The sequence below is a fragment of the Doryrhamphus excisus genome, linkage group LG8 (genome assembly GCF_037039965.1).
Source record: "Doryrhamphus excisus strain RoL-2023G ecotype Guam linkage group LG8, RoL_Dexc_Guam_v1.1, whole genome shotgun sequence".
NCBI classification, from domain to species: Eukaryota; Metazoa; Chordata; class Actinopteri; order Syngnathiformes; family Syngnathidae; genus Doryrhamphus; species Doryrhamphus excisus.
The window spans coordinates 1874297-2122500 of NC_136364.1; the positions used below are offsets into that span (position 1 = coordinate 1874297).

Sequence of the window (248204 nt, forward strand, 5' to 3'; positions counted from 1 at the left end):
CACACACACACACACACACACACACACACAAGTTTAGAAAAACACATCCAAATTAGTGTGCCTGTGAGGACAATGGCATCAATGATATGCATCGTCAAATGTGACAGCCCTGATCTGGGCTCCAACACCACCCTGGGGGGTCATGTGGGGTCCAGCATGCTGGCCATCGGGCCAAAAGCGAAACGGTAAGGCAGCGAGAGTGAGGATGTTCACCAACACCATCACCAATACATCCACTCATCCCAGCATGAATCATGCAGCAACTGTGGACATGTGATTGGACACGAGTCCTACTTTCCAACAAACATCCACCCCCAGACGTCCGCAACTAGAGCCAAACTGCCCCCCGCCCCCAGGCACTGTGCTCCACCGCCATGAAATCAAACGGGAAGGTTCGCTGGCAGCGTTTTCATCAAGTCCATCATTGGGATGTCCTCTGCTGGACACAAAGACATCGTGTGAGACGCTGCCATTTGTTCTCCTGCAGCAGATAAAGCCTCATCATCTCAGTACTTCAAACATCTTGCATCATCAGTCCTGCTATTTCTGGTGACACCTCAAACACACCATTTATATACACTACTTTGGGACACGCCATGCTCAATCAATAATGCATCCATGTCTGGAATATCATCTCACAACTTCTTCACTGCTCTTGACAAGCTCAACTACACTAACATCTCAGGACACACTTACACTGCACTGCTTACACTACTACTTATATATGGATACATATGTATAGACATGATGAACATGCTAAATAGTGAGCTACTGATAGACCATCATAGATAGCAGGGACATGCTAAATAGTGAGATACTGATAGACCATCATAGATAGCAGGGACATGCTAAATAGTGAGCTACTGATAGACCATCATAGATAGCAGGGACATGCTAAATAGTGAGATACTGATAGACCATCATAGATAGCGGGGACATGCTAAAAAGTGAGCTACTGATAGATCATCATAGATAGCGGGGACATGCTAAAAAGTGAGCTACTGATAGATCATCATAGATAGCAGGGACATGCTAAATAGTGAGCTACTGATAGATCATCATAGATAGCAGGGACATGCTAAATAGTGAGCTACTGATAGATCATCATAGATAGCGGGGACATGCTAAATAGTGAGCTACTGATAGATCATCATAGATAGCAGGGACATGCTAAATAGTGAGCTAGCGATAGATCATCATAGATAGCAGGGATTTGTGCTAAATAGTGAGCTACTGATAGATTGACATAGATAGCGGGGACATGTGCTAAATAGTGAGCTACTGATAGATCATCATAGATAGCAGGGACATGCTAAATAGTGAGCTACTGATACATCATCATAGATAGCAGTGATATGCTAAATAGTGAGCTAGCGATAGATCATCATAGATAGCGGGGACATGCTAAATAGTGAGCTACTGATAGATCACCATAGATAGCGGGGACATGCTAAATAGTGAGCTACTGATAGATCATCATAGATAGCGGGGACATGCTAAATAGTGAGCTACTGATAGATCGACATAGATAGCAGGGACATGCTAAATAGTGAGCTACTGATAGATCATCATAGATAGCAGGGACATGCTAAATAGTGAGCTACTGATAGATCATCATAGATAGCGGGGGCATGTGCTAAATACTGAGCTAGCTAGTGCTAGATCATCATAGATAGCAGGGACATGCTAAATAGTGAGCTACTGATAGATCATCATAGATAGCAGGGACATGCTAAATAGTGAGCTACTGATAGATCATCATAGATAGCGGGGGCATGTGCTAAATACTGAGCTAGCTAGTGATAGATCATCATAGATAGCAGGGACATGCTAAATAGTGAGCTACTGATAGATCATCATAGATAGCGGGGACATGCTAAATAGTGAGCTACTGATAGATCATCATAGATAGCGGGGACATGCTAAATAGTGAGCTAGTGATAGCTCATCATAGATAGCAGGGACATGCTAAATAGTGAGCTACTGATAGATCATCATAGATAGCAGGGACATGCTAAATAGTGAGCTACTGATAGATCCTCATAGATAGCAGGGACATGCTAAATAGTGAGCTACTGATAGATCCTCATAGATAGCAGGGACATGCTAAATAGTGAGCTACTGATAGATCATCATAGATAGCGGGGACATGCTAAATAGTGAGCTACTGATAGATCATCATAGATAGCGGGGACATGTGCTAAATACTGAGCTAGCTAGTGATAGATCATCGTAAATAGCAGGGACATGCTAAATAGTGAGACAGATGTTAATGTTGTTACAGACCAGGTGTTTCCAGACTCGTCGCTCTTCCCGAAGGCGCTGTAGGAACCGTCGTCATGCTTGTAGGTGAGTTCCCTCTGGTATCCTGAGCACGTACAAGAAGAAATGATATCAATATGTGAGGATGATACCGTACGTCTGCTGGGGAATGAGACTCACCGCTCTCCAGGAAGCGTGTGGCTCTGTCCTGGATCTCGGCAGTCAGCTGTCCCGTGCTCTTCAGGTAGTTGAGGATGAAGATGTTGGGAGCAAAGAGCACCATGTTCTGCTCCCCGCAGCCGTACAGCATGGCCAAGAGCTGGTCCAGGTTCTTAATGGCTCGGCCCATCAGGTCACCTTCACGCGTAGCCAAATGTCAACTTGGATCATCATCATCATCATCATCAGGTCTTACTTACCCAACACAGACACCGTGGCCCGGGCCGATCCCGCCACAAACATCTCAGGCATCAGAAGAGAGATGTGCTTCTCCACTGGTCCATCTGGCAACAACACCACAGAATCACCACAGACAATACAATCTGATATCGCTCATATACAGTATCACACAGCATGGTACTGTCCTTGGATACCAAAACCTTCAACCGGATATCAATATGATATCACTCACATACAGTATCACCCTGCATGGTACTGTCCTTGGATACCAAAACCTTCAATCGGATATCCATCTGATATCACTCACATACAGTGTCACCCTGCATGGTACTGTCCTTGGATACCAAAACCTTCAATCGGATATCAATATGATATCACTCACATACAGTATCACACAGCATTGTACTGTCCTTGGATACCAAAACCTTTGGATTGGATATCAATGACTTATCAGTTACATACTACACATCATGGTACCATGGTTTGATACAAAAATCTGATATTAACATGATATCAATCTGATATCAATCATATACAGTATCACCCTGCATGGTACTGTCCTTGGATACCAAAACCTTCAATCGGATATCAATCTGATATCACTCACATACAGTATCACGCTGCATGGTACTGTCCTTGGATACCAAAACCTTCAATCGGATATCAATATGATATCACTCACATACAGTATCACACAGCATTGTACTGTCCTTGGATACCAAAACCTTCAATCGGATATCAATATGATATCACTCACATACAGTATCACACAGCATGGTACTGTCCTTGGATACCAAAACCTTCAATCGGATATCAATATGATATCACTCACATACAGTATCACACAGCATTGTACTGTCCTTGGATACCAAAACCTTCAACCGGATATCAATATGATATCACTCACATACAGTATCACACAGCATGGTACTGTCCTTGGATACCAAAACCTTCAATCGGATATCAATATGATATCACTCACATACAGTATCACACAGCATTGTACTGTCCTTGGATACCAAAACCTTCAATCGGATATCAATATGATATCACTCACATACAGTATCACACAGCATTGTACTGTCCTTGGATACCAAAACCTTTGGATTGGATATCATTGTGTTATCAGTTACATACTACACATCATGGTACCATGGTTTGATACAAAAATCTGATATTAACATGATATCAATCTGATATCAATCACATATTACACATCAGGACATTGTGCTTTGATACAAGAACCCTCAATCTGATATCAATGTGATACCAATTTGATATAATCACAAACTAAATGTCATGGCACCGTGTTTTGATACAAAACCTTCAATCTGATATCAATCTGATGTGATCACAAACTAGACACCATGACAGTTTGCCTTAACTCTTAAATGCGATATCATTGGCCAACAGACATCATGTCTGTGCATTGGTATCAACAAGTACAATCAGTACACCCTGGATGAGGTCACTCCTGGCCCCCACTCCCTCTGCACTTCTGGGGAAGACAGAGCAACCAACTGGCTTACTTTCTCTTCTGATGTCTCCTACATTGGGTAAAAGGAGTTTAAGGGTGACTATAGGGGTGCTATTTTATGTTGAGAGGGCTCTAATAATGTTGGAAGTCGTATTTAGAAAGTCAAACAGGTTTTCTACTCTCTGAAGCAAAATATTCCATGAGTGAATAAGAAATCCTACTTCACCTACCATCGTGGGTCATATAGGCAATGAATTAATTCAATCATCATCCCAGTCAACCAAAAGACAACCTCTTCACTACCAGACATTTTTCAGGATTTTTACTGAATATTGTGTTCTCTGGCGATACAAACATGAACCTAGACTCATCTTTCATCTACCTTTTTCTGTTCTTTAGTAATCAGCAGTAGAAGACAGGTAACATTTTATACCCAATCTCGTCGCAACTTTCAAAGGTGCCAATCAGGCGTCATTTCAACACTTTAGCTTTGTCTTCAAGGGTTATAAAATGGAGATAGAACATCACCTGGGGTAGCGGTGCCTACCATATCAAACATCTAGGAAAGATGAGATGCTGCCAAAGCTCACCTGCAGGACAGAGGAGTCTGTTGTGAGCCACGGACTGAGGCGTTCCTTCAGCCTGAATGACAAACCCACCATGAAAAGGTTACACTGGATCACCAGCAATGAGAACAAAGCAGGCTAACACGAGTTGCACCAACGTTCATGTCATTTCAGTTGTATTTTGACATATAGCAGCAGACCACCATGATAATGTCTACACGTTGTTATTGTTATGAAGTAACAGTATGATCTTATTGACATGACCCCATGACATTTATGTTTGCATATCACATGCGGAGGAGCAATCGCTCATGTATGTATGTATGTATGTGTACCAACAGATGTGTTTGTCCAATCAGATTTCAGCTTCTATGGTGTTGCTGTGTCAATGGAATCTGCCCCAGGACCTTCACAGTGAGCTCACGTCAGACACAAATGTCACATGTCAATGTTTCAGATCATCAACCAAATGTAAATATTAGTCAATGCCAACACCACTCCGAACTTCATGCACTTTTACAGTAAACCTTTTGTTATTAGGGGATTCAAAAGATCCAAAGCTAGACTCGCTCCACAGCCAGCAGGAAGTGGAAAATGTATAAGGCAACAAAAGGTTGGCGTGTAAAAGGTTCCGCATTGAAGGGACATTTGAATGCGTACATTATAATAGCTGATGGTGTTATATTGGTTTATTAAATATGAGCATGTAAAACAAACATTATTGGTGTTTATGTTGTGGTACAGTTGTTAAGACATTTTGGCTAAATATTATACTGCATACGGCTACATTTGTGTCAAAATTATGCTCGAAATGCATATTTCTACTGCTCATTACTAAAGACAGGAAAAGGGTAGAAACTTTCTTTCCTGGTGAAAGATGAGCGTCGAGGCTTTCTTGTGATATAGTATGTCATGTTCGTGTAGCCCTAAAACACTATATTCTGGGTGCCTTGAAAGATCCGATCTTAAATGCCTGGTACCCAAAAGGGACAGCTTATGAATGGCTGAGATTGGATGAGTTCATGAAATGTTTCATTAAAAAGCTGCATTTTGTGTCAGGTTATATTTACATTACACTATATGTGTTTGAAGAGGTGAAACATTGAAGTGTGACAAACATGGAAAAAGAAAAAAGGGAAGGAGTCAAAGACAGTGCATGTAAGCCTGTATGATATTTGAGTTGAGACCCCATCCAAATGAAGTGTACAGTAAAGTATGTTGCAGACCGAGTATTGATTACAGCACGTAATGATCAGGTCTACATTGCCGTGTTGCTTCTGACGGGTGCTGACCTCCACCAGCAGGGTGCGGACCACGGTGTCAACACGGCCCACGTCGGGCAAAGCCGCCACCTCATTTCCACACATCTTGTCGGTCTTCACAGCCTCGGCGCTGACCTTCACACCGACCTTACCTGTGTGCAAACAAACAGTCTTATTCGGACAGCAAGGGGAATATTGATCAGCTTCATCAAATTCAGCATTCGCTGCTTTCTAAGCCAATTTATTCTTAGGCTTTATCCCCCCTCCTCCATGTTGGACAGATTCCCGTCCTATTGGCCGTCATTAATCCCCATTTGTTGCCTTATAAGACACGCTCTCCTCATACCTCCATCACCCACCCCCTCCGCTCCTTCACATCCAAAATTGTTCTCACAGAGGCAACGTACAGATCAGCCCCTGAGGGAGAGGTTTCCAAGTGTTTCATCAGTGATGCTACCTGACATGTTAGTACAAGTGATTGTCAGCACGCCTCCAAGGGAGTCTGAGCAGCACAATCTGACATTCATCACAGCCTCGTCCTCATCCCGACTGAGACAGAGACTCCTTTTCCAGGCCAGCTACTGCTGCCTACCAACCCGTTATCCATTATCCACTCCACTTGTTGGTCCTATCTATGGCCACTTTGCAGCATACGCACAATAATGTGAGATGTTGTAACAGAGAGATGAACTGATGATTACCAAGGGCGCTTGGAGTGACAATCCAAGAGAAAGTTCTGCTCTCATCACCGCACAGACACATACTGTATTGGCAGCCATCACACTTCCTGAAGGCGTACTGCTCTGAATCAGCCAGTGTCACTTTCACCTGAAAACACATAAAGCAGTATAATCATGTATGACCCAGTAGAACACATGTCAAACAGAACCAGTACAAACTGGGAATGATGACATGCATCATTGGGCAACTTTGCTTCTGAATCGGTGATGACTTGTCAACAAAAACTAAACACAGGTCACATTCACTCGGAATGAAGACTACAGGAAGCATGTTTACGTGTTTATGGCGGACAGTTCCTTCCAGACTAGACCTTGACAGACCTTCAGGCACATAGTCGTCTTTATGTATAAATGGTGGATTTTGGTAAAAGCATAGCAAACCTGTTTAGCACCTTCTAAACATTATTAGAGCTCTCTCAACATGAAATAACACCCCTACAGTCACCTTTACATTCCTAATAGTGTTCTATTTTAGACATCATAGGCATGGTTCATGTTAGATATGTACAGTATGTTGGTACAGATATTTCACTAAATCATAAAATATGTAGTCAGTGTTCAGACTGCCATTCATCTATAATAGTATAGCATTTAAAAGCACTGGACCTTGTATCAGTGTTACTATGGTAACTACTATATGATGCTTACACTAATGTAAGACATCTGCTGGGGTTGGGGTGGCACGTCCACATTAGTCCTTCCATTTATGGCAGTCGTGGGCTCAGACTTGGAGATGCCAAATCTTTCCCAGTCCTGTTTCCCAGTCTGCCCATTTGTCCTGTGGAGGATGGCTGTGGCCAGACCAGAACTAAACCAGGACTGTCTGCAATGGTGACGTGGTCTTTGCTGAGCTAATCGGCCGATACCATGTTTTTTCACTAATTTGGAGTCACATTACGGCAGCCTCCACTTTGCTGCCAAGGATGGGAAAATTATTTCCCTCACCAGCAACATACAGTTGGTCTTTCTGTACCTCACCTTATAACACGGTAAGCGTAACAAAATATGAAATTACAACACCAGCACTCCTCTTGCACGTCACTGTCTCTTTAAACAACCAATGTGAATCCATTTTGTAAAAGGTGTAACATAGTGTGGCTGCAACAGCAGCATTAGTTACCATGATGCATTTGGAGAGGTAGTTGAAGACAGTTGCTTTGAGAGTAAACACTTCTCCTCGGATGACAGAGTAGGGCAGCGTGAGACTGACAAAGAAGGGCTGGAAGGCCGTCAGTGCGGTGTTGGCCGACACGCCGAAGCCCACAGAAGACACACAGAAAGCTCCAGCGGCCCACTTGGTGATGGTGTCCGGTACCGTCTTCTCCACATTGACAGAGCCCGTGTCTCTGCACAGGAGGCAAATGGACAGAAGCTCAAAAACATGGATACAAAAGTCAATAGAGATCTGTGCTAGTGAATAAGACACATAAAGAAAGATTTATCACATATTTACCCAACAGCAACAAGGTCCCAGATCCAGGTCTCTGGGAAGAATGACCTAATGGTCTCCTTCTTCTCCTCCTTTTTCAACACAGGCATCACGTTAAAGGCCATGGAAACAGGAGCATCTAAGACATCTTCTGCAGCAGGAAGCATACCTTTTAGGGACACCAGTACACACTTTTTTGTCAGCTTCCTTTTTCATCTCAAAGAGTAAATAAACCGTTATGATACCTTCCATTGGGTGCAAGGGCAAAGAAATGACAATATGAGAGGGAAACATACCGTCATAATAATATGCAAATCCTCTTCGAAGACAGTTAACAGGTTTTTTCACATCCGAATTTGTCACCAGTTTCACTCCAATTTCCTGAAAGAAAAAAAAAAAGACATTGATCAGCAAGTCACAAAGCATTCTTCAAAAGGAACACAACTAGATAGCAGCAGAAGCGATGTTTCTACCAACATTACATTATTAGGGCACATGACTACAATTTCATTCATATTTCATTAGGATATCAATAATAAATGATTCATTAAATAATCATTTTGGCTGAGGAGTCTCACAGTCAGGGGATCAGGTGTCTTCATCCCTGGGCATCAATTGTTTGCATTTCCACCCGTTACTGGAATGAGGACCAGTGCGATTGCAAAATTATGAAGGAAAAAATGTATTTCAAAAAGACAAAAAACTGAGATCAGTTGAAACATGGTAAGAATTTGGCACTGTTGGGTCTTACGGAGGTTCTGAGTAGAGCTTCAAAATGCCAAAAGAAGAATGGGACTGATGAAACAAACAGTTGAATGCAAAGAAGCATCAGCTGATCCAAATCCAAAATGCTGTCAAAAATGTGGATTGAAGCCCAAATGAAGGTTGTTACTGGTGCTGAGTGCAGTCCAATAACCATCTGCCAGAGAAGACCTTTAAGAAAAAAAAAAAGGTCTTCAAAGGCGATGCCCTTTTGGAATTTGCAGGAGCACCAAACGTTGAAACGTGAAAGAAGGTTTCATTTCCCCTTGATGGTCCTGATGGCTTCCTACGCTCCTGGCATGACAAGCATGAGATGTTTTCCACACAGCACAGTGGAGGTGGTGTCGTCATGATCCTTCAATGGAACAATGAAGCTTGTGCAGGGGTGTCAAACGGCAGCCGGCTATGTGAAGATGTTGCAGGGGGCATCCCTTACGACTGAAGGCCTGGTCATGACTGGCTTTTTCAACACTTGCAAAAGGACTTCTTCCAGAGGAATTAGCTGACTCTTTTGGACCATCCTGTGTCTTCCCTTCATGTCCATCCAATGGGGATGGATGGCAAGGGACGTTACAAAAGGGTGGATGCCCTGTGTTAAGCACCTGGAACAACATTCCCACATGATCCCATTGTGTTGAGCTATTTTGAGGGGACAAAGTGTCCCCCCACTGTGTGTGGAGAAGCCATAGAACATGACAACATACGCAACAGTGTTGATAACCGACTGTAGCCACGGTCTTACTTTAAAGATGCTGTAGACGTCATTCTTCTGATTGGTCGGTCCAAATAAAACAGAGCGCTTGTCTCGCCCACCTGGTGCATCATCATCCAAAACGTCAGGTTCAGACTCTGGCATGGGCTCAGGGAGGCAGGGATATGGCTCATCATCTTCAACCTCATGAGAGTATCCTGAGAGTTTCTGCAGAGGCAGCTGGTTGTACACCTGCACAAAAACATACACTTAAGCTCCACCAGACGTTCTTCTTCTTTTTTGTAGAACGCTATCACTCGCTGCAAATGACAGCACAAACACATACATTGTATACCTGCCAGGTACTCAATGATCCTGGTAATGTCTAGCGTTATCTTGGACAAAAGGGTTTCATGAAGGCCTTTCAAATTTGATGCAGTGAGCCTGCCATCAGAGAACATACTGTAGAAGGTTTCAAGCCTCCTTGATCCCTGAAAAAGATTTTCTTGGCTCTACTTCGTGTTTTCTGCTCAGCCCAGGCTGTGTCTTCTAGCTGGAGGAACTAAAGATGTATACAGTTTGCCTTTGACATAGCTGAAGTTAGCTTAGCAGGTTGTAGGAATCTTTTTCTTCATCTTCTCAAGAGAGCTTTGCCCTCCGGCTCAGCTCTCTCTTCACCATGATGGTCCACAGTGATGCAGGGATGTGTCCACCAAGACAGTCCCTCGACAGTCTCATGGTTACCGACCAAAATCACGCATTTCGATTTATTCATTTATAGGCGCACTTACGTCGTACTCCAGTCACTCTAGAGTTGAATGAGCCAGCATGCCATCGGAAGGACAATTATTGGTTTATTCAAAGTATCAGTAAAGATCAGGTCTCATTCTCATAGCTGGCCAGATTGTTTTTAGCAAGCAGCAACCTGTCTAGGTGAATTTGAAGCACAAAAATATCAAACATTCTAACTGCACTCTTGTGGTAGTCTTGTGGTACAAAAGGTGGAGGTGATGGTGTCTTCGTGTGGTGGTGTAAAGGTGGAGGTGATGGTGTCTTCGTGTGGTGGTGTAAAGGTGGAGGTGATGGTGTCTTCGTGTGGTGGTGCAAAGATGGAGGTGATGGTGTCTTCGTGTGGTGGTGCAAAAGGTGGAGGAGATGGTGTCTTCGTGTGGTGGTGCAAAAGGTGGAGGAGATGGTGTCTTCGTGTGGTGGTGCAAAAGGTGGAGGTGATGGTGTCTTCGTGCGGTGGTGCAAAAAGTGGAGGTGATGGTGTCTTTGTGCGGTGGTGCAAAAGGTGGAGGTGATGGTGTCTTCGTGTGGTGGTGTAAAGGTGGAGGTGATGGTGTCTTCATGTGGTGGTGTAAAGGGTGGAGGTGATGGTGTCTTCGTGTGGTGGTGTAAAGGTGGAGGTGATGGTGTCTTCGTGTGGTGGTGTAAAGGTGGAGGTGATGGTGTCTTCGTGTGGTGGTGTAAAGGGTGGAGGTGATGGTGTCTTCGTGTGGTGGTGTAAAGGTGGAGGTGATGGTGTCTTCATGTGGTGGTATAAAGGGTGGAGGTGATGGTGTCTTCGTGTGGTGGTATAAAGGGTGGAGGTGATGGTGTCTTCGTGTGGTGGTGCAAAGGGTGGAGGTGATGGTGTCTTCGTGTGGTGGTGCAAGGGTGGAGGTGATGGTGTCTTCTTGTGGTGGTGTAAAGGTGGAGGAGATGGTGTCTTCGTGTGGTGGTGCAAAAAGTGGAGGAGATGGTGTCTTCGTGTGGTGGTGTAAAGGTGGAGGTGATGGTGTCTTCGTGTGGTGGTGTAAAGGTGGAGGTGATGGTGTCTTCGTGTGGTGGTGCAAAAGGTGGAGGTGATGGTGTCTTCGTGTGGTGGTGTAAAGGGTGGAGGTGATGGTGTAAAGGTGGAGGTGATGGTGTCTTCGTGTGGTGGTGCAAAAGGTGGAGGTGATGGTGTCTTCATATGGTGGTGTAAAGTTGGAGGTGTTGGTGTATTCGTGTGGTGGTGTACAGTTGTAGGTGTTGGTGTCTTCGTGTGGTAGTGTACAGGTGTAGGTGTTGGTGTCTTCGTGTGGTAGTGTACAGGTGTAGGTGTTGGTGTCTTCGTGTGGTGGTGCAAAAGGTGTAGGTGTTGGTGTCTTCGTGTGGTGGTATACAGGTGTAGGTGTACAGGTGTAGGTGATGATGGATGAAGATCTTACATAGCTGATTGTAAGTTCCTTCTCCGCCTGCAGCAGCAGCACGCTCTGGTCAATGGCTCTGACGGAGCACAAAGAGCCAGGCTGAGCCTGGAGTTTTAGTGTGGTCTTCTGTGCTGGAAGCTCCTGGAGGGAGGAGAACTTGAGAGAAACCTGGAGAGCAGACAGTAGCAAGATTACTCATGATGTCGTATTTAAATGTCACGCATTTATTAGTGTGTACAACCTTGTTCTTGAAACAGAGCTGGATGGGAAAGTCCAGGCTGTCTGCCACAGCTTCTCCGCCCGGCAACAAGGTATAAACAACAACCTGAGCAAAAGGCGCCAGGCTGCTCACTTGATGGAGAGGGATGGACAACTCCCCTTTGTTGACTGTGGCAGGGGCAACATGAAATGAAGAAACGTGAGTAAAAATACTCTACAAGTATTTTATGTTTTTCAAAGAATGGAATAAGGAATGTACATGCATTCATAAGTATATTTACGTACTGAAACAGGAGCTCAATACCAAGGTATGCATATGGGCGGGATCCTAATACCAAGCTACGTACCGAAGCACGAGCTTAAAACCTAAAAATGTACTGAAGTGGCAGGTTAATCCCAAAGTACGTACCAAAGTGTGAGCTTTGGTACTGAGGTAGGTACCAATGGTGGATGCCGTACTAGCGTGCGTGCACTATGGGCCTGTACATGAACCAAGCCATTAACACCACTCCCCCTTTTCAGGTCAAAGGGCAAATATCCTTCAGTTCAACTGGTAATTATAAAGAATAGAGATAGAATAGATAGAGGTATAGTATGGAAATAGTCATAAAATGACATTACCAGCATCCACTTCAACAGCCACTGGGAGACGGCCATGTTGGACAATTACTCCTTTGGACACCACCTACAGTAAGAAAAGACAGGGTGAGTGTTTTCCCCGTGAAGGGCTGAAGCCTAACATTGACATAGAAAAAAAGACTGTCATGGCCTTACAGTGTAACTGAAGACATGGAAATGCTGACAGCAAGTGAACTCACCAGATAAAAGAAGTGGAGAAGCTCCTGTCCCTTGCTAAGCTCCTGTCCCTGAATGATGTACTGAGCTCGTACAGTCGCATCTTTGTCACAGGACATCTTGCCGTTCACCTGCATGAGCTTCAAAAAACTGTTGCTCTTGGAGTAGAAGGCCGAAACGTCGCAGTAAGCGGTCCTGTACTCGGCGTTACGCACGTCAACAATGTATGGATGCTCTACCGCAAGTGTGGACTTGGCCTGTTAGGACAACACAAACGTGTACAGAAAAGAATACACCAGATGAGAAAAGTGGAAGAACAAATGCTATTGTGTTGCTAATTGCTTTTTCCAGCGGCCCTGTGTAACATTTGTTGACAGAGGGAACTCAACTTCAAGATAAAGTTGGAAACATGCTGTATTATGTTTCCTTAGGACGAAGAAGAAGAAGAATCTAAATTTAGAATGAACACAGGAGCCGTTCGGAAGCCAAAGCTGGACTGAAATGCTATGGAAATGTGCTAAAACAGAGTTAAGAGTAAGTTGGTAGTTTGAGCTCAAATCAGGAATTGAACCGACCAACTCTGCATCTGGATTCAAACACTCTACCAATTAATTCTCAACTAATTTGCTACAATCGGGGTAGCAGTTGCCTATGCCAAGTAAGTCTAGTGAGATCTCCCATCATTTGCGGCACATAGTTTATATAATGTGTTTAATATTTAAACACATATTTATATATTTACACATATTTATATATTTACTGTATCTCCATATCTCTGGTTATACAAACCTTCAGATGGACCATGTTCTTCCACAGGGAGGTGTTGAGGGAAAAGGAGGCCACGCCTTTGACGTTTGTGGTGAGCGTTAGGTTGAAAGCATTTGGGCCGTAAAGGTACACAGGTTCATTGGGCACAGGTTTTTTGTCAGGACCGGTCATTTTCACCTGTGAAAAAGATACAGGATGACTAAATGTTGAATTGTACTTCATCGCGTGTAGACAAGTACAGCATGACTGTTGACTGCCATGCAGGTCACATGTCGGGTTGCCAACCGTCCCATACGTAGAAATAAAACTACGTGTCTCGTATGGAGCTGGAAAGGTGTTCTGTATGGCCATGAGAATCCAAAACAGTCTATAAAATTACATTGCCTTTTTTTTATTTCCTTTTTGTTGGCTGTCGTTCTGCCTTGGGAACTTCCACCTTTGTACCACCAAACCAACCCATGGAGGTTGCTAGATTAGAAACCCTGAGATATCATCTCCAGAGTAGAGAGAAGAGGGAGCCACTTGACGTAACCCAGCAAGGTGTTATGTAGTGGTTCCCAAAGTAGGGTACGTCAACTACTATGGGGGTATGTGAATAAAAATGAAAAACAATTTGCGCCCAAACACAGCAACACATGCACACGCATCCAAAGTAGGTGATATTTCCAAAACCAAGCACATGTTGCTCATACAACAATAAGACAATGTTAGAAAAGGTTCTACTTCTAACAGACATCAATGTTAAACAAAGCTATGGACAGATACTACTTTATCATGATTGGTCAACTTTCCCCTTCTATTGGCTATGAAATGAATATGCTGACTTAAACCATAGCCATCCTGAGTCAAGCTCAAATTAAGTCTTTTCAATTGTAATGTATGGAAAGGGAAGGATGCCAATATCAGAGTGGAATAAAAAATATGGAGGATGATATCTAATCCTAATGTCACCAGGTGAAAATACATTTTAACTTGATTTATTCATGTCAGAATTACCCAATATGGCCCAATAATTACTGTGCACCCCTAATAATGACCTTTATCTTTTTGGCCCCTTTGAAATCCTACCACCTAATAAGGCATCGTAAAGAAATTCAAACATTTATAGTTAATCCGTGCGACTGATATCAGGATCAACCAATTTCACTCATGGATGATCGGTATCGGCAGTGTAAAACCCTGATCAGCACGCCCCCCACCCTAAGTGCTTGAATATTATGGAGTGCCTCCAACACTTCTTCAACAAGACGTACAATTAAGAAGACAGTCATGCATCATACAAGTCGTACTTTTTATCTGCATGTGACAACAAAATGTCACAATATGGCAAGCTTTTAGCCTTGTTGCCTGGAAATATTGTGGATATCAACTAACCTTTCCCTCAAACGGGATGCCTGGCTTGTACGCTTCTGGTACATCTTCAAACGTGACCGTTCTTATAAGACTGCTGAAGCTTGTTTTCCCGCTGCTTTTCAGAATCACTCCTAAATGCAAAAGAAGATCAAGATTTTAATCATGGAACGTACATCCATCAGTCTTCAAGTCATACAGCAGCCTACCCGTGCCGTGCTCTTCCATCTCAGCATCAACCGTAAACGTGTCTTCATAGTTGGTGTTGTTGAGGGCAAAGTGGCTGAGGTCGACCGTTTGTGAAGCACAGCCACTGGCGTCTGTCTGGAAGATGAGCAAAGCAGCCAAGCTTCAGCTTCAAGGTCAAACTGCAACCAATATGACCCCCATAAAACTCCACTCGATGGAAACACAGACATTTCCCGTCGAATACTCACTGCCAGCATGTATGTCTTGCAGAGGTTTTCCTTTTGGGAAATTGAATGCCAGAAAAAGTGCACGGCATTCCTACAGAGCTCCGCCTTGACTGACCCAATGACCGCTTTTCCATAAGTGTATCTGCAGCAACGACAACAAACATCCTTTTCTTTACTTTACATGATTTCTTACTTGCAGGATGAGTAGGTGGCATCTGTGAAAAATCCGTATACAGGAAGTGTCACTGGACTTTTTGTGGTGGATCTATACTATTATTGGGAGTGTAACAGCATTAAATACACAGAAGAAGACCAAGACAGAGGGAGGGGGGCGATGTTTAGACCAACAAGGACACAGACTAAAGATACACAACATAAAATAAGTCACACTTCTGTCACATTCTGTCCGAATTATGTGGAAGAAGAAACATTTAAACGTGACATGACGCCTGGACGCGTCCCGGTATGTAGAAAAACATGTGTTTGCACATTACTTACAGACAGCATCCAAGGTATTACAAAGCATTGCATAACAAACAGTGTCCGGTATGCTCTGTCTCTCTCAATTTGTGTGCTAACTGCGTCACAAAAAGCTCAACCCAAAGAATTATTGCAGCCGCTGGGGGGTCACCAAAACAACAAACAGCTCACTTTAACTTAGTGAAACCCGATTTTAGGTATGTATTATGGTGAGTGTTGGTAGGTTAAATCTTGTGGTATGAATAAAATATGTGGATGATACCCCCAACTTTGCTTGTTTTTCCAGTCATCTTGGATCACACACCAAACACCAAATCACACAATACTTTGTGTACACAATACTACCAATATGTACAGTATACAGTACGCAATAGTACAGTAATACTTGCATAAGACTCACTGGTTTGGCAAACAAACATTGGTGACTCAATGTTGTGGAGTTATGAATACAATGTGTATTCACGTGGTGGAATGATTGCATTCTTCAAACGTTTTTCTTTGACTTTGTGGATTATTTTAGAGTCGTTTATCAGAGGTAGGAAGCGGTGAGATGTCTCACACAGCAAGAACCGCCACTGAATGGAACGTTGGAGGAGCGATTGCAATCCAGTTGGCTGTGTGCTGCTTGTGCGTGTGTGCATGTAAGAGTGACACTGAGAACACTCACTTCCCACAAATCTTCAAAGTGGCTTCCTGGTCCAGGATGGTAATCACACTTGGAAGGTGAACCTTGACCTCATATTTGGGCAAAACTTCAAGAAAAAGCGAAAGTTTTTGTGAAACAAATGAGATGTTTATGTGAATGAGTTTGGTGGCAGACCGTATTCCTTGATGTCAAAGCTGTGTGAGATTTTCTCTCCTTTGTCGGTGGTGGCCATGACAGTGTAGCGTCCTGGGGTGGCCTCGGGAATCATGGGATGGGAAAGATCAAGGATGCCGGCGGCAACAAATTTATCCAACCACTGGGAAATGCGATTGGAATTGGGATCCTACATAAAAGACACGTGTGCTGCTGACATTGATACTGATTGAAAACACGAAAACCCAATCCTTATGTGAGACATGAACACACGTCTTTACCTTTTCTGTGCCTTCTAAAGAGAGCAACAATTAGCATGACGGAGCTAACAAGGCACCACTAATAATCCGTCTCAAAAAGTTTTATGTACGTGCTGTAACAGGTACATTCATGTTAACATAATATTGTACAGTAATACTGTATTCTGATCACAGTACAAACTAGGCCTATCAAACTTAATGCATTAACAACGTGGAAGGTCCCGATGCTGGTTCTTCTTTCCCAGTCAGTACAGACTGGTGTCCTGTCACATGTTTTGGAGCGTGACACAGAAAAGGCTAAATGTGATTGCGGTTTTACTTTAAAAGGTTTATTACATTACCTCTCATGCATTTTTTGAGTCAAACTAAAAATGTTATTTGACTAATCAACTGAAACCACAAATCGCATATCATAATAACATATGATAAAATACTTTTTATGGCCTTTATAACTGCATGCAAAAATATTTTCTTCGGTTCAAGAATGCAAGTAAACAATAATATACTGGGTTTTTGGGTAAACAATTACAAATATTACACAGGAGCATTAACCATTACATAAACATTCACATTAGTTAGGTCATTACTAGAGCTGTCAAATGATTAGTCAGTAATCAGATTAATCATAGTTTTCAAATTAATTCATCTTCATTATTTATAATAATAATAATAATACATTTTATTTGTATAGCGCTTTTCAAAATACTCAAAGACACTTTACAGAATGAAGTTGAATAAAGCAAGTAAACGGAATAGAAACCAAAATACAACATTGATTGGTTAAACACAGTTAAAACATGAGTAAAAGCAGCAGTCAGCAGTCAGATATAAAAAGTTAGACATTAAAACCAGATTTAAAGAGGTGAGTTTTTAGTTCTTTTTTGAAGGTGGGAAGGTCAGGGCAAGCACGGAGTTCCAGAGGGTGGGGGCAGCGATAGAGAAGGCTCTGTCACCCCAGGTTCGGAGCTTGGTCTTACAGGGGAGTGCCAGGAGGTTTGAGTCTGAGGAGCGAAGGGGACGCGGGGGATTGTGTGGATGGAGCAGGTCTGTGAGATATGGGGGGGTCAGATCATGGAGGGCTTTGTAGGTGATGAGAAGAATTTTGAAGTGAATGCGTTGGGGGACGGGAAGCCAGTGGAGGTTTTGGAGGACAGGGGTAATGTGTTCACGGGAGCGGGTGGAGGTGAGGAGGCGGGCAGCGGAGTTCTGAATATACTGTAGTTTGTCGAGGGTTTTGGACGGTGTACCGTAGAGAATGCTGTTGCAGTAGTCGATTCTGGAGGTGATGAATGCATGGATCAGAGATTCAGCGGCAGAGAATGTAAGTGATGGACGGAGTCGGGCTATGTTCTTAAGATGGAAGAATGCAGTCCGGGTTAACTGTTTGATGTGGGGTTCAAATGAAAGGGTGGGGCGGGGATGGAGTCAGGGTGGCGCTGTCAAATTGAAGATGGAAATTATGGGTGGGCGCTGTGGTGTTTTTGGGACCGATGATGATAATATCTGTTTTGTCACTATTAAGTTTGAAAAAATGTTGTTCCATCCAAGTTTTGATATCAGCTAAGCAGTTGGTGAGGGTGGAGTAGATGTTGGAGGTGGTAGAAATGTATAATTGAATATCATCGGCGTAGCTGTGGAAATTGAGGCCATGTCGACGGATGATATTGCCAAGTGGAAGGATGTAGAGGATGAAGAGAAGAGGACCAAGCACCGAACCTTGGGGAACACCTTGAGGTAAAGGGGCTATGGAGGAGGAGCAGCTATTTATGTGCACAAACTGTTGACGATTGGTGAGGTATGATTGGAGCCAGGACAGAGCAGAATCTATGTGTGACATTTATACTGTATTTCATTAAACACAGATAAATGAGATGACGTGGTCACTGTATATATTTGTATATAGACTGTAATCCCTCGTTTAGGATGGTTAATTGGTTCCAGCCCCGTCCTTGATAAGTGAATATTCTGGTAGTTCGCATCGCAAACCTATTTAGCGCCTTTTTAATATGCTTTTCAACATTATTAGAGGAACTGCGGGGCAATATATCAACAGCTGTGTCCAGCAAATGACACCCCCACACTAAGCAGTCTAGTTGTAAGTAGCCATGATCAGGGGAAGACCAACAAGTGCCGGCTGTGGTGCCGTAACTACTATACAATATTTCAGTGAAAATGTGACTCTTACCAACAGCTCTACCAGGGTGTACTGAAAAAGAGCAGAAAAAGACAACAATTAGTCACCGATAAAGACATCAAAGCAAATAGAAATTCCAAATGATGGCATATACGTTCCTTGGCGCTGTGGTGTAGAAGCACACTCATTGGACGATTACATTCTTTGCAGGGTTTCTCATACATTCATTTATTTGTGGTGGCACGGCATGATTACATTTTTTACACAGAAAGATTGGGCTATCTGTTCGGCCTTGCTCACAAATATAACAGAAAGACTGGCTAGTCATGTCTGGGCATGGGCCGGATTCTGATAACCTTGGGCAAAAATAACAGTGCATTTTAATTACAGCTCTAAAATGTCTTATTTTTAAATATCTTTATTGAAAAAGAAAAAAAAGTCAAGTCAAAAAAGTAAACCATAACACAATTAAAGTGGAACATACTGTATTACTAAAAATAAATCACAAAACCTCATGAATTATTTCTAAATAAACAAAATGCAGTTCTCACTGCAGTCTACTGTAGCTAATCCTTCAACTCAAATATTTTCAAAAAGAAACAAACACAATCAGGTGACCCAAGAAGGGTTTATGAACTTGTAATGTTAGGTTATTATTTCACAGTAGCAGGTCACAAGTTTCCACAAACTTCCGGGTTATGTGATTGTTGTTCAGTGGAGAATAAACGCTTTATAGCACTCATCCTCGCCTTCAGTCCCCTCCTGAATCACATCTCCACATTGGTCGACCCGATGTCCAATGATCCTAAAATGTCCACGACAACAGTGACAACAGCGCTGTCGATGCCAACGAGGCAGCTCACAACACCGTGCTATCCATGAATGGCAACACAACACATGCCAGTGGTTTCACATGGAGGCCCAGTTTCCACTGTGACGAATAACAGGACATGACAAGTGTTTCACTTAGTGAACCTCCACTTTCTCTTACAATGCTAAATTGTAATGGTTTTGAGGCTGACGTTTTCATACTGTGGTATAGACTCCCCTCCAAAAGCTTGGGACCACCTGCAGGTTTGGACCCTGGACGCAGTAACCAGCCCATGCCGATTCATTTCTACTGACAATACAACGGTCATGGATTTGACTTCATACACAAAGTGAGTGGGATTCACTGGTGTCAGGTATTCCAACATGGCTACTAATGCAAAAGGCCTACAGTCTGTGTTGATTCAGATGCTTGGGTCAAAGACTGTGAACTCAAAACACCCACGTTGGCTTGTAAAACCAACAAACAGCCTTCCTCTCTCCGCAACAACATGACATGCACTGCACCTCCTGCATGGAAATCACACCACAAATAACTTAATAACTTTAAAAACTTACCAGACGATCCACAGGGATGAAATCAGCATCCATGGAAACTATTCGGAAGCGGACTTGAAAGAAAAGAACATTAAAATAACAATAAAGCTACACAAATAATTGGTGCCTCATTGATAACATAACTCATCACATAATCAGTTCACAGTTCCACATGTCCAAAAGGAGTAGGAAGAAGCAAAGTTTATTCGATCCTACCTCTCCATCTGGTACTTTTATAACTGTTACATTTGTTCACTTCCTGCTTTCCTTAATACAGTTTAAGGTTGTTTTTTTTTAATAATGTACCTTGTACCGAAGTACAAGGTGATATAACCATACAATGACATTATGTGTACCATAATAACTGTTAATATAGTGATATATAAAGCACATCATGATTAATATGTATATTAATTTGTCATACCATGGTATTTATGTGTGCACAGCATCAGGGCCGTGTGCGTAAACTTCCTCTTCATTTCCTAAATGGTTGGCTTTTCTTTTCTTGTGCTTTGAAATCGGATGCATGAGTTCCTCATCAAATAACTATAATATACTAGCTCATATTTGGGTGGTATTCATGTTGTCATGAAGTTAAATATAAATATCAACTACAGTAAAGTCTCGTTATATCGATATTCTCGGGAGTCGGAAAAAATACCGATATAACCGGACTATCCATATATCCGATCTTGCGCCGAACTGCATTAAAAGTGGGCGGATCTTTGATATGGCATGTAATTTTCTCCTTGAGTTCATGGATTGCGTTTCTAGCATGCTTTTGTACTACAATACATTTTGTACTACAGTAAATAAAAATAAACTTACGCTGTAGTGATTACCGGTTACCGGGACATAATTCACCCCGGAACATAATTCACCCCGGAACTATCGATAGGGAAGGTGTTGCCACCCGGAGGGGTAGGCGCGAGGGACGGGTGTTTTCCGCTGTGTGTGCTGCACTCTGGTGGTGGAAGTGTGAAAAATAAAGTTGACTGGAAGCAGCCGTTCGCCGTGTTCTTTTTTGGTATTGAAATCCTTAAGCAAAGATTGATTTAAGCTGCTTTTGTATCGATATAAGCAGACCAAATTGGCTGGCGGGAGATGAAAAGGGCATCGTAGTAACCGGATTATCATAATAACCATGTATCGTACTAACAGAGCTAATTATATCATAAAAGACTAGAAATTTGCCGGGAAATGAAAATAGTATCGTAATAAGTAGTAATTCGTTTTAACCGATATCGATATAACAAGACTTTACTGTATCTGTCTTGAATTACAGCAATTAATCTGCTTTGGAGTCATTGTTTCCACCTTTAAATGAAACTGATTTTGCTGAGCTTATATTCATCTAAAAATGTACAAACATTCATTAATTAATTATCTATACCGCTTATCCTTGAGGGTCATGGGTGTGCTGGAGCCTATCCCAGCTGTGCTCACAAAAATGTGTGCAATGTGCCTTGACACCCGACCACTATTTTTTTAGTTCTACGACGGCGCGCCCTGCTCACTGATGCTGTTGACAGCAGACTCGCTAATCTTGGTCTTGTTATGCCACTGCTATGTCCTCCAGATATGATGTTTTTATGGACTCCAGCTCTCCAACTAAGATTGCCTCCTCAGTTTCAGTGAAGTTCCGCTTCTTTGTCTTAGGCTTCTCAGCAGCCATGAATCAGAAGAAGCCAGTGAAATGCAACCAAGGCTGGCAGCATCCATGAGGTACTTGGCATGGACCATTCATGGTAAAATGTGGGTGTGTCAAGGGCGTCATGAGAGGTGAATCTAGCTGCTTGAGTGTGATTCATTATTTATTAAGCTGGGCCAGAAGGCACACCAGTCGCTATACTTTCCGACCCTCACCCAGGGTCTGAGCTTTAGGTAGTGGACATGATTGCATATGAATGAATTTCCTCTGAAAGGTGGCTGCACATGTCCTAAGAGAGCGGGTGAGGAGCTTATTCAGATATCCAAGAAGAGCTCAGAGTAGGGTCACTGCTCCTTTACATATAGAATGGCTAAGTGGGTTGACAAGTATTTTTGAAGTTATTTTTGGTTGAGATTCGGCCATAATGCTAACTGCTAAGCAGTGCTATGTAGAAAGGGCTCCAAGGATGGATTTTCTTGAAGAAATCCTTGTTTTGCCTCGTTATTTTCAATAACCTTTACATGAATACCGTGCTGGTATATGAATGCCATTCTTGCCATTTATTTTTCTGCAGGGTGTGATGCAAGCACCAGTGTAGTCAGTTGCTACTACAAGTACAAAGACACAAAGTGGTGTGGAAGACGATGAAACGTCGTCAGAACGCTGTCGGTGTGGACAGTATAGTGACACACACAGACTGCCTATACATATATAATGTCAGACACACAACATTTGGATGGGATTGAGAAGCAAAGGCTTCTGTATTGCACAGAACAAAACCCAAACCATGCCCTGAAATGAGATTGGAAGGAACTGGATCTGTTCCTTTGAACAGTTGTGTACAGCAGGTGGCTGATGTGAAGCCCCAAGGAAAAGGCAAGGATAAAAAGATGTGTCCTGTTCTGTTTAAAACACATTTGTTTGCCGTTTGGTATCACACTACTGTGTAATTACCGACCATTATGCCGGCTGATTTATATTTATTTTTGTGCAATAGTCAAATTAATCTCAATTTTATTTACCATCTACACGCTGTATCTATTACATAAAGAAAGAGTGGTTGTCTCTTAAATGTTTCAGCTCATCAACCAAATGTAAATATTAGTCAATGACAACACAACTCTACACTTCATGCACTTTTTACATGAAACCCTTTATTATTAAGAGAGAAAAAGATCCAAAGTTCCATGTCCCTGTGTGAGAAAGTGATGGCCCCTAAAGATAATGAGTAGTTGGCCCCCGCCTTAGCAGCAACAACTGCAATCAAGTGTTTGTGATAACTTGCAATGAGTCTCATCTTTGCAGAATTGTTGTCATTCAGCCACATTGGAGGCTTTTCAGGCATCAAGCCTTTTTAAGGTCATGCCACAGCATCTCAATAGGATTCAGGTCAGGACTTGGACTAGGCCACTCCAAAGTCTTCATTTGGTTTTTCTTCAGCCATTCAGAGGTGGACTTGCTGGTGTGTTTTGGATCATTGTCCTGCTGCATAACCCATGTTGGTTTCAGCTGGAGGTCACCAACAAATGGCAGAACATTCTCCTTCAGCAGAATCCATGGTTCAATTTGTCACAGCAAGTTTTCCTGGTCCTGAAGCAGCAACAGACCATCACACTACCACCACCATATTTTACTGTGGTTATGATGTTCGTTACTTGAAATACCAGATGAAATGGGACACACACCTTCCAAACAGTTCAACTTTCGTCTGGTCAGACTACACAGTATTTTTCCAAAGGTCTTGGGATCATCAAGATGGAGAGCAGCCCTTATGTACTTTTTGTTCAGCAGTGGTATTGGGCTTGGCGTTTGGCCAGGGCACTATTAGAGTCAATCTTGGAGTCCTTTTGGTTGGCCGGCCATGGTTCACTGCTGTTCTATGTTTTCCCCATTTGTGGATAATGACTCTCCCTGTGGCTTGCTTGAGTCCCAAAGCTTTTCTTTCATCTCAGTTAAGTGTTCACTTTTTCATACAGGGTGATGTAGGTTTGGATTTTTGTTCTCCCTTAATAATAAAAAGTACAATTTAAAAACTGCATTTTGTGTTGAGTTGTGTTGTCATTGACAATATTTACGTTATTCACATTTGATGATGTGAAACATTTAAGTGTGGCAAACATGGGAAAAACTTTTTCACACCACTGTAACTAGATGTTCTATTTTGGCGTCAACCACATGTCAAAGAGAGACATTTTTAGATATTCTGACATGTTTTCACCATTGGCAAGCGGTCCTGGTCCGACTGCAGCATGTTTTTCTTATTCTTATCTTGTGTGCCTCATTGTTGCGTCCCAGCTGCCCTTTTGGATGAGACCTTTTCCGTTTCATCTTCTGTTTTTGCCAAGGTCACCTTCTGTTCGGCGTTTTCTCCTCGGGTTTTGTTTGCTCCTTTTCTGTTTGTGAACATTCTCGCTCCACATGAGCAGAATTTAAACAAACAAAAAAAACATCATTTTACGCCAGATGTCTGGGTCTCTAGGGACTAACTACATGTTTTAAGTTGACTATTATTATGCTAGCGTTTCTACAAGTATAACAGATAAGATTAATGATGGTTTATGATTGATTGACTCCAGTCATAAGAGAGTGGATTGTGCTTGACTTTGGAGGTTCGGCATGACATGTCGGCAATATTCAGATATTCTAGCAGAAGATAGTTACCAGTCTGTCCAGGTTTGTAGACGGGTTTATCAGTCTGGATGATATGGATGAAAGCAGGAGGGAGAATCAGGACCTTGGTCTGCTTGTTCATAGAGGCGCTGTCCCCTTTAAGAGTGACATTTACAGTTGCTACAGTGCTGCCCTGCACTGCCGGGACCTGCCAGCGAACACAAGCACACATATTGTGTCATATTTTCTATTTCAGGATGATGTTCACTTCTCTAAGTACATACTTTCAGCAGCAGACCACTTGGCAGGCTCCACTACAGCACCGTGTGTGTTTTCACATGCTATTACGTAAGAGGGACACTGAATGCAACATTTCTCTAGAATGTTTTGTGGTTGTGTGTGTTGGAGTTAGCGTGCAGGGTCGGGAATGTCTTCCAGAGGAATGTAGGTACATAGATTGCAGGCCTCCCAACAGAACGTCTTTGTTGAGCTGAAGGTGGATAAATGCCAGAGCGCGCCTGCAGTCAAACTCCACGCTTTCAGCAGAGACGTGATTGGGGTCGTTCAGAAGGTCATTTCACATCAATCAGAAGCACGACCTCGGGGTTGCGTAACTGGAACAGCTCATTGTGCTGTCACACAAGATTTGCCAAACAACCTTGCTGGCCCACCGTCTCATCCACGGTGCCAACACATGCTAACGTAGCTACATAGACACATACTGTAAATACTGTGTATAGAAATATTCAGTGGCTTCTTGGAATAGGAATTGGAGGGATTGGAACACACTAGCCAATCAACGTTTTGTCTATGAATTTTGGAGGCTTGTGTAGTTTTTGGCAAATCCCAGCCTGTCCTCCCCAATCTTCTTGTTTGCATCTGGTAGTGTACCTCACCGTGCACAATAACCAATCATTTCAAAAAATGCTGCAATCTGTGTAGGTACGCAAATCAATAACTCCTTTTTTCTACTGCCTGTGTGCAACTTCCTCTGAGCTCACTTGTAAACAAACATTAATTTTCCGAGGAAGACATTCCACGTTCTAGTTGGACCAAATGATCCACGATGTGAGTGGAAAAAACACATCAAACACACAAAAAACCTTATCGGCCACCTCAAACATCAGCACCACGGCATTTGAAACATGCAAAAGGTTTGACAGAGACCTCTGTGGTGTCACACCAGCTGCTCGGAGCGTGTACCCGAATACAGTACACCTTGCTGGGGCCATGCCAGCTGGCTCCCTCGTGATGCAGTAGTAGCATTGTCATATTTGATTAGGACATAAACAGGTACACTTGGTCACATCCTAATTTGTTCCATCCTTCTGACCTCCAGATGTGCACGAATTACACTTCATTTCTAAATATATAAAAAGTTATCAGTAATATTGTTTGTGAGAAGAGATAAGATATCTTGCCTCTCTCGTTAGTGATGTAATAGGACACACCTGTCCAGATTTAAATACTTGGAAATCAAAGCCATATGTTTTCCGTAAACAGCTACAGTACAAGGATAGATGGACCACACACACCTGGAAGGGCAAACACTGGTAGAAGTGGCGTTTGACATTGTCCTCCATGATGGTCATGTTGTTGCCAGAGTCTATGAGCAGGTCAGCGGTGATGGACACATCTTCTGTGGGGGCGTGGACCAGGACACACAGGGTCTCCCGTGTCCCTCCTCTCAACTGAGAGCTCACAGTCACCGCAAAGACCCTGCATGGACAAAAAGACACCTTACATGACTCTGAAATATCAGTGTGACCAAAGATGGCACCCATTCATCAACAACACTTGTCAGCTTACTTTATTTATACCATACGTACTCACAACTGTACCAACAAAGGCCACATAATTGCCTTTGCTTCATGTACCAGTAGCACTGCTAATATCAGGCTCCTTTCTGTAGTAAAGTGTGGAGCATTGATACACTGTATTTATCTGCGCAGTGCTAAAAAAAAAAAAACACTTTACGGACATTATTTTGCAACACAGCAACCTTGTAACACACCTAAACCAACGTGTCGATGATATGAAAGATAAACTGACCATTGCTGGTACTTACGTGTCATTGTGAAGAGTGGATGAGGTACTTTGAAGTAAAGTACATGAAAGTAGGAGCAGTACGAGTACAAGTGTCATGTTTACTGCTCAAACAATCAAGTGAGTCAGCTGGATCAGCCTCGATGGTCATCAACCGGACTTTCAAAAAAAAGAAAAGTTCTTGGAGGCGGAACTTGGTGGTCCGAATGGGTCGATCCAAATATCTATACTGTTGATACCGACGGAAGTTGATACTAAGATGTCTTCTGTGTTTTGTTTTGATTTTGCACTCAATTGTATGAAATAAAATGGACTGATTATATTATTTTCTTGATGTTGTTACTCAAAAGATCAGACAAAAACCCAAACCAAATATGTTTTTTTCATAAAAAGTAATTAAATAATGGGCTGCACGGCTCCCGAGTGGTTAGAAAACAGGCCTCATAGCTAGTAGACCCGAGTTCAAAGTTGCAACAACACATCATCAGTAGTAAAACTAACCTGTCTCACGACGGTCCAAACCCAGCTCCAGTTCCCTAGGTGAATTCTGGTTCAGGAGGAGCCAACATCAAAGGTTGAAATGGTTTTGGGGTTCAAAAGTGAAAGGTACCTGGGACAGGGCTGCACCGCCATGCAGTCCCAGTCTGTGTCTGTGGTGGTGGCTTGGGATTGCTGCGCTGTGGTGGCTGCTGGGGGGATCGGGCTGTGTGTTGGGATGGGGCCTGACCTCGCTCGTGGGGACGGGGGCCTGGGTGACATGTGGTGGTGGGGGGAAAGTGCCTCGGAGTCGGGCTGCTGGGGGGGACGATGCTCTCCCGGGCGTTTGGGTGTCTGCTGCCACTGGTCTCTATGCTCTGCTGCATGGCTTTCCTTGTCTTTGCCCGCCCCCGGTCTTGTTTTAGGGCGCGTTGGGGATGGTTCTCCAGAACATGGGTGGTGCGCTGCTAGTTCTGGAGTCAGGGGGGGTCGGGCCTCCCGGTGGATGGTGAGGTCCGTTGGTGACTCCTTGGCTCTGGTGCTTGGCCTCCCCGTGGCTTGGAGCTCACTGCTGTAGCCCCGATGCCGTGGTCGAGGGGGGTCTGGGGTGCCATCCCTTGGCGGTCCGTGTCTCCTTAGGCTCAGGGCCTGGTTGTGGGTCTGGGACCCCCGGGTCCCCTGCCCTATAGCGCCCAGGACGCCCCATCCGAGGAAGTCCACGGTGTATGTGTATTGAGTGGATGGGGTGTGCGCGTGTGTCTGAGCTATTTTTATGTACTTATTGTTTTAAATACTTATTAGTTTTATTATGATTATATGTATATATGTGTGTGTGTGTGTGTATGTATGTATAGCTATATAGATATACGGGGGGTGGGCTCTGCGGGGGTCTAGTGCTAGGCGTTCCATCTCTGCCGCCCGGTCCTCCATGGGGCAGTGGGTCCGGGCCTCTTCTGTCCCAGCCGGGGCTGTCCTGCGTCGGTGGTTGGGCCTGAGGTTACCTGGGGCGGGCCGGGTTCTGCTTCCTGGGGAGGGAGGGGGCGGCGGCGCCCTTGTGCCCGCAGGTGTGTGGCCATCGATGCCCTTCTGCCCTAGTGGGGTATGGTCTCCCGCCGGTCTCGGGGGTGTGATTCTCCTCCGGATTGCTGGCGCCCTGTTGCCGGTTGGGATTGCTCCTCCATGGCCCCTTGCTGGTCTCTTTGGGGGGATGCTTCGGGGACGGGTCTTGGGGAGTCGGCCCTGGCTTTGCCCGCACCCACAGGGCCGGTGGTTCTCTGGCGGTGGGGGCTTGGCCTGGCTGTGCAGGGCGGGGTTTACTGGGTGGTAGAAGGCAGTCTCTCTCCTTTTGTCATTCTCAGTGACAATTACTCATTCACACACTCGCATTCATGCATACGCACACTTACGCACACATATATGAATATGCACACAGAAGTACACACCTCCATATGGACATTCACAGCACATGAGTGCTTCTCTACACAATCTTATCCCTGGTGTCTATATGCTATTGGTATGCTATTATTACAGTAATAATGATGTCAAGCAGTGAGATTGTAATTACTGTAACTGTATGGCTGTAATTATGTTTACTATCACGGTTCATGTCTTTATTGTTAGTATTGCTACTGGTAAGTTGAACTGTTGCATTTCACTGATATCATCTCTATTATGACCCTTAGCTATCATTGACATTTAATTGATGCCCCCCCCCGCCACCCCAGTTTCTCTTCTTCTTGTCTGTGTTTCTTGCTCTGGTCCGGCTCCAAATTCACATAACAAAAACATCAAATAACGGCAAATAAAATTTCTTAGTACAGGGAAGTTGCAGCTTGCACCTTTCCTGACACAGAGCAAATCTGTTTAGCATGTAAGGGCATTTAGATCAACAATCTATCTGCCCCAATGGCTGGACGGTAAGTAATAAGCGGTAGAAAATTAATGAATGAATTAATATTTTCTGATATGGACAACAGGGACCTGGCCCTGGTTTACAGAGCAGGATGTCAAAAGTCAATGTTTTTTCATCTTCAATATATGACTACTTCTTACACTCAAGCCTCTTTGGGTCTCCATCACTGGCTGTACTTGTCAGGGTGTCAGAACATGTGATGGAAGAACGCTGTGTGATTAATAAACAAGTCGCCCTAACCACAGGTGGAGGTCTGGAAGTAATTATTACACTGTCTATATATTTATTTTTCTTTGCACGCATATTAGACTTTGTCTAAACTCACTGTGTGGAAAGAGATACTTAAAAGGTTATACTTATGGATATTCAACCTAAATATATGGGGATATGAGTTTTAGTCCATATTGGCATGGCTCAGGTGGTACCGTAAAACGGGGTTATAAGGTAATAAGGGACAATTTTCGGGAAAATGCTTTAAATGTAATTCTGCCTTTTCATGTTTAACAGGAAGCTGCTTTGTGTTGTGTTTTTTTTTCAAAGAATCATACTTTCTTGAACAACTCGTTCAAAAAAAATTTCCAAATAATTGTCCCTTATTACTCTGCGGTCCCCGTTTTACGGTACAGTGGTCATCTCCCAACTTGAAGGTTGTGGGTTGGATCCTCGGTGGAAGTACCCTGGGGCAGGATACTCAACCCCCAGTACCCATCACTCTGTATGGAGTTTGCATGTTCTCCCCGTGCATGCGTGGGTTTTCCGGTTTCCTGCCACATTCCAAAAACATGCTAGGTTAATTGGCCACTCCGAATTGTCCATAGATATGAATGTGAGTGTGAATGGTTGTTTGTCTATATGTGCCTTGTGATTGGCTGGCCACCCCGCCTTTCGCTCGAAGACAGCTGGGATAGGCGCCAGCACCCCCCGCGACCCTTGTGAGGAAAAGCGGTACAAAATGAATGAATGAATGAATGAATGAAAGATCAGTAAAGCAGGTGACAATGGTGATGGCATCCATGCTAGAGCCACAGCAATCTGCTGTTCCCTGCTTTCCAAACATTGACAGAAACAGGAAATGACAACAATAACAGCATCTTCAAGGAGGATCACTACAGTGACCTCTGAGGACTGACCTTGGACTTTGAGGACAAGTGCAAGCAGAGCCTACTCCTGGTCAACAAGACTAAGGAGCCGGTGGTGGACTTCACTAGGGACACTAGACAACACTAGGGAAGACACACACACAATCCTGGTACATTGTACTGACAGGTCAGCAGGGCAGGTCTGCCCTGGGGTGCCCTCTGGACCCCGTACAGATGATGTGTCATTGCACCCTTCCTGTGCTAATATTGACCAACAGCATGCAACTGTTTGTTTTTATGTCAGCCAGTATGAATTGGAGTACCAACATTATGTTGGGGTAAGCTATGTGAGGCCAACATGCAGAAGCAGGGGCGAGGTGCAAACACAGGCAAGGCAACAAGCAAACAACAAACCCTTCTGCTCCCGCTAACATTACTAGCCTTACTAGCTCCAAACCTTTTGCACTTTCCAAGTGTGTGTTGCCTGTTCATGGTTAATCTTTATTTCACTCAGAACTTGCATGGTACAACACTTTACCCAATGTTAAACGCAATAGAACCTGAGTAGCACATGCACAGTCACGCTAGCATGCTAAACTAATCTGTCAATAAACCATCCGTACAGGAAACACAATCGGTTCTACGCATGTGCAGAACGTGTCTGCATCCAACGTGTCTGTGTCTGTTAGGCAAGCCGACTGTACTACACGTGCGTAATCTACACAATCCATCCATCTATTCTACAGCAGTTACAGACAACCTCAAACCTCAGACAACAACATTTCTAATGTGTATGTGCAATAAAGCTTAAGAAATTACAACATAATTTTTTTCATACTTTTTACAATATCCATGGTGCAAGTGGACGAATTATAAATGTGCAGATCGAGCCGATAGCATAGTGACACTAACCCTGCTTGCTTCCATTCATGCTCTGTAAGAGTAGAGTTTGCATGTTCATGTTTTGCCAGTGTTTCAGGGCACCGTCTGGACATGTTCGGGAGTCGGGTCGGGCTAGTGTTTGGGATGAGATTCTACAGTTCACCAAGAAAATACATCCCCACACGAGCGTCCCTTCTCCTCACGATGACAGCATTTCATTCCCATGATCTCAACTCCGACTTCAACAGTAGATTCCATTTCTATTGGCAATACGTGTAAATCATATTCCGATTGTCCTCACGAACATGACAGGGGCATGGAAGAGAAAAAAAAAATGTATGACCGCCTGAATTTTAGCACTAGCATCAAGGACGTGATGTAGGTGGTGTTTCGGTAGTGATGGAGGAGGGAAGGGGAGGAAAGAAATGGTGGCAGAGAGGGAAGACGAGAGAGAAAGAGATGGACGTTGTCCTTGCAACCTTCATACGAAGCTTGCATGTAACGACAGGTTAGTTCTTTCATTGCAAGCCCAAGCAGCGTCAGATGTCACATGTTGGACTGTACGTTGGGTGCACGGTGATGTTACTCCTTCATGGTCACCACAATTAAACAAACCATGAATCAAAAAAATGCAGCTTGTGACGAGTTGTGACCTCGGCTTTGGAGACACGGCATGAGGTCAAGCGTTTCTAATAGGAGTGATTCCATTCCTAGGAGAAAAAAGAAAAACAGTCACAGTTATGATTCCTGTTTTCTTTGTCATGCAAAAAGAATATAGATTTATTCAAGGTACCGGATGCAGTTGGTAAGACTGAAAAAAGAAATTGTTCCCAGTCTTTGATCTCAATGTGCTTTTCCATTTCTTCAGGCTGATAAAGCAGATTATCACGACTGGACGGATCTGATCTTTTGTCATCTCGAGACTTCATCCTCTTTGGTACTGACACCAATCAAGACGACAGTATCGCCTGTGAACCACTTTCATCTGCGACCAATCTTCCAGCGAAAAAATTCAGCTATCCAAATAAAAGTACACTACTTCTGTTTCCTCAGAACATGAACATCTTACAATTTATTATTTTATCTTTATTAACTGGGCTGATATTTAACAACAATGAACATCTTTACTCAGTGAGGGAGGTACAGTAGAATGAGGGAACATACCCCCGTGAATAACAAGAAAGTCATACGCTGCTGTGGGGATTTAGATGTTCAAAGAAGCAGTTTGTGCCTGTGGGCCTAAAGCAGGGCTCACTCCAGTCAGTAAACCAATCCAAGGTTTAATAACAAGCCTTTACGGGAATCTTCAACCACTTTTCTAAAGAACCGGGACAAACACAAGCTCACAGTGGTGGTGCCTAGAGAAGCATGTGGGAATCCTAGTATTTTGGTAAAAGTAAATCCTTGCTGAGTGTTTGTGTGTGCACACTGCTCAAGAAGGGATGGATATTTTACACGGCAGAGTCAATGTTATTATCTCATTTTGGTTTCTAAGGTACAGCTGCAGGTGTACCTGAAACGATTCCAATGCCAGCATGTGCTTCCTGGAGACACCGGTCAGAACCAACCATAGCGAGTAGCTGAAAAAAATGACCCATTAGATAGTAGCACGTCTTTGGTCACCAAACACCGTGCACAAGCTTGGTGCAAACTGTACTAATAATATTCATCCCAAAACACCTGAAGTATGGTAGTTGTTGCCACCATGGGGGTCCTTCACCACAAGGATGTGACAACTGATCATCAACTTCCCACAAAGCCATCCAGCCCTAAAAAGCCCATGTTCGGAACCTGGATCCAAACGGGGACAGGATGACACAATAATACAGGCTTCTCCTGAGTCATCGGAATGGCTCCACTCCCTGAACTGTGGCTTTCAGCAGGCGCTAGTTTTCCAAACATAGCTCATCTGCCCACCGCAGATTATTTTTATTTGAAGTCTTGAGAATATATTCGTTTTTAATTAATTATTAGTTTTAGTCATACCTTAGTCACCTAAATCAATCGAGTTTTGGTCCACTAAATTTACAATTTTGTTCAACTAAAATGACAGTCAATTAGAATAATGGTGGTCATTATGGAAAACTGCAATACAATATAGCAATCTACTCATTTTATGTATGCTGGCGGCCCGCCTCCAAATATCTTGTGGCACACTACTAACCAAAAATGTTACAAAATGACAATCTGTACAGTATATTTAATTATGTATTATATAATATATAATAATTATATATATATGTATATATAATATTATATATATTATATAATATCCAAATATTACATTGCTCAGCCAGTCTTTACACCACTGAAACTTGACAATTACAAAATATTTGCAGAAAATAATTAATAAATGTTCTTTTTTTTAAGTGGTATTGCATAATTCCTCACGGCACACGGTTGAAAATCCTCACTATAGACTACCTGCTGTTCATTTCCTTTCTGGAATGAGAGTTTTCATGCTGTAAATGTGGATTGAAGTCAAATGCCATTTGAGGGGAGCTTGACCTTATGAAATAAACACCTTTCATAGTTGGAAAAAGTTTGTTGGAAGTTTTAGGAAGTGTTGTACTTGAAGGGTATGTGTACTGCAAAAACACATATGTGTGTTGTTTTCTATTTTTTCGCCTACATTTTATAGAATTTGTAAGCTTTTTTGGCAATGTATAACTTAATACATTTATGTAAAAGAAGTTGCCTGAAGAAACGATTTGTCAGAACATGGGGGGGGGGGGGGTCTGCACAGGACATCATTCAAGCCAGAACCACCACTGACTATGGTTTGCAGGTATTTTAAGGATATACAGGATATGATAGATGACGCATTTCTTACCCTGCTGAAGCCTCACAGCAGTCTACTATCTGTTTAGTCATTATTATATTACAAAAATATCAAATAAAAGGGCTTTTTGTCGATGTTGCAATATATAGACAAGAACTGAGGAACAAGTGCTGTTAGGCTGTAGTAATAATCAGCATTCAGCATACACAGTAATTACTAGTAAATGTGGAATGCATGGAGTCAGTGTGGTAATGCACGTGAATGGAGGGTATCACGGTATCCTAAGACGGTTTCATCATCTTCCAGACCAGGCTGAAGTAAATGGATTATTCATCCTTAAATAGAAGTGAGTATGTACAGTAATAATCTGCTGCGGTAAATGATGATATCAACATGTATCAAGGGGATTACGCTCCATTGTCTATATTTGATATCCTTCCTCCCTCTGCGCCTGTCTTGTTATCAGCATGTCTGAAAAAAAAACACCTCATTACAATGCTGTGTGTGTGTGTTCGCTATGAATTGTAATGATGTTGATGATTAATAAGACCAGAATGAAGTCACACTAAATGATTGAGAGCCCATCTTACCACTTCCATTCAAACAGGGAACAAATTGCATTAGTGTATGTTGTATATTTCTTCATTCTATTCAAGCATTGAACAAATAGCAATACTGTATGTTGAATATTGGAGGCCAAGCGTGTTGAAGTGCTGCACTGCTGAGTGTGTGTGTGTGTGTGTAAAAAGTTGAGGCAGTGTGGGATTGTCAGGGTGGTGATGAAATGATGGTGTAAGTGATGCTAACGTAGGAGAGGAAGAGGAGGGAGTGCATGGCCGCCCGTCTTTGAAGGAGAGCGTGCACGGCTGGAGACGACTCCTGTGCTCTTGTACGTGACAAACACATGGAGGGCAATACCGCACAAAATCCTGCAATCATAGCAAGCAGCCATGCAGGAAGACATACATATACTGTACATAGTGTACACATCACAAATACTGTATATCCACCAACCGCTCATTCACTTATTTACTTCAAATGGACTCAAATGAATCTACCCGGAACAATGTCATGTCAGAAATGGTGGATATGCCACATATTTTCCTGATGTGAAAGATGGGATATTGTGCATACTAAACGTATTTGACATTTTTACGTGTGGCACAAATGTACTTTAAGTTGAACAAAGAGCATTTATTGATTGAAAGTCATTGAAAGAGTGACATTTATTGAGTGTCTTATTAGCATTCTTGCTGTGTTGACTAATACATCACATCAGGATTTCTGTAGTATTATGAAGACCTGATAGCAATATTTTCCTAGCTTCTTTTCGATGGATTCATTGAAGAAATAGCCTAAGAATAGTTGAAATGTCATATTGGAAATCATCTTCAAGCATTACAGCTGTTCCGTTGAATGTGAAATTGGATTTCATGGTGAAAAGACAAATAAAAATGAGGTTGCTATAGCTTCTTATGGGTTAAGGCTAAAAGCCAGCTAGTTTCTACAGCTTCTTTTCAATGAATTCATTGAAGAAATAGTAATAAGAGTTAAATTCTTACATATATATACACCCATTAAAGCAGTACAATTTAAATGGCTTTAAAATGTGCTTTTATGGTTTAAAAAAAGCTTGTTGACACACTGCCATTGTGGGGCCGCACCATGGTTAGCTAGCTAGTTAGTTTCCACAGCTTCTTTTCAATGGATTCATTAACGAAATACAGGAAGAAAAGCTGAATTGTCATATTTGACACCCCACTAAAGCACTACAATTGTCTCTAAGATGTGTTTTTGGAAATGAGCTAGCTTACCTGCATGTGATAGGCTACCATTATGGGGCCACATCATGGCTACTTTGGATGTGGATAAATGCTAGCTACTTTCTGCACCCTTTTTTCTATGTATTCATTGACAGAAATATATGAGTTTAATTGTAATATTTGACTTCCTGTAAATTCATTACAATTGTCAAATTGATTTCTAATGAGCTTTCACGTTAAAAAAGAGAAGAAAAATAAGCTTTCGGAAATGAGCTAGCTTACCTGTTGGGGCCACACCATGGCTTCTTATGGCTTCTTTTTCAAGGGTTAAGGATAAAAGCTAGCTACTTCCTGCAGCTTCTTTTCTATTACTTCATTGAGGAAGTACAATAAGAAGAGCTGAATTGTAATATGTCCCACCCTTGCATTAACGGCTGTAGAATTAGCGTTGAAGGTAAAAAAAAAAACAACAAAAAAACAAAAAACTGAGGAACGGTCATCCAGTTATGGTCACATGACTAAGGGACTTGATGAGTTCAAGTCAAGCACATTTGAAGACGAGTAAAGTCTTATTACGTATGGTGAAATACATACAGTTTCTTGTTGGTAAACGTCAAGCTTGAAGAAATACATCACAACTTCCTTGATGATGTAGAGAAAGTGAAATAAAGTTGTCATTGACCAGCTCAACCAAAACTGTTCAAGCATGAAGGGTATAGAAGATTTGTTGCAGGGGTATTGCACTTAAATCTGCTTTTTCTCCGAGACCTGTGAAGATTAGCAATTAATGGCAGACTAAAGAGGAGGGCGCATTATGCATAAAAAAAAGTGCAAGTCGGCAAAAAGAGCTAAGTGTAAACAATGGGGGTGGAAGAGCTCAGAGGACGTAAAAAGCATGGCGCTCAAAATGCCAAAACATGTTTTTTTTACTTGCCTATTACCATAGCAACAGGGAGAATCGCCTGCTGCAATACACACTTTCACTTGGTGCATGGGGGAGGAAACCTAACCACACCATGATAGCACCCTGATATCCACCGATGGGCTATCATCTACTCTACCTGCAACACCTCCTTCTGTCCTACACCTCCTTCTGTCCAACACCTCCTTCTGTCCTACACCTCCTTCTGTCCAACACCTCTCTCTGTCCTAAACCTCCTTCTGTCCTACACCTCCTTCCAGCAAACTCCTCCTGCTGTTCTAAACCTCCTTCCAGCCAATACCTCACTCTGTCCTAAACCTTCTTCTAGCAAACACCTCCTTCTGTCCTAAACCTCCTTCTGTTCTAAACCTCCTTCCAGTCAACACCTCCCTCTGTCCTAAACCTCCTTCTGTCCTACACCTTCTTCTAGCAGACACTTCCATCTGTCCAACACCTCCTTCTGTCCCACACCTCCTTCTATCCTAAACCTCCTTCCAGCCAACACCTCCCTCTGTCCTAAACCTCCCTCTGTCCTAAACCTCCTTCTAGCAAACACTTCCTTCTGTCCAACACCTCCTTCCGTTCTAGACCTCCTTCTATCCAACACCTCCTTCTGTCCTACACCTTCTATCCCACACCTCCTTCTGTCCACAAACTCCTTCTCTCCAACACCTCCTTCTATCCAGCACCTCCTTCTGTCCTACACCTTCTTCTAGCAAACACTTCCATCTGTCCAACACCTCCTTCTGTCCCACACCTCCCTCTGTCCTAAACCTTCTGTCCTAAACCTCCTTCTAGCAAACACTTCCTTCTGTCCAACACCTCCTTCCGTTCTAGACCTCCTTCTGTCCAACACCTCCTTCCGTTCTAGGCCTCCTTCTATCCAACACCTCCTTCTGTCCTACACCTTCTATCCTACACCTCCTTCTGTCCACAAACTCCTTCTCTCCAACACCTCCTTTTATCCAGCACCTCCTTCTGTTCTAAACCTCCTTCCAGTCAACACCTCCCTCTGTCCTAAACCTCCTTCTGTCCTACACCTTCTTCTAGCAAACACTTCCATCTGTCCAACACCTCCTTCTGTCCCACACCTCCTTCTGCCCTAAACCTCCTTCCAGCCAACACCTCCCTCTGTCCTAAACCTCCCTCTGTCCTAAACCTCCCTCTGTCCTAAACCTCCCTCTGTCCTAAACCTCCCTCTGTCCTAAACCTCCCTCTGTCCTAAACCTCATTCTAGCAAACACTTCCTTCTGTCCAACACCTCCTTCCTTTCTAGACCTCCTTCTATCCAACACCTCCTTCTGTCCTACACCTTCTATCCTACACCTCCTTCTGTCCACAAACTCCTTCTCTCCAACACCTCCTTCTATCCAGCACCTCCTTCCATCTGTCCAACACCTCCTTCTGTCCCACACCTCTTTCTATCCTAAACCTCCTTCCAGCCAACACCTCCCTCTGTCCTAAACCTCCTTCTAGCAAACACTTCCTTCTGTCCAACACCTCCTTCCGTTCTAGACCTCCTTCTGTCCAACACCTCCTTCCGTTCTAGACCTCCTTCTATCCAACACCTCCTTCTGTCCTACACCTTCTATCCTACACCTCCTTCTGTCCATAAACTCCTTCTCTCCAACACCTCCTTTGATCCAGCACCTCCTTCTGTTCTAAACCTCCTTCCAGTCAACACCTCCCTCTGTCCTAAACCTCCTTCTGTCCTACACCGTCTTCTAGCAAACACTTCCATCTGTCCAACACCTCCTTCTGTCCCACACCTCCTTCTGTCCAACACCTCTCTCTGTCCTAAACCTCCTTCTGTCCTAAACCTCCTTCCAGCAAACTCCTCCTGCTGTTCTAAACCTCCTTCCAGCCAATACCTCACTCTGTCCTAAACCTTCTTCTAGCAAACACCTCCTTCTGTCCTAAACCTCCTTCTGTTCTAAACCTCCTTCCAGTCAACACCTCCCTCTGTCCTAAACCTCCTTCTGTCCTACACCTTCTTCTAGCAGACACTTCCATCTGTCCAACACCTCCTTCTGTCCCACACCTCCTTCTATCCTAAACCTCCTTCCAGCCAACACCTCCCTCTGTCCTAAACCTCCCTCTGTCCTAAACCTCCTTCTAGCAAACACTTCCTTCTGTCCAACACCTCCTTCCGTTCTAGACCTCCTTCTATCCAACACCTCCTTCTGTCCTACACCTTCTATCCCACACCTCCTTCTGTCCACAAACTCCTTCTCTCCAACACCTCCTTCTATCCAGCACCTCCTTCCATCTGTCCAACACCTCCTTCTGTCCCACACCTCTTTCTATCCTAAACCTCCTTCCAGCCAACACCTCCCTCTGTCCTAAACCTCCTTCTAGCAAACACTTCCTTCTGTCCAACACCTCCTTCCGTTCTAGACCTCCTTCTGTCCAACACCTCCTTCCGTTCTAGACCTCCTTCTATCCAACACCTCCTTCTGTCCTACACCTTCTATCCTACACCTCCTTCTGTCCATAAACTCCTTCTCTCCAACACCTCCTTTGATCCAGCACCTCCTTCTGTTCTAAACCTCCTTCCAGTCAACACCTCCCTCTGTCCTAAACCTCCTTCTGTCCTACACCGTCTTCTAGCAAACACTTCCATCTGTCCAACACCTCCTTCTGTCCCACACCTCCTTCTGCCCTAAACCTCCTTCCAGCCAACACCTCCCTCTGTCCTAAACCTCCCTCTGTCCTAAACCTCCCTCTGTCCTAAACCTCATTCTAGCAAACACTTCCTTCTGTCCAACACCTCCTTCCTTTCTAGACCTCCTTCTATCCAACACCTCCTTATGTCCTACACCTTCTATCCTACACCTCCTTCTGTCCACAAACTCCTTCTGTCCAACACCTCCTTCTATCCAGCACCTCCTTCTGTCCTACACCTTCTATTCTACACCTCCTTCTGTCCACAAACTCCTTCTCTCCAACACCTCCTTCTATCCAGCACCTCCTTCTGTCCTACACCTTCTATCCTACACCTCCTTCTGTCCACAAAGTCCTTCTCTCCAACACCTCCTTCTATCCAGCACCTCCTTCTGTCCTACACCTTCTATCCTACACCTCCTTCTGTCCACAAACTCCTTCTCTTCAACACCTTCTTCTATCCAGCACCTCCTTCTGTCCTACACCTTCTATCCTACACCTCCTTCTGTCCACAAATTCTTTCTCGCCAACACCTCCTTCTATCCAGCACCTCCTTCTCTCCAACACCTCCTTCTCTCCCAAAGCTGTGGGCTAACCTACATAACATTTATACCTCGTAAAGTCAGACAGAAGAGTCCAAGTGGGGGTCTTGGCTAGAAGGACACTGGATACTTCCTGATGATCCACCAACGTAACAACATGAGAGAAAAGTATGTAGTGTAGTGATCAGTACTCGTAGTATACGTGACATCAGAGGTTCGTCCAATGGAAACCACATTTGACAAGGATGAAACACGCCTACTTAATATATATTAAAAATATATTTTTTTATATAAATGTAAAAAAATATTTGGAATAGAGATACGTACATGGGGACTGGCATTGTTACACTACACAGTACACAGTACAATATCATACACCTAGTATATCATCCTTACTACGTGCAGGAAATATCACAACCCAGAGTGATTATTATGGTTGATTATGGTGAGTACTTGTAGTACTTTCATGGCTGGATTTCAGCAGAAGAGCAGAGTAGTTTGAAAAATTTGCAAAATAAATCCATAACCATCAATCACTCTATGGATACATTTTACTCTCTACTCAGCTACTTGCAATATTTCTTCATCAGTGTTAGCACTTCAGATCATAATATGTAATTATACATATCATGAAACGCTTTATAAGATCGTCATTGTGCTATAAAAAAATATTCGCACTTGATCTCATGCAACAGGACTGTTATTATGCTATATTTCATTATTAGCAATTCTGAGATACAATTATTGGCAATGCTAATATACAATTAATAGCAATGTTAATATCTCATTATTAACAATGTTCACATAGGATTAATAAGCAAACTAATATAAAATTAATATCAATGCTAATACAGGATTAATAATTATTCTCACTGCTAATATGTATTTATTCTCAAGGCATGTAAGAATCATGCAGCACTCATTAAAAGGCAAAATGATGATATACAAAGATATCGACAGAATTGTAGAAAGTACAGTATATTGTAGAAATTTCATAGAAAATAATCACAATATCATATCAATATCACAATAATAATCATAACAATCATAGAAAAATAATGTTAAATGTCAAAAATGTATTTTGAAATCATACATCAAATATAAATACATAATACATGTAGAAAAGTACTGTATATTTTGGACACCATGTTGGATACATAATTATGTAGTGATAATTTAGTTGAGATATTTTTAAATGGTAAATATATAGTAGAAATTCATAGTAAAAACACAAAAAGACAGTTAATACAATACATAATATAAAGACATAAAGCATGTACAGAAAATATTGCTGAAATGGTGTTACATGTATAATAAAATATAAAATAAATATATTAAGTATGTTGATGACGTTATGATCTATAACATCAAATATAAAATAAATAAAGAATGTAGAGTATATTGTTGAAATTATGTTAAATATATCATGAAATATAAAAGAAATAAAGAATGTAGAGAGTATATTGGTAAAATACTGTTAAATATATCATAAAATACCAAATAAATAAAGAATGTAGACAGTATGTCGGTGAAATGATGTTAAATATATCAAATAAATAAAGAATGGAGTGTATAATGTTGAAATGATGCAACAGGACTGCAACCCAACTTACACCTTCGCGGTGCAATACAGTGTCCTTCCGCCGAGGCACACCGTAAACTAGTGCCCGTCTGTGACGCTTGTAAAGGATGTATCTTATCACAACTAACTTTAATAACACGCCAAGACTAGCGTCTGACTTTTCATTGAATTTAACTGCTGAACTAAAGAGTATATTTCACGTTTTTGACACTCCCGAGGCTAAAAAAAAATAACACAAACTACTTCTTGTTGAGACTTCTTGTTGTCCAGCAGCGGTGTAACGGCGAGTGGCGCGCTGGGTAAATTAAAATAAAAGTATTTAAAGTTGGAGGATAAAACGTGGAAGCGAAGAATAAAAAAGTAAAAGTAAGGCAAAGGAGACGCTCCATCTCCCTCGGCGGCGGGAAAGTACCGTCCCGCTGGTGACGTCGGCGGCGGCGGAGCGATCCGACGCGCGGTGAAGAGGCGGGGGGCGTCAGGAGTTGTAAAGATTGGAAAGTTTGTCTCCGGATCTTCTTCTTGCTGTTCAACATCTTAAAGTTTATCTTCTTGCTCCTCAACATCCTCTATTCGCCTCCCTCTGCTGCCAAAATCTCCTCACTGACGCGGTGAAAGACAGCACATGGATTTTTAAGCACTCTTCGCCCTGAAGCTTGCTGGACTACACACAAACTATGGGGTAAGTACTACTACTAGGACTACTGTACTACTGAAGTACTGCTGCTGTGTCTCCTTTCTGCCATTTCCATCAGCAAGTCATAGAGATTATTTACAGAGGCAAACATGGCTTTGATCTTCTTTTTTAACACTGTTGAATGTTGAAAAAAAACTTTAAAACAATATAATTTATCAGAACTATCTCTGTATACGTATACATATACAATACATATACAAGAGTGGGAACATCTGACATGGTGTTTATGTGTCTTGTGTATTGACGTGTTGTGATGGATATTGCATGATTTCAGGTGTTCCGGTGTTGTGGTGACACTTTGCTGGGTGCGAGGCGGCGTCAGCGGCGTAGAAGAATTTGACGGAAGCAGACGACGTAATGGCGGCATCGATCCTTTGCAGAATAATTCACCTCGTTTCCACGCTCCACGTTCTCCCTCTCCGGCAGGCTAGCCGCAGCCAATCACGGGCCGGGGCGGGGGCGGAGCCAAGCGAAAAGGCAGCGATTAATTGGTGAGTTTTTCGGAGATGCTTTTTTATTTTTGCACATCGCGAGGTGGGAGCCGCAGTGCAGCACGGGCTAATGTCGTAGCATCGTGAGTACAGCTAAGTGGATTTTATCCAATGCAGACCATGCTGTTCAATCATTTTCAGATGATCGGTTAGTTGTTGGATTTGCGTATTTTCTTTCATGTTTTTTTTTCCTTTTTTGCTGTTTTAACAATTTGACTTTCTTGACAGGAAATGAATTTGATTTTTCTCCTTTTTTGTCCGTAGGTGATGGTCACTCTGATTGGATGACGGAAAAAGTTGATTTGTCCTCATTTGTGTCAACCAGCGAGTCGTCTCCCAGCTCATCCCTTCCGCCTTCCCCCTTAGAACAAGATGTCAAGGTGCCCTCGGACCTGGAGGTCATGACCTCTCTCTTGCAGGAGGAGCTGGCTCAGCTGGAGGACTACTTCCGCTCCGAGTCTTCCGATACGGCAAGCAAGCTGGAGAAGTCGTCAAAATGTGACAAAGCCATGGGCTCCCCGTCGTATTACCAGTTACCCTACGGCTCGTACGGGAGCAGCCAATCAGAAAGCAGCCCCGTGGTTGTTACCTTGGCAACAGGGGACCTGGACCTGGCCGGCTTCTGCGGCGGCCCCATGGGTCGATCCAAATTGGCGCGGCCGGCTCCGTACAACTACCACCACCGCTACCACCACAACGGCGGGCGAAGAATCCTCAGCGAGGCGGTGAAAGTCGGGGAGGAAGTGGGACTGGACGTGTGGGGCTCCAGGGGAAGTTACTCAGGGAGCGCCGAGTTCTCCGTCAACCACTACTCGGCGCTGAAGACTGTGAGCAAGAACAGCCTGGGCGGCGTAAAGAAGGTGAGAGAATGTGCTTTATCCTTGAAGGAAGAGGAGAGTTATTGTTTTTCCGAAGGAATGTTTTGCAGCGAAGAGATTGCGCGAAGTTTTTGCCTGGGCGGCTCGTACGACGGCCACCACAAGCGAGAGGGACAGCTGATGCATAATGTGAAGGTCAACGTAAGTTATGACAGCACGGGGCTGGAGCTCCTGCACTGTAGCAAAGAGGGAGGAGTGCCTGGAAGTATCCCCCAAGAGACAATGATGGCCGCCGACGGCTACTTCCATCAGTCCATGGCCGGCGCAGAACCCTACCATAGCTTTATCGGCGAACTGGACCCGCCGGCGCAAGCTGTGGAGCCACAACACGGCCACTACCTCTATCCTGAATGCCTTGCGGACCAAAGCTACGAGTGTCTGTCCAGAGGGGAGGGCGAGGCCACGCTGCTGGGCGCTGCCGTCCACCGCCCCGCCCAGAGGCTAAAGGACGAGTCCTGCTCCGTCAAGTCGGCGCTGGCGGTCGGCGCCGCTTGTCTGGATGTGAGCACCGGGGAGAGGAAGCAGAAGAAGAGGGACCAGAACAAAACCGCTGCTCACAGGTAAAACAACTTTCTCCATCACTTGGGAGTCTAGGCAGCACCACCTACGCCTCTCGTATCACTGTGATATCGCATGTCGGTAGGATACACAAGTATAGTATCACTGTGATATCGCATGTCGGTAGGATACACATGTCTAATATCACTGATATCACATATCAGTAACATCCATTGTTTTTCTGTACCGCTTATCGTCACGAGGGCCGCGGGCAAACCGAAGCCTATCCCAGCTGTCGTCAGGCGACATAAAATTACAATATCACTGTGATATGTCAGTATAATGTCAATCATTAATAGGATGTACAAGTATAATATCACATCAGTACAAGAATATCACTATGATTTCAATCATGTGTAGGATATACAAGTATAATATCAGTATAAAAGTATGATATATCATATGAAGCATATGTATCAAGATTTACACATACACAAGTATATCAGTGTGGTATCAAATATCTGTAGGATATACACATACAATTATATCCGTAGGATGTCAAATATCAGTAGGGGATACACATATGCAAGTATGATATCAGTATTATATCACATGTGAGTAGCATATACAAGTATACAAAAATTATATTGGTATGATATCAATCATCAGTAGGATAACACATATAAGTAGCATATACAAGTATAATATCAGTATGATATCACATATCCGTAGCTTTTCAAGTATAATAACAGTATGATATCACATATCAGTAGCATACGCAAGTATACAAGGAGGATATCGGTTTGATGTCAAATATGAGTAGGCTATACATGTGTACAAGTATGATATCAAATATCAGGATATACACGTACTGTGATTGGCTGGCCACCAGTCCAGGGTGTACCCCGCCTCTTGTCCAAAGACAGCTGGGATAGGCTCCAGCATGCCCGCGACCCTCGTGAGGATAAGCGGTATAGCAAATGGATGGATGGATGGAAGGATATACACGTACACGAGTATATCAGTATGGTATCAAATATCAGTCGGATATACACATACAATTGTGATATCACTAGGATGTCAAATATCAGTTGGAGATACACATATACAAGTATGATATCAGAATGATGTTCATGTATACAAGTATGATATCAGTAGGATAAACACATATTCAAGTATGATATCAGCATGATAATCAGTAGAATATACAGTTTTTCATAAGATATTCAAGTGTGATATCAGTAGGGGTATGAGGGTATGATATCAGTAGGGGCACGAGGGTGTGATATCAGTAAGGGTCTGAGGGTGTGATATCAGTCGCATATCAAGTATGATATCAATAGGGGCATGAGGGCGTGATATCAGTAAGGGTATGAGGGTGTGATATCAGTGGGGTAGAGTATAGAGGGGAAGGAGCCACCTGCTGATATATGAGTATTCAAGTACGATATCAGTACGGGTATGATATCCAAGTACGATATCGGTGCAGGTATGAAATCTAAGTATGATATCAGCAGAGGCGTGATATCAGCAGGATACAAGCATGACAAGAGCTGAACTTTGCCGTGCAGGTACAGGCTGAGGAAGAGGGCGGAGCTGGACTCGCTGGAGGAGGAGCTTCACGGGCTGGAAGGACAGAACCGGGAGCTGCGTGACAAGGCGGAGTCGGTTGAGAGAGAGATTCAGTACGTGAAAGATTTGCTCATCGAGGTCTACAAGGCTCGCAGCCAGCGTCTCAAGCAAGACGGCGGTGCCTGAAGCACGGGCGCCGACCCGGCCGGCACCAGGACACGGTCGATGTCTGGCCAGAGTCGCCCGGCCGTTGCATGATGCTCGTACTTTTCCAAAAGATATAGAATATTGTTCCCGGAAGGACAAGACGAACTCTACCAAGCCTTAGGGAGAGGAGATACTCGTCCGTGACCACTGTGACTTTCTTCCATTTCACGATGTTCATCTAGCAGCAAGGCGTGGGCGCATACTCTATGAATCCACCGTATACTGAAATATTGCATGTTTGATTTGTCCAAAGCATGCGTGTTTGATTCCGTTACCTGCATGGCTCCATCACCGCCCACCTCTCTCTTCCATTCTCACCTTTTGCTTTCAGGACACCCGATATCGTCCTCTTCTCTCCTCCCTGCGGCTGTACTTTGCGAATAAACAATCATGCTAATCAATGTGATGTTTGTGAGATCCAGGTCCTCCAAAGAACCAGCGTCAGGTCAGGAAAGGATGAATCAGGTGAATTTACAGCCAAATAAAAGCGTCACATTTCATTCATCTCTGTTGTGCTTCTTCTGAGCCGTGGTTCCTATTTTCAGAAACATGTTTCCTTTCTTACGCTTTATGATTTACCACATTGGTGATGCGAAATAAACACTTGCTCTCCCGCTGTGTCTTTCTGTGGTCACTAGTCACAATATCTTCACGCGGCTCGCTTTTGACACCAGCGGCTCAGAGGCAAGGCTGCGTGTGTGTGTGTGTGTGTGTGTGTGAGTGTGTTCATGCCTGTGTGTGTGTGAGTGAGTCTCTGTGTCTCCAAGCAGTTGAAGGCCTTTCAAGTGCATGAGGCAATATGACACAATACTTGCATGCAAGTCAGCATCGGAATAAAAAAAAAAAACAGTCAAACATATTCAATCACTCCTCTCTTGTTTGTTTCAATGAGACATACATATACACACTATATACACTCATTCTACATGGACTACTTCATTATATATGTATTATATATCCAGGAAATACATTGTAATTCACATAATGATAGCGTATACATGTAGTATACGGACACTACTACAATCCAGTATACAAATATAATGCCTTTCATAGACACTGTGTGATGCAGTATCTTCCTTATATTTGATGTTTTTTTCAATAAACAGCTGTACTGCATCTTATCAAGCCTCATACTTACGACACATGTCACACTTGATATCATACCTGTACGGCCTACCACTTGATATCACACTGATATCATACATGTATAGCCTACCCGTGTCACACTTGGGTATAACACTGATATCATACCTGTATGGCCTATCCATGTCCCACTTGGATATCACACTGATATCATGAAAGGTTTGCATGGTTGAAATGAGGGAGCTAACCAGAGTTCTTGAATGAAATGTCAGATCATCTCCATGTTTTCTTTTTTCGTTTTTTTTTTATGAACATGAACATGTTTATTAGTCTCTTTAAATTGGACTGCAAATGATTATTATTTCTGAAATCTTATGAAAACAATGAGACATAGAGACATATCCTGTTGTGTACGTGCTGGAGAGTGTCTTATGATGCAGAATAGACAAAGTCTAACTTCAAGAGACGGCCATGAATATCTCCTAAAGTAAATTGACTACGGTAAACAAGTAAGGTGAATGGAGTATCACTTAACAATGGGTCTGCTCAACTTCCTGGCTGAAGCCAGCATTAAGGTTAAGGTAAAGTACACAACATTATGTTTACGTTAGCCGAGTTAGCCGCCGTATTCAGTATAAAATATCATGGCTGCTTCGATGTTGGCATGAGATGGACGGCGTTGATTGTTTTGCTAACCTGATTGGTTGGAAGAAGTTCGGCGCCGCATGTCAAAAACGGGACACTCTCCTTCAACACCGTGAATCTGGAGATGTTTAATAGTGTGAGCGGCTCCTTTGGACCATCCTCCTTTCCTGAACAATTTAAGCCAAACTGGCGAGCGTCGTCTCACTGTCCACGGGTTGCCACAGACGAACACTCGCTTCCTGCCGTTTCTTCTTCGTTGGTATTGTGCCGCCATTTTGGCGGTCTGTGGGCTGGTTATGCACAGTAACGATTTAAAACATTCATGACATCGAGAGAATCCGAATGTCACAACTGGTTCCGGCAGTATCCTACCGATATCATGCTTGTATTCATCTACTGATATCATACTGATACTATACTTGTATAGCATATTGATATCATACATGTATACCATCTACTTATATATCTACTATATATCATTTTGGTATATCCTACTGATATCATACATGTATGCAATCTACGGATATCATATTTGTATATCCTGATATTATATTGGAACTTTATGCTTCTCAAGAAAGATATCATACCAGTAACTTTTGTATTACTACCTTTTAACCTGTACATGTCGCATGCTTCTATAGTTTAGTGTATACCTGCAAGTAAGAAGGATGGAAGAAATAAGGATGTGACCAAGTGTACCTGTTGATGAGTCCTAATGAAATATCATGACATCACTACAACCACATGACTACTACCAGGAGAACCAGAGTATAGAGGGGGAGGAGACACCTGCTGTGGCCCAGCAAGGTGCACTGTAACCGGGCACACGCTCTGAGAACCCGGTGTGACGCATGGAGGTCTCTGGCAAACCTTTTGTACTTTTCGAATGCCGCGGCATGTTTGTCCCCTACATATTATTGTATGTGTACGCAATATGGAAATGGGTGGCTGGAGTATATACTGTATGTAAGTATGTGAGACATGGCCACAGAATGAGCAGGAAATGAAAACGAAGGCGATGTGCTTTGCAGAGCGGTGTTGTTGTATTGTACCACAATGCCCCGCAGCCGTCTCAGGCTGTTTACAGCCACATGAAGGCTTTCTTTTCATTGCCATGGCAGCATCAGCATCATCCTCCGAGGAGAGCACGGGGGCGGCTTTGGGATGCTGGGTCACTTGTGCTTTATGCTGCGGGATTAAATGCAAACAATGGAGGCTGCTTGTGTGCCATGCCACGAGAGGGAGGAGTGTACATCACCATGAAAGGATGACATACCCGCTGTTGGGGGGCAGAATCTCATTGACAAGATCAACATTCGAGACCAATGAGTATTACCGTAGTCAGCTATGGAGCATGTGTTGGCTTTTGATGGGATATACTGAGGAAACTGGGCTCTGGCTACATTGTTATATTTATAATAATGGATTGTTGTCATACTTATACCATATATACTGTACATGCTGTATAGTGTTCAAATGAATGAAGGCCTGCTTTTTACGTTTTACGTTACTCCATTGTTTGGTGTTACACTGAAATGATATCAGAGGTTTTATTTACCTTAACATCTGAATCTACATGGAATCTTAACATGTACAAACAGCAGCAGGGAGACGTCGTCCACCTTCTAGCCTTTATTTATTGTTGGGATATTTATACCATTTCCTTTGAAAAACAAAGTACAATAAATACATACCTACCCTCAAAAATGCACAAAAAATACACCAGCCTTCCCATATCATAAAACAAAACAACCCTTTTTAAACTTTAACACACCAAACCAAACCATTTTTGTCACTAGAAAAACCCAAAACAAAACCCTAAACAGGGGTGTATAAACTGCAGCCTGGGCGTCTTTTTACTGGTCCACGGTAAATAGAAATAAAACAAACATGGGGGGGTAATATGAGGAGAAGAGGGTTCTACTAAAACGATGAACAGTAAGAAGCTGAGCCACCTGACATGCAGGCTATTTCCCCCAAGCCTTAAAAAAACTCTTCTGGGCATGGTTATTGGCACATTCCAAAACAAAAATGACACAAAAAACCCCAAAACAAACATCAAAATATATAAGAAATGGAGAAAAGAGAGATAAGATAAAAAATTAGAAATGCACGATATCTTTTTTTTACTGATAACGTTGTGCTGCTCAGGAATGACATGATACCAATTTTTTATTGCTCCTTTTTAAAATTTAGATTTAAGTGTAGTTTGTGCACACCTGGAGGTAAGACATACTACATGAATCCTCAAATGAGTCCTAATGAAATATCATGACATGATTACTGCCAGGAGAACCAGAGTATAGAGGGGGAAGGGCCACCTGGCGTGGCCCAGTGAGTTGCACTGTATTCGGGCACATGCTGCGAGCAGCCTGTGTGATGCATGGAGGTCTTTTTACACTTTAAAAACGAGATACACAAAATGTATTGGTGTCCGTTTGAAAAAAATAAAGATATGGTGCATCTCTAATTTATAGGTGTAAGATCAGCAAAACTGGACTCATCACAGTCTAGGATCGTGTCTGGGAATTGGTACAGGACTGAAGGAGCATACATGCTCACATACTGTACCGTACAGAGTATTACAGTGTAAATGTAACCTCCATAAACTTTTTTTATGCTTGGGAATGTATGTGCTATTAATCCAGACGTCTCAGGAACAACGGCGTCTTCGTTTCGTATGTTTTAAGTTGTTACACCAATGTAACAAACAATGAAGTTTCACAGAAACCAGCCAAGGAGCACCTAAACTTTGTGTGAAATCATAACAATACCTGCCTGACAGGTATTTGTTTGACTTCCAGCACCTTAGATGCTTTACGTAACAGGACAAATTCATGAGAGACAAACCGAATGGGTCTCCTCATCACAAACCAGCCTGGTCATACTCAGAACATTACTGTCGGGTCTCCACCGGGCTGACGTGCCAGCCTCAGGCGTTCATCCTGCTGCTCCCCTATGAAGAACAAGACATTCAATAATGGGGCAAAGTGTACACAGACAAGAACACAAACTACAGCTAAGTCACTTTTTTAAAGCTACATGGGTGCAATAAGACCTGAGTTGTTTAATAAATATCAAACGCGTACCACGGGGAACCCCTGTACCAAACAATACAAATATACTATAACACCCCTAATGTATGTACAGTATGTATAGAGTCATATATAAGGTACCATAGCATGAGAGTAGCTGGCCATTTGTAGCAGACACTCCAGGGTCTCCAGGAGCTGTTCCTTGCGCAGCATGTACAGTCGGGTGTCGGTCAAGGATCTGCTCAGTTCCAACTCCTGCAAGGTGGACTTCAAGGCCACCGAAGCACACTGGAGGACACTCATTCCTAAGAAGACGTGTACATCCAGTCATCAAGTCTCATATCATCACAGTTGCACATTACAGACACATTGTAGCCAAACAAACAAAAATGATTGTGTAAAGGCAGCATGTGGCCATTTTAGAACATAATATGGCTTCTTTTATCATAATGATGTCATCACAACATCATCATTGACGATGCACTCGAGCTAACAGACCAACATACTGTATTTGAACGATACAGAGAACTTAAAAGACCTTACCAGAGTTATCGGTGGCTTCAACATCAATGTACACCCCCTTCATCATGACACGCTTCACCACCTAAGAAGACATACAGGACCACTTTAAACATGCATCAAGTAGGTCACATGAAAAACCACGCTAACAACTAAGTCCCAGTCGACCCGTACATCGCTAAAACACTTTGCTTTGCAATATTTAGCAGGTACATTTGGGTTTTTTAAATGAAAAAAAGATATTCAGGCTTGCCAAGGTATTCTACCGATCCTGGTAATGTCAACAAAACATCGAATAATTGGCTAATGGTCTCACGCCTGTCATCAATGAGTAATATGCTTTATGTTTTTGTACGGCTAGGCGGATGATTGCCATCATCACCACTTTTAAAAACGCTCCAAGGAAAGGAAAGCTATTTTAATCTATTTGTTGATGGCTAGTGACAGTGAAGCCGTCTCTTCCAATCAGCGGCAAGTAAAGCAAAAACACCTCCAGCACGCGGATGAAGCCCTTCTCCGCGCTCAGGTGAAGGCAGGACTTCCCTGAGTGGTTCCTCTCATTGACGCTGGCGCCCAACAGGATGAGATCGTCCACCAGAAGGTGCTGGTTGTGCTGGGCTGCAAGGAGCAGTGCAGTCTGGGAAAATAAAAACACAAATCAGCACTTCTTTCACCCATTCCGAAACGTGGTGGACCCCGCTGACCCAGTCACAGCTACAAAATATCTATGTATCTGTATCACAGGCAGTACGGGTGATTATAATAGTGTCATTTTCCTACACTGTTATGATCAATAGTCTAGTATTTGTCTATTTTGGTATTATTAGAAGAATTATTCATAGGCATGGGTGGCAGTGGCTCTGGAGGTACAGCAGGTTGTCCACATAACACAATGTCTTCAGAACACTGATACCCATAACTTTCTGCTTCTTTAGACCGATACAGTCTTTTTATATTTTTACTTTTAGTAGTTTGTGTACACGTGGAGGAAAGAAGGAGTGGAACAAACGAGGATGTGACCAAGTGTGCCTGTTGATGAGTCCTAATGAAATATCATGACTACGACCACATGACTACTACCAGGAGAACCAGAGTATAGAGGGGGAGGAGCCACCTGCTGTGGCCCAGCAAAGTGTACTATATTCGGGCACGCGCTTCAAGCAGCCGGTGTGCCACCATGGAAGTCTCTGGGAAACGTTTGTAGTTTTCAAATGCTGCTGTGGTGGCGTTTCAGGTGGCCGATAAGGGTCGTTGTGTGCTCCATGTTTTTTTAATCCCTCACCGCAGAGCATTTGGTACAACTAGCACACAAAATGTCTCCCCTGGCAAGTGAATGTTTGTTAAGAAGGAAAGTTCCAACACAGGAAGCGCTTGATCTATCTAAAAGTGACATTCTTACATTATTTCCAAATGTGTAAAACATCACATCCTCAAGCATATTAATAATAATAAAATATCAGGAATTCATTTTTAAGTAACTACATCAGATTTTATATAAAGAGATATCAATTTTGGAAATATGGGCCATTATTTTATTAAAAAAATAATATATTAGTTACAAATCCCCAAGTTTTTTCAAGTTTAATGTGAATGGTGACTCGTCCTACTTTGTTCAACAGTCCTTGAATGCACCATCTAAAGACTACGATACTGTATTTTTAGCCTTTTTCTTTCACCTCATATTTGCTCCCAAATGCTGAAGGTAAGGTAAGGTAAGGTAAGGTAAGGTGAGGCTCTCTAAAAAAAAACAAAGTCCAGGCTGGTACTGGTGGATGGTGGCTCTGTACTTAGTGCTTTTCATTTGATGTTGTTCCCGTCACCGAGTTATACACAATAAACAAGATCAATTAGATGGCTGTAATGTACATATGTTTTACTGATATTACCCAGTGACTAGCTAGCATGATGAGAAAATGCTATTTAGAGCCATTGTCACACTGACACAAGCCCCAAATAGCTGTCCTCGGCTATGCCTGCCATTAAATAGCAGCTCATAACTCATATGCTGGGATACTACTGTATAAATGACAATAAAAGAAAGATCGGCGATGATTCAGTAACTTCTCCATACTCCGTGACAACATGACTTACAGTTACAGTAGGTAGAAATAACTTTGGTCTTGTGGACGGAGCTGTCTACCAGGGCTTTGAAGCCAAATTTACCAAAGTACCCTTTTCTTCTTCCATTTCTGCTCAATTGTTGTTCCTGCTTGTATCTCCACATCACCACTGCGATTCCTCAAAATACGGTGTCAAACTCAAAGAAAGCAGTGCCATTGAATGAAATTCTGCGTGAACTTTGGCAACTAAACCTTGGTTGTGTCCTTCAAGCACCCTCACATCTTCAAAGACACAAAGCCTTCATGTCTTTGCCATCAGGAAAGACACAAAGTCACAGGAAAGATATATTTTTTTACCATTCCATCCGAGTCTTTCAGGTCTAAACTGTTGAGTGCAGCCATCCTTTTCGCCATGGCGTAGGCTAGTGCCCTCTTCCCGTCACACACCACACTGTGGAGAGCTCTGGACAGACAAGGAAAAAATACTTACTTAAGTTCATACCATATATCACTGAATAGCAGCAAGGTTCTGGCTTGGATGGAAAAAAGAAACGTACGTTCATGGACTACAAGTCCCAAATTCATAGTTTGTTGTTCCTGCGACTTATAGCCAGATGCAGGAAATGTGACATCAATGAAAATGTGACGAGATTTCTTGTTCGGGGAAAAGCAAAAACAGGGCAGCCAGATACCAGATCAGACTGAACTATGGCACCACTACTATGAATGATATCACTCTGTTATCATTCAGCGTGCCAGGCATCATTATTGCAATCCTACCTACCTTGGTGTTCATAGCGTCAGTGGATGACATGTAGCTTTTTTATTCCAACAGCTGCTTTGGTTTTCTCTGGATTACCCGGAGAAAACCCACACATGCACGGGTAGAACATGCAAACTCCACACAGAATTGAACCCTGGTCTCCTAGCTGTGAGGTCTGCGCGCTAACCACTCGATCGCCGTGGCGCCCTACATTTGATCAATTGTACCTAATTTGTCTGATCAACCCACGTAGACACTGGGAATTGTCTGCACCTTTAATCACAGAGCTTTTGTTGACGTTCCATTGTCGTTCCATTGGGCTCAGCGCCAATTTTCAAGTACCAGCTCTCATCTGATTCACAACACAGGTCAATCATAGAAGAGATCCATGTTGACAATTTAGCGACAGGGTGGATATATTTAGCAAGTCAGGGTGTTTCTGGCACCATGCATGTATTGGTTAATTAATACAAGCCAACAACGAAGGTGAAAAAGACACCGAGCAGGTGAGAGGAAGTGAGCTCCATACAATGCATGTCTGAAAGTTGTAAAAATCCCTCCACAATGCAACCCAGCCTTTCACCAGTAGAGCCAAAATATTAAAACCCAGCAAAAGCAGAATAATGGGGATGTGCGACTCTTGGTTTGCTCACTCGCACAGTACAAGTGAACTTGACTCGTTCCATATTTTTTTTCTCATAATAGAGTATTTTTTTAATGTTATGTCATAATTCTCTCATATGACAATGGTGAGAGTTTTACACTTCTGTCACGGTTAGGAATGTTCAAATGTTGGTAGAAACTTGCTTGTTGAGTTAGACAGGTTTTACCATGGCGTGACGCAGTACATTTTTATTACTGCCATCAACAGCAGTGTTATAGTATCTACTCTGACATGACTCCTTAGTAGGGGTATTTCTTTGTCTTTCTCTAAATAGAACAATAGGGACAAATAGGGACAAACTCTAGTAGCAAATACGGACCGTCCATGTGGACTGCAGGCCACTGGAAAGCTGGCCGAGACCAGGTGAGCACTGGTATAGAAGAAGAACTAGACAGTGACCGGAGAAGTGTGGCACTTCCATAGTGCCATATGCACAGGTAGTTCCTGACGCCAGTGAGTGAAGTATGGAAACGTTCCTGGGACTTTCTTTTCTTTTCTTTTGGTGTGTTGAAAATAATTGCATCCACACTGTACCGTATTAGTAAAGAGTGGCATCCAAAGCGGGTGCTCCCCCACACCTCTTGTGTGGCACTGTGAACAGACGCAGACGGACACCCCAAACTATGGAAGACAGCATGCATGTGGATAAGTCTGTGGTCTTCCATTTACCAAGGTTCATCTGTAGACTTAGGACCAAGTGGAATTATTTGGAGAAAAATACAAGAAAATAGCAGGATAATGTCGACCGGAGTGAGTCATGTCAGTCCTAATATTCCGACATGTAATGGACTGTGGTGGGGTAGTACTATCATGTTTTACTGTTTGGTGTTTAGGACTCCCCATGAGGAACAACTAGGTTGAGCAGCTTGCTGGAAGCGACTTTGGCTGGATCTCATGCTGTGTAAAAGAGGAATACGAGACGTATTGGAAACTAGAAACATACGTGCGTCCGTGTCCATCGGTGGCCAGCAGCAAGCCATCAGGGATGTCCCTCAGATGGACCTCCTCCTTCTGAAGCTGTGTCCAGAAGAAGTGGGAGCTGCTTAAGGTCCATTTGGCTGTACGGACAGCAAAGCTATCATGTACCGTCCCACCGGGCTGGAAGGTGGTGCTGTTGGTGCCAGGAGGGGGCGGGACTTGATGGTACTCTGCTATTCCTGGTGAGAAGGTCATGTGGGGCTGGGGGCTGGGGATGACTTCATCCGACTCATCCGTGTTATACCCTATAGAAGCATGTAAGCATGTCAAACTGCTGTGTTCTGTTCTGTTGAAGAAACATCACGTTACCGTTTAGATCGAGCGTGGGAGAGGACGTCTGGAAAAGAGAAGTGTGGGAGGTGCCGGTCCTCAGATCCTCCTCCAGCACCTCCACGATGATTGCCAGCTCCTCCAGGCTAGTTGTGGGGCGTTTCCTCTCCCGCTGAAAGACAGCCGAGGTATTTTTTAATGAGACGTGTGATTTCCAGACAGAGAAGAGAGGTGATCGTGCTGGCTGACCTTGCGGGTTCCCCTGCGAGTGTTCACTCGCTTCTTGGCCCCTGACACAGAAAAAAAAACTCAAGTGGGACAACAGTCATTCATTCAGTCTCACATGAGGGCTTTGCTCACCTTGGCCAGTCTTACTGTGCTGGTTCTGTTTGGAAAAACAAGACAAACACATGTTGTTTTTTTTCACAAGGACAAGTGTGTACATTACTGCACAAATCGTCTTGGATTCATTCTAAATATTTGAATGTATTTATGATGAGTGTTGTTGGCCAGCACTGTAAAGGGGAAAGGTCAAGACAATTCCAAGGTGGGGGCAAAAACATGTGTGACGTCATTTTTCACGATATCTATCCCTTGTGAAACTACGCCGCCTTAAAGGAGAAGTGAGATCACGTATGTTGCTGGAGCTCCAACAGAACTTCCTGGTAGCACATACTTGGCTCCAACCCCGTGTTGCCAATTTGGCCATTTTGTCATTCTTGATGACATATTTTCTCAAAGGAGACTAGCCACAAATTTAGCGACGTTTTCTGACGTCGTTGGGGAGTTTTCTAGTACGTACTGTTCTGCATGTGGTGTTCTCACAGAGCGGAGGCGGGTTGCTGACAGATCCGCCCCGCCCAAAGGCTCTGATGTGGAGCTCTGGCATCCAATGTAAAAATGAACTGCTATTAAATATATTCACCAGAAGAGTGACTCATGTTCATGGTGGTCATAGAATAGGTAGCATCATCTGTTATTCGCACTTCAATTGTGCTCAAAGGTTTTTAACAGCCATCATGTGACGGAGAACTTGGAGAGTCGAGATGATTATTTTATTTTGATGACTTTGAAATTAAAGGGGGCTGCACAGCTAGGAGACCAGGGTTCAATTCCACCCTCGGCCATCTCTGTGTGGAGTTTGCATGTTCTCCCTGTGCATGCGTGGGTTTTCTCCGGGTACTCCGGTTTCTTCCCACATGCTAGGTTAATTGGCGACTCCAAATTGTCCATAGGTATGAATGTGAGTGTGAATGGTTGTTTGTCTATATGTGCCCTGTGATTGGCTGACGACCAGTCCAGACAGCTGGATAGGCTCCAGCACCCTCGTGACCTTCGTGAGGCTAAGCAGTAGAAAATGAAAGAAATTAATTGGACTCAATACAAGTTATAGAGCAGCTACACACGATAAGCCGCACAGAAAGCGTTCCAGATCTTCCAGACTCTGCAGCTCTCCCAGGGGGTTCCGGCCTCCCACCCAAAAGTCTGTGTAATTTACTCCACCCCGCTGTGATTGCTCACACTCCCTACGCACGCTGCATGCACACTCTGTGCATACGCAGCTTGTGCCTGGGCATGCCCATATCAAGAGGTCCGGGTTGCGTTGACGTCAGTGGATACACAGCCATCCCAGGGCTCACTTCTGAATGCATATAACTCATTATCTGAAACTGGCATGGTTCAACTGGAGAATGCAGCAGTATAACTACACATATAGGTCAGAAAAATGGAAAAAGCATGATAATGAGGCTTTGTTCCTTCAGCATTTTACAACATAATATGCTAATTATATGCAAATTAGACGATGATTTCATCTAGCAACTTAAAGGACAGCCAATAGCTACTTTTCTTCCTGAGAAGTTGGCACAAATGTCCAAGTGAGAGAGCAGTTAGCGACCTCAGTGTCTTCCACCGCCGGACCTCCTCGAATGGAGGAGATGACCATGGCTGCCTGAGCTGGACCGATCCTTTTGGTGAGCACTAATTGTCAGGATGCTGTCTTTCATTCCCTAAAGGCCCGCCCTGATGTGGAACCATCGCAACTGTCTTTCCTTAGGTTGATAGCAGCTCCTTTAAAGCTGTTCATGACATGTCCACAATGTTTAGTTTTCACTCTGTTTCGTAGAAGCAGATCCTTGCACCAGGCATGGAACTGATACATTATTCCATGACTGATTTCACTTCACCTTCACTTTCTTTTTCTTCTGTGCAGAAGAAGAAGAGTCTGCCTCAGGCTTGGGAGGCATGATGAAAGTAAAAAGGTAGTAAGTAAAATTTGGTTTTGTATGAATAATTCATAAACCTAACATGAAAATGGGTGTGGCCTATATCAAAATTATGGCAACTGGCCATAAAAGTCATGTTGAGACATGAAATGAACTTAGAAGGTGTATCCATGTGAGAAAATCCCCAAAACCAGTCCAGTGTGTTCTAAATGTTACCTGAAGGTCTTGAGGGTTGCGGCCCTGAGCCATGCGGATGTTCTTCAGCAGATCCTTGACGGGCATCTTCACTCGCACTCCAAGGTAGACTTTCCTACCAGCATCGCTGCAAAGCTTTGCAGCTGACAGCATGAATGAAAACACAACATTAACACACGCAAATAACACACAGTCAACATCAAGCTTGGATTTATATTCAAGAAATAAAGCTGTGTGCTACACACATGAATATACATATACGTGTATACAAAATGATCCCTTTATAATAAAAAGTTTCATTTTGTGTTGTCATTGACTAATATTGTGAATATGTGAAGGGGGCAAACACACTGTACATTTCTACACATATACAGTATACATATGCATGCATTTACATATAGTATACTGAATAACATATATACCCATATATGTACACATATATAGAGTATTAAATTACCATATCTCAATAAGCAAGAATATTTTGTATTTTTCAAGAGATTAAGTCAAAAAGAGAAAGTATGAGGAAGTTTAAGCTAACTTACATCCAACATTCCGCTTCCATATTTGATGAGCTACTGGGTGTGTTTTATTAGCTGTAAACTATCATCACACCAACATTATTGAATAAATAAAGAAATATATTATTCTAATATTTCTCTCTGTATGCCGTCAATCTACAGGATTCATGAAAAAGTCAAACTAGGAAACGTTCTACCTGCGTCGGCACCGCTGACCGCCTGGAGACTCAGGCCGGGGACAGGTGACTCTGAGTCGGCCAAGTGAGCTGCGGATCCCCGTGGCAGAGCGCCGCTGGTGTGTCTTCCGCAACCAGGCTCCTTATAACGTCCTCTCATCGTGTCAAACTATCAAGAAGCATCGTCGTGTACTGCGAACAAACAACTAGTGACACTTTGAGAGAGACTTAGCATCAAATACCAGGACAGCACCTGGCAGGTCTGCCGTCAACAGGCTCTGGCCACGCCCACTGCCTGGAACTGCGCATGCGTTTTCCTAATGGTAATGTAATAATGGAATTACATATTATAAATAAACACCAAAACAACTATCGCATTCTTTATAACTGTAAAAAATGTATAGATAATTCCAATTGTAAAAACATTCTGTTGAAAAAAATATCTGCAAATTAAGTAACTGTACTAAAAATGGCAGCATTGAACTAGTACACCCTGTCTGTAGAAAAAACACCAGGGATGATTTTAACTACAATAGAGCATGCTGGGAGATACAAATAGATTGTGATGCTTTTACGTTGATATAAAATATGTAGTTCTTGCTGGACATTGAGAGAATGATGAAGAGGCGGTTGATCAACTATGGCAAAAATACAACCTAAAGCATCCTGTGTGATTGTGCTGGACACCCCTGCTGTAGAAAGTCATGGTGTATAACAACAAATCATATCATAAATAAAAAAGCATATTATGGACCACATGCTGCCTGGCGCCATGTTGACCTGGGGCGTGTTGATACTCGACAGAAGTATGATCTGGTTAGAACTCGTGCAGCAGCATTGTGAAGGAGCTGGAGGGTTCTTAGAGCAACCTGTTGCATTTACGGCTCACAAAGACAGAGACGAGTTTTTCAACCTCAGCAAGCAGTGATGAAGAATTTTTGAAGTGATGAGAAATTTTGCAAGGGAAAGAGCAAGCACGGGTTAACCCTACTCATGTCTTAACCCTGACCCCTCAACTAGTGGCCTTGTAGAGGTGCACTGTATTCAGACGCACGCTCCGAGCTGCAAGCAGAAGCTGTGCCGGAGGTTTCTGGTCAGGCAAACCTTTGCACTTTTAGGTTGTTTTTGTGCTTCATGGGTTTCCCTCATTGCACAACGTTTGGTCCAACAAGCACACAAAATGTCTTCCTCTTGTTTACAAGTGAGCTTAATTGGTGATTAAAGATGTGCAAGACACCGAAGCTCATTTGAAGTCTTCATTCTTCAGTGTCTGTGTGTGCAATCATGACAGGCGGCCCAAGAAAGCATGCTAAGAATGTTTATTCCTCACCACATGAAAGCTGCAGCCGACAGCGTGATTAGCGTGCTGCTCAGCACCTGAAAGAACATCGCCTTGTGCCGCCTGCCTGGGAAATTCATATTTCAGCTCACGTTGTGATGGCTAAAAGCAGAATGGTCAGGAAGGATTCCTTATTTATAAATGGAATATTTTGGTAGTTACAACATAGGAAACCCGTTCACCATCCTCTACACGTTGCCCGATTATTAGAGCCCTCTAGACATGAAATAACATCCCTACAGTCACCCTTACACTCCTATTATCCAGAAATCACTCCACACTCTTTATTGCTCTCTGTTCTACCATGTCTTACTTATTGTGTGGAAATATGGGCTAATAACTATAAAAGCAATCTTCACTCATAAATGTACTGCAAAAAAGGTCAGTAAGGATAATTCATAATGCCGCCTACAGAGAACATAATAACTCCTTATTTCTAAAAATACTTCAAATTTCTGATATACTTCATCTTCAAACAGCTAAAATAATGCATAAGGCTAAAAATAAGCAATTAGCTAAAAATGTCATCCAATACTTCTCTACAAGAGAGGAGAAATATGATCTCAGAGAAGAACTACATTTGCTAGGACTACGTTATGCTAGCCATAGCATTTCAGTATGTGGAATCAAACTATGGAATGGATTGAGTAAGGAAATCAAACAATGCACAACGATGAGCCAATTCAAGAAACAATACAAGCAGTTGATGTTTGCTAAATACAAGGATGAAGAGTCTTGAACCAGTCATGATGTGCTATATATATCACTATATTGACACTTACTATGGTACCCATTATGGCATTGGATGCTCATATCACCGAGTACTTCGGTATGTGACAAAAAAAAAAAAAAATTAAAAAAAAAACCTTAAACCATATTCGGAAAGCAGGAAGTGAACAAATGTAACAGTTACTGATTGTAAAAGTACCAGATGGAGGGGTAGGATTTAATAAGCTTTGCTTCTTCCTACTCCTTTTGGACATGTGGAACTGTGAACTGATTATGGGATGCACTCAATTGTAATCTGATGCTTGTTCAAATGAAATAAAACCATTACCATTACCATTACATTTAATGAAATGAATTAAAATGGCCACTCCTGTGTGTTGCTGTAAATTTCTTCCCTGGGGAAACCGAGTAGTACTATTATCGACAGCAGCCTGTCCTCTGGTACTGTGTCATCCTTTTGTAAAAAGGCCACTGATGAACCTTTGCTGAAAAACAGGTCTTGATTCTTCAATTTTATGTAATTATCGGCCAATCTCAAAATTAGCTTTTATCTCAAAGGTTCTTGAAAAAAGCGTTCTTGCACAGATGCAGCTTTTTTCAGATGAAAATGAGATTTTAGACACTTTATCAGGTTACAGGGCCTGACTAAAGTGTCTAAAAGTGTCTAAAAGGTGTGATGTGTGATAAAAGGAAAGCTATACAATACTGTGGTGAGACCATTCATGTTGTTTGGTCTAGAGACAGTGCCGTTGAGAAAAAGACAGGAAGCAGAACTGGAGGTATGAAGAGATGAGGACTACGACTTTGATGACCAGGCTAAAAAAAAAGTACAGTAATCCCACGTCTTCTCCATGTCCCAGCAGTTACTAATCAGTTCCTCACTCCTGCTCTTAACCAAGTGACCATTTTTAATAGTGAAAGTGAATTGTAGCTTGTACATAACTAACTACACACTGTAAACCAGAATGTTCAAAGTACTTAAATAAATGAAGTTATGCATACTCAAAGTTCTTGAAAAAGTTCCAATAACTTAATCATGTCAAGTTCATTTAACATGTTGTTCCATTTTGAGTGCTTTTAACTAATATGCTTTGATTAAATTGAACTATGGCTATATTAAGTAAGATTAACTTAAAAACATAGTTTACATACAACTTAAGACACTGTAAATCCGAATGCTCAAAATAATTAATAGGTATAAGTATTTTCTTAATATATTTTCCTAAAAGGTCCACTTATAAATGTTGATCGCCAGTTGCATTATCTGTCTTTTCACTTTATTTAACTTGTAATTTTTGATTAATATGAACTTTTTGCAGATTTCTGTAACCTACTTAAAATAATTTGTAAAAAAAAAGTATCAATTAACGAGAACAAATTTAGAATAAATCTATTGCATCAGATTAATTTGTACTGTGTAGGTTGAAATTAGAACAAAAATTAAAGAATGGAGAATGCATGGCAGAGAGAATGCGAAAAAGAAAGCTATTTCTCTCTTCACCCCAAAATGTATATATTATATAATATCTAATATCAACTCCAAATATTAAAACTCTGATATGCTCAAATGTTTGAGTTTATGAACTCAAAAAAAGAAGATTGAAAGCCTCCATCTTCCAACTGTGAGGCTACTTAACAGCGTAACACAAACACGTCTATTTGGCGCCATCTTTCGGTGATAAGAGTGTACTGCGTCCTAATGCCACTAAAACGTCATAGGTGTCCAGGATTGGTCGCTAGAGGGCAGTAAAGTAAAATAATGAAAATCTGCAATTGATGATCACATTAAGCAGAAGCAGAATTGTAATACAATTAATTTATTCACATTTATTTTTTTGATTAGAGTATATTCTGTATTTACGTACTTATTCATTAGACAACCTCTATGTTTACTCTTTACTGACTTTACTCATTCCCTTATTTTCTCATTCAGGAAGATATTACTGCCATACATTGTGTATTTACTTAAAATCACAAATACATTTTTGTTAGTTATTCCTACTTTAGGATTAGGATGAGATAACATTTGATTCTTTGTTGAATTGTGTTACTGCATGTGACGTACTTCCACACAACACAGGAGGGCGCCATTTCCCCACGTCTTTCCGTGTGCCCACCGGTACTCAAACACTTTAGTCCAGTATATTATATTTGACTTTATATATTGTATACACATGTACCGTATACACATATATGTTTGGTCTGTGAGTGAATACATGATGGCTGTTATGTGGTTGACTGTGGCCAAACTAAAATAATGAAAATCTGCAATTTATGATCACATTAAGCAGGAGCAGAATTGCAATACAATAAATTTATTCACATTAAATTTTTTAATTAGGGTATATTCAATATTTACATATTTACATAAACTATTTACATACTTATTCATTAGACAACCTCCATGTTCACTGCAAAAATCTGCAATTTATGATCACATTAAGCAGGAGCAGAATTGTAATACAATTAATTTATTCACAATTATTTTTTTAATGTCACGATGCATCACTAGTGACTCAATGACTCAATACAATAATAAAATATAAATTTAGATCAAATTAGCGTCACACAGCATGAAGTAAGCCATGGTAGGTCCGATATGATAGAGTGAAAAAAAAAATCATGTACTCTCATTCCGTGTGGAAGTGGTAAGTTTTTGGCTTCTTCCTTTGTCCTTCTTTCCCACTCCATTTGAAACCTTTTCAAAGTTTAGAATCAATAAATTGACTACAAAGACTATAGGGGTGCTATTTCATGTCTAAAGGGCTCTAATAATGATACAAAGAGGTTTTCTATGTTATAACTACAACGTTATTTCTTTTATTAACATTGAAACTTCCCTGACAGAAATTCCCTCACCTTGTGTGGAACTGCCTCACCGCCATAAACCAGGCCACAAGAACAAAAATAAGACGATAATTGGTGCAACACAATTCTGTAGCAGAAGCTTGGCGCCAAATACTGATATCATCTGGCATTAACAAAGCATTGTTATATAATAATAATAATAATGATACGCAATAATGAACTCATTGAAATGATCTGAGACCAAAGTTCATTCGTAGGAATCGTTTTGTGGCGCCGTGTGGGCCCAACTATGTGGCGTGTTTCAACATCTCCCACTTCCTCTGGCACCAACTTGATAAGATGCCTCCTTATGCTGAATTCCTCTTTGTGTTCCAAGGAAGGCTGACGAGGAAGCTTATGGTTTATTGGTGTAGCTTATCAGCGAAATTTGCTTAATGAAGCACCTGCACGAGCCCCCGCCTGCACTCACACCTTCCCCCAAGTGCATGTATGCGTTTACATCAAGCACAGCCGCTCTGATCCTACCCTTCATACTGGCCACCAAGATGATCAATACATCAAGTAGCCAACAAACCCTTTCCCATAAATTGTACACCTAAACTGAAGTATTTATTGATGTATTGTACACAGAACGATCAACAACATTGTGTTTGTCACAATGGGATCTGTTCATGTGATGATATGTTCAAGCGCACTGGGCTGTGACATGGGCCAGCACTCCTGATTCTGAAGGCCCTGGAGGGGATTATATTGACACTGATGACACTGAAGCTGAAATCTGATTGGACAAAACTAATCTAACACTTTCTAAATGATTGTATGAAGCCTTATGATAAGAACTGTCCCTGGAGAGAAATGCCTAAGAAGCAAAGGAAAAATAACCAGCCATGGGTGACAAAAGGACTAAAAAATGCTTGTAAGAAGAAGAACACATTAAAGAAGCAGAAAACACAAGATATATAAAAATATGTTGAGTACAATTAAGAGTGTGTATGAAGGAATACTATATTGAATTATTAGATCAAATAAAAATAACATTAGAGCAACCTGTGGTATTTTAAACAGCATCATTAGAAACAGCAATAATTTTATTTATGGTTGGAAACTCCTATAATGATGTCATGACTGACATAGTTGAAAAGCTTAAGAACTACTGTCAATATTGGAATTTCAAAATTCTGTAAAATAGAGGAAAGGAATGAAATGTTAGAAAGGAATACTAATTCCATGTTTCTTACGGATTATTTCCTTATAAAATGAAAACAGTTAAAGTAGTTTCAACTTTTAAAAATGAGAAGCATTAATTTACTGTTCTGTCATGTTTTTCTCTATGTATTATTATTTATCCATATCACACTATGGGATTATATGTGACTACTATTTATTATGAATATAAATGAATTCATCACTTTTCTATTATTGGAAATCTCACATGGAATACAGGAAGTGAATAATTGTGTTTCTTCCTGCTCCTTTTAGACATGTGGAACTGTGAGCTGATTATGGGATGTGTTCCTCTGTAACCTGATGCATGTTCAAATGAAATAAAACCATTACCACGACCATAAAACCCAGGAACCCGTGAGCTCAGCAAAGGAGCAGAAAGGAAAGCTCGTCAATGAAATGCTTCTTGTTGCAAAGCACCACATCCACACTAACAAAGTGGCCTCCACTTATCCTGCTGATGGTGCGAGTACGCACACGTAGCTTTGGGACGAGATGACTTAAAATAAAATGAGTGCTAAAACTTAGAAAGCTGGGGTAGAACGTAAGGATCGGCTGGTGAAAGATTTGACAGATGATTTGCAGCCCCGCTCACGTTGTCAGTTTGCCCTCGGGGAAAACCTCCAAGAAAAGCTCAGGTGTCTGTTTGCAGGTAATTGTTAAAACGTTCAGACGCTTTCAGCAACAACATCTATTTTCTACTGCTTATCCCGTTTAGGAAGGAAGGAAGGACAAGGAATCCTTCTCTGGGCTAAATATTTTGCTGTGAACTGCTAGCTAAAATTTGGGATAGGAGGTGCTGATTATTGGCAGGCATAGGCGAGGACCGCTAGGTATTATGTGTCAATGTGACAAAGGCGGAAGAGAGCCAGTGTATTTATTTATGTTGGTCACAATTACATTTAATGAGATGATTTGTTTGACGAGAATGATATTTAAGTGATGGACACTTTACCTTACCAATGTCTACTGGTGTACTTAGTTTATTTCTACATTTAGCATAATACACAGTATAATATCCAGTTTCATGTTGATAGGTATATTAAACGGGATCTTTGACAGGGACACTTATTATAGATAAAAACTTCTTTCTAGCTGTGATTAATTACGAGTTAACTACAGACAACATGCAATTAATAGCCATTCCTGTTGTATTGTTTTACCAACAAACTGAAACTGAAGTCAGAAGTCAAAGTGCCAAGCAGACCTTTGAGCATACAACTAGCCAAACGGATTCAGTTTTTTCCACCAGTCCAGTCCAGTCCAGTCCAGAAAGCCACGTGATCTCATCCATCAGCATAATCACACATTGTCCACATTCTTCCTGAAAGCGTCTCGTTCATCCAGTCTGGCCTCGCTAAACTCCTGACCTTCATAAAATGAAAAGCCATAAATGAGAGCTGGAAAAAAAGTCACCGTGGCGTTCACTAGCAAGCATCCACGGATGACCTCTGACCCCGGCTTTCTTACAGGTATCATCACCATGAAACGAGCATGTGGAATCGCTATGCTAAGACAAAGAAGTTGCCAGTTGCATGTAAAGTTGCAAGAACAAAGACCATAAATCCCATAAGTGATCATTTAAAAAAATGCTCCAATGAGGTGAGATTATCTGTACTGTGCAAGTGAGCAAATCAAGCGCTCCTTTTATATCTTGCCTGTGACGTTAATGGCCTGTAGTAACTTCCAGTGACATTGACTTTTCTTCTCTTCTTTCGGTCACTTCCCAAAGCTGGTGACCACAGATGAGGGCGAGAACATAGATGGACTAATAAATTGAGATCTTTGCCTTCTGACTCTGCTCTCTGCTCACTACCACGATCTGGTACAACGACCACATTACTGCAGATGTTACACCTACTCGACTGTCGACCTCACGCTCCAACCTTCCCTCATTCGTGAACAAGACCCCGAGACCTGATGGTAATCCAGAACCTGGTGGTGGTGGAGGTGCATGGCCAGGAAGAAATGCTCACTTTCACACCTGAACTCACAACCACTAACCTGTGTCGGGACCTGTCAGCTCATCATTGAGCTGCAGCTCCCAAGGAGACTATGCAAGGAAAAACCAGTGAAGGCCAACCTGGCAGCTGAGGCAGTGGACCAGAGCAGGAACGTAAAGGTTTTCCCAGTGGAGGTGGGCCGCTGAGGCTCTGTAGCCAGGTTCATCACAACACTTTGAAAAGAGATGGAGCAATAGAGGGCAAAAAACCCCATAAAGGAACTTCCTAATGTCAGACTGAAAGCAAAAGGAGACATTTTGGGGCCCCAGGGCAGCACAAACCCAGGTCCCATCAGCCTGGATGTTCTCAAAGTTGAAATCAAGTGGTCATCCAATTGTGGGATTGCATGAAGAAGAAAAGCAAGTTAAGTCTCGAAGGAACTTGAACGTTAAATGGAGGCTAAAGCTACAGAAAACAATGCTAACAAAGAAGCAATGTGGGTCTGTGTGGGAACCTGGAAGGAACAGACATCCTGGAGCACATGGAAACACACCGCAAGTCTTCAGAACTTTCATGTTTGCGCTGTAGCTTTACTTTGGCAAGCACAGTGAGGGGAGAAAGGAGATTGGGAAATCCAGTCATAACTTTGCTTCAACGGTGCAAGATCACTATCGGGTCTGCCAGGAATTCAACCTATGAAGACTGCTGCCAGTCACTCCTTGTTGAACCTACCACACCCAATCGAAGGTGTGTCGGCTGACGTGGAATCTGCTTGATGGGTGAAGTCTCGGCCGTGTGTGCTTTATGGCGGCTTGAACTGCTGCATATGAGCAAACACAGTGGTGCCCTGGTTAGCATTATTCATCTTTTCCACAAGGTCAGACTCAAACCGAAGCAGACTCTAACCAAGGCAAAGATAGGATATCATGCCAATCCAATAAATCTGTCCAGATGCCCCAACCCCCTGACATTTATGGACAGTAATTATTGTTTCACAAGCAGAAAATAATTAAAGTGACAAATTTAACGTACATTTAACATCACTTACCTTTATTGAACACTTTTTGCAAACAACAGCTAGAGACAGGAGGGTTCAGGGTCCTCTTAAACGCAGAACACGCCACGTGTAGGGGGCTTCATCTTCCACATTTTGCACAAGGGGAGGTATTTGCACAGTAACGCGTATGCGCATTGGATGCGCTACCATGAGGCGCACCCCTCTGACCAATCAGAGGGGTGCGTGTGCAGGTAGGCTCTTGCAGAGCTACAGAAGGTGAAATTTCAACATGTCGTCCAAAAGACATCATGAATCAGGAGCGAGCAAGAGGACAAGAATGCAAAACACGAGGAAACTTGAAGGTGTTGTTGAAATAAAACGTAAAAAAATAAAACATCTCTCCAGTCTCTTTCTCGACTGGAGATTATTTCAGCGGCGCTGATTATCATTTATTGAATGTCTTGTTAACACCCTATGTTGACATTGAGGGCTCTAATTTCATGGCGCAGGTTGGCGCACCCCACGCAGTGGTAATTTGGTCTAGCGCAGCCAATTTGGTAGACTGAGATGGGCATGGCGACGCAACACTGGAGGTGTCCACATTTTCAGCTTGGTGCAGTGACAATTTTGTGACAAAGTAGGCCGCCAAAGGTGCGCAGAAAGCTTCCTAGCTCAGACCTGGTGTATTCTTGGCGCAGGCGAAGTGCACTAAACAGTGGTAAATTGGCTGATGAGCATGCAGTGTACACATGTTACCAAAACCTCACAGGCTGGTTTTTCAGAGTGTCAGGCACATTTCAATGCAACCAGAAAACACTATTTAATGTAAGCGTCTGTATTCATTGTCCCATGGACATGAACATGGGCTCTTCCCTTTTCTGATTCTGCTACAAAATATGATATAGTTTTTCTGTGTGATGGTAAGAAGGTCTCTGCAAGGTGTTGAGATGGCCCTGAAGTGCCATCACTAAGCATTTGGTAAAAAAAGTGAGCTACTGTACGACTCCTTGCCTCCCAATTCATCATCTTTTCTCTGACCCTCCAGAATTTTATCCAGTAAGTTGGACTCTTCCAATTCTGCACCCTGATCTTCATCCGGTGCCTCACTGTGTGGCTCAGGGTTGCCTTGGTGTGAATATTGCAGGGGCTCCAGGTTCTGGGGCTGACATTCCATACCTTGAGGGTCTTGCTGAGGGAACATGGTGGACCAAGGCATATGGACCACCGAGGACCCTGACAGCGTCGCAGATCCTGGGCCAAACTGGACTCCTGAACTGGGCATAGTCGAGAGCGCGGTGAAGGGCTGGGACCAGGGGATATAAGCGAACCCTGATTCTGGGAGCTCCACGTGAGGAAGGGAACATGCTGCCGGGGCCACAGGTATGGTCTACAGTCCGAAAAAGAAAGGAGTAAGCAACCGTACTCCACGCTAATGCCAATGCACACTAATTAGCCGTTATCGTAGCATCAAGTCGCTGTAAGCGGTAACCGTTGATGACAGCAACTCACCCCAAAGTTGGTGAGCAGTGGCGTATGCGTGTATGTCAGCATGGTGCAGCTGGGGCACAGAGTTTGCATGTAGACATCCGCTGTCACAGTGGAGGCGGTCGTGTAGCAAAGATGCTGCGTGGATGCGTCCTGCTGGCAATCAGATGGAGACCAGACGGGTACCGCAGGCTGCAACGTGGTCCTGGACGGCGTCCATTGGGAACTCTGCCCGTCTCCGTGGCACACTGCAGCCAGCGAATCGCTGGAGCAGCTGGCCTCATCGAGGACTCCTGAATTCACAGACAAGTTCATGTTCTGTTGTCTGATGTTTATGCGATCGCTTGAAAAAGGTTTGACACGCAGGTGGACTGGAAGGCTAAACATACCTTGTGTGTAGGACGGCTTGTTGTGTGTAATCACATCCTAAAAACAATACACAACAGCCTGTAAATGACAGCTACATCATAATCATCCCTCATCCTGACATGCATGCCGTGTTTGCACTTAAAGGGGGCGGGGCCAAGGTGTTCCACACACCTCAGCCAAGCTCATTTTTAGTCATCTTCAGTGGCAGCAACGTGGACCAACCGCATGGTAGTATGGTAGCATGTTAGCATGAGACATACAATGTGTGTGTTAAAAGAACAGTACCATATCGGCCGACAAGAGCTGTTGGTACCAGTTTGAAAAAAAAAAGATATTGTGCATCCCTAATGTATGATCAAATAATCATAAATGTATATGTGCCTAGCCATTGGCTGGCCACCAGTCCAGGGTGTACCCCACCTCTCGCCCAAAGAGTGGTATAGAAAATGGATGGATGGATGGATGGATGGATGTGTATAATAATAATAATAATAATAATATACAGACCAGTTCCTCATTTGGATCTTAATGAGCTTTTAAGTAGAGCTACAATATGAAAAAGCAAGAAGGGGAAGTGTGACAAAAACATTTGGAACTTGTCATTTAAAAAGTGCCCATAAAGTGAAATAGGATGTTTATCTTATGTAATGGTAAAGATAATGGTAATGGTAATGGTAATGGTAATGGTAATGGTAATGGTAATCGTAAATGTAATGGTAAAGGTAATGATCAATGGTAATAGAAATGGTAATGGTAAGGGTAATTAAACGGTGATGGTAATGGTAATAATAATGGTAAAGGTAATGGTAAAGGTAATGGTAAAGGTAATGGTAAAGGTAATGGTAAAGGTAATGGTAAGGGTAATTAAATGGTGATGTTAATGGTAATGGTAATGATCAATGGTAATAGAAATGGTAATGTTATGGTAAGGGTAATTAAATGGTGATGGTAATGGTAATGGTAATTATAATGGTAAATGTAATGGTAAAGGTAATGGTAAATGGTATAGGAAATGGTAATGGTTATTGTAAGGGTAATTAAATGGTAAATGTAACGGTAAAGGTAATGATCAATGGTAATAGAAATGGTAATGGTAATGGTAAGGGTAATTAAACGGTGATGGTAATGGTAATAATAATGGTAAAGGTAATGGTAAAGGTAATGGTAAAGGTAATGGTAAAGGTAATGGTAAAGGTAATGGTAAAGGTAATTAAATGGTGATGGTTAATGGTAATGGTAATGATCAATGGTAATAGAAATGGTAATGTTATGGTAAGGGTAATTAAATGGTGATGGTAATGGTAATTATAATGGTAAATGTAATGGTAAAGGTAATGGTAAATGGTATAGGAAATGGTAATGGTTATTGTAAGGGTAATTAAATGGTAAATGTAACGGTAAAGGTAATGATCAATGGTAATAGAAATGGTAATGGTAATGGTAAGGGTAATTAAACGGTGATGGTAATGGTAATAATAATGGTAAAGGTAATGGTAAAGGTAATGGTAAAGGTAATGGTAATTAAATGGTGATGGTTAATGGTAATGGTAATGATCAATGGTAATAGAAATGGTAATGTTAAGGTAAGGTAATTAAATGGTGATGGTAATGGTAATGGTAATTATAATGGTAAATGTAATGGTAAAGGTAATGGTAAATGGTAAAGGAAATGGTAATGGTTATTGTAAGGGTAATTAAATGGTGATGGTAATGGTTAATGGTAATGGTAATAATCAATGGTAATAGAAATGGTAATGGTAAGGGTAATTAAATGGTGATGGTAATGGTAATGGTAATGGTAATGGTAATGGTAATGGTAATGGTAATGGTAATGGTAGTTGTGTCATTCAATTTAAACATCAAGTTCCAAAATCACATAATTCCTTTCACAGGTCCACATGTCCAAAAGGAGTAGGAAGAAGCAGATCATATTTAATCCTCCCCCATCCCTTTCACATCTGTTGTAGTACATTTTGTCACTTCCTGTATTCCTTGTGTGATCTTTAATACATAGAAATGTGACAAGATTATATGACCGTAGGAGTGGTGTGATAATACCACTTTTTTCCACAATCATAATAAATGTCAATCATGCCTCTTGCCCAAAGACAGCTGGGATAGGCTCCAGCATACACCCACCCTAATGAGGATAAGCGGTACAGAAAATGGATAGTTATCAGATTGTCAGTGATGCCACTGCGTGGGATTTTTACAACGTTTCTAGAATAAACTTTGTTAGTACCTGAGCGGGTGACACTCATGTCTTTGAAATGTTGTGTGTGCGTGTGTGCGTGTGTGTGTGGTGAGCATAATAAAAAGCATGAGGGAATGTTCTTTGGCACGGGTACAAGTGTTTTGCATAGGGCGCTGTGCCCTGTCCCGGAGCCATTCACAGAATGATCGTAACTGTCATGGAAAAACACCTGGATTATATAAGAACAAAATCCCCCTCTGCTCTGACTTTACAGGCTTGATTAGTCCTTCTCGCACTTCCTTCCAATAGCATCCATCTTTTTCTACATCCATCCATCCTTGGATTTGGATGAGCAATATTAGAATGTGTTTGTCAAAGAGCATCCTGTGTTTGACTAAACGCATACAACACATACACAGCAGGTTGTGTAGACCTAAACCTAAACCTAAACCTAAACCCTAACCATAACAAATTGGATTGTGTCATCCCAGCCAATCAAAAGTGTAGACAAACTTACTACAGTATTTCCTGCTGTGGTACTTCTCTTTCTTCTCAGCAGCTCTTTGACTGGATCTTTGACTCGAACACCCTGGTACGGTCTGGGCCTGGTGGGTGCTGATGGACGGGCTGGAAAGAGCAACGGATGGAAGTGAATTTGGCACCAACTTCATCACATTGCTGGCCTGGGAATGCTAATGCTAATGCTAAAAGTTCATTTGGAACAGACATAACATGGAATTACATGTTTACACAGTTCAACATGCACAAAAAGAAGTAGTAAGATGCTGATCTTAAGGAAAGGTCACAGGGTCGGACAGGCTCCTACACAATAAAAGCACGGAGTCGCAAACCGGCCACGGGGGTTCTTTGTCACGGCCAACAAACTCTACAGGCACTGTGGTCTTACTCCTTCATGCAATCATGTTTTCAACAGCCAAAAAGACCGACGTCTGGCTGTGACCACCCATTCACCATCCACCCATCCATCCATGATCCATTCATCCATCCATCCACCATTCATCCATCCACCCGCCCATCCATCCATCCATTCACCTTTGCATCCATTCACCATTCATCCATCCACCCTTCCATTCATCCACCCTTCATCCATCCACCCATCCACCCATCCAACATTCCATCCATCCACCATTCATCCACCCACCCAACCATCCATTCATCCACCCTTCCATCCATCTACCCTTCCATCCTTCCACCATTCATCCATCCACCCACCCACCCACCCATCCATCCATTCATCCATCCATCCATCCACCATTCATCCATCCACCCATCCATCCACCATTCATTCATGCACCCTTCCATCCATTCACCATTTATTCATCCATCCACCCTTCCATTCATCCACCCTTCATCCATCCACTCATCCATCCACCATTCATCCATCCATCCATCCACCCTTCCATTCATCCATCCATCCATCCACCATTCATCCATCCATCCAACATTCCATCCACCCATCCATCCACCATTCATTCATGCACCCTTCCATCCATTCACCATTTATTCATCCATCCACCCTTCCATTCATCCACCCTTCATCCATCCACTCATCCATCCAACATTCATCCATCCATTCATCCACCCTTCCATTCATCCATCCATCCATCCACCATTCATCCATCCATCCAACATTCCATCCATCCATCCATCCATCCACCTTTGCATCCATTCACCATTCATTCATCCACCCTTCCATCCATTCACCATTTATCATTCATCCATCCACCCTTCCATTCATCCACCCTTCATCCATCCACCCATCCACCCATCCAACATTCCATCCATCCACCATTCATCCATCCACCCACCCATCCAACTTTCAATCCATCCACCATTCATCCACCCACCTAACCATCCATTCATCCACCCTTCCATCCATCTACCCTTCCATCCTTCCACCATTCATCCATCCACCCACCCACCCATCCATCCATCCACCATTCATTCATCCACCCTTCCATCCATTCACCATTTATCATTCATCCATCCACCCTTCATCCATCCACTCATCCATCCACCATTCATCCACCCACCCATCCATCCATTCATCCACCCTTCCACTCATCCATCCATCCATCCACCATTCATCCATCCATCCAACATTCCATCCATCCACCATTCATCCATCCATCCATCCACCTTTGCATCCATTCACCATTCATTCATCCACCCTTCCATCCATTCACCATTTATCATTCATCCATCCACTCTTCCATTCATCCACCCTTCATCCATCCACCATTCATCCACCCACCCATCCATTCATCCACCCTTCCATTCATCCATCCATCCACCATTCATCCATCCATCCAACATTCCATCCATCCACCATTCATCCATCCATCCATCCACCTTTGCATCCATTCACCATTCATTCATCCACCCTTCCATCCATTCACCATTTATCATTCATCCATCCACCCTTCCATTCATCCACCCTTCATCCATCCATCCACCCATCCATCCATTTATCCACCCTTCCATCCATCCACTATCCATCTACCCATCCATCCTCCATTCATCCATCCACCCATCCATCCACCCATCCATCCTCCATTCATCCATCCATCCTCCATTCATCCATCCATCCACCCATCCACCCATTCATCCATCCATCCATCCATCCATCCACCCATCCATCTGCTACCACTTGTTGGGTCATAAATAAGTACAGAATGTCTAATAAATCGGCTACCATAATAATAATAGATGCGATTTTAAAGCTGTAGCACCAATGTAGTCTGACAGAAACATGGCTTCCAATTTGCACCTACGACCTCCCCGACCACCACCAAACATTCATTCATGTTCATACACCAGTGTGGGCAGCACAGGGACAGGGATCGAACCGCCAACATTCCACTTTCTGGACGACCTGCTGTACTTCCTGTGCCACTGCCACCCAATACGGTATATTTCCATGAAGCTGGCATAATAAACATGTAGGAATATCATAGATGACAGCTAAGGCAACATAAGTATGATAAAATATTCATTGCATATACAGTAAGACAAGATGTCAAAAAACATTTTATCATGCTTATATTGTTTTCCAAGACAAAAACATTTGACTGTAATTATCCCAGCGTTTGTTTTCGATACATTCTACCAAGTTGATGAGAACTTGCAAGTCTGTTGTGGGAAAGCAGGGCCAATTAAGAGGCAACAAGTTCCAACAAAGTCGCCGAGATGTTGTTTTGCTTTTGATATTTCAGTGATAGCGATGGCACTGAGGACACACAAAACACAGTGCAGGCTTTAAGCGCTCCCCCGGGAGTGTCCACAGCTTTTCCACAGAGCCACTTTGATGTTGGAAGGCAGCACGTGCTGATATGCTAAGAAGTCTTCTTCTCATTACAACTTTTTTTCTCTTATTATTTTTCACCTTACTCTTGTAGAATTACTGCTTATTTGTATAATATTTTTCTGGGGTTCGTTCTAGAAAAAAGGGGCCTCGGTGCTGGGTAAGGGACCGTGAGGGCCAACGGTGGAGGAGATGTTCAACTTGTTCTCACAGGCAACACAATCTGGAATGCGACCCACAAATCATCAATCAGTCACGTGCTTTTTTCTGGCTATGTCTGCTTGTGCAGCCGCCAGTCAGTCACGACTACACGACTTTCGGACTTTTTGCCGTCCCAAAGGTCGAGCAGAGCTTATTAGGGCTGTCACAAAGAGCATCTTAACTCATTTATTAGGTCCACATTTTAAGTGTAACGAATGCACGCACTTGGTGATGTGATCAATCGTCAGGCGGCTATAAAGCCCTGGTCCCAACCCACTGTACGTACGGACTTGGGAGCATGCAGACACTATGTAGCACTTCCAGCGCAGGAGGAACTTTCGTTGTGTGCGGGGCTGCATCAAGCTATGGATGACGTGTGAAACATTGGTGGCTGATCGGAATCGGAAGCATGGAAGTGTGGGAATTGGAGAGGCTAAACTATTTGAGGAATGTGCGTAAACGTGCCACTGAGTCTGTCTATTGTCATGCTGACTGATCTGATAACGGATAACGGAGAGCAGTCCACACATCACACACAAGCACTTCACATGCGTCTAATATGCAAAAACCTGCCAGATTTCTTAAGATTGATATTCTATTATTTTTTTCATAGTTCATCATGCTGTCCATTGCTGCTTAACGTGCCGGGATGTGGAACGGGTCATCTTCCGTTGACCCTGTCCTTTGCTTCTGCTGCTAACGCTAACCAGGCTAACCCTCATCTCTTGATGGCGACAGGACAAGATGATGGGCATACTGTCTGGTGTCGTCGCTCAGGTGGCGACCTGTAAAGTGCAGCGGTTAGCGAGCTGATAAGATCAGTGAGAGTGAACGGAATGTGCTGACAACACTTGAACTTTCCACGCAAACAGCCCACAGATCATGTGACGCCCTGTCAAAGGTGAAACCTTTTATGTTTGATGACAATCTGCTGCATCCCATAAGAGAGCAAAAGATATGAAAAGTGGTAACAGGAGACGCTATTAGAAGACCTCCAACAAGGTTTTATGCTTTTCCCTCCATGCTATTAGCATGTGCTAACATTACATACATGTCATACTTACACAATTTTCATCCTTTTAGTCTCCATCCATGGAACTATCTTCCAGGGTGCATTAATTGAACATAGCAACATACGTAGATAGGAACGATACACCTAGAGTTAACTTTTCCAAACTCCAAGACTTTTCCAAACTCCAAGACAGCGAGGTGTGGCGAGGTGTCACTACACCAGTAACTTAGTTCTTGGGCATAAAAATGTCCATAACCATAAGAATAGAACACTTTTGCTGTAGCTTGGTTAGCTTGGTTACTATGCAGCTCAATGTGATGCAAATGGAGTTTTTTCCAGATGGCTTTCTAGGTGGAATAGGTGTGTTCCATTCTTAGCTGCCTCTTTTTTCTCTGTTTTTATATCTTTAGAAGGCACAGAACAGAGAAAGGTGTGTGTTCATGTCTCACATCAGGATTTTCAAAACTGCCTGACCTGATTGATAAAACATAAAAAAGGAAGCTGCATACTCGAAGACAAGGATCGGTTTTCTAAAGATCCTCTTTCTATGTAAGTATGTATTCATATTTATTTGAAAATAAAAAATATGAGACATTCTCATATTTAATGTTTTACAAACATTAAACATATGAATGAAATGTCATCATTTCAAATGAACAAGTATTGATTCCAAAATATGTAACACAAATGACAGTACAGAGGAATAAAGTACTTACATTTGTCAAAGTGCATACTGCTGCTGTTGATGGAGTGTGGATGGATAGATTTATCTCGTTTTTTAATGATGAAGGAACTTGAAATGAACGTAGAAAAGGACAAAGATGCTTAAAAGCAAGCCACGAGACCCCCTGGGGTATTGCAGTTGTGCAGCAAGTCATGCATGTACTTTCAGTACTGATTGCAGACAACGAGCACGTTATTCTTCATGCAGCATATGATGTGAATATTATGACTCATATACTCTCCAACACTAATTGGACCACCGTCACTTTGTGAATGCACTTTGCTCCCACTTCTCCCAGTCTGGGTCACAGGGGTAAAGGGGCCAGGGGGTCAGCAGTTCAGGGGGGAGCAGCCTAAGTGGTCATGTTCAGACCACCTCCTCAAGGACAGCGAGGCGTTCCCCGGCCAGCTGGGAGACATAATCCCGCTAACAATCTAGTCCCAGGCCGACATGGCTTGAATTTACCAGAAGGCATAGAAATAAATGCCATAGATGTCCTCTAGAGATGGCGGCCCCAAGCACCATGACATCTTTAGTCTGTAAAGGATGAGCGGTAAAGGTGCTCTGTATTCGGGCACATGCTCCGAGCACCCGCTGTGACACCATGGGAGTCTCTGACAAACTTTTGACACTTTTCAAACGCTGTGATGCTGGTGTTTCATATGGTAATGGAAATGGCCGTGGTTTTATTTCATTTGAACATGCATCAGATTACAATTGAGTGCATCCCATAATCAGTTCACAGTTCCACATGTCCAAAAGGAGTAGGAAGAAGCAAAGCTTATTAAATCCTACCCCTCCATCTGGTACTTTTACAATCAGTAACTGTTACATTTGTTCACTTCCTGCTTTCCTAATATAGTTGAAGGATTTTTTCATTTTTAATTTTTTTTTTTTAATTTAAATTTAAATCTAAATTTAAATTTAAATTTAATTTTAAATTTAATTTTAAATTAAAATTTATTTTGTTTTTTTTTAAATGAAAAAACCCTTCAACTATATTAGTTTTAATTTTAATTTTAATTAAAACTAAAAATTTAAATTTTTAAAATTAAAATTAAAATTAAAATTAAAATTAAAATTAAAATTAAAATTAAAATTAAAATTAAAAATTAAATTAAATTAAATTAAATTAAATTAAATTAAATTAAATTAAATTAAATTAAATTAAATTAAATTAAATTAAATTAAATTAAATTAAATTTAAATTTGAAAACAACAAAATGATTTTAAATTTAAATTTAAATTTAAATTTAAATTTAAATTTAAATTTAAATTTAAATTTAAATTTAAATTTAAATTTAAATTTAAATTTAAATTTAAATTTAAATTTTAATTTAAATTTAAATTTAAATTTAAATTTTAATTTAAATTTAAATTTAAATTTAAATTTAAATTTAAATTTAAATTTAAATTTAAATTTAAATTTAAATTTAAATTTTAATTTTAATTTCAGGTGGCTGATGAGCTTTATTTGTGTGCTCCATGGTTTTTTTTTTTACCCCATTTGGGCCAACTAGCACGCAAAATGTCTTTTGATGGGTAAATGTTAATTTCCAAGTGAACTCAGGTGAAGTTAGACAGGTTGTGAACGTCACAGGCAGCTGAAAGAAGGAGCACTTGATTTGCTCACCCACACAGTACAGGTAATCCTGCCTCATTTGAGCATTTTTTTTTTATTATTGGTTTGATTTTAATGAGATTTATCGGTAGGACATCCAATCGACAGCCCGACTACAATCCAGGCAAGTGAAAGTATTGTTGATATTAATACTAATTCTTTCATCCAGATGTCAAAGCTGTTTCTTGAAATATCTACTTAGCATAAATCTCATAGGAGGAATTGAACTGTAAAATGTGCATTGCATCCTTCCATGGATTCAAATGATTTTTCATGGTAAAAAGGATAGATGGAGGAAGCACCTGCATGTCCTGTTTGTGGACGATCGATGAGGGAAACACCTGCTTGTACTTCACGCTTGGCTGGCCTGCAATGCAAAGTGAAAGCAACAAGTAAGTAGAAGATAAATAATACATCTTAGCATCATTTGGTGTCTAAATAGTAGCATTGGGTCCAATAAAGGACAAGTCAAAGTAGGTGTTTCATGATGATTCATGAGATGTGACGCATGTGTGACTATGTGGAATATATATTACTATTATGATTATTATATATGATTAACGTCGCATTTTCAGGGTGAATGGTAAGGGCATGAACCTTCCAGGTGAGAAGTATTTGATTTTCTTCCATTGTGTAAATAACAACCCTTTTATACGTGTACCAAGCTTTCAAAGACCTCATTAGTCATCTTCTTACTCATAACATTTATAACTTTATTATAATGGTTATGAAGTGTATAACGGTTATCGCTAAGAAAGCTTGTGACCTGAGAAAGCAGGGAAGGATCCAAGCTACTTGGATTGCCAACTGCAACATTTTCATCAAATTAAATGGAGGACCCGAGGCCAGAGAGCTCCTTGTCAAAACATCAAGGATGTGGAAAAATACTAAGATTACTCCAACGTGGAAATGGAAAAGTTCTTAAACATCATCAAATGGACTTCTTTGGCTCTACAAATCACAAACGACTGGAATTGGAAAACAAGTTGTCAATCAAATCATTATCAAATTATGCCAACATCAAAGAATATTTGAATGTATTCAAGGAACCCTTCAAAGTAATCCCAATCTGGGAAACTTGGCTGAATGCCGATAAAGGCATGGACTTTGGGTTGGAAGGCTACGAGATGACCTGCATCAACAGGAAGAACACGAGGTGAGGAGGAGTGGCCCTGTAAGTGGACAAACTACAGTTGCTATTGGCAATAACCACTCGTCCACCATGCAAATGTGGAGACCTCAATATTGAGCTTCTAAATCCTCACTAGAACGAGGTAATCAACGATTTTATAGACACAATTTATAGTCTGAGTGTGTTTCCCCAAATGACCAGACCAAGTAGAATAACAGACCACTGTGCTACCTTCATGGACAATACGTATATCCACCAATGACTTTGATAACAACATTACTAGTGGCCTGCTAATTCAAGACATCAGTGATCATCTTCCAGTCTTCGCAATTTCCAACCGTCATTACAACAAACGACCAACGGGTGCTACAAAGACTATATTCAGATGAGGGAGTCTAGGCTTTCAAGAAGGATCTACAAGAACAAAAATGGGAGTGTGTGTACAGTGCCAAATATGTGGATGAAGCATATGAAGACTTACGAAAGCTGTACGATAACAACTGTCCCTTTAGAGAAAGGTCCAAGAAGCAAAAGAAAAACAATCAACAATGGATGACAAAAGGACTTGCCAACGCTTGTAAAAAGAAGAACACACAATAAAGGAAATTCATCATTCATCAGACGAAAGAAGCTGAAGTACAAAAACAATATTAGAGCAACCTGGGGTATTCTAAATAGTATTATCAGGAAAAGTAAGAAGAAGACCGAATACCCTAATTATTTCATGGTGGGAAACACCTATAATGATGATATGAATGAGACAGTTGAAAAGTTCAATAACTACTTTGTCAATATTGGTCCAAAACTGGAAGAAGGAATTACAAAACAAAGGACAAGGAATCCTAATTGTATGTTTCTGACAGATGTAACAAAAAAATTGATATTGCCAAAAATTGTAAAGCAAAAACAGATTATAATGGAATTGAAATGGACACTGTAAAAACGGTAATCATCAAGATCGTAGAACCGCCGACATTAGTAATTTATCATTTCATACTGGAAGACCCCCCCCTCCAAAAAAAAAGGAAAACGAGAAACAAAAGAACAAGCTAAGGTACTTCCAATTTCTTAAAATGGGAACAAACATCAATTTATGGCTTAACAGCCTTTGCTAGCAAGGCAAACAGTGGAGCAGCGCTTGGGGGAGGGCAAAGAGTTTGCCCCTCTGTGACATCACAAAGGAACAGTTTTACCACGCCTTTTGAATCCAAGCGTTTTGAGCCATCCCAAACTTCTTTCAGGGCTCACACAGACTTCATTATCTGAAACTTTGGCATGGTTTAACACCAGAATACAACATTAGAACTACATTTATAGGTCAGAAAAGTGGAAAAAAACATCATAGGTCTCCTTTAATTTATTCGGTTTCTAAATATTTTTTAAATCATGTTTATAATATTTAGAATAATGCTGGCACGTGCAATGTTTTTTGGCCCCATGGCGGGTTATTTAGCAGCCGTACTCACAAAATGCTTTGTCATGGTACTCAATCCCGGAGAAGGATACAGTGCAGGTCAAACGGACTTGTGTGTTGTCAAATATTGTATGAAAACTGAGACAAAATGAAGAGAACATTTCAGAGGACAAGCGAATCGCAGAAAAACATGCGTGTATGAAAGATGTCAGATGTTTCTTCAAGTTGCTCCCCAGGGTTGCACACATCTCAGGAGGGATTTTGGTGAGTGAAACATCCCCAAAGCAGAAGGTGCCCTCCTTCACGTGTCGCAGTGGAGATGCTGTCGGTGGACTCATAGTCACTATTTTGCTCCATTTTGCTGCCGTGTGACCACATGACATTCTCCCAAGCCTCCCGAGTCATTGGGGTGTTTTCATGTCAAAGGTTCAGACGGGTCTGTACATGTGTCTTCTTCAGCAGGATCTCAGTCCATGACAGCAAAGTGTCTTACGAATGCTCAAATATTTCTTTTCTCTGATAGACCGGGGCTGTCAGTCATTTCTGTTGCCATAGCGATGATACTGTACATAAGGGATGCTCGGATCAGGGTTCCACGACTGAAATCATTTCTCAATTATTTATGATGAGTGCTATTGGCCAGGGCTGCCATATAAGGGGGAAATGTCAGGAGAACTCCAAGACCAGAACTGCTAGGGGCCCCAAAACATATCAAATTACTCATAAAACTGAGTAATTAAGAAAAAACATTTTTTTAGGGTATTCCTGCCTGCACGCCTGCATTTGGCTGATATGAAAAAAGGATCCATAAAATCATTTAGACAAAAAAACATGTGACTAACTTTTCAAGAGAAGTTAGACCTCTGGTGAAGTGGAGGTACACTGGTGGAGGTCCAGGTCCGATTATTATTATTTGGGGAGTTATTTGCTTGGCCTTCTGACTCTCACATACTGGCGAGTGATCACACAGCGAGCCTCCAAAACCTACCATACTGCGTCTACTAATGCTAATATTGCTAATAACAATGCACAACGATGAGTCAATTCAAGAAACAATACAAGCAGTTGATGAAGAGTCTTGAACCAGTCATGATGTGCTATATATATCATTACATATATATGTCATTGTATGGTCATATCACCTCCTACTTTAGTACGGGACCAAAAAAAAAAAACTTAAACTATATTAGGAAAGCAGGAAGTGAACAAATGTAACAGTTACTGATTGTAAAAGTACATGTGGAACTGTGAACTGATTATGTGATGCATTCAATTGTAATCTGATGCATGTTCAAATGAAATAAAACCATTACCATTACTGAATAATGCTAATAATGCTAAATACTAATGCGTCTACTCGTGTTCTACTAATGAAGTATTAAGTTAGCATGCTACCCCCACCAGACAGTTTACCTGTGTTGGCGTGTACGTTCCATGTCAGACATGTTTGTTTGTGTGTTGGCACGTCTGGACAGTGTGAAGGAAAGAGATCGCTACAGGCTGCAACAGTTCGAACCGAAGGTGATTTATAGGCCTCTATCAGCATCCGCCAATCACATGCCTTTTGGCAGAAATCGTTGGCCGATCATTGGGCCATCCCTACAGTATATGAACACAGATTAGAGATGCTGCGATGATCAATAAATATCATCCAATTTATGTAAACAACAGAGATCGGAACATGCAGATAAATGCCTTTCAAAGTGTGTGCAGTGTCACATAGCGTTGCCAACACCCGTAATGAGGCGACAAGGGATACACTTCTGTGTAAAACCTCAAGGTTTCAGTTTGACAGCCTGATACAGGCTACACCGATCCATACATCTTGGATCGCTTCCTTATCAAACCTTTTCTTTCATCACATGCTTTCTTTTATTAGATGTATATTTCTTCATTTAAAAAAATGGTAGCTGAATCCATCATTGCACTCTGTTTATGGTTGTTTACGTGCCAATGGAAGTGTTTATGTGTTTGATTCCATGTATTTGGAATGTATTTGCTAGATGTGACCAGATTTGACGTTTCCGTCTGCGCCACAGGCATTGCGGACGTTCATTTTTATTACATTTCATGAAGGAATGGTGCATTGAGGCAAATCTTTCAAATAATCATTTCTTCATCTTCCTTAATAGGCTTTTTCACTCACAAACATTTAGAATTTTAAAAACAAATTTTGAGCTGACACAAATAAACAAAAACATGTTTGTATCCATGTGAGAGGTCTCACTCGCTGAATTTTTGTGGGCGAGTTTAAGAGCTAATATGCTAATAATAAAGAAAGATAGTAACACAAAAATATGCTTGCTGACTGTATTGTTTTAAATACTGGCCCGTAGTTCCCAAATTGATATCCTTTAAATAAAATTTGATGTAATTATCCTTGTAGTTGCACATCGAATCATTTACCACAAAAAGATTTCCCCTACTTATTATAGATAAAAACATCTAAAATAAAAGTGTGATTAAATATGATTAATTCTGAGTTAACTATGGATGGAAAAAACATTGGTTAATCACAATCAAATATTTGAATAGATTTACAGCTCTATTATATATATACATATATATACCGTATTTTCTGGACTATAAGTCGCTCCAGAGTATAAGTCGCAAAAGGGCAAAAATGCATAATTAGGTAGAAAAAAAAATACCTAAGTCGCACTGGAGTATAAGTCACATTTTTTGTGGGTAATTTATTTTACAAACTACTTGACCAAAACAGACATTACGTCATCTTGTAAGGCAAGTTCTAACATTAATAAGAATAGAGAACAGGCTGAATATATGTAAGATATGCTAAAATAATGGTTATTCAACTACACGAGAAATAAACATGAACAGAAAAGGTGTCCAGTGTTTATGGAACATAAACTGTTTTTTTCATTTATAAGTCGCTCTGGAGTATAAGTTGCAGGAACAGCCAACCTAAAATGCGACTTATAGTCCGGAAAATATAAGTATATCTGTTGACGATACGGTGGGCCATATCATGCAATCCCCAGATTGTTGTGCTGGGTGATATAAATGGCTGAGTGACTGGAGGCTTTGAACAGCAGAGAAAAAAGACCTGTGAGAGGCAACTGAAAGAAGAACTACGTTAGGTAAGAATGATGAAGTGATTTATTTTCCCAGTGAGTTTGACACGTGTGATACAGCCAAATAAACATTCACATTAATTTGTTTGCTTTTGAAATGTCCAACCCAAGAAATAAACATTGTATGAATGTAACGTGATCAGTACTATCACTGTGTGCACATTGAATGGTGTGTGTGTGTGTGTGTATATGTGTGTGTTTGCAGCCGTCCCACCTGGTCTTGGCTTGTGTGAGCTTGTCAGCAGGTACGGTTCAGGTACGAGTCTCCACCTGCAGAGCAAACAAATCTGCCCTTCACTTTCACCTCCCAGCAGCTCAGTCAATACACGTTCTTGTTGCTTGTCCTCGGGACATTCAGCGTGAGGACGAGTTGGCCCTTGACTTGTGCAGCAGATCCAAACTTGAGCCGAGACAATCACTCTGAGCTTTTGAGCAGGGCCGTGCTTGCACAGCTGCCCGCCCTCCGTCACAATATCCAACGTGCTTGTGGGCACCAACCGGCCTCGGGTGCAGAATAAATGCGGTCCAACATGGAGGACACATTCAGTGCATGGAATCACAGGGGAGACAATCTAAAGTCCAAATTTGCAACCGAGAGCTGTCTTTGTATTTTATGAGAACACATTCGAATATTAGGGGGGAAATCATTTTAGGTTTGGTGTCTTTCGCTTGAATCAAGCTGCAACTGCGTTGTACTTTCTTAGCGTTACTGAGGTGTCACCTCGTATGAATGTGCAGTATATTCTTCACCTACCACGACCACCACCTATGCCAGGGTGCCTTTGAACGTTGCACATTGTCTCATTCTGCACAATATCATTGACTGAGTTCACAAATTCAAAAGCATCCTTTTTGCTTGGCCAACTTTCGGGTATGTGCACATACTGTACTGTACTAAATATTATCATATAAAGTTATATCACATTCCGACACGCCCCAAGATAGCGTGTTGCCAACTTGGCCACTTTGTTGCTAACTCTGGCAACATGCCAAACCCTCTTGGTGACATATTTTCTCAAAAGCAACTACAGTAAAGTCTCGTTATATCCATATCGGTTATAACGAATTACTACTTATTACGATACTATTTTCATTTCCCGGCAAATTTCTAGTCTTTTATGATATAATTAGCTCCGTTAGTACGATACACGGTTATTATGATAATCCGGTTACTAGGATGCCCTTTTCATCTCCCGCCAGCCAATTTGGTCTGCTTATATCGATACAAAAGCAGCTTAAATCAATCTTTGCTTAAGGATTTCAATACCAAAAAAGAACACGGCGAACGGCTGCTTCCAGTCAACTTTATTTTTCACACTTCCACCACCAGAGTGCAGCACACACAGCGGAAAACACCCGTCCCTCGCGCCTACCCCTCCGGGTGGCAACACCTTCCCTATCGATAGTTCCGGGATGAATTATGTCCCGGTAACCGGTAATCACTACAGCGTAAGTTTATTTTTATTTACTGTAGTACAAAATGTATTGTAGTACAAAAGCATGCTAGATACGCAATCCATGAACTCAAGGAGAAAATTACATGCCATATCAAAGATCCGCCCACTTTTTATGCAGTTCGGCGCAGGATCGGATATATGGATAGTCCGGTTATATCGGTATTTTTTCCGACTCCCGAGAATATCGATATAACGAGACTTTACTGTAGTTATAAATCCAGCAACTCCGTCTGGCTTCAGAGTTTTCTGGTACTTTAGGACTTAAAAGTGAAAGCACGTACTGAAATACTTGCTCAGGATTCCTTCCTGGGCACAGTGTTCAGGGCAGGGTAGGAGGCCTCAGGGAAGACCCAGGACACCTTGGAGAGACTAGGTCTCTTCGCTGGCCTGGGAACACTAATCCTGATGTCAGATCAGCATCTTGATGTGGCACGCCTGTGAGCAAAGCAGAAGTGCACTATCAAACATTTAGAACGATTTGCAAAGAACATTTAAATGAAATGGTAATATCGTGGGCTGCACGGTGCCCCAGTGGTTAGGAGTTTGCATGTTCTCCCCGTGCATGCGTGGGTTTTCTTCGGGTACTCCGGTTTCCTCCCACATTCCAAAAACATGCTAGGTTAATTAGTGACTCCAAATTGTCCATAGGTATGAATGTGAGTGTGAATGGTTGTTTGTCTATATGTGCCCTGTGATTGGCTGGCCACCAGTCCAGGGTGTACCCCGCCTCTGGGATAGGCTCCAGTATACCCGCAACCCTAGTGAGGATATGAATGAATGAATAAAACAATCACTAAAACGTATATCATTGCGTATAGTGTGTGTGTATTTATATATATACTGTATATATGTATACACTTGTATGTACTCGGGGTGTGAATCTCAGTACTGAGGACGATTCGATACACATCTCGATGCACTGCAAGCTATTCAGTAGTTTAACAATACATGGAATTTTCTGGCGATACGATGCGATACAATGCAATAATCATTTAGTTCAAATCAATGCAATCCGATATGATATGGTGCAATTTCTTGCGATATGATGCAATTCAACATGATGCATATAAGCAAAAAGTACATATACTACAAACAGTATTTGGCTTTATTCCTTATAGGCACTTGGCAGTAAATTCAATTAAAGGGCTGTTTGTATTTTTACTATACCCATCATTCTCAAAACAGCAACAACTTTTCAAAAACAACTTTCCTCACACTTTCATTTCGGCTATGCAATTACAACTAAACAATTATTGCTGTAAAAAATACACTACCAGCAACAACACTTTCAACAGTGGAATCAATGTTTGTTTATATTCCTGTCTTTAAAACATACTGCTAATATGAATGCACTAGCAGCTAGGCTAATACAGTAGTGAGGAGCAGAAAGTGTAAAACAACTTCTATCCTTTTTAAATTGTTTCACAATTCAGGAAGAAGCCAACTGCTCTGCTGTTGTAATGTCACCTGCTGGGGGGGGGGGGGGGTACTTGTTGTAGGTACGGACAAATAGCTCCTGGACAATTTGGAAAGCAGCAGAAGATCCACTGACCTGATTAGCTTGGTTTTTCCCCGAGTTCCCCGACGAGGAACTAGACGGGGAGGCGGCGGTAGACTTGTCCGTGTTGGGGTGTCCCCTTTTTAGGGGGATGGGGGTGGGTCTGCATGTTTGTGCCGTTGTACGGCTTCTTAACGCGGCATTCTTTACAAATGACACACGTTTTGTCCAGCTTTCTTTGTTATTTTCTTTGAGAATCCGTAGTGTTTCCAAACATACCATTTAAACGTTGGGGGGGGGGGGTTAAATATAGAAACTTCCTCGCTGCTGCTTGCTTGCGAACGTTGCTGCTGCTGCTTCCGTATTCAATACAAAAGGCGATGTAATGATGGTGCATTCATTGCACCTGGGGAACAGCATATGGAGTGAAATTGAACATTAATAAAACGGCGCTTGCATCGGATTTTACCGATACCCACAAACGCATCGCGATGAACATTAATACAACGGCGCTTGCATCGGATTTTACCTATACCCACAAACGCATCGCCATGAATCTAGATTCCACGTCAGTTGCATCCATACCCAGTGAATGAGCCCATGCACTCGCATCGCGCGCATGCGCATCGATGTATCAATTAATGTTGATTCTTTTCCACACCCTTAGTATGTACAGTAAATGTGACATAGCAATAAATGAGCCAACATCAGCACTTCTTCAGGCTCCTTAAGTGTTTAGGAACGTTGAAGTGGTACAAATGAGTTTCCTGCTAATGTGGTTGGCTGTATACAGTCTGTAAATTAGCACTGCAAGGTGAGTTCATATTCAGGAAGTGGTGGAAGTTCCCTAATCTGTAAGTAAAGTAAGCAGCGTGCAGGTGCATTCACTGTTCCCGTAAACATCAGCTTCCCTAAAGTGCGTGCAGGGACTCTCCCATTGTGCTGGAGCGGCTTTATGGCGTATCAATCAACAACATTTCCATAAAGAGAAGCAGCCATGAAGCTCTAGTAAAATAGCTGTGGAGAAATGTTTGCTTTTTGTGGCGACGCTTGCTAGTGAAAGATGGAGAACGGTGGGAATGAGTAAATAGAATCCAGTCAGCACGTAATAATAAAATATTTGTATGCTTCAAACACTTTTTATGTGTGAGAAAAGCTGCTGAGTGTTGACTGAAGGAAAGTCAACGTGAATGTGAGCCGCACGTGTGGGGACACGCACGTGTGCTTTGGATGTTGCGAGCTAACATGCTAGCAGTGCACACACATGCGCCAACCGAAGCACTTAATGTTTTTAATGTTTAACCTGACAGCGCAAACAAGATGAGGCGTGGCTTGGGGGTTGAGGGGGATGGCCCGCAGGACAGTAAATCCTCCTCTTTCTTTTCACAAACACACACCACAACTTTATGGCTGCCTTACGGAGTCGCCGGCTCAGGCTGCTGATGTCTGGTCTGCCCTGCCGGACCACCCAAGGCAAGCTAGTCCCCTCGCAGGAACTCCAAAGGACACACTGGACTCGCACGTGGAGCCGGGCCGAGGAGGGCCGAGGGCCTTCTGGTTGGGCTTCACCCTTGGGGCCTGGAAAAGCCCCTCCCCCACCCCAGACGACCCAGTTGGTGGTGTCAAAGTGTCCTCCAGTACTTCTCTACCTTTTATGAGTATTCTATTGTACTCTATTGTAAAAATCATATATATGTAATATTGATAGGCTCATTCATGAATAATGAAATGTCATATTTGATAATAACTTGAATGATCAAATATGCTAATTATGTACTGAATATTGAAGTGAGCAGTATTGCAGTATTGTGAACTATAAAAGTGAGCACTATTTTAGTATTGCAAGTGATTACTGCGTTCCTTCATGTCCTGGAAAAAGGAAAAAGATTAAGGTGTGTTTCTGTCGAGCAGCAGAGATGGAGAATGTGTTGGCTTCTTGTTTATTAAGAAGGTCATCACATTGTGAGTATGAAAATAAATCTGAGTATAAAAAGCAAAGTCATTCATTCATTCATTCACGCATCATCATAGGACATTGTAACACATGTCGGAGCCGGCCTTGTAGTAATTCTCCTCCGCCGGGAAGGAGTAAAAGTCTGTGTACTGCGTGTAGTAGGAGGAACTCTGAGGAGCGCAGAAGCTCTCCTGGGGGGGCGGGCAGGAGCAATCTTCTGACGTGAAGCCGCCGAAGCAGCTCTCCATCCTGGGAGGAGAGTCGTAGCAGGAGGACGAGGAAGAGGAAGAGAAAGAATCGGCCGGGCTGCAGAGCTTCAGCGACTCGGGTGAGGAGCAAAGAGCCTGCGTGGAAGAAGGATTCATGTTTGACTACTCTTCAAACAATCACTATGCTGCTTTCCGAGACACTACTCATTGGGAGTAGAAATACAAGTACTGTCACTACACACGTAGAGTACTACTGTAGCCACTACTGTATTGTGTTCAGAAGCTGCTGTTTAGTGTGTAGCCTACAGGGGGCAGCAATGTGGGCCATGCTGGCCAGAGCAACAATAAGAGAATCAGGAAGTTGTGGCACTTTTGATGCTGTGTCTAGCTAGCATGAGCCGAATAAACGGCCAACTGATCCCTCCTTTATGGCGGCTAACTGCTTCCCGACCGCAACCAAGACGTATTTATATTGGGAGATGTAAAACAATGTGCTAATAATAAGCCATAAGAACGGCCACAAGGTGGCAGAAGTCCATTTAATGAGAGCTGGTATGGATCATTTGCAAGGAGGAAGTGGAAGAGCATGGAGGAGTGTAGCATGCCGAAGGTTAGCATGGTAGGGACATTTTAGCATGCACACACACAGTTTAGTTACGGTAAATAGTTAATTATGTATTTGTAAATAAATTGTTATTTTAATACAAAACAACCCTTTTATGTGGTTTATGTTTATAAAGACATAGAACACAATATTATGTGTGCCTTGAAAAATCAGTCAAAATGGTGGCGGATACTAAAATGGCCAATACTGTTGAAAAATGGCGGGGATTAACAAGGGAATATTTTCATAGTTGCATGGAAAACCTGTTTTATAACTTTGTAAGTATTTTTAACACCATCAGAGCAATATTGTGGACGTCATAAGAGAAAACAAGCCATTTAAGACACAAGCTTGCGAGTGTTTCAATAAATGTCTTCCTTGTGGTGGACAGGAAGTGACGTTGAGGGATTCCATTGGCTACAGTTGTGCCACATCAGTGGCCCTGTTGTTGGTGCATGTTACTAGTGACCCCTAGTGGCCAGCGGACTCCAGTTCATCACCATTGTTATGCTTGAAACGCCACAACTACGTTTTATGCGCTTTGTTATGCATTTTTGGACTAATGATAGGCTAAACCGTGATAGGGGACGGATGATTAATTATGCTAATTATGGCTGGTGATGAGAGTGGTGCATTGTGGGACTTATAGTGCCAGTGCTGTACCGTGCTTCTTCTCTGATCAATCATCAATAGAGTGCTGGTAAATGATTATACAGGATACGTTATTTTAAACGTACCATCACAAAGTCCTCGTTGTCCGCGAGGCTCCATGGCGGGAAAGCAGGCAGGCACGTGTCGGTGTTGTAGTAGTAGTAGTTGTTGTTGTAGGTGTTGTTGTAGTTGTTCAGGGTGTCTCCGAACGGCTGCTGGTTGCACCACAAGCTGCTGTGAAGCTCCTGGGTGTCGCTGGCGGGGCGCAGCAGGTGGGCGGCAGCGCCGCAAGGGCCGGTGTCCGCGGGGGGGTCGACGGGGGGAGCCTCCATGGAGACATCTGAAAGTATATGGCGAAGTTGTGATTCTGCGCGAGGGCTCCCAGAAGAAGGCTGCTAGGATCACGTGTTATTTGTGATGACGTCATCACAGCGCCGGCCTACAAACTGTCCTTGCATTCCTCCGTTAGAATATTTTCATTTTATTCCTCCTGACATTGTTTTTTTTTTATTTTTTTATTTTTTTGCTATGGTCTTCATGATTTTACTTTACCTGCTGATGACTCCTAATGAAATATGAATTTACTAATAAATATGTTATATGATTGTTATGTATGATGGATGATTTAGTGCAGACTTACTCGGAAGAGTCGAGGCACAAAGAGCCTGAAGATCCAAACAAGCTTGAGATATCTGAAGGTCAGCAAGAACATGTTTTTATTTGCATGAGATGTCCTTATTGATGACGTCACGTCAATAAAAGAAATAAATACCGTTTTGACTTTTTTACGGCTGGCCTCCCGAGCTCTGTGCCTCTGCAGGAGTTCTTTGACTGTGGTCTTCACCCTCACACCCTGGTACACACGACCTTTATCTGCATGAAGACAACAGCGTGTTTAGCCAACACACACACACACACACACACCCTCCCCCAACACACACCCTCAACCACATTCTTCACTTTTGTCCTCCCTCAGTAACGCAATAATAATCCAACTTTGGTCATTCGTTATGTGAAATAAATGTGTTTTTCATGTCACATGAGATACATAAAACGGTGTTAAAATAAACAAAGTAAAAAAAAAAGTGCGTCAAAAAGTGCGTCAAAACGCGGCCGTGTTTAGCCGAGCCTCTCAGCGCTCCTCGCCGGTCCGGGCTCTCCCTTTCCGGCCCAGTCAGCAGCAGGCTTCCGACAGAGAACGCGTGGGATCGGCGCTCCGGTGCCAAGACCTCCGCCAAAGCACACGCGGCCGTGAGTATCGATCATCCTATTGATTTCTTGCACTATTTGTGTATTTAGACGTGGAGTGCGTGACAAAATGCTTGAAGTTATATCGACTTATTCTTATTTACTTTCTAATCTTCGCGCGGCGTTTTCGCGTCCTAATCCAAACAAAGACGCATAAATGAAATGGATTCCGCCACACGAACTTTGATCATTGATCAGAATATTGTTTAATTGAACATATCGCCGTGCAGTAGAGTGATATTAAAGTCCGTGTAAATGTTTCTCCGTATGTCTAATAAAGCAGTCATGGCGCAGGGAAAGGAAAGGAGTGCTCCCGCAACACCGATAGCGATATAACCCTCCTTGCGGGGAGCTGATAAATATTCATATTCATATTCAGACATTGTCTTAAATTCTACAGACACGTCCCACACCTTTTTAGTCCTCCCGTTGCACTAACGCAGCCTCTGCGCAACAAATGAAATGGAATGGATCCATATATAGCGCACACACACATGTACTGTATATATATGTGATATATATATATATATGTATATATATATATGTATGTAGAAGAACAACTTGACTCCAGTATGTATTTACATGCTTGTATGCAGCATGGAGATATGCGCAAAATAGCACAGAAGATGCACGCGCATGGAAATGCAAAAATGCGGTCTTATTTAATCTAAAAAAAGCTTAATAAGGGCTTTAGTTCCAAAGGGAACGGATGTTCTCGCCCTGTTCTCTCGGGACAGGCTGAGGTGACGTGGTAGTGCTTGTGATATCTCCTCTACACGGACTGTCCCTTTCTCTCGGCCCCCCGCACACATCCTCACACATCCTCACTAATCTTCTCCTTTTTCTGTGCAACAGAAGCAAAGCTGCGAGTGCGTGGACGTGACGGGGACTCACCAGACATGACGGTGGCGGTGGCGGCGGCGGTGGTGAGACGTTTCCTGCCGGAGACCTTCCTCAACGTCCTCCTCTGCCCCTCAGCACAAACACCAAGAACGAAAATTGTGCAAAAGTCTCCAAAAAAATGCAGGCAAAAGTGTCAGGGCGGCACGAGAGCATGGAAGAATATTGGAATATAGCTGGGAAGATTTTAGTTTGGGATTTTCTTGCTCCATGCCGACTATTTAAAAGGCCAAGAAGTCCATGATTTGACAATGATTTGATTGCGCGTTACTTTCAATTTGAATATTCAGAAGCAAGCAAGTTATATGCCTTTTTCAGCAAATATTCCCACTACTACATGTACTACACACATCACTTTAATGCATCACGACCTCTTTTCACACGTTCATGTCCGACAAATGCTACTTTTATTCATTTTATGCACCTTTTGCGATATGACAGAGACACGGCCCCTCATCCAGCACTGCGCCAAAGATCGTCTCGTGTACAACCTGAGGACCTGTCACTTCGTTCGATAAGTCCCCACACTCGCCGCACTCGCGTCGGCCCCCTCATCGCACACTTTTTACACTTTAATATTGGAAAAAGCCGAGGAAATTGGGAATTGGGTGGGCGTGGCCAAGGCAGCAGCCATCTTGGAAGGACAGGACTTCAATCTGCAGGAACACATCACCTTCAAACGCGCTGTATTAGGGATACGCTTTCATTTCTACATGCATATACATATTATTCGTTGTTAAAAAAATACAGTTATGATTATCTTTATAAAGAAATTAGTCAACACTTTTTCAAAAGCCCAAGCCTGCAGAAAGACTAACTGCACATCAAAACATCAGTAGTGTACTCGTGTTCTATATAAAACTGATTAGAATTGATTATTTTTACTTTTCATTATTTTTAGACATTATTATCTCTTTACATTATTCGTTGTAAAAAAATAGCAACACTTCATATAGAAAACTATATACTTGAACAATGTTACTGCTTCCATTGCTTTTATGCTACATTAAAAACGAGTCTTTGTGATTTTTTTTGTACTTTTCTCAATTGATAAACTTCTCCTTTCCAGTTTTCGTGTACTTTCCCCCCTCATGTACTTTTTCTTGACGTTCAGCCGGTCTCTCCAGTGCCGATGCAATGTCGCCCTCTGCCGGCCGACAATGAGAACCTCACTTACAAACCTGCTGTTCGAATTACTACTTTGTTCTAGTCACGTTTTTCAATGTATTTTTAATCATTAAAACAACACTCTTAGACTCTCTCAACCCATTCAAACTAGCAAATGGAACTGCGACCTTAAAATTGCAATTTAACTAAATTTAAAGAAAAAAAGACACAAAAAACGCAAATGTTTCCGCTTGACTCCCACAGCGCCAAGTGACAAGGGACTGTCGACCCCAGTGCCGTTGTGATGATACAACCCACGTTTATGAAATAAAATGACTAAAATAGATTTTAAAGGGATTTCTGCGGTACAGCGCCCATCGATCCAAACCAAGCACTTGCCAACCACACAGTCCAACTCCGTGAGAAAATGCTGTCTGTTATCAGGTGTTCATCCATGCCACAACCGAACCTACCGCTACAACGGGACATCCCCACTGATATTTATAAATAAATGAAAATATATAGTTATACTTGTATAAAAAATGGAGAAGGGTTTACAGTGATATCTAAGTCTTTGCTCCATACTCGCTCCTAGCTTAAACCGCGTGTAAACTTCCGGGTTCCCGTCGAGCGCTAGGCCTTCTGGGTAATGTAGTACACATTAAAGACAACATTCAACATTTCCGAGCACGTAGTCCCTCCCAGTGGGATTATGAATCAGTTGAAGTTGTAGTTTATCTTGTGTATTTTATACATAAATACACACGCTAATAAATGAATGAATGAATCACACCATATATTTTGCCTTCCCCAGTATATGCCATGCATGTCTGTTTTCCTCATCTCCGGCCTCCGAATGCATGGTGATTATATTTTGGTGTATACATTGAGAAGTGACGTGAAAATGTCAAGGTGACAAGCATTTATTTTGGATGAGAAAAAAAATGCTTGGAATATTTTATGTGTAGAAGATTTCTGTCAAACTGAAAGGAAGGAAAAGGTGAAAACCAGGATTGACACACATTATTCCACATAAAATGATGCGACCTTGACTTTGACACCTGCGTGTGTGCGTTCTCGGTCTTCTTGATGAAGAAAACAAACGTCCATCCATCTGCTGCGTAAAGTGCCGATGAAATGTCTACACGTGCATCAGAAAGCTCTTCTGAGTTCATAAGACGACCAAGAGCTCCCCTCCTCCTCCTCCTCCTCCTTTTCCCAGGAAGTGTGAGCCTCCACACCAGGAGGGAGGCTGGGGAGGCTGCCCGTCACCTCCTCAGCCGCCATCTTGGACACCATGTCACTGTTCATGTAAGGAGGACACGGGAAGGAGGAGGTGTTGCTGGAGGCTAGAAGGTGGTAGTGATTATCCTCAAGGGATTGCAGCGTGTAGGACCCTGAGCCCGTGGACGAGCCTTGGCTCGGCTGTGCTTCCGGAACGCTGACAGAGGCCATGTTGTCTGGACAGAGGGTCTCCACCTGAGGAACCGACTCGGGAACTGACTGCTCCCATGTGTCTCTCTGAGGGCGAGAAAGCACAGTCATCATTCACTTCTATATTTCTAGATCAGGGCTCCATTTTCGATGATCAGACTTCCCGGTCCCTGGCTAATTCCTCCAGTTCCACCGGGAGGACACCAAGGCGTTCCCAGGCCAGTTCCAATAACACAACACATTGAAGACCAGTTTTGAAAGCATGACGTTTTCATACCAAGGTAGACCTTGAAAGCGGTACCTGGCCCCTGCCTACTTGCACGCATCGGCTCACTGAAAAACAGCACCATCTGCTGGGCGTCATGTGTACTGCTTTTTTACACTCACAGAGAAGATGTTTTTTTAGCCAACAAAGCTGACTTCAGCGACGTTAAAGACAACATTCATTCATTGTTAGACTGCGGCGTGGGGGTCTAAACATGTTGTTTAACAAGAAAACAACAAAAATGGAAAAATTAGCCGTCATTTTACAATGTAATGTAATGTCAAGATATAAAGAGAAAGTTTGGATGTTCTTTCCGTTAGTGTGCAATGACAAAATAAAAAAACACAAAAATCTTTAAAAAAATAATTTGTAAAGATCTACATCAAATTTGATGTAAAAGGATATACATTTTGGAACTATGTGTCACGATCCGTTAGTCACGTTTGTTAGTTTCCGCTTCTATGCCTTAGTTCCTGTTTTATGCTCTTATTTTGGTAACATTTCCTGTTACTGGTGGATGGCGGCTCCGTATTCATTTAGCGCTTTTCATTTTTTGATGTTCCTGTCTTAGTTTTACACCGAACATGATAAATGTCTAGTTAGCACAATGCTAATGCTAGTGCTGCTAATGCTATCTTGCTATAGCTGTCTTTGACTATGCCTGCCAGTAACTAAATTAAATTGCAGTTATGTATTATATATAAGTCTAATAATTGAGTGAATTCTAGTTCCATATTTGGCTGCATGGTGACCTAGTGGTGAGCATGTTGGTCGCACAGAAGATCAAGGGTTAGAATCTTGTCTGTACATCTGTGTGTGTGTGTGTGTGGAGTTAGCATGTTCTGTTGTGTGGTGTTCTCCATGTATTCCGGCTTCCTCCCACATTCCAAGTCATGTTCATTGTACAGTGGAACCTTGGTTTCAGAAATGTTGAGACAATTTGTCTCATGTAAAAATGTCTCCAATATTGTAAATCCAATATTCCAGACAGCCAAATATTGGAATAAGAAATCAATTTCATCGAGAATAATTCTGGTTTTTCATGTGTTGTAGGGTTAGCTAGCTGTAGCACACGTCTTGCCGTGTTATGAATAAAACGTGTGTCCAAATGTGTTTGTAACTGATTTTTATCACAAAAAGACCTGCAGCTCTGTCACACGGTTATGACATCATCATTGGTGGACAGCGTAGTTCTTTGCTAACTAACACAGTTACACCACAGGTCTCTGCTTTCTCATTGATCACAGCAGCAAAACAACCCACCACCATTGAATTCAAGGAATAAGTCACGAATGGTGATTGTTTCCCTTTAAAGACACACACAATGATAGATTCCTACCGCATATAAATGTGAGGACTCTCCACCGAAGGGCGGCAACAGCGATGAAGGCAGGAAAGATCCTCCAGAAGCGGAGAAGGTGGTGCTGCTTCGGTAATCGGTGAAGGTGTCAGGGTAGTAGCTATCAATGAGTGAGGAGAAGCTAGACGAGTCGTAGCCCAGAGGTCTGCCTCCGAAGGTGGCTGGGTACCCCTCCGTGGAAAACTGCTTGGTGGATGGACCCAGGTCTGGATCTGACACAAAGGGGCGTCTCATCCCATAGTAACTTGGCAACATATGAGATCCTGTGGGAACAAATGTTTATTTTCATAACCCTGTAGATTCTCAAAACTATGAATTAACACACGTGGCATTATGAATGTAACAGAAAAGTGTGAAATAACTGTAAATATGTTTTATATTTTAGATCCCCCAAAGGAGCCACCCTCGCTTTCAATAGGGTTGGGACCAGCAGTTGTTGGACCACTTTAGCATTCATGTCATGGCAAGATCCCATCAGCTACGTAATCATCATCATGACTTGAAGAAATGATGGTCGGTCAGTCCGGAACATCTAGGGCTACAACGAAACTGGCTCACGTGAAGGTCGCCCCAGGAAAGGAAGACCAAGAGTCAAGTTCATGTCATCAGATTAGAGACCAGATGCTCTGGCAGCAGACACGTCTCTGGAACAGCCGCCAATCAGTCCTGGCACCACCCATCATTATTATACAGTGTTTCCCCCCTTCCCGTTTGTCACACTTAAATGTTTCAAATCATGAAACAAATTTAAATATAACTCAGTGACAACACAACTGAAATGAAATGAAACTCTTTATTACGCAGGGAGAAAAAAATCCCTGTGTGAAAAAGTGATTGGTCCCCCTATTAAAACATAACTGAGATGGAGAGTGAGATGGTTATGAGGCCATTTGAAAGTTTTGGGACTCCAGCCAACCACAGTGAGAGTCATTATCCACAAATGGCCAAGACGTGGAATAGTGGTGAACCTTCCCAGGAGCGGCCAGCCAACCAAAATGTCCCCAAGGCTGCAGCCACGACTCATCCAAGAGGTCACAAAAGACCCCACAACAACATCCAAAGAAGTGCAGGTCTCACTTGCCTCAGTTAAGGTCAGTGTTTATGACACTGGGCTAAAACGGCCTGCATGGCAGAGTTCCAAGACCAAAACATCTTGATGATCCAAGACCTTTGGGAAAATACTCTGGTCTGACCAGACAAAAGTTATGTGTCCCATTACATCTGCTGTAAAAAGAACATGATAGCAAGAGTAAAATATGGTGGTGGTAGTGTGATGGTCTGCCGCTTCAGGACCTGGAAGACTTGCTGTGATAAATGGAAGCATGGATTCTGCTGAAGGAGAATGTTCTGCCATCTGTTGGTGACCTCCAACTGAAACCAACATGGGTTGTGCAGCAGGACAATGATCCAAAACACACCAGCAAGTCCACCTCTGAATGGATGAAGAAAAACCAAATGAAGACTTTGGAGTGGCCTAGTCCAAGTCCTGACCTGAATCCTATTGAGATGCTGTGGCATGACCTTAAAAAGGCTTCATGCCTGAAAAGCCTCCAATGTGGCTGAATGACAACAATTCTGCAAAGATGAGTGGGCCAGCATTCCTCCACAGCGCTGGAAGAGACTCATTGCAAGTTATCACAAACGCTTGATTGCAGTTGTTGCTACTTAGGGGGGGTCCTGATCGTAGTGATGTGCCACAGCAGCACCATCAGGAGCACCATAATTAATATGTTGCAGTCTATGTTGTGTGATTAGATGTGTTATGTGTCTTCATGTTGTGAAAAATGGAATAACTCACCTGACAACTGGACTAAAGATGGTGGACTTGTTGAATCCCCCTATAAGAGACAAAAACAAATCACACGACTCAGGATTAAATAGATTTTAAATGTCAATTTTAACGAGAAGAATTACAAGACGAACATATAGGAAGATTATTAAGAATAAAGTTCTGCTAGATATCAGCCCTTCAATGAAACCTTTATGAGATATTGTTGTCATCATCCAAACAAATGTAGCTTCACTTGTACCCGGCATCAACATGGATCAAGAAACCGGAGAAACAAGGCTGGTTTCATCATTTTTCCGTGGCGGTACATACGCAAAACCTTCACACCCGTGGAGCCTGTTTTTGGAATGGCGGGAGAAACTCACGCTAGCACAGGTAGCGCAATAATGTCATGCACTGAAATCTTGGTTAGCATCATGAATTCCTTCCAGGAGGTCTGACTGGAACCAAAACGCATGCTAACTGAAACCCAATAGTTGCTAGCCAGCTAGTAACTAGCCACCGTGGTGTAGCGAGGTGTCACTACACCAGGAAAGTAGTTCTTGGGCGTAACAATGTTGATGACAATAACAACAATAACAATGTAGCTGGACCTTGGTTAATATGAAGGTCACATGATGTAAATAGAGTGTTGTTGCTGCTTTTTGGAGCACTTAATAGGTGGAATAGGTTCAATACCTGTGTTAGCTGCCTCGTTTTAGCTGTTTTTATATCTTTAGAATGCAAAAATCTCACATAAGGATTGTGGATGATTTGCAAAATTACCCCCAAAAGTGCACTTTTTCTTTAAGTACTACTTTGAACACTACTACAGTAAATGTCATCGAGTGACTACTTGTTTTTTTTTTTTACAATGCACACTCCTGTGTGACTTGTTTGCACAGGAGTGACATGAAAGAGTTGATATTAAGGCACCAAGGCTGACAGGCAAATTTTGAGGAGAGAATTTGAATGAGATTTGCCATCGCTAAGACTTCCTCTTATGGCCCGCATACGACTCGGTACATCTCTGAAGGCTGCATATGGAAATCACAATGTCAGATTATACAGATTATACAGTGGTGTGCAAAAGTCTTTGCCCCCTTTTATGATTTCTTATTTCTTTTTGGCAAAATTGAATGTTTCAGATCATCAAACCAATGTAAATATTAGTCAATGACAATATTTTATGTTGAAACTTTCTATTATGAAGGGACAAAAAGATCCAAAGTGCCATGTCCCTGTGTGAGAAAGTGATGACCCCTTAAAAATAATAAGTGGTTGACCCCGCTTAGCAGCAACAACTGCAATCAAGCATTTGTGATAACTTGCAATGAGTCTCTTCCAGCGCTGTGGAGGAATGTTGGCCCACTCATCTTTGCAGAATTGTTGTCATTCAGCCACATTGGACAATAGGATTCAGGTCAGGACTTGGACTAGGCCAATCCAAAGTCTTCATTTGTTAGGAAGTCCCACACACAGCAGACGTCGACGTTATGAAGTAAGTATCAACCAATATCGATACCATGCTTTTTCACTTATATTGACCGATGCCGTTCAGTGGCCGATCGATCGGTGCACCCCCAATCTATACAGTATGTGATCAGGGTTACATACTGATCAGGATCACATATGCTAATCCCAACAACCAGGACTGGTTGGACTGGACCAGACCAACACAGTGATAGATGATAACGGAAATGAAGTTTATAGGATTTACAGGAAGTACAATCGCACAATCATTATTTATAAACTAGAGTAGGCAGGTGCATAAATTTGGGCACCCTTGTTGTTTTATTGATTTGATTTTTTACACTAATTATTGGAACACAACGTTTCTTTGGTAAGCTCATTATTATTATATTATAATAATAATAATTATTATTATTATTATAATAATAATATTATTTCATTTGAACATGATTATAATTGAGTGCATCCCATAATCAGTTCCCAGTTCCACATGTCCAAAAGGAGTAGGAAGAAGCAAAGCTTATTAAATCCTACCCCTCCATCTGGTACTTTTACAATCAGTAACTGTTACATTTGTTCACTTCCTGCTTTCCGAATATAGTTTAAGGTTTTTTTTTTAAAATGTTTTTATTTTTAAATTTTTTGTCTTTAAAGGGGGGTTGGGCTGGTGAATGTGCTGGCCCCCAAATACATCTCGGACCTCATCCAAATTTACTCTCCAGCGCGGTCACTGAGGGCCAGCTCCAACTTGTGGTGCCCAAGATGAGACTAAGACCAGGGGGGGGCGAGCATTTTCTGTGGTTGGTCCCAAGCTATGGAACTCTCTCCATAAAAAAGGCCCCCAACATCGAAAGCTTTAAGTCTCACCTTAAAACCCAGACTTTTATTCTCTGGCTTTTAACTCGGAGTGAGTCGTATGGTCCTGAGTCTTTTTATTCTTTCTTTTAATTTTAATTGGTTTTATTTTTTTGTATACTTTTATTATCTTGTTTTTAATATTTTAATATCTATTTTACGATTTTATTTCTCATTTGATGTTTTAGTTTTGGATTAAATTCAATTTGTACCTTTATTGTATTTTATTTTTACTTTTTATTTACTAGTCTGGGAGGCACGGCGGTCTAGTGGTTAGCGCACAGACCTCACAGCTAGGAGACCAGGGTTCAGTTCCACCCTCAGCCATCTCTGTGTGGAGTTTGCATGTTCTCCCCGTGCATGCGTGGGTTTTCTCCGGGTACTCCGGTTTCCTCCCACATTCCAAAAACATGCTAGGTTAATTAGCCGCTCCAAATTGTCCATAGGTATGAATGTGAGTGTGAATGGTTGTTTATATGTGCCCTGTGATTGGCTGGGTGTACCCCGCCTCTTGACAGTCAGGGCTTTTAGCTCGACACCTAGCGCCCTCAATTCTTTCCGGTTCTCCGGGTTGCAACCCTAAAATAAGCCGAGGTTCCAAACTGCTTAAATGTCAGTCAACGCCACCATGAGTACCTGACGCTGGAGACCACACAATGATACGTCAACCACACGCTTCATTCACTCATCAACACAGATGCCTTCGTGCCGTCACAAACCACATGCTACGAATGCTACGCATGGACAGGCGACTCAAACGCAGAATAAACAGTCCTGGAAGAGACTGTGTTTGTGGGGCCACAATAGAGGGGTTGTCTGTGGCCCTGTGCACGGCGGAGGACAATGCAGGCTGGCAGGTGTGTGCGGATCAAACTTTGCATAGGCAACCTCCTTCTCCAGTCGTACAGCGTCCGGCCTAACCCCCCCCAACCCCCCCTCCACCCCTATACAAGGTTTTTCACCATTGCCGCTATTGTATCAGCGTTCTTTTGTCAGGCCTCTCTGCACCATGCTCAACTATTTAGAGATTGGCTTTGGAAGAGATTACAGGTACACAAAGACTCAACCACGGACCATTAGCGTGGAAAACAAGAGTTTTTTCAAAGACAAGCAGCAGAATGTCAACTGTGGCCGTGAGGTTTGGTCAGGGCGGAAAAAAGAAGTGGGGACAGACGAGAAAGGGACAAAGCAAAGCGGTTTGGAGGACGTTGCGCTTACACCGTATCTCGGCCCGCTGGTCTGTCGGGATCGCTTCTCTGCCAACAGGTCTTTGACTGTGTGCTTGACTCGAACGCCCTGGTAGACTCTCTTGGAATACTCTACAAAGGACATTGTACACGAATATCATAGCAGCTTTCATTTCAGTTGTGCAGTCATGAGAAGGACGAGATCAGCCGTTTTTGTTCTGGTCACTGATCCATTGGAGTGGCTGCTACAGCTAAAGCTAAAGCTACATTTGTTTGTACAGATATCACGATGAGCACAAAAATAGCTCATAAGAGCTGATATGTCGCAACTTCCATGGAATGTCTCGGAATGAAGGGACAGCCTAAGAATGGTACGCATCTTCGACTTATAGGTCCTTTATGGTCACCTCGACTATGTTCTGCACCAGCATAAAATGCTGTGATTTGTGGAACACCATAAAGCACACGGCCAAAATAACCGGATTCTTTAAAATCCGGTTCTGAACGAGGCTTTAGCGTTTAAACATGCAACATACACATATCGTGATGGTCATTTTTGGTTCTTTTCTGGTATGTTGCGACCAAAGCTTTGTGTTGGAGTTGGCCTAGCATCTAACCTGTTACTCAATTCATGAGTAAAATGATGAGTCTAGTCTTGGATTGTCATTATTATGTCATTTTATGGTCATATCACAACAAGCTTCATCGACTAAGAAAGTCATCCTTATGTGCAGCCCCAACGTGTACAACTACAACTACTGGATTGAAGTATTCACATTTACTGGAATCCAAAACATTCAGTATCATATTTACATAAACCACAAATGGTTCCTCTACAATGAAAAAACATTTGTATGATATGTTATGCCCACGCTGACTATTTATGATACATGATTATTTTTTAAACGTAAACAAATAAACAACAGCATAACAACAGTAAATAAAATGTCAAAGTCAAATGTGAAAATGAATCAAATAATAACAGAAGCGTCTTACCGGTGTCCATAATAGTGTTTTGAGTCAGAGACACACATACACACACACACTCATACACACACAAGCATACACACAGGCCGCTGTGTTGCGATGCTGTATTTGCCTACAGTAACTAAATCCAGTGTTGGGCAGCCAATGTCTGAGTGGGACTTTTAACCACGTCGTAGGAGGGCAGGGAGTATGGAGCATGCCACCTCACACTGCAGCCATCAGGGGGGATCTTTTTTTTTTTTTTTTAAAAGGTCTTTTCCTATTTGTTTAAATGCAAATGTTTGGTAAGGACGTTTTTTGGACTATTTGCATCCGCATTCAAGATCTGGTGTAATATACATGAGTTTAAAAAATACATAATAAACCAGCTTGTTGATGTATTTTTGTATTTCAGTATGTGGAATCAAACTATGGAATGGATTGAGTAAGGAAATCAAACAATGCACAACGATGAGCCAATTCAAGAAACAATACAAGCAGTTGATGTTTGCTAAATACAAGGATGAAGAGTCTTGAACCAGTCATGATGTGCTATATATATCACTATATTGACACTTACTATGGTACCCATTATGGCATTGGATGCTCATATCACCTCCTACTTCGGTACGTGACAAAAAAAAAAAAAAAAAAAAAAAAAAAAAAAACTTAAACCATATTAAGAAAGCAGGAAGTGAACAAATGTAACAGTTAGTGATTCATTCATTCATTCATTTGTAATCTGATGCATGTTCAAATGAAAATAAAATGAAACCATTACCATTACATAAACGTGTTTGCCACCTTCCTGATTTCCTTTGTTTTTTTTGCATGTTTGTCATACTTAAATGTTTCAAATAATCAAGCAAATGTAAATATTAGTCAATGACAACACAACTCAACACTTCATGCACTGTTTACATGAAACCTTTTATTATTAAGGGGGACACACGTATTCACACAGGGCCATGCTGTGTGAAAAAGAAAATGAACAGAAAGTAAATAAGATCTATCAGTGTGGAAAAGGTTATAAATACATTTCTAAAGCTTTGGGACTCCAGCCAACCACAATGAGAGCCATTATCCACAAATGGCCAAAACATGGATCAGTGGTGAACCTTCCCAGGAGCTGCCGGCCAACCAAAATGTCCCCAAGGCCGCAGCCACGACTCATCCAAGAGGTCACAAAAGACCCCACAACAACTTCCAAAGCAGTGCAGGCCTCACTTGCCTCAGTTAAGTCAGTGTTCATGACTTCACCATAAGAAAGACACTGAGCAAAAACGGCCTGCATAGCAGAGTTCCAAGACCAAAACCACTGTTGACCAAAAAGAACATTAATGATGGTCTCCATTTGGCCAGAAAACATCTTGATGATCCCCAAGACCTTTGGGAAAATACTCTGGTCTGACCAGACAAAAGCTATGTGTCCCATTACATCTGCTGTAAAAAAAAAAAACATATAGCAAGAGTCAAATATGGTGGTGGTAGTGTGATGGTCTGCTGCTTCAGGACCTGGAAGACTTGCTGTGATCTGTTGGTGACCTCCAGCTGAAACCAACATGGGTTGTGCAGCAGGACAATGATCCAAAACACACCAGCAAGTCCACCTCTGAATGGCTGAGGAAAAACCAAATGAAGACTTTGGAGTGGCCTAGTCCAAGTCCTGACCTGGATCCTATTGAGATGCTGTGGCATGACCTTAAAAAGGCTTGATGCCTGAAAAGCCTCCAATGTGACTGAATGACAACAATTCTGCAAAGATGAGTGGGCCAACATTCTCATTGACTCATTGCAAGTTATCACAAACCCTTGATTGCAGTTGTTGCGCAACCAGTTATTAGTTTTAGGGGGGCATCCCTATTATTGGGTAATATGGGTGTAACAGTGACTATAGGGGTGTTATTTCATGTCTACGGGGCTCTAATAATGTTAAAAGGTTGTACTTAGAAGATGGTAAACAGTTTTATCATGTCTAATATGTCTATTTTCTCTTATTATGTCTACTATATCGGGTAATATGAGTTTAAAGGTGACTATAGGGGTGTTATTTCATGTTTACAGGGCTCTAATAATGTTAAAAGGTCATACTTAAAAAGTGGTAAAGTTTTATTATGCCTAATATGTCTATTTTCTTTTGTCTACTTTATTGGGTAATATGGGTGTAACAGTTACTATAGGGGTGTTATTTCATGTCTACGGGGCTCTAATAATGTTAAAAGGTTGTACTTAGAAGATGGTAAACAGTTTTATCATGTCTAATATGTCTATTTTTTCTTATAATGTCTACTATATCGGGTAATATGAGTTTAAAGGTGACTATAGGGGTGTTATTTCATGTTTACAGGGCTCTAATAATGTTAAAAGGTCATACTTAAAAAGTGGTAAAGTTTTATCATGCCTAATATGTCGATTTTCTTTTGTCTACTTTATTGGGTAATATGGGTGTAACAGTGACTATAGGGGTGTTATTTCATGTCTACGGGGCTCTAATAATGTTAAAAGGTTGTACTTAGAAGATGGTAAACAGTTTTATCATGTCTAATATGTCTATTTTTTCTTATTATGTCTACTATATCGGGTAATATGAGTTTAAAGGTGACTATAGGGGTGTTATTTCATGTTTACAGGGCTCTAATAATGTTAAAAGGTCATACTTAAAAAGTGGTAAAGTTTTATCATGCCTAATATGTCAATTTTCTTTTGTCTACTTTATTGGGTAATATGGGTGTAACAGTGACTATAGGGGTGTTATTTCATGTCTACGGGGCTCTAATAATGTTAAAAGGTTGTACTTAGAAGATGGTAAACAGTTTTATCATGTCTAATATGTCTATTTTTTCTTATTATGTCTACTATATCGGGTAATATGAGTTTAAAGGTGACTATAGGGGTGTTATTTCATGTCTACGGGGCTCTAATAATGTTAAAAGGTCGTACTTAAAAAGTGGTAAAGTTTTATCATGCCTAATATGTCTATTTTCTTTTGTCTACTTTATTGGGTAATATGGGTGTAACAGTGACTATAGGGGTGTTATTTCATGTCCACGGGGCTCTAATAATGTTAAAAGGTTGTACTTAGAAGATGGTAAACAGTTTTATCATGTCTAATATGTCTATTTTTTTTTATTATGTCTACTATATCGGGTAATATGAGTTTAAAGGTGACTATAGGGGTGTTATTTCATGTTTACAGGGCTCTAATAATGTTAAAAGGTCGTACTTAAAAAGTGGTAAAGTTTTATCATGCCTAATATGTCGATTTTCTTTTGTCTACTTTATTGGGTAATATGGGTGTAACAGTGACTATAGGGGTGTTATTTCATGTCTACGGGGCTCTAATAATGTTAAAAGTTTGTACTTAGAAGATGGTAAACAGTTTTATCATGTCTAATATGTCTATTTTTTCTTATTATGTCTACTATATTGGGTAATATGAGTTTAAAGGTGACTATAGGGTTGTTATTTCATGTTTACAGGGCTCTAATAATGTTAAAAGGTCGTACTTAAAAAGTGGTAAAGTTTTATCATGCCTAATATGTCGATTTTCTTTTGTCTACTTTATTGGGTAATATGGGTGTAACAGTGACTATAGGGGTGTTATTTCATGTCTACGGGGCTCTAATAATGTTAAAAGGTTGTACTTAGAAGATGGTAAACAGTTTTATCATGTCTAATATGTCTATTTTTTCTTATTATGTCTACTATATCGGGTAATATGAGTTTAAAGGTGACTATAGGGTTGTTATTTCATGTTTACAGGGCTCTAATAATGTTAAAAGGTCGTACTTAAAAAGTGGTAAAGTTTTATAATGCCTAATATGTCTATTTTCTTTTGTCTACTTTATTGGGTAATATGGGTGTAACAGTGACTATAGGGGTGTTATTTCATGTCTACGGGGCTCTAATAATGTTAAAAGGTTGTACTTAGAAGATGGTAAACAGTTTTATCATGTCTAATATGTCTATTTTTTCTTATTATGTCTACTATATCGGGTAATATGAGTTTAAAGGTGACTATAGGGTTGTTATTTCATGTTTACAGGGCTCTAATAATGTTAAAAGGTCGTACTTAAAAAGTGGTAAAGTTTTATCATGCCTAATATGTCGATTTTCTTTTGTCTACTTTATTGGGTAATATGGGTGTAACAGTGACTATAGGGGTGTTATTTCATGTCTACATGGCTCTAGTAATGTTAAAGGTCGTACTTAGAAGATGGTAAACAGTTTTATAATTTCTAATATGTCTATTTTCTCTTATTATGTCTACTATATTGGGTAATAGGGGTGTAACAGTGACTATAGGGGTGTTATTTCATGTCTACGGGGCTCTAATAATGTTAAAAGGTTGTACTTAGAAGATGGTAAACAGTTTTATCATGTCTAATATGTCTATTTTTCTTATTATGTCTACTATATCGGGTAATATGAGATTTAAGGTGACTATAGGGGTGTTATTTCATGTCTACAGAGCTCTAATATGTTAAAAGGTTGTACTTAGAAGGTGGTAAACAGTTTTATCATGTCTAATATGTCTATTTTCTCTTATTGTGTCTACTATATTGGGTAATAGAAGTGTAACAGTGACTATAGGGGTGTTATTTGTTATCTACAGGGCTCTATTAATCTTAAAAGGTCACACTTAAAAGGTGGTAAAAATGGTTTCTCTGCTCTAACTAAAAATATTTTATTTCTAAAGAAGGAATCCCACTTTGTTGCTATTCACTTACGTATCACCATTGGATCTGGAACCAAATAACCACAGAGAATGAATGTTTACGGTATCAGAGCATATCTACAAACATTTTTTTACAATCTTCACGGCAAATAAACTGGACTGTGGGATGGTGCTTGGTAAAAAAACAAGTGTCTACCCAGAGCAAATGATAAATACAATGCCCCCTTGAGCAATTTTTCACTCAAATAGGCCTGTTATTGATTTGTATAAAATCGTTTAAGCAAACCAAAAAGCAAATGAGTCTGTGTTCACCTGCATTACGAGGACGTTGGAGAACAGCTGGAGGCATGTGAAGCATAAAGCAGGAATCAATTACTTACTTATTAGAATAAAGACATAACAGCTGCACGGTGGAGAGTGGTGAACGTGCAGGCCACACAGCTAGGGTTCATATTTTCATAGTTAGGTTCGATTCTCTGCTCCGTCATCTGTGTGGAGCTTGCATGTTCTCCTTGTGCATGGGTTTTCTCCTTGAATGTGGGTTCAGCTCCTGTATGCTTCTCAAGAACGTGAAGCAGTCATGGCTTTCGTCAATACTGCTGCGGTATGATCTGAGGGTCTAGAAGAACAGTTTCCATCCCTTCATCTAGCACTAGATCTCCCTGGTGTTTCCATATCTGGTAGCCCAACCCATACCGGTGTAGTCTGGAGAGAACTTTGTTTATTTCACCTTTGTTGTCATGACTGCTCTATACTTCTTGGCTTTGTGGCCTATTCTTCAATGAAGCTGACTGAGGGACACCAATGTAATGACTGCCCTCTGCTGGACCAAACCATCTACTGCAGCCGATCAAAGATCAATGAAAATGTGAGTCGGTTGTGTTTGTGTGTGTGCTGGTTCATTTAGAAGATTGTGAATCACACCGCCAGTTATGAAGGTTGTAGAAGACAACTAGGTCTCCTAATGCAGTCTCAAAGAAGACAAGATTCTCATTTATAGAACCACCAAAGAATGGAATAACTTCCATCATTTCTCTACAGGCATTCATCTCATGTTCCTGCGTTAGTTCCACACCCGACTGTGATTAGTGAAGTTTTATGATTAGTAAAAAATGTAACAATTAAACAATTATGGGTGCAAGATAATTATGAAGTAATTATGGTATCATACTATGGAAGCCCGTTTCCGCTACTAAAAAAATATATCCCAATGGTAAATCGAAATTATGAGCCAAAAAGTTGAAATTATGACATTGAAAATCAAAATTACCAGATTAAAAAGTAGATTTTTTTGATAAGTAAATTGAAATTACGAGATAAAAAGTAGATTTTTTTAAAGAGAAGTCAAAATTATGAGATTAAAAAGTTGAAATTATGACATGGAAAATGAAAATTACGAGATAAAAAGTCAATGTTTTTTTTTATATAAGTAAGTCGAAATTACGAGATAAAAAGTCAAATTATTATGAGATAGAAAGTCGATATTTGTTTAGCTTTTCGGTGGTCGGTCCTGCGAACAGAATTCTATGTAGCACTTGGTAAGAACAGTTTCTTTTAATGGCATTATAGCCACAATATTTCAGAGTCATCCATAATGATGATCATAACCCATAGCCCAACCCAAGAGAGGAAACCAGAGAAGACAAAGAGGAAGAATAAATAAGGGGAATAAATAGAGGAATATTGGGATCCCAGGAGGAATCGCGGTGATCATGTGTAGCAGGAGCAGGATGAAGGTTGAATATTGAAATGACAGAAAGAGGAGGGATGAGAGGCCTAATCATAAATAACAAAACATTTCCATACTAAAAAGAAGACAATCCAAGTCCACCTTACTTCATAGCTGTACAAACTTAGCAGTCACAGTACAAAAAGTCACTTCCTGTACATAGCAATGTAGTAGTACATGATCATACGGCTTCATTACTTTTCTTATGAAATTCCTCTTTCTTTCCATGAACGTATGTTGATTTACCCCGGTTGCATACTCCCTTTTTGAATATGCCCAAGTTGCCCAGTAAAGTTCTAGAAGTGTCCAGGGTGGGACAGGCGGCGGTTCAGTTTCGGTAACCTGTCCAGTAGCTCGGCAAGTTCAGTGAAGGATGGCCTGTCAGCCATTGCAAAGGACCAGCAGGCAGAAAGGATCTCCTGTTGTGGCAGCACATGGATAACATGATGACACAGCTGAGAAATATGAGGGCATGTAGGCCTGTCACCATAATGAATATATCGATTTATCAAATGATTAAAAAAATAGGTTGGTAATGATGAGCCCAGGATAAATGGACATAAGTGTAAGCACGCCCACTCCATCTTTGGCTGGATGACAAGAGGGTTCACTCTGCATCTGTATGTGTGCATTGGCTCTATATGAAATGAACACAAAAGAGAGTGAGCATCCTCTTAACTATTAAGCCTCTATGCGAGGACGGGCTACACGTGCTAGCAGTTAGCAAGTAGATGTGGATATAATTGTAACTTTGTTTCCGAGTCAGCTTTGCTGTTTTTTGCCTTTTGTGTAAATGGTTGGAAATCACATGGTTCGATCTCCCATACATATAGTAGTTGGTTCATATTCTGCATTATACATTGGTAGTGTCTTGTCTGTTTTAGCAGCTGTGGCGTAGTTATTTTGACACCACGGCTTGAAATGGTGTGGTGACGCCCTGCGATTCGTCACACAACTCAATACAAAGGGCCCAAAAATGAGTATGTCACCTTTAAAAAAAAAAAACAAAACAATGCTAGTTTCCTCAGTTTCAGACTCACCGAAACTTCCTTGCCCAGAGTGGCGTCGGCCAGCACCTTCTTGATGCCCTCACTGCTACCCACTAACCAGATCTGAGCTTCTGTAGGCTGGTTGGTCATGGGCCAATTTCTGAAGTGCAGCTCATACCAGATTGTGCTGAAAAAACATCAAGTCAAACAAAACACGATTAAGAATATTGCAATATTTACCAACATGTTAGCTGTAGGAAGCGCTAGCATAGTTATTAAACATTTATTCTTTTCGTTTATCTTCTGACAGTCACAATGTTTTAATGTTAGATTTATAGTGATGTGGTGCAGAATGAGGTGGGTAGCGGCTGAAATCGGGGACATTGGCGGTCCAGTTTTCGGCTACAGAAGCACAGCTGTGGACAGTAAAAGTTTACTTCTCTGGTGGGGAAGGAGCCTGAGCTGGAGCGCGAGATCTAAAATTTCCCGCGAGACACCTCAACGTGATGGCAACTGCTCTGGAGGAGCTGAACTCTGGTGATTATGGTGCTCAGCTGGGGGACTTCAATGCTTCCAAGCTTCTCTGACAGCTTAGTCCACGTGAGGAGGTCCCTGAAGTGGATTAACCATTGCAAGACGGCTTGCCCTGACAACCAGCTCTGAGGGACTGCGCTCCACAGATGGTTAAAAACACCTAACTCGCTCAGTTGGTCGTCACGCTATGCATGAACATGTCCACCATTGTTCCAGTCCCCAAAGGTTCCACAGTGACTAGCCTGAACCACTATCATCACTTCTCTCTCTGAAGTTTTCCACCTTCTATTCCCTTACTGCGTCTCTCTCAACGCAAACGCTGGTGACAGCCGCCCTCCCAACAGGGACTTCACTTCACTCGACATCTGACAAAAGGTCTTCAAGTTCCATCCATCCATCTTCTGCTGCTTATCCAAGACCGGGTCGCGAGGCCGACAGCCTAAGCAGGGAAGCCAAGAGCTGCCTCACCCGGGTGGCTTCGTCCCAGACCAACTGAGAGACATGTCTCACCAACATTGACCTGGGTCTTCCCTGAGGCCTCCTACCGGTGAAATGTGGCCTGAACATTCGGGAGGCACCACTCCTAGATGACAGTGCTTCTCACCTTATCTCTTAGGGAGAGCCCAGTCAGCCTAGAGAGAGAACTCATTTTGGCCGCTTGTACCCTCAATCTTGTCCTTTCAGTCGCTACCCACAGGTCATGACCACAAGGTAGGAATGGAGCTCGACTCGACCAGCTCCATCCTCACCAGATTCAATGCAGACTCGGCACCAATCCACCAAATCTGTAGAACGTTTTTTTCCTCAACAAAAATTGTATGAAATGAGCAACAATACCCAAAAGCGTAAACATCAGCAGCTTTGGAGAATGGCAGCTGGTCTTCTTCAACCTCCGGGCTCATTTTGCGAACAATCTCTGGCGAGAGATAGTGGATCCAGCCCTGAGGAATCCTTAGCACCTTCTTGTCTCTAATCACCCAAGCATAAAGGAATAAATACAGACAATTAAATCGGCAGCCATTCGCCGGTTAGTTTTGTTTTCATTCTTACCTGCGTTCTTGTACGACACCGGACATCCCAAATAGACCAAAATCTGTTAGAACCACCCTGCTTGAGTCGTAGAACACATTCTTGGACTTCAGGTCTTTGTGAACAATGCCTTTGGCATGCAGGTAGCCCATGCCCTGTGGAAGAAATAGAAATATACACATTATTAACAGTTTTTTAAAAAAAGCCATTCTGCAGATGGATGGTTCTTACCTTTACAATCTCTTGTGCAATTTGTCTGGTGTTATTGATGTCCAACAAATGACCCCTTTCTCTTACTAAAGAGTATAAAGTCACACCTTTACAGAAACTGCAGAAAAATAAAAAAGGTATGCAGCATCATCACTGAATATGTAGTGTCAATCATTAGGTTGATCACAAGATCGACAGCCAAGGTAGTGTGGGTCAATCATGTAATGCCATATCATATCAGTCATTTTTCATCAGATACTGGGTCTAATTCAGGCTGGTACCATGATACCGATCTGATACTACTGTTTGTGGTATTTTCAAAAGTAGTGTACAGTATTTCAAATTGTAGCATAAAGAATACATCAGTCATTAATTGATGAGTGAGCCAAGCTAAAATATAATGTCAGAAAAAACAAAGTAGGACATAATTGATATCTGAAGTGTCAAAAGTATCGCTGCTGAGTTCACGACTTTAGAGCATTAAGAGTTGGCATCGGAAGTATCAATAGCTGACTATCGATTCGCACATTACTAGCGTGCTCTCCTTAATGCGGTTGTGGCAATTTCAAGGACTTTGTGCCTCTTGACTCAATATTTTCTCACCAAATGATTCCGTGCAAGTGACTATGAAGAACAGTCCCAAGGGGTGTGTGTGGATGTCGGAAGCAGGAGTTGGGAGCTGCTTGACGAACACCTTTTTAAAACCAACGACTTTATGGGTACTTGGTAATGGTTTTATTTCATTTGAACATGCATCAGATTACAATTGAGTGCATCCCATAATCAGTTCTCAGTTCCACATGTCCAAAAGGAGTAGGAAGAAGCAAAGCTTATTAAATCCTACCCCTCCATCTGGTACTTTTACAATCAGTAACTGTTACATTTGTTCACTTCCTGCTTTCCGAATATGGCTTAAGGTTTTTTTTAATTTTTTTTTTTTTTTTGTCACATACCGAAGTAGGAGGTGATATGAGCATCCAATGCCATAATGGGTACCATAGTAAGTGTCAATATAGTGATATATATAGCACATCATGACTGGTTCAAGACTCTTCATCCTTGTATTTAGCAAACATAAACTGCTTGTATTGTTTCTTGAATTGGCTCATCGTTGTGCATTGTTTGATTTCCTTACTCAATCCATTCCATAGTTTGATTCCACATACTGAAATGCTATGGCTAGCATAACGTAGCATAGAAGTGTTTCAAATTTAGTTCTTCCCTGAGATCATATTTCTCATATTACTTTTATTCAAGCATTGCACGATAAACCACACCTTTCCATGACTGCGTAGTCAGTATTAGTCTCGGTAAGGACGGCAATACACGCTGTTGGAGATGAAATTCCCTGCAAGCCAATAAAAGGCCAGCGGTGTTCTCTGATTAGACAGGACAAGCATGCAGCACGTCCAAATTTAACCTCATAACAGCCAGTACTTTTCTATGAGCATATGAGTCAGCTGATTGTGTGAATGTTGTTTATCTTATGTTTTATCTTATGTGTGTCTATGTCCAACTTAGTAAATGTTCCTAACAAGTTAATATAAATGTTTGACTCACTATGCCATTTAATGACATAAGGGTCAGATACGTACGTCAATGCGAACTGACCGTTCATACTGTCACATCACATTATCACAGATCACCAAGACGTTAGGACAAGACAGGATATTGCAGGTATGACTACACGCTGCAACAGTACAAGCCACAGGTGGTTGGCTTTTGTGGTATTTATCGGCATATCCTGATCGCAGGCTTCTTCAAGGAAATCGTCTGACACCGATGGGTGGGCTATCGATCGGAGCATCCCGAATCACAAGTGTGACTTCCAAGTGTACAGTATGTGTTTAACTGAAAGAATTGATCAGTGCACCCTCCTACCTGGTGACAATGGCAAGGTGGGGCGGGGCCATGCAAGCACCCATGAATAGGATGACATTTTCATGTCTGGTCTGCCTGTAGTTCATCACCTCCTTCTTAAAAAGCTTTAGGTGCTCCTGGTTATTGCCGTCAATCTCCACAAGGCGAATGGCCACCTCGCCGTGCCAGCGACCCCTGTACACCTTCCCCCAACGACCCTGGAGTACAAAAGCCACTCATGTTTTTACACGCAGACGTAATAGAGTATGTCTGTGTAGACACAAACCACAGCATCCTTTGGCGCTATGGCAATGATGGCATTATATATATGGTTGCCTTTAGGCGATGGTGATAGCAAGCTAGCAGAGGTGATACCGAACATGGATGGCTTGTGGGAGTCTTGAAGCAGCTCCGGGCCAGACAGTGCAGCTTACTGAGAATGATTTTCGGTCATCTCTGACAAATCATTCAACACCTTAGAAAGGGGAGGCAGTGCACTGTACCCACTGTCCACAGTGGGTACAAAGGGAACAAAGGCCTGCTGACCTCAACTGAGGACATAATCAGGCTTGTCCATCGCACTGACACACCTTCCGTAGAGGAAGCAGACTTTGAGGACACAACACCATGGCACCAAGGTAGGTAAACAAGTCCACAAATGCACTGCTAAATATAATAATTTTTTCATGTCTTTACAGCAGAGGTTGCGAACGAGTCCATTCCTTAGAAAGACTCCTTTAAGTGAACGATGAGAGCTGATGGCAGTTGCATATGACATCTTGTCATGGTAATATGGAAGACATAAAGTATGTTGGTTTTCACCTTGCCAATGATCTCTCCTAACTGCAGCTCCTCATACGGGATGTCCCATTCCTGCAGGTAGACACTGGTCTGACTAGCCTTAGAATGGATGCCCCGCCTCCAACGCCCGGCCGTACCACGACGGCAGATGGAAGTGGCCAGATCTTCCAGTCCATCTTCATCAAAGTCATCCTCAGTCAGATACTTGACCGCTGCCTCCTGGTCCTGGGACTTTAACCAAAGACAGTGAAGGCTTGAAACTCCGTACCACCAGAGTGTGAATGAATAATGTGTTATGTCAATCAGATACGTACTGATTATGAACATAACCACTGACTGTGCTTTAGTGTAACTTCCACTGCCACTACTCACCTGTCCTTGCTCGTCTGCAGTTACCTGCATCTGTGTGGTGGCGCTCTGGGATTCTCTGATGAAATGATTCCAAAAATAATATTACACACCCATAATAAATTTGGTTGCATTACTTGTGTGTGCTTTTACCCAGAGTCATTGGAGGTGTCAGACTGCTGACCAGCAGAACATACGGAATCAGAAATATCTGTTGGTGGGAGGGGGAACAGAAATAAGTTAAAGGTCATTTTCTTCTGGCTGTTCCCTGTCGGGGTGTCACTGATTTTTGTGGTTTGGATCAACTGACAGTTTTGAAATATAAAAAAAAAAAACACAGTCAGTCATGCAGTATCTTTGTCTCGGTCGGTGGAAGCGGGGCCAAGTAATCATAATGACACCCCCATCATACTCATTCGGCTCCAAAAACAGACTATCCAGCGTGTAAAGTGGGCTGACCTGGGAAGGGAAAGCTGTCATGGTGGGAAGACTGAGGTGATGTGTTAAGTGGGGGTGTGGCGCTGACACTGGGAGGGTTACTCTGCTGGGAACGTGCTGGGGAGGAGGGTGTGGAGGAGGTGGCTGATGAGGGGTTACTGCTGGAGTCAAGCTGGACGGGGGCGACAGGAGGCTCCTGTGAGAAAACAGACGCAATTGTAATCGGTAACCCTTGACTAAAATAATAATAAATAAAATAATAATAATAATAAAATAACGCCACAAGAATATGAGAACTGACAATGGCTAGCCAAAGCTGGCCAATAAAGAACGTATGTCTTTGTTTTTCATACAGAATTGTTAAACAACCCAATGGGACAGAGCCTTCAGTAACAAAAGGACGGTAAAAAAAATATCTGCACAGCCCAATTTATACATACCCTTTTGGCCTTTGGTAGCGTGCCAAACTGCAGAGGGACTTTTGCTGTGTGATCAATTCGATTATTGATATCAGAGGGCACCGATTCTGCTCTGCGCATCCTTGGCACTACACATGACATAAAACAGGAAGATGGTGAATGTACACAGAAGGAAGTCTGCACTCCTGTACTTGACTTTGTGCTGCTGCTGCAAATATGTTACAACTATTGACACAGTTGAACAAATACCACTCTGTTCTCTTTTTCACATTTTGTGGGTGGAAACGGCCTGCTGGGATAGGCTCCAGCATACCCGCAACCCCCCCTCATGGTGACAAGTGGTATAGAAAATGGATGGATGTTGTAATTATTAGAGTGGATTTGCTCTCCACCACGCCCCTTCTCTCTTCAATTACCATTGTTTTATCCCTAATTATGCCTCACGCACAATTATAAAATGTATACGTAATACCTAGAGGTTCAAGCAGTACACTATACCAGACCCGCATGGGACAGTACAGCCTAAATGTACTTGTATTATGACGTATTATGAGTAATTATTCAACTGGGGACATTAGGTGTGTTTTCTGTGGAATAATGAGAAGAAAAATCTGATCAACCGATGTGACGCCATGCAACTCTGGCAAACCTTTTGCACTTTTCAAAAGCTGCGGCGCTGGCGTTTCAGGTGGTTGATAAGGTTTTTGTGTGATCGATGAGGTTTGTTTGTTCCTCATCGTAGAGCAGCATACTTTGCCTCATTGGAGCATTCTTTTTAATTTTGGGTTAGTTCAGCTATTTTTAATGTTCAGATTGATTGGTATGGCGTCACATCAGGCTGGCCACTAAAACAAGTTTAATTTTTTTAACCAAAAATCAGCAAAATTGTTTTAAAATGAAACAGGAGGTTAAACTGATCTACTTGGGTGACCCACACTGAGGAAGCGTTGTTGGCTAAAATCCCTTGATGTGACTAATTCTCCCGTCTTTCATTGTCCCTTCTGGAACATGTGAGCTGATGGCATAAAGGAAGTGTGAATGACTACGTTCATACATTGCTTACATGTGAGAAATGATATCCGACAAGATGGGGCACCTTTGGTACATTTGTTGTGACACGCTAATCTGTAGAGAGAAAAATTGAAGTATGACAACCATCAAACAAGCAAAGGATGGATATGAAGCGTCTTACTTGCAGTGTTTGCACTTGACACCAAACATCATGTTCTTGCCACACACTTGGCACGTCTGGGAGAGCCAAGATTTAGTTGAGAACCTGAAAGTATGGACACATACAATCAATGACATTTCATTTCTTTACTGAATCATTTAGCCTCTTATGCTCATTATTTTTAGGCTTTCAATGACTTATTTGAAATGGTCTTGCTAGGGTGGAAAGATTTTTTTATTAGGGCTGTCAAATGATTATCATTGGATTAATCAGTTTTTAACTAATTAATCACCATTATCTATTATGTCTGAAATAGGCCCATTTGTACTGTATTTAATGCATGGAAATAGTATAAATTATAATATATATTTGTATGTATCAGGATTATGCTCCAAATGAACTGAATATGTCAATCCAGCTAAAAGATAGCATACAAGGTTAACAATACAGTAAAGTCTCGTTATATCGATATCGGTTAAAACGAATTACTACTTATTACGATACTATTTTCATTTCCAGGCAAATTTCTAGTCTTTTATGATATAATTAGCTCCGTTAGTACGATACACGGTTATTATGATAATCCGGTTACTAGGATGCCCTTTTCATCTCCCGCCAGCCAATTTGGTCTGCTTATATCGATACAAAAGCAGCTTAAATCAATCTTTGCTTAAGGATTTCAATACCAAAAAAGAACACGGCGAACGGCTGCTTCCAGTCAACTTTATTTTTCACACTTCCACCACCAGAGTGCAGCACACACAGCGGAAAACACCCGTCCCTCGCGCCTACCCCTCCGGGTGGCAACACCTTCCCTATCGATAGTTCCGGGGTGAATTATGTCCCGGTAACCGGTAATCACTACAGCGTAAGTTTATTTTTATTTACTGTAGTACAAAATGTATTGTAGTACAAAAGCATGCTAGATACGCAATCCATGAACTCAAGGAGAAAATTACATGCCATATCAAAGATCCGCCCACTTTTAATGCAGTTCAGCGCAGGATCGGATATATGGATAGTCCGGTTATATCGGTATTTTTTCCGACTCCCGAGAATATCGATATAACGAGACTTTACTGTATTTGTCTAACACCAGTTTCTTTAATAGTAGAACACTTCAATCACACTTTAAACTTTGTTATTATATATAATATTATATATTATATTTGTTATTGTCATCATCTTAGTGTCCCTTCCATGGACATAAAGTGATTGGGGAGGTCTTGTGTTCACGTGTTCACACTTGCGTTCTCAATAAGTATTCATTCATTCATTCATTTTCTACCGCTTATCCTCACGAGGGTCACGGGGGTGCTGGAGCCTATCCCAGCTGTCTTTGGGCAAAAGGTGGGGTACACCCTGGACTGGTCGCCAGCCAATCCCAGGGCACATATAGACAAACAACCATTCACACTCACATTCATACCTATGGACAATTTGGAGTCGCCAATTAACCTAGCATGTTTTTGGAATGTGGGAGGAAACCGGAGTACCCGGAGAAAACCCACACATGCAAACTCCACACAGAGATGGTCTGGTCTCCTCGCTGTGAGGTCTGCGCGCTAACCACACGACCGCTGTACAGCCTCAGTGAGTATTCATTCATTTATTCATATATTTTTGAACCTGTGTGCATAATTTTGTTGCTGTGTGGACTGGAGAAAATTCTAATGTTTCTTTGTGAAAAGGGTTCTATATGCACAGTATGGTTCAAATCCTTAACAGTCCAAAATGAATAAGACATCCGTACCCGTGAAGAGTGTATGTAAAGCGATGTAGGGTATAATAGAAGAAATTGTTATATCTCCAAATTCTTTTATGTCTCATGACACTGACTGCAGTGTGATTTGGGAAGCGTGAGGGAGGGGGGCAGGTACTAACCTGTGTGTAACAGCCAAGCCAATATCTCGCCTTACTGTATGAGGAGAAGTGCCTTGCACAGCAAGGTCTGTGAAACACACCATCATGCACTGAATGAAGAGCCGAGCTCCAATGAAATATCTGATATCATCGCTGGGTGACTCACTGTCCAGTTGGGTGGGGGCAGCCGTCATGAAGTACGGTGCTGAGACAGGGACAGGGCTGTGTGTGCGAGCAGACAGAGGGGGAGACCGTGGGTTTGAATCCTCAGGACTGTTGCCAAAGCCATTGAGCTGTAGAGCAGCCAACGCCTTGTTCTTCTTGTTGGACCTGCAAAGACATAGCTGTCAAAATCATTTATAATAAAAATTTTTTTTGATCTAAACTGCCAAAAACACATTTTAGGGAGGGTTAAATTAATAAGTTTCAATGCCAAACCTAAAGGGTACCCTACTCCATCACGGTGTAAAACAGTTCCTAGGTGTCTCCGAGGTGACTGGAACAACTGTGACCAAGTCTACATGTTGATTTGTCCTAATCAAATATCATGACATGACTACTAGCACATCACTACTACCAGAGTATAGAGGGGAGGAGCTCCCTGCTGGGGCCCAGCAAGGTGCACTGTATTCGGGTACACGCTCGGAGCAGCAGGTGTACCGCCACGGAGGTCTTTGGCAAACCTTTTGCACTTTTGAAACACCGTAGCACTTCTTTGTGTGGTGGATGTTTTTTTCCCTCATCACGGAGCATTTGGTGCAACTAGCTCACAAAATGTCTTCCTCGGAAAGTGAACGTTTGTTATGGTGGCTTTGCAGCATTTTGGTTGTTTCTGTACTTTTATGTGCCTTATGACTATCTTGGTAATAGCCTTTTCAGAATGGAACATTGAAATGATTAGTCCAGTCATCATCATTAAACATGTATTGATAGTAAAGAACTATTCAATGGTTACACATACAAGTTGGTCGTACTCCCCTGCTTCCTCAATACTTTTGAACAAATGCAACATCTCTGTGATCACCTAGTTTATTCTGTTTAAAAGCAAAATATTCCCACAGTGGGAGTGTGGCATTTGCTTTTGTGCTGTCATTCATGTTAGCGTATGCTGGCTGACGTATGCTGGCTGACGTATGCTGTCATCCGGCCTGAAAGAGTGATGAAGAATACCAACATGACTGCCTGTGCAAGTCAATTTATCTTTTGTCGTTCGATGAATCAATTTGTCAATTATCATGACGGGCCTTGTTATCGGACTCGGTTTGCATCTCAATTGTGCATCTCTACTTGAAAGTAGCTGTTCCGTGATACATGCAGGTACACTGTGGAGGCACACACACACTGTATCGGACCTCAGCGCCATGTCATGAGACATCACAGTAGCCACAGATTCATCCTGCATGGCTGCCAAGGTACGACCATCAAGCATCCAAGACATGTCTGCAGTTCCCTCAGGTAATCTTCTGAAGGTGAAAGACAACAAAAGTGGGCGTGCAGCAACACGTCTGAAAAAGACACCCGCTAATCTGGTTTGGTGCGTGTGTATCCGGCTGCAGCCTGCCCGGGCCATCCAATAACGACCCTCTCCTCTCAGAATGAAAGTGGTAAAAGCATAAAAAGGATTTTGGGCAGTGTAGTGTATCAATGGTGACCTGGTCAGTTTTAGGGTGTTGAGGAAAGTAGTTCCAACAAATTGCTGTGGTCACTTAAGCAAATCGTTTTGCTTCTCAAAACAATATACAGTAAAGTCTCGTTATATCGATATCGGTTAAAACAAATTACTACTTATTACGATACTATTTTCATTTCCCGGCAAATTTCTAGTCTTTTATGATATAATTAGCTTCGTTAGTACGATACACGGTTATTATGATAATCCGGTTACTAGGATGCCCTTTTCATCTCCCGCCAGCCAATTTGGTCTGCTTATATCAATACAAAAGCAGCTTAAATCAATCTTTGCTTAAGGATTTCAATACCAAAAAAAACACGGCGAACGGCTGCTTCCAGTCAACTTTATTTTTCACACTTCCACCACCAGAGTGCAGCACACACAGCGAAAAACACCCGTCCCTCGCGCCTACCCCTCCGGGTGGCAACACCTTCCCTATCGATAGTTCCGGGGTGAATTATGTTCCGGGGTGAATTATGTCCCGGTAACCGGTAATCACTACAGCGTAAGTTTATTTTTATTTACTGTAGTACAAAATGTATTGTAGTACAAAAGCATGCTAGATACGCAATCCATGAACTCAAGGAGAAAATTACATGCCATATCAAAGATCCGCCCACTTTTAATGCAGTTCGGCGCAGGATCGGATATATGGATAGTCCGGTTATATCGGTATTTTTTCCGACTCCCGAGAATATCGATATAACGAGACTTTACTGTACGCGTTGAAAAGAGCAATTTGCATCAGAAAATAAAGACCTCCCAATCACTCCTGTTATTTCCTCTACCTTCCTATCACCAGCTGTCAACTTTTGCTCACATTTGCATCACTTGTTTCACAGTGTTTACTGCACTGAAAGTCAAAGTATACGTATCTGACTACGGAACAATTCCTTTTAGCACAATCCAAAGTGATACCGAACTGCACTACAAATGGCAAATTTACAGCACAGATAATGACCAGTCGGCATCATCTTTGGAGATCATTTCAATTGTGACTATACCACTCGCGTCACAGCAGTCGTGATCCGTGAAAAGGAAAGGAGAGAAAATAACACAGAAAAGGAAGATCTACAACGACATCATCCTTTCACCTGCTCAGTTTGATTGGGAAATCTTCATTTTTACATTGACCTCCTTTTCACTTTCTGTGGAAACCGGTTTTGTGCACGGACTACTTTCTTAAACACCAAAATCCGACAAAGAGTGGGGAAAGTCACAGTTGATGCACTACACTGCTGATGGGCATGTCATCCAACTTCATATCAAAAATCCCAACTATGCCTTGAAAGGAAAACTGTACTTTTTAAAAAGAATCACCCACGATCCTTAAGTGATACATGAACACACGTCTTTCTTTTCTGTGTGTTCTAAAAAGAGAAAAACAGTTAGCTTGAGGAAGCTAACAATGCACATAATGGAACTGACCTATTTTGAGTATTACATATCTGCAGTCTAAAAAACTTGCAATACTTTTAGTTATTTTGATCGTTTTAAACATTACCAGAACTTGAATTCTTGCATTGATTGGTGTCTTATCGCATTGTTTTGGAGTGGCCCCTCAGTAGTGGCGTGAGGCGCTGTGTCTCGTCCAGACAAATAGTCATGTTAGCTTCCAGGAAAACATGTCGCTGTCGCTGGGTCAGTTTTGGAAATAGAACAATGCAATCTGCTAAGCGAGACAATCTGATGACACCAGAAGATATAACACGTCTTGGGGGTCATCACGATGACATCAGGAGAGAGAGAGATGATCAGAAATGGTGGATGAGGATAGATGGATAGCGTTTTTAAGAGGACGCTGCCATCCAACAACAATACAAACATTGGCATAGGTGCAGCACTTCTAACTTACTTGGGCTTTGCAGGCTCCTCAATGCGGTTTGCAAGCTGAGACTCATGACTCTTGCTTCGTGTCAAAGCAATGGAGAAAGGCAGGAGTTGCAACAGTTTCCGGGAAGGTGGCGGAGGTGTATGGACAGTTTTGGCAGACTTTGGCGGTGGCTCCACTGAGAAGGGGTCAACCATTTCCTCAGTAGGTACGTAAGGAGAGTTGTCATCCGAGCTCGGAACCACAGATACGGATATCAAGCGGCCATGGCTGACGGGCTGCTGAGAGTCGAGCCTCACGTCTCCACCTTGGGTTAAAGAAACAAACAGAAGTTATACAATTGTATCCTACACTTAGATTACTAATTGCTCCATTGAATATCCTAATGATACAAATGTTATGTCTGTCCCGGTAACACATTTTACTTGGAGATAATTCTCGATATATTTGACGATATTTTTTGAGACGTATCACGTAGGTTGTCACCTATGCCATTCCAACTGCATTCATTCATTTTCCACTGCTTATATAGAACCAATGCACACAGACAGATGCTGAGTGAACCCTCTTGTCATCCAGCCTGTGTGGCAGAGAGAGGCGAGCAGATCAAACACATGCATACATGCACATATCAAGTCATTGAGAGTATCATAATTATTCATTCATTCATTTTCGACCGCTTATTCTCACCAGGGTCGCGGGGGGTGCTGGACCCTATACCAGCTGTCTTCGGGCAAGAGGCGGGGTACACCCTGGACTGGTGGCCAGCCAATCACAGGGCACATATAGACAAACAACCATTCACACTCACATTCATACCTATGGACAATTTGGAGTGGCCAATTAACCTAGCATGTTTTTGGAATGTGGGAGGAAACCGGAGTACCCGGAGAAAACCCACGCATGCACGGGGAGAACATGTAAACTCCACACAGAGATGGTTGAGGGTGGAATTGAATTCCGGTCTCCTAGCTGTGAGGTCTGCGCGCTAACCACACGACCGCCGTGCAGCCCGGTATCATAATTTTCAACCCGTTAATTCCATTTACAACTTTTTTGTATAATTTGTTAAGAGTAAAAAACACACAAAAAAATGCAAAACAAAAAAAGGCAATCGATCTAAGACATTATTTTTTTTAAGTGTGACCAATTACAGGCGGGCTGTGGGTGGAAAAAAATTAACTATTCCAGTTTTGGAAAGCCAATAAAATACAGCTGGAATAGGTGCAAATTCTGGAAGATCTAGAAAGCGTTGTGTGCGGGTTATTGTGTGTAGCTGCTCTATAGGAGTTCATAACTCAATACAACAGACCCAAAATGAGCTAAATAGGTCTCCTTTAAAAAAACAGACCAATGAGGCAATCTTACTCATATTGTGCAGTGAAGCAAATTAAACACTCCTTTTTTCTCCTGTGACATTAACAAGCTGCCACAACCCCCCCCCCCCAAGCTCACTTGTAAACAAACCTTTTTTGTGTCCTAGTTGTGCCAAATGCTCCACGATGGTACACTAGTACACACAAAAGCTTTATCAGCCACCGCGGTTGCACCTTGCTGGGCTCTATAATCTGATCCGCTTGATAAGAGGTTTTGTCATGATATTTCCTTAGGACTCATCAACGGGTACACTTGGTCACATCCTCATTTATTCCATCCTTCTTACCTCCAGTTGTACACAAACTACACTGAAATTGAAATAAAAAATTTGATGTAAAAATGTTATCAGTATCATATCAGTCTTGAGAAGCAGGAAGTTCCCGTATTGGTTAGGAAAAATAAGTTTCAGTTTCTGATTTATTGGCTGGGAAAAGAAGACTTCCAGCTAAAGTATGAAACCAATCATGGTCTTGGCTCACCTATCTCTGCAGGACTCTTTAGACAGGAGAGGGCAGCAGTGAGGCGAGAGCGATCATCAGAGTTGGATCCCAGACGTTTCATTGTGTCCTCCACCTGACCGATGGGCATCTGCAGCACAGCGTCTACTGAGAGTTTCCTTGCCGCAGCCTGCAGGCCACAAGGAACCAACAATCTCTATTATGGTTTTATTATGTGTTAAAAAGTACACAAAGCACAGAAAAAAGTCAAAGTGCATCAACATACAAACAACCACTCATCCACCGTACAACTCCTACTATAACTCCTAATAAAAATGTTTAATCATTGGAAGACTCTATACTGGTATGTCGCTATATGAAAAATATTGCCAAACCCTCGTGTCAACTATCTTTGAAAAAATCCAACATATTAGACTATAACTTACAACATACCACACCATAACCATAACATATACCAAGTGAAGTCAAAGCTGAATTGAAGGAAACATATTCAGGTATTTCCATAGCTTGTCAAGATTGCCGACATGAAGTCCTCTACACTTCTTTACCTTCGCTGTCAGCCTGGACTGGTACATCATGTCACTTTAAGGAGCACTTTAAGGTTACCGCTCGGACCGCAGCAGAAACTCCGCTGTATTATGAAAATGTAAAAATGCCTAGATAAATGCAGCTTCTGTGTATTTGATGAGTAAAGTACCTTCACTGCTGACAAGATATTTGATGCGGGAAACAGACACGTTACCATCACTCGACCCGGAAATGTAGCTGAAGTAGTAACGCTGCGAGCCAACACTGTGTATTGGAGCAAAGTCAGCAAAACTGACCTCACAGGACACTGGCAGTCCAACTACTATCTTACCAACTCCAGTCACAAATCATCACCTCACTTAACAATACAGCGATTTACCTCTTTTTGCTCAGGATTTGTTCTGTTTTTTATTAGGTTTAGGTGTTTAGGTTGTCCCCATTTGAGTGCTGTTTTGCAGTTTCCATGATTCTGCTGTTTCCATGCATGGTTGGATAATAATAGGAAGGCCTGGGACAAATGCTGACATTATTATGGAGAGTCAATTTACTGTAAATATTCCACAGCGGTGACAGTCCACCACCACCACAGCCAGGACCTCTGCTGCATGTAAATGATCGAGGCAGTGAACCACTACAAAATAAAAATGTGTTTCTTTTAAAATTTTAAAATAATTTCAAGTAATATTCTGTATATGCTATCTAGATATATACAGTAGGCCTGGGCAATATATCTATATATTTTTAAATGTTAAGCACCATATCAAAACAAGCATATGGTTCATATGAATACAGACTGTTTAATGCGGATGGCTCATGTTTCAAGATGGCGCCGCCCAAGTGCAAGCTAGTTATGGCAGCTCCGTGTCTCCTGCGGCGTTTTTAGTCTTTAATCATGCTTTTTTTTTTTATTACTTCCGTAATGTTTTTGTGCCTACCCACCCCTTAAGCAAGTGTGCAGCTATGGATGTTGCATACAGCTTGCACTATTGTTGACACTTGGGAACAGCTGTTAGCTTTGAGTATCCCTTCACTACGCCAAATGATCAGATATCCCCGCGGAGATATTGAGGTGGAGAGGCTGCATAATGGGAGTGAAGAGCGAAAAAGACCGTATAAAGGTTTCTGTATAAAGACGGTATCAACCATGTTAACAGTCTGTCGTCATGGGGAACATGAGAGCGCTAATGATGCTAACCCGGCTGTAGAGATTACAGTGACTGCAGTTTGATTGCACATTAGATTTAACTTTTTATATATTTATTTCAAGATAATGTACTATTTTATTGCTGTGGCTATTGTTCTATAGGATTGTTTACATTTTAATAAAATTTTACACACATATTTGGATATTCTACCTATGAGTTTTGGTCCATATTGCCCAGTCCTAACATACATTCATCATTCATTCATTCATTTTCTACCGCTCTTCCTCACGAGGGTCACGGGGGGTGCTGGAGCCCATCCCAGCTGTCTTCGGGCGAGAGGCGGGGTATCCTAACATACAGTGGTATGAAAATGTTTGGGCACCCCTGTTAGGATTAGCCATTCCAGGTGAATACAGTAAAGTCTGTTATATCGATATCGGTTAAAACGAATTACTACTTATTACGATACTATTTTCATTTCCCGGCAAATTTCTAGTCTTTTATGATATAATTAGCTCTGTTAGTACGATACACGGTTATTATGATAATCCGGTTACTAGGATGCCCTTTTCATCTCCCGCCAGCCAATTTGGTCTGCTTATATCGATACAAAAGCAGCTTAAATCAATCTTTGCTTAAGGATTTCAATACCAAAAAAGAACACGGCGAACGGCTGCTTCCAGTCAACTTTATTTTTCACACTTCCACCACCAGAGTGCAGCACACACAGCGGAAAACACCCGTCCCTCGTGCCTACCCCTCCGGGTGGCAACACCTTCCCTATCGATAGTTCCGGGGTGAATTATGTCCCGGTAACCGGTAATCACTACAGCGTAAGTTTATTTTTATTTACTGTAGTACAAAATGTATTGTAGTACAAAAGCATGCTAGATACGCAATCCATGAACTCAAGGAGAAAATTACATGCCATATCAAAGATCCGCCCACTTTTAATGCAGTTCGGCGCAGGATCGGATATATGGATAGTCCGGTTATATCGGTATTTTTTCCGACTCCCGAGAATATCGATATAACGAGACTTTACTGTATATCATATAGCAGACAACACAGTGATAAATGAGAAGTTTAAAGGATTTACAGAAAGTGTACAATTATTATTTCAACAAAAGTAGGCAGGTACAATATTAGGGATCTGGCTCTGTCCAGTTAAGCACAGTCCATGCTAACAGCAGGCATATTTTGCCAGCAAGCATAAGAAAGACTTTGGCTTGACTCTGCAGCAACAGAGCATACCAACACCCGGGCAGTGCCTGGGCATGTCTCAGGTGTCATTACTTCTCTAACAGTCAGAATGGGAAGAAAGACTAAAAAGGCAAACTACATGGATGAAAACAGCAGCCACTTGTACTAAAAATACCACCTGTTATGTTAATCATTAGTTTGTCACACACACAAAGAGTCTTTCAGGTAAACAGAGGAGGAAAGATGGACTTGGGGGTGTCAGAGTCCACACAAACAGGCGGGCGCTTTTTAGCGTCTGCCTGCAGCAACAAGCAAATAGAAATAGTCTCGACCAAAGACGGGTACGCAAGTGGCAGACAGGTGAACAAACACAACAAGAGTGCCGGGTACAGCACAAGGAAGTACTTTGTTGCCCTTACAGGGGAATAGTAAACATGCAGTAACTTTACCATGTCGGCAGGATGTACAGGAAGTCCGTCGTACTCCAGGTGTTGTAACGCAAGCACACACACCCACACACTCTTATCACGCTCCTGGTTTCTCCTCCCACATTCGCTCCCTCCCAACCTCAGCAAGTCTTTCCAGATTGTTGTTGAGAGTTGAGCAGCTTTGCCTTCCCGGCATTTCAACCGCGCACCGGAGCCTTTGAGGTAGTCGTGGTTCAGTTTGACCGAATTGTTCAAATCTCGAGTTTTTTTACTGAACAGGGACTCGTGGGTATTCGTCTGTTAACTCGTCCACTTATATGCTGTAATTGCGACTAAATAAAAAGGAAAAGCATGTAACGTGGCATTAATTGTGAAACTGTTACTCTAACTGCATTTGTATAGATGTATTAACCCCGTGGAAAAAGCAACACAGTGTCTTCTTGCCTCAAATCAGCTGTCCATTCCACTTCCTCTTCCTGTCTGAGCTACTCGCTCGCTAACGCCGAGCCGAGAACTCAAACCCAATGAGCTCAAGAACCGAGACTCATTCGCTGAGCAGCTTGCAGCCGACAAGTGAATCGTGCACCTGATGTGGGTCCACTGGTTTCGTGAGTCGGAGAAGTGGACTTGTTGCGCATGTGCGAGTTGCTCGGGTGACGTTGACGCTACATTTAGCGCCGAATTATACGTCAACGTCGCCGCCATATTGGGTATGTCAAGCCTGCTGTAAATGTACTTAAAGCGCCTTTTAACAAAGAAATTGAAGTTAAGTTATAAAAGTTGATACATTCACACACGTACTAACATATTTGGGAAATAGTTATAGACACCAATAACAATATATTTGTAAATTATATCTTCTCAGATGGCTAAGACACACAGAATAACTCATATTACAAAGTAGTGCCGAAAAGCTACACACAGTAAAATTGTTGTAAAGTGACAAATAATGTATTTTTTTGCGTCAAAGGGGTATCGTTTAAAATACAGACATATGCTGATTATTATTTGTATTGCTAACATTCATGTTCTTATTTGACAAATACCGTAAATCTGACATTACTTAACATATTCTCAGTAGTTGAAGTGTTTTTTTCACCAAATACAGTCTTAGCTTTAATTACTTGGATGACTAGTTTTTCTTTGACAAACATTGTTCTAAAGTTATAATAACGTTGATAAAGTTGAGATGCGTTTTTCAAAGCAGTTATGTTTGGTTTCCACTACTTTTGGCCAGTCTTATCAATTCCATCAAAATGACCATTCTTTCCCCATTTCTGTCTTTCTTTCAATCCATCCCAATCTTCATTCCATGTCTTTTTGGACACATTCGGTTATATCTTCCTATGTATAGCATTCCAGGTTGAATGAGATCCATCTCCAAAACCCTAAAGAAGAGGGAGGGATGGCGCTGCCTGGTGTTCACTGGTGGTGCTAGGCAGCCGATACTCAATGGGTTTCATTGGATAGGGACTTCCAATTCGGATAAACAAGCACATGATAATCCATTGGTCTGGCATTCGTTCAGGATGTGGGCCCAGTTAAGGAGGCACTTCCCAGATAAGCATTTCTTCCATCTTTTCCAACCCTCTCTGCTGGACGTTCACTTCATTTCAGCAACTAACGGAAAAATACCATCTTTCAAATTCCCATCTTTTTAGGTACTTCCAGGTGAGACCCTCCGTTTATAGTCAGTTACCAAACTTCCATGAGCCTCCTGGTGTGAACATTGTTGATGCACGTCTTGACTTGCAACCATCAGTGAGGGGTTCATCTCTACTATTTGTACCAAACTGCTAGGCATACAACAGATCTGAGTATGCCTTTGACAGGGGACATGCGGCATATAACCTTTAACCTCTATTCATGCCCGTCATTGTCTGTTACGATTTAAAATTGTCTAAAACCAAACTAGCTTGCATAAACCCAGAGGCGTATCCCCGTGGTGCCAGATGTAAGCGGGAGGACGCTGCAGTCATTCATGTCCGAGTTTGGAGAAGAAGTCCATTTAGATCTGCAACCCAAGAGGCAGGGCACACCCTGGACTGGTGGCCAGCCAATCACAGGGCACATATAGACAAACAACCATTCACACTCACATTCATACCTATGGACAATTTGGAGTCGCCAATTAACCTAGCATGTTTTTGGAATGTGGGAGGAAACCGGAGTACCCGGAGAAAACCCACGCATGCATGGGGAGAACATGCAAACTCCACACAGAGATGGCCGTGGCATTGAACTCGGGTCTCCTAGCTATGAGGTCTGCGCGCTAACCACTATTAACCTAGCATGTTTTTTGGAATGTGGGAGGAAACCGGAGTACCCGGAGAAAACCTGGAGAACATGCAAACTCCACACAGAGATGGCCGAGGGTGGAATCGAACCCTGGTCCTCCTAGCTGTGAGGTCTGTGCGCTAACCACTCGCCCGCCGTGCCGCCTGTGTAGTTTCATAACTGCAAATTTACGTCGAATTATACTGTCCTCCCAGTTTGGGATTTCTGTCTCTTATGGCTTACCTTCTGGGCCTTTTGGTTGTTTTTTTAGTGTTTTGTTCGTGTCCTCTTGTTAAGACTTCCTTTAAACATTGTGTACACTTATAATGATACAATAATACAAATATCTCAGAACAGAAAGCTAAGTGTTCATTGTACATACACTTCATGTTACGTACATCCAGATAGCATTTGCTATCAAACATTACAGATGTACAAGAAGTGAAAATGATGATGCCAAAGACAATGCAGCCCAAGTCAAGGAAACATATTCTAAAGGTTTCAGCAATGGGCACATTTTCCATTTCATCATGAAATAATATTTTAATTTAATATTTTAAGAAGCTGATGTGTAGAAAACACACATTTCTGTAGTTGAGTTCCTGACACAACAATTGATTGTTTTTCTACATAACGAGTGAAGGGAAACTTTTGTTATCGACTTCGGCATCCTGTCCCTCAGGTAGTTTATCCATAATCAAAATGGTAAAGATGAAAGCTGCATGTCCCTCCATCAGGAGGGGATTAATGTCAGCTGACTGATGTCATGTGACTTCTACAAAGCTTTGCGCGATCAACCCAAATTACCAACGATCAACGTAGTGGGCATCCTTGATTTCGAGCATTAAGCTAGTTTTCCTCCAGCCTGCTTTTGCCTGACCTTTGTATGATTTATGGAACAAAGAAAAGAGGGATTATTTATTTATTTAACCAATCTTTGCACTTAGTATTAGTATTAGGTAGTACATTTTGTATATTGTTTTTGTTACATACATTTGAAACATGATACTTGAGCAACATGTATTTAAGTTCTGCAAATATGCATTACACTCAATAACTACTTTATTGCTGTAGTGACACCAAGCCACGCCACACCAACAAGCTACTGGACTAGCCGGCTAGCGAAAGGTAACGCTACATATTGGAGCTGCTGCCACTGCTGCTGTCTTTTTGTTATGGATGCAAGGTGTGGCGTTGGTTTCTATGTGGCTATGGGCTGTGTCCCATGACGTGCATCAACCTGCTGCCTTCTTTTAGCTGTTTTTATAGCTTTAGAACACACAGAAAAGAGAAAGACGCCTGTTCATGTCCCAGGGCCAGATTCCACAAAAAGTGGCGTTTTCGCGATCAAATATGTTGTAAAGTAGGTACTCTATGAGGCCAATGATGACATGCAGTTGAAGGCTTGGTTTTACTGCATTCCATACGGAAAAAGGTGACTTTACAAATAGAAATAAAAGATCTAATTGACATGACACATGCTGTTAGCTTGCTAATAAGATCCAATCACTCTCTTTACGCCCACAATTGCGGAAAGCCTAAAAAAAAGCTGACATGGTTCGAAATGAGGATGACAGAAAAGAAAAGAACGGGAACTACACGTAAGAAACGTATGTCCTACCTCAGTTTGCTAGAAGCTGCTTCATGGAGGCTGAGGTCAGTCCAGGTCTGGAGTTGGTACTTTCCACCTGCCGTTCCTTCCTTAAGCACACAGGAAAGTCAAAAACCTGTAGCACAACTTCAATCTTCTGTCCTTGTGTGCTCTGTTATTTCAAAGACTGCTGAGCTCTCCATGCAAGTGTGTGCCTGTGGGTATATTTGACAAGTGTGTGTGTGTGTTGGTATGTGAAAAGTGTGGTTTGGGTGTGTATAAATAGTGTACAGGGCAGGGACAGAGGCTTGTAGAGCAGCTGACTCAACACATTCTAGTTTGGTTGACTGCTCATCACAGAGAAAGCTGGTGAAGATGTTCCAAACTCTGCCATACGTATACACACTACATCACACCTTAGCGCTCTACATCACACCCTGACACCGTAACACTACATCACACCTTAACACACTACATTACACCCCGATACTGTAACACTACACTACATCATAACACGCTACATCACCCAATTTGGACAATTTGGAGTCACCAAGTCACTGTTGACTGTTGACTGTTGAAGTCATGATCAGAGTGATGGCCTGGGGGATGAAAGTGTCTCTGTGCCTGATACGGTTTTGGTGTACGGTGCTCTGTAGCGCCTACCTAAAAGGTGGGGTTCGAACAGTTTGTGTCCGGGGTGTGAGATAGCATTGATGTTCTCTGCCCACTTCCTGACCAGAAGATCAGCTCCAATACCTTTTTCTGCTGACTTCATGGTCCTTTGTAATCTGATGTCCCGTTTGGTTGCAGATCCAAGAATTCACATTCGCCATGGTTGCTACGGCGCCATCTTTCCACCGACTGAAAGCTTTTCCAGCATCCTCCAGGTCCTTGCTCTGAGAATTCAAGGTGATGCAGGAAGTAGTGGAGTCCCATGTTGACTGCATCATCCACTGACCTGTTTGCTCTGTAAACTGCAGGGGGTCCAGCAGAGGGCCTGAGATGTCATTCGGGTGGCCCAATGCCAATCAATACAATAACACTTTATGCACAACAGAACATGGTTTGGATTGGTGGTCAGCCAATGGCAGGGCACATATCGACAATGAAAGGTAAATATAATGATTGTTAAAATAAAGTTCAATATAGTTTTATTCATGGTTCAAATTTGGAACATTTTCAACACAGCGTTGAGAAGCGACCAAAATCCAAGGGTCAAATCTACGTCATAATCCGACGGTCAATAAACGTTGTGTTTGCGTTACTCAACGTCATGACCTAATTCAACCTGTTTTCAACGTTGTTTCAATGTCGTGTTCCCGCTCGAATGAGTAATTACCATAGTCATTACTTTTAAGTACTGTATTTTTGTATTATTGTACCTGTAATAAACAATAAACAATACCTGCTCACACTGAGTGGGGCCCTGGCACCTTCTGCTGGCTTGCAGTGGCTGAATGTACCTCCATGACCAGCCTTGTTTCTTCAGTTTCCTGTTGATTTCAATACCTGGTATAACTAAAAGTAGCTTTATTGGGACAAACACGATGATAACTAAAAGATGTCATACGAGTTTCATTTTCGGACAGTACAATGCTATAGCTATTGATGTATTGTTTCCTTATCATAAAACCATGGAAGTTGCAACTCTTAATTGAAACTCTTATGAGCTATTTTTGTTATCGTCCTCTAGAATGTCCAAACAAATGAATATTTTGTTTTACCAGGCATTAAAATCCATCTGTAAACTGAAGAAACAAGGGTAGTCAAATAATTGTTTTCATCTTTCTATTGCTTCATAATGGACTTCAGGCCATTGGAGTGGATTTGCTAAGCAGCGGATGTGAACCAACACCAAGCACTTCGAAAGGTCCAGAACATTATAATGAAAACAAACGTATCTGCTTAATTTCCCAACAATGTGGTAATTCTATGATCATCGATTCATTTTCAAATGCAACATTGAGAAAGATCATGTAATATCGTCAAATGAAGATCAGGGGGCTGCAATACGTATTATGGGACTCAGTCGCTTTCTTGTGGTTCTTAGGTGGAACTACAGCATTAATGCAACACGTTCTGCTCATTGCAACATTTCCAGTGTCTCTAATCTGTGCACACCGAGCACTTCAAGGGAGATGCACGTCACATTTACTGACAGGTCATCATTCATGAGTAAAAGCACAAACAATCTAACACTTCACAGTGATGAGCATCAGCATCACATGGAAGTATCATCTTGCTATGAGCGCTGGCCCATGAATGCACCATGAATTACTTAATGCCGTGTCTCCTTCCTTCTTCCAATATGCTAATTGTTTTTCATTTTTATTCACGCACACTTATGACAGGATAGGTGATTTGATTGGAATCTGTTGGTCATAAAAAACATGTTTGATTACAGAACCATTTTGTGAAATAATAACAGTGAAATCATTCATAAATAAGTACATCCAATGCTATGTAAAGTACAGTACTGTCCTTGCATGTTCAGACCAAATAGAGTGCATTTTCTCACTTTGCCCATAACAAGACACAGCATCACCGAACCACAATGCAAACGTGTGAACGCCACTAAAGCCACTTTGAATGGAAGCTCCGGAACCTTCAATTGGCTTGCAGTGGCTGAGCCTTTAAGCCATAATAAAAACATACATCCATTTCCCAAATATTCTGCCACCACCAAGTCATTTTCATGTGATCATGATATCATAACAGTGATATGCAAAACATATGCTGGGCTTTTGTCGCCATCTTGTGTTCTTTACCTGTAACTACAGTTTTAATGCACTGTATTCTTCTCACTGCAACTTTATTTGCTGTTAAAACATATGTACCCAAAATTTAAAAATAATGTGTAGGCCTGTCACAATAACACATTTTGCTGATTGATAATTGTGCTATTGATTATCGACCAATATTAGATAACATTATCATGTTATTATCATTGAAAGGCCATTGTGTCATTACACATTTGAGCCACTAGATGGTAGTCAAGTGTAGAAGTTGAGGATATTTACTACCTCCTCTGTCTGCATAAAAACATTGTTAGGAACACACTGTGGTACTATACCCTCGTTACCATCGATTGGACAGAATTGTACTGGAGAAGGTCATTTGTTGCTGCAAAAATGGCAAAAAGAAAGGCAATTTCACAAAATTAACAATGGAAGAAACAGAACATCCTAATGTTTCAAAATGCAACTTTTTCCTCCAGAGAATGTAGTGCATGTATGTAAATATGTGCATGTGTGTAATATGTGTATATATATGTATATAGCGATGTATCGATTAAAATATTTCATCGTGATTAATTGCATTTTTTTTTGTCCATGAATAACTAAGAATTAATCACATTTAATCACAGATAGAAATATGTTTTTACCTATAACAAGAAGGGGAAATCTCTTTATGGTAAATGATTTGGTGTATAATGATAATTACATCAAATTTTATGTAAAAGGATATCAATTTGGGAACTATGGACCGTTATTTAAAACAATACAGTCAGCAAGCATATTTTTGTATTACTATTTTTCTTTATTATTAGCATATTAGCTCTTAAACTTGCCCACAAACGTTCAGCAAATACAAAATGTGAGCGAGTGAGACCTCTCACACTGACACAAACATTCATTATTTTCTACCGCTTATCCTTATGAGGGTGCTGGAGCCTATCCCATCTGTCTACATGCCATTTGGTCCTTGTCCAACCGGGCAGGAGCCTGGTTAACATTCTCAGCATTAAATCGAGCTTGTTCCCGGGAATGCTGGCCTCCGCCAAGTCTGCCCTATGTCACTGATTCTGTTCATAATTTCCATGGACAGAATTTCTAGTCAAGTAGTACAGAAAATGGGTGGATATATTTCTTGAATAAATCATCATCATATAATAAATCATCCACGCGATGTTGCCAACCATGTGCTTCCTAGACACCCCAACATTAACCATCCCAACGTGGTGTCTGTGGCAGATGAAGGTGAAGAAGTCGATGCCCTGGTAGGGGCTGTGAAAATGCCTCCATGGGGACAATCACACCTTTGTTAGCCACCCAGTTGTGCTGACTCATAAGGTGCTGCTATGAAGATTCTATGCTAGTTACCTGACATGGTACCTGTGCTGTGGTTACCCCCCCTCATTCAAGTCACAGGATCTGACCGAGATACATCTCTCTCTCATATTTTGCTGGATGAAAGATACAGACACAGCCTCGATATCGATATTGTCGTTCTCTCAATCCCAGAACATTGTTCTCCCATCCACTCTGGCGACACCCCGCCCCCTCCTATGCTGATGCTCCCTGGGGAGGGGGGGGGGGGGGTGTTGGTAGGCATGGTGGTGGGTGCTCTAGTTTGGATCTCCCCAGCCTTTTCCCCAGTCGCAGCAGGCTCTGACGGCATCGCTTCATACTGCACCACGTAAGCTCGTCTTTATCATTTTCCCAAGTTGAACAGTAGAAAAGTAGTGAGTTTTGGATGGTTCATTGAAATCAAAAGAATACTGATACTTATTAGCTTCCAACAGAGCAAGCGAGGATATCTGTCCAGTTCAACTAAATGGTAGTTTAGTTGACTTTATTCATCATTCATTGACTTTAATATAATTAGTGAGCAACTATCGTTCATTCACGTGTTAACCAACTTTAGGAATGTATTTTTTCTTTACAAACACGTTTGTTCCTAATCCACTCCACACCTTCAATTAAAAAGCTTAGCCTGCAGTAATGACAGCAATAGTAATATAAATACTGTATAATTGTAGCTTTATACAGGAAAATGGAGAAGGAAATACACATATGTAAATATGTATTTGTTCCATCGGTTGCCTTACATCAAGTGACCATATCTCCCCAGGTAGGAGATATTCTAAGTGACTTCAAGATGCCTGCTTTGGTTTTGGTTTTTGTACACCACACATTTGGGTGATTCACTTTTGGTTAAAGGTTTTGGCTCAGATTGGACCTTGGTTAGTTAATTAAAAGTTAGTTAAAAGTTAGTTACATGTAAATGTAACCAGTTAAAAGTCAAAATGTAAAAATGTGAATGTAACTAACCTTGCCATTACTGTCCGTGCATTTTAGTTTTAGAATTACAAGTTAATTAAATATTAATTATTTTTAATATATATTGTTGGTTGTCTGGAATAGTTTAATTGGCCATAATTTGCAAAGAAAAAAAATGCCTCAGTTTTTGTACATTTTGGTTTTTAATTGTTAATTAATGATTAATTAATTGCCCTAATATATGTACAACATTTTATATAATATATATAATAATAAAATACATACAACTTTCCCTGTTGATTTTTTAGGCCATGTCTCAAACGGCCATTTCAAGAATTCCTGTCCATTTTGCCACAAAAAGATTCTGTCAGGGTGTCAGGAGTGCATCCTCCTGTGATGATATCGGCGACTTGGCTCAAGAGTTTTCGACTTGTCAAGAAGGGGTTTCTAAGGGGTGATCTTCTACAAGATACCCAACCCCCAGAGCGTTGTTGTTGTCATCCTTCAGTCGGTCGGGGAGCACAAAAGTTCCTACTGGCTTGGGGTTGTCGTTATACAGGTTCCTCCCACTTTGACCCGATCGTACCGAAAGCTTGAGAAAAAATCTCCCAGCCTGGAGGATCCTCTCAACCACCTGGGTCATTAAGTTCTTCAAGGTGGTTGTGAGAGGTAAGATTGTCATCAGAAACCTATGTTCCTCCTGCATTTGGGAGAAGATGTTTAACTTTGAAGACTCGTGCATTGCTACCTGAGCGATACATCCATCTGGTTTTATGAGTGGATTTTCTGCATGTGGATTTCCCAATTCCATTAAATCTGTTAGGGTTAGACTTTTTCGATGTTCCTAATGAGCTCAATGACTTTTCTTGGATTGTTTTCCTTAATAGGAGTGGGACCCAATCCTTGTAGTTCTCTCAGGATCTCAACAACAATGTTTGTTTTGTTCATTTAAAAAACAAACAAACATGGAGACAGACATTTCATCCAAGAGCTTTTGTTAGTGCCCCCTGAAAAGAACCGTAATTGAAACGAGGAATTGCAATCGGAACCAGAATAGTGACAACACTTCGGCTAATGCCAGGTGTTTTCCAAGGAATACATGATGCCTTCATAAAAAGCTTTGTGCATTGAAAATGGATGTGGACCAGTGTGTTGACCGTGGTGTTGATTGAAATTAGTCTTGAAAATGTGTTTAGAGCTTAGTTGTTATTATTAAGGGCATGTACTTGGTCAGAAGCACTACAAAAGTAGTGCCAAGTAGAGCCAACACCGAGCCAACACCGAGCCAATCCCAAGCCAACACCGAGCCAGCCTGTTCGATCCACACCCATACATGCCAATCTTTCCCTACCACTAACTTGTACTCCTCGGTTAAACAGGGTATATGCCATGGTAGGCTGTTTCCTCGGTTCATATTTAATGTGGCTGTAATTGAGGTGACAACCACTTGAGGTGAAACCAAGGTAGTATGATCCTGGGTCACTGAGTTCTTCCCTCCTCTCCCACCCACACGGGCCATCGCTTTCATCCAGCGGACTTTACACTCGTGACCTGTTGGCAGACATACTGTATGAAATGTGTCTTTCCAATTCCTTGCCTGCACACTTCAGTTTCGTACCGTGCAGACTGTGATGTGGACGGCAGGTGAAAGAGTACAAATTTCCCATACATTACTTTGGCTCGCTCGTGTACGGTACATCAGTGAAGATTTTTCCCAAGGAGGTAACTGCAGGCCCTCCTGCTCCCAACAGATTAACAAAGTTGATTTTAATCCTTGTGGGGATTAACAACCCCCCTGAAAGATTAAACAAGACCTCTGTCTCAAAGAGGACAAATGACTGTACCACCTCAGACTTGGGAACCGCTTACACAATGGTCTTCATAAAACTTGGAGATTTTGATTGTCATCAAGGGTCTGACGACACATTTTCTTTCTTAAAGCCTTTTCAGGAGGGTGAAATAGGATTCTGGGTGACCATAGTCTTCTCCATCAGGGCTGCTCAGACCTTTTCAGCCTGCAAGCTACTTTTAAAATGACCACGTCCCAAAGATATACCGCCTACTGTAAACATAAAATACTGTATATTTAGAAATACATACTTGTGTAACATATTTACTATATTTATACATATGAGTACTTATGTACATTGTACATGTACATCAGGGGTGCACACACTATTTCAGCATGCAAGCTCAGAGTCAAGATGATCACTTATGATAAAACATATAATATACCGTATATCAAACTGGTAAACGTTGAAACCACAATACTTTTGGTTTGTTTCTTTTGGGTTTTTTCCTGATTATGGAGTCCGCCACAGCGGATCTTTTTGATCCGCATCCCAATTTTTGGCTTGAGCCCTTTAAATTCCAGACGCCCTTCCTGACGAATACCGATGATATTAGTAGGGACGGTCCCATCAGGGTTTTATGCTGCCGATACCGATCCCAACAATCTATCAGTGAAAGCAGCCGATACCAATATGGATCCCATAGATACAGTGTAAATGTTTAAATGTACTACTGGCTATATTAGGTTTCTTCTTGTGAGAGCTACTTTTACAACATGAAAATGGCCAAGAGCTACTCATTTTGGTAACATTTATTTCTGTAGCTTATTTCAAGCCAAACAAAGCAAATATGCTTGTTATGTTTATCACTTCTGCTGGGTCCCTCCAGTCGCATCCGCTGCAGATGCTTCTGTGGTCGGAGAGGAGAAAAAATTACAGCATTCGTCTGTCAGCAAGGCACCACTGCTGAAATTTGTGTGCATACGCTTACTCGTCACGGTGTACGCGAGCTATGCTATGTAGATATAGAGGTAAGCATCTTACCACTCACATGATTCATCCATAATCACATTAATAAAGACAAAAGTTGCGTCTCCGTGTGGAGACTGAAATGTCTGCTCAGATGCAGTGTAGTAGCAGCCAATCAGGAGGGGTGCTTATTGTCAGCTGACTGGTGTCATATGACAGCTACAAAGTCACGTTTAGGTGATCGACCCAAGCTACTTTTGCGATTGACCGGTATTTTGCAATCAATGTGACGGCACCCTGTTGTGCGTCATCCTAACCCAAGCATACACACCTACGTAATTATTAAGATGATCTGCTTCAACTTGGGTAAATTAGGAATATTTGGCATTGAACCTCATTAGAAAATAATGGGAGCTGACCTTGAAACTCCTGTACTGTCAGTCCACAGTGGAGAAACTCTCCATAACGATCTGTCACCATCATTCTTCTCACAGACAGAGAACAGGCATGGAAAATAAGGCCTTGGAACCCGACTCTGTGAGTATTCCCATGGCGGACAGTTTCAGGTGTAACGGGGCTGGTCAGACAGCCCAGCCTCGGCGACAGGAGGTTTACACGCAGAAGAAAATGGAGAACAGGACCACAGAGGCACAGCGCTTCACCCACCTCCCCAAACGCTCATCGGTAGACCTTGAGTTCATTGACATCTCTTACACCATTCAAGATGGTCCATGCTGGAGGGGGAGAGGTAATGCACACCCATGTAACCCATCTTTCAGTTGTTCTTGCATGGGGGTGTGTGATCAGACCAGTCACCAATGGCAAAAATCTAATTAATAATTCAATCTAATATTTTCACTGATATTGGTTCAACTATGGGCTGCACGGCGGTCTAGTGGCTAGCGCGCAGACCTTACAGCTTGGAGACCCAAGTTCAATAAGGCTTTGATTGGCTAATGCTGTCACACTGTCCGCCCCTCACACTATGACTTGACCGAAGGAAAAGATGTTTTGCATACCATATACAGTGTGTGTGCTGCTTGTCTCCTATGTTATTTGTAGGAGTCAAAGCCTTATTGAAAAGCCTCTCTGGAAAATTCTGCAGTCGGGAGCTTGTTGCAATCATGGGGCCCTCAGGTGCTGGGAAATCTACCTTAATGAACATTTTGGCGGGATACAGGTGTGTAACCTTGCATGTAGATCATACCTACGCAGTTTCAATGTAGCTTTGGATCACTTGATGCCCAGAATAAATATATCCTTTCTTTTTATAGGGGAACGGGAATCAAGGGGCAGATCCTTGTAAATGGGAAGCCCAGGGATCTCAGGACATTTAGGAAAATGTCTTGCTATATCATGCAGCAAGACTTGCTGCTGCCACAGCTCACAGCACGGGAAGCCATGATGGTAAACTCACAGATGATTTCTAAATGCGTTCAAGGGTGTATTTGCTGACAGAGAATTCAAATGTTATTTAACGGTTATGCTAATTATCTCTGGTTCCTCTTTCTGTCATTTGCTTTGTGTTACAGGTGTCTGCCAATTTGAAGCTCAACGAGACTATGGATGTGAAAAAACAACTGGTAAATCATATGCCGCTAGAGCAAACACGAGTTGGGATATCGGTTGGCCAAAACGACAGTGATTGGCCAAAATGTGGAAATTATTGCATCCATTGTTGTGATCCTGAGCATAACTATAATGTTTTCAATTCAAATGCTTTAACAGCTTTAAAAATGTTTCATTGTTTAGCCCAAACATTTTAGTCATGTGTAAAAACAGCCCAAACTTTTTATGAGCATCTCAATTAACCACAAATTTTTGCCATTTGCTGGAGCGTAACTGCTGCGAAAAGCAAGGATCTGTCCTTTCCTTTACCAAGGTCCCACCCCCCCACACTGACATTTTGATGTTTGAGCATGGAAGGCATGACTACAAAGTCTGAGAGTTGATGGTTATCCCCAAATTCACATCGGTCCCTCTTGATGTCCTTCTGTCCCTGTAGGTGAACGAGATTCTGATTGCCTTGGGACTTCTTGACTGTGCTCATACTCGTACTGACTCACTGTCGGGGGGTCAATGCAAAAGGCTCAGCATTGCCCTTGAACTGGTCAACAATCCACCAATTATGTTCTTCGATGAACCCACCAGGTGAGCCAGATACTCATGGATGGTTGATGGTTTAGTTCTCTTAGACATGCTTAATGGATGACATTTAAACCAAGCGACATGAGACAGAGCAATCTCATATGTCTCTGTCAAAGTTAATCAGCACACATATCAGTCAGCCAATCCACAGGATATCGGCTGAGACCGGTTCCACTTTATAATCTCCATAAAGAACAAATCGTCAAAGTAGAAAAAAGCAGACGTGACCTGTCAGTCACTGAATCACCCACTGGATTGCTCAGGGTTAAACCTGTTTCTGTTCACATTCATTCTCCGGTGGTCTTCCAGCTCGCCTCTTTTGTTTTCTCTGCAGTGGCTTGGACAGTGCGTCCTGTCATCAGGTGGTCTCCCTAATGCGTTCTCTTGCGCTTGGAGAACGGACTATCATCTGCACCATCCACCAGCCAAGTGCCAAACTGTTTGAGATGTTTGACAAGGTGTGCCTTAATCACGCTTGTATGCTTTGTTGCTCTGCGTGTGTTTCTCTTTCCTCCAAGAACGTAGGAAGAGGGTTCATTCACTCACTTTGTGCATTCAGCAACTTGGCTGAAAGGTAGGGGGGTGGTGGAAATTTTTTTCTATCCAGCAATGGCCTTCTCACCATATACACCAAGCCTTTCCATCCACGGTAACACTGTATGCCACTCCACTTCTGTTACCCCGGACTGACAAGCTCCACATTTAAGCTCCACATTTAAGACCACCAGGACATGCGGGTATGCGGCCATCTGCTACCAAGCTTCACTCTCTTCTTGCGGGTTTCTAAAATCTCTACCTCATCCTCCGTGATGTGACGTGAGTAAAATGTCGACAACAACGAGGCCGTATACCATGCTGAGTTAACTCGGCGACAGTTAAGTCGTCTGACTTAACCGTGGTTCCAGCACATAGAAGCCCAGTTCCGACTGCGAGGAATAACAAAGGAAGTGACAAAGTATTTCCACATATTGACCTCACTGAATGCTTCAACAACGGCCAGAGCAATGGTGCTATTGGAGGATCGTCCGGCTGCCGGCAAGTACAGCACACTCAAGATGTTCCTGTGTGACTGTTAGAGCTGTCATAAATAGACAAAGCAGACCGCTTGCTGGACATTGGACATGGAGATGGCAAGCCTGATAATTTGATGGAGAAAATGCTGGCTGTGCTTGGCTGTGGACACGCCATTCCTCTTTTGCGCACATCTTTCTCGGTCAGCTTCCGGCATCGGTGCGTACCGCGCTAACCAGTTTTCCCCTATACTGGACCAAAGTGCATACAATTCTACACAAGTTCCCAAGCGTTACTTACTTAACCGTTTAAAGCCAATGTGAACGTCACACTGTCAACAGCCTTAACGTTAGCGAGCTAATGCTAACAGAGGCAACTGGAGTAAATAGCAACTAAATGCAGCCCAACGGAATCAGCTCACGGTCAAACCCAGCTATTACTGATAGTTGAAAACAGCATCTGAAACCCAGTTGAGGTGAAAGGTAGTGTGTTTACAAAGCAAAATACGGATGCTAACTAACTAAGTTGAGCCTCCTCCGTTGCTGTGAGGGGCAAGCAGACTGCTCTGTGTCGCTCTGTCCCCGCCCCCGACTGTTGAACACCAGTCACCATTAACATGATGATCCGGGCGTGTACTGCAGTCTCACTAAGAAGCCCAGCTTTCTCATAGGATGTTTTCATTGTTCCCCAATACTAATATTTTAAACAAATCTTATTTTGAGCTCATACAAATAAACAAAAACATGTTGGTGACAGTATAGTTTTAAATAATGGCCCATAGTTCCCAAATTGATATCCTTTTACACAATAACACATTAATAACACTGCCATCTTAACTTGTGAATGTGGTGTGTAGTTTCTGTCGGTGGAGCTTTTGTTTTGTTTCTATGACTTATGTAAGTCTGTGTAGCTAAGATAAGATTAGATATGCCTTCATTAGTCCACAAGGGGACACTTCAGAGTATAGTACACAGTACACTGTATTGAAACCGGCCTTCATCTGCCTGGCCCTGTACCTTTTTTACGTATTTATCTCATTCTTCCAACCTGTTTCTAACCCTGGGATTACTTTGGTCTGTATTGTCCACCCTGTTTAACTCCAGTCCTCATGATATACTCTCATTTGTCTTTCATTTTGTCTCTATGATGTGACAAAAATGTCCCCTATTGTAGATGTGTTCTTATGTTTTAAAGCTCAGTGTGATTCATGGACTTATCCTACACAGCTCTACATCCTGGGACAGGGTCAGTGTATCTACAAAGGCACCATCCCCTACCTCATCCCCTATTTGAAGGGACTGGGACTTTACTGTCCAACCTACCACAACCCCGCAGACTTCAGTACGTGTACTAAAGTTTAAGATCAGCATCATCTGTACCTTCCCAGTAAGTGTAGCTCTTTCTGATTCTTATTCAGTCATTGAAGTGGCATCAGGCGAGTATGGAGACTTCAACCCTGTTTTATTGGAGGCGGTCCAAGGTGGAATGTGTGCATTCGATGAGAAGAAGAACCGCTGTGATAACAACGGCACAACAAAGCACCCAAAGGTAGGAAGTAAAGATGTAGATGCTACACACGATGGAGATTGGCAAGTAGACGCTACACACAGAGAAGATGAGGTAGCGATATCGCTTGTCATATTTTGGTGTCATAGGCAGTGGAGGGACAGTGTTACTGACCTCATCTGTCTCTTACGATAAAACATATAACATATATAACGTTAAGCCTACGAGAAGAGACGAGAGAATGTGCAATGAAAGCACTGGCTCTGTTTTATGTGCAGGATGCTGGACACCTGGACAATCGTACCTTTTCCACAAGCACACGGACACAGTTCTGCATCCTCTTCAAGAGAACTTTCATCACTATTTGCCGAGACCAGGTAGGTTGCTACATGACCAGAAGGATACGGTCATCCTAAAGATGAGGTTGGAAACTGGAGGTTGACTGCCTTTTCTTTGGCGTCAGGTGTTGACCCATCTCAGACTGATGTCCCACATCTCCATCGGTGTGCTGATAGGCTTGCTGTACCTGAACATCGGGAATGATGCCGGCAAGGTGTTGAACAACACGGGATTTCTTTTCTTCTCAATGCTCTTCCTCATGTTTGGTGCGCTCATGCCAACCGTGTTGACCTGTGAGTATGACAAATGACCACAGACTGACCCTCCGACCCCTCCCTGCGGCTTGGTGCCTTTGTCCAATGCATATTTTGGTCACGGTCTGCCCTCTGCATCCCTGCCCATCAGTCAGACGCGCATGTCAATTGTCTTACAAAGCTTATACCTGAGTCACACTGGAGGCAAAATGATCTAGAATGTCGTCTGAATGATTTTTTAAATTATTCTTGGATGTTTTAAGTTCATTCTAAAAATTGGAAAAGTCAGAGCCCATCTTGTCACCAGCCCAAATGTTGCTAAAAATGTTCAAGGTGGATTTGAAGCGGAAACTGTAGCAGAACTCTCCTGAATATCAGGGATCTACTGTTGTTTTTGATAACTTGAACTGTTTTGGCTTTGGGTAGACTGATCAGTGTGAATGTTAAACTTCAGTTCCCCTGGAAATGTCCGTGTTTCTGAGGGAGCATCTGAACTACTGGTACAGCCTGAAGGCGTACTATCTGGCCAAGACCATGGCTGATATTCCATTCCAGGTTTGTCCACACAAGTTGCAGCAGACAGAGACGGGAAGTAAAAATAAAAGAGTTAATGAAGGTGTTCTTTCAGGTGATCTGCCCCATTATGTACTGCAGCATAGTGTACTGGATGACAGAGCAGCCTCCGGAAGCCAGCCGCTACCTCCTCTTCCTTGCACTGTGTATCTGCACTTCTCTTGTAGCGCAGTCACTCGGCCTGCTAGTTGGCGCCGCCTCCACCTCACTGCAGGTACTGCACTTGTCCAAAAATATGTCTTGGGAATGTCTGAAAGTGTCCCGTGTACCTGCCTACAGGTGGCCACCTTTGTTGGACCGGTCACAGCTATCCCTGTGCTGCTGTTCTCTGGATTCTTCATCAACTTTGACACAATTCCAAAGTATCTGCAGTGGATCTCTTATGTGTCTTATGTCAGGTCTGTATTCTAACAAGATGCCATGTGATGCCAGGTTTCTAGTGCTTCACGGCTAGAAGGGATTCAAACTTGCATGATGGCACTACACCCCCACAGCATCGTTGTAAAGCAGTGGCCATCAGAGTAAATGTAGTGGAACCCGTTTGTCGATGCACAGTGGACGGGCTGATTGACATCGACATAAGCGGTGTCGACATAATCGTTAATCATTATACAGCAGTGCCTTGGTTAACTTCATGAATTGGTTACAGTAGGTCCAACTCAAACCAAAATGGACTCTAACCGAAGCAAATTTTGCCTTTACATGCAGAAAATCATGCAAAAATAATGACAGAAAATGGACAAGTGAACATTTAACGTCACTTTTACTTAGTTTTGTTGTTCCTTGATTTTTAATAATCAAAGGGCTTTCCTCTGCACCTGTTTTGTGCTTCATTTGTTTGATTTTTTAAATTACGGCTACTATATGGGCTAACGGGACTGAAAATGTGACTATAGGGGTGTTATTTCATGTCTAGAGGGCTCTAATAATGTAAAAATAACTATTTAGTAGTTGGGGGATGGGTATTCTAGGCTCGAAGTACTAAAATATTCCATTCCGCGTTTCAAACCAGTTAACTGCTATTAAGTGTAATGTCGCTGTTGTGTTAGAAAAATGGACCTGTAAGAAAATAGCATGTTTTAGTGGCCAGATAATAAGAAACAAACGGTCGTGGGGTGATCATTTGCCATGTCGTCCCCAGGTATGGTTTTGAAGGAGTGATTGTGTCCATCTACGGGATGAATCGTTCAGCGCTGGAGTGTCCGGGCAAGGCGTGTCGTTTCCAACAGCCTGAAGAGGTTCTTCACTTATTGGACATAGGAGACGCAAAACTCCACATGGATTTCATCGTTCTCTTCATTTTCTTCCTAGTCTTACGACTGGCCACCTACCTTATCCTCCGCTATAAAATCAAGGCCGAGCGGTAGCTCCGACTTGTCTCCAAGAAGGTTTGCCATGCCATTCCATCCTTTTCCACTTCACTGTATACGTTGCTGCTAAAACCAAGCCTCTACTGATACCATCCTTTACACCGAAGGTGGCAGCTGTATTTCAGTATTCACCAGCTTTACCTCAACATATGAGCCTTCTAGCAGCATGTAAGACCAAAACATATCTCAAACACACTGAGTCCCTGAGGAAAATGCTAACTAACCTTCAGGCCTGGACAAGCCAAATAACAGCATCGTCATGGTGATGATCATCCTGGTTTGGTACATCAGGGGTCTTCAATGTTTCTGTTGGTATCAGATGGCATCATTTAAAAAAAAGATAATATGAGGAATATTAGTAAATATTTAGGTAAATATGATTCTTTTTCACCAATGGTGCACAAATGCTCAGGCAGTCATGTTTGGTGCTAACCTTCAGCTTTGAGGATACCTGCACTTGGTACCGACATAAGTAGTATTTTTCAGTGAAGTGTCATTTTTACTCAAAATAGTATTTAGATGTGTAGTGTGTGTACTGTATGTACATTTTGTATCCTGACTGTACAGCACAAGTATTACAAATAGAAAATCCAATAAATCATCTGACAAATGCAATTGGATATTTCCCATAATTTATGTCCAATGGAAATGATTCCATCCTGAAGGAGCAATGACTTGGTTGCCACTTTCATGTCTGCTATGACAGAGGTTAGCGTTAGTCGGCAGGTATATTAAGGTAATAACACATATTACCTTAATTGTCGCTAGTTTTCTTCACATCTGCTTGGCTCATGACATCAACTGGAGGCTTCGAAGCAGCCAATAGCTACTTTTCTTCCTGAAAGGTTGGTGGTGCCAGGACAGGAGGAGAGAGAGAGAATGTTGTCATTGTCATTTCGTCACTGCTGCAGCCATCAATGAAGCATCTGGTGGCTATGCCGCTTTGTTTTTGTCCTTACCAAAGCTCATGACCGTAATTTCCAGTGTATACGCCAATACTTTTTTCTCAAACTTTTAACCCTGGGCTTATAAAAGGTTCAGCCAATAAGGCTACAAACTACACTTGGTGTGGACATGTTCGATCTGACGTCGTCTCTACTTCAAAACTACTACTAATTGTTTAAATATGTCATTCTGAAAACGCTATTACAATGATAGTCACAAGTCATAGTCATAGTGACACTAAAAAGTACAGCAAACAACCCAAACATGGCGTGAAGTCACCATTCTTGGTGTTTGCTGACTCTATTTGCTAACACTGTAGCTACAGCTATCGCTACAAATAACTGGATGAGAAACATCCATCACAGTTTATACTATAACCAAATGTAAGACACGCCAGACTTGGAATGACTGAATAAACACCATAAATATAGCAACAAGATGGCAAAGTCTAAAAGATATAAAGATATAAAATGGCAGAGCAATTTCCCAGGTGACCTTAGGTGAACCTTGCATGTACATAGCACCACCGGAATACACTTGTCCTTCCTTAGGGTTAATGGTGATTCGCAACCATGACAACACAGCCATACACGTACAATATTAATGCTCTGAGTGCAATATATTAAGTTCTAAGTGAAGTATTTCTATAATGCCTCATATTAACTCACTAGCAAGATCTCATAGTGTATAGACTGGTCATATATTTCATCTCATTTCATATTATCTGCAAACTGTACTGTATATAACTCCGGGTAAAATTATTGATTTGTTAATACTCCACTTGTTTATTTTTTAGATTGTGTATTTTGTACTGCTTAACTGATTCTGTAGTCTTGCTGCTGTGCAATGCAAATTTCCCCACTGAGGGACGAATAAAGGCATATCTTATCTTATCTTACACCTCATATCTGCCAACGTATATGAACAGAAATACAGATAAATTAAACATACATAGAAATAGACAATATAAGACTAAATTTAATATGCAGTGTTTTCGTGTAGATGAATACAGTACCTGTCCATATGACCCGACTTAACCTGTAGCGCCATAAGCATCTACGTCATATCCGTTGACATTCTTCTTCGTGTTAATGGCGGGTCGCAACCAATGTTTAAGTGAATGCCGCCACCTACTGTACCCGAATGGAGAACGAGGTGCCCGGATATTGACGCGTTCTACACATGCGCAGTGACAACCCGGCAGTCTCACGCTTCCTTGATGGTAAACACGCCAAGAAAAGCATTCAAGCCAAAAGCGATCGATTTGAATGACAAACCATCGACAAAGAGAGAAAGGCTGAGATAGTTAGAGTATGATTGTTGTGAAGCTATTCCATGACACGGAGGATGAAAACTTTAGTGGTTTTCGTTCCCAAGATGACAGCGATGAATGACTTGTGGTGGGCTGCTTTTATTTACATCAGAGACTGTTTAACTACCATAGCCGTGTGCTGTGTTGGAATGTTTAGGCTTATTAGCCTTGTACTTGTACTTAGCCGTGTTTGCACTGTTTGGGAAATACATTTTTTTTATTAAGGTTATACGATCTTTGTGTGTAACTTTTTCTGTACACTAAATATCACATTTTATCATGTGTGGCTTATACACTGTACATTACAGTGTAATAAACCTGCACCACTGTCCAGCATGGGATGACCCTTTCTGACCCCCTCAGCAGGAAAAGGGGGCCCCAATGGTTACTAAAGTACCTGCTGATGCTGCTCGACTGCATCTTCTGAACGTGTGTCATTCCTTGCTAAATTGAAAAGAGAAGTCAACCATAATGCTGGCTTACATTGAGCTTCCCGCAGAGAGGGAGGCACATAAATCCTCTGGAAGTGTTCCGTCATCGCCTTCCCTTTCTGCTGGACCTGCTGCAGAACTTTTTCATGTCGGTTTTGCTCCTGCAGAATCCACTGCCTGTTTCTCCCTCGGATCCCTGAAAGAGCTATGGTTGTGTTGGCAAACATCATGTATAGGGCACGGTCACTGCCAGGAATTCTGGACCCCATGAAAAAAAAAAAAATCATCCATTCCCCGGAGGACAGTTGTTGTCCTCACACCACACTAGATTCTAGAGTCTAGAACCTTAACTCACTCAACAGCTTTACATAACTCCAACTTTCATGTTTTGCAATGTCTTGTTATTGTTGGACTTCATGCACAGTCCTCTATGCATATATATACTGTACAGGGCATGTACTGTCCATGCATATACAGTATATGCATATACCATACAGGGCATATACTGTATATGCATATAAAATACAGGCCATATACTGTATATGCATATAAAATATATGCATAGGCAGTACAGGGCATATAATGTATGCAATTCACTATTTGATGCAAGAGGACATCTTTTACAGTCTCACTGTAATTTTTATTGTAGAATACCAAAATGTCTTTTACATTTATAGAAGACGTCCATATTGAGTACATGAACTTTTAAATCTGCCAACAAGCAAATAAAGTTGAATGGAAAAAATAATTTGCTAATAATTACTTTCATTATCTTTCTATGATAAAAATGAACATATATATTTGGGCTGTTTCAATTTTTTTAATCATGACTCGTGTGCACATCCTGAGGTTACTTCAAGGCGTCTCTCAATGGTAAGTAGATTTAGCATTTTAGCATTTTCTACAGCATGGCTAACATCTAATGTGTTTTGTGGGACTACCAGTGTGTAAAAAACTATTAGCAACATCGCCCCCTGTATGCACACTCTATAATGCTACACAGACAAGCGCTTTTTCTCCATGACTTACATTAAATAAACACTGTTAGGACACTGATAAACTGTTACTTACTGCCAAAAAAAAAGTTAATTGCACATCTCTTGGCTCCACCTCCTCCTCACCAACCCTAAGAAGACCTGAAAATAGATTTTTAAAAAAAGGCTGAAGTAAAACAAAATACATGGCGCACCTAAAGAGAACAATAAGAAAACCCACACTCAAGAACATAACACCTTTGAGTCTTACACATGATCAAGTAACGTTGGAAAGGCGTAGGGCTTAAGTGCACACCAGCCCAGTGACAAGCACCCCTGTCCTAAAAAAAAACACAAGCACAAAAAACCCCTCATCAGCCACTTGGAATGCCAGCACTGTAGTGTTTTTGAAAAGTACAAAAGGTTTGCCAGAGACCTCCATGTGTCACACTGGCTGTACGGAGCGTGTGCCCGAATACAGTGCACCTTGCTGGGCCACGGCAGGTGGCTCCTACCCCTCTATTCTCTGGTTCTCCTGGTAGTGGTCATGTCATGATATTTCATTAGGATTCATCAACAGGTACATTTGGTCACATCCTTATTTCCTCCATCCTTCTTACCTGCAGGTGGACACAAACTACACTTACATCTAAATGAAAAGTAGATGCAAAAAAGTTAATGTATCAGTTTAAAAAATTAATCTGAGATTTATATGATATACAAATCTGAAACAATGTATTATAAAAAAAAAGAACAAGGTCATTCAAAAGACCCCTCATTAATATACTGGGAAATTATGCAATTACTGCATTTTTCATAGCATGGCTTTGAACACCTTATGTTACAAATAAATGTCCTCACCTGATAAATAGTGCATGCTTTTAGCATCACAGTGGTTAAAAGTAGCAGTCGGTGGGAGGGTAAAGGTTGCACATCACAAGCGTGACCTGACAGAAATGTGCACCACCACAACCTCTTGGTCAGTCAGCGTCTCTGCCGAGCAAACAGGAGGAGAGAAGCCAGCTGGATGCTCTGATATCTGCCTGATTCAGCTTTTTGCAGGTGAGCATGTATATACTGTATGTATTTTATATACTGTACTGCATGTACCGTATGGTGTTTGAATACTGTTGTTAGTTACCATCCAGTTGTTAGTTGCCATGTCACAAGCTTATTACATATATTTAATGATGCAGTCTAAAGTGGTTGAATGTCTTGTTAAGTAACACCATCAAACATGAGAAAAAGCTCATGATCGCTTTGTGAGCTTTGTCCAGCTGAAAGCACAGTAATAATTATACTGTGGTTACGTCCATGTATGTAAGTTTGTTTGTTCTTGGAATGTTTACAATTGGATGAAAGAAGGGAAATTGTGATCAGTCTTCATAAACTGCAGTAATTACCGGCAGCTGTAAGTGTATTACTCAAATGTAATCACCGGCTGCAAACTGGATTTTGTCTTTGCAGTCCTCCGTCCACCCAAGGAAGGATTGCATGCAAAGGCAGAGAAAGTAACACCTGAAACAAGGCTGACTTTATGGGGTGGTGGAGAGTGTCAGGAGGGCAGATGATGAGACTGTGGGTGGCGTCCTTCATGGGGAGAAAGTAATAACTCAGCCTAGACCAGCTGGCCATTGCATTGTCACCCCTGCAGAGAATGTAAGCTCGCTGTTGATGAAAATAAATGGACTAATAAACAGACTAGCGTGAAACCTAAGCTATTGTGTACTTTATATTTACTTTTGACACTGTAACTCAGTACTTATGGATGGCATATATACATCACATACAACATTAAGGGGCAGGACAGGAGGACCCAAACATTAGTAGTACTAGCATAGATATGTGATGCTACAGTGAATTACACTGACATTTGAACAGAGACATCACGCTAGGTTAGCCTAGCTGCTGAAGAAAGACTAAAAGCTTGGCTGAACATTATGACGACTACAATGCTGTCATGAAACGTCACCAATGACCTTCAATATCTTGAGTGTGCCATGTCTTCACCTGTTTCCAGATGGTGCGGTAAAGGCGGAGCCATAACAATGCAGCAGGTAACATCCGAACCTTTGAGACCCGCAGCCTCGCCAGTTCCAATCTTCCACGCCTACTCCAGCTCCATGCTATCTGTAACTGACGAAGAATTCCTTGAGGCTGTGGTGTGCGGCAATGTTCCTGAGGTCAGGCGGATGCTGGAAGAGCTGCCGGACCTCAACGTCAACAGCGTCAACTTCATGGGTCAGAATGCCTTGCAGCTGGCCGTATCCAATGAGCACTTGGAGGTCACAAAGCTCCTCCTGGAGAGGAAGGAGTTAACAAGGCTGGGGGATGCGTTGTTGATAGCTATCCGTAAAAGTTACCTACGCATCGTGGAGGCCATCTTGAGCCACCACGCCTTTGCAGATGTTGAGAGGTTGACTTCTACGCCCAGTCAGGTGGACATACACCGTGACCTCTTTGCTTATGACGAGAATGGCAGCCTTTTCTCCAGCGACATCACTCCCATCATCCTGGCTTCTCAGTGCAACGACTACGAGATAGTGCACTTGCTTCTTGCCAGGGGGGCCCGGATAGAGCACCCCCACCACTACCTGTGCCAGTGTACCACCTGCAGTGAGCAGCAGGCTCAGGACTCCTTCAGACACTCGCAGTCCCGCATCAACGCCTACAAAGGTCTCGCCAGTCCAGCTTACCTGTCGCTGTCCAATGAAGACCCTGCAATGGCGGCGCTGGAGCTGAGCCACGAGATGGCGGTCTTGGCCAACACAGATATGGAGTTCAAGGTGATTATTAATTGGCATACAAGTGGGCTGTGTAGAATGACAGTCCTCAAGGACTTAGGTGACCCACTGCAGAACCGCAAAACCAGACAAACCAGTCTGTTCCAGTAGCCTTTTGGTTCAGTGTACATCAAATCCCAAGTGATCCCAAGTCGCTGAACCGGTCATGTCCTGAGAGCCCACTGTTCTTTTTCTCTGAAAATTGCAGAATTCAGCCAGTATCCAAAACACAGGTTTGATTCTTCCAGGGACTTCGGACATGCTGCATTACAAGCAGAAAGAGTGACAGGGTCCCACAACTGTGGTGCGTCCTTTCTTTGGGCAGCTGGGGACTCAGGAGATGATCTGGCAACCATCCTTTTTTTGGCCTTGGTTCGGAAACCACAACGATTTTGGTCTGCAGCGAGTCTTGAACCTCTGATTTCCTACACCAAATCCACACATGAACTGCCAATGCCAGAAGGGCATCTGACAATCTCACAAGGAGTACAAGGTCATTATGATCAAGGTACTAAAGTTTTCAGTTCCCAGTGAAACATCCAAGTTCTTTGATCTCAAGAAGAGATCAGTCGGGGGCTCGTCTGTATTTTCGATCCTTAGTAGAGTATTAGTCTGGAAGATGTCACAAAGCTCACCGCTGGACTGGTTTCTATACCAGACCATTCCATGGGGCAAGGAAGAAGCCTTGAACCAGGAAGCGGCTACTCTGTTATGCTGTTCTCAAGTCCCAACCATGCAGGGGTGGTACCCCTCCCCTATGTCAATCAGGGGTGTGTGGCTATGTGTATCGAACTCGCTCGTGTCAATCTAGGGTATGCTGTCGCAGGTAAATAAGGTTGCCAAGCAAAAGCTCTTCAATCGTTTATTTCTAAAGTGCTTCTATTGTTTAATTCTAGCCAATTCTAAATCCAGATAGGACCTGTTGATGCATCTTGTTGAGCCATCTCCTTTCCTTTGAACCAGAACGACTACAAGAAACTGTCAGCACAGTGCAAAGACTTCATGGTGGGCCTGCTGGACATGTGTCAGAACACCGAGGAGGTGGAGGCCATGTTACACGGCGACTCGCCTGACGGTGCACAAAACCTCAGCAGGTTAAAACTTGCCATCAAATATGAAGTAAAGAAGGTGAGTGATTGACAAAAATCTTCTAGCGGGTGTTCAAGGTTGAATTCTTACCCTGTATCAGTTTGTGGCCCACCCAAACTGTCAGCAGCAGCTCCTCTCCATCTGGTACCAGAATGTGTCTGGGCTACGTCAGCAGACAATGGCAGTGAAGATCCTCCTGGTTCTCGGGGTCACCATTGGCTTGCCCCTTCTGGCCTTTGGGTCCTGGATTGCGCCATCAAGCAAGGTTAGCCAAAAGCTTTGTCAGCATATTCCAATAGGAACCCTTGAAGCTTGATACTTGACTTGTCCTGTTTGGACCCAGAAGATGTCGAAGTAGTGAACTTGGACTACAATAGTGACCTCAGAGGCAGGAGATGGGACTTTGTGGGGTAGAAAATTGAATCGTACTGGACTTGTTTCTGGTTCCTGAGGCTGGTATTTGTTTTTCATGCTACTTTCTCTCTGTGTGCTCTCAGTTAGGGAAGCTCATGAGCGGACCTTTTATAAAGTTTGTGGCCCACGCTGCCTCCTTTGTGGCCTTCCTGTGCCTGCTGGTCCTGAATACGTCTGACCGCTTCAACGGGCCGGCACTGCTGCCCAACATGACCGCCCACGATCACCCCTCGCAATTGTTCCGCATGAAGACCACTCCTTTCACCTGGATGGAGATCCTCATCATGACATGGGTCCTAGGTCTGGATCTTTCTTCTCAGTCTCAGTCTACAGATGCAGTCCAATGTCTGGATGATGGGGGTGACGTCTTTTAATGTCTTTAGGGAAAATGTGGAAAGAATGCAAGGACATTTGGTCGCAAGACATCAGGGAATACATCTCAGAACCTTGGAACCTTCTTGACTTCAACATTTTGGCCATTTTCACCAGCTCCTTCATTGCTCGACTGATGGCGTTCTGGCACGCGTACGCTGCCCAATGCTACGTGGACAAGCGGCCTGCTAACCTCTCCAGCGCGTCCTTGCCCTCTGACATCCAGTACTTTCAACTTGGTAAGTCACAAAAACTATTCCTGATTTCCTGTCCATGCCTCAGACTGAGTCCAGCTTTCATCTTCAGCTCGAGTGAACTGGTTGCCGTCAGATCCGCAGCTCATTTCCGAAGGCCTTTATGCCATTGCGGTGGTGCTGAGCTTCTCTCGTATCGCCTACGTTCTGCCCGCCAACGAGAGCTTTGGCCCCTTACAGATTTCGTTGGGAAGAACGGTGAAGGACATCTTCAAATTCCTGGTGATTTTCATCACCGTGTTTGTGGCGTTCATGGTGGGAATGTTCAACCTGTACTCGTACTACCTCGGAGCGAAGCACAACAACGCCTTCACCACGTGAGTCATGTATCATGTTTAGGCCGACATTGCATAACACGGCCTTTGGGTGCGTTCACACCTTTTTATGCTCGTATCATTAGGGACATGTAATTACTGTAGCAATGGAATTGCAGTATTGGCCAACCAAAAGATGAATTCAACATTAAACACAGAATCTTATGGAAGGTGAAATAACGTGAATGAAATCTGTGCGGGGAAGTATTTCCCTGGCAGACCACTCAATCCTGGCACAATCTCATCCCAAACTCTAACCCGCCACTCCTGAACTACACATGTTGAAAGGGCTGCCTAAAACGCTGGCAAATGTTGGTGAAAAAATTTGGAAACTCTTCTCTTCCGGAGTGTGAAGCTAGCAGGGTTAGCTTAGTTTAGCAGAGCATGCTAGTGCAGCTGCGTGTGTATGACTAAATGAGTATATTTTCACTGCTTTCACAATAAGAGCGCTGTTCGGCCCACCTTGTCTAATTGTGTAAAGAAAACACGGGTGTCATAAAAAGTATCTTAGTACTTGGAATTGCATATGTCAGTGATTCCCAAAGTGTGGACTGCGGCCCCCTGGTGGGCTGTGGTGGTACTGAGAGGTCATAAAAATATGAATCATTTTTGCAAATATTATTTTTTTTATTCTTTTTATTGTAAAATATTTATTGCACAGTTAAAAAAATATATATTTAGGCCTAAGTAATAACCTATTGAGTGTTATTGACCTTAGGAACCGTATATAGTTTATGATTGGAACGGAGCTCTCTGGTCATCACGCCAGTCTTGAATACAGTTATGAAAAGTATGAGCATTAATTCTGTCTTGTGTGAACACGACAGATTAAAAGTTTGGGCTTCATTTATCTCCCTGCTTTCATTTCAATCCTGAATCTTTATAATAATAATAATAAAATTGTTATTAATAATTAATAATATAATTGTTATTATTATTATATTAAGTGCTCTGAGAATGCAGCATTTCTTCTATGTACTGTTTATAAGACAAAGGTGGGCCACGGACATTTTTTCGATTTTGAAGTGGGCCCTGAGTTGGTAGAGTTTGGGAACGCCTGGCATACATCTTCCTTCATCACAAGCACAGGCATTTCAGTTTGTTTGTTGGAGCTTTGCATTTCATTCATGGACATTTTATTCCTTAACCCAAAAAGCACACACTGAAGGTCAAATAAGTGGAAAAGATCTAACAGATTTCTTCGGGTCCTTTATCATTTAGTCAGGATTTTTCACCATTTGCTGGTGGTCCTGGAAGGTAATGCTTAGGAAATGCTAAGCGGCTACGTACTGTCATTGCATTCTGATGCTATCATGATTATCATGGCCATCCCCAGTGATGCCTGCAAGGTAGAACTGATGTCTGTTGTAGGCTGGAGGAAAGTTTTAAAACTCTCTTCTGGGCCATCTTCGGCTTGTCGGAGGTGAAGTCTGTGGTGATCACCATCGACCACAAGTTCATTGAGAACATTGGCTACATTCTGTACGGGGTCTACAACATCATCATGGTGATCGTCTTGTTGAACATGCTCATCGCCATGTTCAACAGCTCCTTCCAGGAGATAGAGGTATGTTTGGGATGTAGGACCTGTCCATAAAACAGGCGGCACGCTGTTTTCTTTTCAGGTTAGCCAAGGTGCTATGTGTTCCCAGGGTGACGCTGACGTGGAGTGGAAGTTTGCCAGAGCCAAGCTGTGGTTCTCCTACTTTCAGCAGGGCAGCTCGCTGCCTGTTCCTTTCAATCTGCTACCCGGTTTCGGCTTCCTGCGGGGACTGAAAAAATCTCTCTGGGATGCACCCAGTGGCAAAATCACAGAAGAGACGCTGGCTGATGAACTGGAAGGTAGCAAGGTGGGGAACATACGTATTTTAGTTCATTGCTGACATGCTGAAGGCGACATCACAAGGTATCTTCTTTTTTGATCTTAGTTGACTCAACAAGAAGATTCCAGGTTGGACACGCCTGTTTGTCCAACACGTCATCAAGTAAGGTCCATCTGATTAGCACTGTCACTAGCATTAACATCGTCATACAGATGCACGGTATCTTTGTTGTCAAATTCATACCAATAACTCAGCTTCTCAACACCGATTTGATACAAATAAGTGAGAACTGATATCTACTTTTTAAATGTACATCGATGTAAGTGTAGTTTTTGTACACATGGAGGAAAAAAGGATGGAAGAAACGAAGATGTGACCAAGTGTACCTGTTGATGAGTCCTAATGAAATATCATGACATCACTACGACCATATGACTACTACCAGGAGAACCAGAGTATAGAGGGGGAGGAGCCACATGCTGTGGCCCAGCAAGGTGCACTGTATTCGGGCACACAGACCAAGCAGCTGCTGTGACGCTATGGAGGTCTCTGGAAAACCTTTTTTACTTTTCAAAGGTTTTTTTGCGTGCTTGATCGTTTTTTACGCCTCATCGTGGAGCATTTGGTACAACGTCCTTCCTCTTAACGTGATGTTATGGTGTTTATTGTAATGCCGTCATAATTCCCTCATATTGATTATTATCTCTTCTATATTATTATTCAATATATATAACCTTTTTCACATGAATGTCATTTTTTTTAGAAGTACAGTAGTATTCTAAGATTGATGTGTGTAAATGACATCCATCCATTTTCTATGGATACATCAGCATATTGACAACTCCACCACGAGGTGGCGCCACACTCTAAATGTCCTTTCACACTTTTGTTTTGGACTGCAAATGATGCAGCATGGGATACATTGTGGCCGTCTGCAAGGCATAAATGTTTCCTCTCATTCACTTGTTGCGTTTCTCAGAGGATAATGAAGCGCCTCATCAAAAGACACATCTTAAAAGCACAGCGTGATAAAGAAAACGACGAAGGCAATGAAGGTAACTTGAACACACCCATACACACCTGCTGAGCGTGGAAGATGACTGCAGACTTTGCCTTCCTGCAGGGGAAGTGAAGGAGATCAAGCGGGACATCTCCGGCCTGCGCTTTGAGCTGCTGGAGATGAGGAAGCAGGAAGTGAAGACCGTGGTGGAGGTCATCAGACAGTTGGGTGCGCTGTAACAAATTTTCCTGTTAAATTACAGTCCACTAAAATATACAGTATTATACTGTTATTTTACATTTCCTACATTATTCTCAATTAACAGCATACTACTGTAAAATTACACTGTAAAAATGTTCCTGTTAAATTACAGTTCACTACTGGCAGCTAGAGTTGCCAGCTTCAAACTGTTATTCTACAGTGTGCTGCTGTGATCTACAACAGCAGTTTATTACTGTAAAAGTATTACAGTACTGTGCTCTTTGGTCACCATTATATGTACTGTTATTTTACAGTTCCTACATTATTCTCAGTTAACAACTTATTACTATAAAGTTATGTTAAATACTGCAGAATGTGATCTTTACAATGACATTTAAAACCCCCCAGAAATAATAACAAGAATATATAAAAAAAATACATGAAAATAGCTACCACAGAAATGGCTCAGACAAGAGATGCCCTGACAACAAAGCTGAACATTTTCAGAATTCATATTTTTTTTCTGGAAGAGATGACCAAAACTAAGTAAACTAAGTAAAGTTAACTTCATGACACAACTTTTATAATAATAACAACCAAACATATCAAACAGGTTCTCAACGAGAGAAGGACTGAGCTATACTAATTAAATTAATCCCCACTCAAAGTCCATCAAATTTTTGAGTAACCACATGGGAATTCACTGTAGTTGCCTTTTTGTGGACAAGCTTCCCCTTCTTCTTTGACAACACCTTCCCCTAGCCGGTCTTGCTTCCCCTCTCGGGATTTATACCAATGAGGCGCCTAAAATGAAATAACAGATAGCACATAAGATATTAGGTGTGGTAAGTAAAGATCATTTGCATTTAATATGGAACCCTATCACATGAATTGAATAAAAAATGACTTCATCATAATCACCCGTATCTCATAATAATGAAATAATTATTTTATTTTGAGAAACTATATTAATGATTGATGCATACAACAGATCAGCTGCTGCTGTTATTACAGTATATATTTAACTTTAATTTGAGGCATTAGGAAACATTGTTATCTTTGGGAAATTTGTCAGCAGTGATTTCTAGTACTTTTGTAAGCAAAGATTAGGTTACGTTTTAAAGACTGTTTTACAGGCTCCTCAATCTTGGTGTCTCTTGTCAACAAACAGCAGTTAGAGAAGGACTCATTGCTCAATGGTGTGTGGTGAGTTCCACAGTTAGACAAGCAGAGCTGAAGACCCCCACCTCATAATCACAAATTAATTTTGTGATTAAGTTGCTCAATAAAGTATAGTATCCACACTAAAAGACACAATTTCATAATTGTGTGCTGTCTGTTTTTCCTCCTAAGCTCAGAGTGTCTCTCCTACATCTTGCTGCTGACTTTTTCAGCTCTACTGCATTGAAAACATGAATAATTAAAGCCGCAAGCGGTGATGATCAAACCCTCGCTTCCTGCCCTGCATTCGGATTAGAATAGGGTCCTTCGCCCCTTTAGTGGGCTTGGGCCCTAAATATTGCAACTGTGTGTTTAAGAATTATGTTCAGTGGTTCTCTGTAAATACGTATGTAAAATGAATAAATGAAGTATTAACAGACCAGGCAAAAGTCGGAACTTGTAAGAGCAGTGAGACAGACCGAGACAGAGCCAAGAGACCAAGACACCAAGAGGAGGCTTTTAAAACCTGCTGCAAAGTTCACCCCAACTCTGACTGCTCATACGCATTGACCACTGCAGGTGGCGCCTCCTCAAGTGCTCCGTCCAGTTTGATGCTCTCAGTTTAACAGTCCGTATGAAAAATAATTCTTCGTTTTCGTGTTATTGTTCCCTCGATCTCGAATTAAAACACCAGTGTTTAGACCTACTTTTTAATTGTGTTTAAATTGTAATTTTGCTCAGATGAATAGGATTGAACAGACCCAAGACAAAGTCTTTACAGTTACCTGGAAAAGAAAATAAATACTGTATTGTACCGTAAGATTATGGTAGCTTGCTGTAAAAAAATGAATACGGCTTTGTACCATAAGCTTGCTGTTAATATTTTGTTCCTCAGAGGCATTTGAATTTACAGTATTCAACTGTATTAATGGAGAACGGTACACAACTGTTCAAAATACCTTGTATTTTTACAGTAATTTGTTACAGTGTGAAGTCACACATCCTCACCTTTAACCTGGGAACCAATTGGCAGTTGGCAGATTCAAGGACACTTCATTAGGAACACTAATAATGCTGACTTTTGATTGACAGAGTCAGAATGAATATCTTTTCAGATCTTCCAGCGAATGTTCATTCACGTATTTTTTAATGATCAGTTTAAGCTATTTTTTGTGTTATCAGATTTAACGGTATGATGTGATAATTCCCTCATACCAGCCCGATAATTATGGTGTACTCCGACCCTGATGGCTAACACGCAATCACACAACTAACATGGCTAACACATGGCTAAAATGCTAACACATGGCTAAAATGCTAACACATGGCTAACACACTAACATGGCTAACACCTGGCAAACATGCTAACACACTAACATGCTAACATATGGCTAAAATGCTAACACATGGCTAACACATTGACATGGCTAACACATGGCTAAAATGCTAACACATGGCTAAAATGCTAACACATGGCTAACACACTAACATGGCTAACACCTGGCAAACATGCTAACACACTAACATGCTAACACGTGGCTAAAATGCTAACACATGGCTAACACATTGACATGGCTAACACATGGCTAAAATGCTAACACATGGCTAAAATGCTAACACATGGCTAACACACTAACATGGCTAACACCTGGCAAACATGCTAACACACTAACATGCTAACACATGGCTAAAATGCTAACACATGGCTAAAATGCTAACACATGGCTAACACACTAACATGGCTAACACCTGGCAAACATGCTAACACACTAACATGGCTAACATATGGCTAAAATGCTAACACATGGCTAACACACTAACATGGCTAACACATAGCAAACATGCTACACACTAACAGTCTAACATGGCTAACACATGTTTAACACATGGCTAAAACGCAAACATGGCTAACACATGGCTAAAATGCGAACACATGGCGAACACATGGCAAACATGCTAACACACTAACACACGGCTAACATGCTAACACATGGCTAAAACGCAAACATGGCTAACACATAACTGCATCCATAACAAAGTTATCCAATCACTTGTAGCGGCTAGTTAGGTTAAAAAAAAACTAAAAGAAAAGTTTGATGGCTTTGTTTGATTGACGTCATGAACTCCACTATAGAAATGTGTTTTTTCTACACTTGTGTTTCCTAAACTATTATTCCAATGCTGAATTGTCCCTTGTTGAGAGCTTTTAAACATGTTGCCCTGACTTGGGCTGCATTGTTTTTGGCATCGTTTTCATTTCTTGTATACGGTTAATGTTTGATAACAAAGGCTAATTGAGCTATCTAGCTATTTTGACATGTTACTCAGGCTATGTGCATTTTAATTTCTTGGATACGGCTAATGTTTGATAGTAAACGCTAATTGAGCTATCTAGCTATTGTGACATGTTACTCAGGCTATGTGCATTTTAATTTCTTGGATACGGCTAATGTTTGATAGCAAACGCTAATTGAGCTACATAGCTATTTTGACATGCTACTCAGGCTATGTGCATTTTAATTTCTTGGATACGGCTAATGTTTGATAGTAAACGCTAATTGAGCTATCTAGCTATTGTGACATGTTACTTAGGCTATGTGCATTTTAATTTCTTGTATACAGCTAATGTTTGATAGCAAACGCTAATTGAGCTACATAGCTATTTTGACATGCTACTCAATCTATGTACAAGATGACTGAGGAATTATGTGTTATTTTTGTTGCCATAGTGTCCTAAGTGTCCTTCAGAATCACCTTTAGCATGACTATGTCTGAAATTAGCCAATTTTATGGTATTTTATTGAAAGATAGCTAAATGATAGGCTCGGATTATACACGTTTCCAAAGTCAATTACAGTAGTCATTGCCCCAAAATGTCATTCCTTTGAGGCAGTGTACAGCTTAATATGGTTGTAAAAATGTCTTTGTAAAGAAAATGAGTGGATACAGTATTTAGAAATGGTGATTACGATGATTAATCAGAGAAGCGTGATTTTTGATGATTTAGAACTGATGTTGACCCAAATAATTGAGCTTTCTTCCATCCTGCTGATGGACTGAAGATGATTTGTAGGTGTGACAGTGACAATGGTATCCAAAGAGCATCAAAGTGTGCTCAAAATACATCAAAGTTGACTTGCTGAATCATTTTCCATCCATCCATCTGTTTTCTATGCCGCTTATCCTCACTAGGGTCACGGTGGTATGCTGGAGCCTACCGTGGATCCTTTTCCACAGCAAAAAGATTTATATTGGATTCTATTGTTGTCTTGCGTTGTTTCTTGGAACTTCAAACGTTGACAATGATACCAGATGAAGAAGGCACATGATACCCAAGCCAAGAAGCTTACCTTCTGAAGGCTGCTTGTCACATGACTCCCCTGATAGCGGGCATGAAATGTGGGCCACGGGCGCGAGACGAAGAAGACGTCAGGCTGATATGAATGTGCGGTGTTATCCTGCAGCGGCAACGTGAGAATCCCCTCTGATAGCGCTGCGCTGCGTGACGCAGGAGATAGCGCCAAGGCCGCTCGCCGTTGACCGCATCCATGACTTCACTAATAATCTTCACTTTGTCCCACTTGAGATGCCAAAGACATCTTTGGCCTCATTTCCACGCCATGTCCTCCCTCACCAGTATTTATGATGAAGGATGGAATCTTCCTCAGGCTTCCTTGCCGTGGACAAATAGTATATAAGTTAAACGTGTGATCTTTGGATACACAAAGATGACTACTTCAAAAGCACCAGTGACCAAAAGGACAAGATGGTGGGTACAAACGGCCCAAATGAGGCTGCTCTCCCTTCAAGATATGCTGAGAGTGGAAGCGCTGGGGCTCCAGCACATCAGGTGGCTCCAGTACCTGGTGAGGACGCCCCCCTGGGGAGGTGATCAGGGCGTTGTTATAGACGTAGTCTATCACTTTGTAGAAGTAGTCTATGTAGACTACATTGGATAGACTACGTCTGTAACTATGGCTAGACTACGTCTATAACTATGTCTATAACTATGTCAATAACTATGGATAGACTATGTCTATAACTATGGCTAGACTACGTCTATAACTATGTCTATAACTATGTCAATAACTATGGATAGACTACGTCTATAACTATGGCTAGACTACGTCTATAACTAGGGATAGACTATGTCTATAACTATGTCTATGACTACGTCAATAACTATGGATAGACTATGTCTATAACTACAGTGAAGAAAATAAGTATTTGAACACCCTGCTATTTTGCTATTTCTCCCACTTAGAAATCATGGAGGGGTCTGAAATTTTCATCGTAGGTGCATGTCCACTGTGAGAGAGATAAACTAAAAAGAAAAATCCAGAAATCACAATGCATGATTTTTTAACAATTTATTTGTGTGATACAGCTGCAAATAAGTATTTGAACACCTGTGTATCATCTAGAATTCTGACCCTGAAAGACCTGTTAGTCTGCCCATTAGAAGTCCACCTGCACTCCATGTATCATCCTGAATCAGATGCACCTGTTTGAGGTCGTTAGCTGCATAAAGACACCTGTCCACCCCATACAATCAGTAAGACTTTAACTTGTAACATGGCGAAGACCAAAGAGCTGTCCAAAGACACCAGAGACAAAATTGTACACCTCCACAAGGCTGGAAAGGGCTACGGAGCAATTACCAAGCAGCTTGGTGAAAAAAGGTCCACTGTTGGAGCTATCATTAGAAAATGGAAGAAGCTAAACATGACGGTCAATCTCAATCGGAGTGGAGCCCCATGCAAGATATCACCTCGTGGGGTCTCAATGATTCTAAGAAAGGTGAGGAATCAGCCCAGAACTACACGACAGGACTTGGTCAATGACCTGAAAAGAGCTGGGACCACCGTTTCCAAGGTTACTGTAGGTAATACACTAAGACGTCATGATGTGAAATCATGCATGGCACGAAAGGTTCCCCTGCTTAAACCAGCACATGTCAAGGCCCGTCTTAAGTTTGCATATGACCATTTGGATGATACAGAGGAGTCATGGGAGAAAGTTTTATGGTCAGATGAGACCAAAATAGAACTTTTTGGTCATAATTCCAATAAGCGTGTTTGGAGGAAGAAGAATGAAGAGTACAATCCGAAGAACACCATCCCTACTGTGAAGCATGGGGGTGGTAGCATCATGCTTTGGGGGTGTTTTTCTGCACATGGGACAGGACGAGTGCACTGCATTAAAGAGAGGATGACTGGGGCCGTGTATTGTGAGATTTTGGGGAACAACCTCCTTCCCTCTGTCAGAGCATTGAAGATGGGTCGTGGCTGGGTCTTCCAACACGACAACGACCCGAAGCACACAGCCAGGAAAACCAAGGAGTGGCTCCGTAAGAAGCATATCAAGGTTCTAGCATGGCCCAGCCAGTCTCCAGACCTGAACCCAATCGAAAATCTTTGGAGGGAGCTCAAACTCCGTGTTTCTCAGCGACAGCCCAGAAACCTGACTGATCTAGAGAAGATCTGTGTGGAGGAGTGGGCCAAGATCCCTCCTGCAGTGTGTGCAAACCTGGTGAAAAACTACAGGAAACGTTTGACCTCTGTAATAGCAAACAAAGGCTACTGTACCAAATATTAACATTCATTTTCTCAGGTGTTCAAATACTTATTAGCAGCTGTATCACACAAATAAATTGTTAAAAAATCATGCATTGTGATTTCTGGATTTTTCTTTTTAGTTTATCTCTCTCACAGTGGACATGCACCTACGATGAAAATTTCAGACCCCTCCATGATTTCTAAGTGGGAGAAATAGCAAAATAGCAGGGTGTTCAAATACTTATTTTCTTCACTGTATGTCTATAACTATGGATAGACTACGTCTATAACTATGTCTGTAACTATGGATAGACTATGTCTATAACTATGTCTATAACTATGGCTAGACTATGTCTATAACTATGGATAGACTATGTCTATAACTATGGATAGACTATGTCTATAACTATGGATAGACTACGTCTATAACTATGTCTGTAACTATGGATAGACTATGTCTATAACTATGTCTATAACTATGTCTATAACTATGGCTAGACTATGTCTATAACTATGGATAGACTACGTCTATAACTAGGGATAGACTACGTCTATAACTAGGGATAGACTACGTCTATAACTAGGGATAGACTACGTCTATAACTATGTCTATGACTACGTCAATAACTATGTCTATAACTACGTCTATAACTATGTCTATAACTATGGATAGACTACGTCTATAACTATGTCTATAACTATGGATAGAGTATGTCTATAACTATGTCTTTAACTATGGATAGACTATGTCTATAACTATGGATAGACTATGTCTATAACTATGGATAGACTATGTCTATAACTATGGATAGACTATGTCTATAACTATGTCTATAACTATGGATAGACTATGTCTATAACTATGTCTATAACTATGGATAGACTATGTCTATAACTAGGGATAGACTACGTCTATAACTATGGATAGACTACGTCTATAACTATGGATAGACTACGTCTATAACTATGGATAGACTACGTCTATAACTATGGATAGACTACGTCTATAACTATGGATAGACTACGTCTATAACTATGGATAGACTACGTCTATAACTATGGATAGACTACGTCTATAACTATGGATAGACTACGTCTATAACTATGGATAGACTATGTCTATAACTAGGGATAGACTATGTCTATAACTAGGGATAGACTATGTCTATAACTATGTCTATAACTATGGATAGACTACGTCTATAACTATGGATAGACTACGTCTATAACTATGGATAGACTATGTCTATAACTATGCATAGACTATGTCTATAACTATGGATAGACTATGTCTATAACTATGTCTATAACTAGGGATAGACTATGTCTATAACTATGTCTATAACTATGGATAGACTACGTCTATAACTAGGGATAGACTATGTCTATAACTATGTCTATAACTATGGATAGACTACGTCTATAACTAGGGATAGACTACGTCTATAACTAGGGATAGACTATGTCTATAACTATGTCTATAACTAGGGATAGACTATGTCTATAACTATGTCTATAACTATGGATAGACTATGTCTATAACTATGTCTATAACTATGGATAGACTACGTCTATAACTATGGATAGACTACGTCTATAACTATGGATAGACTACGTCTATAACTATGGATAGACTACGTCTATAACTATGGATAGACTACGTCTATAACTATGGATAGACTATGTCTATAACTATGTCTATAACTATGGATAGACTACGTCTATAACTATGGATAGACTACGTCTATAACTATGGATAGACTACGTCTATAACTATGGATAGACTATGTCTATAACTATGGATAGACTATGTCTATAACTATGTCTATAACTAGTTATAGACTACGTCTATAACTAGGGATAGACTATGTCTATAACTATGATAGACTATGTCTATAACTATGTCTATAACTATGGATAGACTATGTCTATAACTATGTCTATAACTATGGATAGACTACGTCTATAACTATGGATAGACTACATCTATAACTATGGATAGACTACGTCTATAACTATGGATAGACTACGTCTATAACTATGGATAGACTACGTCTATAACTATGGATAGACTACGTCTATAACTATGGATAGACTACGTCTATAACTATGGATAGACTACGTCTATAACTATGGATAGACTATGTCTATAACTATGGATAGACTATGTCTATAACTATGTCTATAACTATGGATAGACTATGTCTATAACTATGGATAGACTACGTCTATAACTATGGATAGACTATGTCTATAACTATGGATAGACTATGTCTATAACTATGGATAGACTATGTCTATAACTATGGATAGACTATGTCTATAACTATGGATAGACTATGTCTATAACTATGTCTATAACTATGGATAGACTATGTCTATAACTATGTCTATAACTATGGATAGACTATGTCTCCCAACAGGCCTGGAAACGCCTCAGGATCCACGGGAGGAGCTGGACCGAGTACCCGGGGAGAGGGGGTCTGGGCCGCTGCCCCTGCCGCCCAACTTGGAAAAAGCGGAAGAAAATGGATGCAATTCCAAAAGCAATTAGCTAAGCCAATTGCAGGGCTTGTTTTTAACTGGCCTGGTTGCCAGGCAGATGAACTTAATGCCTTGCATTACCGCAGGGTAACATGCTGTAAAAATATGACAAGGATATTCTATATATAGATATAGATGTATATATATATAGAAATAAGGATATAGATGTACTCTATATAGATAAGATGCAGAAAGCATGTTTAGGTGCAAATACTTCATACTGTCTCCAACCCTCCCCCCACACTGTGAGAAGGATAAAGCGATCTGCTTTGTAAGTGCTATGATCTTCTGGCAACATCCTGGAATGTTTGATGAAGCAGAAACACAGTTGGTGTGTGACGGTAATCATGAAATATCATATATGTTTCATGTTCTTTCAGTAGAATACGTTTTATTTTATTCTACTGATTATCCTTCATGTTGATTGAGCTCGTAAATGTATGGCTAATTAAGACATTAACATGGATATAATAACATTTTTGGGCAAGTGTTATGTTTTTAAATGAGCTGTTCCGGGATAGGCTGCAGCATGCCCGCGAAAATTGATATTTTTTATATTTTTAAATAATAAATTAAAAATGACGTTGGGTACTCGCCGGCTGGTGGGCGGAGCTTCAATTCTTCTTGATATCTCATTGGCTGCTGGTTTTCCTTTAAGTCCGTCCTAAAAAGTAACTTTCAGTTCATCGCCTGTGCTCGGAAGCACTTTGAACAGCAACATCAAGAGGAAAGAGTTCCCTAAAAGATAAAGAAAAAGCCAAAAGATTAGCAATGAGGCCAACAATCAACAGGAGGAAATCGACTTTGAGGTGATACTTGTTGCTCACGAGTAGTCAGCGTGGGGATCGAACCACAGCAAACACCCGAGCCTCATCTCCTCCATCTACGTCTCCAACACCAGCGCCGCGTCTTTTACGCACAGAAGATGGAGCCCAAAGTCCACAGCAGGATGGGATCCGTGAGCGACTCCACCGACATCATCGAGGGGGGCTACACGGACATGAAACCCCCCAGCGAGCCGCAGTCCTCCTACGGAGACGCGGCGGCACCCAGCGTGTCTTCCAGCGGGGACGCGTTCCTGTTGGAGGCGCCACGCCTGTACGAGCGTGCGGACTTTTTAAAGTGTGACAGCTCGCCTTGGGACCACTTTGTCAAAACCCAGCAAACTAGCTTGGCCGCGTCGGAGAGTCTGGATCCAGTCGGCGCGGGTTCGAGCCTCGCTCCCCCCTCCGCGGCGTGCAAGTTCATCAAGGACGAACAAGAAGCTTCTGTCATCATGGACGCTTCCTGTCCCACCTTTGACCCGCCGCCGGACGCCTTCATCACCTGCTGTCAAGGCGACCGGAAGCAGATCCAGTTCGGCTTCGGTGATCCGGAGTGCGCACGCTTCGCTCCGGCTGGTCCCAGACGCACTCAGGAAGCTTCCTCGAACTTTCTGGGCCAAATGAAGCAAGCGGAGCAGCAGAGGGGAGCCCCAGCCGGGAAGGGGACCTTCCACCTGGACCCGACCTCCCCCGCACACCTGGCCGTGTACAAGGGCGAGGTTCCCCGCTGGCAGATGCCCATGGGTCCCGCCGAGCCGCAGTTCTGGTGCCAGCCCGCGGAGGACCAGTTTACGCACGGATACAATGGAGTCCACACCCCCGCCGTGGTCCACAGGAACCAGACACCTTTCAGTGCTTTCCACGGGTAAGTCCACAATCTGGCACTCTAGCATATTGTTGTCCCCTCTGAAATGACACAATAATACAGTATGTCCCTTTTAAATGTTAAAAAAACACAATGATAAAGTACGTCCACTCTATAAATAATAAATAAAACCAAATACAGTATGTCCCCTCTATAAATAATAAATAAAACAAAATACAGTATGTCCCCTCTTTAAATAACACAATAATACAGTATGTCCCCTCTATAAATAATAAATAAAACAAAATACAGTATGTCCCCTCTATAAATAATAAATAAAACAAAATACAGTATGTCCCCTCTTTAAATAACACAATAATACTGTATGTCACCTCTTTAAATAACACAATAATACAGTATGTCCCCTCTATAAATAATAAATAAAACAAAATACAGTATGTCCCCTCTATAAATAATAAATAAAACAAAATACAGTATGTCCCCTCTTTAAATAAGACAATAATACTGTATGTCACCTCTATAAATAATAAATAAAACAAAATACAGTATGTCCCCTCTTTAAATAACACAATAATATTGTTTGTCACCTCTTTAAATAACACAATAATACAGTATGTCCCCTCTTAAATAACACAATAATATTGTATGTCACCTCTTTAAATAACACAATAATACAGTATGTCCCCTCTTTAAATAACACAATAATATTGTATGTCACCTCTTTAAATAACACAATAATACAGTATGTCCCCTCTATAAATAATAAATAAAACAAAATACAGTATGTCCCCTCTATAAATAATAAATAAAACAAAATACAGTATGTCCCCTCTTTAAATAACACAATAATATTGTTTGTCACCTCTTTAAATAACACAATAATACAGTATGTCCCCTCTTAAATAACACAATAATATTGTATGTCACCTCTTTAAATAACACAATAATACAGTATGTCCCCTCTTTAAATAACACAATAATATTGTATGTCACCTCTTTAAATAACACGATAATACAGTATGTCCCCTCTATAAATAATAAATAAAACAAAATACAGTATGTCCCCTCTATAAATAATAAATAAAACAAAATACAATATGTCCCCTCTTTAAATAACACAATAATACTGTATGTCCCCTCTTTAAATAACACAATAATATTGTATGTCACCTCTTTAAATAACACAATAATATAGTATGTCCCCTCTTAAATAACACAATAATGGCAAAATAAATGTTAAATAATACAATATAGAGGGTTTCCCCAAAGGATTTTCTGAATCTGTGTCGTGCCGCCACGGCATCAGAATTTTTTGTTTATTATAATGAATCACTGTTATGTCACAGTGAGCCGGACTTCCTTATATGGGCATGCCCGGGAACAAGCAGTTAGCTCTGAGTGGGACCAATCACAGCGGAGTGGGTGTGCCCAGAGTCGGGCCGTGGGTGGAATAAAATAAGTGTTTTGGAAAGCCAAGTAAATCCAACTGGAATAGGTGCAGATTGTAGAAGATCTAGAAAGCTTTTTAATATGGGTTATTGTGTGTAGCTGCTCTATAGGAGTCCACAAATCAATACAAAGGGCCAACATGAGCATAATAGGTCCCCTTTAAAGGAGCCTAAAATGTTGAGCCTATTTAGTCCAACAGTACTACGTGACTTTTAGTACAAAAGTACAACATTTTGTGTGACTTGACACATATCCTAATTGGAATTATGTTTGACTAAAACAAAAACATAATGTAATTATGTATTAGTTTTATAATATACAGTATTTAGTTGAAAATAACACAAATAATAAGCTAAGAATGTGAATCTTGTAGAAAAGTGTGCTGTATCAAGAGTATAAATTGAGCGTCCAGGTTATGATAGCAAACTTAAACAGCACCATTAAATCTACTTTGAGAAAAAGGATGTTTAATGTGACTGCCAACATGTAATGATACTTTATTTACATTCAGTGTGTCATTAATACGGGCGTCATGTTTGAATAAAACACTTCTAAAACTACTAACTACTCAGCATCAGCTGTCTTAAAGCTGTACACACATACGTGTTCATGCTTCGACATACTCGTGTTTGGAAGACTGATAAGTGGGAGCACGTGTTGAGCAGAAATGGAGAAAGAGAAGGGTATTTTGATTGGCAGGTGGCTCATGCTACGAGACCAAAGTCATTTGTCGCATTGTGGTATGGCGGCATACGAGTGTTCCAACTAACGTTATTTTGCTATCGACGGGCTTCTGCCAATATTATTTTCCCATAAAATAACACTTGGTTATCATAATTGTGTATCAAGTTGTTTACATCTCTGCTATATAAATAGATAGATTATGTTTTTATCTGAGATTAAATTCCATTGATTATGAGTTAACTGTTAGTTAACTGTGATTATATCGTTATTCCCATGCTGAGACGTAAGTCCATGCCCCCCGCCTGCACCCATCTGATGTTCCAGACGTTCTTCCATCCTCAGGCTGGCTAGGTTTGCCCGTGCTTGCCGATGCCGGCTGGTACACTAGTGATGTCGTATGCTGAGTCATAAATAAATGAAAAGTGATGGCCCCCTCTGAAATGGAAGGTGTATGGGACAGTATTCATTTTCTACCGCTTTCCCTCACGAGGGTCGCGGATGTGCTGGAGACTATCCCAGCTGTCTTTGGGCGAGAGGCGGGGTACACCCTGGACTAGGTATGGGACAGTATGTCCCCTCTTAAATATTCCAATACAACCATAATGAAATAGAGTATGTAAAAAGATGGCCGGGAGACTGATGGAAATACTTGGATACTAATAGTATCTGGCATGAAATGTTTGTCCGTTTTGTCTAGAATGTCCCCTCAGAGGTCGTGTGTTATCTGCGGGGACGAGGCGTCGGGCTGCCACTACGGGGTTCTGACCTGCGGGAGCTGCAAAGTGTTTTTTAAAAGAGCGGTAGAAGGTAAGCAATCAGACTCGGGAAGGCTTTCTCTCTTCTGGTGTTGCTACAGGATGACGTGTCCAAGCAGAGGAAGTCTTTAGGAAAGTGAAAGTTTTCTCTGGAAACGTGATCTTCATCCAAGAGCCAAATGGAGAAGGTTCATGACTCCCGCCAAAGTAAAAGTCTCTAATGACTTGAACAATTCATGACAAGAATAACACACCAGAGGTCTGGTGAGGATGATCTATTAAAGGAGGGAATTACCTTTGGGGACGTAGACTACAGATTCTTAGACCGGACCGGACCTCCTGCTGGTTTGGGTGTCATCGCTACGCCGTCTCCGATGACGCCGTCAAATTCTGTGTTGTATTTGGGCACCAAAGTGCTAGGGAGCAGCACTGTTGCAAATTAGGATTAAAGTTTTCTCCTCAACGTAATTTTCCTAAAAGACCATTTTTGCAGGAAACCACAAATTCCAAAGAAATACAGCTGAATAGGTGCAGATTGTGGAAGATCTAGAAAGCTTTGTGTGATGGTTATTGTGTGTAGCTGCTCTATAGGAGTCCACTACTGAAGACAAAGAGCCCAACATGAGCATCATGGGGCCCCTTTAAATATGAAGGAAACACTTTTAGACCTGGGGTGTCCAATGTGTGGCCCACTTTCTCAAAATACAATTTAGCAAGAAAAGTACAAAAAAAAAAAACGTAACGGGAACGGATTTTCACAAGAATAAAATCTAAATACTACCAAAAATGTATACTAAAGAATAAAATCCTAAAAGTATGAGGAACGTTACTTAACGTTAATTTTGAGTGTCAATATGGAAGTAAAAATAAAGTTTTCATGAAACTTTGCTGTTATCAGGCTGCCAGCGCTCGGCGTGTTCAAATTCTTATCTGCTGTGAGAAGACATACAAAGTCTCGCCACGGTCGTGTCAGCGCGGCCTTCATGCTATCTCCTTGTCTCCCTCACATCTTTCAGCCACCCACGGCACAGTCAACGTCCAAAACCCTCCCCCGTTTCTGGCCCCCGTGTCCTGACCGTGTGTTCTGTCGCCCTGCAGGACACCACAGCTACCTCTGCGCCGGGCGCAACGACTGCATCGTGGACAAAATACGCAGGAAGAACTGTCCGGCGTGTCGCCTTCGGAAGTGCTACCAAGCGGGGATGATGCTGGGAGGTAACCTTGGCAGTCCTTCAAACATCAGCAGATAAACGTCGGCCATCTTGGATGGCAGAGGCCATTTTCCTTGGTTGAAATCAATGAATGCACTAAAATGACATCATTGGTACATCCTTGACTTGATCAAATAATGACACAATGAAATAAAATCAAATAAAAGTGTTTGCTTCCTCAGGCAGAAAGTTGAAGCGCTTCGGGGCCTTCAAGGCTTTGGGCTTGGCCCCGCCCATGATGTTCCAGTCCCACGTGGCCATGCCGGGAGACAACCAGACCCTTACCCCCGTGGCGTGCGTGCCGGGCATCCACGAGGTGCAGTTCTCGCAGCAGATCATGGGCATTCTAGAAAACATCGAGCCGGAGGTGGTGTACTCGGGCTACGACGTCTCGCGGGCCGACATCCCTCACCTCCTCCTCAACAGCCTCAACGAGCTGTGTGAGAAGCAGCTCCTGTGGATCGTCAAGTGGTCCAAGTCTTTGCCAGGTAGCCTTCCTAGAACAGGAATTGATGATTTGGCCTTTACAAAGAAAACTCATCAGTTTGCAGTCAAACGCGTGGAGACACAGTCCCATGTTCTCCCATCAGAGGGCGTGTCCGAGCTGCTCTCTGTTACAGTCTGCTTGCATGGGGGCACAAGGTGCCTCGTGTGCATATCAGCGCCACCAGCAGGACTGCAGTGGAAGTGCATGTTGGCTTTTTATGGCCAGAAACTAGCATGAAATATTCACAGTCAGACTATTATTGATCACAACATTGGTTGTTGATGTTGATAGTTATGATATGATTAATAGTTAATCATAGTTACTACTCAGGATGTCCCGATCCCATCCTTTAAAAAAAAACACTTTGTACAAAATATGAATATTAATTCATTCATTTTCTACCGCTTATCCTCATGAGCATCGCGGGGGTGCTGGAGCCTATCCCAGCTGTCTTCGGGCGAGAGGCGGGGTACACCCTGGTCTGGTGGCCAGCCAATCACAGGGCACATATATAAAAACAACAATTCACACTCACATTCATACCTATGGACAATTTGGAGTCGCTAATTAACCTAGCATGTTTTTTGGAATGTGGGAGGAAACCGGAGTACCCGGAGAAAACCCACGCATGCACGGGGAGAACATGCAAACTCCACACACAGATGGCCGAGGGTGGAATTGAACCCGGCTGTGAGGTCTGCGCGCTAACCACACGTCCGCCATGCAGCCCCAAATATGAATATGGCTATAAACATTGTTTAGGGTGGGACTAACAATTTAACGAGGTGAGAGGTCAATTGTGGCGTGATTTCTTTTAAACACAATAGTAATTTATCCACGGTCCCTAGTATTAAGCAGCAGTTTAGAATGCATCAGAAGCCGATCCCGGCATGATGGGTATGGATAGTTAGATGTTGTTATTGATATGATTCATAGCTACTGATGGGATGAAGATATTGATGATGAGGAGGGATGCTGGTCTTAGCTCGGATCTCCTTTTTTTCCTTTCAGGTTTTCGCAACCTTCACATCAACGACCAGATGACGCTGATCCAGTACTCGTGGATGAACCTGATGGTTTTCTCTCTGGGTTGGCGTTCCTTCCAGAACGTCAGCAGAGAGTTCTTGTACTTTGCTCCAGACTTGGTCCTCAGCCAGTGAGTATCTCCATCATTATCATCATCATGGTTGGGATTGTCAACGTGTCGGGTGGGCGTGTCCCGCCAGGGAGCAGATGAGAAGGTCGCCTATCTACGACCTGTGCTCGGCCATCCAGTTCATCCCTCAGGAGTTCGCCAACCTCCAGGTGACGCGTGAGGAGTTCCTCTGCATGAAGGCCATCATCTTACTCAACACAGGTGAGCCCCGCCGCCCCCCTCGTACACATCAGCATCAGGAAGTGACGGAACGGTGCTTCCTGTGCCGTCAGTGCCGCTGGAGGGTCTGAAGAGCCAAGCGGCATTCGAGGAGATGCGTCAGAGTTACATCCGCGAGCTGAGCAAAGCCATGCATGTGAAGGAGAAGAGCGCGGTGGCCAGCTCGCAGCGCTTCTACCACCTCACCAAGCTGATGGACGCCATGCACGATGTAAGCTCCTCCTCCCTCCCCGCCCCCGTTACACCGGGTAACCACGCCCTCTCTCCCGACAGATCGTGAAGAAGGTCAACCTGTTCTGCCTAAGCACCTTCATCCAGGCCGACGCCATGAACGTGGAGTTTCCTGAGATGATGTCAGAGGTCATCGCCTCCCAGCTTCCCAAGGTGCTGGCGGGCATGGTGAGGCCGCTCCTCTTCCACCCCAAGTGACCATGCTCCTTCCTGCCTTTCCTTCACGGCTGCGTCTACATGGAGTCCAGCAGCAAACCTTCTACAATCATCTTTCATCTTCTTGACTGGGAAGCAGACTGACAACAATCACACTTCCTGCAAACACAGTCGGTCTGTTCCAGGGTCAAACTGTCGCCATGCAACGTGCAGGCCATGTTTGTTTACATGAACATACTGCAAACGCCATTTGTACATCAATATAAGGCCATATCCACATGAAGCGAATAAACGTTGACTTGACGGACGTGCCTTCTGCTTTCTTACGTTTCACAGTGCAAGAAGGTGGTAAGTAGCTTTAGCATTTTAGCGTTAGGTTTTCTATGTCTAATGTGGCCACTAATTGTGGTGAGAATCGGCTATTAGCAACACCGCTCACTGTATGCACACTTTATAATGCTACACAGACAAGCGGTTTTGCTCAATGACCCCAAATAAAGACAGTTAGGACACTGAAAAACTGTTACTCACTGGTTGGTCTTCTGACTCTTCTAAGGCGTAGAGCTTCATTTCTTTTGCTGGCAGGGAATCAGGAACTCCAACCACTTGTGGCTGATGTCTGCCTCATTAGAAACACTTCCTGGAAGACATTGCTAACACCGTGAACACAGAAGCACAGCTTATCTGGATTACAGCCACGCCCATATAAGGAAGTCTTACCTTCTGTGACATCACAAAGGGGCAGTTTTACCACGCCTTTTGAAACCAAGCGTTTTGAACCATCCCAAACGTCTTTCAGGGCTCACTTCCAAATGCCCAAACCTCATTATCTGAAACTTTAACACCAGAGTACAACATTCGAAGTACAGTAAAGTCTCGTTATATCGATATTCTCGGGAGTCTGAAAAAATACAGATATAACCGGACTATCCATATATCCGATCCTGCGCCGAACTGCATTAAAAGTGGGCGGATCTTTGATATGGCATGTAATTTTCTCCTTGAGTTCATGGATTGCGTATCTAGCATGCTTTTGTACTACAATACATTTTGTACTACAGTAAATAAAAATAAACTTACGCTGTAGTGATTACCGGTTACCGGGACATAATTCACCCCGGAACATAATTCACCCCGGAACTATCGATAGGGAAGGTGTTGCCACCCGGAGGGGTAGGCGCGAGGGACGGGTGTTTTCCGCTGTGTGTGCTGCACTCTGGTGGTGGAAGTGTGAAAAATAAAGTTGACTGGAAGCAGCCGTTCGCCGTGTTCTTTTTTGGTATTGAAATCCTTAAGCAAAGATTGATTTAAGCTGCTTTTGTATCGATATAAGCAGACCAAATTGGCTGGCGGGAGATGAAAAGGGCATCCTAGTAACCGGATTATCATAATAACCGTGTATCGTACTAACGGAGCTAATTATATCATAAAAGACTAGAAATTTACCGGGAAATGAAAATAGTATCGTAATAAGTAGTAATTCGTTTTAACCGATATCGATATAACGAGACTTTACTGTACATTTATAGGTCAGAAAAGTGGAAAAAAAGCATCATAGGTCCCCTTAAAAGGAATAAAACATTGCATTTGAGAGAAAGGTTTTAAATAAAAGACACACAAACACAACATACACAAGGTTACATAACAACTGATTGTGTTTATTCATAAAGGTGGACACACACATACACACACATGGGAGTCGTCTTTTTGATTATTCGGGCGTCACGCCCTATCAAGGTCAACTGACATACTTGGCTCCTACGTCCCCAAATAGTACACCGTCACCCCCCCACGCAGTACAGGAAGTAACCTTTCACTTGCTGTTTATACATACCATCATCATCAACTATGCTGCTATGCTATGCTAGTATTACTATCAAGATACAGTGGTACTCAATCAGTCATTGTGTCTTGCCCTCATCGCGCACGAGTGCTGCCAGCGCTGGAGGAGCTGTGGTTCAATGATCAAGAGTACCTATTTCCAGTCCTAGATGGCAAATTCCTTATTCATTGGCTAATTTGCATATCATTTGCATATGATTACGTAACAGACTTTGTCAGAGGGAGGAAAAAAGCCAAAACACTTTCATCATTTTAGGATGACAAAGCGACCGAAATAAAATGATTGTAGCATTTTAGCTCTTCACGTCTAATAACTCCATGCCGACGCGCCTCCTGGGGGACTACCGAGTTTCTCACGTTCTTCCATCACACATGAAGATGAAGAAGAAGATGAGCTGGATGTGTACGCGTTCAAGGCCAAAGGTCATCCATATGCCGAGTGGGACGCCTACACAGGAGAGGCGGACCCAGGGACCCGGATAGTATGGAGTCCCTGATCAACTAGTTGAAAAAACTGCACTGCTATACTTGAATACATTCATAGACGTGTAGTAGTAGTAGTAGTAGTAGTAACACATGTTGTTTACTTGTTTCACCAAAATACACAAGATGAGAGTGTGTTTTTCTACGTTGTGGTCTATAAACCGGCGAGAGGGCGGGGCAGGCCCCTTGGAGGTGGGACGGCCTGCTCAGCAGCTTAAAAGGCAGATCAATACGTGCTTTGACTTTTACGTCCCCAAACACTCCAAGGACGGGACATTTGTCACTCGGCGCTTTGGAGAAAATATGCCACATTTGGCAACAAAGTGGTGGAGTTGGCAACACTGATTCCAATGAGGCATACCAGCACGCGGCATATCTTGGGGGGGGGGCAGCACATGTGCTGTCTTTGCACACGGCCAATTATTTGCTCGTATTATTTTTAGGATTGTATTGTTCCTGGCCTTCAGCACCTTTTAATAATCGTGTCTTGTCTGATGTCAAGCATGGCTACGCACGAGTGCTGCTGCTAGCAGGAGAGCTGCGGTTCATTAACAACGTCACAAGAGAGCAAGGCGTACGATTCACAGCGGACCTGTCCACAGCTCCCCCCCGTGTCGGCAGCACTCATGCAGCCCCTGACCATGACGCCAGCACCACTTGTCCAGCCCGGGGCGTACCCCCATGTCGCCCAAGGTCATGATGGTGGAGTCATGATATTTCGGACTCATCAACCAACCCTCGTTTATTCCAGACCTTCTCACCTCCTGGTGGGTACAACCTCCACTTCCATACACTTCTGTACTACTGTACAGTACACAGTACACACACTACTATGAAGTATATCCAAGTAGACTAGATTGTCCCTTGGCAGGCCATAGTGCCATAGATAATATACCAAAATAAACATAAATATGGGGGGAAACGGGATGGGACAACTTCACATTTATCTCCCTCAAAACAACTGCAGCTCCTCAGTACCGGCAGCACTCATGCAGCCTGGGAGACTCCCACCACCATGACACAATCCGTGCTACACACACTTGTGTTGTCGAGTATTTCGGTCTGTGTATGTATAGTAGGTGTACACCGACTACTCTCAATGAACCCACCTTTACGCTCTACAGTACGGCGAGAATCAAACGATATTGTCAGGAGTGTACCGATGTCGCAGGAAAACGACAACCAATCATCTTCGTGCCAATTATTCATCCCAACACATCAACCAGGAAAGGAGGTATGTTGTTGTTTTGATCACTACTTCCATGGACACCAGGAATGACAAAGCCTTTAAAAGAAGAACACGTAGTTCTCAGGGATTAGACCTGTTTTCCCTTCGTACGTCGCTTGCAGCCAGCCTGGTTCCACTGACGGGTACACTGCCACGACAAAAACAGCACACAACACAGATGGGAGGTCAGGGTGCTCTACAGGATGCTTACTTCACACACACACACACACACACACACACACAGATCATAAACAAGACGGGTAATGAAGAAGATTCATGACAGCATCTTTAGAAAAGATGGAGTCTGGCGTACGTGCCGCCATAAAAAGCAGCTAAATGGCGACGCGTGTTTGTTGACGGCTTTTTTTTTTGGCCCGGGTGCTTTCCATCACGAGGTTACTGTGACCTGCCTCCCTCCCTGCTGCTCGCCGGCCAAGCTCGCTCGTCATGGAAAGGCAATAAAGAAGAAGAAAGCGCTGGTTTGGATTTAACATGGCGGTGAAAGCTGGGACGTGTGTGTGTGTGGTTGTGTGGTATAATCTGGCACCACTTGTGCCCACTGGTGGCTGTACTCACCATTGCTGAAGTGCGCCCCCTGGGGGAAGCTGAGCTCATGGCTGTGCTCCGCCTCACACGAGTACACGGCCTTGGCGTTCCTGTCACAGCACAACCGTTTGATTCCAATCCTTTCCTTGTCACGTACGTATCACACAACAAGGCTACTACTACACACCTTACACACTACTCTTTCACACTCATTTAGAACCCGCAAGACATGCTGGGTAACCCACACACACTTTCCCAAAGGACGTTACCCAGCATGTCTTGTGGCGCTTACAAATGAGTATAAAATATTGTTTTGCGCCGGTTTTACACCCTGGACTGGTGGCCAGCCAATCACAGGGCACATATAGACAAACAACCATTCACACTCACATTCAGAGCCAAATAGTCGTGAGGGGGGGTCTGGTACCTTCCTACTGCAGCAGGCTGCTGGGTGTCAGACGGCACGGCTGTGGCGTCCCCCCTGGCAGGGAACAGGAGGATAAGACCGCATGAAAACACACGGGATGGAAGAAGATTGGAGAAAGGTTCTGCTTGACGTCTCTAACGACCCCCCTCCACCCCCGCCCCCGCCAGCATTCCTGACTGCTTGGAATGAAGTGAAAGGCGGAAGGACGCCCTACGAGAGCGTTTGTTCCTCCTCGCCGGCGTGGTGCGGCGTCGTTATGAGCGGGCACTCGACCTCGCAGCCGCCGTGACCTCCGAGTCGAGGAGACAGCGGTGTGGGGGGTGGGGGGGGGGACTCAAGAGGCCACGTGAGTCATTCACATACACGCCAAGCTAGCTATTTGTCCCGAGGAGGAGGAGGAGGAGGAGGAAGAGGAGGAGGAGTACGGTGGGTCACATCAACCTCCAGAGCTGCAGAATTAAGAGCAGCTTTCATTTCCCAGCAGAGACATAAATCCTCCTGATGGGAGGACTGGACCACCGAATACTTTGGAATTGTACACAGTAGTACACAGTCTCTACAGTACCTATGGATGCTGACTGAAATACAATAATCAATGAATAGAAGTACATCCACAAATACATACTAATTCCAGAAATACATACTAGTTCCATAAAAAAATACCAGTCCATAAATAAATAATAGTCCTAAGTGCATACATAAATACATACTAGTCCTAAATACTTCCATAAATAAATACTACTCCTAAGTACATACCAGTCCCAAGTACTTCCATAAATAAATACTAGTCCTAAGTACATACTACTCCTATTCATAAATAAATACTAGTCCTAAGTACATCCATAAATAAATACTAGTCCTAAGTACATACCAGTCCTAAGTACTTCCATAAATAAATACTAGTCCTAAGTACATACTACTCCTAAGTACATCCATAAATAAATACTAGTCCTAAGTACGTCCATAAATAAATACGAGTCTTAAGTATGTACATCCATTAATAATTACTAGTAAATACTAATATACTACAATGTAAATAGTATTTATTTATGGATCGATAAATAAATACTACTATACTACAATATAAATATAATTGATTTATGGATCCATGAATAAATACTAGTAAATACAACTATACTACAATATAAATAGTATTTATTCATGGACCGATAAATAAATACTAGTAAATACTACTATACTACAATATAGCTGGTATTTATTTATGGATCCATAAATAAATCCTAGTAAATACAGCTATACTACAATATAAATCCTAGTAAATACTACTATACTACAATATAAATAGTATTTATGTATGGATCCATAAATAAATACTAGTAAATACAACTATACTACAATATAAATCCTAGTAAATACTACTATACTACAATATAAAAAGTATTTATTTTTGGATCCATAAATAAATACTAGTAAATACAACTATACTACAATATAAATCCTAGTAAATACTACTATACTACAATATAAATAGTATTTATTTATGGATCCATGAATAAATACTAGTAAATACTACTATACTACAATATAAATAGTATTTATTTATGGATCCATAAATAAATACTAGTAAATACAACTATACTACAATATAAATCCTAGTAAATACTACTATACTACAATATAAATAGTATTTATTTATGGATCCATGAATAAATACTAGTAAATACTACTATACTACAATATAAATAGTATTTATTTATGGATCCATAAATAAATACTAGTAAATACAACTATACTACAATATAAATCCTAGTAAATACTACTATACTACAATATAAATAGTATTTATTTATGGATCCATGAATAAATACTAGTAAATACTACTATACTACAATATAAATAGTATTTATTTATGGATCCATAAATAAATACTAGTAAATACAACTATACTACAATATAAATCCTAGTAAATACTACTATACTACAATATAAATAGTATTTATTTATGGATCCATGAATAAATCCTAGTAAATACTACTATACTACAATATAAATAGTATTTATTTATGGATCCATGAATAAATACTAGTAAATACTACTATACTACAATATAAATAGTATTTATTTATGGATCAATAAATAAATACTAGTAAATACAACTATACTACAATATAAATAGTATTTATTCATGGACCGATAAATAAATACTAGTAAATACTATTATACTACAATATAGCTAGTATTTATTTATGGATCCATAAATAAATACTAGTAAATACAACTATACTACAATATAAATCCTAGTAAATACTACTATACTACAATATAAATAGTATTTATTTATGGATCCATGAATAAATACTAGTAAATACTACTATACTACAATATAAATAGTATTTATTTATAGATACATAAATAAAAATACATAAATACTTGTCCTCCATAGCTTTTTGCTGAAATGGTCGATGTGGTCGTTCATATGGCAAAAAAATCATAAACACGAACATGACGCGTTTCGTGCGTGACGTGCATCAGTTTGTGTTCCTTGGCGCATTGGAGGTCATTTCAAGGACTTTGTGCAACGGGAGAGAATGATTCCACGCCAAGAAGGAGGAAGACAGGACTTTTGGCCCTGAAGCCAAGAAGCAGTTTCATTCCAGGAAGAAGAAGCATGGTCATTGAAAGGAGTCATCGTTTCCCTCACTAAGGTTCCCTAGGGAGCAAATTGACTGTGACACAGCTCCAGCAGGACAACGTGGCGTGTTCTGTCTCCGATGTTGACCAATAGCAGTGTAACGCCAGTTACAAAACAAGGAACTGCTAACGTGAGTCGATGTTATCTTATTCATGTTGACTATATTGCGTAATAAAGGTGACTATAGTGCTGCTATATTACGTCCAGAGGGCTCTAATCCTGTATAATTCATGGTTTCAATGTATTGGAAGACTTCACAATGAAAGAATACAACAATACACCGTTCCACATGTCCAAAGGAGTAGTATTGAATCCAGCCCCATGGTTTTTGTGCCAAGGTGTTTGGTGTCTTTCACTTTAGCGCTTTACATTTTGTTTGGGAGTCGACCAATGAGTTACTGATGTATGCTGTTGATAATATCGACAATATCAGCGTCAATCCTATTTGTCACATGGAACATGGAATTAGGATTCCTGTCTATTGTTTCGTTCCTGCCCTCCATTGTCCAGAACTGTCTTCCAGTTTTGGTCCAATATTTGGACCAAAAGTCATTATTCAAACTCATTCATCGATCATTCATCTACCATCAGGTTTTGATGATTATAATGATGATTTTTTTATTCTAGTCTCATAATGCAGTATATATATATCTTCACACTCTCTACATTTTTGTGAATTCATTTTTGATGTTTTTTTTCTACTTCTTTAGTTTGTTGATTCTGCATTTTTTAGTCCTTTTGTCATCCATGGCTGATTATTCTTTAGCTTATTGGACATTTGTCTATTTAAACACATTAAACAGGTTTCGGTTTTATTTTCAATGTGTTATATTCTCTAATTATGTCTACTAAATGGGATAATGAAAGTGTAAAGGTGACTATGGGGCTGTTATTTCATGTCTAGAGGGCTCTAATAATGTTAAAAGTGTTTTGGTCTGCTGTATTGGCTAATTTGAGTGTAAATGTGACTGAATGCTTTAATGAGTTTAGTTACACTGACTTGGGTCTTTGGTATGCGTCCCCGGCCGAGGCTCCGCCCCTTCGTCGGATCTCCAGCTTGGGCGGAAGCGGCGGGTGATTGATGAGCGATAGGTTTTGTGAGGATGCTGAGCAGCTCCTGTGTCCTTGAGGTAGACGGAGCGGATCAATGGAATGGTAAATCCTGATTGGAAGCACAAAGAAGGTTTACCTTCAAACACAAGCAGAGATTTGAGGGAGGGGGCAGCAGAGAGGAGGTCAGGTGGTCTGGGTTCCGTGTTGCGGTGAGGAGCCTTTCTGGGCGCGGCACCGACAGACGACACGTTGAGGGCGCCCTCGGACGCCGCTTCCCACTTGGAGCTGGACTCGGTGCTGCGGGGGTGCAAGGTCGTAGCGTCAGGGAGCGGCACGACCCCGACCTGAGTGGAGGAGGTCGCCGCCTTGGAGGAGGCATTGTGCTCTGAGGAGTGCGAGGACAGAGAGTCCATGCTGCCTGCGGGGGTGCTGCTGGGACTGCTGCTGCAGTGTTCACCTGCAAGGGGAGGGGGGATTAAACCAGACCTTAATTAAAACCTGCTCAACGGATCCCTGAGGGACTCCGCTGCCAATACTGACAAACTGGAGAACTTTCCTGAATCTCCACACAATAAAAGCAAAACTTGTGGATACGACGCTGATGTCTTTGACATCAATGCTCACTTTCTGCATCGGCCAGACACAGCGTGGGGGTGTAGATGCTGCGAGGCTTCCGGGGGCCGGCAGACAGACAAATGGCTCTGCTTCTGCGGGAACCGGGCTGGCTCTGAGGTTGCAGCAGGGGAACGTTGGGGTCTGGAAGCTGGTGGAAAATCTTGACAGCCCAGCAGAAGAGCAATTAATTAAAAGTCCACAATCAGTGAAGCCAAGAATGACATAACAGGGCAACACAGCATCTCAATCAAGCCATCCATCCAGTCAACCGTCCATCCATCCATGTGTCCATCCATTCATCTATGTGTCCATCCATCCATGTGTCCATCTAAACATCCATCCATGTGTCCATCCATCCAGTCAACCGTCCATCCATCCATGTGTCCATCCAACCATCCATCCATGTGTCCATCCATCCAGTCAACCGTCCATCCATCCATGTGTCCATCCATTCATCTATGTGTCCATTCATCCAGTCAACCGTCCATCCATCCATGTGTCCATCCATTCATCTATGTGTCCATCTAACCATCCATCCATGTGTCCATTCATCCAGTCAACCGTCCATCCATCCATGTGTCCATCCAACCATCCATCCATGTGTCCATTCATCCAGTCAACCGTCCATCCATCCATGTGTCCATCCAACCATCCATCCATGTGTCCATTCATACAGTCAACCGTCCATCCATCCATGTGTCCATCCAACCATCCATCCATGTGTCCATTCATCCAGTCAAACGTCCATCCATCCATGTGTCCATCCATTCATCTATGTGTCCATCTAACCATCCATCCATGTGTCCATTCATCCAGTCAACCGTCCATCCATCCATGTGTCCATCCATTCATCTATGTGTCCATCCATCCATGTGTCCATCCAACCATCCATCCATGTGTCCATTCATCCAGTCAACCGTCCATCCATCCATGTGTCCATCCAACCATCCATCCATGTGTCCATCCATCCAGTCAACCGTCCATCCATCCATGTGTCCATCCATTCATCTATGTGTCCATTCATCCAGTCAACCGTCCATCCATCCATGTGTCCATCCATTCATCTATGTGTCCATCTAACCATCCATCCATGTGTCCATTCATCCAGTCAACCGTCCATCCATCCATGTGTCCATCCAACCATCCATCCATGTGTCCATTCATCCAGTCAACCGTCCATCCATCCATGTGTCCATCCAACCATCCATCCATGTGTCCATTCATACAGTCAACCGTCCATCCATCCATGTGTCCATCCAACCATCCATCCATGTGTCCATTCATCCAGTCAAACGTCCATCCATCCATGTGTCCATCCATTCATCTATGTGTCCATCTAACCATCCATCCATGTGTCCATTCATCCAGTCAACCGTCCATCCATCCATGTGTCCATCCATTCATCTATGTGTCCATCCATCCATGTGTCCATCCAACCATCCATCCATGTGTCCATTCATCCAGTCAACCGTCCATCCATCCATGTGTCCATCCAACCATCCATCCATGTGTCCATCCATTCATCCATCAATGCGTCAATCCATCCATGAATCCATCTAAGCATCTGCCCATGCGTCCATCCATCTGTCCATCCATTCAACCATCCATCAACCATCATCGCAATCAATGTCAGTCTTCTTCCCAGCTCATTTATGTGCTTACTTTTTATTTTTTAATAATTTTGGAAGAATAATTGAAAGAGGCTGCATGGTGGACAAGTGGTTGGCGTGCAGGCCACACAGCTAGGAGTTTACATGTTCTTCCCATGTGTGTGTGGGTTTTCTCTGGGTACTCCGGTTTCCTCCCACATTCCAAAAACATGCTAGGTTAATTAGCGACTCCAAATTGTCCATAGGTATGAATGTGAGTGTGAATGGTTGTTTGTCTATATGTGCCCTGTGATTGGCTGGCCACCAGTCCAGGGTGTACCCCGCCTCTCGCTCAAAGACAGCTGGGATCGGCTCTCGCATGCCCGTGACCCTCGTGAGGATAAGAAAATGGATGGATGGATGATTGAAAGAAGCACTCAATTGAAAAGAAGGACACATAATGAATGAGAGTAATCATATCTCAAATAGCTGGGGATGATAATAATATGTAAATTCTACAATTCTGTGACTCCAGAGTGTGAAGGATTCAATAATGTCTTTCGTAATCATTTCTTCATGATTTGAAGGATGGCATTAGAATAAAAAAGAATAAAAGCACAAACTAAGTATGTCATATATGACATGTATGTCAAAGTACAGTATTGTCGACACACAAAAGACTGAATCATTCATTTCACACTATGCTCTCATTTATGATTATGATGTATAGACGTATTTGAATAATTTTTGTTTTACACGATTGCAAATATTAGCAACATTTAGGACTCACTTTGTCAAAATTCTCAATGAGAATTTCCACCACAATATTCTGGAACTTGATGTTCATCATGGCGGCCACCGTCTCCTCTTGGGATCGCATCAGCGTGGGCCCGAAGACGACACCCAGGTTGGACACCGTCATCATGTTGGACTGCTTCTCGGCAGAAACCCTGCAGGCGGAAACAACACGTCAATGCTGGGGAACCTTCAACTGCACCAGTGGTGACCAAAGTGCGGTCTGCGGGCCGTTTGCGGCACGTAGCTATTTTTTATTAGCCCATGGAACAGTCTGCAAATATCATTTACAAATATCATCTGCCTCCACATACATGAGCAGATGTTTGAGTAGCAGCTCCAGCATCTCCTTGTTCTTGTCAGGCAGCTTGTGGACCAGAGCATGGACAGCACACACTCTGTAGTTCTGGTCATCAGATTCTGAAGAGCAAAGGGTTGCTTGTTGATGGATGACGCAAGGATGGCGTGTCCAATCCTTATTTATTCTTTTACTGTCAACTTACTGACAGCCAAGATGAAGTCCTTGTGCAGCTTGAAGGTCATCAGCGGCTCAGACAGACACCTTGGGCATGAGGAAAAGAAACAATCAAGGATGAGCCAACATCAGCAGCTGATCTTCTTCTCTACCAAGCATGATGATGCCAAATGAAGCTTCCTACCTGAGATAATTCTTCAGGCCGCTGGTGATGGTCTTATTGTCCCACATCTCGGGATCCAGGTCCATGTCTGCGGGTGCTTTGGATGCTTTTGAAACACATTACTTAGATAAACACATAAGGAGTAAAAAATGACCATGCTATGACCATATGGCTAGGATCTATAATATTGTAATCTACATACTATTTGGTCTTTCATACTTTTACTCCTGAGCTTCCTAATGGAAATAAGCCTCCACTTCTATAAAATCACCACCAGGGGGAGCTCTTCACTAACGTCTTACAGTCTAGAGTCCTGTCAGAGGCCATTAATCAACTACAAAATGACATAATTGATAGAATTATGCTTGGAATAATAAGAGAATATTAATGTCCTCTAACTAGCACACATGACCAAGAGCATCTTCTGAAGTTGATCTGCTGCTGTGACTTACAAAAGACTGTGGCCATCAGCTTCTGCACTTTGGAGTTGACGCCACCGACCCGGTACAAGCCTGTGGTGTTTATTCCTGCACGAGTCAGGGAGAGGAGGAGAGGAACAAATGACTGCAGGGCTGCGGTATTTACCACGGCTGCAGAGTGCACACCTCACCTCTGGTCTCCACCAAGTGGATGCACTTCCTGACGAAGTTAAAGCCCGCCTCGTTAAGGAACGCTGTGGACGACAGCAGAGCATGTTGGCATCACTAACTGGGGGGGGGCAAACACAGCCAACACACCGCTGGCTGGGGAGTCAAAGCACATACTCATTGTTCATTGTGTTTGCTCATTCATATTTCCCATTGGACATCACACGTCCTTTATTCAGATACATTCCAGGTGTCTTAGTCAGTAAAAGTGTCCAATTCTATTTCCTTATTTGATGTGCTCTGCTGCTTAGACACCTTTACAAATAAGACTATAAGATTAATAAGATCATAAGCGCAATAAGATTAATAAGCTCAATAAGCTCACATTTTCATCTATTGTGAAGAAATGTATTTCTCTTCACTCTTTCAATGTCTAGGGTGAAGGAGTTCATTAGTTCTAGAGTTAGTTAGTTTGTCCTAGCTGACAGTGTCCACTGATCATGTGCAGGCCTCTCCAGAGTGGTCATGTGATGTTCCTGTGACATCTTGGCACCGTATCTATACACCAGTGCCATCTGCTGTACAACTTCTTTAGGACCACAGGCCCCCTTGTCCCGCTCTGGAGTTTTTACTTCCCATGAAGAACTACAGTGCATCCGGAAAGTATTCACAGCGCTTCACTTTTTCTACATTTTGTCATGTTACAGCCTCATTCCAAACTGAATTAAATTCATCTCTTACCTCAAAATTCTACACAAAATACTCCATTATGACAATGTGAAAAAAGGTTTTTTTGACATGTTTTGAATTTATTAAAAATAGAAAACAAAAAAATCACATTTACATAAGTATTCACAGCCTTTGCTTAATACTTTGTTGATCCACCTTTGGCAGCAATTACAGCCTCAAGTCTTTTTGAATATGATCCCACAAGTTTAGCACACCTATCTTTAGGCAGTTTTGCCCATTCTTCTTTGCAATAAGTCTCAAGCTCCATCAGGTTGGATGGGAGACGTCTGTGCACAGCCATTTTCAGATCTCTCCAGAGATGTTCGATCGGATTCAAGTCTGGACTCTGGCTGGGCCACTCCAGGACATTCACGGAGTGGTTCTGAAGCCAATCTTTTGAGATCTTGGCTGTGTGCTAATGTCTACTGTCTATATGGTCAAGGTACATGACCAGTCTACTGAGGTCAAGAGCGCTCTGGAGCAGGTTTTCATCCAGGATATCTCTATATATTGCTGCATTCATTTTTCCTTCTATCCTGACTAGTCTGCCAGTTCCTGCTGCTGAAAAACATCCCCACAGCATGATGCTGCCACCACCATGCTTCACTGTAGGGATGGTATTGGCCTGGTGATGAGCAGTGCCTGGTTTCCTCCAAACATGGCGCCTGGCATTCACACCAAAGAGTTCAATCTTTGTCTCATCAGACCAGAGAATTTTCTTTCTCATGGTCTGAGAGTCATTCAGGTGCTTTTTGGCAAATTCCAGACACCCTGCCATGTTCCTTTTACTAAGGAGTGGCTTTCGTCTGGCCACTCTACCATACAGGCCTGATTGGTGGATTGCTGCAGAGATGGTTGTCCTTCTGGAAGGCTCTCCTCTCTCCACAGAGGAACGCTGGAGCTCTGACAGAGTGACCATCGGGGCCTTGGTCACCTCCCTGACTAAGGCCCTTCTTCCCCGATCGCTCAGTTTAGAAGGCCGGCCAGCTCTAGGAAGAGTCCTGGTGGTTCCAAACGTCTTCCATTTAGGAATAATGGAGGCCACTGTGCTCATTGGGACCTTCAAAGCAGCAGAAATGTTTCTGTATCCTTCCCCAGATTTGTGCCTCAAGACAATCCTGTCTCGCAGGTCTACAGACAGTTCTTTTGACTTCATGCTTGGTGTTTGTGCTCTGACATGCACAGTCAACTGTGGGACCTTATATAGACAGTTATTATATTTCCAAATCATGTCCAATCAACTGAATTTACTGCAGGTGGACTCCAATTAAGCTGTAGAAAGATCTCAAGGATGATCAGTGGAAAAAAGATGCACCTGAGCTCAAGTTTGAGCTTCATGGCAAAAGCTGTGAATACTTATGTAAATGTGATTTTTTTGTTTTCTATTTTTAATAAATTCAAAACATGTCAAAAACATTGTCATAATGGAGTATTTTGTGTAGAATTTTGAGGTAAGATATTAATTTAATTCAGTTTGGAATGAGGCTGTAACATGACAAAATGTAGAAAAAGTGAAGCGCTGTGAATACTTTCCGGATGCACTGTACATGGACCGCTTTGGCCGCAGGACCGCCATCAGCCCTTCATGACTAGCCACCACACCAAGGGCCAACATTTTCCCATCCATCTTTCCTGACCACACTTGCAGGCATGCTGGAGCCTAGCCCAGCTGAATAGTCAACATGTTTTAATATCAAATAATCTAGTTTTCATGAAGAGACATATAAGGGTACTTGGGATTTGTGCCAACACATTTAACCAAATGTTTTGAAAAAGTGTGTGTAAAGGTTTTCATGATTGTTGTTTTTATTGTCATTATTCTTATATCTGATGAATTGGATCAGGGAAGCTGGACTTGGACCTGGACGAGTTCACATGCTGGGATGGAAGCGTTCAAATAAAGTAAAAGTAAAGTTCTATGTTTCAGGAGTGAAATACACAAATGTGGCTTTTCTCCTGACTAAGTCGTCACATACGTTTCATAAGAGCAACCAAGGAGGCATGGAACACTCTGTCTGCTTTACTCTCATACCTGGGAGTCTTCACTGTGGGTGGAATTCACCCATGCAGTCTCTTTATTTATGCTGTGTTCTTCTCCAGCAGATATCTGCAGCTGTGTGTCAGATAGATGGATGGGTGAATGCCCCTCCCTCCACCCCCTAGTCAAGCCTCGTCAGCCAGAAGCACACGGCACACATGGCAGCAAGCAAGACCAGCATGAGGTGCTTTCACGGACATCGGGACGTTACATATATGCCATGCCTCACCAGTTGAAACCACTGCTGTATATCAAAGTGTGCTGATATGCTGGATGTGTTTCACTGCCATGTAAAAGTCATTAGACAGCACTTACTCTCCTCCTTCTTGCTGAGGATGGCAGGCAGGTTGTAAATCTGGAGAGAAGAAGATCAATTACTGATGCTTTCAATGAGTCTTTCACATGAGCTTGTAGTTTCCAGCAACAACCACAAGGAGGAGCCAGTGAGCCATCATGACTACTGTGGTCAAGAAGAGAGGAGAGTTCCTACCGGCTCTTTGCCATCCATGGCCTCCAGCCACAGCCTCCGGTTGGACTCGGACAGCGCCTGCAGCGTCATGACACCGTGCCTGGAAGAGTTCCACACAAATCAAAAAAGCTGCTTCCGGTCTGGTTTCACCGGAGGGACAGACGAGCGGGACGTGTTTCCACAATAAAAGGACGAGTGCCACCACAATAATTTGAAGGCCAAAGCGTGCCCTGGCTCGGTGCTTCACATTCCACAGCTGATGGAAAGGCTGGATGTGCTTATTATCAGTGTGACTCACCCGCAAACATGCATCAGCTGCCATCATGACGTCTCCAAGTTAGCCAAACACACAAATCAACCAATGTCTGACAGTGTCCATCAACGAATTCTTGATCATGTCACCAGGCAACGGGAGATGATTTTAGGCGGATATCAATCACATGATTAGAAATAAAGACATTGCGTGATTGACCCTCGGGTCTAGCAGAAGAATCTGTGACGAACGTGCACATGCAGGTCGCTCACTGAAGATCACGTACCGGACTTTACGGAAAAAAGGAAGCGGCCTGAAAAGATTTCCACGACAGATGGCGTTTCTACGTGTACAAGAAGACAAAAGAAGCAGAAGAGAAGGCTAGTGGCTTGAAACGTTGAGGTTATTTGCAATCGGGGTGGGGGGTGGGGGGTTCACGCCAGACCCACATGATCGCATGGATCACACCATCATCCCTACTGCAAAAAAGGTCAGTAAGGATAATTCATGATGTGCTATATATATCACTATATTGGTACCCATTATGGCATTGGATGCTCATATCACCTCCTACTTCGGTACATTATAAAAAAAAAACCCAAAAAAACATAAACTGTATTATGGAAAGCAGGAAGTGAACAAATGTAACAGTTACTGATTGTAAAAGTACCAGATGGAGGGGTAGGATTTAATAAGCTTTGCTTCTTCCTACTCCTTTTGGACATGTGGAACTGTGAACTGATTATGTGATGCATTCAATTGTAATCTGATGCATGTTCAAATGAAATAAAACCATTACCATTCCATGGAATACCAACACCCGGACTTATCTCCTGCTGCTTGACAACAAAAGATCTCAACATGCTCACCAAGCACCATGGAACGTTTGAACAGTATCTCAGCTCATGAGGAAAAACACAAGACAGGCTTTGGGTAATGTCAGTAGGACCGACGTTGTACGATGACAGGACGTGACAGACCTTTCCACCACCTCGATGTCGAAGCAGAAACGCTTGTCAATGGAGTCAGTTTTCCTCCGAATGCACGACTTCAGCTTGAACATCTCCGCCTGGTTCAACACCACACCGTTCTACCAATAAAACACACATCACACACTTGATCACAATCACCACAAAACCATCAAAACGTGCTTCATCATTCCCCCGGGACACACAACACATTACTAAACTCGACTAAATCACCCACACTTCACTGATAACACAACTGAGGCTGAATCCCAATTCGAGCCCTTAGACCTTAGAAGCTCGGGCCAAGGGGAAGAAGCACCGAAGAAATGGGACACCACTTGGAAATGGGGCACACATTTTACACTGTAACCTTTGCTTATTTCTATAAATAGAGTATATCAAATATGTATATGTGATAGAAATAACCATATGACAAATGTATAAACCTTATCAAGCACAATTTTGTCTTACGGATGGTTTTCCGAGAAAGACCCGAATGTAATTTTGTTAGATCTGACTTTTCCATACTGGGATGGTAGCTTAGGAATGCTACTACCAGCATCTCCTGCAGAAATGACACAGCATGATGGACGGGCTACAAATATGACGTCATTGGAAATACAATCATAATAGTAATTTAGTAACAGTGTACTGAAACAAGTATAGTAAAAAAAAATAGTTGGGCAAGATTAGATTCCAAAAGCTGAGTAAAGTTAGATAATGTGGTGTACTGTCCACATACGGACATGTTGTTTACATATTTTATCTAGCCGACTTCCTGACCATCCACACTGTATGATGGATAAAGTAAACATACCTCACTTTGTCCATAGTTGGTGGACTAGGTTGGCTATCATTCACAGTAAACAGACTTCCCCAACATGTGCTGCCTTACATGAAAGAGTACATTAAAAAACGTCGGGCAGCACCCGTGCGTCCACGGAGCTGAGGGGAACCAGAGTTCTCAAGTTCTTGTTTCTTAATGCATAAGATTACATGCAATCCAGAAAATAAGTAAATGTCACAAAAAAGTGGGCTAATAAATTGACACACAAAGTCTGTAGATTTCTGAAAATAACAGATGAAATTTCTACACTCTACAAGAAGCAATGAAGTCTGTAAAATTAAAAATTAAAAATAAAAAATCACGAAATTTTCAACTACAATGATGAAAATGGTAACATTAATGATGATTATAATGATGGTAATAATGATAAAGATTATAACAATAATGATAATAATAATAATATTACAATGATAATAATAACAGGGGAAACAACACATGAATATATCTTGCAAAAAGGGGTAGGCATTTATAAGCTTTTGCTTCAGCCTACTCCTTTTGGGCTTGGGATCAGATAGTTGAATACAAATGTAAATAATGGAAAGTTATATTTTCATTGAATATAGTAAGAAATGCACTGTAATGTTTCATATATTTGCCCAAATAAAATTAAAAAAAATAATAATGAAAAAATGTTTTAAAAACATGATTATATCTTGCAAAAAGGGGTAGGCATTTATTAGCTTTTGCTTCATCCTACTCCTTTTGGGCTTGTGATCAGATAGTTGAATACAAATGTAAATAATGCAAAGTTATATTTTGATTGATTTAACAAATGCACTGTAATGTTTCATATATTTGCCCAAATAAAATTAAAAAATAATAATAATTTAAAAAAAAACATGATTATATCTTGCAAAAAGGGGTAGGCATTTATAAACTTTTGCTTCATCCTACTCCTTTTGGGCTTGTGATCAGATAGCTGAATACAAATGTAAATAATGGAAAGTTATATTTTGATTGATGTAAGAAATGCACTGTTATGATTCATATATTTGCCCAAATAAAGGGAAAAAAAATTATGTTTAATTGCTCACATTTTGTTTATTTCGGTCTCTGCACTTCTGTCTTCTCAGCAAATGTTGTAGCTCCGCCTTCCCCTTCCTTTCAAGGGGGGGTCCCTGAGCAGACTTGCTATGAAGGAGTGTTTAGTCCTTAGCGCTTACCATCTTACCCTTCGGTTTAAGGAGAATTGGGACACCACTTGTTTCTCTTGAAGGCGCAAAACCGAGGGATAAGGGGTAAGACAAGAACCAAGGGGTAGAAATGGGATTCAGCCTCAACATCTCATGATAGCAACCTTCCTTCAACTGCTTGACTATGCTGGTGTACTGTATTTGTATGACTATGTATATTTATGACTATGTATATGTATGACTATGTATGTGTATGACTATGTAGTATGTATGGGTATGACTATATACTGTATGTGTATGACTATGTACTGTATATGCATATGACGATGCTGGTGTACTGCATGACTATAAGCAAAGCAAAGTGGAATGTGTGTAATAAAGTTGTGTAATTTAATTTTATGTGTGCATATGCACTTATATAAGGTAATATAGGACCATATAAGACAAGCTAGGGTAAATGTAAAGTAGAGTACTGGTTTGGCGGCTGCCTTGTTGTCATTGTTTCTGATGGTGAAGGTCTTGCTGCTCTTCTGGTAGGTACAGTAGTGTCTGCTCCACGTGCATCCGAGAGGACCTGAAGAAAGCGTTCCATCAAAGATGTTCACCCCTACGTGACCTCATTGTCACATGACTCACGTTTCTCCTGCACGTACAGGAAGCCCTCCATGCTCCACCGGCCTGGAGCTTTGTAGTCTTGCTCTGCACACCTGATCCTCCTCATCAGCTTCTCCACCTCCTGCTTGGTGCTTACAAAGTTGTTGCGCGTCTGAGAAGAGAAGAGGGTAACTCTTCTCATAACCTCCCATCCTACTGGAGCTCTCAGCATGAGGACAGAGAGAAATGTTTGGCCGTGTCAAATGTCAGGCAGCATCTTCACTTTTACTCTAAGCCAAGCCCACATGTCAGATCTTATTGACAGCTCCTGAAACACCTCGCCCCCTTGAGTGTGGTACTACTCACGTTCTGGAGGTTGAACTGCAGCTGCTGCTTGTACGGCTCAAATTCATGAGCTAGCTCGTATCCCTCGTGGTAGAAGGTAAACAAGCCCTGCAGGAAGGCCAGGAGCTGTGAAGGAGCAATGCCCAGGTATTAAAGGGACAGTTGGGTATTTTGGACATGAAGTTGTATGACACCCCCATAACCAGTGAAGTCCTTCAACAGCGACTCACTCCCCATTGGTGTCCTGAGTCCAGTTCTGGTGGGATTTGTGTTGAGGATCAAAATCACCTCAGAACTAAAGTTTCAATGTAGCCACTGTGGTTCCCATATTATAGCCAATGGCAAGCAGCCAAAGTTGTCTAATGGCAGGAAAACCATGGAATTTCTATGGCAACGCAGTGGCAAGGTAAAGTAGTATACATGTATAAGAAGTAGGGCCATCAAAGTAAACGCGTTAATGGAAGTTCCCTTTAACGGCGGCAATTTTTTTTGAGGCGCGATTAACATGCTCCTCCTGTTTGACCCTTGACCCCCACCGTAGTTTGATTTTGAAGCACGGTAACTCTGTAGCCACAAGCTGGAACAAATATTGATGGGAAATGGAGACAGAAAAGAGTATTTAGATTAGTTAGCTTCAAAGCCATGGCAGATGGCTCTTGTAGCAAGACCAAAGTTATTTGTTTGACTTTTACGGATTCCATGGCCTGCCAGAGACCGGAGCAGTGCAGGTATTGTTTTTATCGTCATATACAGTGCTACCTTGGCATAAAAGTGGCCCAATTAAACCAGTGCTTTTCACATTTTTACATCTCTCTGATGATTTTTGTATTGAACTGCCAGCTAAATTGCAGTTCCAGCTGCTATTGACGGGCTGTCAATGTGATGACCGTGGCCGAAATCCAGTGTTGTGCTAGCATTAGCCATTTAGCATGGAACTACCACAATGATGCACACTAGCACTCAAAGTCATCAAATCTTACCTTTATGCATTCCCACATAGTATCAGCGTTTGGGAGCAATTATGAAGTGAAAGTAAAAGGGGGAAAATACATACCATATATATATATATATATATACAGTGAAGAAAATAAGTATTTGAACACCCTGCTATTTTGCTATTTCTCCCACTTAGAAATCATGGAGGGGTCTGAAATTTTCATCGTAGGTGCATGTCCACTGTGAGAGAGATAAACTAAAAAGAAAAATCCAGAAATCACAATGCATGATTTTTTAACAATTTATTTGTGTGATACAGCTGCAAATAAGTATTTGAACACCTGTGTATCATCTAGAATTCTGACCCTGAAAGACCTGTTAGTCTGCCCATTAGAAGTCCACCTGCACTCCATGTATCATCCTGAATCAGATGCACCTGTTTGAGGTCGTTAGCTGCATAAAGACACCTGTCCACCCCATACAATCAGTAAGACTTTAACTTGTAACATGGCGAAGACCAAAGAGCTGTCCAAAGACACCAGAGACAAAATTGTACACCTCCACAAGGCTGGAAAGGGCTACGGAGCAATTACCAAGCAGCTTGGTGAAAAAAGGTCCACTGTTGGAGCTATCATTAGAAAATGGAAGAAGCTAAACATGACGGTCAATCTCAATCGGAGTGGAGCCCCATGCAAGATATCACCTCGTGGGGTCTCAATGATTCTAAGAAAGGTGAGGAATCAGCCCAGAACTACACGACAGGACTTGGTCAATGACCTGAAAAGAGCTGGGACCACCGTTTCCAAGGTTACTGTAGGTAATACACTAAGACGTCATGATGTGAAATCATGCATGGCACGAAAGGTTCCCCTGCTTAAACCAGCACATGTCAAGGCCCGTCTTAAGTTTGCATATGACCATTTGGATGATACAGAGGAGTCATGGGAGAAAGTTTTATGGTCAGATGAGACCAAAATAGAACTTTTTGGTCATAATTCCAATAAGCGTGTTTGGAGGAAGAAGAATGAAGAGTACAATCCGAAGAACACCATCCCTACTGTGAAGCATGGGGGTGGTAGCATCATGCTTTGGGGGTGTTTTTCTGCACATGGGACAGGACGAGTGCACTGCATTAAAGAGAGGATGACTGGGGCCGTGTATTGTGAGATTTTGGGGAACAACCTCCTTCCCTCTGTCAGAGCATTGAAGATGGGTCGTGGCTGGGTCTTCCAACACGACAACGACCCGAAGCACACAGCCAGGAAAACCAAGGAGTGGCTCCGTAAGAAGCATATCAAGGTTCTAGCATGGCCCAGCCAGTCTCCAGACCTGAACCCAATCGAAAATCTTTGGAGGGAGCTCAAACTCCGTGTTTCTCAGCGACAGCCCAGAAACCTGACTGATCTAGAGAAGATCTGTGTGGAGGAGTGGGCCAAGATCCCTCCTGCAGTGTGTGCAAACCTGGTGAAAAACTACAGGAAACGTTTGACCTCTGTAATAGCAAACAAAGGCTACTGTACCAAATATTAACATTCATTTTCTCAGGTGTTCAAATACTTATTAGCAGCTGTATCACACAAATAAATTGTTAAAAAATCATGCATTGTGATTTCTGGATTTTTCTTTTTAGTTTATCTCTCTCACAGTGGACATGCACCTACGATGAAAATTTCAGACCCCTCCATGATTTCTAAGTGGGAGAAATAGCAAAATAGCAGGGTGTTCAAATACTTATTTTCTTCACTGTATATATATATATATATATATATATATATATATATATACATCTCTGGGCATCAGAGAGAAATCGCAGCTCTCATTAAACATTAAAAAACTGTGGGATTTCTAATGAATACAGTATTGCAATAAAATAATGAATTAATAAAATAATAATGAATTTCTGTGTATTTTAATGTGTTTTAAAAGAGAAATGAAATTACATTGAGTTTGCAATTTGGATGAAATGTTTTATGACTATTGCCCCGTGTTTTAGGTCAGGGGTCTCAAACTCAATTTACTTGGGGGCCACTGGAGCTCGGGTCTGGGTGAGACTGGGCCGCATCAGCAACAACAAAAAAAAACGCATTCATTAAAAACAAAAAAATTTAAAAAAACATTGCTTTGGTTCCAATTTTCTACAAGAAAAGCTCTGATAAAACATTCCACTGTTCTCAAATATCTTACTTTTTATTCTTCTACACAAAATAAGATGAAAAATAAATAGACAAATTAAGAATAAAGAAAATCAATCAGTAATAAATAAATATAATAATAATAATAAAAACTTAAGAAACCACATATAGTTGGTGGGTAGACAAATGATTTTTTTCAGATTAAAATGAACAAAGCATTATTAGAGCCCTGTAGATATGACAAAACACGACTATAGTCACATTTATACTCTTTTTATTTACAACATATTGCGCAACTGCAGGGTCTTGAGACACATGCTAACTCGCAAACTAGAGGGCTAGCGACCTAAACGGTAGCCTTCATCCTTTAAACTTAAATAGCCAAAAACTTACCACTTCCACACGGATAGGGAGGATAACTATTAACAGTTATTTAACCTTTAACATGAACATTAATTAAACGTAATAATTTTTTCTTGGTACATGATACCATACAGCATCCATATCAAACTAACATTAAACTTTCATATCAAGGCGGGGGCCTCAAACTAGTGTCCTGCGGGCCACATTTGGCCCGTGGGCTGCGTGTTTGAGACCCCTGTTTTAGGTATTTTCATTTGTACATTTCATGACGGAAAGGTGCACTGAGGCAAATCTTTAATAATAATCCTTTCTGAATGTTCGTAAATGGTTTTTTTTTTACTCACAAACATTTAGAACTAATATCATAAATAAACTATTCTTATTTAGGGCTGATGCAAATAAACAAAAACATGTTTGTGTCAGTGAGTCTCACTCGCTCACATTTTGTATTTGCTGAATGTTTGTGGGCGAGTTGAGATGTTGAAGGTTGAGATGTTACGAAAACCTGACTGTTCTCCTAATGAAAGGCAACAGCGTGACTCTGGGACAAATTCCTAATATTTGCCTACCGCGATATGAAATGTAACTTGTGTTCCTCTGTAATAGAAAAGTAATTAAATCAATTAATTGCTTCCATCGAAAAGATCGAAAAGTTGCTGCAATTGCTTACTCAGATCTTATTTGGACTTTTTGGAGCATGTAATTAGTCATTATGGCCTCATGTCTGCTTTCTATCTCTGGCTTTAAAGGCATCATTCATTAGGCATCATCTAAGTCAACAGCAGTAGCTAATACTGCATTTTATTTCTCTACTACACTTGTGGTACAGCTCTATATTGGCAAAAGCCATACGTGTACTTCATCTTGGGACCAGAGAGTATTCTCTCTCCTGGGGGAACATGACAGCAGCTCTCCTTTGATGGGAGTTTTTCTATTTTGGCGGGTTGAATTAATTGAGCATCCACATTGTTTTGAATTTGTACATATTTGCATCCAGACGAGAATGAACGACTGGGTGACAAGGATGCAAAACACAAGCACGCCTACATGTGGCGCTGTGAACACACGCACAGATGGAAGCACCAACACACCAAACTATAGAAGAACAAAGAACGTATTTCCACTTTCTAAGGCTCATCGAGACATAGGACATAGTGGAATTACTCTTTGGTACATTGTGGAGGACAAGAACGTGCACTGAGGTGTCATGTCATGTCCTTCCAGATATTCAGCTGTCATGTTGGCATCACAGATCACTTCTGGTCAAGTGACGGCAACAAGCTGGCATGAGTCTGTGACATCATCCATCAGCTGTCTCTACGGATACCACAAGCCTGTTGATACCATAAAATACTTGAACCTGTAAAGGTTTCAGTGTGGCTAGTGCAAACACACACACACACACTCACAGTGTCTGGCTGTGGTAGCAAATGGTGGAGGATGAATCATCCCATCATCTGTGCAGAGATAAATGACAGCTGAGCAAAGCTGACCCACGGCCTGGAGATTTACATATCTGGCCCGCTTGCTACGTAGGTGATGACAGTAAGCAAATGGGAGCAGCAGACTGGACGGGGTGGAGGTTTCTTTAGAGGAAACATTTAACTCAGGTAGACTAGACATTTAATATGATAACATCATTTTCTCCTGCGAGATCTTACTTATCTTCTAGCTTCCATTTGGATTGACACTGTCACAACACAGTATAACACGTTTACTGCTCTGGCTGCCATTTTGTACTCAATACTGTACTAAATACTGATCCACAGTCCAGTACCAATACCATGAACACAGGTCCTTCTTTTTTCTGTGCCTTCTATAGATATAAAAGCTGCCAAAACAGACAGCTCATTACTGCATGTATCCTGTGTGTCCCATTCATGTGGTGGGACACACCTATTTAGAATATAAAGCCTTCTGTGGTTTTATATCTTTTTCTGTCATAATTTAGAGAACTTCCTTCCTGGGTGCATTCATGTCACATACTATCATTAGCGTTGGCTAGCGGCCTGAGGCATTGGGAGCCAGTGTGTGCTGAAGCTCGTCGCTAGCCGTCTGGTAAGTAGTCGCTGTGGTGTGGCCAGGTGTCACTATGCCAGTAAAGGTGGTTTTTGGGCGTATCGATGTTAAGTTACTACCAAAGACGTATTTTATAAACATTAGATTTCGGTAAAACAGCCCCCCTTTGTGATGTCACAGAGCAGCGGACTTCCTTATATGGGCATGGCTGTAAGTCAGATAAGATGAGCTGCCCTCCCCAAGCTCTGCTACTCTGTTTACAAAACAAGCTCAGGCAGAAGTTATTGTATTTTCATCTGTCAACAGCATCTCACAAGGGAAATGAACGCTTCTGAGCTCCACCGCACCAGTGGTGCTACGTTACCGCTCTGAGTTCATACACGGTAGGTCAGGGGTCTTCAGCCAGTAGATCATGAGCTGCCAGTAGCTCCTTAACACTTTTTAATTAGCTCTCCAAAGACTTCATTTATTATCAACTCCTTTACCCACCATATAAGAAAGTGGGGTTCGTTCATAGGTAGGAAGCGCTCTGGGCGTGTGACTAATCACAGCTGGGTGGGGGTGTCCAGAGGCGGGCCGGGGGTGTAATAAATTAAAACAGACCATTTTGGTGGGAAGCACAAATCCAAGGAAATAGAGCTGCCAGTTCTGGAAGATCTAGAAAGCTTTCTGTGAGGGTCATTGTGTGCAACTGCTCTATAGGAGTCCACAAATCAATACAAAGGGTGGAAACATGAGCATAATAGGTCCCCTTCAAAGCCTCCACAGGAAGCAGGAAGTGGAAAAGCATGGAGGAGTGTATCATGCAGAATGTTCCACACTGAAGGGACATTTCAGTGCAAAGTGTAACTAGTGCTAGGTGCTATATTTGTAAATAAATGGCGATTTTGATGTAAAACATGCTTTTGTGTTGTGTTATGGCATAGTTGTTATTGTCATATTTGGCTAAATATATATGGATACGTTGGTGTAAAAGTGAAAGTTATCTTTTCACAAAAAGCTGCTTTTCTCCCTTAGTTTTAGTCTGGAACTGATATTTTCCACAAACTTACCAATGTTCTACTTTTCATGACCAAAGAAAGGAAAAAGGTAGAAACAAAGTTTAGAGTCTAATCTTCTTATCAGTAGGTTCCATGTCTACATGGCCCCAGAAGACAATGTTCTGTGTGCCTTGAAACATCAGTCACAATCATATAAAGGTGCTGGTACTGAGAAGGATGGCTTTTGAAAAGGCTGGGATTTCATAAAAGCAATAGTACTAACAGATGAGGTATTAATACTGCATATCTTACCGGCTCCACAAACTCAAACTTCTTCTTTTCTTGCACTTCCTGTATTTTGAAGACGTACTCCAGGGAGGCGTCGTAGAAGAGGCGCCTGTCCTTATCAATCTGCATGTCGGCCTGCCAACGATCAGACAACATCAGATAAGAGAGAGGTGGTCAGCGTCCAGCAAAGAGAAGGCAGTGTTGCCTTCACAGACGTGCTTATTCAAAGCTGCTTTACTTTCACAAACTTTACCTCCTGGAGATAAGCTTCTTTCTTTTTGGATGACAGGTTGAGGTGTCTTTCCAGCGTGGAATAGTATTTCTCTGTCTCCTTATCAAATGTCTTCTTCCCATCCTAAGAAAAAGCTGGATTTTAGGTGTGAGGGGCAGCTGCCACTAGGTGGAAGTCACAGCACATTGCTACTTTCGCTCCGGAATATTCATACACTTCTTAATGACACCATCGTTCACAGTGAAGGGGGGGTGGGGGGGTCGGGGTTACAGAAAACCCTCTCAAGTTTAGCAGCAGCCCTGGAAGAAAAGACTTTGTCTTTTTGCTATGACGACAAGTCGTCCCTGGGGTCCAATTGTGGCTCCCAGAAGGTTCTGGGGGAGGAACAGGAAATGGAAATGGGCTTCTCGTGCCAGGCTGCCATTTCAAACCACAAGGCTAAACTTTTAACACCCCTCCCCGAACAACCCAAACATCCAAATTAGAAGCTTTTCTGCTGTGTTGCAGCGGCGATTGTGACCTCTCGGGCCGAGCCACTTTAAAAGAAATCCTTGGGGGGGGGCTGAAACCAGAGCCCGCTTGTTTGTTTTCATTCCCATGGCCCTGAAGTTCAGCAAGTCTAATCTAGCAGCGTTCCGCCTCAGCGAGTTAAAACTCAGCAGCAGACACAACGAAACAATCCCAGCGCGGCTGCATAAAAACAAGGAAAAATCAATAGATCATTTCACGTAGCATCTTATTTCATGGCTCCTGTCATGTCTGGCACTCTATTGATTTTAGTCAGGAGGGGATGGCGAGGCAGGGAGGGGGGAGGGGGCTGTAGAGCTAAATAAACATGATTAAGCGTGATATGATGTTGACAGCAAATACATTTCCCTTAAGAAGGCTCTGTGTGCTTTTCCTGGAGAAGAAGGGAGCTGACTGTCTGCTTTTGTAAAGTGCCGTTGATGTGACATTATTTTGGAAGCATGGCCAAGCCCCCCCCCAGGGAAAAACACCAACACACGCGCCCTCTCACTGGGGGAATGACAATAAATGAAGGAGTTGACTTTCATCCAGAACCTGCAGCCCAAGCAGCCTCTGCTGACCAAGTGCTCCACATCCCGGAGGGGAAGGAGGGGGGGCTTTCCGTCCTCCGTCACCTGGGGAGGTACCGCTTATCCTCACGAGGGTCGCGGGGGCGCTGGAGCCTATCCCAGCTGTCTTCGGGCAAGAGGCGGGGTACACCCTGGACTGGTGGCCAGCCAATCACAGGGCACATATACGTAGACAAACAACCATTCACACTCACATTCATACCTATGGACAATTTAGAGTCGCTAATTAACCTAGCATGTTTTTGGAATGTGGGAGGAAACCGGAGTACCCGGAGAAAACCCACGGGGAGAACATGCAAACTCCACACAGAGATGCCCGAGGGTGGCATCGAACTTGGGTCCCATAGCTGTGAGGCCTATCCGCTAACCACTCCACCACCGTGCAGCTGCTTCTTAATTGTTTGCCCCTTATTACATATTTATGACATTTGACACTGTGTGGTAGATTCAAACATCAGTGTGCTGACGTGGTGTTCAGACACTTCATTACACACAAATGATCAATATTCTATCAATATCATCAGTGATCATCTTAGGTGTTGGCTTTGTTGCAGCTCATTCTCCTGTGGCTGTGGCTACCTCCCATTTATTTTTCCATTCCCATTACACCCCCCCGCCCCCTTCCTGCAACCCACAACACCACAAATGTGCTGCTTTGTGGTTGTCACAGTGTGCAGCAGGAGAAAGAAATAATGTTTATTCTTAGTGCAGTGGAACGTCACCAGGGTGACTTTTCAACTGTAAAAGTGATTATTGGAGTTATGTTTGTTGTTTGAACCACTGCCCTCGCCTCGGTGGAGAACCTTCCCCGCATCCGAACTAAGAGTTACACACACAAACACACACTATAAAGGCTGTTTTTGTGATGTTTGGAGTGTCCCTGAATAAGTACAAGTACAAGTATAGGTATAGGTATATGGGTATATATGGGTATATATGGGTATATAGGTATATTGCACTGCTGTTGATGTGTTCAGGGCAGAATGAAGTTAGTCCGCTCAGTGACCCTCTTCTTCCGTCACCCTCATCACATGCTTGTTCTGGGGGGCATTCGCAAATTACATTTCATGTAATTAATGAACTCAATTAGTCGTATTAGTTATCAATTGTAAATGAGTTAACCAGGAGCGTGTCCATGCTTTTAGGACCATGGTGGGAATTAGCCGTGGTCAGGTGACTACCTGAGGATCGTGTTCTTCCCACTCAGACAGTGATGGACACCCACGATGACCCCGGCTGGTGAACCTCCAACCGCAGCATAAAATACTTTTCATTTCTAAGTAGGAGCAGAAATGTCTGCCATGACTTTCCCAGCATCGCTGGTGTTTTGGGCCTGAAGACAACAAAGTGTATAACAACAAGTAGAAAGAGCTTCAGGCAGTTTACCTGCAATACCTGTCGTGTGTGTGTGTGTGTGTGTGTGTGTGTGTGCGTAGGTCAGTGTGAAAGAGCTCAGGTGCCAGGAGCGAGTACAAACCCGCTGACTGCACTGTGTTGGCTTTACTGCACTTCTTAAAACATCTTTCTTTGTGGGATGTGAACTAGGGACTGGGATAAAAAGGGAGCGCAGCAATGGAATATTTCACTTCTTATGTCCAACTTCCTGTTCAATTAATAAGTTCAGTTCCTTTGTGGTTAATCATTCCATGTGATTACATGTCTGACTGGATGTCAACATCAGCAGGGATGTATCTTAACTTCCTAAGTTATCCATCCATCCATCTTCTATACTGCTCATCTTCCTGTTATCGTCTTCTTCATGCAGTATCTTACAAACCAGCAGACTGAGTAAACAGCGCCTCTGCTGGTGGCAGCCCAGTACTGCACTCATTTTGCCTCAATCACATCAAGTCATGCATACATCATCAATTCCACAGAACTGACACAAAGGAACAGTTTATTATGCCACCATCCCCTGGTAACAAGAGCTATGAAATATGATATGACAGCTTCTTTTATGTACAAAATACTGTAATATGCATGCCATCCTTGGTCAGTTTATAATGCCAACAATATCTGAACATGCAAGGAGGAGGAGGAAGGGAAAGAGGAGGAGACGAAGACGAATTGTTGACTATTGTTGACAAAAACCTGGAAGTATTAGTCCAGCAGGGTAGTACAGTACAGTACAGTAGAGTAGGCAGTGAAGTAGTAGTCAGTGTTGAGAAAGCAGTACTCTAAGTAAGTATACTGTAATGGTATAATGGTGGTGTTTTCAACTTGCATGTTGTTATGTAATCAAGCAACCAAAACATTCCTTTTCATCCACTTCCTGTCCCAAGGTCACCAAAAGAGCCACTAGGTGTGTATTCCTTACGTGTACTGTATGTGTGCCGTGCTTAAGGACGTCCTGCAGTGCTGCATGCAGTCGTGCATCAGCACCTCCCGGACGCCACCTCCGTCTGGGATTACTCACGGTGCAGCCAAATAAGGCCAGTGCTGGGGGATAGCCAGTCATGATGGCCGCCTTTTACCCCCTCCAAGCGGGCTAATGTTTGGCCGTAGGAGGACAGAGCCATTAGGAGGAAGTGGATGGAGGAAGAGGCGACGGGAGTGACGTGGGCTGTGGCTTTTAAGGAGTGGGGGGCACTCTATAAACACAATAATAACACTGAAGTGGGGGTGATGGGGAGTGGGTGCATCATTAGTAAATGGAATATTTTGGTCTTATGAAAACCTGTTCACAACCTTGCAAATACACTTTGGAGCCCTCCAGACATAAAGTAACATCCCTATAGTCACCTTTAAATTCACAATAGCTAATTCAGTAGACATAATCAGTAAAATCATAAATCATCCGAAATTGCGTTGCGTTGCAATAAATGTGTGGACAGGAAGTGATGTCCAGGGTTTAGCGTTTTAAGAGTTTTAGCTAGATTCTGAGCACAACAGTAGGCTGAGTTGTTATTATTATTATAATTATTCTACCAGTTGTGAGATCATTAAACCAGCAGTAAGTAACAATTACTGACACCTAGTGGCCAGTGTATAATCCTACATTCCCAATTTGAATGTGGCTTCTTTATTCCTCATACCTGTATTCGTGTTTGACTTCATGTAGCCATTTTAATACTTGGAAATGCTTCATTTCAGCAAGATGTACCCAATATTTATTGTAAATATGCATGTATATGCCGTATTTGAGCTGTATGATTCATTCATTCCTATGTTTGAACAACCATGACAGAGTGAAGCTGCAAAATACAAAGTGCAATGTATTCATAAAAAGTATGAAGCGTTTTTTTCCCTTGGCATGTTTTGTTTTAAGAGTTATTGTAGGACTTGGAGGCACTCCATCCAAATTGTAAGCACATTCAATAAGACTAAGTCATGCATACTGTATGACATGCTAGCTTGTCAGAAAAAGACGGAGGATGTCAAGACCGAACCACTAAGGGTTAAGAAGACCACATAGCCGTGCACCCAAGTAAACCCTGCGGAAGACGCGTGCCGGACTAGTTGGCTCACGTGACGGCGCCATGGGGCCGAGCAAACAAGCTGCTGTACTTTCATTTTTACTGCGCTGGAGCAGGACTGAAAGCTGGGCTGGTAGAGCAACAAAGCTACACTCCGTCTTTGCAAGTCAGCCTCAGAGGACGATGGACGCCCTGCAGCCACACTCTCATCAATCCTCCATGTCCACTCGGGTGTGGAGCATGTAACGGGATTATAGTAATCTGATTAGAAAAAAATGGCGAGATACTGTCAGGTTGCCACGATAGGATTATTAAAGCTTTTAAAAAAGTGCTGGTGAGCAGGACTGTGCAGAAGCATCTTTAAAGGAATGACAGATAGCAGAGGAGTGTTTATATACAGAGAGATAAACAGACCCTAATGCAGTGGATCCAATCAACTGCTGGCTTTATCATTGTTCATCATATGGAATCAAAAGAAATGCAAGTGTTGCTAATAGCGTAATGGTCAAATACTGTATTCATGTACTATAATGTCATGTATAATGTACAGTAATGTAAATCACAGTACTAATGGAAAAGCAGCAATAACGCAATGTTGTGCAATCACTTCTCATTTTAGATCTTTTCTATCATTACCGTATTCCTTACCCTTATCCCTATTCCTGCGGCAGTGGTTCTCACTTACTTCCCATCATGCCCCCCGACAGGACAGACATTTTCTCCTCCCACTCCTCAACACGGATATTGAAAGCATCCCCCAGCATCAGTACCATACATGACAACACTGATAGTGAAAGCACCGACCAGCATCAGTACCATACATGACAACACGGATAGTGAAAGTACCCCCCAGCATCAGTACCATACATGACAACACTGATAGTGAAAACACCGACCAGCATCAGTACCATACATGACAACATTGATAGTGAAAGCACCGACCAGCATCAGTACCATACATGACAACACGGATAGTGAAAGTACCCCCCAGCATCAGTACCATACATGACAACACTGATAGTGAAAGCACCGACCAGCATCAGTACCATACATGACAACACGGATAGTGAAAGCATCCCACAGCATCAGTACCATACATGACAACACTGATGGTGAAAGAACCCTCCAGCATCAGTACCATACATGACAACACTGATGGTGAAAGTACCCTCCAGCATCAGTACCATACATGACAACACTGATGGTGAAAGTACCCTCCAGCATCAGTACCATACATGACAACACTGATAGTGAAAGCACCGACCAGCATCAGTACCATACATGACAACACTGATAAGGAAAGCATCCCCCAGCATCAGTACCAGACATGACAACACGGATACTGAAAGCACCCCCCAGCATCAGTACCATACATGACAACACTGATAGTGAAAGCACCAACCAGCATCAGTACCATACATGACAACACTGATAAGGAAAGCATCCCCCAGCATCAGTACCAGACATGACAACACGGATACTGAAAGCACCCCCCAGCATCAGTGCCATACATGACAACACTGAGAGTGAAAGAACCCCCCCCAGCATCAGTACCATACATGACAACACTGATAGTGAAAGCACTGACCAGCATCAGTACCATACATGACAACACTGATGGTGAAAGAACCCTCCAGCATCAGTACCATGCATGACAACACTGATAGTGAAAGCACCGACCAGCATCAGTACCATACATGACAACACTGATAATGAAAGCATCCCCCAGCATCAGTACCAGACATGACAACACGGATACTGAAAGCACCCCCCAGCATCAATGCCATACATGACAACACTGAGAGTGAAAGAACCCCCCCCCCAGCATCAGTACCATACATGACAACCCTGATAGTGAAAGCACTGACCAGCATCAGTACCATACAGGACAACACTGATATTAGTGAAAATCACCCCCCAGCATCAGTACACTACATGACAACACTGATAGTGAAAGAACCCCCCAGCATCAGTACCATACAGGACAAGGCTGATATTAGTGAAAATCACCCCCCAGCATCGATACCATACATGAAAACACGGACACTAAAAGCACCCCCACTCCTCTTGTCAGTTTCCACTGCTAGTGTTGACACATCACACCTGAGACACATGGACACGAGTGCTCTTCAACTGTCCGACTGCTAATTGCACGCAGAAGTGTTGGCTTACCTTGGCGGCGCCGATCTGCTCCTTCCGAAACTTTTCCAAGGGAGTGATCAAGACGTCATCTGCATTCTGGATCTGGAGAGAAACAGACGTCAGATGTCAAGCTGACTGCTTGGTTTGATTTGAATGAAAAGCTTTGATGTCGTCTCCATTCCTTTGCATTGTTGAGCAAATGTTCCACAGCGTGTCTGACACAGGAAATAATAGCCGTGACAATTATCAGAGTCAAACATGCACTGACTTGTCATTAATAGCTTTCATGTATAACGAGCTGCTGAGCAAAGAACTGATAAGAGACGAAACCACGATGCTGGCAAATGGAGCCTTTTTATTCGTGATGTGTCGAGGCTCTCACGTTGCAGCAAAGCAGAGCAGAGCTTCACGTCAGCAGCCTGAGGTGCATTTACATTTTTCAGGAATGTTTTGACCCCCACCATCCGTCCAGCCTCTACCTCCTCTTCCACACACAAGGTAGATGAGGTGGCGACACATTGGCCACATTCAATTCATGTGGACAGGGAAGGCCTTCACCCTCAGCGTTCCGAAGACATCAGAGCAGGGTTACTTCACCAATGACTTGGTAGTACTGTGGACTTCAGTGTGAAGAACTATATAGTACATGTATGTGAAACATCAGTGCAGTAGCCAATATGGACTTTTTCTTGTGCGTCATTAATCACCGCATCCAGAACATCTGGTCCACATGGACATTCCAAGAGGAGGGTGCAGCCCTTGACGGCTGCCCCATTCCTTGTTCTAAGCCTCATGACTACAAAGTGCAGTGACACACATCGTCAGGTCTTTGTAGAAATGTCCTTGGCAGACCTTTTCCAGCATCATCATCTCATCAGCATAGCCACAGGTCATCTTCAGTGGAGTCATTCATAAACATGCAAAACAGCAGTGGGCCCGAGATGGACCCCTGGGGAAACACTCCCGGACTGGCCCCCAAATATTGTGCTCTTCCCATGAGGTACAAGACAAATCATTGCAGCAAAAAAGCAATTTGGACTTTCATGGTAGTGAAGACTAAAAGACGAAATCTCCTCCTATAAGATGCCCACCCTCTAAAATCAAATGGTTGTTAGAAATAGGGGTACTGAGTAGTACTGAGTACTGAGCAAGAGTCCAAGGATGCAAAAAAGTCATATTCTGATACATTTATATTGAATATGGACATACAGTATAATATATTTCTGCAAGACGTTGCAAAAGGCAGAGTGGACTTTCCAAGTGTGAGAAGTAGGACACAAAGCTGGATTAGTCCAAGATGTATAGCAGCTTCAGGTCACTGCGCTCCAATTACAAAGCACAGATGATATTTTTGACATGCAATCTTCTCCATTTGCTTTTGCTGATGAAGACTTGAGCCAGTGTAATGCAAGGCTCGTTTTAATGAGAGTGCTGCGGTAGAAGAGGAAGGCTTGCAAATTGGCTGATTGTCTTTGTCTCTCCAACGGCATGGTCACACTAGCTGGAATGTTCTGTCCTGGCGTGCCATGTATGCGCTCCATTCCCGATAAGGTCAGCACTTGTTTTTCCTGCAGGATGACACTTCCATTTCCGTGCCATTCGTGTGCACGTAGACAAAAAAAAACATTCCATCGGCAAATAGCTCCATCAGCGGCAGGCTTTAAATCAGGGAATCATGGCAACCAGGAGAGCACTTCTGGGAGGTAACGACATGCAGGTACAAGTGACACTCCATCTGAAGCGTGGAGGACGTTTGGCGGTCATCAAATCTCGCCGCCGTAATCCCCGAGTCATCGTGTTATCTATGTGCGCAGAGAGTAATCTCCCCGCGCGGTAATGTCATTTCCCCCGCTTTATCTCCCACGCTGCACGTCTAATTGAGCCTGCAATGTAGCCGGGCTTCCAAATGTACGTTTCTAACACTGCTTGACTTGTTCCATTCCACTCCAGCACTCAGGACAATTAAATATGTGGCACCAAGAATCTCGCCAAAGGAAATGTCCCGCTCTTATTAGCAACCTCAATAACATTTATACTTGGACTCAAACCTCTTCCATTTAGCTTAAACTTTCCCAAACCTTTTCAAAGAGGCCGTAGACCACCACCACCTAGATCCATAAGAGAGACAACATCCTGATGCAACTCTCCTACTCTGTTACCTGTGCTACTACTTTCACTCGATTACATTTACACTGCATTGGGTGGTATTAGCAAAGCCAATACGTTGACTTGAAACTTCTCACACACCACATCATGAATGAATGATGGTGTTTGGTGAGTCCAAAGACAAGTTCTATGTAGTTCTTTGGTCACTAGGCAGCATATTGCTCTTTATGCAAATGTACAGCACACAATCATTCCTATGGAATCCTCTTTCCTCTGCAGTAAACCCATCAAGGTCTTTCCACCAGAACAGGAGACACACTTATTTAAGACTGAGCCGATAAGTGGCATGCATTGTGCCCGACGCCCCGAGCAGCCGCCTCGCCACAGGATTAAAAATCCACCCGTGTGATGCTTGAAAGGAGGCGACGGCGCCGAGCAATTTCATTACAGAGCAGGGCCCGGGAATCCCAATATGCTCTTCTTCGCTTGCTCTGCTCTTAACCACAAGACAGTGGGAAGCGTGCGGCAGTCCAGGCCACCACGGGCAAATGAAAGAGCGCAGAAAGGTGCAAGCGTTGAGTGCGGCGCTGACAGCTTTGGTATCCACAACCCTGATATGAGACACGAACACACGTCTCTCTTTCTGTGCCTTCCAATGATATGAAAACAAATAATAAGAGGAAGCTAAGAATGCATCTAAAAAAACATAATGTGAGCCTGCTCATTAACCACATTGTTAGCATTATTATTATGAACGTTGTTACACCCAAGAACTACGTACGTTACTAAATCCCAGACTTGCCATGGGAATGTTCTTACGTTCTACGCACACATCTCAGCAGTGGCTTGCTTGGCAAGATATCAGAAAGAGACGGAAAGTCAAAGCTGATGTGTGTGACCATTTTGTGTTGCCTGAAACACAAAGATAATAAATACCGTAGTTCTAAGGTCACAATTGAGAGGCTGAAATCGGGATGTTTACACTACATTTTGACATGAAACACATCATCAACTACCAAAACAGTTGTTGATTCACTGGATCATGGATTCATTGACTAATCGTTGCAGCTCTACAAGTTTCATCAGTGCCCGTGTCAGTCTCCTTAAGTTGTGTTGCATCATGCAGGTCAGGGCTCGACAATAACGATGTACCGATGGCCCGGGGCAAGTCAAAACCAAATTGGGGCAAGTAAATCCAATCAGTGATATTCCCGTGGGGCAAGTGCACTTTGGCATGCCGTACTGCCAAGAGTTTTTTTAAAAGCGGTTCTTGTTGAGTGTTGGTAAAACACGGACTGCGTAATTCCGCTGGTAATTGGCAAACCAAATCAAATTGCAAATCTTGAAATGGACCAATCAGAATCGTCCTCAGTCCGCGTTTTACCCACACCCGTTCTTGTTGGCAATCAACCAATCAGCGATGGTTTGACTAGGAAAACATCTATCATGGCGTCCCTGCCAACATGGTCTAATTCTTCAAGAACTTGTGAAGGAAAACAGCAAAAAGTGATGAAGCAGTGCCTCCTAAACAAGTATTTTATTAGCGGCAGCAAATCAAATGATGGCACAGGTGAGCGAATCACATTGCTGTGACAATTTGAAGTGGTCACAATGAAACACCACCGATTAGATCCAAAACCAAGTGCTGATTTTGCACAAGCTACAAAATCTAGCGGTTCTGGATTAAAAACACTTTACTAGTACACAAATGTGTCTATTCAATAATGTTTCATTGTGGTGAACAACTTCTAAAAGGCAAAGTCATTTTGGTTTTTAATGTAGAGCCCTGATGCAGGTTATGCTGCTTTGTGAAATAAATGCACCCAGGATGGAAGTTCCCAAAATAGTACAAGTACGACATGTTAGCGTCAATGTAACTGTTACAACATGTTCACAGCATGGATAGAAAATTGAGATTTTTGGAGGTGTTTTAACAGCCCCCTTTCTAGGTGGAATAGCTGTGTGGAGATGCTGCATGAAAGTTTGACATGTCATTAAAATTCCATAGACTGTCATTGCATTGCATCATTTATGACATACAGTACAGTACCCAGGCTGGGGTGGGGGTGGGGTGGGGGGTGTTATGGATTTCTTTCAGGTCTGCTGCATTGTACAAGCGGGTGATGAGGGAAAAGCAGAGTTGAGAAGGCAAGAGGTGACACAAACATGTTCCTATGTGGCACAGACATTGTCAGACATGAAGCAAAGTCAACTATGGATGTTGAGTCAAGCTGAACCAGAAGCTTTCATTCATTCATTCATTCATTTCCTACCGCTAGGAAGTATAAATGTATCGATGAACACGCTGCAGGTGGCAACATGGGTCTAACCTGAGCTGCTGATTAGGCCCGGCGGACGTACTGTAAGATTGTGTCTCCTTAATAATCCTAGGCTAAGGCGTGTTGCATGTTAATGCGCTGCCAGCTGAGCTTCTGCAAGGGAACTCGTCTCCATGCTTTGGCGCTCCTTCGTCTTTAGCCACATTCCTGCTAATGATCGCTGGCAGCACCCAATAAAAACGTAGGTGACGCTCGCACCTATAATCACAACGACAGACGCGGAATCCTAAAGAAATTAGCCTCGGTCATTAAAGTGGTTGTAAGCACGCTGGCCCACCAAATGATGCCTTTAATGCCTAATAAACATTCTGCCCCCGTCATTATCAGACAATCAAACCTCCACTTTTATGCTGAGGGTGTGAAATGACCTTTATTAAAAGAGCGGCGTGCAGATTGGTTTGGGTGGGGGTAATTGGTGTGTGTGTGGGTGCGGGGGAAGCTAACAGTCATTGCACAGCGAAATATTTATCTGGTGCTCAAGTGGCACCCACAGGCTGAAAAGACTTTCAGGAGCTTTCAGGAGCTGCTGTGTTCTCGCGTGCTGACAGGTTTGTCTTTGGCTTGTGGAGAACTTAGCTGTGGTGACCATGAAGGACCTATAAGTGGAACATCCGTACCACGCACCACATCTTGGACTGTGGCTTCAGTGCTTCAGTTGGAAGACCAAAGTTGTCAAAGTTGTAATAAAAGTACTGTTTGAAGGTATGAAGGTTGCAAGATCTACACACGAACTGAACCACGTGAGACCCATACGGGAAACATGATACCTTTTCCTGTTCCAACATTCAAAGTCCCTACTCTCAGTTCTAGGTTCTCGGTGATCCTGTTCTCTCTCTCTTCTTATGGACACATCTTCCTCCTTGCTTTGCTTGATAAGTAGAGTTTTATTTCTTTCTTTTGAGCGACACAGTACTAATTTCATTGGCTGCAATCTCCACAAATTAATGGTTGCGCTACATGCCCTACATCGGTTCTCATTAAAGGGAAGATCCTGATACCGATACCACCAGAGTTTTAGGCTATTAATGTCAATGTCAATTCCCATATAAAAAACTACGTGCAGTACTCACCCTGAGCTACGTAGCTCAGATGAGGGTTGCGCAGGAGACAGGGAAGTTCAGAATGGTTTGGGTACAATGGGTGGAAATGAGAAAAATACTGAAGTGTGTTTTTTCCTGGCATACCTGAACTGGATGTAAATGCACTTGAAGTCAATGTATTGTAACACACTCCTGATCAAGATGTCAAGACCAGTGTAAAAATGAGTAGAGCATCATCAAGCCGTACTTAGAACCTCCTCAAGATCCAACAAAGCAAGATGTTGAGATTTTGATCAGATCAGGTGTAGCAACAAAGGTAGAAATTCATAGGCCGTTTCAGCTCTTCGAATTGTTTTTCCATCTCTGGTTGACCTGCCACAGACTAGCCAAAACATGTTCTTGGTGCTCCACATACGTCTAATAATTGGAGACATGTAAACAAACATTCTATAATTAGTGGCAATACAAACAAGATGCTGAGCTGTAAGAAGATAATGAGAACATGGAATGGAGTGCAAATATGATACCAGTATTTGTAGCACCCATGTGCGTATTAATCAGTGGGAAAGGTCAAGTTGTGCCATTTTTTTGTATGCATGAAGCGAGAGGTAAAAAAGGAAAAAAGAAAAAACATAGCTGCAGTAGAACCGAGTGAGCGCAGACGTGATGTTTCATTGGCGAGTAAGCGCCTAGAGCAGCTCATACGTTGCCAGTGGGTGGACCCCCCCCCAAGGATTGTCCATACAGTTCCATCCTCTCATTGGGATGCTGCTGGAATTGAGAACCTGATGCACTGCTCTTCCCTGCAGGTGTTTAAAGCCTCCAATGAAGCCATGAATTCTCCAACGTTGGAAATGTACGACCACAAATAATCTATTCCCGCCTGCGCTACTTCTTTAGCTTGCTACGATGTGCTAGTAAATGTACTGAATAAAGCTTAGCTTCCCTCAGTCTCACGTTGGGTTCCTGCTTGTTCTTGGGTTTTTGTTACCTTCAGCAAGGAGATTTGGTTTTCATGTCATGGCTATTTTTCACTTAACAAACATGAGACCGTCTGCCTGCTCATGTAGTGTGCAAGACGGCGTGCAGCTAAACCGCCAGTGGACATGCCGCCTTCTTCATGCGCCTTCTGGATCCTGTTATAGCTCTTTGGAGCTAGGGGGCAGTGTTCTCCTGAAAGTGAGAAACCTCTCTTTGACTAGCTATTTAGCTTCCTGTAATGTTGTAGTGAACCCCACTCACTTTCATTGTACATGCTGCTCTGAAAGAAGTCATATCGCTAACCATATGTCTTGATTGCCTACTTCCTCACTGAGACAGAAAAAACAGAAATTAGGTACTAAAAAAAGCCAACCAATCACAGCTCTGCAGATACATTTTTTATGGTCTACACTACATAATTTAGTGGAAACACAGGCCCCAAATTATACAGCTCATCATAAAAGTGAAAGGGACCTATTATGCTCATTTTTCGACCCTATGTATTGTAAGTCCACCCCTCTGTGACATCACAAAGGAACGGTTTTACCACACCTTTTCAAAGCGAGCATTTTGAGCAATGCCAAACTTCTTTCAGGGCTCACTTCCAAATTCACAAACCTCATTATCTGAAACTTTGGTATGGTTTAACACTAGAATACAACATTCTAATTACATTTATAGGTCAGAAAAGTGGAAAAAGCATCATAGGTCCCCTTTAATACTGGAATGTGAAGTTTCTTTTATAATTCCAACAGTAACTCAGTAAGTCATTTTTCTTAGCTGCTGCATGGTGCTCAGTGTTTCACATTCATGGTATGTTAAGGATATGCTATAGCAGCTGTTCCCAAACCTCTTTTGGTGATGAAATTACTTTCAAGGTGGGGTAAAATGGGTCAGTGCTGAGTGGCTAAGATGAATACATGCAGGATGAGTCCTCTGCATGATTGAGCTGAGGTTGTGGGCGGCCACTAAAGCTAATATTATCTCTTCCAAATAGTTTTGCAGCTTTCATCAAACACACTGCAGAGAAGAATGGTTCTGTTGTTCCAGGGTCAATGGAACATTCCAGCATTGACAAGGTGCCCACAGAGCCCAGTATGCTGCAATGTTGACTCCGAAAGAGGAAGAAATAAAAAAAGAGACAAACTTTGGAGCGTCCCCGTTTGAAGCGTGAAATGGTTCTGGGCGGTTTGAGATGTGTTTAAAGGCCGTTGCAGGATGTGTAAAGCTAAAGAAAAGCGTCACCGTGGGAAATAAATGGGAGCTTGTGCAGCCAAACAGCACTTAAGGGATGTGGAGGCTTTTGTTGTTCATTTAAGAAGCAGCAGGAGAAGCAGTGAATTACAGCCTGAATTAAAACCTGGCACTTATTAGGCAGAAGGTAAATGTTTCTACTATAGTATATACACAATATTCCTCCTATAAAATACATACACCCCCTTTCACGCCACGAAGCTTACACTTGTCCTGTACGCCACAATGCACACTGTATATACTATTATAAATATACTACTATTACAGCTGCACCATCATTATTATTCATTAGCAGGGCATACCTATTCATCCCACGACATTCAAAAAATGCTCCAATGAGTGGAGAATTTCCTGCACTGTGCTGGTGAGCAAATCAAGCACTTCTTTCCCCCTGCCTGTGATGTTCGAGCAAGAGGACAACAAAGTTCTAATCTGGTGTTAAAGAATGCCAAAGCGCAGGTTAATAAGTTTTTTTGGGCAATTTTTTCCAACACAGAGTTCTACTGAGTCCACGTCAATGCGAGGTGGACTCGGACTTCCTTATATGGGCCTGCTAAACCCTGACCTGTGTACCCGGAAGTCCTCAGGAGCGCCTGGGAGTGTGACCAATCACAGCAGAGTGGGCGTACCTAAAGAGGGGCCAGGGGTGCAGTAAATTGCAGTAAGTCCATGGAAAGACCGCAGAAAAAGGTGCAGAATCTGGAAGATCTAGAAAGCTGTGTGTGCGGGTTAGGTGTGTAGCTGCTCTACGAGTCCACAACTCAATACAAAGCACAGAAAATGAGCATAATAGGTCCCTTATTTATTGAACAACCAGCAGGACTAGAGAGAACAGCGCATTTATGCATTTCATGGCAAAGCTGCTGACAGCACTTAAAGTGAAAGTCTGAAATGTCAAGCCTCCTTTTGGTACCCGACCCATTTAGTCCGATTCTACTATGTCACTGCTACACAAGTACTACATTTTGTGCTGTTTGACACAGACCTACATTAATTAATTTCTCAATCATATACCGTATTTAGCAGAAAATAACAAACTAGCAATGTAAGTTTGTTGTTGCTGTAGAAAGAGCATGACTGGAGAGTCCAGGTTGATGATAGCACAAGTATAACTTGCAGCATTATTCAAGCTACGTTGACAAAACAAAAGGAGATGTGATGATATGATGGTATAAAAAATAGAAAAATCAGACCTCACCAATCACTTGCCGTTATTTTCTCTGCCGTGGTATCACTTTCCCCCTCCTCCTTTCCATTGTTGCGTGTATTCCTCTTCATAAAGATATCCCTTTGGCTTTGTGCTAAAAGGAATGTGGTCATCATTTGTTTGGTAGTCGAGGTAGAAATCTGGAGGGAACGCTACGTGATACCACAGCAGATAAAATAACCACGATTTATGCGGTTTAATGACGCTTTTGAAGGCATATTGTTTAGAGAAGACAAACTCTCTAGCTGGAATTAATTTCCTCAGCACCCAAATCCCACCAGAACTGGGCTCAGGACACCAAGTGGGGAGGGAGTCACTGTTGACGGACTTCACTGCTTATGGGGGTCTCATACAACTTCATGTCAAAAAATCCCAACTATCCCTTTAAAGGTGGACAGGTCAGTGCAATTACAGGGGTGCAGGGATGGAATTCCAGAGGTAGGGGGCAGTGAAACTAAAGGCTCTGTCCCCCCAGTTACGGATGGTGCTTGGCTATGCGGGTGGGGACAGGAGGTTGGCATCAGAGGAAGGAAGGGTAGGGTTTGGGGAGTGATGTGGAGGCGGACAGTGAGGTTATGTAATACTTTGAAGTCCGGTGGTGATGAAAGCGTCAATAAGGGTTTCAGTAGCATCGAGAGAAAGATGGGCTAAGACCAAGCCAAAGTCTACACAAAACTCGTCTTGACAATTCCAATGCATGCTTATGAAAATAAAGCTCAGTGAAACATTTGAAATGGGTGGAGCCTTTGTTGGCTTTTCAGTGTCTATAAAGTAGAAACTCTCAAGATAATGCGTATAGAAGATTGTTGATACTTAACAATAGCAGTGACCAAGAGGAAAACACAATCCAATTTCCACTGAGGGAGTCTGAGCCCCACTCAACCTTCTCATGCACAACCACAAGCACGTTCCTCTTTTCCACGCCACAGAAGGGGATACCAGGAGGGGAATTACAGCAAGGAACATATTGAAAAAGATTGAATGGTCCCTGGCAGTGTTGGTTGCTATGAGCCAATCAGCAGAGCATGTCGGCCTTGACCTACGTCATGCTTGGTGCAGCCTGCACAGAGTGGACTTGAACAACTCCATGCCCAACTCAGGCAGCACCTTAGGAGGAGAAAAACTGAAAACTGGGTTTCTCCCCCCAGCTGCTCTTTCAGCGAGCCTTATCAGCACGTCTCTAGCTATTTTTAGTCTGCTTATGGAGTCCAGATGTGAAAGGGGAGTAAAAAGGGGGATGGGACAACCTGAATTTTTCCGCCTGCTTCCGCCTGCACATCCAAATGTATTTCTGTTTCTTAGTCCAAAATGCATTATTGATTTTTATGGAAAATAGATGTAAGTGTAGTTTGTGTACACCTGAAGGGAAGAAGGATGGAAGAAATTAGGACGTGACCAAGTGTACCTGTTAATGAGTCCTAATGAAATATCACGACATCACTACGACCACATGACTACTACCAGGAGAACCAGAGCATAGAGTGGTGCGCTGTACTCAGACACATGCACCGAAGGTCTCTTCAAACATTCATACCTCCTCGTGGAGCCTTTGGTACAACTAGCACGTAAAACGTCTTCCTCAGAAAGTGAACGTTTGTCAACAAGTGAGCTCGGGGACGTTAACGTCACAGGCGGGAGAAGAAAAAAGGAGCGCTTGATTTGTTCACTCACAGAGTTCAGGTAGTCTTGTGTCATTCTTTAAATTCTGGGTTATTTTTTAATGTTCTGGTATTTGTCGGCCTGGTTGGTATTGTATCTTTTCACGATAAATAAAAACATATTGCAGGGTTGAGGCATACAAGCACCTTCATCAAGGTCTCATGGAGCTTTTAATGGAATAAGACCAGTTGGCAGGATTTCAGTCCCAGCTCTTTATGCAGGCCAGACATGCTAAAAAATAAGAATAAAAAAAGCTTTTACATTATTTAGCATGTCTTCATCCATGCCTAGGTGGCAGCGTGATGGGCAGTCAAGGGCGGCATGAGGCGGGGTGGGGGTTTCAGACTGATTTGGTTGGGTTTGGCTCACTGGGGAACATTTGATGAAATATTTACTTTGAAAATGCAGAAAAGCAGAAAAAGCGTTGGGGGCTATTACATCACCAGCAGAGATAAACAAATAGAGTTCACCATTCAGCATTCATGGTATAAAGTACATTCTCCGTTTTTTCTGCTTTTGCTGGCCATCCTGTCTCATTCACCGTAAGTGGATATAGTCTTATTAAGTGATAAATGTATAGCATCTTTCTGTCTTTATGCTTCAGCCATCATCAAGTGTTGACATTTCGCACTTTGCTCAGTGGTCCTTCAATACAACATAGTCGCAAAAGTGACGTTCATACAGTGGTCCTGAAAGTCAAAAAAGAAATCCAGGACCCAGTCTTTGTCCTCTTGATTGAAAAGGGATGCATGGATATATTCCTTCATCATTCCCATCATCATGCTCCATCATCTTTTCATCCAAGTTGAACTCAGCCAGACCTTGTAATACTGATAGGACAGCCTGTTAGTCTAGTACAGATGAGTACAGATGCCCGACATGGTAAGAGGCTGGTTAACTTTAGAGGGAGGGGGGGAAGCCATGATAAAGCAGTTTTTATGTGCACATTGGCGAAAGAGAAGGACCTTGGCGACCTTGGCCTTTAGCGACACGCCTGCTGTGTCTGAAGACATCTACCCTCATCGCAGGCTCATCTCTCGACCTTTAGACAGAGGCGTTGCTGCCAAGAAGAAGGTCGCCAGCCGTGTGACACGAGCTCAGTAATAAATCATAGTCTAGTCTCTGTCAAACTCAAGTGACACCAACCTGAAATTCCATTTGATCATCCTTCTGCCCTATGGACAAACGGTGGTAGTGCAATTGTAACGCTGAGAACAGCAATACTTCATCTGTGTTTATTTTTCTGATAAACACCAAGCAATATGAGCTGCCATTAAATGTTTCTATGGAGTGCCTACAATTCCCTCAACAATAAAGCACTGAATGCCTCGTTTAAAACAAAAGAGCAACAGCAAAACAGAAGAATGCAGCACAGAAAGGCAGCGTGATCCTGAAATGGTGAGAAAAACATCCAATTGAAAGTAGTGTGTAGTGACAGTGAATAGAATCAACAGAGGAAAGCAAACACTAAGTAGTTCTATAGCGCTCTTTTAACTGTCTGGGGAACCCAACTCCTTTCACTTTCAGTCTGTGTCTGAGGTACAACAAAGCCATTTCATGTGCTGTTTTAGCAATGCCATAACAACCTGTAGCGCTACAATGTCACCCAGTAGAGTGCAGACGTCAGCCAGAGTCCGACTTAACAAACATGGAGAGGAAGCATCATTTATTCATTATTCATTCAATAATTCACACAGACACTTTAGACCAAGGGTCTCAAACACGCGGCCCGCGGGCCAAATGTGGCCCACAGGACACCAGTTTGAGGCCCCCGCCTTGATATGAAAGTTTAATGTAAAGTTTGATATGGATGCTGTATGGTATCATGTACCCAGAAAAAATTATTACGTTTAATTAATGTTCATGTTAAAGGTTAAATAACTGTTAATAGTTATTCTCCCTATCCGTGTGGAAGTGGTAAGTTTTTGGCTATTTAAGTTTAAAGGAAATAACTTGAAGGCTACCGTTTAGGTCGCTAGCTCTCTAGTTTGCGAGTTAGCATGTGTCTCAAGACCCTGCAGTTGCGCAATATGTTGTAAATAAAAAGAGTATAAATGTGACTATAGTCGTGTTTTGTCATGTCTACAGGGCTCTAATAATGCTTTGTTCATTTTAATCTGAAAAAAATAATTTGTCTACCCACCAACTATATGTGGTTTCTTAAGTTTTTATTATTTGCCGTTTTATTATTATTACATTTATTTATTTATTTGTTACTGATATTTGAGAACAGTGGAATGTTTCATCAGAGCTTTTCTTGTAGAAAATTGGAACCAAAGCGAAGTTTTTAAAATTTTTTAATAAATGCGTTTTTTTTTTTTTGAAAACCTGATGCGGCCCAGTCTCACCCAGACCCGAGCTCCAGTGGCCCCCAAGTAAATTGAGTTTGAGACCCCTGCTTTAGACAGATGCTCACCAAAATGGATTCTTTCTGCTCTACTTCATCTACTCTTGATGTTGTTTGGAGTTTCAAGGCAACACATTTTTTGTCTGTAATCCTAGGAGGGGGGGCTGCGGGAGGGTGGCACCCTTGCTTTCCGGTTCCACACCATGGCTGTGTTTGAATCAGAGGTCTGCATCCTAAAAATGTACATTTGTACCAAGGCTGTCCAAATTAGAACGTCCACAATGGCCACTCTTTCTCAATGATGTCAACACAAAAGACCTCCACCATAAACTCTGTAAAGAACACAAATAGAATAGTTTTAAACTACTAAAGATAATCATGATCAGGATGGAGCTGCAGGACAGCCGCAGGTTCCACTATGGAACATCACTGATGACCTTCTCCTCCTTTGGCTTCCTGCACATCATCAACATTTCACCTGCCCTCCAGCTTGATACAGGGGAGGATGCTACATTGGTATACTACATCATATAGTATGTCATATATTTGGCTTTTGGCTTTGCCAAAGATGGCGGCGCACACAGACACATGTCTGTCTATGGACTCTATCCACGTATACATCGACTGAGCTGATCACTCCTGCCCCACCCGATGTGGGAGAAGGGGAGTGATAAAAACACGCACAGAACTGCACTTTTAAAATTATTTATATCATATTTATATTATTATCATTAATATTATTAATAATAATATTACTATCGATTATTGCACCACACATATGACATGATCTGCGCCATATTTATTCATTTATTTTATTCTCTTTTCTTGTCTTGCCTGGTTTATTTTGTTTATCGAGTTTGTTGAGACATTTTTGCAGAGATGCTGGAAATGTGAATTTCTCTCGAATTAATGAAGTGTCTAAAATCATCATCATCTAAAATGTACTGTCATGTTCTGTTAAATGAGGTTTATAACATAACATGTCACAAATTTCATGACACGATCCAAATAAGCTCAGTTTTCCCCGCCCATACACAAATGCTGAAGTTGACATCATGGCCAGTTATGCAAATTACAGACCAGTGCTACTGTATAATTCTCCCACTTTTCCATGAATGAAATGTTTCCAAAGTGCTTACCCAGCGTCGCCTTTCCTCTTCCACCGTGTTCAGCAGCTTGGAGAACTCCTTGAAGGACTGGGCTGAAACAGAAAGCAAAGGAACTTTCACATCTTGGCAATTTTGTAGATGAGTTGCTGTTAGATGCCGGAGCAGTCGTTAAACATGGGATGCTGGTGGCGGGCCGGGAGCGTCGTAGCGCGGTGCTAAAATGTTTATAGAACCGCCGCCTCCGAGCGTTCAGCACAGCATATTTTAGAATGTAATAAAATCACGCAGCTGTCCGCGGACAAGCAGTAAAACAACACTAAAAAAAACAATACTTGAAACTGAGCGAAGATCGTTGATTGCATCCCTTTATTTTCTTTCCCCCTCCGAGGCTCTTTAACGACGCATCGCCACTCTGTGCGAGAAGCTGATGTGGTTCAGATACCCCGGCGCCATCTGTGGCTTATATTACACGCTTGCAGAGTCGCATGACTTCAGCAAACATCCAACCTTATTTGCCAGGGACTTCATTAAGGAGAAGGCCTCTCGGTCAGTCCCTGCATGCGGCCGTTTAGCAGCGCTCCAACACGCTGACACCATTACCAGGCAGCCATCAGGAGCCATGCATCATCGCCGAAACATTGGCTCATTAAACAGCAAAGCCTCAAAGAGCAGCAGCCAATGATTTTGTGTCAATGAACCTGAGGGCCAGCAAGCCTGCTCGGCCTTCTATTAAAGCCACCAGCTCAAACCACTCAGGGGGTAAAGGGAACCTCTGGAGCCACAGATGGGATAAGATTAGACTGTAAAGAGGAGAAATAGGAGGTTCAAACCTGTGTCACTTGCCCCGGCAAATGAAGGAATGACAATTGGATCAATCAGATTTACTGCAGTGTGAGCATATACGTAAAGCAGAGTAGACATCTACCCTATATTGACGTTCTGAGGTGGAAGTATGTCATAGGTTAGAGTGGTGATTGAGATTTGGGAGGCAACAGGATTGACCTTCCGGGAAAAGGGCGTGTAACTTCTCTAAATAAAAAATAATAATTTTACTGTCGCATCAATCCTTTGGTTGCATTGATTTATACAGAACTGGCGGAGGATGTGAATGTCACCGCAGGACGTCAACGTGCCAGATCGATGGAAGGTCAGCAGAAGCCTTCTGGATCCTGGTGTGACGTGATGGAAATAGTGTGAGCATCAAAGAGGAACGCAGCGACATTCACATGTTGGTCCGAGGGGAGCCTCACTGATGACCACATTGATTTCCAGAAAAGCCATCATAGCATTTTTTAAATCAATGGTCGCAACAAGAAAGATCACCCACAGACATCAATTGGTCCCCACAAGAGCTAGGCCCTGTCCACACAGAAACTGTTAGCCATCACAGAATTTTGAAAGAAACTTGTTTGTTGAGGAAAGAAGTACACATGGTGTCTGCTATCCAAGCAGATGTCCAACTGCATGAGATCCAGCCCAAGTTCCTGATGGCCATGGATACTGTGGGTGTGCTGGGGTTGACAACATCGGGAGCAGTGCCTATAGATTGGCAGACCGGGGTGGTGGTCCCCTTTTTAAGAAGAGGGACCAGGGGATGTGTTCTAACTATCGTGGATCACACTCCTCAGACTTCCTGGTCCGGTCTGTTCAGGGGTTCTGCAGATGAGGCTGTGGAACTGTGACCCAACTATAGCCCGGGACTGACACAGGATCTGCTGTTGGACAAAGTAGCCGGTCTGGGCAAGTCTGGGCTTCCGTGCTTAGGCTCCTGCCCCTGGGACTCGACCTCAAATAAGAGGCAGGAGATGGATGGATGGATACCACGGTTTAGAAGGTTGGAACATGATGCTATTGCTTTCACGATCAACCCAAGTGACAATGTTTTCATCTGCTTTTGTGTGTGTAAACAGCCCTCCAGTGAATGATGAAGCTCCTGCTATCTGGCTTTACTGTTTGGCCTTGGAGAAGGTCTGAGCTCTGCCGAGTGCCATTTTAATTATCTTTGCAAAAAGGAGTTCTGGTGTTGGATGTCATTAGATTGTGGAGGCATTTCTATGCTAAGCTTTGGTCATCATTTCAAAAGCACGCTTTTCATGAATTCCACAGCCAGTGCATGAGCCGCTGCAACATCCATTGTTCCATCTGGAGGATGCCTCATTGCTGATTGACAGCCAGCAGACAGGGGAGCGCATGCCCCATCTGAAGTTTTGTGTGGATCTTTGCACGCACACTCACAGGCGTAATTGGTCTTTTGCCAAGCCGCCTATCATGCATCCGCAGCGGCGTATATTCATTTTGCATTCAGACGAACATTAGGCCTCATGTCCAGGAGGTCGACTGGTGCTCGCTCCTCACAGATGGACAGTAATTCAGCAGCCTCTCGCTGTACAGAGCCAAGGTTTCAAGCTGAGCATAATGAGCAGGCCAATGAAGAGAAAAAAGCCCAGATTGGCAAGTGAAGAATTTCTGCACAGATGCATTCATATTCCTGCTGGAAGCTCAACAGTTCAGACCTCCATTAATCCCTGACACTGCTCACACAATTAGTCAACATGATCTCAAAGAGAGGAAGCTTGAAAAGCCAATCAATCACATCAATTATACATGCAGGAAACACTTAGGCCACATGCAGTGTCCTGGTTTGGTTTCTGATGGTCCATGGCCTGAGGGGTCCACCAAGTAGTACAGGGCAGTCCAGGTTGCCACGGTGAGTTTAATATAAGGACTGGAATATATCATATCTGATTGATTTGTTTTAAAAATAATTGATTGTTGATGAAAGGTTTTATTATTAATATGGCATGATTCATGCTAACCGTTATTTTGCAGGTGAGTGCAGTGGACACAACTGCAGACCTGCCAACATCTTTAAGAAGATGCAAATACTTTTATGAGTGTTACTGCAACTGGAAGGAATTGATGTGTTAGTTATGTGTTATCAGTCAGTAGATGTGAAATTAGAGAGGAAGGCTTTCACAGAGGTGGGCTGTAAGCCCTTTCAACATGGCGTACACAGACAGGAAGTAAACCGATCATACCTCAGCCTCAAGCCTTCATGGGCGACACCGCCATGTCACAGCATGACCTTTATTAATATTGAATACTGTCCAAAAGACAAGCCGGACTCACCAATGTTCACCTCGTCATCAGTCTCTGCATCGCCAAGGCACTCAAACTGGAACTCCTCCAGGGACTGGGAGAACTTCTGGACTGCGGCAGAAAGACCTGGACAACAAGAGACAAGGAAACCATATTCAAACTTTACTGACTTACTACGAGCTGACACTGAACTATCACATTGGTAGGATTTACTTTCAATGATCTTTACAACCAGAAGCGCCAAGTGAGTGCAAATTCCATAGTTAGCATCACTTGATGGTTTACTAAGTATTCCTCTACTCCTTCCAGACAGAAGACCTCAGACTTGCCTCACGTTCCTGCTGAGATGTAAGCTTCTAATCAAAGCGCTCATTAGTGAGCAATGGAGGGGGGTAAAGTGTGTGACAATGATCACTTTTAGCATCGCAGGAACGTCCGGTCTAATTAGAGGAGAGGAAGAATGACAATGTGATGGAACGCTTTCTTTCTAAATGATGGCACACTGTGCACGGTGCATTTGCAGAACATTTGAATAAGTATACCCCGATTAAATATACCTAGCTGCAACATAACAATAAAAATAATAATAATATGGCTATTATTGGGTTAGCAAGCAGAACTCACAGCTAAGAGACGTGGGTTCAATCCCACTCTCGGCAATCTCTGTGTGGAGTTTGCATGTTTTGCGTGCGTTCGTCGGTTTTCTCCGGGTACTCCGGTTTCCTCCCACATTCCAAAAACATGCTAGGTTAATTGGCAACTCCAAATTGTCCATAGGTATGAATGTGAGTGTGAATGGTTGTTTGTCTATATGTGCCCTGTGATTGGCTGGCGACCAGTCCAGGGTGTACCCCGCCTTTTCGCCCGAAGACAGCTGGGATAGGCTCCAGCACACCCCGCGACCCTCGTGAGGATAAGCGGTAGAAAATGAATGAATGAATGGCTATTATTGTGGTTGTAGTGCTCAGTGGGGAAGTCTTGTGGATCATTTCAGGATTAGTCATTCATTATTCATTGAAAGGATTACAACTGGCACGGTTGTGTATACCAACCCAAAAAATCCAAACAATTTCACATGTGAGGAGTTTCCTTGGACAGAAAGAGAACCGCACCATGCTCATAGCACCGTTACATGATACACTCCCCTGCGGAACCTCAGATTGAAAGCCTCTTTCAGGCACCTACAGTACAATATCGTCAACGATGACTGATGGTAAATGTTGCCGAGACTTAGCAGAGTGCTGCTGAGAGCTACGTTTGTATTACCCCCACCTCCCATACACTCCCACTTTGTGCAGCTGCACATTTGGGATCAATACCTCAACTGACAACCCAAGTGGGCTGCCAAGGACATCAATAATGGATGATCGCCGAGCTGCTGACATTCAGACGGACATAAAGCTCAGAAACAAACACGGGTCATGTGCCATGCTGCGTAATCTTTTCATTCAGTGTTAATTTTGTGTGAAGTCAATCAGCACAGTTCCATCAACTGCAGCACATCCATCTATCCATCCATCCATCTCATCAGTCCCATTTGTCCATCCACCTATTCATCGCATCAGTCCCATATGTCCATTCGTCCATCATATCAGTCCCATATGTCCATCCAACTAGTCATTGCATCAGTCCCATATGTTCATCCATCTATTCATTGTATCAGTCGCATGTTCATCCATCCATCTCATCAGTCCCATATGTCCATTCGTCTATCCATCCATCCCTCTCATCAGTCCCATATGTTCATTCATCCGTCCATTGCATCAGTCCCATATGTCCATCCGTCCTTCGCATCAGTCCCATATGTCCATCCAACTAGTCATTGCATCAGTCCCATATGTTCATTCATCTATTCATTGTATCAGTCCCATGTCCATCCATCCATCTCATCAGTCCCATATGTCCATCCGTCCATCGCATCAGTCCCATATGTCCATCCAACTAGTCATTGCATCAATCCCATATGTCCATCCACCTATTCATCGCATCAATCCCATATGTTCATTCATCCATCCATTGTATCAGTCCCATATGTTCTTCCATCCATCGTATCAGTCCCATAGTATGTCCATCCATCCATCTCATCAGTCCCATATGTCCATCCACCCACCCCATATGCCATCCTCCCATCTCATCAGTCCCATATGTCCATTCATCTTATCAGTCCATTATGTCCATCTAGTCATAGCATCAGTTCCATATGTTCATCCATCTATTCATTGTATCAGTCCCATATGTCCATTTGCCCATCCATCCATCCATCCATTGTATCAGTCCCATATGTCCATCAATCCAACATCCAACATCCATTCGTCCATCACATCAGCCCCATATGTCCATCCATCCAGCTTAATCTCAGCAAATAATTAAAACAGTCATTTTTATTGCAAATGTGCATGGGTTTTTTCCAGGTACTCCGCTTTCCTCCCACATTCCAAAAACATGCATGTTTGTATGTATGTGAGTGGGAATGGTTGTTTGTCCCCGTAAGGATAAGCGGTATAGAAAACAGATGGATGTCGATCCAAAATTGTAGGAGAATGTCAGCATCAAGCTAGCAGGAGCGTTTGGAGGGGAGGGGCAAATTGTGTGTCAAAAATAGACATCACTCGGGGTCCCAGAGAGTCTGTAAAAAGCAGGGCTCCCCTGTACACTATACATGTAATAATGTAAAGAGTAGCAAGTGAAAAGTGAAATATGAGATGAAGTCACCAGCAGAGGCAGCTCACTGACACGTAGCAGCAAACACAAGAGGCCCCATTAGCTTCAACTCTACAAGGCTGCAGGGAAATAAAGAAATAAAAAGCCCCAAAATAAAGCAGCCCTTCTGAAGGGTGCAGGCGAAGTGGAGACGTCACGGCTCCCCAGATAGCTCGTCTTCATCTCGTCTGACAGAAGAGGGAATTTGGCCCGTTACACTTTGATTATATGTGGTGTCATAAAAAGGAGAACAGCAGCTGGTGGGGGCCTGGAGTGCGTTACCATGCGCATGAAGAGCGACAGGAGAGGAGGAACATGAAAGCACCGTAGCAGAAAGTGGAATGAGAAGCAAAATATAAAATACTTATTAGAAGAACGTTCATGGGCACGTCTTAAAATAGCCGCGTCTAATTTTATTACACTTGACAAACATTTCATCTAATCCAGCATGTCATTTTTTTGGGCTGACATGCTGACATCATCCTTCACACAGCGGGCGTCAAGGCCTGGGGGAGGGAAAGAACAATATTGAAGGTGTAATCAGAAAAGAGAAGCCCTCAGCATCCAGGGGAGGCGATGCTGGATCAAGCACTGAGTGGCCAAAGTGCCAGGCGGCTTCTAGATGTCAGTCCAGGCCCTCCCCGAGGGACCACCTCTATCTAGTCTCCAAGGCAACCACATACATAGCGCCCGTGCACGCCTGTTCTCATTCAAAGAAAACCAATGGAAGCTGCAAAAAGCCCTTGCTTGAATATAGTGGCAGCCAACACATTGTTTCTGTAAACCTCTCATCAAAACATTCACCTGATGTTTATCCAACATGCTGCCATGCTTTAACACGACCTTCAGCAAGGAGCTGGCATAAGGAAAATTCAAAAAGAGTTTCACTTTTGCAGGCATGAACTCAATCAGTAGTTGCCGTGACATTTCACTATCATCTCCTGTCTCAACAGGAAGCACTTTTTATACAAAAACATCCCATCGTGATTGAGCAGCAGGTGTGAATGCAATAGAAAGTATCTACATTCCGCCTACCATAGAAGGATGCATGTTGATGATGCAAACTAACTGTCATCATCTTTTGATGGCAAAGGCACAAAGCTTTCTCTCTTCTCACCTCTGGCAGCGGCATTGCTGCTGAACTTGGACGCAGTAAACAGCCATTTCCAACTTCTCCAAACATGCTGAGGCTCATGGAACTAAAAAGTCAAGATCCCATCAGCTGTCAGTCAAGACACAGGACCATCCTGGGCCCAAATCAAGGTTGGTATTGGTGCCGAGTGGGGTCCCATAACCATCAGACACCATCTGCCAGAGAAGAAACATCTTCAAAGGCCTGGTCTCCTTCAAGGTTTGGATTGAGCAGGAGAGGACCAAACATGGGACATTGAAAGGTGGAAGAAGGTTTTCTTCTCCCTTGACGTTCCTGATGGCTTCCAACGTTACTGGCATGACAAGGAGATCCCACCATCATCATACTTCAATGGAACGATGGAGCTTCAGGTCGTGTAGGGGTGTCAAACGGCAGCCGGCTACTGTATGTGGAGATGTTGCAGGGGAATGCAATCCCTCATGAATCCCCTTTTTCAACACTTGACAAAGGACTTCTCCCAGAGGAATAAGCTGACTGTGTTGGACCATCCTGCGTCTTCCCTTCATCTACACCCAATGGAGAACATTTGGAGATGGACATGAGTTCCAGGCAGTGAAGCCATCTTCGGCACCACCTGCCTCCTGGAAACACTGGCATCGAGGATGCCCAAACAACTGTCAGCTATAACTGCTTTTATCTTTTCATCACCTGATATTTGATCATCAGATCAATGCATTTTTTTGTCTCACGGCCATTTCTTCTTCTTGCATGTTGAAGCTTATTATTATGAATTATCAATCCCATCCTGAATGTGAAACCGTTGAAAACATGCATGCTTTAAGGAGGCTAATGATAGTACACCAGCAGTTAGTTGGGGGCTCCATTCTTTCTTTGTACTCTCCACAACAAATTGAGGCACTGAAGATGGTTCTCTTCTTTTTCCTCCAGACCGGAAGATAAGACTTCAGTCTTCTACAGAACCAAAAAGCACAAAAGCATCCTGCAACAATGCACTTTCTTTGTAGCAGTGGCTCCATCCTCCAGTACGCTGTGGGGAAACAAAACATTTCATCACATCGGCGAGACGCTGCTGATTTGAGCCGAGGTGGTTTTCAAAAGGGGAGCACCCGGCTTAACGGTGAGAAAGGAGGTGGGGGGGATGTTAGATGTCACAGTAGGGTGCTTTGTGCCACTTTGATTCCATTTGGAGGGAATGAAACATGGTAGCAGCCCTTCAGGTAAGTGTGCTTTGCCTTTTTCTGTGTTGCTCTGCCTGTCAGTCACACCGTAGGGGGGCCGAGCCCTGCGGACCATGCTGCAGGATAGTCGAGACTGCGTAAATTTTCCCACCACATTGTGGGCTGGGAAAGGAAAACCTTCTCGCTGCTGGAGCATTTAGCAACTTGACGCAGATCGATGGTGAAGTGCTGCTTGTTCACACGGAACTACAAAAACTAAAGGCCCCGTCACACGAAGCAAAACCAGACAGAATGAACACACATATTCGGGAGAGGATTTGAAACTTATAAGCTTGACTCCTTTTTTCCTTGGAGGGATGATGTGACGTGAATAAGGTATCCCAAATATGATCAGAACATTTGGAATGCTGCCGTAAGAATACAGAGTGCCTGTAAACCCAAATTAGTCAGCATTACTAAAGCAGTGTACGGTGACCTGGATGTCTATTTTTTTCCCACCTATGCTTATAACTTGCAGTTATTAAGTGTAAATTATTAGCATATATTTTTACATTAGACAAATATTATTATCTGTACATGTTGTCCCTTACATAAGATGACAATGAGATGTGATTTTCTTTTTCAAATTTATTGATAAATAGTGCAATAATAACATTTTAATGATTTAATTAAGTCTTCTCTTCTGTCTGTAATCAATAAGAAGAGTGTTTTGGTTATTTTTCATTTCACCATGTAAATTTTAAAAGGGATAGTTGCGATTGTTTGACCCCCTTTTGGTTCTTGGATTTTGGGAATGAATGTAGTTCCATGTAGTGGCTGGGGTTTCACAAGTAAGGAATTTGGCTTCTCCAAAAATAATAAATAATAATATGCTTTCAAAAGCGTACAACATTCGCTTCATAAACATGCTTACTCGAAAATAAATCAGACCTCACAAAATGCTGTGCGTTCTATTTCTCTACTGCCGTATTCCTGTGCAGTGCCGCCTGTCCATTCTTGTGTATGTGAACAACGCGTCACCGCAAGTAAAATGGCGTCAACGCGAGTAACAACATGTCAACACGAGTAACGACATGTCACCGCGAGTAACACCGTGTCAAGGCGAGAAACGCCTGTCTGAGAAAAGTGTATTACGTGTACGGTGAGAGGTTTCACAGCCTTAAAACATAAATAATGATGGTAAACAAATAGTTTGTGGATTTCACTGACTGGGAACTATTTTGGGAACCTTTTTCCCACGATAAACCAGTGAACACAGTATGACAAAAAATGCATACCCAGCAGCCGCCGTCACATTATTTCCAGGGATGTTCCCATCAGGCTTTCATGCTGCCGATACCGATCGCGATAATCCATGAGTGAAATGGGCCAATACCATGCTCCCAAATCCCTACTGAGGCGGTACTCATCCCCAAATATTGCCCACAATTCCAAGTACAGCGGGTTGGGACGGAGCTTTATAGCCGCTTCCTGATTCATGATTACATCGTCAGCCTCAAACCCTCCACACCCTGCCAAGTCTTTGCCCCCAATTGCTGCACCAATCTAAAGCCTTCCAAAGCACCACCCCAATGAGACCTTTTTGAGGCACGGTTTGCAGGGTGCAAAACTTTTATCACTCTCACAAAGATAGGAAGTCCCACTCATGCAGACATGCTTGTTCTGAATGCTGCAGCAGGGGGCGGGGGGGGGGGGGGGGGGGGGGGGGACGTTATTGGTGGAGGGGATCGGCAAGTATTGGCTGATGTCCATAACATGCTTTTTCACTGATATCGGCCGATCGATTGGAGCACCCCCTAGTCATTTCATCACACCCCATTTTCATATGATTCCATGCCAGGTAGACAGTGGAATCAGACTCCTCCCAATCCAAAATAACTAAATAGCTGCACTTTACCATACAAGTCATCAGCCAGCTTTTAATTGCAATGAATAAAACATGGACGACACCGCATGCCTACAACACATTTATCACTTCCTGTGGCTGAAGCTTTTCCATGCTGGTAATGGATTAGTTTGATCTCAACATGCATCAGGTTACAATGGAATATATCACATCATCAATTCACAATTCTACATGTCCGAAAGGAGTAGGAAGAAGCAAAGCTTATTAAATTCTAACCCTCCATCTGTTACTTTTACAGTCTGTTACATTTGTTCACTTCCTGACTTCCTGGTATGACTTGTTTTTGTTCTTTTGTTTTTTACATATAGAAGTGTAAGGTGATGTAACCACATGTGACATAATGGTGACCATAATAACCATCAAAATAGTGATATATAATATACAACATAAACACATGACTGGTTGAAGACTCTTCAAAACAGTCGCTTTAGGTATACTAAAGAACATTTGGACAAGCCAGCTTCATTTTGGAATAAGGTGCTGTGGACCGATGAAAGTCAAATGGAGTTATTTGGACATAACAAGGGGCGGTATGCATGGCGGATGAAGACCACAGCATTCCAAGACAAACACTTGCTACCCACAGTAACATTTGGTGGTGGTTCCATCATGCTGTGGGGCTGTGTGACCAGTCCAGGTACTGGAAATCTTCAAGTTGAAGGCGGCATGGATTCCAGTCAGTATCAGCAGATTCTTGCCAACAGTCTTCAAGAATCAGTGACAAAGTTGAAGTTGGCTGGATACTTCCAACAAGACAATGACCCTAAACAATGCTCCAATTCTACTAAGGCATTCATGCAGAGGAACAAATACAACTGGAAAAATATTATTGAAAATATGTGGTACGATTTAAAGTGGGTTGTCCATGCTTGGAAAACCATCAAACCTGACTCAGGAGATGTTTTGGAAAGAGGAATGGTCCAAAATACCTTCAACCAGAATCCAGATGCTCATTGGAAGCAATTATTTCTGCAAAAGTAGGATCTACTAAATATTGATGTTTATTACATTTATGCACCAGCCTACTTTTGTTTAAATAATTATCGCACACATTCTGTAATTCATATAAACTTCATTTCCCTTATCATCTATCACTGTGTTGGTCTGCTATATGATATATTTCCGTGGAATGGCTAATCCCAACAACCAGTCATTTACAAAGGAACATCTTGAACATTATCACGGGTGCCCAAACGTTTCCTTACCACTGTATATGGTACAGATATACATATTGCTTATTATTTATGTACATATTAACTACAATATGTCTGACCAGATACACCACACATCTTGAGTTGACTTTAACTCTTTCTTAACATCGGGAGAATAAACAATAGCTCGTAAAAAGTGCAGTCGATTGATACCGTGCTAAGCCCATCTATGGCAGCGTGTGATCACGTTTCAATATCATTTGACTTTATGGCTTTTTTCTTTCCATACCTGGCTGGCGGCATTGTGCTGGCTGAAGCTACAAGTGGCTAATACGCTCATGGGATGCATCAATCATCCATCATCATCATCATCTTCACATCATCCAAACATAACAAGCTTGCTCTTAGTCACATCAATAGAATACTTATGGCTTGTCTTCAAAAAGTGAAAGTACCTGAAAAGGGTAGTGTGTACAGATTAATATTGTATCGGTGTTCTAGTAAACCATGACACCTAGAAGTGTGTAGATGTGCTTTGTACATAAATTACAACCTAAATGTTGGCAGTCACATAAAACCCAAATTGATCACCTCTACTTTCTTTTTCATTGTTGAAATAACTACTTTGAACTTTGGATCAACTTCACTCTGAATGTCTTCCAGGGATATTTTGGAAATGTCAAATCACCTGAATAGAAATGTTACAAAGTTTCTTTCTACCGGAGTACACCTTTACAAAAGTAGTATGCTTTGTTTGCTGCCTCAGTGTTAGTGTAAACAAGTTTTTATGAGTACACACAAATACAGGTGTTGCGTTCCTCTTGTTTGCAATCTTTAATTGTCTGCAGGTCTGCACTGGCCAGTCAGGGGCGGAGCCTGAAGACACAGCAGCAAAGGTGACACACACCGGCGTACCATGGCGTACTCGACACGCCGCTTTCTAAGCGATCACCTTCATCACTTCATAGACTCAGGTGAAGGTCACCTCTTCTTTCGGTTTGAACTTATTGTAGAATAAAACCACTACATAATGTCTGTCCTTTTTCTAGTGTCCCTAACCGCCACAGGGAGCATATTTTGCCTTCCCTTTGTTGAGTGAAGCTATTAATAAAACAATCCACGATCCAACCATCCTAAAAAACAATAACCTGACATTAGCAGCTTTTTATTGTTATTTATATTTTGGAGCCACTAGCCGATCCAGTGCACTGCAAACTGCATAAAGAACTGTATTTGATTTCTTACTGATTCAGACATAATTGACTTACCTTCTATACATACTTCCGTCATGTTCTACGATCATTTAATAGACTATTTTTTGTCTTCTTTTCAGTAAAGATATTTTTAAAACACCAGATTTTCTATCTGGAATCATAACAGCTGTGATATTGTAGTGTAGGTGCTACGCTGGCAATTCTTGGATTCAATAGTGTTTCTCGTCTTCTTTATCAAGCCTTACTTTGCAGCCATACTCAAGAAAGACAGAGGAGACTCTGGTCCATAGATGGGAGTGCAATGGCTGTATCGTAAAGACATGTTAGCAACACATTTGCAGCGTATTAATAACACCAACACCTCGCTTCCACAGAATAATACACAAGTAAACAGACTGGTTTGCTAAGCACAAGAATTGCTGGTGTGAATACCCAGACATATTTCATATGCTATTTTAGATTCCTGGTCGTAGAAAGCCGATTCCCACAAAAACCAACGTAACACTGTAGTACTTTACCTCCCAAACATGAAGATGACAGGCCTTCAACACACGCACACTGTGAGGGAGGACGGGGGAGGGTTTACAAATCCACACAGCAGAAGGTGAAGCAAGAGTGTTTTTATGTTTGGTGCATAGCTAACATGCTAGAATGTTTTGTTTCTTTCTTTCTGCTTTTTCTTGATTTCGGAGTCGCCGCATCGGATCTTTTGATCCGCATAGTGCTTTTGGCTTGAGCACTTTATATTCCGGATGCCCTTCCTGACGAATACCAATGATACTTAGTGGCGATTGGAACCCAGGGCGTTTGCTCCAAAGTCCAGAATGCTAACATGCATGTGGTGGTTGTAATGACATAGCAGACATCACCCGTTCATTAGCACATCCTGCTGCTGCTGCTGAGCAAGCACGGGCATGCAAGCGGTGTAATAACATACAATCATGTGACATAAGTCATGTGACACCACGATGGGCCGCCATCTGCTCAGACTCAAGCTGCAACTTGGCATTGGGGCAGGTGGGCACAGTGCCCCATCAGACCAGGTCGGACCTTGGGACCTTTAACCTTTCAGCGCTTCTTTGGCGCGCTGTTTTGTCATGAAATTGTCACTGTGCCAAACTGAAAATGTGGACACCTCCACTGGTGCGCTGCCGCACCCATCTCGGCGCAGCCCAGTCTACCAGATTGGCTGCGCACATTGGAGCTCCGGACCAGATTACCATTGCCACTCCTCCCCCTCCAAACCCTCCTGGTAGCTTGCACTTGGCTCTCTCATTTGGGATCACCATTTGCAATAAAAAGTGTTGTAAAAGAGTGTTGTAATTATTATATTTCATTCCGCTCCAGAACTCTCCCATTCTCTCTTCAATTGCCATTGTTCATTGCAACACACCCCAGGTTTAACCCCTAAATATGCCTGCAAAACTTCAAGTATAAAAAGTAGCTATTCCTCACTAACCAAGAATAATGGAAGAATGAATATATAAAATGTATAGCTATTAGTGTTGTAAATGAAATGACTCTGAGTTGACAATTTGGATGAAATGTTTTATGAATAATTAGTATTTTCATAGGTACATTTCATGAAGGAAAGCTGTATTGAGGCAAATCTTTAGATAAGGGGTTTACATTCAGCGACGTACCATCATATATTAGCTTGCGTTGACCTCAATGCAGGTTTTGAGATGGCATTAGTTTCACTTTGTGTCTCACAGCAACTGTGGTGCGTTCAAGGACTGCCAAAAAATGTGCAAACATCATCAGTGAAGCATAAAGACATGAAGATGTAAACATTGTGAGCTTTTTTCCAACAGCGGTGCAAGTATGCTGTACATACATGCCATTTTTATTGAAAGAAATATTTAACAGACACCTTTAAGTAAGGCAAAAGTGAAAGAAAAAAACAAAAAAGCATTTAAAGAGCCGAGTAATGTAGTTCATATTCTCTGATATTGTCTACCTCGTGACTGGCATCATCGTCACAGGCTCTCACCCCCTACTGCTCACCGAGGGATAATTAGTGTATTCATTTAGCGTGGCCACACTGAGGGAATTCATAAAAGTCAGCCGTGGTTATTGAGACCAGGTGTGAGCGCTGCTGCACCTGGAATTAATTATCCATATCACAATAAGTTCAGGATGCTTTGGACTCCAATTCATTACAACAGCAATGCAGGGATGCAACATCTGAATCTATCAAATCATCAGCATGAATGAAGGCTTGTTGTTCCACCTGCGTCCATCAGATGACACTGTACGCAATTAGCGGCCTTTATATTTCGCCCCCACATTGTCACACCATTCGCCACGGCAATGCATGTCATTTATTTATTTATGAAAGCGTAACGACTACTTTGTGCACGGTTTGTGTTCTGTTTACACATTTATTTATAAGCACGTAGCATGCAATCATTGATCGAAAATAGCACAAAATGGCCACACTAAGACACGATTTATTCACACCTTGCCAAGTAGTATTTACGACTAGTACACAACAACAGTACCCCTATAGTCTTTGTAAGGGACCTAGAAGATATACAACTCCAAAAAAGAAAGCTAAATCTATTTCCTCACAGATAAAGCAAAAAGCAGTAAGGAGGCAATAAACTAGAAAAAGAGGCACTGACAGTGTGGGGAATTGCTGAATAGAAGAAACGGCTTTGGGCAGTATGATTACTTATTAACCAAAAATAACCATTTTTTTGGCACGCACACTTCACACATATGTCACACCTGTTTAACTCCAATTTAGTCTTCAGCATGCAAAATTGCATACCACTGCAAGTGCTGCATCTCTGTGTGGAGTTTGCATGTTCTCCCCGTGCATGCGTGGGTTTCCTCCGGGTACTCCGGCTTCCTTCCACATTCCAAAAACATGCTAGGTTAATTGGTGACTCCAAATTGTCCATAGGTATGAATGTGAGTGTGAATGGTTGTTTGTCTATATGTGCTGGCGACTAGTCCAGGGTGTACCCTGTCCCTCTTGCCTGAAGACAGCTGGGATAGGCTCCAGCACCCCCTGCGACCCTCGTGAAAAAAAAAAATGAATGAATGAATGCAAGTGCATCCAAGCGTAAACCAACCACCAACTACTTGACAACACACTCAGCAAACCAAAGCAAGCCTAACCACAACAAGAATTAACTACCATTTCATGTGGCTAACAAAGTGCCTTCCAAGTTAGCAGCAAAAAAAACGTATTTTGTTTTTCAAGTGGCCTGTGCATGTTGGCACCTTTAACAGACACGTCCAACCACATCCATGCAGACAGTGAAAGGTATGGCCTTCTCAATGTGTGGGCTCCATCCAAGTGTTGCCCGTGCACTGGGCAACACTGCATCTTTTGGACGTCTTCAAAATAAAAGCATGTCTGCCAAACAACACTTAGACCCAACCCCAGTAAATCATAAGTTCATGTTGGGTTGATCAATAAGCTTTAAAAACACAAAAGATGAGTAGCACACCACACACACAGCTAAAGAGTGCACACTAGCGCCCCACCGCTCCCCACTGGGACAAAGCGACTGAATGACTCATTCTGCTAGAGAACCAACACGCCCTGGTGTTGATGTGCACAGAATGAACTCTCTTGTCTTCCAGCCCGTTTGGTGGAGAGAGGAGGAAAACAAACACACATGCACGGATCAATATATCCATTATGGTGTGATGAATTGATGTATTGATTATCGTGTTGCCCTGTCCACACAATTTGCTTGTTAGTAAATATTTGCATCCTGATAGGAATGGATAAGAAGGAGGTAATACATGTGGACTACAGAAGAAGAAAGAACCAGAGTGAGAATAAGACAAAAAATATCAGGAGAATGTGGGCTGGGCCGAGTCATGTACATCCATATTATGTTGGCTCCTCACATGGTCACTTCATGTCATGTGACCATGGTCATGTGTTGGTCACATGATCGTTTTCAGAAAGAATTGAATTGATAGTCGACACAGAAACAACAAGCTGGCTTTTTTAGAAAATTGTGTTTCAGGTCACTCAGAACGGCGTTTCCATGTGGACGAAAGGCTGAAACCAGGAAATATTTGACCCTTTGACCTCTGAGACAGCCACAGTTAAAGACCATCAATGATTGACTTGATTCCATGAACACCCACTTCCCTCCCTCCACCCTCCCTGACTGAAAGTGGATCATGCAGCCAACATGAAAAAGCCCCATCTGTTTACACAACAAAAGTATACCTGTTCCAAACTGAAACAGTGCCCATTTCACAGAAGCATTCATGCGCCTGGAGGGGCAAACAAGCCAACAGGAAGTGTACGTTATCAGCTGGTGCTGGAATGCGGGATGAAGCTTCAGTGGACAACCAGCCTGGGAAGTGGGGCAGCAATAAAGCCTTCATGGACGCAGCATCACCGACTGCCAGCTTAGCTAAAACTTGAATCTGTAAAGCTGAACCAACAACTCAAGACCTACCTACATTTGGCGGGAAATAGTCATTTACAATACTTTTTCTTTGGCTTTTAGAGACACTTTTAAAAGAAGTGCCGCAAGCACACCGTGAAAACGTGCACTACACCTCCACAAGCGTGATGCTCAGCTCTGATTGCAGGAGCCATGATAGCGAACATGCTAAGTAGGCGGAGCATGGTGCGGTTACATTTCACCTTCACAGTGAACGATGGAAACTGGGGGTGTCCAAAGTGCGGCCTGTATGTGAAAATTAATCAACATATTGCCATACGCATTACTTTCAGAACCTTGACGACTTTGTTCCATAGAGCAACAGCATGAATGGAGTGAGACCTTTTGCCAGTAATACGGTCTCTTTGTCTCAGTGGATGGAGACGGGGACGTTAGCATACACACAGAGTGTAGAAAAATGTAACAAATCTTGAGTGCCCATCTTGTGTCTGGTGACACATCTTGTTTATGATTATTAACAGCACATGGATTATGTTCACAATGCTGTGATTGATTTCCAAGTGTAACGACGTAAACATTCCTATTGTCCTCCCTTTTTAGAGACTCTATTTGTTCCTTTAAGGAAATGCAAGCAAACATTTTCAGCAAAAAAGCCTGATAAATTCCTACCGAGGTTGCAAAGAGACATGAATGCATAGCCCCTATGTTGACATATTCATATAATATCACTCTATAAAAGAAATGGCCTGCCTGCTGAGAGATCAATACAAGAGAGCAGAGGATTTTAGCCAACAGCCAAAGCTGAGGAATAAAGCAATACTTTAGTCCCTATATCATTCCACTTGGACTCCTATGACAGAACGTGACGTGATTTGAACTGCAATAACTCCTTAATTTATTTGTATGAAAACAATATGATGTTCGAATGTTCTTGCTGGAAGGTCAGGTGGAGAACCATCAAGTGTTTGGTGAAATCAGCTACTAAATGTGCGGCAACCATCGTCTTTATGATTCATATGTCAACAGCCCATACACTAACAAACGAATGGAGGACAGCAGTGACTTAGTTGAAGAACAAGTAAGACTGTGTTTACTCACTCCTGAGCGCGCTAATGAGCATGTTTCCATCTTTAATCAGCTCCTTGATGAACTTGTTGGTCCTCTCCAGTTCAATTTCATGACACTTGAGTCGCTCTCGGAAGTCCGGACTGTCCAAGAAAGAGTCGCTAAACTCCAGCGTGGGGAGTCCCATCTTGGTTCTACTGGGAGACAAGAGCACACATCCAACTTTTTCCTGTCATTAACAGAAAAGCAAAAAAAAAACTTTCCCCAAAACTTGGAGCGTCTCAGCTGCCTACTTCCGGTGCATCAGGTTAGCGGTGGTCGTGTGACTCCTGCTGGCGGCTTTTAGACACATGAGGGACACTTGTAGCAGCGTAGCTGAAGTTATGACTCATTGTGAATTATCATAACAGGCCAAAATACGACAAGTGACACTGGTAGATAACTGAGAGATGTGCAAATCATGTCATGAACGAATCGTTCAAAACGTTCAAATCGTTCGTGAATTTTATATTGAATCGGGACAAACGGGTGCTCTGCAGCGATAACTCACCCCTGTAACAACATGTCAAGGCGTGACTTAATGTGGGAAGTTACCCTGTGACTGGTGAATCGAGTGCCCTGTTCACATCGGTGTCCGACTCATAAACATTCGAGTCAGTATAAGGAATTGGATTTCTCATTACGAGTTAGCGGGAATCAGCCACCATACGCACTGCGCATGAGCATTAAAGGCACTGCAGCGGTACAGGAAATGACACAATACCGTACCAGACGCTTTAATTATTGTATTTTGAGACGAGATTATTGTACATACCAAATGATTTAACGTTGCCCAGGGACATTTGCTACAGTAAAACATGACCACAGACACCGAACCCATTGTACAAGGAGTAAGAGGTAAGGGGTTCCGTCCAACCATTGGGGCAGATAATATTATTAATCTAAATGCCCTGACATGCTAAACAGATTTGCAATGCCAGGGAAAATGTAAGCTACACCTTCTCTGTTACATAGAAGTATTATTTGACTTTTTTTGATGATTTGTAGTTATGCAAATTGGAGCGGCCCGACCAGAGCAGGAGGGGATAGAAAGGAAGAAAAAGGGTGGAGTGCAGGGACAAGAGGGGGACATACAAAAAGAGACAAAAACAACAATTGCAATGACAATAACAGAACAACAGAAACAAATAGGACTACATCAGCAAATGCCTATAATGGTTATAAAAGACCATAATTGAGAGGACAAACCAGAAATGAGCCCACCATGGCCGGAGACGACAACCCTTAAGCCCCTCCACTCCACGGAGGCCCAGGCAGCAGAGTTGGAACACCCAGCACCCGCCCCGACAGAGGAAGAGAGAGGAATAAATAATAACAATTCATGTTTTTGTGAGGACAAGCGGCATAGAAAATGGATGGCATTATTCAAACCTGTCAACAAGTACCTGTAAGTGTGAGAGTGGGCAAACTACAGCGTGATAAAATCATGACTTCTTGCACATTACAGTAAGACTTTTTAAAATCTCACTGAAATGTTCCAGTCATGAAATAAAAAAGATAACCATGGTAACCAAAAGTTTCCTTGAATGTTCTGATAGGGTTGGAGATTTCATCTGTGGGGGGGTTAGAGTGTCGGAGAATCCAACTGAGGCTGTCGTCACCGTTCAGCAAGTGCAGGTGAAGCTCAGCTTTTTATGCAAATGTTTAAAAGAGCCCAGGGCGGGGGTGTCCAGCGCTGGCATGTCCAAAGTGCAGTCCCGAGGCTATTTCACATATTTCGGGCTTTTCATAGCCCTAGGCATATTCTGACAATCAAATGAATTGATTATTGAAACGATGGTGTTAAATATTAAACACCAGATGACAGCATGAATGATTATCAAAGATTTTTTCTTTAAAATTTGATTTCAATCAGCAGGTGACCAAATACGGTGTCAATAAATTTATTAATTTAATTTATGTCAGAATCACATCAGCCAAGATGCCTACCGAGGAGTAGTGTCGTGGAAGCTGCACCCCTCTGCCTTCTTCTCACGTCGGCTGACCGCAGTGGAACACAACTATGACATGGCAGCATGGAATTATTGGAGATAGTTCTGGCACTCTTTCTCACAAGATTCAATTTCACTTTTCACCCAGTCTCCCAAAATGGCAAGCCGGACGCCCTCTCCTGGCTGTTCTTCTCGCCAGTGGAGGACACCTACCGGGAGACCATCATTTCCCAATCCTGGATCCTTGATGCTGTCCAATGGGACATGGAGAAGCAGGTGGCTGACTCGTTCAAGGACTAGCCCACACCAGAAGCCTGTCCAGCTGGCCACTTGTTTGTCGTCCCACGGCTACGTTCTGACGTTCTGTGCTGGGCACACAGCTCACCGCTTTTCTAAGATGGCCCATTTTATTGCCCCCCCCCCTCCAAGCTGCCCTTCACTCTCAAGACTGCCGACCTACTGGTGCTTCATATCTTTAGGTTGCACTGTATCCCCCTGGATGTGGCCTCAGACAAGGGCCACAGTTCTCGTCTGACGTCTTCTCTCCAGCGTCTGTTGTGTACAGGTTTGTACTGCAGGGATGATCACTTACTAGGGGTATGCAACACAGCCCATATTTGTATTTGTTGAAATCGAAAAAATATTTGTATTTGTATTTGAGTAAAATGTAATAATAATAAATTGACCAATATTTTTTTCATAAATCCACCAATGAGCCTGTAAGGAAATAAAAATACAATAACAGCCATAACCTGATGGATGGCTGAACCAAAAACTACTAAAATATTGTAGTGTTTAGTATATTGCGTTGTTCCAAGCTGCTGTTCCATGTGTAAGCTATAGAGGGCAGTCAGGTTCAGAACAAGCCTTTAAAGAAAATAGGGTAGAATAAGAAATGAAAGAAGTGTTGGGGAGTGTTCATGAGTCAACGTGCAAGTCAATATATATAATATACGTATACAATATCATTGTCAACATGAACATGTTGAACATGTGACTGCTCCGTGTTGCTCTGTCCCCCCCCGCCTCCGACCCAAGAAACGCAGCTTTCTGATAGGATGTTTTCATTGTTCCTCAATACTAATATTTAAAAAAGTGTTTGTTCCAATTCATTATTCCTAAAAAAAGTCATTATTCGTGCCGTTCCGAATACTGTACTGGGGTCTGGCTCCATCCCTATTACTGAAAGGAAGACGTCTTGTGGAAAACTTTGGATCATAATACAGTGAAACCCGGCATATTCACATTCATCATTCATGGCACCCTTGCTAATCTCTAAAAATAGGTTGTTTGGTAACCATTATGATATTCCATGAGGATCCATGGCAAGCTTTGCTTCTCCTTTTGGCCACGTGAAACTATTTGTAATATAAGGGTATGTTGATTAGCTATATTAATTATATATATAGCTATATTAACATTATTGACAAACTTTATTGATTGGTTCATTGACTGATGAATGTTTAAAAATACACATGTAAGTACTTGTATCTCCTTGACAGTATACTTCATTTAGGATACAGGTACTGTTTTCCCTTGACAGTATACTTGATGTAGGATGCAGGTACATGTATCTCCCTGACAGTATACTTCATTTAGGATGCAGGTACTTGTATCTCCTTGACAGTATACATAATGTAGGATGCAGGTACTTGTATCTCCTTGACAGTATACATAATGTAGGATGCAGGTACTTGTATCTCCCTGACAGTATACTTCATTTAGGATGCAGGTACTTGTATCTCCCTGACAGTATACTTCATTTAGGATGCAGGTACTTGTATCTCCCTGACAGTATACTTCATTTAGGACGCAGGTACTTGTATCTTCCTGACAGTATACTTAATGTAGGATGCAGGTACTTGTATCTCCCTGACAGTATACTTCATTTAGGATGCAGGTACTTGTATCTCCTTGACAGTATACTTAATGTAGGATGCAGGTACTTGTATCTCCTTGACAGTATACTTAATGTAGGATGCAGGTACTTGTATCTCCTTGACAGTATACTTAATGTAGGATGCAGGTACTTGTATCTCCTTGACAGTATACTTCATTTAGGATACAGGTACTGTATTTCCTTGACAGTATACTTGATGCAGGATGCAGGTACTTGTATCTCCTTGACAGTATACTTAATGTAGGATGCATGTACTTGTATCTCCTTGACAGTATACTTAATGTAGGATGCAGGTACTTGTATCTCCCTGACAGTATACTTAATGTAGGACGCAGGTACTTGTATCTCCCTGACAGTATACTTAATGTAGGATGCAGGTACATGTATCTCCCTGACAGTATACTTCATTTAGGATACAGGTACTTGTATCTCCTTGACAGTATACTATACATGATGTAGGATGCAGGTACTTGTATCTCCTTGACAGTATACTATACATGATGTAGGATGCAGGTACTTGTATCTCCTTGACAGTATACTATACATGATGTAGGATGCAGGTACTTGTATCTCCTTGATAGTATACTATACATGATGTAGGATGCAGGTACTTGTATCTCCTTGACAGTATACTATACATGATGTAGGATGCAGGTACTTGTATCTCCTTGACAGTATACTATACATGATGTAGGATGCAGGTACTTGTATCCCCTTGACAGTATACTATACATGATGTAGGATGCAGGTACTTGTATCTCCTTGACAGTATACTATACATGATGTAGGATGCAGGTACTTGTATCTCCTTGATAGTATACTATACATGATGTAGGATGCAGGTACTTGTATCTCCTTGATAGTATACTATACATGATGTAGGATGCAGGTACTTGTATCTCCTTGACAGTATACTATACATGATGTAGGATGCAGGTATCTTTCTGTATAAAGATGATGCCTATGCATATTCAAAGTGCATCTTCATGAAGCACCAAAGGTGAAGGAACATGTTGTATGCACGGGAGGCGGAGGTTCCTTCGGTAGCAACAAAACCAAAAAAGCTTTTAATAATCGAGCGCTTGGCTATCGAGTGCAGGCGCTTGCAAGGACGCCTGGTTTCCTTCTTGCCAGATAACTAACGAGCGACCCGAGTGAGCCCTTTTTGCTGCAGGTAGCAAGCAGATAAATCACGCGGGACAGATAAAGCTCCTGGGCGCCGCCTCCGTGTGCTTTGCTAGTCCATGCTAAGGTCACGTTCCCGAGGAGGAGAGCCGGTCTGTGCTTGGTGGAAATCTTCCTAAGGAGTTTGGGCGACTTTGATGCGTTGTGTCATACCAACACGAGCTGCACGCCGCATGCAAGGACGCGACCCCCGCAGTGAAAAACATCCGCTGCAGTAGTTGACTGGTGGATGCTGACGGCCCTGGCTGGACGCTGGCTGGACGCTGGCTGGACGCCGGCTGAAGAAGGACTTCCTTACGGGGGTGGTTGTCAGCCATGAATCTGGCCAAAAAAGGACCACCCCAGTGAATAAGTCATCAAGATACATTCATAATTGCACGTGCATCATACCAAGCCACATCACATGGCATAACTCAAACAACACAAGTGGAATTTGCTGCATTTAAAGGGGAATTGCAGTTTTATGGAATTCTGCCCATCATTCCCAATCCTTATGTGAAACATAAACACTAAATTATTTTCCTTTTCTGTGCATTCTAGTGTGAGAAAACAAGTTAATATGACCTAGCTAACAATGGACATCATGGGAAAGACCTATTTTGATGCTAAACAGTGCCCCATTTCGATAACTGACTTGTATATTACCAAGCTACAGCCATATTATTATTGTAGCAGCTAACATGAAAAACTATATTCATCTAACACAACACCTCACTAGCCGTGTCTGTCAGCATCATTAGCTAGCTCTCTATTTGGCTACAAAGACATAACAAGATGCTGAGTTTGCCGTCAGCATTTTTTTACCTGAGGACTGGAGCACACATCTTGTGCTGGAAGATACAGCCATCCCAATGAGAGCGGCCATAGTATGTAAGTGTTGTCGCTGTATCTATGCTGCTGTTATCGACGGCGTAGTGTAAGCTAAATGCTAGATGTGAAATCAACTCTAACCTTAACCCTAAATATAACATCCATAGAACAACGGCATGAACAGAGTGAGCCCTTAGAGACTCTTTGTCTAGGTGTGGTATATGCATACTATGTACAGTATGTACATATATATATATATATATATGGATATATTTAGTGTTATAAATGTTAAAACGTGATGACTTTTTTTTTTTACATTTTATTTTATGTCTTTTCGAGTTTTGTTTTACCCTGTGGGGTGTGGAGGTGGGTGTTCTTCGTTAAAAAATTAAAAAGGATTGCATGGTTTGATATCATCAGCCTCCTGATTGGATGAAGCTGTGATATGATGCGAAGTACTGTGGAGCCATCAGGAACATTTAGGAGTGTACTTCAGGTGTTAGGTCGGTGTCATGATGCATGAGGATGTGTTGTAGAGAAGAAGCCATGAGATGCGAGTATAGCAGCCGGGTGTGTCGTCCACTCAGGAAGTGGCGAATCAATGATTGGTGGGCTTGTTAAAGGTTGTTGGGTGCTTCTGAGAGGAGAACAGGAGCTGCCAGTGTTTTCCTCAGCGCATGATTAATGAGCCTAATTTACACTTTTTTTTAATGCAATCATGCTCTGACATTTCCTATCAAATGAGTCCTTCCTCATTCTCGCGTTGTTTACTTCCTGACAGAGCAATCTCACGCCGCCGCCGCCGCTTTATGACTCCTCCATCCCATGAGCTGTTCTGCACGATTAGCTCCTTTTTTACCACAGACATGCATCTCCAAGGCTAGCTAGGCCAGTTACACTTTTATTGCTTTCACTTCAAATTAGGAGGGTGAGGTCTGGTTTCTTCTTGCGCAAAATGCCAGCAGCTAAAGGATGCGTGATGTGGGGGGGCGGTGGCCTTTTTGGAAGTGAAACGGTTTTTATTTTG

General features: G+C 42.3%; 11 protein-coding genes and 1 long non-coding RNA gene across 25 annotated transcripts in view; 4 read left to right on the forward strand and 8 right to left on the reverse strand.

Annotated features, from left to right (window-relative positions):
- The window catches only part of LOC131134954 (alpha-2-macroglobulin-like protein 1), a 33074-nt gene extending 6167 nt beyond the window's left edge, over nucleotides 1-26907 (reverse strand). The window contains exons 1-25 of one of the 3 annotated variants that reach the window (XM_058080698.2): nucleotides 26681-26907; nucleotides 26148-26331; nucleotides 24664-24820; nucleotides 20373-20425; nucleotides 19038-19058; nucleotides 16614-16782; nucleotides 16461-16545; nucleotides 15335-15455; nucleotides 15107-15221; nucleotides 14922-15031; nucleotides 13569-13724; nucleotides 12803-13036; nucleotides 12606-12669; nucleotides 12007-12152; nucleotides 11784-11933; nucleotides 9640-9840; nucleotides 8432-8516; nucleotides 8160-8283; nucleotides 7827-8052; nucleotides 6668-6794; nucleotides 5997-6118; nucleotides 4729-4780; nucleotides 2682-2765; nucleotides 2443-2619; nucleotides 2287-2368 (exon numbers count right to left, since the gene is read on the reverse strand). In XM_058080698.2, coding sequence (XP_057936681.2) covers nucleotides 2287-2368; nucleotides 2443-2619; nucleotides 2682-2765; nucleotides 4729-4780; nucleotides 5997-6118; nucleotides 6668-6794; nucleotides 7827-8052; nucleotides 8160-8283; nucleotides 8432-8516; nucleotides 9640-9840; nucleotides 11784-11933; nucleotides 12007-12152; nucleotides 12606-12669; nucleotides 12803-13036; nucleotides 13569-13724; nucleotides 14922-15031; nucleotides 15107-15221; nucleotides 15335-15455; nucleotides 16461-16545; nucleotides 16614-16782; nucleotides 19038-19058; nucleotides 20373-20425; nucleotides 24664-24820; nucleotides 26148-26331; nucleotides 26681-26757 — 3122 coding nt within the window. In that variant the 5' untranslated portion in view covers nucleotides 26758-26907. Of the gene's footprint in view, nucleotides 1-2286; nucleotides 2369-2442; nucleotides 2620-2681; nucleotides 2766-4728; nucleotides 4781-5996; nucleotides 6119-6667; nucleotides 6795-7826; nucleotides 8053-8159; nucleotides 8305-8431; nucleotides 8517-9639; nucleotides 9841-11783; nucleotides 11934-12006; nucleotides 12153-12605; nucleotides 12670-12802; nucleotides 13037-13568; nucleotides 13725-14921; nucleotides 15032-15106; nucleotides 15222-15334; nucleotides 15456-16460; nucleotides 16546-16613; nucleotides 16783-19037; nucleotides 19059-20372; nucleotides 20426-24663; nucleotides 24821-26147; nucleotides 26332-26680 lie in introns of all 3 variants that reach the window. The other 2 variants (XM_058080697.2, XM_058080695.2) reach the window with 2 other exon arrangements.
- A 4600-nt stretch (nucleotides 26908-31507) lies between these two features.
- Nucleotides 31508-47650, reverse strand: LOC131134957 (uncharacterized). The gene is made up of 2 exons (XR_009131502.2): nucleotides 47383-47650; nucleotides 31508-31718 (listed from the first exon to the last, which is right to left on the reverse strand). It is a non-coding gene; the product is annotated as an uncharacterized LOC131134957 (long non-coding RNA).
- On the forward strand, nucleotides 41715-46000 carry atf5b (activating transcription factor 5b). Of its 4 annotated transcripts, XM_058080701.2 has the most exons (4): nucleotides 41715-41942; nucleotides 42232-42444; nucleotides 42710-43886; nucleotides 45396-46000. In XM_058080701.2, the coding sequence occupies exons 2-4, from the start codon at nucleotides 42315-42317 to the stop codon at nucleotides 45580-45582; spliced, it is 1494 nt and encodes a 497-aa protein (XP_057936684.2). In that variant the 5' UTR covers nucleotides 41715-41942; nucleotides 42232-42314; the 3' UTR covers nucleotides 45583-46000. The 4 variants fall into 4 exon arrangements, with proteins under 4 accessions (XP_057936684.2, XP_057936683.2, XP_078648734.1 ...); XM_058080700.2 differs by lacking the exon at nucleotides 41715-41942 and having other exon boundaries at nucleotides 42303-42448; nucleotides 42713-43886; XM_078792608.1 differs by lacking the exons at nucleotides 41715-41942; nucleotides 42232-42444 and adding an exon at nucleotides 42468-42531 and having other exon boundaries at nucleotides 42713-43886.
- A 1243-nt stretch (nucleotides 47651-48893) lies between the features above and the next one.
- Nucleotides 48894-58998, reverse strand: LOC131134956 (uncharacterized). Its single transcript, XM_058080702.2, has 11 exons — nucleotides 58756-58998; nucleotides 58062-58183; nucleotides 55981-56005; nucleotides 55870-55910; nucleotides 55660-55792; nucleotides 55316-55595; nucleotides 53303-53408; nucleotides 51376-51522; nucleotides 50910-50970; nucleotides 50508-50671; nucleotides 48894-50287 (listed from the first exon to the last, which is right to left on the reverse strand). The coding sequence occupies exons 1-11, from the start codon at nucleotides 58892-58894 to the stop codon at nucleotides 50264-50266; spliced, it is 1242 nt and encodes a 413-aa protein (XP_057936685.2). The 5' UTR covers nucleotides 58895-58998; the 3' UTR covers nucleotides 48894-50263.
- Nucleotides 58999-67885: 8887 nt separating this feature from the next.
- On the reverse strand, nucleotides 67886-81589 carry LOC131134891 (POU class 2 homeobox associating factor 1). The gene is made up of 6 exons (XM_078792942.1): nucleotides 81498-81589; nucleotides 79008-79072; nucleotides 72286-72449; nucleotides 69649-69685; nucleotides 69284-69552; nucleotides 67886-69161 (listed from the first exon to the last, which is right to left on the reverse strand). Exons 1-6 carry the CDS (start codon nucleotides 81587-81589, stop codon nucleotides 68742-68744), a joined length of 1047 nt encoding a protein of 348 aa, XP_078649068.1. The 3' UTR covers nucleotides 67886-68741.
- A 7633-nt stretch (nucleotides 81590-89222) lies between these two features.
- Nucleotides 89223-93664, reverse strand: LOC131134610 (pou2af1). The gene is made up of 5 exons (XM_058080081.2): nucleotides 92862-93664; nucleotides 91492-91592; nucleotides 91360-91411; nucleotides 90806-91059; nucleotides 89223-89599 (listed from the first exon to the last, which is right to left on the reverse strand). Exons 1-5 carry the CDS (start codon nucleotides 92866-92868, stop codon nucleotides 89327-89329), a joined length of 687 nt encoding a protein of 228 aa, XP_057936064.2. The 5' UTR covers nucleotides 92869-93664; the 3' UTR covers nucleotides 89223-89326.
- Nucleotides 93665-94918: 1254 nt separating this feature from the next.
- On the reverse strand, nucleotides 94919-102461 carry pou2af2a (POU class 2 homeobox associating factor 2a). The gene is made up of 4 exons (XM_058080296.2): nucleotides 102348-102461; nucleotides 98832-98871; nucleotides 97013-97296; nucleotides 94919-95495 (listed from the first exon to the last, which is right to left on the reverse strand). Exons 1-4 carry the CDS (start codon nucleotides 102459-102461, stop codon nucleotides 95127-95129), a joined length of 807 nt encoding a protein of 268 aa, XP_057936279.2. The 3' UTR covers nucleotides 94919-95126.
- A 7038-nt stretch (nucleotides 102462-109499) lies between these two features.
- Nucleotides 109500-148810, reverse strand: LOC131134665 (kinase suppressor of Ras 1-like). 4 transcript variants are annotated; one of them, XM_058080170.2, is made up of 21 exons: nucleotides 148785-148810; nucleotides 147578-147662; nucleotides 147049-147130; nucleotides 131892-131971; nucleotides 124711-124858; nucleotides 122879-123161; nucleotides 119518-119681; nucleotides 119373-119439; nucleotides 117510-117593; nucleotides 117381-117442; nucleotides 116339-116445; nucleotides 115920-116094; nucleotides 115614-115671; nucleotides 115485-115539; nucleotides 115134-115343; nucleotides 114333-114529; nucleotides 112473-112569; nucleotides 112263-112396; nucleotides 112050-112181; nucleotides 110730-110865; nucleotides 109500-110108 (listed from the first exon to the last, which is right to left on the reverse strand). In XM_058080170.2, the coding sequence occupies exons 5-21, from the start codon at nucleotides 124817-124819 to the stop codon at nucleotides 109986-109988; spliced, it is 2193 nt and encodes a 730-aa protein (XP_057936153.2). In that variant the 5' UTR covers nucleotides 124820-124858; nucleotides 131892-131971; nucleotides 147049-147130; nucleotides 147578-147662; nucleotides 148785-148810; the 3' UTR covers nucleotides 109500-109985. The 4 variants fall into 4 exon arrangements, with proteins under 4 accessions (XP_057936153.2, XP_057936154.2, XP_057936155.2 ...); XM_058080171.2 differs by lacking the exons at nucleotides 147049-147130; nucleotides 147578-147662; nucleotides 148785-148810 and having other exon boundaries at nucleotides 131892-132104; XM_058080172.2 differs by lacking the exons at nucleotides 131892-131971; nucleotides 147049-147130; nucleotides 147578-147662; nucleotides 148785-148810 and adding an exon at nucleotides 128438-128600.
- On the forward strand, nucleotides 140124-147431 carry LOC131134666 (ATP-binding cassette sub-family G member 4-like). Its single transcript, XM_078792607.1, has 14 exons — nucleotides 140124-140371; nucleotides 140686-140803; nucleotides 140898-141030; nucleotides 141156-141206; nucleotides 141629-141774; nucleotides 142106-142229; nucleotides 144009-144123; nucleotides 144200-144330; nucleotides 144567-144665; nucleotides 144752-144920; nucleotides 145336-145436; nucleotides 145510-145668; nucleotides 145734-145852; nucleotides 146596-147431. The coding sequence occupies exons 1-14, from the start codon at nucleotides 140131-140133 to the stop codon at nucleotides 146819-146821; spliced, it is 1932 nt and encodes a 643-aa protein (XP_078648733.1). The 5' UTR covers nucleotides 140124-140130; the 3' UTR covers nucleotides 146822-147431.
- A 3773-nt stretch (nucleotides 148811-152583) lies between the features above and the next one.
- Nucleotides 152584-158847, forward strand: trpc6b (transient receptor potential cation channel, subfamily C, member 6b). Of its 2 annotated transcripts, none has more exons than XM_078792564.1 (11): nucleotides 152584-153272; nucleotides 154233-154397; nucleotides 154459-154623; nucleotides 154856-155072; nucleotides 155156-155383; nucleotides 155451-155715; nucleotides 157084-157279; nucleotides 157365-157583; nucleotides 157641-157697; nucleotides 158515-158590; nucleotides 158659-158847. In XM_078792564.1, exons 1-11 carry the CDS (start codon nucleotides 152610-152612, stop codon nucleotides 158772-158774), a joined length of 2367 nt encoding a protein of 788 aa, XP_078648690.1. In that variant the 5' UTR covers nucleotides 152584-152609; the 3' UTR covers nucleotides 158775-158847. The 2 variants fall into 2 exon arrangements, with proteins under 2 accessions (XP_078648690.1, XP_057935872.2); XM_058079889.2 differs by having other exon boundaries at nucleotides 157365-157562.
- Nucleotides 158848-168618: 9771 nt separating this feature from the next.
- Nucleotides 168619-176317, forward strand: pgr (progesterone receptor). Its single transcript, XM_058079494.2, has 8 exons — nucleotides 168619-169688; nucleotides 172480-172589; nucleotides 173636-173752; nucleotides 173931-174236; nucleotides 175247-175391; nucleotides 175462-175592; nucleotides 175664-175821; nucleotides 175884-176317. The coding sequence occupies exons 1-8, from the start codon at nucleotides 168925-168927 to the stop codon at nucleotides 176037-176039; spliced, it is 1887 nt and encodes a 628-aa protein (XP_057935477.2). The 5' UTR covers nucleotides 168619-168924; the 3' UTR covers nucleotides 176040-176317.
- A 1182-nt stretch (nucleotides 176318-177499) lies between these two features.
- Nucleotides 177500-241560, reverse strand: arhgap42b (Rho GTPase activating protein 42b). Of its 5 annotated transcripts, XM_058079491.2 has the most exons (25): nucleotides 241325-241560; nucleotides 226606-226701; nucleotides 223507-223568; nucleotides 209465-209536; nucleotides 202801-202902; nucleotides 202572-202682; nucleotides 195851-195955; nucleotides 195527-195656; nucleotides 195364-195464; nucleotides 192923-193032; nucleotides 192229-192285; nucleotides 191711-191789; nucleotides 191536-191575; nucleotides 188477-188539; nucleotides 188319-188393; nucleotides 187888-187972; nucleotides 187732-187790; nucleotides 187543-187648; nucleotides 187224-187383; nucleotides 184854-185004; nucleotides 184366-184686; nucleotides 184177-184300; nucleotides 180524-180577; nucleotides 180127-180206; nucleotides 177500-179698 (listed from the first exon to the last, which is right to left on the reverse strand). In XM_058079491.2, exons 1-25 carry the CDS (start codon nucleotides 241476-241478, stop codon nucleotides 179610-179612), a joined length of 2586 nt encoding a protein of 861 aa, XP_057935474.2. In that variant the 5' UTR covers nucleotides 241479-241560; the 3' UTR covers nucleotides 177500-179609. The 5 variants fall into 5 exon arrangements, with proteins under 5 accessions (XP_057935474.2, XP_078648736.1, XP_078648737.1 ...); XM_058079492.2 differs by lacking the exon at nucleotides 192229-192285 and having other exon boundaries at nucleotides 177501-179698; nucleotides 241325-241558; XM_078792610.1 differs by lacking the exons at nucleotides 223507-223568; nucleotides 226606-226701; nucleotides 241325-241560 and adding an exon at nucleotides 210287-210509.
- Between the last annotated feature and the right edge of the window lie 6644 nt (nucleotides 241561-248204).

Bases quoted from the DNA above. Each gene is read 5' to 3' on its own strand.
- pgr (XM_058079494.2), top strand. From the start codon at position 168,925: ATGGAGCCCAAAGTCCACAGCAGGATGGGATCCGTGAGCGACTCCACC. The intron at 175,392-175,461 runs GTGAGTATCTCC...GTGTCCCGCCAG, and splicing joins CCAGACTTGGTCCTCAGCCA to GGAGCAGATGAGAAGGTCGC. The intron at 175,593-175,663 runs GTGAGCCCCGCC...CTGTGCCGTCAG, and splicing joins CATCATCTTACTCAACACAG to TGCCGCTGGAGGGTCTGAAG.
- pou2af2a (XM_058080296.2), bottom strand. From the start codon at position 102,461: ATGTCCTTTGTAGAGTATTCCAAGAGAGTCTACCAGGGCGTTCGAGTC. The intron at 98,872-102,347 runs GTAAGCGCAACG...TGTCTCTTATAG, and splicing joins CCAGCGGGCCGAGATACGGT to GGGGATTCAACAAGTCCACC. The intron at 95,496-97,012 runs GTAGGAATCTAT...TCTCGCCCTCAG, and splicing joins AGTCCTCACATTTATATGCG to AGAGACACATGGGAGCAGTC.
- LOC131134610 (XM_058080081.2), bottom strand. The intron at 91,060-91,359 runs GTAAGTCTGCAC...ATATACTTTCAG, and splicing joins TTGTGCCTCGACTCTTCCGA to ATGTCTCCATGGAGGCTCCC. The intron at 89,600-90,805 runs GTACGTTTAAAA...TCTTCCACGCAG, and splicing joins ACAACGAGGACTTTGTGATG to GCTCTTTGCTCCTCACCCGA.
- LOC131134666 (XM_078792607.1), top strand. From the start codon at position 140,131: ATGGAAAATAAGGCCTTGGAACCCGACTCTGTGAGTATTCCCATGGCG. The intron at 140,804-140,897 runs GTGTGTAACCTT...TTCTTTTTATAG, and splicing joins AACATTTTGGCGGGATACAG to GGGAACGGGAATCAAGGGGC. The intron at 141,207-141,628 runs GTAAATCATATG...CTGTCCCTGTAG, and splicing joins TGGATGTGAAAAAACAACTG to GTGAACGAGATTCTGATTGC.
- LOC131134891 (XM_078792942.1), bottom strand. From the start codon at position 81,589: ATGAGTCCACCGACAGCATCTCCACTGCGACACGTGAAGGAGGGCACC. The intron at 69,686-72,285 runs GTTAGGGTTTAG...TATTGTTTTTAG, and splicing joins ACACAATCCAATTTGTTATG to GATGTGATTACACACAACAA. The intron at 69,553-69,648 runs GTATGTTTAGCC...CTGTGAATTCAG, and splicing joins CAAGCCGTCCTACACACAAG to GAGTCCTCGATGAGGCCAGC.
- LOC131134665 (XM_058080169.2), bottom strand. The intron at 117,594-119,372 runs GTTAGTACCTGC...CCATACTTTCAG, and splicing joins GGCTTGGCTGTTACACACAG to GTTCTCAACTAAATCTTGGC. The intron at 112,397-112,472 runs GTAAGAACCATC...TTTCTTCCACAG, and splicing joins TTGCACAAGAGATTGTAAAG to GGCATGGGCTACCTGCATGC.
- trpc6b (XM_078792564.1), top strand. From the start codon at position 152,610: ATGCTATCTGTAACTGACGAAGAATTCCTTGAGGCTGTGGTGTGCGGC. The intron at 155,716-157,083 runs GTGAGTCATGTA...TGTCTGTTGTAG, and splicing joins CACAACAACGCCTTCACCAC to GCTGGAGGAAAGTTTTAAAA. The intron at 157,698-158,514 runs GTAAGGTCCATC...TGCGTTTCTCAG, and splicing joins TTTGTCCAACACGTCATCAA to AGGATAATGAAGCGCCTCAT.
- arhgap42b (XM_058079491.2), bottom strand. From the start codon at position 241,478: ATGGGACTCCCCACGCTGGAGTTTAGCGACTCTTTCTTGGACAGTCCG. The intron at 202,903-209,464 runs GTAAGCCAACAC...GCTTTTTCTTAG, and splicing joins AGCAGATCGGCGCCGCCAAG to GATGGGAAGAAGACATTTGA. The intron at 191,790-192,228 runs GTACGTGATCTT...GAACTCTTCCAG, and splicing joins CCTTTTTTCCGTAAAGTCCG to GCACGGTGTCATGACGCTGC.
- atf5b (XM_058080701.2), top strand. From the start codon at position 42,315: ATGGCGGCATCGATCCTTTGCAGAATAATTCACCTCGTTTCCACGCTC. The intron at 42,445-42,709 runs ATTGGTGAGTTT...CTTTTTTGTCCG, and splicing joins AAGCGAAAAGGCAGCGATTA to TAGGTGATGGTCACTCTGAT. The intron at 43,887-45,395 runs GTAAAACAACTT...TTTGCCGTGCAG, and splicing joins AACAAAACCGCTGCTCACAG to GTACAGGCTGAGGAAGAGGG.
- LOC131134956 (XM_058080702.2), bottom strand. From the start codon at position 58,894: ATGAGAGGACGTTATAAGGAGCCTGGTTGCGGAAGACACACCAGCGGC. The intron at 51,523-53,302 runs GTAAAAAAATAT...TTATTTTCCCAG, and splicing joins TGAAAGACTCGGATGGAATG to ACTGCACTGCTCCTTGCAGC. The intron at 50,288-50,507 runs GTACCTTATATA...TGTTCTTCATAG, and splicing joins CCAGCTACTCTCATGCTATG to GGGAGCAGCAGGATGAACGC.